Source organism: Apus apus, chromosome 10 (genome assembly GCF_020740795.1).
Source record: "Apus apus isolate bApuApu2 chromosome 10, bApuApu2.pri.cur, whole genome shotgun sequence".
Classification (NCBI taxonomy): domain Eukaryota; kingdom Metazoa; phylum Chordata; class Aves; order Apodiformes; family Apodidae; genus Apus; species Apus apus.
In genome coordinates this window covers 11278082-11529279 of record NC_067291.1, presented here as the reverse complement: position 1 = coordinate 11529279, position 251198 = coordinate 11278082, and the positions used below count along the sequence as shown (strand labels likewise).

Here is a 251198-nt window from a genome sequence, read left to right as displayed (position 1 = left end):
TCCCCCCCAGGGACTGGCTCACATACTGTTCTCAGCTGCTTTTGCTGCCAAGGTTTGCTGTGGCATTTATTAAAAGATGCCTTTGATACCACTCACCTTTTATCATCACCACGGGTTTACTTGAAACGATGTGTCCCTCTTTCCTAGCATTACCATGTTATTGTGGTGCACAGATGTAAACAGAAAGTTTTGGAATTAAACCCCTGCTTTTCAAGCGCAGGAATGTGTAGCCTTAAATCTCCTTTTCTCCAAAGGGAGCACTCTTACATACCAACCTCTTCATTGTAAGGGAGGACTGAAAGAAGCATTTCCCATAATTTCCTTAGGCCTAATGAATGCCTTCATACTGATCCTCTTTGTCCCTCATGGGCCTGTTGTCCTGCCATACACATGCACCTTCTTGGCTGGTGGATGTGCTCACCAACCCTCTTTACATAATTTACCAGAAGTTTTGGCAAACTGGGGAAGTCCCAGTGGACTGGAGGGTAGCAAATGTGACACCCACCTGGGCTGGCAGGGCAGTGCTCTCGCCTCCCCTAGGGCAAGAGACAGCCCTGGACTGACTCCTCTGCAAGGGGGAGAAGAGGAAAGGCCCTGTAAAGACCAGGTTAAACCTTAAATTTTGGGGAGAAACAGACATTTAGTGGGGTTTTCTTCTTGGTTTTAAACAGGAAGGCAGAGAAGGGCACATGCTTGAAGCTTTCAAGCACGGGGTGGCTCACCTGCTGCTCATGCAACGCATCAGCTGCTTCCAACCAGGCATCTTGGAAAACAGCCAAGGAGAAAGGAACACACCTGGTTTGAATGGAGAGAGGCTTTGGAGTTTTTAACACAATCTGATATTCAGTGAATTACCTTTATAGCATGTTCATAGCTCTCAGTATATAGAAATGCCCACTGTTCCCAAGCACTAAATGTGAAGACCAGGCATGTCCCAGCTCCAGGTGCATTCCCTGTGCCTTGTGCAAACAGCAGTCGCTCCATGCCCTGCCAACAGGGGTGAGCTGTTTCCTGGTGCTGAGAAGCCCACAGGGTAGGACAAACTACCTTTGTGCAAGCACATTATGTAAATCAGCATCAGTTTGCAAAGAGAGGCTCCCTGAACGTGCATGAATGAAGTGACACACTTGCACGAGTCCCTCTAAGATCAGAGTGGGTCACTTCAGAGCCTTCACACTCAAGACTTACATGCTTGATTCACTACCATTCTGCAGAGAAAAAAATAAAAGAAAAAAGTCAGTATCCAGCTTGTGAGTCATCCCTGTGTCCTGAGCTGGGGGGGGGGGAGGGGGGTTGGTTATGAGGAAGCTTCATAAATCCCAAAAAGCAGCACTTCAACAGAAATGCTGACAAATCCATAGCTGCACTGGCATTACCAGCTGCAGCCACCGAGCTCTGCACACCAGGTAACACTGCCACAGCTCTGCTCCTGCTGTGCTCAAAGAGCTGGGATTTCAAAGGGAAATTCTTTTAGTCAGAACAAGTAGTCTTTGAATACATTAACTTTAAACCTCCCCACAAATACTGGCAGCTGCTGTCTGGACTGCCCACATCTAGAAAGATCACAAGCCACAGAAATACTGATTTATAGAAATCTATCTCCTCACCTCATTACTGGGCTTTCCAGCAAATCTGTGAATTGTTAACTCTTTAAAGCCAGACAACTGTATTTTTTTCAGTTAAAACAACTCAATGTCTGTAGCTAGACAGTGAGGGCAGACTGTTTCCACCAAGGGATTAATTTAGTAATCCAGGGTGAAATATCTTTAAGAAGGGCATTAAACTTCAAAAAGCTGTCACAGGTGTTTTCACAGGTCAGCATTCATCTAGCCCAGCAGAGCTGGTCATCAGGGAGCCAACCTGCTATGCCAGTTTCTCCCATTCTGTCCATCAGCCCTTGCAGGTTGCTGAAAGCACCTGGCACCAGCAGCCACACTGAGCCTGCTGGAGCATGCCCTGGTGGGGAAGGTGCCTGCTGAAGCCTGAGCTCAAATCCAGATTAAAGCCTCTCTTCTCTCGAGTGCTCCATCAACCTGGGGTAAATAAGCCTTGGGTCCTACCCACCATTCCCTCTGTAGCCCAGTGCCAGAGGCACGGGACAAGGTCCTTAGTCACAGAGAGCCAGGAAGAAAATCTGAGAGTGATTCAGGAAAGTTTTTTTTCCAGTCTTGTTACATTTGGGCATCTCTCAGAAAATGAGCTGTGGCTTCCCCTGTGAGCAAACCAAGCCCCGGGGCAGTACAGCTCTGAGCTAATGTGCATCAGTTGGCCACAGGCTGCAAACCTCTCCCTGCCACAGCATGGCAGCAACATTGGCAGCACCTCAGGGTGTGTTTGCCTAACCTGCTTTTAAAGATTGCCAGTGACAGGAACCCCACCACCTTCCCTGGCAATCTGTTCCTGCACCTCTCTCTGCTCTCACTGTTTGAAAGGTTTTCCTACCATTAACCTGATCCTTCTGGCTGTAATTTAAGCCTGTTATCTCCCTGTGAACATGCAGAATAAATTACTCCTCTTTGCAGCAGCCTCTGAAGTACTTAAAAACTGCTCTCTTGTCTTCTCTTTAGACTATTGCCAGTGCTTATGGTGCTTTCCCTGGCCTTGTTTCTGACACGCAGTGGTGCCCTGGGCACAGCCAGGACCCCACAATTGTGCAAGGGCTGCTCTGCCTCCTGGGAGGCAGAGCCCTATGTCCACCAGGGCTCATCTCTGCTGAGAAGCATCTTTTGAATTTTGGTAGTGAACCAAGCAGCAAGGATATTTGAAATCTTCTACACCAACCAGAAAACTCCTGCAGCACATTTTTCACAGTTAGAGTGGGCTATTAAGGAAGTTTTTCAGCCTGGGATGTAGAGACCTCTGTTGAACGTCCAAGATCAGCCCCTAGCTCAGCTTCAGGCACAGCTGCAAAAGAAGGTTCTGCATAGGAGAAATCACTGTCCAGCATTGCTCTTACTCAGATGGCCTCTCCTGGGTACAATTGCTGCTGTTAAACACACAAAAGCTTTAAGATTTGTTGGAGAAATTGCAACTCATTTATTCTCTGCATACTTTAAACTGCTGCATTTAACTCCCTAGCACTGCAGCTGAGAATTCAACCATAGTGATAAGACAGTGAACGGCTCTGAGCTGCCCAGGAGGGACCAGCCATGGGAAGGCAGCTGAGCCTCTGTGCCAGCTTTAAATAACCACCCTGCTCAAGGGCACAGCGTGCATGGGGGCAGCTCTCAGCCTCTTCTGCCCAGGGCAGCCTTGGGACAGAGCTCACCACTTCTCAAGGACCATATTTTGTCCACAGTGCACTGTGGCACCCTGCCCATCAGCTCCCCTCTGCAGACACAAGTCACAAGCATTGAGTAAGAACCAACCTGTACTGCTTTTGTCTCCATTCGGTTCCATGGCAGTGGACAAAAAGAAAAAAAGGTCATTTTATTCTAACACCTAAACTACAGCAAGTGCTGAAACAGTAAAAAATGAACCCCCAGCTGCTGCTTCTCGCATGAAAACTGTTGAATACATATTTACTGTGCTGATTAAACATACCTGCTACTCTACAGCAGAACAGGGAATTAAAGCACCCTATTTGCAATTTTGTTACCAAATTACAATTCATAAATAATTGAGAAAATAAGGGCATTTACATATACCATTAGAGAGAGAGCATAGCTGCTGTATGGCTGCCACTTACTATCAAAAAGCAGAGTGCCACACTGTAAGTAAAGCTTACTTCACAGCAGCAACCTAACATGACAGCACACTGAATCCACTGCGTCTGTCAGGCTGTATTTTTATTAAGGGTCAGTATAAACTCCAGAAGATACTTTGAATCACTTTTGTCACTATTTACCAAAATAGACAGCCCCTAAATTGAATGTAACTGGATTTTTAAATAGTCAGGTTTCAGGCACAACACAATTATCTGCCATTTATAAGGCTTTCAGGTGATTTAAATTCATGAGAGCAGCTATAAACAGGTATTGATGTTCTCACTGGAGAAATGCAGCTCTGTATTACAGGACTAGATCCCAGAAAATAATGTAGACAATATTTTGGCTCTTTCTTTCATGCCAACAGTTCATTGTAAATGCAGATGTACGAAAAACATTTAGCATCTAAAAATTCTCTATATTTAAGCTTCCAGCTAAAAAGTAATCTTTTCAGCAATTACAACCATAGTGTTATTTCAAACTTGAAACTAATTTTCCCAATTAGCATTATCAAGCTCATTCATAAGTGCACACTTCATAACATAATGATAAGTGGAGTATCCATGTAGTTATTTGAGAGTGAGCTGTATTAGACAAGCAAAATGTTTAAAATTTTTCTGAACAATGGAGGTAGGAATGACAGGTTCCAGATTATGCTAAGCTTTCTGGTCAGCCTCTATCATCACAGATTTGGTTCTCCTTATCTGACAAAATAGATTTCCACTCAGTTTTTCACTCCTTAAGTGTTCTGATGGCATTACCTTGTCTGTAGTAACAACCTAAATACTACATGTTTCAATCCAGCACTTCAGATGCAGTGATAATGACATGGTTGAGCCAGAAATACCTATGAATGCAAGCATAATTTGGAGTATGATTTCTCATGCAAAGTAAGAATATGCAGCTCCTATAAAAATCAATAGGACTCTCATACTTGACAAGACATTTTGGACTGTGAGAGGAACACACACAATCACACTGTTCTGTCATTTTGAAAGGGACAGTCTTCTACAACAATGCAAAATGAGGCACACACTCTGTTCCAGTCAGTAAGTCTGTTACCCTCAATTGGTTAGCTGTCCCATTCTCCATTGTTCTGATCATCGTTTTCTTCTTCTTCAGAATCAGCAGACACTTTCTTAATTCTCTGCATGGCTGCCTTAATGCTTCTCTCTAGCTCATTAGTGGATCCTTTACTGACATCTTTCTCAGTATCTTGATTCACTTTCCTTAGTTTAACTCCTTGCCTTATGGCACAGAGGATGCTGTCTTTTACTGAGGCATATGGATTGGCCTGTTCCACTTTGCGAAGATGAACTTCATTACGTTTTAGAGAAGCCAAAACCTCATCCATGGAACCTACAACAGAGAAATCTACTGTTACCAGAAGAAAGAACAAGACAGTCACCCTTAGAGGTATAAAACCCTGCCCAAGTGTTCAAGGTTCTTCCTTTCATCTTTGCTAAAGACAGGAAAAAGAATGGTCCATTGGCTCAGACTCTTTCAGGCTTCTGCAACACCAAGCTCTGGAACTGCACTTAAAAAGCAGTTAAAGCTTTTATACCTTGAATTGAGACACCAATGCCTCCTCAACATTATACAAGGTCGTGCTCTAAGGAAGAAACGATACACAAAGGAGGATGCTTCTTTTTCATTACAACTTAATGGTCTTTCAAAAAAATCTCTGGTATTCTGCATTAGAAACAATCTACCATTCCTTCTGGCTTGCTCAGATGCCTGCCGAGACTGTCAATTGGATTTTTGCTCAGCCAAGAGAAAAATGAAAGCATGTAAGTAGAAGGGCTTTGAAACTGCAACATTGAAGTCAGTGGGAGCCAGATCAGGCCCCAAGCAGTCAGGCAGACAGCTCTTTTCTGTATGGACTTTAAAAATAATCCCCATTTTACAACAAGATGTAAATCTCAGGTGTAAGTTTCTGAACTTCAGACTATAAAGGACACCATACTGAGAGAGCTTCCACCGATTCTCTTGATACACAATGTAATTTGCATTTTACTCCTTCTGTTGGATTCTTTGTTGCTAGCTACAGACTGCCAGACAGGGAGGCAGCTTCCCTGGACAGCAGTCGACTGCTACAGCCATAGGTTCAGACCATCTGTGCCTCACAGCCAGGAGTAGTTTTGCCATGCGCAGTGCACAGAAGTTTATGTGATTAACATCAAGCACTTGAAATGTAACATTCTGCTAAACCCTGTGGTACCTTCAGAGGCTGAGATGCCAGAAATGGATCAAGCAAAGATTCACTAAGTTGTACTACAAAGCCTTCAAGTAAGAAAGCCTTAAGTCTATTAATCAACTTAGCTGCCTGCTAAAAGACTAGTCAGACTAACAAATTATAAAAGAAGTTCCCCTTGGAAAGTCTATCAACACGTTGCAGACAATATTTTCAACACCAGAATATGAACTTATCCTGGCTTTTCATGTGTAAAAACGTGAGTACTCCATGTGTATCTAAAACCAGCTAGTTCATGAAGCTGTTTCAGTAAGTTCCTGTAGCAGTATTTTATCAATTAGTAATAAAGCAATTAACACACTGCTTTTCTTCATGAAATAGGTGTAAACAATCAGATCTCTCCAATAAACAAAAAAGGATTTCTTATCCAAAAATAATGAAAGGACATCAGTGTTAGGCTGTGAATGACAGTAAATACTAGCTACTAGCAAGGCTGTTCCATTAGCAATCAGACTACTCCGGTGTGCAACTCCTGTTGCTATTCAAAGCTTGTTAAGAGTATCTGTGGTAAGAGGTATCGCACAGGCCTCCCAGACTGAAGTCTGCAGGCTGACCCACTGGATGCACAGTAGTTTGTCACAGAAACTCAACTGTGCCTCAGGTCTTCAGCTGCTTGTACTTCCTCACACCTTGGAAGAACTGAAATGCTGAACATTCCTTGTTTTGGCCCATGGTTTGCCTCTTAACTGAGGGGATACAAAGGCTGCTTAGAAGTACTGTGAATAGTCTGAAAATGAAAAGGAATGCACCACATTTAAGGACATGCCTCATTCTAGCATAAGCTCCCCTGTGAAAAATTACAAAAAAACTGCTGGCTTCCAACTTAGATCAATCTCCCTGACACAGCCAAAGTATCTGCTTGCTTTAGAGATCAAAATAAGCCGGTTAGCAGGACATTACCAGTGCAGCCTCAGGAGGCTGCTGAGCTCTATTCCAATTCAAACTCCTGTTTCAATTGCCAAGTTTGGCCTTCAATTACACCTGCATGATCTGGCTAACAAAGCAGAGGTGTAACAGAGCAGAATTTTTACCCTAGGAATGTTAGTATGCCAAAGCTATCCACCCGCCTTTCAAATCCTGGTTGAATTCTGAATGAATTCTTCTAAGAAACCTTTATTTAGAAACCAAGCAAATTTCAAGTGGACACAGGCTGTGCATACCTTAGCCCAACTGCTAGCTCTCTAGCACATAAATCATAAACACTAAAGTGCAGCCTTAGTACAACCACAAATTTACCCACAGTGGTATTCTGATGGGAGAGATGATTAATCCTCAATCAAATACCACATTTGGATCAAGGGTTGCAAAACTGTGGCAAGTTCAAACATGGTAATAAAAGCTGCTTATCACTGAAAAATGTGAATAAAGCCCCTATCCTTTGAATTTCTTCTGACACCTTCCTACCTATTAGAGCAGTAGGGTTTTCAGTGTCATGAGACATTTTTCAGTGTCATTTTCAGGTCCTGAATTAAGATCTCCACAGAACTATTAGTAATGTGATTAAGCATGCGTTATACTAACTTGTAAGGCTGTACTTAAGACATGCAAGACTCCAGAAGAGATTCAAGATCAAATGTCCTAAAACATTGACCTGCCCAATTTGACAGCACTTCTGACAGCTAAGGACCCTGTACAGTGCATCAAACAGGACACTAGAACAGGTTGCCCAGGAAAATTGTGGAAGCCCCATCCCTAGATGTGTTCAAGGCCAGGCTGGATGGGGCTCTGAGCAACCTGGTCTAGTGGGAGGTGTTCCTGGCCATGCAACTCAAACCATTCTATGATTCTATAATTTAACACCTTGAGCGATGGTCAGTGTTACTCTGTGTGGCTTTTTAGACTAAACTTTCCAAGAGCTTCATTCTCTTAAACAAGACTGCACAATCCAGAACCAGAGGGAGGGAGAATAGAAAAATACAGGAAACTAAGAAAACACCAGTCAGTGTGAGCCTTCTTACCTAGGCAATGATTTATAGACCTCCTGGATGAGTCATCCTGCTTGTGCAGTGCAGGGCTTTCCATGGAGCTAAGGGACAGTGGCTTATTCTCTGTTGCTGATGGTGTCTTTAACTGGAGAGGTAAGGGAAGAGGTGGGGGAGGAGGAGGTGGGGGAGGAGAGGGTAAAAGAGGAGGTGGAGGTGGAGGTGGAGGAGGTGGTGGTGAGGTTGGAGAGACCATCAATCCCTTGCTGTGCATTTGCTGCTCTGTGTCACCATCAGTAAAAAAAATCTGGACAGGGATATCTTCTGGAGTATTCTGATGTGAAGTTTTTGATTCTTCAGCTTCTACCAGTAGGATGCTTTGCGGCTGCTCTGGAGCTGCCCTTGCTTTTGATGGAGATGGAGGGGACAGTACTCCAGCCAACTGAGTGCTGCTTCTTGACAACGTGGGACTGAGAGGCTGGGGACAAGATGTTTTCAGAACAACATGAGCTGGATACTTCTGAAAAACAAATCGTAAGGCAGGAGGTCACAACTCCACTGGACTGCCCAAAATATTAACCCAAAAGAGACAAAAAGCTACAGAGTACAGACCTGTCCCACTCACCCATTCAAGCAGAAAATTCAACCCTGAACAGATTTAAATGAATACCAAAGTATTTCTTTCAAAGCCATTTCCTCACTTGTATTCTTTGCAACAGGTTCTGCACCTGGAAACTATATCCTTAGTGGATTTCATCCTCTCAACTCATTCCACACAATGTTTTAGGCTATCCAAATGGCTGTCTTTGATTCAGACCGTGCTCACATGTGAGCTATGGCTACCTTCTGACATTGTGTTTTGACACCATTTAGGACTACTGTAGGTCACAGTACTTGCCTCTCTGTATGTTTTCAGTCTCTCCAGTGTTTTCTGGCGTTCCTGGCTTATCCAAGCTTTTTTCTTTTTCTCCTCCTCTTTTTGCTTGTCTCTCTTCTGCATTAAAACACAAGTGAGCCTTAGTGTATGAAAACAAGCAGCTGCCAGACTCTCCCAGGTTGCTATTCAGTACTCACTATCTGTATGCTGTGATGCTGCTGGAAGCGTTTTTTGCTTTCTTCTGCCTGTTGCAGTCTCTGCTGGTGGCTTGCTTCACATTGATCCTGGTAGAACAGCAAAATGCAGGCAATCCTTGGTTAGTTCACATTTACTGTGCACCATCAGTGCCATTAACTCCTGCGCACAAGTCACTAAACAGCAACCAAGGCTGAATGCTTGGCTCTGCCAAGAAAGATGGCTAAGCTCAACTAGTGGCAGATGTGAGACCCTAAAGGTTAAGTCTGTGGGATTCCTTCATGGCTAAAGCCAATTAGGTCTTTTGTTCTCTTAATTAGTCACAGGGCTATTCATGCTGCAGAAGAAATATAGTGAGATATGAACCAATTGCTCTTACACTTGAGTTAAAAAATAGGGGGGGGAAGGCAAAAAACCAGAAACAAACTCTAAAGAAATTTCAGCCAGATACCAGCTGGAGGAAAGCAGTGCAAAGCCATGAGGAAGAAGGCAAGAGGTAAGCTAGCAGGGCATTACAAAAATATAAGGCAACTTTCCCCTGTGCCTTATTTGCCATAGCTCAAAGTACAAAAGCCAGGGAGGGAAAGGTACGGGAAGCATCATGAATGCCTCACAGGAGGGCCCTCTCTTGCTGCAGAGAAGGTGGGTGCAGGCTTATTTCTCTGGGAGTCACTATTTGTCACTGCACAGAGGGGGATTATCCACATGGCTGGGCAAGCATTTGTAAATCATCTGGCATTTGGCTTTAGTGTTATGCAAACAATAGACAGCAACTAAGTGAATGAAGTCAGAAGCAAAGGAAGTGTCTGCCAAGGAAGCAGTTGCAAGCAAGAGACACTGATGGCTCACAACACATTTCCAGTGTTATTCCCATTTTGTCCAGGCTAGTGAGAAGTAAAAGGCCAGATGGACTTGAGCTTAAACTGCTCTCTGCCCCAGCAGGACTGTGCAGGTGTAAGGTAAACCCAGCTCACTGGGAAGGTTCATGAGAGTCAACTGTCAACTCACTTGTATCTTCCTCCTGTTCTGGTCTGAATGGGAAACAAAGGAAAAAACTGCCCTTTGCACAGAACTGAGAGGCTGGAGAGAGAAGCGCAGCAGTTCATTTTTCCCTACCCTTCTTTCCTTCATTGCAGGCCAGGTTTCCTCCTGCACTGCAGCTGCTTTGCAAAAGGTTGCCAGGGCAAAGCTCCAGCTGGCCACAGCAGGGCTCTGGTAAGGTTTAACCGACAGGGGAACAACTCCTGGGTCACCTACCTAAGGTTGTGCTCTCTTAAAAAACTAGAGGCATTTGCACCACACAGTGGAGTGTAAAGCTGGCTTAACATCACATCACCCCTCTTTCTGTTTGGAGGCCTTGGCACCGAGTCATGTATCATCTTGTACACTCCACCCAAAGCTTCCCTAGTTGTTTCCTGTCCATCCCTCATGAGTCAAGACATCAGCTAAAGAAAATGCACATCTCCAGGACTGCATTTACTTTTTTGTTCCTGAGGTAGGCTCTCCTCGCACAGACAGTTCCACGCTTTGTCTCCAACTGCTTAGTCTTCTGCCTCAGCATCGTCATTTCTGACAAGTTAGCGTAATGTTGTCCCATTGTCTGTTCAATGACCTTGAGCTCCTCAGGATTTTCACATGTATCATAGTAAACAACTTCATCCTGTTTCTCTAAAAAGGTATTTGGCATTTTTTTAAAAACCCAAAAATTGCCACAGTTATTTAAACATTTAAAGAACTAACGACATTTTAAAAGCCACTGAAGGCAGTGAGTTAGTTATTAGAAAGCATAATGCTCTGGAGCTGAGCTTGGTCCTTCCAAGACTTATGCAAACACTTCAGGTTACTCACAGGGGTACTCTGCAGGATCAAATTGATGATGTTAGCATTTGTTATTATTTAGCTTCCTCTTTCAAATGTCTCTCTGTGCTTTAACTCCCTACCTTCACCAACTGGAGTTTCCCTGGAAAACTGAAGACTCTTCTGATCAATACTGGGTGACTTATTTTACTGTTTATCAGGTTTTAATTATGCAAAAAGCAGGAAGAATGTTTACTTCACACTAATACAGAACTTTTAAGTACACAAAAGCATAGACAAGACTGGTGCCAAATTTGGTCATAAATACGTTACAAAGAGACACTTCAACTGGAATATAGCATCACTCAGGTACCATCTAGTTATCATCACCCCTTCTTGTCATTACAGGATGTATTTTGCAATGTCTACATGTTAAATTATTACAATAGATTTGTGATGAATTTCAGGACCCATTTCAGCAGGTCATGAGGTCCACAGTTTCTATGCATTGATCCTATAACTACAAGAGCTGTTCAGTATTTTCAATACAAGGTATTCCACATGCCAAACCAGTGCATGCACATACCACAGCTGCTGTCAACATGAGCTACCAGTGCAGCTTGTTTTTTAAAAAACTTTTGTTACCAAATTAGTGTCTAGTTAGTCAGAAGACAAAGTATCAAGTGCTACCACAGCATCTGTGTTTTCCAATGATCTTTCTACTGTTGAGACCTGAGCAGCGATAATAATTAAATTTTTTTAGGTGAAAACAGAGCAGGCTATACCTGAGTTTTGGATAGGTGCTTAAATAGTTGTTTATTCTTACCTTTAATCTGTCTCCTTAAAGTGTCCAACTGTACAATAAGCAGCTTCTCTTCATGTTTCAATACTTCAAGCTGTACGTTATATAATTCCAGCTGTGTTTCATAATACTGTATTTCCAGCTCCTCCACTACAGTTAGGTTCTCTTCTTGTTCACTGAGGTTCTCCATCTGTATAGCCCCAAAGAGAAAATAAAAAGCATTCATAACAAAATATGCACACAGGAAGCATGCATGGATGCACAGATACCTGTACAGGGTCTGGCCTAACTGGCAGCTGTTTTGGTGTTTTGGTATGGAAACATTAGAAATGTCTTGGATCAAAATCTCAGAGGAGCCCAAAGCATTACTAACCCCAAGTGTAAGTCCTCCTTAAGTGTACCAGGAAAGCCTTCATAATAATGTGCACAAATAGTACTGCTCCTGAAAACAATGATACATGGTGTGGTACACTGCTCTTGGAAAATAAATACTAGGTACCCCTAGCAGCAGCTAGATAGCATCAAGTCAAACAGATGAAAATTAAGTAAGTATCTTTATTTTGCAGTGTCCTCTGAAGATAATATTTGGTTTTAATTTCCCTAAAACTAACACTTTTAATGGTTAGTATCACAAATGCTAACATGACACTTGAACTTAAAAGCATAAATCTTCACCTTTGATACATGCCCTCATATATGGAGTAATTTAAAAAAAAAATGGAGACATTCATTTTTCCATAACTTAAAATCTAAGCTGTTTCATAAACAAAGACTTTGAAAGTCTACCCCCATGACCACTTCAGTAGGTTTTGATCAGCCCTTCACAAGACAATGATGGAAAAATGAGGCTTTGCAAGGTCTTACGTTTTTCTGAATGCCAGCTCTCTTCTGCTTCAAGCACAACTCTCTTGCCCTCAGATGCTGAAGGGTTTCTTTAGCTAACATACATTTCAGGTTTTCTAGTCGTGGTAAAGCTGATGCCCAGGTGGTTTTACCAAATCTTTCCTGATCTTGTTCCATCTGTTTGTGCATTGCTGCAGATTACAACATTGCAGTAAGAGATGAGAAATGCAGTGTATTGATAGCCCTTGTATATTTCTACTGTAGCTGCAGTACTAAAAATGCTGATGCTATTAATACAATTTCTGAAGCTTCTTAAGAAATTACAAGACTAAAAGGCTGACTTTATGATGTTATATAAGTAAGTAAAATGCTTCATTGTACCACAGAAACATGCCTTAAAAGCTACAAAGCAATCTACTCAGTTAACCTGCTGAATCCTTGAGGCTTGCATATCAAAAGTTAGAAGGGTGCATGGTTTTTGTTCAGAGGTTTTTGCAGCTGTTAAGTCTCAGGGCTTGAAAATGTTTGTGTGCAAACGCAAGTTTGTAAATCAAATTGGTTAGAAGCTATAAACCTTAAGTGAATAAAATGCTTTTCTTAAGTTAGACACTCATCCCAACCTCAGGGTCTAAAGAGACAGACCAGCAAAGGTGATAAAAAGAGCTCTCAGTCCCTTAAGTATTTACAAGACCTTTGTGCAAATAATTCTGATTACCTGCCAGAGCCTTTACAGTTTCCTTGAAGTAGTTCACAGTGATATCCTGAATGGAGCACACAGCATTCTCAGCTCGCTTAGTCCACTCTTCAGCATCTTTCTGCAAAGCTGCTACTCTTCTAGGCCCCAAATTATCATACTGCAAAGATTTCTGCAAGGAGACAAAATTCTCAGTTACCAACTGGTTACCACAGTGGTGCAGCCCACATTATGCTACACTTAAGAGACATTTCAAGCAAGGCAGAGCACGGTGGCAAACATGACCTTCTCCTTACTTGTCACAAAGGGAATCACTACTCATGTCTGTGCCTTGCCCTGTTCCTCATTCTCTGGGCTACCTCAGAACCTTGGTTCCCCAATCATGACTTTGGATCAATTTCTTTAAATATTTTAAGACTATCAACTTAAAAATAACATCCATCACAAGTGGTTTTAGTTGTTACTAAAAGTAATTTGAAATCACTCTTCAACGTGCAATGTTCCCTTCTATTTTTCCCCTTGTGTTGACAGCACATTTCAGTGTCAGGTTCTCCAGTTTGGCAGTTCTTTCACACAGGAACAGGGATATAGAAAAAAACATGGGAGTATTTTCCAGTCCACAAAGCATAGATGGGTACAAGACTAGTACTCAATTGTTTTGGTTTTTTGTTTTGTTTTTTTAAATTACATTTCAAATGAGTTCAAATATATCTCTGAGTTTATTACAGAAACAAACTTTGTTTCATCCATCCCAATTTTCACTTTAATTTTCAGTACAGCATGCTGGGTACTTTATCTTCACAGGTTTACACCTTCAGTATCCAAGAACCTGTTCTACTTTTTTCAAGAACAGCTCATTTTAATTTTAACAGACTATTTAAGGAAAAATCTAAATAGCAAACGGCTGACTCTTCCATGAGCATCATCACTTTCAACACATGCTTCCAGTTTAAGATGCACATTGAATTAACAAAGTGACAACCGACATGTTTCAATCTGTACTTCTAGCAGGTTGTAGCATCAATAGAAAACTGCTTAGTGTGGCAAGGTGTCCTCTGGGTCTGTTCTACCACAACTAAGCTGATGTGGTTCATCAGGTGATCTGGGGGATGCCATTCTCAGTGTCACAAACTAATCCCACTGAAGGTGGCACACACCCCTGTAAATTCAGCCTAACAGAGAGTAAACCATAGAGAGGTGGAGATAGGGAGTGTTTTCCTTTCGATTCCTCAAAACAGAAGAACTGGGACACTGGTGGGAAAAGAGCTGCAGTTTTATTCAACCCACTATCATAGACTCTGGAATCCTCTAAGGGGGGGTTCTTCATAAACTCTGAATTACTGTTATATTTGGTGGCTTGGCAGGGATAAAAAAGGTAGGTAAAGACAGAAGTAGGGAATGGTAAGTGATTTGAGTCTAAACTGCTGCAAGAGCAGCTGATGCCCTGCTGTATAACTTAGCTTTTCTCTGTGAAGGCAGACCTACCAGGATTTCCAGTTTGTACAGTGTTGCGAGCTCCCGCATATCTCTGAAGGGCTGCAGTAAATACTGGTAGAATTGTGTTGCCATGGTGACCAAATCCTGATGAGCTTCATCTTCTTCTTCATAAACCTTCATCAAAGCCACCATTGTGTCAGCATTTTTATGCCGCTGAAGAACCTAGTGGGATAAAAGGTACATCAGACTTGGCTGCTTTGCATTCACGTCTGCTGATGAGTTTTGGTGTGAAGGACCTGGCTTTTGTCACCTGATGGACAGGAAAAGCTTCCCACTACACAGGAGGTGCACACCAGGCTGGAAATATCACTAACACCACACTGTTCAAGGCACTAATTGCTGCATATTGTATTGCGAGGCTGCAAGAACTATGCCTAGAGCTTCCTCCACAGAACTCTTCCCAGTTGTGTGTAGATGAGTCGGTTGCTGTTTTTTATAACACAAGTGGTGAACTGGAGAAGTCTGCACTGGAAGGACGAGGAATTCTTAACCTTCTGCACTGCCTCCACAATTGCTAAATGCCTGCTAATACAAAATAAGTTTCTGGATCCAGAGTTTCTGCCTTCAGGCATAGAAAAATCAGATTGCTATTTAAAAATACAAACAGATTTCTACTCCTGATAGACCCTGCAGGTAAATGCCTTTAACATGTGTATAACAGTTATGTATTACACTTTGTAACTTGCAATTCTTCCATATAAGAGCCACCTTTCTGATATGTTAGTCCTTATTTAAGGTCTTTATTTGCTTCTATCATGAAATATAAAGGTGGACACTTCCCTCAATTACATTTGTTTTCTGGCACCAATCAAAGCTTCAAAGACCACAGTGGTCTCTATGCGTGAGGACAGAGGGAGCAAGCTAAGAGAACACAGTGGAGTTCCAAAGAGAAACACAGCCCCCCTGGAAGGACAATGTTTGCCCTACTGCTCTGTAAGGAGGGCAGGGAATAGGGAGTGTTTGGTGCTTGAACCATGAGAAAAAGCATTAGTGAGGTAAAACTGATTGTGTTGCAATTGAAAAGCACTGAAATTAAACCTTTGCCCTTGCCAGCTGAGTTTAGGCAAGACAGCAGGAACGAAGTTGCCAGCTGTGGAGGCATTTCCTCAGGGAACATCTGTAGAAGGCAGCTCAAGGGCATTTCCCACCCGTTCTCCCTCCAGGCCTGGCACAGGCAGGACAGAGACCAAGAGGATCTGAACTGCAACATTCTTGATAACCCCAGAAGTCCTGCAGCTCATCAGGCTCCCTCAAGAGCTCGTGGTAGCTCAGACACAGTCCTAGGGCCCACCTGCAGCAATTCAACAGTCTGCTTTTCCCCTCTAATGAAGCTAAATAGAAACACCAGTTCACTTTCTGGTTCCCACACTCAAAGCAAGTAGTTACAGTGACTGCTGCTCCTAGAGGATGCTTATAGCAAGTAGAGGGGCAGTATCAATGAAATTTTAAAATAATGAGAAAAAATAGTCATCACACAAATTTGAAGGTTTGGTATTGGGGCAGGGAGGGGGACAAGGTGGCAACACATCCTCTTTTAAAGTAAAATCCTTGTTAATATACAATCTGATATTCTTTTCATACAACTCTAGTTTGCCATTAGCCCAACAGACTCCTATGGTTGTTGTAACAGCTACTGGGTTTTTTCTGTTGCCTTTGAAGATGCACACACAAAAAGAAGTATTTACACAATACTGTTCTCCTCCATCTTGCACCAGTATCTTCTCATTCTTTAAAATTAGTTTCCTGGGCCAGAGGATGAAGTATTTGAGAAGGACATGGATGTAAAAAGGGAAGGATGCTCTGACACTTAAAGCTAGTTTAGTGCCAGAAAAGGCAGGTTTTATTTCTTGAATATTGTATATACTAGTCTAGACTACAACATAATGAATTCATATCCTTTTTAGGCCTGGAAATACAACACCACTCTATAGCGTGTTTAGCCACATCTAAGGTATAGTTGGTGATAGCAGAATAACTGGTACTGAGTTTACTTAACCATCAACCCCCCAACTGCCCCGTGGCTGAACATGCCTGTGCTGCCTGCAACTGTGTTACAAGATGCCATCTTTTAAAGTCATGCTTAGAACTAGGGGGAAAAAATCCAAGACCACATCTAAAGCAAGAAGAAACAGGACTAAAGGGAGAAAGGGCTAACACCATCGCTAGTTTGTACAGTCATTCAGCCACATTTTGACACTTTAAAAAACTTAACACAATTTCTCTGACTGCAATTCACTTATTTGGCTAAGTTTGGTTTTAATAAAAAACTTGACTGGGCCCAGCTACACGTGTCACTGCAAACAGGCAGCCTGAGACCTCCATAAGGAGGTAAAAAATGAGAGCACAATTATGTTCTCCCTTTCAGTTACCATTCCACCCATTGCACAACACTCGGGATATTTTTAGCTATGTGTTTTTGTAGGAGTGCTTTCAGCTTCAGCAAGCACTCCAGTGTCTTATACTGACTGCCCACCTGGAGCTGCCTTATTCCCTGCTTAATAAAGCAGTGTTTACCGTGACTGATGACACTCAGTACTTCAGAAAGCTGACTTAGCCGTTTCCAGAAAACCTAGAAAGTGTTTTCGTAAGCACTAACCTGAACCTAGACAATACGATGAACAAGGTGATAGCAGTGACTTGGTCACCCTTGCTCACCTTACCCAAAAGCGAGTCTGACCTGAGCAACTGCAGCTCCGGCAGCAGAGCCTGCCAGTCTCAGGCCTGCAACTCCCAGGGGAGCAAGAGGCGCTAGGGCAGGGGCTCGCACCGGCACCAGCAGCGAAGGCGGCCCTGCACCCGGGGGAACCTTCTTCTGCTTCCACGGAGAGCAGGGGCCGGTCCCGCCGCACCCCCGGCCCGCCCGGCCCGCCCCGGGCCGCCGTGCCCGCTCACAGGCCCGTTCCGGCCCCTCAGGCCGCACCGGTGCTGCGGGGCGGCCCCTCCGCCCTCCCGCCCGGCCCCGGGGCCCGTACCCGCCGCAGGGCCTCCTTGGCCCGGGCCAGGTGGCCGTGCAGGGCCTTCCTGTGGAGCTCGTGGAGGCTCTCGAAGTACTCGTCGTCGCGCTGGCGGTCAGCGGCGAAGAGGGCGTCCAGCAGCACGCGGCCGCCGCAGAGCTCCAGCGCCCAGCCCAGGTAGCGCTCCAGCTGCCGGCACAGCTCCTGCACCTCGGCCTCGCCCGGCGACGCGCCCGCGGGGAACAGCACGGCCCACAGCCCGGCCGAGGCGGCAGCGCCGGGCAGCGCGGGCGGCAGCGCGGGGAAGGCGGGCTCCAGGCGCGGGCAGACGGCCGCCAGCTGCCGGTGCACGCCGCGCAGCGCCGGCGCCGAGAAGAGCCCGGCCCAGCTCTGCGGGGCCTGCGCCGCCGCCGCCTCCGCTCGGCCGTGGCAGGTGACGGCGAACGCGCCCTCCACGCCGTTCCAGCCCACCAGGAAGCGGAGCGGCGGCGGGGGCCGGGGCTCGGCGAAGGCGGTGTCGCGCACGGCCACCCAGCCCTCCAGGCTGTCAGGCTGCGCCTCCATCATGGCGGCGGCCGCGCGGCCCCGGGGCGGGGGCGGGCGCGCGCCGGCCTTAAAGGAGCCGCGCGCGCGCCGCGCGGGGGGGGGGCGGGGCCCCGGCGCGCGTCACAGGCAGCGCAGGCTCCCATTGGCGGTCGCCTCCTGGGGGCGGGGCCGGGGCGGAGCCTCGGGGGGGGCGGGGTCTCACCCTGCGGAGCTGGGCGGGCCCCGCGCGGGAGGGGTCCGTGGTTGCCGTGAAATAAATAAGCAGCGGGCAGGGGGCACAAGGGCCCCGGGAACACCGGCGTTCCCTGAGGCCTCCACCGTTCTCCTGTGCTCCTGGCCGGAGCCGCGGAGCGCCCTGCCGGGGCTGCCCGTGTGCCCAGGTTTCCGCGGGCGCGGCTCTGTTTCCCAAGCTGTTCCCAGCCGGAACCCCACCCTCCTTCCCGTGCCAGCACCCAGCCCCGGTGCCGGCCCCAGACACCAGCGGTGCTTGTGCTCAGCCCCGAGGGCCTGTTTATTATTCCAGTACCTGAAGGGGCCTGCAGGGAAGCTGGGAAGGGAACTGACAAGGGCATGAAGTGACAGGACCAAGGGGTAAGGGCTTTAGACTGCAAGAGGGGAGGTTTCGGTTAGACTTGAGGAGGAAATTCCGCAGTGCGAGGGTGGGGAGACCCTGGTCGGTGACAGGGCTGCCCAGGGAAGCTGTGGCTGCCCCAGCCCTGGAAGTGTCAAGGCCAGGTTGGATGGGGCTCTGAGCAACCCGGTCCAGTGGGAGGTGTCCCTGCCCGTGCAGGGGAGTTGGAAGTAGATGATCTTTAAGGTCCCTTCCAACCCAAACCATTCTATGATTTTAATACTAGACCACCTAAACATCACCTCACAGACCTCTGCGGGGAGTGAGGTGCACAGAGGTTTTTACATAGCAAAAATCCCTTACTCAGGCCTTGTGTGCAAGGCTGAATTTAATTTACAGCAAACAGAATGTTATATTTGAGTCTTTGAAAGCAAAGCTGAAACTACTAATTTTTCAATAAATTAAAGCCTGCAAAATAGTGTAGTTTAACAGTATAAGAGCAAAAATAAGTTATCGTTTGAAAAATTAATAAAATCTGTCTGACAGCATGAATGTTAATATTTCAGCAAAGGTTCCATCATTTATGTGAAAACGTTTCTGCCCCAATCTCACAGATGATAGAAGCACTGTCACTGGTAATGATTTAATCACTACGTGGGTATTTTCTTGTAATTCCTTACCAAAACAACAAACAAACACAATGCTAGAAATGTGAGGAAATGACACCAAGTTAACAGGAAAACAAGGAAAAGGCAGAGCTGTGTCAAGATCCAATAGATGTTTCCCCTTGCGCTGTCTCCTGAACAAGAGACATATATAATGTGCAGTGTTGTCAAATGTGCTTAAAAACCTCTTTCCAGTGGTGAGCTGACGTACAATGGACAACTGAATGGTTGTGGGTTTGAGTGGCTACATAACCCTTAAGTGCTACAGTAATCACAATGACCAGGGGTAGGTTACAGCCTGGTTTTTATCAGGGGAAGCACCGCTGAGCCCAGACTGAAGGGAGACATTCCCATGAAAACCCTTCCTAGCTGGGCCACTGGCCACTTTCTTCACTATTTCCAGAGGCAAAGCGTACACAGGCAGGGTGGGGACATATGCACAATAAGGGTCTGCAACATGATGATTTTAATTTTTTCTAAATTCTGATGTTTTAATATTTTTTTTCTAGAATCCGCTCTGGATTCCAACTCCGCCCCATAGTAAAGCTTCTGCTAACTAATAGAGAGAAGGACTTTGCCATTCAACTTTTGCAAAGAACAGAATCAGATACTTCCATTTAAATGTGCAGCACTGCTGTAAGTGTGTATCCAGCCATCTGAGGGCATGTTTTGTGTACAGCACCGCAGCCTTGGAAATCACGCCGAGCCTCAAAGGCTGCGCCCTGTTTGTTGATACCAGCTCAGAAAGTGGGAGGGTGCTCTGGCTCTAGCAAGGGGTCTGTGTAATTGTTCCAAGTACTTCAGATCCAGGAATCAACCTCCAGAGCCTTTTCCTGGTGACACTCATGTAGCACGCTGCTGAAGGACAGCTGGGGAACATCTATATTTGTGCCATGGCTCACTGCTGGCATGTCCCTATCTGAGCAGAGAGGCAGTCTAGGGTTACGGCACTAAGTCTTCCAACTGCAGTCATAGGAACCTGGCAGGGAATTGCTTTCGTGTGAATTAATTTTTACTAGGGGAAATAAATGTGAAGTTTGATGCCATCTGAACTATCAGAAGAATTTATGACATCTTAAGATAGAAGGCAAGTTTTTAGGTAGTAACATTGTTATATATTTTCAGTAGTTGATGGTCACGGACTTTAACATTCTTCACTGTAATTCTATCTGTGCCTGTAAACTGAGCAATCATCTGAAAATCTTATTTAGGCAGCAGGGTTCCAGACGAGCTCAATTATGTTCATTTTAATTTATGTAATTTAATTTCATTTTGATAGGAAAAAAATACTTGTTAATTCACTTTTCTAGCTAGTAGTAGCTTCTAAAGCAAGCCTTATTGTTATAATTATGGGGGAAAAAAGTCTTTGCGGGAGCCAGACAACGTTTTCTGGTATGTGCCAAGACCTCTTCTCTGTTTAATGTGTTAGAATTTGCATGACTTATTTTATCATCTTTAGCATAAATAGTCTTTCTGCCTAACTGAAGTGTTTTTGTCTGTATTGAGATCTTGCTAGCTGTAGAATCTGCACCCATGTCTGAAGCGTCAGCAGACAAACTGTGTGTGTTTTCTTGCATAGCCGGTGGGCTGGACTGTTTTCCATCATTGATATAAAACCAGGGAGTGGAAAGTTTCTTAGCATTTTTCACTAGTTTGAGAAGTTTCTTTCTAATAAGTCACTGACTGTGTTGACTTTGTTAGCTAAGTGTTCCTCAGGAATATTAGCAAAATATCAATGAAATAAATCTGAGAGGATATCAAGTACTCAAAACTACAAAGACCATAAACAGTTGTTTAAAAGCAAACTGTATGTGAAAGGTTCTGCAGAAGCTCTGACAACCTTGATGTCTGACTGACCTTTAGCTTTTTTTTTGCCTTTTTTTTTTTTTCTGTGAGAAAGTGTTTTTAAAGCTTTCACATGCTTCACCAAGCTAGGACTAGATGGAACTATGGGTTCATTAATATTCAGCTGAAATTATTCCATGCACTCTTTTGATTGTAGTAGTAAGTTGCTGGGAAAACAGACCCAAGTAGTTTTGTAGCTGTAAATTTTTTAGTGCTGGTGAACAGTGGAGGGACATTGCAGCTCTGACAGAGCACCACGTGGTCTCTATACTAACATGATTTCATGTGCTGTTGTTAATAGAGGCTGGTTGGAAAGAGTGGGCTTGGGGAGTCAGTGTTAAAATTTGCCTTTGCATCTTCAACAATGTCCCATGTGCATCAGCTTTATCATATAGCTTTGTATTTTGCATCCATATGGTCTTTTCACACCTCTCTGCACAGAATGGACAAAATGTGTGAGCTCCAGGTTAGATCAAACTTCTCTCAATTCAGGAGTCATTGCCCTGCCTTGCTTCCTACTTACTGTATGCTCTACAATGGAGATCACCAGGACTACTCCACAGTTTGGAAATCAGACATCAGGGTCACAGATGAGCCGCTCAGAAAACACAGGATGTGCAGCAGAGACAGCTCTGCTGGGCTTTGCACAGGGGCAAATAAAAACAAGCTTATCGTGGCTTCGCTTCAGAAGCTGCTGGAAGTGAAGTGGAAGTTAGGAAGTGAAGCTGCTGGCTTTGGTCTTTCCCATGCCTGCCTCCAGGCCCTGAGCAGTCAGTCCTCAGCCAAATTTATTCCATCTATGTAACTTCAAGAAAGAAAAAGTCATGCTTATACATAATTAGGTAGCTAAGGATCTTTCTTATCTTTTACAGGATTGACACTCACCATTTCAAAAGTCTGACTGAGGACACCAATGTCATCCAGATCTGACAGCACAAGAGGCTATGAAACTAGTGACCAGTTGTCCAATCGTTCAGCTTTCTCACCAGTCCCAGAGTCTAGTGAGACTGAAGCTGAAGGCTTGATATTTTATCATATGGATCTTTATGGATCAAAGGAGAGGTTTGATATCTTTCCTGAAGAGCTGTCTAGTCAAGAAGACAGATCTCTGGGGGATACAAGAAGGGAATCTGCACTGAGTAGCGAAAAGTTTCAGCACTCACAAGAAGCTGGCTATGACTTGGAAAAGGAGGTTGCAGAGCTGGCTAAGATGTATGGACTTGATGAGGACAGAGAAAAAGAGCTTGAGCTTCTTGGAGGACATCTGGAGAGGGTGGAGAGCAGATGGCCATCTGCTCGCACAGGAAAAGCAGCTTCACAAGGCTCCATGTATAATGCATCAAAAAGCAGCTCACCAGTGAAAGATGAAAGTCAAAACACAAAGCAACAGGAACTTCCTGGTGAAGCTTCTCAAGATGAAGACGAGAGCAAAGCTAGAGCAGAGAATGAGGCTGACAGACACATATGGTCCAGAGAGGGGCTTAGCAGCGGTGGCATGTCGGATGAGTGGGGCAGCCAGGCTGTCAGTGAGGAGGAGGAAGCAGCATATGTTTTTTGTTCTACCTGCAAGATGCCAATCAGAGCTTTTGACAAACTGTTTGGAGAGCACAAGGATCATGAGGTGGCTCAGCTCCCCAGTGCTGTGGAGAGCGAAAAGGTAAGAGGAATACAAGGCTACTGCAGTGCCTCTAAGGCAGTGTTCAGACATACTAAAAATCATGCTGGGTGTTTTGGTAGGAGGAGATTCATAAAAACATGTGCAAGCTGGAAGAGCAGATTGCCCAAATGGAAAACTTTGCCAGTCACTTGGAGGAAATTTTCATCACTGTAGAGGTAAGGCATTTTTTCTCAGTCTAACTTGGTGGTACTGGGGTTAAAATAGTCTAGACAGTCATACTGTTCAGGTGCTAATGAGGTGAATAATTATGGTAGCAGAGGAGAGTAATCTTGGGGTTTGCCTGGACTGAGGTACTCAGGAAAATTCATCCCAATTATTTTTTTTAAGTGGGCTAGCAAAACCACATTAAGCATTTGCACAGACACTTGCATTCAGAAATCTAGTGATCCCACTCAGTGTATCTGAGTGTTCACTGGCCAAGAGCTGTTGGGTCAAGGGTCACCCAGCTGGTCCATCCAGAGTGTATCCCTTGTGTGCATTCAGTTTCAGTTGCAGAAGTGCCAGGTACAGGCAAACCCTTGAGGAGCTGCATCGAGCTGCAGCACCTCAAGGGTTGTACTCCTGCTTGGCTGGTGCCAGCTTGGCCCCAGGGGAAGTGGAACAGCTGGCAGCAAGTCAAACTGCAGCAGTGACTCAGGGCACCTCCTGTCTTCTCTCTGCTGCATGTGGAGCAGAAGGACATCAGTGCCTCAACAGTGAGCAGCTGCTGGCAGTAAAGCCCTACCTGCTCCTTAAAACTTCTTTCCTAATGCTTTCTCCAGCAGCCAGTGTGGATACCAGCTCCCCCAGTGCAAATCCATGGATCCCACTGGGTTGCCATGGTTTCTGTCATGGAAGGATGTGCTTAACTGTGTTGGTGGAAACACTTGTGAGATTATGGCTAGGATATATCCCTTGTTGTGCTCTCTGGGCTCTAGGTTGGAGACAGCTGCCTTGCATAATTGTTTTCATTATATTTTTTGATGCTTTTATGTCTGAAACCCAATCCAACAGTCTCTTGTGCCTCAGTGGGGGTGAATGATTAGAATAACCCCCTAAAAATGCAAATGAGTCAAATTACAGTTTCTGTGAACTGGCATTGCCTCCCTAGCAGGGAGAATTTTAGGCAGACCTGAGTGAGATTTTTTCTGGCTGAGCTATGGATCAGGCCTGATGCCAAGGAACAAACCCTAAATGCCTTGCAGGAAAACTTTGGGAGGCAGGAGCAGAATTTTGAGGTGCATTACAACGATGCAGTGCAAGTGCTTGCTCAGAAGTATGAAGAACAATTGGAAGCACTGGGGGAAGAGAAGAGGCAGAAGCTGGAAGCTTTATATGAGCAGCTGGTCAGCTGTGGGGAACAACTTGACACCTGCAAGGAGCTGACAGACACAACCCAGGAGCTTTGCCTGGAAAATGACAAAGCCAATTTTATGAAGGTAAACCTTTATGAAGGTTTAGCTGGGAAGGCCCCTCCTAAATGCTCTTTGTTGCTTGCAAGTAGTTGGCACGTCCCAAGTGGCTTTATGGCTGGAGAGCATTTTGAGGTGATCAGTCCATGGTGCTGTCACTGCTCAAGGTGCTTGGCATGGTGGCATTGACCTAGTGGGGCAACACAATGGGGCCAAAATGCAGAATCAGCAGCATAAGTTTGTAACTTGGATGTTCACTGATTTCTGAGTCTCACTGGTGTTCAAAGAGAAGATACCTCTCTAACAAGCTTATCTCAGGAAACTCTCAAAGCACCTCATGTTCATTGCCTCATTCAGGCTCAGTTCTCTTGCTCTGTTCTGGGCTCACAGCAGACAGGCTGATGCAACCATTTTGGAAGATGTTTCTTTTTCTTGCTCATTTTCTTGGAAAGTTCAGCTGAACAGGAGGCTCCAACTAAATACATCAGGAGCTCCTGCAAAACGGTGGATCAATCGCATGAGGAAGTGTTGAGAAGTTGTTTTTCTCTAGTTATTTTCCTGTAGTTATCTTCTCCAGCTGTAACAACAGCTTCTGTTTGTGAAGGATCTGTTGGCATTTTGGACATCTGAGGAAGGATGCAGTTTAGAGTCTAGATGGGTCATTGCCTGCTATTGCATGTTATCTTACCACAAAATCAGCCAAGATCTGTCCATTTGAATGGACAGTTAGATGTGGCTTTGTTCTCAGAGCTGGGTGAGAGCCAATTAGCTCGCTCAAAGGGCTGCATTTGGGACAATTCATGTCAGACAGGTTGCCAGCATGATGTAGTCTGCCTCTAGTGCAGGAAAAGTGTCTTTCCTGTCCTTAACACTATCTCTTTTTCTCTACAGGCAGCAGTAACCATGGTTGACAGGTAGTATCACAGTTTGGTATTTTGTGTCACATTTCTTCCTGCTAATTGGACCTGTTACTGGAGACATTTGCATGTTCTGGACTCCATTCAGGCAGACAAATGTTATCTACTATATATTGAAATATTTAGTATTTCAGGTTTAAACTGCAGCAGGAAAAGTTACTCTAAGAAGTTTACCACTTGAAACTAGTTTTGAGCCAATTTTAAAAACAAAGAAAAAACACAACAACAACAACAACAAGAACAAAACCCAAAACCAAAAGGAGAGTTGGAGCATGAATAAATCACTCTTTTCAGCTTAGTCATAAGGAACTAATTACACTGACTGAGAAACAGGATTGCTAAAGATCTTGAACAAAATCCTCTGGATACAAATCTGCCTAAAACTGAGCTTCCTAAATAGATTAGTAACAGGCTTATATATGCATTAATATAGAGGTGTAGAAAGTCTGACTGTAGGAGCTCTAAACAGATACTGAAAGATGTTGGAGTAGTTGGAAGAAATCTTAAGGCACACTACTACATCAATTGCAAAAAATACACATTTAAATTGAATGTCATTGTTTATGAAAACACAAGAGAAAATAACCCTTTGTTTCAAATAGAGCCACATGGTCCTGAATTAGTAACAGAGTCATAAATTCTAAATAATGAAAGCCATGGAGGTAACTGCTTCCCACTGGGGAACTCTCACTCACCTGCTGAGGTGTCCTTGGCCCCATCAGCATCCAGCTCTGTTGGGCATCCTGGAGCACCATCGTGTTGCATCTCCAAGTAAAGGCCATGGGGGGGCTGAGCTTTGTACAGTGACAAAAACATTATTTTAAGGAAATAGCTCTTGCTTTATAGTTGGCTGTTCTTTTCCTCTTACAAAGAGGTATCATAGGAAGGTATCTCCAACACTATGCTACTTCCAATTAGAATTATTTTTTTCCCCCTACAATTATAGACTGGAAGAATTCTTAAAGAAAGAAGTGGATTTAAAGCTTTCAACACTGCCAGACTTTGAAGCACGGGTCATAGATTTCTCTGAAGTTGAACAACTAATGAACTCCATTAATGCTATTCCAGGTACTCTTCCTATCTAATAATTATTTCAGACCTGTTTACATTTAATTAAGGATATGTATTAAACAAAAATCCACTACTTCATTTAGAGGAGAACCTGCAAAGGCAGAATTAGCTTCTCCCTAGCTTTACCTCTAGATTTTGTTTCCCTATATACACAGAGACAACTGGAAGCTATTTTTTGATTCATTTTTTAAAAACCTGTTTTCAATATAGAATTGCCAGAACTGTTGGTTTTGGTCTTCCCTGCTTTTGCTGGGTGGTTTCCTAGAAGAATCACAAAGACTACCCCCTTCCGTTGAGGGGTCAGGCATGTTTAGTTGATGATAACTTGTCTTACCTTCTAGTTGCTTAAACAACCTGCACAGTTTCTCTCAATAACCACATTTCAGTGGCTTGTTCCTCTGCTATTTAGCAAATATTTTTCCTATTATTCACAGGAAACAGAGCAAAACCCAAACAAATTTCTAATAATTAAAAAAAAAAAAAAAAAGTTTAAAATCTTTTCTAGTACACCACAAATGGTCAGAAAGAAGAATATGTTTGTTGGGGTTTTTTATGCCATACCTTGTGTTTTCTTAAAGTAAAATAGCATTTGCTACTTGTTTGCTTGTGCTGCTGACCCTACGTTGGGCAGCTTTTCCCTCATCTTTACTCCAGAGGTTCCTCTGCCCCTGGGCTGATCTACAGTGTGCAGAACATCTTATATGTTGCTCCTACAGGGATGTTCTAGCTTGTGGGGAACAGCAACTCTCAGAGGCAGCAGAGGTCAAGTTTATAGGAAAGGTTAGGTTGAGGCTTATGTATTTTGTTATTTTGATTTGAAGCAAGACTAGTTCATAAACCAATGACCTGATTATTATCTGCAGCTGTTGGCAGTGTGAGCTTCTAACTTTTCTCCACGTGGGAGGAATGTGACCCTTTCCCATGCCTAGACCTTGCACAAACTCCTTTGTGAGACCAGAATTGTTTGCCTGTGAGCAACATACCATGCTTATACATTAAAAAACTGACCTGCTTTCCCCTCTGCAGCTCCTTGTGCCCCTGTGATGAATCCCCAAGCTCCCAATGCAGCGACTGGCACCTCGCTGAGAGTTTGCTGGGGCCTCTTCTCAGATGACACTGTCGAGTGTTACCAGCTGTGCTATAAACCAGTGAGCAATGAGCAGCAGGGTGATGAACAAGCAGGTAAGGAGGCCTGGGCCCAAAGGGACACCTCAGCCCCCCAACTGGTGAAACCAGCTGGTTCCAAAGTGCCTCTGACTTGCTTTGGCAAGCAGTGCATTTTCCGTGCACTCCACCACCAGAACCTTCCTATCTGCCACCACTTTTCCTGCATCTAGGTTTGTCACTCTTCCCCTGCCAGGTCTGCCGTGCTGCCGGCTGCAGCGGGACCCATCACGGGAGCAAAGACAGGACCGGGCAGCAGCTGGGATAACAGGGGTGGGAAGGGGAGCGTGGGTGGAGTCAGGTTTCAATAGTAACATTTCCTTACCCGGAGGGCGAGCCCTGCATTTGGCACTCAGGCGCTGCATCCACTGCAGAGCGCGGTATTTTTAGAGAGCAAACAAACCATCGGAGAGCCGGCACGCCCACCCAAACCCCCGCAGTCATCTTACAGTTTGTATCAGCGCTAATAATAAGCTGTAACTCCTCCTTGCCCCCAGACACAAAAAGGACCCCAGAACCATCCTGAAATGTCCCAGCCTTGAGACATAACAGCCTTTGCTAATAGTATTATTGCAGAACCTTTTAGTGGAAACACCGAGTCACTTCTCCAGCAGAAGTGGAAGCCAGTAGAGTGCCAAGTGGCCATTTCAGAAGGAAAAGCAGAGCCTGTCCAAATTTTATAAGATACAGAATGAGAAATGAGTAGTGAAATAGCTTCAGCTCTAGTCCCACTGCTGGGATGAGCAGACCAGTGTCCCTGGAGTGGGAATGTGCAGGGTCTTTTTAGCAAAAATTCAGTGACAGGTGCGTTAACTTTTTTCTGGGTTTTATTTCCTGCCTGATGTGGCTCCTTTACAGAAGCTGATGTGCTACCTGATCTATGCCTCCTTAGAGGAAGGCATGGTGAAACAGCCTGACAGTTAATCAGAGGGTATGGAGGACAAGGAGCTCTCTTGAACTCAGCACACTAAACAATGCACTTCAACTCCATTATTTGAGGCAGCTTTGGGAAGAGTGGATAACTGTGTAAAGGCCCTCTCAATGCTTTGTTGTTTTCATTTCAGAGCATACACTGAAAGTCAAAGAAACATACTGCACAATTACTAATCTGTTGCCAAATACACAGTATGAATTTTGGGTCAGTGCTTTAAATGCCTCTGGTATCAGTCCACCAAGTGAAACAGCAGTTTATGTAACAGGTAACTTTTTTTTTTTTTTTTTTTTTCCATACAACTGTGTGATCTTCATAGTGAAATTGATGGTCATCTCTGAGTTTTATGCCAGTAGTACTTTCTGGACACTCTGTTGACTGCATGGCAGTTTCCTACTTTAATTTGGAGAGCCCATTAGGCCAGTTCTCCCTGTGTTGAGTGGGAGAAACAAAAGCATAGAGACAAAATAACTTACTTAAATACAAGCCTGTGGAAGAGCTGGGAAAAAGGCTCCATTCTCCCAGCTCTGAGTGGTAGATGTCAGCCCTCCTTTTTATTGGTCTGGAGGTACTTAGTGGATTCACCTGCATTCCTGCCCTTTGTAACTGTAGGTCAGTCAAGCATATTTTGTCAAATCCTGACATCAAACTGAGCAAGTCAGACTGAGACCTTCAAGCACTTGTTCTAGATGTCTTTGACATCTTAGAGCAGAGGAGGTGCAGCTTTATGACCAAGATAAAACAAATGACAGAAAGAAACTGGCTGTGTAATCAGTCTATGTTACTTCTCTGATTAATTGTCTTGAGACCTTTATGGTTCAAATTGAGTTTTTCAGTAGTACTGCTAATCACCTTTCCTGCTGTTTATTGTCCATTGGGGAAGCAGGTTTCTTTACTATATATTATGAGTATACAACTTTGTTCTATTTTGTAAGTATTCAAAGCATGTTTGTTGCAAACATCTTCAAGCAACAACTTAGAATTGTTCTTTTGCCTACTTTTTAGCTCCTTCACCACCTACCATAAAGAATAAAAAGACCCAAAGCTGTGAAAATGCAGCACTGGTGTGCTGGGAATCTGGAGACATTAACCCGGTTGATTCCTACACGGTGGAATTGTCCAAGCTGACAGATGAAGAAAATGGGGATATTATTACTGAGTGAGTCACTATTCTGCCAGGTCTGTGAGCATTTCAAGTCACATGGCATCAGACAGCACTGAGAAAGGACCCATGAGCCTTTGAATTCACCTTTATGCACTTTCCTCTTGGTATAATTAATTGTACAAGTCTTAATTCAAAATTACTATACAGGGTATGGAAAAAGGGCAGAAGAAAATGTAAACATCTGGCCAGCCTGTCGCAAACTATCTTTTGCCCCTCTAGTGACAACTGTGCAAGGTAATGTGCTGTTGATGGGTTTCAAGAGAAGCTGGTGATGTCATTTCTTCCTTGTTGTTGAGAAAAATAATCCCAAAGTCCTACCTTTGTTCTCTACCCTATAATTTTCCATGGATTTATTTCCTGTAGGTCTATTGTTGGGATTCCTAACTGCGAAGTCCTCATTCACCTCCAGCCAAGACAAAACTATCGCATCTGTGTTAGAGCCCTAAACCTGGGTGGTTCCAGTGACAGAAGTGAACCTCTCCTGATACACACCACAGGTATGTACAGCTCAGAACAACTCCTGCAGCTTATTGTAGCATCCATTATTATAACAGAACGATCCCTGCTGGTTTCAATGGCCTCTGGATCAGGTCCTAATCTCTTACATATAATTACACACCTGGTAACCTTTTAGGAATGAAAAAAAACACTTTTTGTAACACTAAGTGCATTGCTTTAGCTCTGTAATTTAGAATTATTTCTGTCCAATACACTTGATACTTGAAAGTTACTAATTTCTGAACACTTTAAAAGCCAGTATTACCCAATGCCTCCAGATGTTGCCAGCTTGCCAAGGACTGACACACCAATGAAGAAAGTTGTAGTGAGATTTTTACTTTAGAGATTACCTTGTAATAATGCTACTGCTGTAAAGCATGGCTGAGACAGTCAGCACTTTCCAGAGTCATTTGGATACGCAAAATCTTCCTCTGTATATATTTAGAACATCTCCAGCTTGACTGGGGAAACTCTAAGGGCCTGTTCCCTTTATTCATCAGGAAAAAGGCAGTCCAGCTTTCAGCTGGAAGCTTTGCTTTTGGTAACTGACACAGCATTACCATTTCTGTTCTCAGTGCCTCACTGGACAAGGACTAACCTTCTCCCCCAAAGGAAAGCTTGGAAGCCCTCTCCCCCCCCAACCATCTAATCAAAGCCTATTTTAGTGACTTACAGGTAGACCTATTTTTATCTTCACCACTGCTGTAATGAGGCTGCAGCTTCACTGGGGTGTCCCAAACCTCCCTCATCACTCTCAGATGCATTCACACCTGTCTATTCTGCTCTTACCTTCTGTGAGAGATTGGCAAATTGTGCTTATTCAGCAAGCTGACCACACACCCATTAATCTGCAGGAGGTTTCAGTAAGAAACTTGTCTGCTACATATCAGTGACACCACAGAAAAGAAATGGTCATTCTTAAATCCCTGGAGAGGAAGACTGTCATTCTGTTTGTGTGTATTTCAACTACTGAAATCAAACTCAATATTTGAAATTGCAGATTCTGCTTGCACAGCATGTGTTTGTTTTCAGCAGCACATGCCTGTAATTGCCCTGTCATTGTTTGTGTTGTATTTGCAGTGAAGTAACTTGCAGTTTGATTATTATGATTTCATTTGGGATTAGCACTGAGTGATTTATCTTCTCTGAGCCTACATTATGCAAAGAGCTGATGCAAACTGATCTGTCAGCTGCAAGCACTCACCTCCAACACTGGGAATGACCTTTGATTCTCACTTCCTCGGGTGGATACACAAATACCAACTACAAGCAGCAGCTGTGAGGCTGCTGGCTGCTCATCACAGCACCGTGCTCAGACCTGCTTTGTGAAGCCTCTGAAGGGAGAGAGGCAGGAGCTGGGCTGGCTGAGCTGACTTACCTCTCTGAGAGCTGATCTGATGAGCAGGGGCTGAAGCAGGGGGAATGCTGGATGTGGCACCTCTGTAGAGGTTCCTTCTCTTCACACTGCACCCAGTATTTATGTGGAAGAGTGAGGCCACGGAGACGCCTTTAAGCTCCCCTTCTGTTTTCAGTGATAAAAAATAGATCACTCCAGCTCTAAGGAAGAGGGCTTGAAACCGGATGGTCCGTTGCAGGGAGGACCCCTCATCTTTGAATAGCTACTTCCTGTACAATGCCAGAGGCTGGGTTCAAAACCAGGTTAAGCCCCTTTTCTGGTTTTCACATGGCTGTAACTGAACAGTGTTAAGCTGAAAAACACAAATTTATTCTAAAAACTCCAAATGGACAACATTGTCCTCTCAATTGTCAGCCACAGATTCCTTCCAGAGCATATTTTTGCGGATCCAAACATTTCACCACACCCATTTCAAACCCTAGTACCGTAAGGAGTTGCTAGAGTCAATCTCAGGCATTCTCCTCTCTTGCAGGCACCTACTTCTGCCTTAATGAGGACACAGCCCATCCTTTACTGGCTATTCTGGATGATGGATTTACAATTGCATGCGATGAACTGGAAAACCTGGATTGTGATCTGCCTGTCTATGATAACAGCTTTACAAGGTATACAGAAGAATTTCAGTTGCAACTAGTGCATGTGGTTTGTGGCTGCTTTGCCCACAACACACTCCTACCTTGACTTTAAATTCACTAAAAAGGTTTACTGGTATTGCAGCTTTCCTCACCTTCCAGCCAGGCACTGACCAATTAAAACCTCCAGACTCTATGTCTGTGTATCAGGTATAGTGGTTTTTGCAGAAGTGACTATGGTTGTCTGCAGCTTTAGACAAGAGCAAACATCATTGTCAGTCTTTTTAAAACATGGATGATTCCTGTTTTTAAAAATCACGTTTATTCTAGGGTATGTTAAGTTGGGCTTCTAAGACAACTATTCAGTTTGAAGTGGCTTTCCCCATAGCTCCTCTGTGTATCCAGGCCCCATAATTTCACTGGGGTTACCATTCCTGAGCACCACTACTGAACTCCCTGTGGCTTCCTGCTCTTTTCTGAGAATTTCTAGGGTGACTTATACATATTATCTACAACATCTCTCTTTGCATGATGTGTGCACCGACTTCCATTGAATTCCAAAACTTACTTCCCATTTAATTATCTATAGTACCCAAAAACTTTAGAAATATGTCACAAGAAAGAAATAAAATCAAACCCCATATGCTCTTAATACAGCACTAGTAGGATGTAAGAAGGAAAAAAAAATGGCATAATTATTAGGTTGTCTTTTGATTACCGTGATCCAGCACTTGCACACTTCCATGACTTGATGAGCTGCTCCTCTCTGCTGGCTGTTGCTCCCTGTCTCCTGCCCCTTCCTCTGCAAGCTGCTGAGGTGATAGAATCTGGAGCATAACATGCAGGAGGCTCTCCCCATTCTTCTGTGGCCTTGGTTTCACAGGTGTGGATCTGTATAGCTCTGTCCAATGGAAACCACCAAATACCTAATGTAAAACTTGTTCATTACAACAAATACTACAGAATAGAGAAATAAACCTATTGGTGCTTTGAGCACCTGACCCTCTTATTTGAAAGAGGCTTGAGTAGTTCAAAGCACAGTTGGTTTGTTTGGTGGTTGTTTGTTTGGTTATGAGTTTTTTTGTTGTCTTTTTTTAAGAGATGGCAGGAAGGGTCTGCTGGGGCTTTCAGCAGCCCTCCTTGATTTTGTGACTTTAAATCTCTCTTTCTAGCTGCTCTTTGGAACTTAAGCATCACTTGGAAGTTAATACAAGTTCCTAAAAAAGACTACAGATGCAGCCAGCCACAAAAACCTGCTTATGCATCTTAGGCAACTTGAGCTGAATTTGAACATGTATTTAAGTGCAAAAGCAAATGCTAAGGAAAGGAAAGAGATCTGAATACTTCTCACTTGTTGAAAGATCTAGCTGATACTGTTTGGGCCTATAGATTTTACTTTCAAGACAGAATTAGGCCCTTTACCTAAATGACAGACTTAGCTTGTCAAAATGCATGTTTCCAGGCAGAACCACAGAAACAACATATTACCAGGACAGGCATCTACAGACACAGAATACAAGCCCACAACTTAGTGCCTCCATGGAAATGCAAGGTTACTGGAGGGCTCAGTATAGAAGAGCCAGGAGACAGAAGCTTTTCTTCATTAAAGTCATCATGATAAGCCTAAATGGGATTTCATCCCACTTCCACACGGTGCTTTTATTTTTCACATAAACAGCCAGAGCTGGCACTCTTCTCATTCTGAATTCTGAGGCTGAGTTTTTGATGCCACTGTGAAGTCTCAGAAGCCTCTTTCATGCCAAGATACTGTGAAAAAAAAATAAAAATAAGAAGCCCTCAAGCTGCAATGACCAACACTGGTACTACAAGGAAATTACATCACAAACTCTCCTTTCTGAAGTTTGTGTGGTCTCTGAAGGCTGAAGTGTTTTCTAACCACAGCATCTGTAGCCTTTCCCCCCTGCTATACTGGCATTCACCAGAGCACTCTCTTTTCTAGCAAGTAATAACTTTCCCAGAAAACCCAGGCAGCACAGGATGCTGTTCTCCCTATTCCTGAAAGTGCCCAGGGCACTAACTTATACAAAAGCACCCACAGGTAAAAACAGGGTAGCTGTCACAAAGGAACCTGCAGGTCTTAGGTAAGTAATATCCAGGTACACTACAAACTTAAAACATGATAAATAACATTGCAGAGTTCCTGACAAATCACATTTTCCTGTCTGTCTGCCACAGGTGTATTGGGATCCTGGGCAGTCTGATTCCTTTTCCAGGAAAGCATTACTGGGAGGTGGAAACTGAGGAAGATACAGAGTACAGGATTGGCGTGGCTTTTGAAAACACTCCGCGACATGGTTATCTGGGGGCAAACAACTCCTCCTGGTGCATGAGGCATATCATCACACCATCGAGGTAAGGGCTGTGGAGGCTACAGGTCTCCTACAGGAACACCTACTTGTACACCTGCAGGCAGAGCAGCAGAGTTCCTACTTAGAGGGGGCAGGCAAATTTTGTATCAAAGCCCTTTTTGTATCAAGCACTTTATCAGAGGCCTCTGACATTCCACCACTGGCACGGTGAACTGATGTTGGAAGGATACTGGAACCTTTAACCAAATCCTTCTGTTAATGACATTCACATTGAAACAGGCAGTCCTGAAAACACATCTGAATAAAATCTGCATTACAGAAGTTAGCTGTAAAGGCCTTGTTCTAGGTCACAGAAACCTCAGTGGAAAGACAGAGAATAATAGATAAATGTAACCTAGAAGCTTCACATCTGGCTAAACCCAGCTGTGTCAACTGCTTCTGATCTCCCTCCTACCTGTGGAAGTACCCAGCAGCCAAACCTACATGCAGAAATGCCAACTCCCCTTATGCCTCAGCTGAACCTGCAGGCTATCCCTCAGACACTGTTATATCAGCATCATTGCCTCTGATGCCCCTGTGAGATTTAGGCACCCTGCAAAGCATCCAGGAGGAAGAAAACAAGTCTCATCCTCTGGCTTCTCTGAGTGTTCCTGCTGCCTGTCTGAATGGCTCCTCAATAAGCCTGCACAAGTTGTCAGGGTGCTGCTGGGTCTCCTTGTCCGGGGAGCCTGGACACCAGTTGATGGCACAGTGAGAAAACAGTAAGGATGGCACAGCATGGGCCCAGCAGGCATGCAGGGAGAGGTTCTAGATGCAGTGAGCTGGGGCCCTGGCTCCTCCCCAGGCACCTGCTGCTCCCAGATCCCCATCAGCTGGCCAGCATGGCCAGAGTCCTTAGCAATGCTGGTGTTCACCTCCCACACAGCAAGAAACACTGCTTAATGAGGGAGACCAAACCCACTTAAGTATGGACTTCAGAGAGAATAAGGGATCTGGGCCATTGCTCAGTTTGAGTCACTGTCATACCCATTTCTGCAGTGAAATTTTCTCAGGCGAGTGATGTGGGTGGAGGAGGTGGCTAGTGAAGAAGCTGACCCTTATGACATACCAGGTAACTCACTTCAGCTGAATAAATCTTCCCATTTCTGTTCAGAGAGGCACATATTCCCATAGAAGTCTCATATTTTTGGCTGCGGCATGTCACACTAGGGAGAGCTATTTGAGTAACTGTTAAAGGACCTCAGCACTGCTGGAACAGTGACTGCACAGGGGAGAGGAGGGCTACCCTCATGACAAAGCTGCTTCCGTACAGAGCACCTTCCTGGCCTCCAACAATCCACAGTCCAGGAGTAACAACTAAAAGGCATCACCCTCTAGTAAATATGCATGAAGACTGGAACTTCCCCATCAACACAGCCATGGCTGAGCAGAAAGATCTTGTAGAAAAAGCAGCCAGAAACATAGAGAGTGGTTTGAAAAATGATGTCAAATAGTCTGGAGGATGCCACACTGTGAGTCAGGCAGCCTCTGCCCAAGGGATTTCACTCCCTCACTGCTGCTGTGAAGGTGGGTGTGAGCAGCTCCTTAACTTTGGCAGGAAAGAAAGCTCAGTACCCAGGCCCTCAGGGACCAGGTGGGCAGTGTGACAGGGCCTGGAAGGACAAGACTGAGTCATCTTCCCAACTCCCTCTTTGGCAGCACTGGCAGCTATCTAGGGGCAAGGCTGAGGGGATGACAAATGTTGTTCTGGCCTGACAGAGCACACAGCTCCTTCACAGAGAAGGGACAACTTCAGGTTCAACCCAGTGACAAGCATGCACCCTCCAATTTACAAAACACCCACACTGCCCTCTGAGACAAAACTGCCCATGCCTAAGGGCTCCCTGCCATCTGCTCACAGCCAGCCTGGGGCACAACCAAGAGGCTTGCCAGGGGGGTCGGCTGGGCTGGACGCAGCAGCCCTTGGCCAACAGCCACTGCACAGCAAAGGACATGGACAGGGCAGTAAACACCAGGAACACAGAGGATGGGCCCTGGGAGCAGGAAGCACACCCCAAACACAACCCTGTGCTTCCCTTTGAGAGCAGCCAGGGTGCCCTCAGGATTTTTGTCTGTTTCTTGCCTACAGGCACAAGTACGAATTCCTGCACAGCGGGATGACACCAGACATCAGAATTACTGTTCCCCCTAGAAGGCTTGGAATCCTGCTGGACTACGAGAACTGCAGATTGTCATTTTTCAATGCAGCTATTGCCCAGCACCTTTACACATTCAACTCGTGCTTCCAGCATTACGTCCACCCCTGCTTTGCTTTGGAAACACCTGGTATCCTACGGATACATACTGGAATTGCAATACCTCCATGGACTGCCCTCCCATAACCTGTGTTCTGCAGCTGCCACATCTACATGCAACCTGCACTGAGCAATGCCCTCCTTTAGCATTAACTGCACACTCCCTATAAACAAGCTCTCCCAAGAGAGCAAACCAACCCTGACCCCAAGCCAGCTGTCTATCCTCTTAGGCAGGATCTCAGCAGCAAACCCACAAAATCCATAAGCATCCCAGAATCCTCCAGTTAAAAACGGTAAATAGATGCTACCCTCCTCAGAGGTGACACTGTGACCGAGCAGCAGTGGCAGCTGATCACTGGTTCCCCCAGTACCCATTTGATGCCTAAGGAACTCCCCTGCTCCAGAGCAATCATTAATTCCACTCTCATGTCTGCTGAAGACCTAGAAATTCAAAGAAAAACAAGAATAGCAAAAGGCATAATCACTGCACAACTGCTAGACAGAGCTGAAAACACTCCAGCCATGAAGCTGATCTCACAATCAAGTATTCTTGTTGCTACATGAAGTCTGTGACACGAGATAATCGAATGCGCCTCCCCTGTGTGTGAGCTGTTCATGCCTTCCAAACAGAGTGAGGCTTTTTGTAATACCCACGCACACACCACAGTCTCAAATATTAAAAGACATTTTTACAGCATATCCATTCTTCTCATTCATTCATCCAGGGACAAAAACAAAAAACAAACCAAGGGCCTTTGCAGTGTTTAATTGCCCCTAGAGAGAAATCTAAAGCACCATTTTCAGCTTGTTCTTTTTGGCCATGCTGCATGTATCCTCCACACTAACAAATCTGTTCTCCAGCTCAGCACTGAAGACTCCTCACCCCCAGTGCTGTGCCACTGAAGACCTGGGTGTCCAGTGGGTGCTGGAACTACTCTGGCCCAGCACTCAGCCAGGATGAGTTCAGGCTTCATTTCCAGACACCAGACAACCAGACAGGCACTGCCTGTTAAGCAGGCTTGTCTAGCTCTAACAGCCTCACTCAAGTATGTCAAAACTACCTGAATTCAATCAAAAGTCGTTAACAGAGATGCTTTTCCACAGATTTATTGCACGTTCATTACAAAAATCATTGGTTCACACTTCCATTTTAGGGGACAGTCAAGAACACAGTGGCCTCTATAAGATCTCAACAAATTAACAGAGCCTGGCAGAGATCTGACACAGAACCATCTGCCAAAAGCTCATCTGTACTTCCACAAATAGCTTAAAAAAAGGCTACCCAAAACAAGACTCTGCAGAAACCATGAAACCAGAAGCCGAGTGTGTCATTATGACAGTAATTAGAACCGTATTCTCTTCGGTATCTGTTTGTTTTGCAACCCTCCAAAGAAGATGGATTTAGCAACACTGAGCTATTCAAGAACAGTGTCATCTCTACAATGAGGACTTCAGAGATTTCAGGGGCAGAAAGAGTTGCTACAGTCACTTTGTCACATGTCCTGTAAGCCAGGCCAGAGACTTTCCGTTGCTGTGTCTTGCAGTGAGCACAACAACCTCAGAACAGGTGACTCAGCCAGCAACCCCTGACAGTGCAGAGGGCAGGAGGTGGCCAGGTGGGCCCTGCTGACATTGGAACAGCAGCTAAAGTACAGGTCTTCTGCTGAGGAATGAAGTGGTGAGACAGCACCACCCAAGTTTTTTTAACACCTTTTATGGTTTTTTTTTTTCTTTGCTTAAAAATGGTATGCCTTGATTCATGGTCCAAGTTCCACCCACTGGGAATACCGTTTCACTGCTATTTGCCAAAAATGAAGAGCCACACTCTTCAAGTAGACATCTGAAAGAGTAAAACACAAGTATCAGAGCAGAGGTAGGAGGATGTCTGAACCTCCCAACAAAGCCTTTAATGCAGAGATATGAACCCAACGATGCTGATGAAAGCAGATACTGTTGTGAGCAGCCCCACCACTCCCCACCAACAGCTTCCACCTCCAGTGTTCACACCATACCTGTATCCTGGTGCCAGTTTTAGCTGTTCACTTCAGACGATACACGAACCCAATCAAAAATATTTTTCAACTGGAGAACTTCCCTAGGAGTCCCTGGGACTTCATAGCCCTCTCACAGGACTGCTGCAAGGACAGATTTTCCGAGCTAAATGCGAGATGCTCTTGACACTCTTGGAGTGGGACTCGGCAGGTACCAAACAGCTCCACCATGACACTGCCAGCTTGATGAATCTGTTGGAGAACTGAGTATGGAGCAGCATCTGTGGTCATGACCAGTCATGGTACAGGACAGCTAAAGCAGCAGCAGAAATATCTGAAAAAAAGAACACAAAATAATTGTTTGAAAACAATATGGGAAATGAGCTTGCATGTTTCTGTTTAATAAAAGCTTCACCTGTCAGCAATAACCCAAGCATTTCCTCCTTTAGGAAATGACTCTGTCACTTAAATATTTATACAGCAAAGGAAAAGGCATGAACAACCTGCATTTTTTAAAACCAGCTGTCACTGTGAATTACCTTGATATAAATCCTTCATGAGGAGGCCACCACTTCTACTACAGGGTTTATCAATCCGTCCAGTATGGCACACAAACTGGAAGTTCACATCAACCTTGTCTTTCTCTGTAAGCCCATCAGACAGGGAGAAGTGCAGTACATCTCTAAGACTGTAAGGGTCAAATCCTGTAGAGACCTGCAAGCTGTATCTGGCAGTGAAAGAGGAGCTTCTACTGAAGCTGACAGGTACTAACAGGTCCCACATGGTTCCCCAGAGCAGACACCACCAAGTGGCTTATCTGGAATCCTGGGTATAGAACTCATCTTGGAGAACTACGTTGAGCAGTTGATCTGAGAGCTACTTCTCCGCTCTGAAAGGTGTCTCAGATTAGGCAAAGCCAGTTCTCATTTCTGGCCTGGCTACAGGAACTCTGGCTCACTGCTGAACGAGATTATGTGAAAGGACAACTGAAAAACAGTTTTCCTTGTCTCCAACAGTGAGTTATGTGCTGCAAGATGCATTTTTCCTCTTGGCGTTTTTCTTCCTGTTCTTTTTCACTATATAAATTTACTGGCACACAGCAAAATTCATCTTCTACGAAGGACAGGAGCTCAGGCCTAAAGCTCTGGTACTGGACACCCGAGCCCTACAGGCTGCCCTGATGTACAGCTGTGAGCTCTGCATCCCAGCAGAGGCTGCAGCAGCAGGAACTGCCAAGGGATGGGATACCCCCAACCACGCCTCACCCAGCAGCTAACTGGGGACTTTGCCAGGGCTGCCCAAAGGCCCTTGAGCTTACAAGGAGTTACCCTCAAACCGCTCCAGAATGGGCAAAAAGGATCACTTCTTCAAATTTCCTTCTACCTCTTGATACAATATCGGTACACGTTGTTACCACTGGAGGGCATCACACGAAGCCTTCACAAGGCTACAGTGGTTACCAACCAGGTTCACACCAACCACCTACAGCTAAACAGTTCCAGTTCCCGAACTGATTACCATAATCCATCAGGACATCCATCGTCCCTCCTCCTCACCCAGTCCTGGAGCTGGGAACAAAGGGAACCACGGGCCTACAACCAAAAGCAGACAGGTGAGACTATGTCAAAAGGACAATACAACAACAGGCAATACAACAGCCCTGAAACATTGTTTAGAGTGTTTGATTCAAACTAAACACACCCACCATTTTCTACAGAGACACCTGACTTTTAGCTTGCGTCCTCTGACTGCCATTAAAACCTTGTAGGGAGATGAAGTAGGTCCTGACTTTCTCTCACAGTCAGGCCTTGTTCTTCCACCATTTAATTTAGGAGGATAGTATCAGTGGAGCCAGTACAATGTCACTGGCTCCACTTTCTTAGTCCTCCCAATAAGTCTCTGTAAGAAAGTCCCAGGAACTGACTGTGCTCACCTAAAGGAGACTGCAGAGCCTTACCACCCAGCCTGCCTTCCTGCCCCGGGAGGCAGTTTTCTATTCCTGCCCTCAAGCTCAGCTCCTCATAACTGCCCACTTCTCTTTTCCAACTGCAACCAGCATGGCTCCCGAGCACTGCACGGCGGAGCAGCCAGGGACCAGGCAAAGGCGAGGCTCTGCTTCCCACCCAGCTCACCAGCACCTGGCCTGCCCGGACTCACTGCACAGTCCTGGGGCAGCACCAGACACCAGCGGCTTTTTGTAAAGTTTTCTCTCTGATACATTTTTGCCAGTATGCTCATCTGCCAGTGTATATTGAGACTCGGCTGTCCTGGCCCCAGATGGCTTAAATCTGTTCCAAGCAGGCTTACGTTTCAAGCTGTTTCGTTCTGACACAAGCAGCGCAGCGGCCGCAAGCTGCCCGGCAAACCGGAGTGAGGGGCCGTACTCTGCCCGAAGGCCGCTTATCCCGCACTGGAACTGAATACAAGTGCTTTTCTGCAGCGGCAACGCACCTGAAACACAGCACCAGAAACGCTGCAGCAGCCTGCAGCGGGGTCTCCAACGACCTGATGGAACCCCAGGCAGCGGGCCCGGGCTGCGGCAGAGGGGCCTCCCCGCCCGGCAGCGGCGGCCGGGACTGCCCGGGGAGACGCAGATGGCGGCGGCGGGGCCTGCAGGGCAATACCGCGTCATTCGGGCGGCCAGAGGCACAGCGGGCCGCGCACCGCGGGCCCGGCAGGGCTCCCACCGCACAGGGGACCCGCTCCGGCGGGACGGAGCTGAGGCCCGGCCCGGCTGATCCTCCCCGCCTCGCTCCGAGCGGCCTCACGTGCCCTGCGAGCGGAACGAGGGCGAACACCCCAGGGCCTCGCACGGGGCCGTTCTCGGGCGCCGCCGCGGCCCCGGGGCGAGCCCCGCCTGCCGCCCAGAGCCCGCGGGCCCGCGCCGGGAACGCGGGCTCCTCACCCCTCCCGCCTCACCTCGTGCCGCCGCCATTTCCTGCGCCCGGGGCCGCTTCCTGCCGGGCGGGCTGCTGCCGTGCTTGGATAAACACCGCTTTACAGGCGGGCGCCGGGCGGGCGCTGCCTTCCCCTCGCCGGCCTGGTCATGGCCCGGGACGGGCTGGGACCGCCGCCTCTGGCGCAGGGACACGGCTCGCGTTCTGCCGCGGGTGGGAGCCGTGTCCCGGCGCGGCCCCGCCAGCCGCTGCCCACGCGTGGCGGGGCGGTGGCCGCAACCTCCTGCCGCCCGTCCCGGGGCCGGTGGCGGCTCCGGAGGCGCCCGGGGTTCGGCGGGAGCCGCCGTGGTTGCGGTCGCGCAGGACGGGGGCGGGAGGGCGCGGGAACCGCAAACGGAGCCGCGCGGCCCCCGGGGCCCAGCTCAGCTCAGGCGAGGCAGCGTTTTCCCGAGAAGTAACCGAGCGCTCCCCTACCTGACCGCAGCCGGGCGGCGGGAGGGCTTTTTCCAGCGCTGGCTCTGGCAGCCCCTCTCCCAGACGGCACCATCTTGTGCAACCCCCGCTTGACTCGTCCCTCGCCTTTCCTTCCGCTCACACCTGCCTGGCCCTGCCGATTGAAGCGTGTGATTAACATCCCGCCGCGGGGTCGGGCGAGCGATTTCCTTGCCACAGGGCTGAGTTTGTCAAGCTTTCTTGTAGCAAGAGTCAGTAGCAGCCCTGCTTGCCCGCACTTCTTCGGCAAGGCTTTTCCTGCCTTTGGGAAAGCAGCTGGTGCATTTAGGACGGGCCTAGGCTTTGGTAGGGCTTCGGTACCCTCAGACTGCATCAGTTCATGTCTTCAGGTTGGCCCACTGCCAGTCAGGTTGGCCAGCCCAACCGCAAGCCTTCTGTGTCTGTTTGTCCCTTTCGGGGACAAATAATTAGTGCAGAGTTAGGAGGGCTCAGCTATTCCTGAAGCTGCAGCTCCCTCTCCCTCCTGCCCTCCCAGGTTCCACTGCACTGCTAATTCCTCAGGGCCTCCCGGGTCAGCCCAAGGCAGGAAGAAAAGCCGGGAGCGGATGGCTGCTGAAGCTCAGTGCAGAGCGTCTGCCACAGGCAGGGCAGGCTGCTGGGCTTCATTCATAACGCTTTATTCTCGCACAAGGCAAGCACAGTAGCTCTGGTACAGAGCAGTAGCTGTAAACCACCTCTGCAGTCTCCATGTTCTGGAGGTAAAAAGCTCTGCTTGGCCTCAGGAAAAAAAAAAAAAAAAAAAAGGGCAAATTGCTCATCAGACTCCTCTTTCAAGCAAAGTAAACACTTTGCCTGCTGCCCTTGAAATGGCTTATCAAAGAGCAATATCTCATCAAAGCCTCTTTCAAACCTGGGCTAACTCCTGTTAGTGCCATTATTAACTGGAGGCAATTTGGGAAGGGGAGGCAGGGGGCTTTGATTCCTCCAACATGAAAGCTTTCAAGAAGAGAAAGAAGTCATAGTATCGATCTGTGATGCCATGGCATACAGATAGAAGTCTAGCTGACATTTTTTCCCTGCAGAGTCTCACCATGGCTTCAATTGCCTGACTTTGGGGTAGCTCAAGCCTGATTTATGAATGGCAGTTTTCCCCTTGGGTCCTGCAGAGCACAACCTTTCCCCCTCCCCAAAACTCCACAAAGGCAGGGAGAAGAAGGTCATGTTGCTTCCCATACATGGAAGGACATGGTCTACAGAGATGATTTATTAAGCCCAAAATTTCTGAGCATGCCCTAAGAGATTACTTGTATTGACATATAGGAAAGGAGACTTAAGAAGCAGCCTAACTTTCTCACAGCCCGTCAGATATAAAATAAAACCTTTTTTTCCTGCTGGAGAATTTCAGTTTCAGCATCCTCATTGTTAGAACCTGTGCTCTTGCTTTGCATTCCTCTGTCCGTATGTTAAGGTAAATAAGCCGAAAGGTGAAAGGATAGACAGACAAAAATACATATACACATACAAAGATCTGTTTAAACTAGAATTTGACATCACTTGTTTTCTTTTGCTGCACATGGAAAAGCAACCATCACCTGTAGGCTGTGAGATGCCCACTAGGTCCTCAGTGGCTTTTATGCATATTGCTGGTATGTCTTGTCTGACACTGGTCCAGCTCTGTTGGAAGCTGTGCAGAACAGGCCTGTATGTGGCAGCTCTCTGTGCTCACAGCTTTGGGATCAAACTGAAGAAAATCTAAGCCCAGGGAGCAGTTTATCAGACGAGGTGGGAATAAGACTGAACTTGGCTCAGCCACGGTACTGTGGCGTTTCAGGCACTACTATAATAATGTGACTGTGTATGTGCAAGCAGTGGGTGGGCAGACTTCCTTCAGAAAGCTTAAAATTATCTAAGAGGTGGATCTGTGGGTAAAAAAATAACACCTAAGGGGCAGATTGTGAACTGAACTACGCCACTGAAAGTGAATTGTAATTTCACTTGAAATCAGTGCATTTACTTTTAAAGTCCTGAGGTGGGGCTACTGGTGGGCAGATGTTTCTCTGGGGAATGCTAAGTGGGGAAAAAAATTACCAGAAATCCATTTTTTCAGACCACCTTCTAGAAACACTGCTGACTCTTGCTGCAATAAAAGCAACAAACACCACTTTGCTAAGACATACTGAGCCAGACTTAAATATGTCACTGATATTTACTTAACAAGTATTGCTAGGTATGTACTCTGATGTTGTTCAGAGAACACTTGTTTATTTAAAACAGGTTATTTTAAAACAAGGTTTTTGTTTCCTTTTTTTGTGCCTGGCATGACAGAGCAGCTAAAACTTTCTGCTTTCTGACCTTGGCTTGTCAGAGATCTGCCCTAACAGGAACAGCACATTTGCACTGGGTCTGCCAGCACGGATTTTCAGGGGCTGAGAGAGGCTGCTCACTTTTAGGGCTTGGTGGCACGATGATGAGAATTTCATTCTGCTCATGATGTCCTGAAAACTGTCTATTCCTGCAACTGGAGTTTTTCTCCTTAACCATCCCCAAAAGCTGTGTTATGCGTGCCATTCCCAGCCCAGTCTCAGCGGGGTGGCTGGGCTGCTTGCCTGCTCCTCAGCCCTTGCATTCATGCTGTATCACTGCAGCCTGTCTTACCGTAAACAGTGTCTGAAATAGCTGGCACCGCCCACCTCTGGGACAGGCGCTGGGACTCCGTGTGCACACGCTGATGGCACTCCTGGGAATTCTTACTGAGGTCAGGACAAAGTGGTGAGGGAGGACGGATTTCTGGCTTCTGAGGAGCTCTGATCAGCATCTCTGTAAAGGGGCAGGGACAAACTGTTAGGAAAGCACCTGCTTTCTGCATCTCTCTTCCCACTCTGTTTGAAAGTCAGCATGGTTCAACCCAGAGCCCTCAGCAGCAGCAGCCTGGCAGCCCCCAGGGCTAGGCCAGGACTTCCCACAGGGTGACACCAACAAGCCACTGTGTTTTCCTGCAGCTTCCTTTACCACCCGTGAAAGGGCTCTGTGGTCTGTGAAGCACTTCAGGATCTGTAAAGGAAAAACTGCATTTTCTGTGAAGAAAAATATTACAAGCAATATAACAACTCCTTTTTTTTTTTTTTTTGGGCAAAAAGGGACAAGTCTTGCTGGAGGTGCAATGCAATATTCCTCACTCATTCCAGGCAGCAAATTCCATGGAAATCTCATTAAACATATTCCATTTCATCTTTAGGCTGAACACAAAGCTTCTCAAGGAGCTAGGGAGCTGCAGGAGCACCAGGATGACATCATTCCACTCGGATATAAAATGTGCTGCACACAGAACTTGGCACTCAGCATGCTCAGGTTGAGCTGAGAGCTAATGTAATGAATTCTAGGGAAGGATTTACATCAAACACCACTTTGGAGTATTAAAGACAGACAGGGCCAAATTCTCACTTGAGTAATTACACACTGGCTAAATTTCTCCTTTCATTTCAAAACCAGGCAATCACCTTTTTCACTTCCTCTCTGAAACTGTGATTGTTGCTGTGCTATTTCACTACCTCAAGAGAAATGAATGTGACTAGAGGATGAAGTAGTGTTAATTACTGTGGGCTGAACTAAGATTAGTTTTAGCTCTAGCAATGACTCTTGCCACTCGAGGGGGGGAGCAAGCAAACCAAGAAAAGGGCGAGTCACATTTCAACAAGTGCCCACAGCTGCTTGTATTTGCTAACATAACGTCAAAGGCAGAAGTGCCTGTGAACACTCCTAGGCTTCAGTTTGCATGTGGGAGTACAATATAAAAGACCTTGCATACATAGTCACATGCATGCAGTAGCAATGCAGTGCTCATAAGCTGTTCTAGTTACCTATGGTTTTGTATTCTTCTGTCTGTGGATACCAGTGTAAGGCTTTCAGCCATTACAGGGTATCTTTCCAGGCTCACTTCAGGTTGAATCAGAAAATGTTCTTGAGGTAGAAGTTGTTATAAGCAGCAAGAGTCAGTTTGAAAGGCATGATGTTACAGCTGTGTGTCTGAGGGAGATACACAGTCAGTGGAAGCTAAGGGAAGGACTCCTAGCAAATAGGATCACAAGAAAAAGAGACAACAAAGAAGGTAAGAGGGGAAAAGTGGAACCTTAGAAGACCAGAGATTGTTTCCTGGCCTGAGAAAGACTTACTGTTAAACCACAGGCAGGGCTTTGAATGTCCAGGACTTATATGCTTTGAAGCCTCAAACCCATTCTGATAGTGGCTCTGGGTCCTCTGGTCTTTTTTGAGTTCCCTTGCTTGTTAAAGAGGATGCTAACACAAAGCTTTGCAGGGTTGCAAAGCTCATTTCACTGAGGTTTGCATGGGAAGTGTGGGAGGAGATTCTTAAAGATGCTAAAAAAGGAAAAAATAGGAAGACATGAGACACAGCCCTAGTAACATTCAGAGCAGGCACTGGGAGAAAGCATTCAGTGGAGTTACAAGACATAAGTCCTTTGCCCACAGAGCCATAGCTTCAGCAGAACAAAAAACAGCTTAAGCACCTGGACATCCCCTGTGTTCTGAACCAGCAGTACAGGCTGCAGAGGGACATGGCAGTAATTTAAAAGCTCATTTTCTGCATTCAAACATCATGTCAGGATGAAATGCCATCTATCCGGCTATCGTTTAATGAGCACCCCTGGGACCACTGTACCTTGGAGGCATGACATCACATGTCACCAGAGAGATTATTTGTTTTGAAGTTCGGGAAGAGCTCTGAGATTTCATTTCAAAGTGCCCCTCACACAGTCGTGACTCAAACCCTTCTGGTCTCATAGCAGGGCACAACTGACAACAGTTTCTCTGTGGTGTTGCTGAGCATCCTGTAAGAGATTAGTAGATATTTAATTTTATTATCCTTTCTTCTCTTTTATATAGGAATGGCTTTGTCATTGCTTCAGTTCCTTCCTGCTCATGACACATTTTCTCAATGATGTCTCCACTGAGACCAGCAGAGACAGCTGCAGCAAAAAGCCCTGCAACAAAACCAAAGCATTCATCCAATTTCAGATGATCTTTAATTTATATATAGCCATTAGGAAAATCATATGAAAGCTATCTTCAGACCTGTGACAAGGTAGCTGTGCACAACACCTGTTTGCTTTCTCCTTTTGTAAGAATAAGCAATCATTACCCAGAACTGTTTCTGTATCCCTTGAAGGGATCAAGATACTCATCTAAGGTAATTTGCTGAGGAGCCAACATTTTTTTAACAGATCATAAAAGTTTATACTCACCTGGAAGCAACTAAAGTGATACCCAGGTTTAGCAGCAGTATTATCTGATTGAAAATATGCAGCATAGAAAATAGAGCAAATAATTCTGAATGGGCATTTTAATACTGAATTGCTGAACCTTACTCAGTTTTAAAACTCAAAGCTTTTAAGATTAAAACCCTGGAGGTGCATAAAGGACCTCTCCTTCATAATGTCTACATTGCAATTTATTCCTGTATTAACATTAAAGCAAGAACAAATGAAAAGTGTAGGCACTGTAGAAGACTACCAGCCTGTTTGAAATGGGAAATAATTTCAATCATACTCTTTCAGTTTATTCCTTCTATGGTGAAGGACCATCAGTAAAGCCATGCTTGCTGTCCGTGCAAAGCTCCATCACTGAGTGACAGTTCAAAAAGCATGGGAAGAGACACTAAACTGGAATAGGTTCAGAGCACAGGGCATGTGACATTGCTATGCAATCTTAGAGAAGAAAGAAAAGGGATCTGGAATGGCTGAAGAATTTGCAATAGGATCCAAAGACATTTGAATAGGGGAGTGATGAGTATCACATTAGAGCTATTACTGCTTCACAGCAAGGCCCTGCCTGCTGCAGGCAGCAGCCTGGAATCAGCCCCTCTGATCCTGCACAGCCTCCTGCTGCACTGAAGGCTGAAGGGCTGCAGCTTGTAGAGAGGAGCTCGGTGGGAAAGATCTCAGGTGAGTATCGGGAATGGCAGCTCCAGGATTTAATTATAATCTGTCCCTGGCAACAGCGACATTGAGATGGACAATGAAATGAACAGAGCTGCATTCCGTGGCTCCAAATCAGTGTTTTATGTTAACTGAAATTATTGTACACCAATATGGACATAAATCTGGCTGATACAGAGGGTTGATTAGCAAGCACAGCTCTACACTTCAAGTAATGGCATTAAAGATGCAGGGATAATAATTTCAGGGCATTAATCATATTGATCACATCTTCTCAGTGATGATGCACCAGGCATTTTTAGAGCAGATTAACTAGTTTTACCATTCATTAATACAACCCAGAATATTAACTATAGTTACTATTACTAAAATAGTTTTATCCCCTTCCTGCAGACGTTCTTTGGACCCATATGCTGGTACTTTTCCTCTCCTACCCTTTTTGCAGCAGGTAAACGGAGGAGATACTGATGGTGTGATGCAGCTTCCCTCTGATGGAGCCAGAGCAGGTTTTCCTTGAACTAGGCACAGGAGCCTGCATGCAATAGAAGAGATTAATGCCAGGTGGCAAATTAACAGCTGATTACAATCAGTGCATGGATGCAGAAACACAGCCTAACGTTGCCAGGAAAACATGCCTGGCAGCCCATTCTCCCTCTCCTTGTACATTCCTTTTGAAAATAGGATACTTGACTTCTTCAGCTTTCAATGGAAAATATATCTGCTCCTTCAGCTTCAACTGTAGAACGCCTGGAAGATCAACAAGGACCCCATGCCCTCTGTCCTGCCATTGTCACTGAGACAGTGGTATGGTCTGGGCACTCCTGGGCAGGATCTGAGCCCCATGGGGTTAGGCAATGTACACTCATTGATCAACTAAAGGGAACTGGGACAGGAACTCCCTGCCCTGACAGCATATAACCCACATACTATGTAGGAAGAGAAAGCACACAAGCAAGATAAGGACAGCACTGGCAAAAGGCATGACACAAACGCAGAACAGTAGTGAGCTACAAGTGGTGGTGGCCCAGGAGTCTCATCAGCTTGGAGATGAAGGAGGAACACAGAAACAGGTAACAACAGGTCACCTGTTCCTTTCTTACCTGTTTTAAGGCTCCTACTGCTGCAGTCCCTGAACTTCTCTATTTGTGCTTCTTCAGGAATTGTTCAAAAAGTCTCTAAAGCCAATTTCCTCTGCACTGACAACAGTCAGCAATTCTTTCAGTGCTTTTGGAGTCCGTTTCTGCCTGCCAGGAAGGCTGATGGGATACTCTGCTAGTCCTTCAGTCAAATAAGTGACTTGTAGCTGTGAAGAGACTTGACCAAGGACACACAGGATTTGATGGGCTTGCCAAGGTCACAAACATAGGGGCTTGCCAGCCATATACCACCTTTCATCACCCATTTGCCAGTCCAACCCCCTCAACTCTTCCCTTCCCCAGACACCAAGCATCTTAGTTATTTTTAAATGAATTTCATGTATCCGTTAGTTTGCAAACTACAAAGTAAATACACATTTCAAATGAAATGGCTAGGACTTTAACACTTCTTAAAATATACATTTTATTATTTTCTGGTGTTTGCTATGAAGGTTTCATTCAAATTGTGAAGGTACACAGCCTTTACAAACTTCTTGAGTAGAAGGTTTTTGTTGGTGGTTTTATGTTCTGTTTCTTTCATGGCAGAGGAAAATACATAGGCTATAAAATGTTGAAATTCATCAGATGTTTAGTGTTACCTCTTCATATATGCTGCAGAATGCTTTGTAGAAATACTATATAAAATAAGGCAGACTTTGACAGGGAATTCAGTAATAAAATTTCATGGGAGAAAACAAAACGTTCCAACCTATTATTGTTTTTGTAGCCAAGGAAAGATGAGGTGGTCATCACTGGTTTGTGGGAGAACTACTGCAGTTCTGGTGCTCAGACAGGATACATTTCTTGTTTATTCTACTATTCTCAAGTGAGACCTTTTCAATAAAACTTATTTTAATTAACATAAATCAGACAATATTTAAACATACACATCTATCCTTACAGTGCAATAAAAATGTATTATTGTATAGTATTTTGTATTTGCATTATGAAAATAAAAGGTCTGTACATTAATTAAATGTATATTAATGAGTATGAATCATGTAAATTTGTAATGCATCTAAAGTTGGCTTTGGCTTTTAAGTATTTATAAATTCATAGAAAATATTGAACATCTAACAAAATAAATAAAACATATCATTTTAATCATAGATGCTAACGATCAACCTCAAAAATTCTTGTGTTATTTTTTACATTTGCTACTAAATTTCTTAAAGAGAACTCACTTTCAGTAGTGCTCAGAAGCGAATGATTGCACCTTCTGTGATGTGAAAAAATAGAGTACATCTATTTTTCATAGATCAAAAATTCCTTCATAGAGAGTTGCATTTTAAATGTCTGATTGTTCTATGTAACTGTCTTAAGTGCTTATAAAAAGCATGTTGCTTTCTCATAAAAGCTGTGAGTCTCTATTAATAGATATTTCTTTTTCACTTGCAGGATTGAGAATTAAAATCTTCTAGTGAATGTCCTTTTTATGAGGATTCTTCAAGGTCTTCCAGCTTCACGTACTGGTATGAAGATATCACAAAAATATGTTCACTAATAAACCCTCTTCAGTACAAGTACTGCAGCAATCCAGTGTAATTCCACTTGACAGGCTTATTTAATTGGAGTCCACATATGGTGGTCTGTGGAAGTCAACTGCTGACCTCATGTTCTCTTGAATTTGAAAGTTCCCCAAGCGCATGGGCTACCCTTACTGTAATACTGAAGAGACCAAAACAAATCTGAAATCACATGAATAAAAGTGAGCTTGAATAAATATGCATCTGGTTAGTAAATTACACACCATGCTCTAATTGCTATTCTGGTGGTGGTCGAAGGCTCCGCAGCTTTCTTTCATCTAGTCCTTTCCAGTATTTAAAGTTGTTATCCAGATGCTGCATCAAATTTGGCAGGTCTGCAAATGCTAGGGAAGAAAGGGCAGAGTGAATTTAGTTTGCAGAATTGAAACAGTCACATGATTCTGTCTGCTTAAATATCACTTGAAATGTCTGGACAACTGTGCTAAGTAGGAAAGCTTAAATCTGTCATACTGATACTTGAAATGTTTTTGGCTGTTACAGCTCTCATCACTCAGGTATCACTCAGGCCACTGAGAACTCTTCTGTAAATCTATTTAACACTGGTATTGCAAGTCCCAGCAAAGGGACCCAGTTTTCCAGGAGGGGCATAGCTATTATGCCTATAATTATTCGACTCCATCGAATCTCAGTCACATGCCATGCTCTGGCATTTGGGAGAGTCACATTTCTGACCACTTTTACCACGGAGGCAGCACTTGGAGGGAAACAGCTGCTCCCTCAAGCAGTTTCCAGACTGCAGAAATTTCTCTTGAAGAATAACTGATACTAACATGGACAAAATGACTGTGCCCCAAGTGCTATCAAGGAGAGTATGTTCTGTTCCCCATTTACAGAGAAGCAAGTTTAAAATGAAGAATGCTAAACATTGCTTGAATCTAGTATATGAAGGAGTAGCCACAAGAGCGGCTGGCAGCAGTATCAAAATACTTCCAAACAATAATGAAGCTTAGCTTACTTGAACTGCAGAAATCTTCCCTTTTCTCCCATTTTCTTTAGAAGCCATAAGAAAGCAATTTTATATCACCATAGTTTCAAACGTTCAAAAAAAGCCTTATTGTCAGGAAACAGAGTGGAGTTTTGCTTACCATCCCAGGCATCAAACATATCAGTGATGAAGTAATCGATGAATGATATTTGGGATTTGGGGATGCTGCAAGTATTTCTGTCAAAAACTGGCATCACAACAGGTAAACCTTGTCTCTTTTCTTCATCAGTCTGCAAGAAACACTCTTGTGATTATTCATCTAAGACACGTTCTGCTAATGAGTTTCTTTTAGCAGCAGATTTTTTGGCACTGACTAGAGCATACAACTGCTGAATAAACACAGGAACCTTAATAAACCTGAAGCAGCAGCAGATTCATCTTAAGCACCTCATCTAGGTTTCAGCCAAACAGCAGACAACTAGTGCCTTCCAGTGTTTCTCACAAAGTGATACATTTACCTTCCGCATCTACGCACAAAGCTGACCCTGAGTAACTTCACACATTACTGGCAGTTATGACTGCCTCAGACCTGAGGGATGCCTTTCTCAGTCTCTGATCGAAGTGACATCCTGTACAACTCAAGAGATGGCAAAGTATATTTTTTTATCCTCTTCCCCCCCCTTGAGATACCAAGTCCCAATTACAATATTTAGTTTATCATATGTTAAAAATAACTCTACCCTCTCTTTTTCCTCATCTTCGTGAAATCTTTCTTCAGCACAGTCTGCTAAGGTCTTAGAGCATTTCTTGGAGTGTGTGCTGTTCCTGTGCTAACACCAGGACCTGAAGATCTTATTCTTCAGGCACAGTGAGCACATGTGCACAGAAGGCACCCTTCCTGTGCCTCTTGTGATGGGAAGGCATTTGCAGACAAAATGCAAAAAAGCCCAGCTCCAAACTGAACAACTTGAAAGCTTAAATTTTTCACGAACTGTACTGCAGAAATTGTCAGTGTTTGTCTGAAGACATCTTGTCTTGTATCAGCATGAGTTATATCTCATAATTTAAAATAAAATAGTTATTTTTCATGTTACGTAATGCAGCTTTAGGAGTTCTGGGACACTGGCAGTGCACCCACCCTTCTCTTCCCTTTTAAAGAGATGCTCACCTGCAATTTCAGCAGCCCATTTTAGACACCTTACCTGTGCAAAGTACTCCTCAGAGATGCGTCCAGCCCACTCTATGCACTGCTCTATGGGTCTGCATGGATTGGAAATGTCAGCACACTTTATCAACATGCGCTTGATAAGGATACGATTTTCAGGAGATGTGAGAACAGTTTTGATTGAATCTCCATCACCATTATTCTGTAACATTTAAGAATGAAAAGCAATCCATTAGCAAGAGCTCTGTGTGTTTACTCACAAGCTTTGTGCCTTGCGAATACTTTCAGTAGATCCTCCAGGGATCAGTCCTACTGCTGGCTACCATATTTGATGTCCAACCAAATTTATAGGGGGATTATGAATGTCAGCCACAGCTCTGAACTAGCACTGAATTCCAGTTTCTGGATTCAGTCACTGTCTTTGTGACAGATCTCTCAGACATCTTTGGGCAAGTAATCTAATCCCTCTATGCCTTATATGCCTCCTTAAAAGTGTGGAGAGGATCCATTCATCACTACACACAAAGTGATGAGAACTGTGTAAGCAGAAAAATGTAATTCTCTGCTGAAATCCAAGGATTAATGGACTTGCACATTGAGAGTGGAATAGCTGGTTTAAAAAGGAGGACTGACCCAAGATGCACGGCCACCCTCTGCAGGCAAACCTCATCAGCATAAGCATCAATCTTTCAGACAGCACTGCTGCTATTAGCAGAGTCAGATCACACACTGCCTTCCAGGCAGGCTCCTCATTCTCTTCCACTGGAGCCATGTTAGTCAGTCAGTCTCTGACCTGACTGGGAATTTTGCTTTCTGAGAGTTTATCAGTATTAAAGCCATATATTAGAAACATGCTTCCAAACAGCCTCATCTTTCCTCTGCAAGTCTAGGAAAGTTTTCAGCCCACACACAGCTTATATTTGGTTCCCAGGCTGCATATCTAAGCACGTCAATGATACTCTATATTTGGAACCAGTATCCAGTTAATATGAGAAAAGACTCCAATGATCCAGATTAAAAGCTATTTTCTGTGGAGCTCTGATGAAGTAAGTTTCCAAAGGACAGAGTTTCAGGATTAAAATATATTTTAAAAACTACCTATAAGTACAACATTATTACTTGACCCTCTGGGTATGGGTAGGTACAGAAATTTACACTGTCTACTCAGAATAGAAACTCTTTGAAGCAAGGAATATACTATATATACTGTATCTCTGACACCTAACAAGGTCTTGGTCTATACTCAGAACAGTGAAGATGCAACAGTAATAATAATAATTATAATCATCATCATCATGTGCCACCAGTTCCTGCAGTATAAAAAGGGAGATACAAAGCAGCAGAAACATTCCAATGTTTTATTAGGACATATTTTCCAGAAGAAAGTTCTTCCTGAAGGAAGAAATTGACAATAATAAAAAAATTCTTATTTGGTAGCATACTGGCTCAGAAACATAAGCTCCACAGTTCCTACTGAAATAAGACTCCCAAAGCAATTACTTCCTCTCATTTTTAGAGAGGTGGAAGGGAAAACACAGAGGAAAGAAGAGAGAGGTGCAAATGTCTCCAAATGCATGGTAAAATTACGTAACAGAAGGCCAAAGTAAAGTGATGGAAGCTCCAGAAACCTGAGCAGTGTGTAAAAATTAAGCATGGAAAATTATTAGAGATCATTCAGTTAAGGACAGTAGAGAATATCCTAGTAGGTAAACCACCAGGAATCAAGAAAGGATGTTTGCTTCCGTGATCTGTTCAAACCAAGGGCATAGTTCTACTTGCTGGATGCGGATGTCTTGGGAATAAAATGTGCTAACTGTGCTCAGTCCCAGCATCCTGCTCAGAGTGCAGAGGTGTCTCTGCATGTCAGATGTTGTCTTCCTGTCATAGGCCTAGGTGACATCATGAAGGGAAATGGGAGGATAAAGGATGCTGGAGCTGGAAAGGATTTTTTTCAGTTTATGAAACAAAAGAAAAAAGGAAGCAAACAGAGCAGCTTCTCAGCATGGCTCTTTGAACAAATATGTATAAAAATAATAAATAAAAAAAAAACAACAGTGGAACTGTCCCATTTGGAACACAGGGTTGGCAGCTCAGCCTGCAAACACTACACTGAGTCACCACCATGGCTGGAAACCAGGCCAGGAAACACAGGCTGCCGCTGCAACCAGATATACAACCAGACTTGAAAGAGGATCTGGCAGTGTTGTTCTGCTAGTAACAAGCACAGCAAATGACTGGGTTTACCCACTCACACACTATAGGCTTTTTAATAGGAACTTGCTGAAGGGAGAAACTCACAACCAAAAGAAGGAAAATATTTTGCTTCTTGTTTTCAATACAAATTATATAGCCTTTGTCTTTCTTCCCATCCTTGGGCATAATTTGCCATGAATCACAAACGCCCTGTGGGGCAGATTATTTTCCTGCAACCTTCAGGGCTCCAGGGCACAATTAAACTTTTCTTTGTTTTTTATATTTCACTGTATTTGTTTTTACTGTTTTGACTGTGGGTCAGGTCAAAGCCCTATTCTTCAGCAGCAATAGCTATTCAGCTCTCCACAATAAGCAAGAAGAGGAGTTTGGCTCTCTGGATGGATGCTCAAAAAACTGCTGCACCCCAGTTCTTGGGGCTGCAAGAAAGGGCACTAAGCCTGGCCAGTACACAGCCCTCGGCAGGACCAGGTGCCCAAGAGAGTGACACACCCCACCAGCTCAGCAGGGTGGTGCAGCACATGCAGCAGCAGCAGCAGCTCCTGGGTTCCCCTCCATATCACTTCCCCTCCTATGCTGAGTCGCTGCGCCCACCCAGAGGGGCTGCCCAGCTGCATCCCTGCAGGTTTTCAAGAGCTATAAGCTGTTTCTCAGGAGTTCTGAGAGAGTAAGTCCTTTAGCAAACCTACATGCCTGACTACACTGAGGGTGAGCAGGGATGCAGCATGGTAACACTGGGATGAAAAGGAGCTGCCAAGAAGCTCCTTCATCTGCAGACTATTGTGCACAGACAGCGAAGGGCTCTGGCCTTTCCTGGCTAGCTCACTTGCTTGTAATCTACCAAGAATTGCTCCTCCTTCTTGTCTTAATTTGTTACAATCAAGGAACTGAGCAGAGAAATGCTTAGCCTCACAATTTACCATCCAGTTTACTGGCCTTACGTTTTTATTAAACTATGTCCACCAGGCATTCAAATAAATGTATTAGTGTGTGTTATTTCTTGTAAGTGTTCTAAGCAAAACTATTTCTGTGGAAGATTCCCCAATCATAAATTAGTACTTCTATATGTTTTTTAAAAGAGGCTACAATGAAACAGCTTGATCATCTACAACTATGGTTGCAGACTAGGCTGCAGGCTGACACTTCCAATTAAAAGATTTTGTTTAATACCATTCCTAACTGCCAATTTAAATTGTTTGGTTTAAGTTTCCCCACCAGGTGTCTGCCTCAGGCAAAGATTTTTTTCCTCCCTAAAAACTGCAGTTAAAAATGTTGTCGTGGCTTCTAAATATGAGTTTTGGGGAAATAAGCTTTTCATGCTGAAGTTAAATTATTGCTGTTTTTCTCTTTTTTAATACCCTCACATCTTTATGAGTGAGGACCTGGAATTTAGTTGGAGGGATGGTTTTGGGGTAAACCAGTCACCACCCCTGTGAAAATCTGCTGGATGAGTTACAAATTTTAGAGAAAGAAGCTGTGGTTTGTACAGACTCAATAGGGATTGCTGGAGCCTGGGACTGATCAGGACTCTCCCTGCAACTATCGTTCTTAGCTGTGCTGGACCAGGCACTATCCAGCAGGTTTGTAGCTAAGAGTCTCTCCTGCCCTTGCAGGAAACAAAACCTGCAGAAGAACAGCAGCAAGGAAAAGGAGGTTGTTGCCTGATTTGAATGCAAAAAAGGTGAAGAAAAGGAACAGAGTAGCACAGAAGTCTTGAGAACTGTGAAGGAGAGTGGAGACTGGCAAGCAAACAAAACTAGAAGAGGGGAGGAAGGCTGAAAAAGAAGAGACTTGTTGAGGGAGGAAGCTAGTGCTGGAAAATGGAGGAGGAAGAGAGACAGAGCTAGTGAGAAGCCAAGGAGTACAAACAGTGGGTGAGAACTGAAAGCAGCACATGACAGTGGGCAGTGAAAGGGCTTTGAAGTTAGAGCACAGTCTGTGAAAAACAGAATCTGATTATACAACTGAAGGCTGACTTCATCGTAACACATGCATATAAATGGAGACAGGCTGAAAAGAAGGTGGTGGTGGTTCTGTCACTTGGTAAGCTTTGACAATAAATGTAGAATTTAAGCCTCTTTTTACCACCATCCTTCCTTTATTTTTAATAGGAGACCAACTGTGCTAAACCTTTGTTATGGCTCAGCTATTGAATGATCTGAGGACAAATGTGTACATAAACTAATTCTGGTCGTCTCCAAGTTCTGGTAGCAGGGAATAGGCAATTGTAACAAAGTGGAGATATGTCCTGGGCAGTGATCTTCATTATTACACAAGGTCCAATACAGCACCCACAAAAATAAACAGTATTAGTCTGTCTGTGACTTTAAGCCATATTCTGCACCATGAAGTTGTCTGGGAAAAATATTTCATAGCCACAGATTTAACAGCCTTTCCCTTAGTTTAGTCAGTCAAACCAGTATCCTACTGGTTCTTTGGCTTCACATTTACACAGTTCTCGTTAGCATTGCTGGGTGCCAAGAACAAAGTTAACTCTAGCATATAAACCTGTAGACAATACTCTGGTCTCCAATTAAGGTCCAATCTGCCTCTGATGGGTGAAAGAACGAGATCTGCTCCTCTCCCACCTTCAGATAATAACAAGACTTTACCCCCATTTCACACAACAGTCATAAATGTGGCTTTCTAAAAAACATGGTAAGAAAATGCAGAAAACTATTACAGCTCCTGCAAGATGTTGCCACCAATGCAAACTTTGTTATAACTATTTCTGAAAATCTTCTTTTCACAAAAACCATTCCAACAAAATTATACACTGCTCTTACTGGCAGCAAAACTGCTGATTGAAGCTGTTATTGAGACTAGTGTGGTTTTTCAGAATGAGTTCTTAACAGGCAATTTCATTGTGTCCATGGGGTTCCAGATGGCTATTGATTATGTCTATATGATACACAATGCCACCATCATCTATTTTAAAGATTAAAGAAGAAAGTAGACAGAAACCCCATGAATGCTGCCAGGCAGCGCTGAAGGCTGAGGGCCCTCATTTCCCGAGAACATACCATATGGCAGTCAATATACCTGCCCTTGTGCTGCTCCACCAGCAGTTCCCCTTGTCAGTGAGGGAGTAATTCAGCTGCTATTCTGAGGCAAATCTTGGCCTCTTTGCAAAAATGGCCAACAATGCCAGGACTTGCTGCTAGCACTCTCTCCATGCAAGTGACCGGGTTCATCAAAATGGCATTTTTAACAGGAAAATGTACAACCCAGGCTTCTGATCCCAAGTACAACTTCCTAGCATGACAATATTAATAGCATCCAAGTGAGTTCCACTCATCCTCAAAATATGTGACGACCATGCTAAGCAGAAGGACATTCAAACCCAGAGATGAAAGACATGTTTCTAGTCTCTCTCCACATTTCTGAGCTTTCTGAGAATACCATGTGGGGATTTCCTGCTGCCAAAGTTTCCCAGTCTCTGCCTAGTCATTTTAAGTGTTGCTTACCCCATTTTCTTCTAGTGCTGCCAAGGGTTTATTAATGCTGTTGACAAACTTGTTGACATGCTCAAAGTGCTTTGTCATTTCTGTTGCTAAGACCATGTCAATAATGGCTTGGCGAAGGGTTCGATACTCATTCCTGTTCAAAGAAGGAAACAATTAAGAATGCTGGCTAGTTCACAAAGAGCTGCTTGCTAAAACAGGACTAACAAAAATGATAGAGACCATTTCCATTGAAGAGAGGTGTTGGGGGGACAAAGAACATTAATTAAGGCTTGGGCAGCTACATCTCTACTGGATGAAGTACCCTTTGGCATGCTGGAGGAATGACTGGATCTCTAGGAGAAACAACGAAAGAGCAGGTGAGAAGCAGAGGTACCAGCTACTCAAGAGGGCTGCCAGGACATGCCACACTGGCGTGTTCCCAAGGCTTTTAGCACAGACACTTGGTAGTGGCTCATAGTCCAGCCAAGTTTTCAGCAATACTTTTCTGCTGTACCTTGAAAGAGCTAAGGCCATGGTCACATCCTCACCCTAAATGCCTTTTCTAGGGCTGGAAGAAGAACAGGTTCTTCAGTATCCTTCCTGTTGCAACAAGTAATTTCATTTTTGACTGATGCTCTGTGGCTACTTCTATCCATGTTCTGCCCAACAAACATCTACCCATTCAGCCATAGCTTGTCCTCTACATCCAATGGTACAAAATTATTCTTCTAGACTTGCTAACATTAGGAGCTACCCTAAGTTCCTTAGATAGGGTCTGCCTTTTTATCCACAGGAGGAATTGGAACCATGGGATTACTCCTACATCTAGGCAGGACAGGTAGAAGAAGTCTACTGTTTTAGAAGCAAACTTCCACAAGGGCTACAGACAGTTATCCACAAGGCACTGCCCTCCTCTAGGATGCCTGTTTACATTTTCTTATGTTACACAGAAGAAAGCTGACAGATGTTACTGGGCAGACAAGGACCTTGGGTTTGAAGCTTACCTCTCCATGTTTTTAAATATATTGCATTTGTCATCCCGGGTGGTGAGCTGGAAAGCCAAGGCAGCATGATGGCTCTCCAGCACTGCTGTGTCATTGTAGAGAATTGCTAGCTCACTGCCAGCATTGCACAGGAATGAATTTGTTCTTCCTGGGTGATCCACGTCATGGACTGTGGCAGCAATGAGTGCAGCAACCTCATCAATCGGATCCAAAGTTTGCTGAAAACAGAAGGATGCTTAGTTTTCCTGGCAGACTCATTAGGAACCCTACTCTGTTCATAAGATTAAGCCAAGTCGCTGAGAAATAAAAGCCAGAAATCTGCAGATCAGTAAGGGTCAGATGTTCTACACAAGAGCAATGGAAAATTCACTGTAAGCTTCACTGAACACTGCAGGAGTTTTTTTGCCCTTTTGTGCCTTTTGAATTTTGCCTTAGCCACACCTCTTACAAGCCACATCAAATTAAACAAATGCAAAGTAATAAATTAGTTTGTGTTTTCTAATAACACAGAAACCACCTTCACTTGGAGTTAGGTATTTGCCTTGGCAAAAAAACACTAATACTGCTAAAATATATTCTATTTCCACCAGATCCCTTAATTTCTTTTGGAAACCTTGTGTGTCCTAGTCACATTCGACTTACATGCTGGCTAGGTTAACAACCTGTAAGGAATGTTTCCCATGCATCTAGTCCTATAATAACAGTGTCCTGGGGCTACAGCTAATAAGAATTCTGTGAAGCATACTTGATGGTTTACATCCATGGAAAAACTGCATGACAATGATCTATACTTTCTGTATCAGATTCTGATTCTCTTTGCATGCTGCTCTCCATGACTTATGTCTACTTATAACTAAAGTAATAATCAGTGTATCTCCTCTATAATGAAAGACAAAGCTATTTATTTGAATTTTAAGGTTTTAATATTGTATTCATAGCATGAAGGACAAAAAGAACCAAGCATCTCAGAAATATATTGTATACATATGCTGGGCTTTTTGTGAAGGATCACAGATACAAAACAATTATATTCAAAATTTTAATGAAATGAAAGATACACAAGAGTAGCAATGTTCCCAGTTTAATCTGGGAGCACAGCAGATAATTTCTATTTCAATTAGTTTGAATTTAAGGTCCACATTCTCTACTGACTTTGACTGTACCATTCAGAATGGTTAGACTTGGTAGTTGAAAAGACAATCCCTACTCTACACCTCCTGAAATAAATGCAGTGACTTGTCGGTGATGGAGCTACAATATTATTCACTGAGGACTTTTAAGAGGGTCTTGTGGACAAGAAAAGGCAAAGAATTATTTCTACTCTAGCTTCATAGGTAGCATTGGCTGAAATACTATCTGCTATGTGGTAGCTTCTTCTTTATTTCAGCTGCTGTTCATAGGATTCTGTTTTTGTGGTATGAAGTTAGGAGAGAAAGATTTTTAGAACAGGTTCTCTTCAGAGGGCCATACTGACCAGTGAGTGCTCAGTCTGGCTGAGAAGGACCTGTGCAGGTGGAAAGTGGCCAGAAACTGGAGAATACTTAACCTGCAGGACACAGTATTGTATCTCATGCTTATTTCCTGAGTCTGACATAACAAACTTCACAGGGATTTGCAACACCTCTACCCCCGACTTCAGGTCAGGGGTTCTAATTTGGTCATCTTAAATCCTGTGGCACAGAAGTGGAAATTATTCTAAGAACTGGAAATTATTCTAAGAACACTGCTTCAATTTGGGAGCCAGAACATTTTCCCAGGCAAGATCCAAGATCCATTTACTGAAAAAAATCCTCTCAGTGTGAATTTGAATGGCAGAATCTGGCCTTCTGTATTTAGGTTAGGTTGAACTCTGGACAACACAAAAGCTGTTGGGTTGTAACTTTGAAAAGATAAAGAGAGAATTTTGAACTTTAATTCTGCTCCTTCTTCTTCTGCTGCAATATTTTTTCTCTTCCTATGCCTACAGAGGAATGGAAATAACATTCTGGGAAAGGAGAAGGTAGTTATGCTTCCCTGGCATTGAAATGAGTCCAGATCTTGTCTGTTTTTCATAGATATTCTCAGGAAGACCAACTACACCTCTAGCAAATCAGGGGCTGAAAATATCCAGTGAAGTTCTATTCCCACTTGGCATATAATACTTGTAAGTCAGCCTTTGGAGAGCACACTAATGAGCTGCAGCTCCTGGTTAAGGGACTTACTACAGTTTTAATGAGCTGTGAGAAGCTTGTTTACAGTCACAAATGTCTAAGCCAGGTGCCCACCACTAGCACTATCCTTAGGCAGGGCAATGCAGGGTAGGAGTTCCTATCCAAAAATTCAACTCTGAAATATGTACAGCCACTCCACTGCACACACATGCAAGCACTGTTATAATTCCCCTTCTCCAGTCTGCCCTCTAGGCATGTGAGAACAAAGGTTGCTCTCATTTATTCTGGTTGTCAGTGGCACTAATATGCTAGTGGGTGTTATGATACAGGGAACTTCAACAAGTAATCTTTTTCAATGCTCTCCTCCAATGCAGTCTTTTTAAGCCTCAGGGTATCTTGTCCAGTGGGTGATACAGCTTTGGAAGCAGTAAACCTATTTTATGGCCTATATTGTCCTGGGAGTCTTCTGCAAAATTACCTAAGAGTTGCTGATTTATTACGTTGAATCTGTATTTGGCAGGTACCATCACAAAAATACTTCTGTCATTAGCTCACCTATCTGAGAAAGTTTAATGATGCACAAAAGTTTTGTTTTAAGAGGAGGTCTTGTTCTCCCATCAAGAATTGCTTCTTTCCTGCAATATTAGTATCCATCCTTCCACATACACTATAAGAGAGATGCCAGAAGTCATGTAAAGCAGCCCAGTTCTTTGACCTCAGAGTTACTAAGCTGGTTGGCACTAGGCAGACATTAGGCTCTTGGCATCTTTTTGTCCAAGAGATCTTTCTTTGATCGCACCTGTACTTCCCACTTGTGGTGTTTCTTACAAATGTGGACTCACCTTTACTCTTTCTTTACACAAGAAATAAGCAGTGGCATGTAGTACATCTGCTGAATGAGTAGAATTATGGTAGGAGTTGGAGGAATGGTAGTTAGCTTCAATGACTTGTAACCATGACCTCAGAGTCAATTCTGAACAGTTTAGGAATTCACAGATTCCAAAGCGAGCAAATATTTTGAGACCCAGATAAACCAAAGGCCTGGGGAGAAAAAGAAACACAAAGTTTTAAAACAAATTAGCTTGAAAGAATATTACCTAGCATAAATAGTATGAATCTATTTTTCTAATTTTTAACCAATGACATGTCAGATTAGGTATAAGTACTTGTTACAGTATTACAATCCTGTAGAAGTGTTCTGCCTACCCAGCACGTGCACACTCTCAGAATCATGCCAGTTCCTGGCACTTCAGGAATATTAAAAGGCTCTATACTGCTCTACTACATGTATCAGTATTCTGGGGTTCAGTCTGTGTTGGGTAAAGACTGAAGCCAAAAGGAGATAAAAAAACAAGTATTAAACTCAGTGCATGAGAGGAGGAAGGTATTCCTGCTGCTGCCAGAGATTCCTAAATTAGCTTATTCACAGTTAGATTAAGTATATCTATACTATACAATGCTGCAATGACTATTCTTTTTGCACTGCAGGTCTGCTCCATTTCTTTTACCCACCCTTGCAGGCTTGCACTGCTCATTGACATTGCATGCAACAGAGGATGAGAGATGGAGGTATTCTGGAAGGAAAGGACCAGGCCAGAATATGCCATTTTTAGAAGACTATAAGGGCCAGATGAACCTTCAGGCTAACGGCTAACCCAGGCAGAAACCTGTTTCCAAAAGAACAGCCAACATCTCTGTATTCCAGAAATCCTGCTGACTCCCAGGTCAAACTGCACCATTTAAACCCAGACGACTGGCAGTTGAATGAAGATGAGAACAGCAATACAGAATATTTCTAATCTGAAAGCTGTGTAAGTGCAATATGTTTAACAGAGCAATGAAAACAAGATCCAGTCTAAGACCAGTAACCTTTTGTCAAATCCTGTTAATACCACTGTTTTCTTGTTCAATATATTTTTTGCTTAAGAGGAACAGGTACAGGGGTAAAAAATTTCAAATGTGGATTCTTAAAAATCGATCTTAAACCCTTATTTTGGCATCCCATTTTGCTGCTTGATTCCAGATGCATCAAGCACCCTGATTTCTAGCTGCACCTGACAGGTGATGTGAGGTCATTTGGAGTTGCTGAGATTTTTATACTTGGATGTACATCTTTTGGCAAAAACACTCACCAATACTGTGTCATACACTCAAATCATAATATCCTAAAGTTAAATCCCCCTCAACCCCCCCCCCCCCCCAGCACTGTCAAACATCTCTCCAGGTTTCAGTGTCAGGGAACTGTAATACACTAGAGCTCAGATTTAATGAATTATCTTTTCTACTGTACATCTGCTTGGACTTGTAGACAATACTAATAACATATTCATAGTTGTGATTCACTGAAGATCACTTTAATTATCTTAGTAAATGAATTGCCTTTATTTAAGCACAGGAGGAAGCAATCATAATTCTGATACCTTTAAAATGAGGACAGGCAACAAATAACATTGTTTGTCCCTTCGTGGTCTCTCCACATCAGTAAGAACAGAGAAACCTATCTACTGATTACAAGCATGTTGGCTGGGATATTAATTCTTAAATTACTGTAATGTGCATATTAAATGTTGTTAATCACACAGATGGACTACATCAAGGTTTGACAGTTTTGGGGGGGTTTTGTGTGTGTGTGTGTGGGGGGGGTTTATTACTGTATCTATAGCACTGCATTAGTAATAGAAATGTAGCAAAGCAAAATACCCTTAAGTAACTGGATGCAAATTTCTTCACTTACAATAAAATAATTTTGAAGAAGAAAAACCTGATTTTCTCTACTTTTTTTTAGCTCATAAAACCATAGTCTAAAAATGAAGTGCATATATGTTAACTAAATGTTTGATATCTTTCTTAGACACTGTTTTTTAATGCTTTTCAAAGCTCTTACGGATCTGGGATTTTGATGATGGCTTATGATATTTGATTCGTTGCAGGATCTAGCCTCCAAATGAGTGCCCTATAGAAGCTTTAGGGTAAGACAAAGCATGATACATGAAACTAGACCTAAAGGAGAGCCTTTGATAGGCATTAGCAAATAAAAACAAGGACAAGATCAATTTACAGTCTTAGTGGGAGTGTTTGCTACTAACAAAGTACAGTCTGTCAGAACTGCTGATCTTTTGAAAACTTCTGTGATAGAAATTGGTATGCCCTACTTTTTATCAGTAAATAATCTTCACTTAATCCTGTCAAAAAACATAGCCTGCCAAGATTTTAAAACAGACTTTTCTCTAATCCCAGAGAAAAGCAATGGGAATTCTGCTGAAAAGATGTATTAAACTGTTGAGGAATAAAAATTAGCCAATTACATGGAGAGAAAATCAAACATGATCTGTATCAAATGATCAAATTAAGACCAGCATGTTGACTCTGTGTGTAGTTGGTCACAATTTGAATTTGAATCCCCATGAGACAACAATTTGATTTGTAGAACTTTCCTATTACTGAGAACAGAACAGGAAGGCTTTTTAAATTATGTTTTTTTGTTATTATACCATATCAAAGATATAAAATCTTCATTGGGAATCTGGAGGAAATACTGTCTGATGAAACAGAAGACATCTAGTGGGTTCATACACAACTAGAAATCACAATGAGAAAATTTCAAACATCAGACTTTGAAAATAAACGTAATTCCATTGTAAAATCACAGGCAGATAAATTAAAAAGCTGCTTACAGGATGACATTTAAGTCAGTTTGCAACAACTTCAATTTATGAGCTCTTGAGTTTACTGACCTTTTATGGGTGGCAGCCTCAAGTTCAAAGATATCGAAATCCCAGTGTTCTTCATTTTCCATTGCCTGTGTTATCCGTGGGGGTATGTCATTGAGGGAGATTGGAGAGATCAAACTGCCAGAAACCTGATGAGTTTCTGTTGAGGAATATATTTGCACTATTAATAACCCTGAGATACACGTTCATGAAATGTACATGTTTTGATTTCTGTAGTAATGCCTGACAACTCTCATTTCTCTAAAGCTCAGTAATGCTGCAGAGCAGTAATTAGAAATAAAAATAAAACTAAACCAAACAAGGCTTATACAAAGAACACCTGATCACATTTCCTCAGTTTCTTATATTTCTTAACATGGTTTATATTTTTAATATCTCAGTAACCACAAAATTAAAACTTACGTTTTGCTGACAAGATGTATTCATTCCCTGACAATCTTCGTAAACCATCCTGTTCAATGAAAGCTGAGAGTTAAATGCAAGGTATAGTACAAAAGGTCTATAAGATAATGACACCAAATAGTAGCTTAATGACTTTGGAGAAGCCTGACTGCAACCTGTCATAATCATCAAAGCTGCCTCTCCCTTATTTGTGTGTACTCTTAAGATTTGCCTGTTTTACATAGAGCTCATAATCGAAGAGGAACTGCAAGACATGCTCCTGCTCTCCCCCCAGTATTGATAGATCAGGTCATCTCAGCAGCATAAGAATCTCGTGATTTGTTGCTGGGATTGCAGAGCAACAAATTACTCTGAGGCTTCCCTTCCATCAAAAAAGAACATGTGCTTGTTTATTCTCCACTCAGTGCCTCCTATCCTGAATTCTGGTGTGATGCCTAGATGTGCAAACTAAGATGAAGGATTAACACTAACAGAATGATATATTTAATACTTACTTTTCAGGTCATAATCCCAAATGCTGTAGCCCAAATCCTGCTTACTTTTTTTGATGTACACAGCTGTTAGTTACTCCACATTAATGTTTAGCCCATGATATAAACCACTTATTAAAAAAACACCTTTCTGAATGCACCTTGCTAACAATGTTATGCACCCAAAGCAGAAGTAAATGTGGATGCTACATCTGTACATGCATTGTCTGCACTTAAAAGAATTGCTAGATCTCATTTTCATTTTTGCATTTGTAAGTAAATAAGTCTGGAGTTTTGTGGAACAGAATACTACTCATATAACTGGCTCAGTGACTCTTCAATAGCACTGCTATGATACACATATTTAGGACATCAGATGTTGTGTATCATTTAGAATCAAAGGTTAGTTGAAATAGCAGGTGTAATTGTATCTGGCAAATCCATTTTTGAACTCCAAATGCCCTTCCCATCACGAATTCTGCTTGAGAGTTCAAATCAAATAACCTACTACTTGTTCTCCTACTCAGACATAACTTCTGAACACAAAATGGAGTAATATGATTCTGGTTTGGTTTGTTTTTTTTCAGCTGACCCTTCACTGGAAAACTGTTTCTTCCAGATGATTTTGAAACTTGTACCATAGAGCCTCATGCTCTGAAATGGATTTTCTCAGCTTTTCTACTGCTCCAAGAAATAGCCTCTCTTATTTTTTTGTATGCATTTTGTGTTTAGCAATATTGTTACCTACATGTTCTGGGATCATGGACTGAACAGTCAGAATACAAATGTACATAAGAATCAACAATCCACAAAAAGGAGAAAACAGTTGAGTTTATGGACTGTATGTATTGAAGGAGGGGAAATTATTCACTTTGAGACACTACTGTTCATATGTATCAATATTCTTCCTATATTTTAGAGTTAAGGTTAACAATATATTTTGTCTACTGAGTTAGTAAACTCAACACTGTATGAACCATTCAACTCTTCTACTGGAATTCTTAAAGTCTCTCATATGTTTCTCCTGATTAGATACTTGCTGTGGTATTTTAAACGGCAAAAATATATGTAAACTGTTTGAACATTCTGATGGATACTGCAGAGGTGTCTTGATAGTTACAGCACAAAATGATAAAATCCCAGAGACATCTCTGAAAAGCCCACATCTTATGAGCCTTTTTGCATCCAGCGCATTATCAGTTTTTTTCCTGAGGTAGCCTTTTGTGTGCAACCTACAGACTAGTGGGAACACATATCCTTAAAGCACAGAAACAATCTACATTTCTCTAGTTATTATCAGGAGGGTCAGACTTCAAGCTCTGAAAGTCTGAGTTCAGTTGCTTTGCTACGTGCCCTTTGTTCAACTTTGGGTACAAAGCTTCTTTTTCCAGTGCCTCTGGTCCCCATTTTTTTTGTAAAATAACAACATACTGCATGCCTTCTTCAGTCTTTTATTTGCCTTATTTATTTAAAATATGACTTCTGTGGAGCTGATTGCGTTTTAATACATGAACTTTAATGTTTCTAGCACAAAGCACTCATCTTTCTGTGAGTCTCTAGGGCTACAAATATACAAGAAATATACAAGAAATCCTTTTGAAAACTATACACTAAAAAGCCCACATAACATGCCATTCTAATCCTAATGAAGAAATTCAAGTGTCCAGCTATCTTTCTTCCTTCCTCTTTCATCTACATATTTCTATAATGAATTACATTGAAAAACGCATTGGTTTTCCTTTCCATTTCTAGAAAAACTAATGCTTCAAAGGGACTGGTTAATTTTCTTCCCATTTTCACAGAGACATTATTAATTTAAGGGGGAAAAAATCCACAAAAAGTGTGCATTTTTTCCCGAAAATTTAGCATTGTAGATTCAAAGTATATGTCAGATGATAAAGATCAAGTGAGAAAATGAAGCACTGGAACATTAATGAAGAGCTCTCTGTGGCAGTATGTACTTACTGTCATTAACCCTCCAACGAGGTCACTTGTATGTGGATCCTCATCTTTTGTCCCCAGTTGTGGAGAGTACAATTCAGTTGTTCTTAAAATCTCCAAAACCCGGTCTAAAGCTTCTGCAACTGGCATGGGACTGCTTTCTTGGGCAGCATTTATGATGTTTATTACCTGTGTTAGCATTAGACATGTTTTGATTTTAGAAGTTATTTAAGAAAGAACAGAGACACTCATCAATTACTGTACATCAAAACTCATAGCAAATAAACAAGACCTACAACTTCAATCCACATGTAGAAGAATCAAAACCAAAAGAATATCAATAAAACACTGATGTTTGCTACCAACTCTGGAAACAAGATTGTGGCCTTAAAGACAGCAGACTTATTAATCAGTTCCCCATTCAAGGCATAGTCTCAAAATGTCTCTGAATGGATTTAATATAACCTTCTCCCATTTGCCTCTCTCAGTTTATTAAAGAGCTGATTTTTGCCAAATCTTTGAATGGTTTCAGAAGGCAGTTTACAAGGCATAAGAAGGAGGAACTGTAGTCCCTCCTCCTCATAGGCAGAAGTCCTTCAAAAGGGTGATGCAACAGCCAACCACATGCAGGGCACTCTACTAAGCAGACTTGGGGGATCTTTGTTCAGAAGATCTGGCTTTTTTGGAGCTCCACCAGTGGGCAGGTGGAAGTTGCACCAGAGGCCAGCACTCCTTTGCTCCTCAGTCTGGATGCTGTACTGGAGCTGTGCCCCAACATTCCAGTAGAGCACAAGGGACAACAGCTAGTGACAGTCCACATTACCTTGGTGATGGGTGCTTCAATAGTCATGGAATGTATCCTGGCCATAGATGAGTGTCGCCGTTGTGAGCTGCCTGTGTGGAAAACAAAGCAGAAGTTGGATCCTAATTTCAGTGACAAGGCACAACAGGTGGATTCAGGCAAGAAATCTTGATTAATTTTCTGAACTGCACACCCTGCTGTGCCCTGCAGAGACAAGCTATTGCAGAATGCACACACATGCTTCTTATGCTGGGGGCACACAGGTGCAAAGTGACGCTTCCTAAACCACTAACATCCATGATCAGAGATAAGTAGCTCTAACAGGCAAAATCATGGCTTCTTTTTTTTTTTATTTTGACAAATTTAAAATTCAGTTAAAAGACTATACAGATATATGTGTGTATAAACTGGCAGACACAGGTAGTTAACTATTGCACTTAGTTTATTACAGGATAGATCCACTTTTGCTGCCTGATGCAAGGTGAGAAGTCCTAATGAGTCAGACTGCAAGCTGAGGTAAATCAGCAAAGCTCCTTTGAAGTGATGATAGCTATGCCAAATTAAAACAGCAGAGGTTCTAGTCTATTATTAATTGGAAATTGAAAAATGAATGTTTTAATTCAGTTAGCAATTTTGGTCCTGTAGAGAAAAGGCCAAGATGGAATTTTTCTGGATAACTACATCCTGCTACCTATAAAATGCAGACACATCTCTGTTACTCTTAGTGGCAAGCAGATCCTAAGATGAAGCAATGCCATTTTTACTATACCGGAATATGATTGTATTCTCACTGTCACAGACAGCGACATCCATCTTTTTATCAAGAGAAGAGGTAAGAAATGTAACAATTTGTTACATTTAGAGTTTGCCATTTGTACTTGAAAGTATACTATGTTTAATCTCATGAGGTCTTCCATGCAGGATGGTAGACAATAATCTTCCATTCTCCATTGGCTCAAAAAAAGACTCAAAGTAGTTCAAGAGAAGAAAATGGGGATGTTTTAGAAATGTAAAGTTGTTAATTAATTGATTATTTGATATTTTATTCATGTGCGTGTGTATGTGTGTATATACATACATACTGAACTGTATTTGTATGTGTATGAATGTATGCACACACAAAAAACAAGAATGTATACAGAAATCAGAAAAATCTACTTGTTTAACATACCATCACTCCCTCGTGATGTTGTGGATCTGACATCTAGTGATCCTTTCCGTCTGTCTTTGTGTCTGCAAGTCTGAATATCTGTGGAGAAAATTACATTGTACAATGATATGGAGTTGTGCCCAAGATGTATGTTAAAGGAACTGAAACTCAGAACAAGCCTGACAGCAGTTTCAGCAGATGAGAGCCAATGAAAGTCCCTTTTTAAACTGTCACCCAATTATACTGTCATGAACCCAGTCATGCTCTCTGGAAGAACATGCCTAGGTATTTTTGCAGAAGGGATCTAACAATGTGGAGAAGTGACACAATTGTAGTTGTGAATAGAACTTGTGCAACACATCTTAGTTCACTCAAGTAACAACTGCCACAAAGAACTGATGGACCAGAGCAGACTACAATGCTAGCAAACTAGGGAAAGTATCCTAGTTTCCTTATGGATCCCAACAGATACAGCCTGTGGAACCAAGGCTACAATTAACAAGTACCTGCAGCACAGATGACAAGGATGTCTTAATTGAAGTGTTGATACCCCACAAAACAGTTAAAAGCAATGCAAACATACATGCCACTAGCTATAGATCAGCCACAGCAACCTGACAACTAGACAGCATCCTTCTTATTTCTGATTTTGTCACAGGGATCCACTACCTGTAACTGAAAATTGACACTGAATCCAGCAATACCACCATACCAACTTGGGGCCCCATTGATGCATTTTAGAGGTGGGTTGCTTCATATCACTTCTAAAACAAATGAAGCAGGTAGAGAGGGCTTGTATTTATTTCCCTGCCTTTTGAGCTGGATTCCCAGCTTATCGCTAGCTAAATAGTACTGTTCAGACTGCCCTGTGCAACTGTGGTTTTCAGTCAGATCACTAACAATGGGCTTATTTATTCCTCAGGTGTGTTCTCCACCATTTAGGACAGAAAAGTACTGTCATACCTGTCTGAGATTCAGCCTGAACACGTTCACATGTCTTCTCTGCCTGCAAATCAGTATGAGAAATCCAGTTGGTCAGAACTTTCCCATTATTTTGTAATATTTAGGGTTCAAACTAAAGCAAGCATAGCACTATTTTCACTTACCTTATTGTTGTCATTGCACAGTCTACTAATTGACACATAGTGTCTAATCTTTCTGCAGGCAAAAAACAGTGTGTTAATTCCCATCCAAACCTCAGCACTAATTCCGCGCTGACACACAAAATGGGTAAGAGCAACAAATTAATAAAGGACAAATTCTGTTCTGGCAGGGAGGCTCAGCTGCGACTGTATAAAACACCACAGTTCTGCATGTGATGTGGAATACAAAATGGAGGCATCCTTTGCAAAGATTGTCTTCTCTTTCTCTCCATCCCCCCGTCCTTCCCCAGCTTCTTCTGGCCTACTGTAGGATGTTTCAGGTAGGAGATAAATGCAAAATATGCAACAGTGCAGTCCAACAATCAAAACCTTCTATAGGATTTAGGGACAGAGCAATCAAACTGAAAACCACATCCTTGATTACCAGGAAACTTTCTAAGACAACTTCAAATGTGCTCAGATTGTTCCAGAAGTAGCATGGTATGCAATACATACATATTGGTCTTAAAAGTTTGGCATCTTAAGCTGAAAATATGTTTTCACTCTACTTATGGAGAGTAGAGAAGATTAATTACTTCCAGGGATGAAATCAACCCAAAGCACTTTTTTTTTTTTAGTAAGCAGCTGCATGAAGCAGCTGCATTTGGCCTTTCCTTCATAAAGACACACCTTTCTAAATTATTGTCTCAGCCAAGTCTGGAAGATAATGTGTTTTTAATTAATGTTCATATTGCCTTAGAAGGCTTTGAAACTACTATTGCATGCAATCTGATCCCCTTTCTTTCCCAACATAGTACAGAAGGATTCATTATAACTGTACCAATAAATAACATACACCTGTGTGCTCCAAATGCTCCATTTGGGGACCGAGTGGAAGTTGCACAAAAATCAAGACATGTTTGTATTTTGACTAGGATCAAAGCACTCAGTACCCTCATCACAGAAAGACACTCAGCAACAACTATAAGGAGGTGAGCACAGAGACACAGTACAGGTGCTCAGTGGAATGGGACATAGGTCCTGGTGGTCCCAACACAACACAGAAAGATTGGAGGGTGCACTTGCACTTCAGGGAGTATGAGAAGAGTCACACATGAGCACACCTGCATCTTTGGCTCCTTTTTTTTGCAGAGAATTGGGAGAATTTCACTTTCTCTGCACACAGCATGTGAGGCTGAATTTGCCCCAAGGAATGAAACGCAGAGGTTCGAGGTTCCCTTCCTTGCATAAGCTTCCTTTGTACTCAGTAAGAGGACAACCCAATTTCTGCTGAAAGCAACTGAACTCTAAACTGAGCCTTGATTCAGACCTAAAGCATGGCTTTAGCTTTCACACTTACCCTCCCTGTCCAACGACAGGTAGTATCTTCACATTTTGTTGTATGCTGTCTCCATTTTTCTTTTTCGCATAGTACATGCCTTGCCATTCCTGAAAAAGGAATTCACGTGGAAGGAAGTTCAGTTAAGACCAGAAGAGAAGCTGTAGCTCTATACCTTTTTTTCACTGAAAGCTCTCATACAAAACAAAACCAGTCAGAACTGGCTGAACTGTGCTTACCCTCAGATTTCTCCCCTGTAACTAACCTGTAGGTCACTGTGTTGCTGCCAATGCACGAAGAACTTCCAGAGGGGCGGCCTGCGAGTGCCCTGATGGCAAGTGCCGAACCTCAGGTGCTGCGGGAATCACAACTATTTACTTTCCTCCCAATCCTACCCCAATGGTGTTGGAGGTCACTGGGTCACCTGGCAAAGACCCCTGCATGAGCAAGAGCTGAGACCAGCCCCTGCCTGGATAAAAAGTCCCCCAGAGCCCTCAGGAGCAGCTGCAGGCTCTAACGGTGCAGGGCAGCCCCTGCCTTGCCCCAGGACCACGCACCGCAAGGCTCGGGCTGCTCTGCTGACCTGACTCCTCCCAGGACAGGAAGGTCTGTGAGGAACCATCATGCTGACCTGTCTGCCCTCACGTCTGGACTGCACCATCTCTCTTGCAGAGTTGGGAAGTCGTATCACTGGTTAACATTAAATATATCTGGCACTAAATTCACTTTGATATCTGAGTACATTTATTTTCCACACTGTCAGTTCAGGCTCACAAAGTGGCAGAGATTTATCCTGGCTTTTTTTAAAGCAAGAGAGAGCGTAGTAGAATTGCTACTGGATTCTGCTGACTTCCCTCTAAAAGCACTCTGATTTCAGGATCACATTTAAGTAGACAATTTTTGAAGTATCAAATTGCCACAGCCAGTATAATTGTTTTTTGATAAAATTAATAACAGGCTTCAGATCAGATGTTACAAACATATGTGAAAATACCTTCATGAGGCACATGATACATATTTATTTTTGTTAGACTGACAGATCTTGCAGTGAAGCAGGCCAGAGCAGGTACAGAGAGAACACTTTTGCATTTATGTTGATGGAGCCAGCAAATAAAGACTGCAGCCCGCAGAGAGCTGCATGGTGACAGTCTGCAGAAAAAAATATGAAAAGCTTTTCCAAGGATCTGTCAGAGAAAAGAACTGTGCATAACAAATTGGGAAGCAAGCATAATGTCTTCTCCTGTGAGCTGCATGAGGAATACAAATAAAGATGAAGCAAACATCACAAAATTCAATGCTCTCATAATTAAAAGTATGCATATCAATAGTTTCCTGACAACCAGGATGAGGTGGGGATGAGTAATCGATCTCTAACCCAGGTAATAAACCTGGAATATGCAGAAAGGGGTGAAGTCATAAGCTACAGATTGGATAATTCTCTCTTTGAAAGTGCATCCTTTTCAAGACAGGTTATTCACTAATGTGTTGTCCTTAGTCAACAGATCGATTTTTCAGCTTGTGAATTTCTAAAACCCATGAAACCGTGGCAGGATATGTGAGAGGGAAAAGGTCAGCAGAATTCTGAGAGAGAGGAGGTCCAAGCCAAACTCCTGCTGGTAAGCAAATTTCTCTCAGGGACGTTACTTACACATATTTTAAGAACACCATATGCTCTCCCACAGAGCCTCTGTCAGCAATCCAACAGAGAAGAGCTACTTCACAAGAAGTGCTGCCAGTCAGGCTCATTGTTATGTCTGCATTACAGCCACACAAGTACAGTGATCTGTGGCTCCTGCACGGCCTGGTGTGCTGGGACCAAATGCAGGTAAAAACCACACACAGTGCAACAAATGGTCTCACCCTTTATAGATTGGATCTACTCTGAGGTTTCCAACTTCATCAAGGTGGCCATGGCATGCAGCTATGCACTGAGCACTCATACACACATAGTAAATAGTCCCCCAGTTCAGCCCCCTTTGAGTCTCGGGCTTCTTGCACTAGACAGCAAAGCTGAGCAAGCTACTAGTAGAAAACAGAGCAAACCAAAATAAACAAGATGTCATGAAAATAGTCTCACAGAAAGTAAGGCTGAGTTCTAGGAAGGAATTGCTATAGACCTTCATCATAGAGCTTGATTGCTCTCCCAGCCCCTCTGTAAAGGCAGTAATTCCCAAGGAGCAAGACGGATTGCATGTCCTGTCTGATTTATCACGAGCACTCCATCTTGCTTCAGAAAATGTGAAACTAAGATAAAGAGCTCTGTGTCAAACTGCAGAGATCAGAGGCAGCAAAAATTCTAGTCAGAATTGCACATTTCATCTTAATGGATGTAATTTGTAGCATGAAACAGAAGAGTGAAGAAGTACAACTTGTTTTTCAACTTCTCAAGTATGGATGGGTGAAAGTGCCTTTTAGTAACACTGTCTTCTTGCAAATTACAGCCAGCTGTAGTAACAAAAAATGAACTTTCAGAGATATTGTTTTTTGCTAAAAGAAACAACATCCTGACCCAAGAATCCCTATGTACCATGCAATTAGCAATTCTTGTGTATAATGCCTATGAACTTTTGTTTGGATATACTGAACTTGCTCACAGTGCTATGTTTGTCATCGCAAGAGGGGAAATGCTGCAAGAGTTCATCTTCCTGAACTCCATTTAAAGACTAGAGGTAGATTTTATAGAGCTTACATTTTTCTAAAGATCAGAAAATTGTGCTCTCTCTTATGTTTGTTCAAAACAGAAAATGTTGTTCAAAACATTGGCAGGAGGATACCACAGTAGTAAACAATTAGCTTTTTTTGGTATGCTGTAACTTACAGAAGCCAATATATAGCTCATTGTAATGGGAAGCAATCTCTTAAATTTAGGATTTAAAGAAATCACAAGCCTGAAAACAACATACAGACCACGTCAGAATGATCCAGACACATGTTAGGCACCTCTGAAAATGCTGTAATATCTTGACACAAATTATTTCAAACTAAAGCATATCAATCTAACTAAAGGGCTGTAGTATTTCAAGGGTTGTTCCGTGCAGTTAACCTCTACTCATAAATACTTACTTTAAGAATTTAACTGAGCAATTAATTTTGTATTAATATGTAAATTTAAGGCTACGTCATTTGCATATATAAAATGTTCCAAGGGCAAATACAAAAAGCATGTATACAGAACTTATCCACCTAAACCAGCTTAAGCTGTTCCAGATAGACAGGTTTAAATAAGTAATCATTCATGAGCCCTCATAGTTGCAAGGCCTACAGCCAGGAGTAAAATGAGTGCAAGAAATGGATTAGGGTTAGGTTCCTATCATTAACAGAGAAAAATGTCTTCCAAGACATTTTTATCAGCACACTAAAATATTAAAAAATTCATCACTTCTATCTTGAGAATTGATGTGGCTTTAAAGACTGACACATCTAATGTATTTGAATTAAAATGTAATAAGTACTCCCTCATAACATCAGTTTTGTATTACACACATTTACTGAAATAATTTTGGTCAGGCAACAGAGGTATGAAGCACCACCATCCAAGCTATTGTCTGTTGCTGGGATTCCTTCCGAAAGGCTGATATATGTAGAAAGAAAGGAGTGACACATTCTTGTTGCAATGCACATGCAATCTGCACCCAGCCAGAGTGAAGCTGTTGATGAATACTTCTGTTAGTGTCCTGATTTACACAGTATGAAAGACCACAACTTTGCACTGGTGCTTTTGCATCACTGCCTAGATACACAGACTGCCATGATTCATTTTAGTACCTCTCTGGCTCCATGACCCAACCAGCTATTCTGACTCAGGTCTAAGCATGGGCCATGACGCATCTACAACTCCCAAATCTCTTTGTGTCACTTCCATTATCTCCTTCCTACAAAGTACTATGACATGTTCAATGACATCAGAAGCATTTACAGCTCATCATGAAAATGCAAATGAAAGCTCCTGGATGGATACTCACACTGCAGCCACAACAGTCCCAAAGGAACATCATGGAGCTACCAGGCAAACAGTAATGTCTCTCTGTAATGACCTCCCTGGAAGCCAGCTGCACTTCCTCACACACTTTCTTGGTGCAAAAACATTTCTAATGGAAATCCATTAGGCAGCTCCCATGTCATTAGAGAATAAAAGATAGTGGCAGCTGGCAGCTGACACTGCCTATCATTCCCAAGTCATACTGCAAATGTATCTTTCGAGAGTTTTACATTCTGAACTCGCAAATCAGCTTCCACATGTCATGAGGAAATACTTCAATATGTTTCTTTTCTCATTTATATCACACTGTGTAACACGTGCATCCATCCCACTTCTCTTTGGTATTCACACACCTTTTGCTACATACAGCATATACTATAGGGAAACACAGTAAGTTACTTATTTTCATAAAACCTCTTCCAAGCAAGAAAAGAAAAAGAAGCCCTTAAGAAATCAGCATTTCTTACTTCCTCTTCTTGCTTAAGTAAGAAAGTTGCAAAGGCTATGTGTCTGTGAAGCTGCACATTACAGCATGTGCCATCCATGGACAATAATAATTTTTACAGGCAGCAAATGATAAATGATACATTGCCATTACTTACCTTTCCTATCTTTATGCAGGAATTAATAGTATCTAGGAAATCAGCTTTTTTTTCATTTATAGGCACTTCTGTTAATTCCTTTCCTATTAGTTCACCTATTTGGTAGCCCATCACAGTTTCAAAAGCAGGATTGACATACTGTGAAATAAAAGCAAACAAAAAACATTCAACAGAATACTTAAAGCACAACAGAATCTTTTTTTTTTCTCTTTGCTAAACCAAAGGATCTCTTTTCCCAGCCTGAAATAAACCTCTCTATGTACTGCTCCTGAGAGATACCTACATTTTTTTCGTTGTGAAGCAAAACAGGAATGTCCATGCTAGAACAGTTGTGTAAAGTGTGTGCATGTGAGCAAAGACAGGGACATTTTGGAAACCACTGATTATTACGTATCCACTGCATTTAGATAGACAATATAAGCCCCTGAAAAATGAACTCTGTCAGTTCTCAAACCTACAAACCTCAAACATACCCCAGTGTTTCTAAAAATCACAAATTAGATGGTGTGATACCATAGGAATATTATCCTGATATATTGATAAATTCACCATTTTAGTGTGTGTAAGGGCCAGCCATCACTACTCCCCTGTCCAGACAAAGCACAGCCACGTAGGCCTGAAGAAGCAGAATCTAATAGAGCAACTTTCATGCTGAATTGCATGGTGCCTTTTATTGCAATTCTGTGGCCCTGGCCGAGCAAAACTGAAGACTGGTACCCATAGCCCACACCACCAGGACCCTCTCCCTAGCTGAGTTACAGACACAGATCACATAATAACAGCCTCTGGATGCCTCACAACTTTTAATGTTTCAATGTGGGAGAAATGAAAAATGTGCCACTGGATGCCCTCTGCTGCTAAAGCTTCGCCCACTACATGAGAAAGCCCTGCCTGCTGGAGCTCCAGGACTTGCACAAGTTGGTTCTCATACTCTGGGGCTGTCTGCAGAGGCAGAAAATTTGGTCTGAAAAAATATATTTAAAGCAAGTCCAGGATATGCTTTGTTATTTCTGTGAAGGGGATGAGGAAGGCACATCCTTCAATGTAACTACCATTCTCAAGATTTGGGTCAAGAGAGTACAACTTACATGCAAGCTGTAACTTCCAGAGGCTCAAGCTCTTTATGGATAAATCACACCTCACAGCCTTCCTAGCTGGAATTAACTCCCTTATAAAGTTTTTGTTTTTCAGGACTGCAAACCTAAGTACCAATTTTTTTTCCTTTTTTAAAATAAATTTTTAAGGAAGGATTACATTCAAAACCAGTTGGCCCAAGAATCCCAATGCATCTAGCAGTATCAGATTTATGCAACAAAAAAGAGAAAGTGTACTACCTTCATTGAAATAGAACATCAATTGGATTTGCTTCTCAGGAGCATCAAATTACCATACAATATTTTTTTAAAAGAATGCATACAAGCCAGTGGCTGCATCCACTCATGATATAAAGAATTATTACAAAAAACCTAAAAACAACAGAGGAAATCCTTATTCATTCAGAAACAGCAGTCTCTTAAAATGTACTTGATTGATGCATGGTATTTTAAATGGAGAAAGTTCTTCTCTACAGCTAAACTCATTCCAACCTTGTTAGAACCATTAAGTTTGGTTATATTCTTGCACTATAAGAAAAAGTAAATGTAATAGTGAATGAAGTAAAATAATAGTCAGTCCACACAGCAGTTTTCTGTACTTATAAAAAAACCCAGAACAAACCTGTATTACATGGTCTTCACTTGTGATTTCAATGGCTTCTTGACTTTTCTCTAATGCTGTAAATAATGAATTACATGCCCTGGAGACATTAAAAAAAAAAAAAAGGCATCTGATTAAATTTAATCCATGTAATTCTTGTTGTCTATGACAATACAGTAGTGCAACTCCACAGTGAATGAAGTTGTATTGTAATGAACTCTCTTCATCTAACTGACATTCTATATTTAACTATAGTACAGTAAAATAAATACTCTTTTAAGGATGTGGCTAAGTTAGGGGGTTTTTTGTTGATGTTTTTGGTGAAATTACCTTAGTTTGAATTGTGCCCGCACCTCTCCGAATTCCAGCTGAATCAACTCATTGTAACAGGCCATTATGTTAGAATTTTCTACATATCTCTGCAAACAAAAGGTTAGAAATATTTAATTAATGCACATTTCTGTACTCAAGGGTATGAAGCTTGATCTTCTTTTGCCTGATATAGAACCAAAAAGGAGTAGATATGCCAAATGGAACTATTATTTTTGACTTTCGGGACAAAATGCAGGTTACTGCATTTTGAAAAGGTGACAGATCCTCATGGCAAAGAGGTTCAACCAATCTGTTGGTCACCATGTGATCAATATACAAAATAATCTACTTTTAATGGTTACACATTTTCACGCTACTTATTTAAAATAACAGTGAAAAAATTATGCTATATCTCAAGTCATCATAATTTGAGATTAGTATGAGTTTCCAATTGCTAAAACCCCAAACAGTATACATAGAAGGAAGCAAAACTTCCTCACAAACACACCTGCCATTGGATACAATTACTCATTTTGGGGCTTGTGTAGCAATGACCTAAGTATCTTTGATTTATTTTTTTTAAATTATTTTTCATGCTAAACTGCCACAGGCATTGACAGCTTGAGAGGGAGGACTGATTATCAAAGGTAAGCCACCACATCAAATTTTCTTTGTCATTAGTCCCACCTCCGAGGCTCTGAGCCAAAATTAATTCAGAACCTGTGTTGGATTACTTATGTGTCCACTGGAATGACCCTGTCCATGTAAGTACAGTTATTTTCAGGCTCTAGCATTTCCTGTATTGGCATCTTACTACAAATAAACAAATAGGTGTGAATGGATTGTAATGGTATAGCAAGAAATCTGGTGAGCACACAGCCAAATCCTCTGAACCACACTGTAAATCATGCACATTTTCATTCCATTGTTGGCTTAACACAATGAGGAATCCATTTAAATGAGTCACTAATAAGCACCTTGCCTTCTTAATTGAAATAGTTGCCAAGGAACAGATTCAAGGTAGTATTTTTCAGGTGCCTCCAAACAGTAGATAAATAGCACTTGACACTGTCTGAAGCCTGTTTACAGATGTGAACTGGCATTTGATAGAAGAGCTTTCCCACAGCATATTCCGTTGTTCATTGCAAGCTGCTCTCTGGCTTTGCTACAGTCACTAGTCAATGTTGTTAATGTCAACTTCTCAAGCAGAGCATCATGTACTTACTCTGAAATAACTGTATAAAGTAGGAAAGTCTCAGCACAACTTCTTGTATTCCTGAGAATGTTCCCCTGCTTAGTCAGCATTATTCTAATTCTACTGGCAGTTCAGAACTGGGATATATCTAAGAATGAGCAGCATGAACAAGATTTACCGGTTGGATTACTGACATGGTCACTGACAGCCAAACTTCTCTGGATAGTTTCTTGCATGACCATTTTGAAATGTCAGAGCAACCTAGTGGAGAATAAAACATACATACCCTTGTGAAGCCAGCAGAGATCAGGGGCAATATTGATGACTCTTCACGGTCAGCATGCCTTTTAAAGAAGGATTATAAAGTCCGAGATTATTTCTGTAATCAACTGAGACCCAACTTCACAAGCCATTGACATATCTATCCCCTAGATGTCACACCAAAGGCTAATATGGCCAGATCCGTACAGGATCTATCAACAAAACATGTGGGTTTTAAGTTTTCATCCTTGGCATGGATAAGCCAAAATGTTATTTTCCTTTTTGCATGTAATGAGCTGCTTATAGAACAAAATACTAATGCTTGAAAAACAAATTGCAGGGAAAAACCCCTTCTGAGCAACTTCCTAACTGTGAATCAAGCCCAGCTTCCAAGCTCTCCTCACCACTGAAAGGAACTGCTAGGCCCACAGAACCAGAGGTGTCTTTCTGATGTCCACACAGCAGCTCTTGAGTTACTGTTTGCTCTTTCAACTCTGTTCTCCTCTTTTTTGTGTGTGTTAGTCTGATGAGAGACAATTCTGACTTTAGAAGTGATGGTTATCACAGTCAGAAGACTTTCTGATGTAAAAACATTGAAGATTATATCCACAACGTAATACCTTTAAATGTTTAATTAGGGTCTTTTGTTTGCTAAAGATATTAGTGGAAAATATGATTTTAATGGGAAATTTCAATACCTCAGAATTGGTTATCATAATAAATGGTTTCTGAGAAATGGACATTCCTAAAATTGTACTTTGAGGAAACTAACTTCCATTTATTTAATTTCAGATTAAATATATTGCATTGTTGTTGCTTTTCCATTGTTTTACGATATATAAACAGTGTTTTCAGAGGGAGGAGGGAAAAAGCATTGCTGTACTGCAATGTCATCATACAATCTATTTTACTTTTAAAACTTCTATGGTCAGATGCTACTTTGCACTGATCAAATTGTACTATATCTTGCTTTGTAACTCAACAGGTTTCACGTTTGTACTGAGATTAATCAGACTGAAAAACAGATCAACAAAGATTCAAAATGTTAATTTTTATTAATACCAAAATAAAGATCTATAAGACAGTACCACAGTTCTGTACATGTTGTGGCACAGGTTGTTTGAAACATACGCCTAAAGCCTGCAGTGTTCAGGAAAGGAGAAAAAAACAAAACCCAAAGTAAGAACTCTCTAGTAAAACTATAAATCAAAAATTCTGTCCCAGTCAAGTGGTCAAGGATGGTGAAAATTACATGGTGTAATACATGATCCTTAGCACAGTAATAAGTTCTAATTCAAGTTTTTAATATTATTTACTTTTATAATGATAATATTTACCTTTTTTTATCATATGTGAAAGTGAAGATATTTACCTTCGTACTACACCAATAATGACTGTATTTTCTGAGGGTTTCGTTGTTCTGATAGACCTTAAAAAAAAACCAAAGGCAAGTAATTTAACCATTTTTTAAAGTTCACATTTCAGAAAACATGACAGAATCCTTACACAGTTCTTTTCTTGAAAAGTCTATTTTAAACGGTTTAACAAAAACAAAACAACAAATCCTGAGCCCGCTGGACCACTAAGAAAGGACAATAAATTTAGCAATGTCTGACACTCCATGAAAAACAAAGAGAATGATGAATCTAAACCTCAAATACTCGCAGTGGGGGAAGAGCAAAAACTCTCTTCTCTGAAACTGTACATAATGGACTTGTTTGAAGGACTTGGCCTCATTCCTTTAAGGAGCATTCTCCTTTATTCTCGGACAGAATAGTAAAAATGTAACCGGGGGAACTACTCTGATATCTAGTCTTTGCCTGACAAAGATCTTATCTAGTTACTTTAGTTTAGCAAGGAGAACCTTCGTCCCAGTGCCCTGAACCCACCACACTCACCCAGGGTACATACTCTGATCCCACCACCCCCACCCCACAGACTGTTACTTAGTCTAGACATATTCCCAACGGGTATTTCACTGGAAAGTCACTGAAGCAAGGCACCACTGCCTGTCAACGCTCAGAAAGGCAAATCCTTTCCCCCTTTTTTCCATACTTTAAAACAGTTTGTGAAAGTATTTTTTTAATCAGTTTGCAACTTTGCTCTTTGTAACAGATTTTCAAATGTTGTAGGTATGGAAACGTGCACACAAAACATTGCCTATTTGTATCTGGAGTTACTCAACAGCAAGTGACATTTCAAAAAATTCAGAATACTAATTAAGTGAATCTATTCCTTAAATTGCTTGGTGACACGTGCGATCTTTGCAGTTAATTTAATGTGCAAAAAAAGGAATTAGGTATTTGAAAAAAACCCAGAACTAAACAGTTCACTATGTCAAGAAATTTGTACACTGTGGCTCCAAGCCAGGCTGAGCTTCAGATATCCCAGCACACAACCAAAAATGCTGCAGCTATCAGATGTAAGCACTGAGGCAACATTATTTGGTGCTGTGAGTTGACATCTGTCCAAAAAAATTCAATGGTCAAGAGATTTTATAAAAGGGTCATTTAAAACAAAAAAAAACATTGATGATATGTTAACTATATCTTTAAGCATTAACTGCACTGAAATGGTGCTTACCTGCATAATGCTTCTGCATCAAAGTATCTGGAATGTCTATGGTCAATAATGATAATGTCATGGTGTTTATCAAGAAAACATTCTAGTGCAGACTCAGGTGTCCTGGCAATATTACATCGAAATCCAGCTTTCTCACACGCCCAACAGAACCCATTACTCTGGTTATCTTCTTTGGCAAAAACTAAAAGTACCTGGGTTAGAGACAGATCATGAGTCATTACAAACATATCTTAAATATACAGTAAATTCTGCGACTTTTTCTTGTTCTTAACATGCTTTTTAAAGCCACTTCCAAGTCTGAATCCATTGTTTTTAACATACTCAAAGTATGATTATGTTTTTAACACACTCAAATTCCTTCTAAAATGTATTGCAAATTCTAGGATTGGATATGGTACAGAAGATAAACAAAGTCTGCTAAGGAAGGCTCTCACAGATGTGATTGTGCTTTGCATTAGGATAATATATTGCAGAAGTAAACTTATGCCTGAAAGAATACACAGAATAGCAGACTATAGATCTATCTTAGTGTTTATTTTGTGGATGACTCAGTATACGCAGCCTTTTGGGGAAGATGGATAATTAAATCAGCATTTGGTCTATTGTCCCAAAATACCAACCTGCCACTAATTGAATCAAACCACACTTAGATATATGCTTTGGTCAGGCAATAACCTAGAGCATGTGCAACTTGCAACCCATCCCGCTGCCATTTATCTTCTGGGTGATTTTGGGAATTCCAGTGCTGGTTACACTTTCAACTAGGTTGGTGGAATGTCTACCAGTGAATCTTAACATTTCCATTCAGTGCATATTTTTGTAAGAATGAAGGACTTTGTACTCATTTAATTCAGATTTTTGCAAAAACATGTCACAATTTTGGCTATATTTAGTGAAGTTAATTTATAACACTCTTCAGAGTGGAAAAAGAGTTTTCAGCAATAGCACAGAAAGTCAGCAGATCTGAGCTGTATGGATAACTCTGGCACAAATATGATGTTGACTAACTTCTCCTTCCCTCATACCTGCCAGCTATATTACCCAGATAAATTGACAGAATTCTAGAGTGGCCCATGGCTGGACAAAATCAATTATTAATAACAAAAAAGGAGGCAGAAGTGTTTGAGGAATATTTTTTATTTATATTTGGGGAACAGCTGAATGAGTCTGTCCTAAGATCTGATGTTTGATAATACTGCCTGTTCTGACAATAGCTTGGAAAGATATTGAACAGCAGTTCTTGAATACAGACATTTGCAAATTATCAGGTCTAGATTGCTTTCACTCTGGGCTTTCTGGACTTTTGTAATTACTGGCTGAGGAACATCTTGGATTATTAATGGCTCAGAATGCCTTGGGATACAAAAGAATTTGTAGAGCAAGTCCAAAGCAGTCATGTATCTGCTAACCTCATACCCATCCCAGAAAAAATAAAGGGACAGCTGACACACAATCTCTATTAATAAAGAGATAAAGGGAGAACATTTAATGACAGTCAACAATGAATAACAAAAAGACATACTTTGCCATGGTCACTTCATATCTTTCATGATGATGTGGGAAATTTAGTTGATATTAATAAGAATGCTGATATAATAGTAGAGTCACATTTGGAGAAAAGAGTTGGGCAAGATTTTTAGGGTATCACGTAGAATGTTGTGATAAAAATCTGTTAGGTGTACGTCATCACTTGGAAAAAATCCTCTGTTAAGGTCTCTATACCCAAAAAAATTCCAGTCATAAAGTTTAAGCTAACTTCAGTGATGTTTTAGGAATTAGGACTTCAGTTTGAACTGTTGTGTTACCTGAAGTTGATCTTGGTGAAGTCTCATAGGGCCAAACTGCACATCTGTTACTGGTGCCTAGAAGAAATAAGAAGAGATCTTATTAATACATATACATCTGGGGAAGAAGAAAAAACAGCTGCTAGAAAAGATATTTCTTATTTATCACTGTCTCATGGACATTGTACTAGCATTATGAAGCTGCTGCTTCTTCATGAGGGTCTTATTATGCTTTTGTAAATGTATAAGCTAAGCTGCACTAGCACCATTAGAAATCAACAAGCTATTCTCCAAGTCATTTTGTTATTGTCACTTTAAATATAAAGCAATGGATTAATCATGAAAGTTTGGTAGACAGATTGTTATTTTTCTGTATATTCTGTATCATTTCAGATGTTCTGCAAGTCCAAAAAAGCATTAAATCTCTAGGAGAAAAGCAAAAATACATAACTTTGCTCTTAGAAATTCACATGTAACAGATGCAAAAGAGTGCTACAAAAACACATTAATTTAATTTCTCCAAGGGCTTTTTGCTGCATTCCCTCCTTCCTGTCTAGCCCTCCAGGGAAGGTTTCAGGACTCAGATATTTCTATTTGACGATACATCTATTCAGCATGCAAATTTGCTCTGAAAAACCCTGCAAAAATGTTATCCAATGTCCTGCTTTCTGTACGCCAGTGATTCCCATATGAGATTCTGTTCAAGCAACACAGGCAAACAGTTCAGCTTATGATGCATGAACTGAGCTGGGATCCTTCCTCATGTGTCACTTCAAGCAATGGAGGTGAATGACCAGAAGTGCTGTTTATCACAACTGGCTCTCTTTGATATGATTAATCATTAATCAAGCTTGAACACAAACGACATTTCAATTGGTATGAGACACACGCTGTAAAGTAGTTAAACACATAAATACAGAGGGAGACTCTAACAGGATTACACAGGTTAGGTTCTTTGGGAATTCCCATGAGGCAAGTTATCTGAATTTTCATGTGCTTAGATATTGTTCACCTCTTGTCTCAGAAATGAAAACTAAAAAGCAGGAAAAACAATGCTCCCAATTCAAAAGGGGAAATAAAGCGCAACCAACAGTCCTTGGAGTTACACAGACTCTTCAAAGGTAACTGGAGTAAAAAAGCTGAAAGGAAATTATTTTTGGCAATGCAGCAAATGGAATACATCTCTGGATTAATGTGTATAAAGATCTGTTGCACAAAGGTGGCATTTTCACCTTGTTTTTCAAAGTAAAACCACACTTAAAGATTAAATGTCTTACTTAGCAGTCAAGAAGTTTTTTCCAATAAGTAATTTTAAAGAATCATCAGAATATCTCACAGAAAAATCATTCAGAATTGCACATTCTATTCTTTCTGTGACCTTACTGCTCCATTGCTCAGCCCACAGAGTTTCTCATGTGTGTTTTTATTTATTTATCAACTTGGAAATCACCACTGCAATACCAAATAAGCAAGAAATATGAACCAAGGGAAAATGGCAACATAATGCCTGTAAAAACAAGCCAGGAACTAGTGTTTGAGAGGGCCTCTAAAAGCTGATGTTAAAATGACATTGGGGGGGTTTCAGATTTAATCTCAGTCATTCTGGTAGATTGGCTTAGTTTAAATACTCTCCAGTCAATTTTTTCTATTTTCATGACCAAAAATCTCTTTAGTTGGAAAAAACAAGCTGCTTTATTCTCCTTTGTGGCCCATCATCCAATCACTCAAAATCTACACTAAAGAACAGCAAATACTTTTGGTGATAATGCACATGGCATGAGGTAATCCAGCTCTTTGCACCAGTGTTACTGGTTTTGCAGCACCAACAGCAGTAGCGACTTGTCAGTAAGATCAGCAGAAATGCCTGAAGTACTCAGAGGTAGCATATCTATTGAATAAGAGATGCCTTTTTCTACACTTTTCTGACCATAACCACACTTCAAATTAAATTTTGAAACATTTATTTTGTACGCTTTAGCTGCAAGTGTAAAGCAGAGTTTTTCAGTTTCACCAAGAGATGGGCCTGAGCTGTGAGGTTCAGACCCAAACCTGAACTTCACTGGTGTTTGGGGGTATGTAAAACCCAGCTATCAGGCCAGTGTGCCCTTGAACTATCAGTCCCAGCACAAGGGGAATTTTAACAGGAGACAAACCTAAAATTGCCAACTACTGCTTTTCAGATACTTCTTTCTTTTAAAAAGGTTGTGAAAGAATAGTCATCAAAATATTTTAAAGAACTGAGACAGAGAAACACTTTTCTGTCAGAAACCTGTGGCCATTTCTACACTGAAAATACCAGTCAATGCACCACTTAAGCTTGTCACAAGCACTGTCCAAATGAGATAAACTGTCTTGATCCATGTTAACTTGCTGTCCTGAGTAGAAGCAAAACCCCGGTCTGCATCTCAGCTGGAAAACTTCAGCGAGCTCCAGTTAATTCTTAATCCTGTTGAAATCTGTTTAAATAACTTGATTAATCATTTCAACTTTTTATGTGCTGCTGGTAACTCTGGGAAGTAACATGCTGATTAAGTACTGTGTCAAAAATCAAGGCTTCAGCAAGGATTAGCAGAAACTTTCAACTCTCTGTGAACTAAATGAGCTTTAAAAATACCTCTAATCCTGCAAGCTTACAACAAAACGAAACATAGCCAAAGCTCACATGTATAGTAACTGCAAACACATAATTATTCACTCACACCTTTTCCTACCTCTTCCTTGAAGATTCCTTCCCACTTGAAAAACAAAACCCCAAGTTACCGTTTCAGATTGACAAACACGACTAATGCATGTCAGAGCCTTCCAGGCACAAACATGTAGGAAAGTGTACAAGAAGACAAAGAAGTAAAACCTAGTTGTTGGTTCCTCGATAGATAATGATAGAGGTGAGTTCCTTGCTAAAGAGCTGCTGACCCAAAAGCTTCCTGAGTTAGTTAGTTCAGCATATGTGACTGTGGCAAGACCTGAGTCTGGGACATTTTCAGCACCCTGACTATGAATGCAAATCTTTTGAAAATCCTTCCTTGGCTAAACAACTGTAGAGGCCAGCCTATAACTTGAAGCCAGGGACCAAATCAAACAGATGGTAGGAAGGGGTCCTGCTGCAGATTTCTGACAGCATAGTTTGCTTTCATTGCAGCCCCATACTTAAATCATCCCAAGAGTGCAGGCTGGCGCCAGGGCTCCTGGTCTCAAAGACATCTAAATGCTAGAATAGTTTGCAACAGGAACTAATTCTCAGGCTTTTGAAAATGCAAACCTTTTTGGCTCATCTATGCTACTGTAACTTCCACAATAGCTGCGGCTGAGTTCCCCTAGGTCTGGGGAGTGAGAGATGCCTGTAATAGCAGGCTGTAGGTCAGCAACTACTAGTTAGCTTTAATTGCAGACAGCAGCTCAGTTACTGCAGCAGCAAGTGTTTACACCCTCTGCTTAGAGACACAGCAGATAATCAACTCCAGGCTACTTTAAATGCTTACACACAGCAACTGCAGCCATTTTACATTCTCTGATCTGCTGAACTACTGCTGGGAGCACTTATTTTCCCCAAAATTTGCCTTTCTTATTTGAACACACTATTTTCTGTCCTGTCTAGCCAGGCCTGGCCCTGACACAAAGTCAGATCTGTCCCAGGGCAATGGCATTAGCAACACACAGGATAGCTGACTGCTGTGTGAGCCATTTAACACTCCCCAGAAATTATCTGCATGTTGTAGCAGTTAAGTTGCAAATATCAAAATTGCTGATAGAAATATTTCCTGTTTCCAGTGTCCAGAGCAAAGTGTATGTTTGGTAAATAAAAACTGAAATAAGCTTTAAAAAGACAGACCCAAACAACTGTGACTGATCTGACTAAAGTACAGCAAACTCAATGTTGACCTGACCTAACCTGGTAAAGTACTTCTCACTATGAGTCATTCTTTGCATTTTACCAGAACAGAATCTACGGGGATGATCTTTTCATGGTTGCTGGGTTGTTGGCTTTCTGTTCCTACAGTTAGAAAAACTTGAGATGAACTTTGCTCAATGAATAAATGTAGAAAGGAATAAAGGCTGGAAAGAAAGCCAGCTTGACCCACATGCTCCCTATGGTGATAAACTGCCTGGTTGGCATGTTGGACACATCAAAGCAGCCCACAGGTCTCCTATTTGCTAGAGGTCTCATATCTTGGCTTTCTCCAAAATGCCTCTCTTACCATTACCAATTGGAGAGGAGAAGAAACCTCCTAAAAGGGCAGAGTCAGCCCCCAAAAAATCCTTTGGCTATTAACTCCCATGCGATATTCCTGCTATTGAAGGGCAAACACACCCCTTCTGGAGGCTAATTTTCTTAAGTTACTCCTTTTATGAAGCTTTTGTGGGATGTTTCAAAGCAGAGCCTTGCAAAGCAGAGGGTAACCCTCTTCAGAGCTGGGACCTCAGGCTGCTGCAGCACTACCTGCTCACAGGAAGGGCTGGCTGAGGAGCTGCTGGCATCCTGGGTAGCAGGAGTGCTCACCTAAAATCCTCCTCCACAATCCACAACTGCTCCATCACTTCCTTTCTGCCACAGATGGGGCTTTGCAGAGGACAGGAATGACTCTTTGGGCACATAACGGCCACGCACAGCCCTGACCTCCTGCTAGAATCCCTCCCTAAAGGGCAGCTAGAAGCATCTCTGCTCCTGCTGCTCCTCTTGCCATCTCCAGGTGAGAGCCTGTGGGAGGAGATGTGACAGTATATTTTTCCTGCAACTGACTTGAACAAAGAAGTGACAAACTTTCACTGAATGGATTGCAAATGGAAGCTGCTGCTGTACAGCTAACATCCAGGTTAAGAAAGCAGATAATGACAGGAGAATTTATGTTTAACACTAAGTACCTGTCTTCAAATGAAGACTTCAACCTCAAGGCCCTCACTCATTATATGACACAGATAACTACAATTATTAGACATAAGACTTTATCACTGGTCCTAACAGACTACAAGCAGCAAACTAATCATTTTACTCAGATCAATATTTTAACACATCACAAAAACGTTTCATCTAATTTTAAAATATATTCTTAAGTTTTCCAACTACACTAGGTACATAAATCAGCATGAGTTGACTCATTACAGTAAGATTTTACAGTCTTGATCAATAAGATATGCTAGAAACATTAGGACTGCTAACAAAAAATGAATTTTTATAATTCTAAGAAAAAACAAAGGGATTAATTTTACAGAGGAAAAAATACCCAATTTCTTAACTGGCTGTGTTAAGCATAGATTTATCACCCCAGAAAATGAAAACTCAAATTAACTCAGAGATTTATACCATACCTTAAACTTTAACTGATTCAGGATCTATTAATGGTAGAAATTTGAATTCAACAGGATAATATGCTTTCTCAGAAACCTCAGCCAAATCCTCTTGGATGCTGAAAGCCAGGAAATAATCCACTTGGCATTAACTAGCATTAAAAAGTCCAGGATCTGGTCCACCCAGGTGATTCCAGATTGGTGCTTCTATCTGAAGCTTTGTGACTCAGTGTGGCTAACACCTCTATGCAAGAAAGTCTCCATGTTCGGGATCTGCTACAGATTTTCACTATTCACACATTTTTCTCTGCTTGTAATAACCATTATCAATTTATGAAATATACAAGTACTAATCCAATCCATGGCTATTTACCTATTTCTTTCTCAGTGAAAATCTACTTAGGTAGAGAATTTAAGACAGCTTCCTGTTTTCTATACACTTTCTATAAACCATTTAATATCACTGTTCACATCTTCCTTGCAGACCTTGACACCACTATTTTGTTACAAACTTAACATTGGTGCAAATTACAAACAACACTGGCTGAGCAGATCTTTCTGACACACAAAACTGTTAGAGCATAAAATTAATTTTATAATCCATGAGCTGAATTCTGACCTGGTTAGCAACAGTGAAAATTCAGAGTAACTCCACCAAATACAAAGGGAGTATGTTGGATTTACTTCAGTGCAAAATGAAGTGGGAGCCTGGCCCCACGCAGTTACTCCTTTTGTTGTTTGGAGGCCACAACAGTTTGAATAAAGAGTAAGTGGGAACAAAGCATTCAAGGTTTCTGCCTTTGCTCAACTGATTCAAGGACCAAGGTAAACTCAGCTGTCAAAGACCCTAAGACATATGTAGTCAGTTTATTCTTTGCTGAAATTCAAAGGCAAGAGTTATGAAAGGTAACTAAAATTCACCAAAACTGCTGTTCACCCTAGATAAAACCTGTTAATTCCAGCCCTTATTATTTTTTCCTGTATCTGTTTCATAAAAGATGCACAGAAATGTCACAGACTCTTTAACTTACATAACGCAGCATTCTAACTCGGTGCAATTTGCTTTGACAAGATCTAGCATTGACATTAATCTAAATTAGTTCCCACTGATGTATCTCTGCCAAGAAAACCATACAACTTCAGATATGTATTTCAAGGTCTGAAGATCACCTGAGGTTCTGTTCCAGTGTCTTTTCCCTCTTCTCTCTTTTTTGTTTTAAATCGATTCCTAGAAGAATTTATCTGTGATGCCGTCATTACAAGAGGCAGCGTAAGTGATGGGGTAACATACCTTCTGGTTTTTTAATATGTTTCTTAAGTTTTAGTACTAGTTGTGAACCAGCTTGACCTAAATCAGCCCTTGAGAGCTGAAGTCTGGCCTCTGAGTCACATCATTAGCAACACAGAATCTGGAAAGCTTGCAGTTTTTGCAAGAAGAAAAGCTTTACTGAGCATAATGAGATGCCAGAGCTCTCCAGTCAGGCTGCTGGCCCTGTCAGCCATGAGAACCACTCTCTTTTTCCCCAGTTCTCAACACTTTTACTGCTCCAAAAATCCAGCCCCTTGTACACTGCTCATTCTGGAGTTAAGTTTTGGGTTAACCCTGGTGCTGATGTAGCAATCCGAAAGGTACCAATGCCCAGTGGGGACTGGGACTGCTTCCCTGGTGTGCCCAGACACCGGGTCTATCCTGGTGCCACCAGGCTGCGCCCAGGCCCGAGGAGCACGCGGCTGGTTTTTGGCTACACGTTCAGCTTGCCACACGTGCCAACCATCATTATGTATGTTTGCATTCTGGGCCTCATTCCCCACTGCATTTCCTCAGTGTTATTCCACTGCAATAAGTAAAGCTAAATTAGAACAAAACTGGAGTAATACTGTTGTGAAACCAGGCTCATTGCCTTCTAGCACACTTTAGACATGACTGAGAACTCCCATTTTGTACTCTTAATAAATCCTCCTCTAATTCATTACAGACAACTTTGCTTATCATGCTGCAAGCTCGGAACTAGCAAATATGAATCATTCTGTTTTGTTGGGAATAATTAATGCTGCTGTCCAAAAATGACTCCTACTATTATTTGCAATGCAGTAAGGCCTGGGTGGCCTCTGGCCCAGACGAGTGTCCCGCTGTGGTAACACTGTACAATGACAGGACAAAAAGGCAGTCAGCAGTCCCTGCTTCTGTTAAAGGTCAGAACTTTTACCCAGAAGGTGCTAACAATTTGGGTTCAGGTCCCCTAGCTTCCTGGCCAATTGGCAGCAGCAGTATTACACTGGTAATACTGGGACCACTTGGCAATAGCTGTTTATCAAATCTCAGACAACATACTTCCACAGGAGTCCTCACTCTCAATGAACAGCACACCAAAAAGGGATGGAACAAACCACAGACAAGTCAGAAAAAGAAAGCCATCTACTCATTAATCCACACTGACTTTCTCTGTCCAAAGAGAACAAAGTTGAATGGAAACCAGTTCTCACATCAAAAGCTATTCAAATCTAGCAAGTTGTATTTGCTGCATCTACCCAATTCAGAGATCCCTCACAGACTTGCATGCTATGCACAACTACACAGGGCTTGAAATGTCATCTATTTGTCTGCTAAGAAGAGGAAAAAATGTGAATTATATGCTCCACAACAACCCTGGAGATGAGAATACCCTTAACACTGATATATGCCCTATGGTCATAATTTTGCCAAACACTTTTATGACCAACCAGGACTGAATTTTAAAATGCTCCATGCCTTTTACATCTCAAGGCTTGAGATGGCTCACTGGGATCTTCATTAAAGTTCCCAGTTTCTGACTGAAAGTTTTTCAAGAACCTCTCTACTCAGGCCACATAGACACAGATCTTTTTCTAGAGGCTGTGAGCTCTCCACACATCGGATCCCAGGACTGTTCACTGAACTATAGCCAAATATTTCTGTGTGGTGAGGGCATGCTGTAAAGCATGTGTAGTTATATCCTTTGCTAAGAGAAACACAGCAGCTTAAATGATATGGCTTGTACTTTAGAAGAATTTTTTAAACCCTATAATAATGGTTTTCTATACATAGGTTGCAGAAATTGATGCTTTTATCAATGAAAAAAAAAGAAGTAGCATGAATATTTTCAGCTGTTCAAAGTCCAATGTCATTAAAATTCTTAAAAAGCATTTATCTTTCTGGAGAGTCCAGCTTAAGGGTAACAGGAATAGAAAAGGTAATCTTTAAGACACTAGCACTTAATTCCAAATTTTATTTTGTCAAAAACAAATTCAAGGGTCACCTCGAATAAGCTGCACTTCAGAGGAAATCCAAAGTCAGGCATCCTCGATATTCTAGGGCTACTTGCAAATAAGGGTTGTGATTGTCTTTGTGAGACATTACCTTGAGGGCAGCTGAACAGCACGTATGTGTGGATATTAAACCTCCCTGAGTTTCAGCAGCTTTTCCCTTGTACTTCAACAACTCTGAGACTGCTCTGTTTTCCCCTTTGCAAGCAGGACCAGTCACACCCTATCTCACAAAATGCTTTAAAAGTAGCCACATAAAACTGGCATGCCTAGCAATTCCCAGAAGGCTGAGAGACCCGTTTCCTCTCCCTTTTTCCCCTCACCTGACACAAGTCTGGCTACCTCACTGGCTAGGGGAGCTATAACTGAGCTCTGGGGACCACCTAACTCCTATACCCTGGCGTTGATATAAAAGTTTCAGTGTGCTGTCCTCTCTCATCTGTTGGCAGAAATAAGCTCTACCCAGATGTAAAGGCTAGCCAAGAAAACAGAAAAGAAACTGGTCTTTAAGTCTTGCAGGTCATCAGTCAAGACACATTTGAAACCAGGCCATTAAATACGTTGGGGTTTGCATCACTCCAAATAAATAAATCCAGCCTCAGCTTTACCAACATCTTTGTCTAACTGAAAAGGAACATCTCATTCGCCTGCTGCTGCCTCAGGTGTACTCATTTCACAGGCAAGCTGTAGCTGACTTTCCATTCCCTGACTTGAGCAGACACTTTAGTACAAGCACTACATTCTTCTGGCCCAGAGGGAAATTCTTGCTGCCCGCACTTTAACAGTTGAGCTGCACGGCACTCTGGGAGACTTAAATATGGCACAGTAGTTCTATTGTTCAGTATTATTAAAACTGCTTTCTCTCTTGTGATTCTGCAAGATCCTGGAGTGTAGCAATAAGCACTAAACTGCTTCCTATCTATTAGCTAGTTCTTTTCTTTCTAGTGGATACCTCTTGCTAGTTTTATTTTAGAGATGATTACAGATGCATCAGGATACAATAGTTCTCCATCACTATCAGTTGTATTTTTTTTTATGCACATGAATTTCAATAGCAGTTTTCCTTAAACTATCTGAATTTGAACTGAACTGAATGTTGACTAAGAGGAAATTCCTGTCTATCATTAATATTTCCAATTACTTCCTTTATATCAAACAAAATTTTCATGCCTTGATCTACCAACACTGCAAATGCCACAGACTAAGTAAAGCAAGTGAATACAGCACAAAACCAGCATAAACCAATCAGTGGAACTGCTAGGCCTCCTAGAAGGTCTTTGTTTTGTCCTGAGCCTTCCAGTTGTTAAGGAACAAACTTGCTTTTTCTATTGCCATTAATAACCCATTGTTTGCACTGACATAGTTCAGGGTTTTTTTAATCTGCTGTCATCCAATATCATAAAAGCAGACATTCCCCGAACAGTGTCAAGTGGCCTGCAGCAAACTGCTGTTGGATCACAGCTGAGCAGGCAGCAAGCTGAGATAACCCCTCCTGAGCAACTGAGAAGTGCACATGAGCTCCTGTGATTGCTACTTCATCTTACACATCTCCAGCCATGCAAATCATGGGGATCCTGGATGTGTCAGCTGATTTTAGTCCTCCAAGACTAAATGGTGACAGGATGGAGCTGCCGCCTTCTCCTTCATCTTCCCCATTCTCAAAGCCACCTGCCATACATACCAACTTTTCACAACTTCCTCAGGAGTCTGTGAACCTGCTGGATACTGCTGGCATGTGGTTTTCTGTACGGTCCAAGAAGTGTGCTCTGCCCATCTTCAGTGAGCACAAAATCACGTGTGCTCTCTCCAGTACCCTGCCTGGGAAGTGCTGTCAAAAACAGCCAAGATGCAGTCTCTGAAATGTAATTCCATGGGCAAAATAAATGCCAAGTCAGTGGGACAGAGGCCAGTACAGGGAATGAGAAACATTCAAGGCTGATAATAAACCCTTCGGTATTTTTGTTTGCTGCATATGGATTTCCCAGGCTGAGAGCAATTGTCTGCTGATACTTGAGAAAACCAAAAGAGAGGTTCTTGGCACAGAACCTCTAAATAGAGAACTTTGTCTCCAATAAATGCAGGAAGACTTAAGTCTGTGGACATATTCAAGATTTTTTAAAAAAAATACAAGGAAATTCACAGTAGTACCTCCTTTTTCATTCTAAGATTTAGCATTAAGTTTGCTTGTTCACACCAATGACCAATCCAACAGGTTAACTCCAGGTTCCATCATAAGGAGGAAAACAAATAAATGGATTTAAGAGGGCTGGGGATCCCTTCTTTCTTTTGACCACTAGGAACTTCACTGGCTGAGGGAATGAGTAACTGATTTCCTCTGATACAGATGCCTCTTCATTTCTGAAGACCTACAGGGTAGTTTGAAACCTGACACTGGTTTTCAGTGTGCATCTGGGTTCAGTAACACACAGTGCTTCTGCCAGCCCACAGGGCTCATTAAATATTACACACTCAGTAGATGGGATCACTATTTTTTTTCTTAAGTACAGTAGAAGCTTTCTACAGTTTTGCCAATCCTCCTAAACTCTGCATGTCTTAGCAAAGTGGGATTTTCATTATAATCAGCATTGCAATTAAGTAAAATTTGATGCAGCAAAGCAACTTTTATTCTAGTTTTCTTGTAAACAGGATTTGACTCTGTCTGGATTTGTGGTAGGCCCACTCCACCTTATTTAACCTTATTGACAAGAAATGTGTTTTAAAAAATTAACTATACTATTATCTTTGATATAAAGCTATTTTTGCATATTTTCCCTACAAGCAGCATTTCCTTTACAAAAGAACTGCTGCATATGCCAAGGAAGATACTGCTGGTATGAAATGATTTATTACAGAGCATGATTTTCTCTCTAGAAATGCACAAGTGACAAATATTCTATCACCTTCTAGTAAAGTTTCACAGGACTAAAGCTGGGGCAACTAAGCTTTCAGCAGAGCAGTCTCACATGAGGCACCTTCTTTTTAAAAAACAACCCATCAGCAAGGAAGCTCATAAATCTCTCTGCCACTGTAGTCATTAACTGGGTAACAAATTCAGCTGGATATGAAATACCCATTTAAGATTAAATCCTACCCACAATGAAGTTCATTGACAGCAGTACCATCTAGATATACTCTCTCTAGATACCTTTGTATTTCTCAAATAAAGTACAAGGACCACAATCATGCAGATAATAATCTATAGTTGTTGAATAGCCTCATAAAAACTCTATCTCTTTTTAACTTTGAGATTTTCAGGAACAAGAGACATCACCTGGAGGTACTTGCATCAGCTACTTTTACCAGACATCCAGTGGCAGTTGCACTTTACAGAGAGTCTTGCTGCAGTTACAACATTCGAAAGAAAGATCTACAACGTGCAGGAGTAAGAACACAGGGTAAAAGAGAAGATGCAAAAACACTGAACAAAACCTGTAAACACACACATGTAATGTAAACACACACATTCTCTTGCAAACTGCATAGACAGGTAACTTCTGTACAGAATTGTGAACGCTCATGAGCAAACAGCTAGCAGCAGTTAGAAGGTGCACTTGGTCAAGCAGATCTGGACTTCATGTGTCATTTCACAGCCATTTTAAAAACATGTTTGCCTTCCCTGTAATGTGGGTAGGATGTCTCTGCTCCCCTGGCAAGCTCTGCAAAATGTGAGTGAAGCAGAGTCAAGATTAGTGCAGGTTCTCAAATACAAGGATCACCAGGTATCTACCACCTTCTGCATAATTTTATTGACAGCTAAATCTATCCAGCTTGTCTAAAAAGTTCTGATGTAGTAGCTGAGGCTTGCACAATTGCCCTATGATAGGAATCTGTGCTGGAGCTGTGCACACGAGGAGCCTGGGCTATTCTGTCACATGCCACAAAGCTCCATGCAGCATCATTTCGTCAAGCAGTGACATCCTCATTTCACTCAGATGAAAGTGATGAATTAGAAGAAGGAGCTCGATCAAAGAAAGATGCTCCACTTAGTCATCATGTAACAAAATGCTGTCAACCTATGCAAAAAAACCTGATTAGTTGCAAGGAAAACTGGCATCCATCCAAAATAATCTCCCTTTGGATACAAATTCTGGCATCTGACAAGACGTCAGCTTCTTTAATCTATTTTGCAACTATCCAAAATACGTTTCCACCCGAAACATTTTTTCTTTCTTACTCTGCTGTTTTTTTCTAAGAAAGGATGCAACGGGCCTAGGCCTTGTGCTGCAAGCGTGAAAGCTTCATGCCAAAGAACAAACAAGAGAAAACAGACATTAAAGTCCTGTCTGGCGACATCATTAATAAGTTCACAGTCACCATTTCCTTCTTCCTCCCCAGCACCAAGTGTTTCTTCCCAGACAGTGATCCAGACTGCTGATAGCTCTGGCAGGGAGATTCTACCAGAAATTTTAGCAGGAAACGTTAATTTGCAGCCTTGGTGTCCTCCCTCGGGGAGGACAGACACTGTATCTGCACAACCAAACTGGGGGGACTCACAGCTCATCAGACCTGCAACATGTGAAAGAGAAACTCCTCTGTATCTCTAGCCAAGCTGAGTCAAAAAACAACTCCATTTATTTTCTTTCACCTTTTCCCCCAAGGCAATGAAAAACTAGAAGAATGTCCAAAGCAAACACAAAAAAATCTATTAATGAAATATCCAATTTAGTGTAGTTCCATGGCATAACTGAGCTCAGTCTGATTTCTAGGACATGAAGCCTAACTGGAAAGTTGTAGGGCTAGAATAAAATTAATCGATTGCTTTGTGCAAAAATTTAACTGCATTTGTATAAACCAGTTTAATGGTAAAGAGAGCCTGTATGAAACAGCAAATACAACACATACATTACAAATAAATTAGATATCAGGGATAAACAGTTTTCTAGTATAAAGTCTAATGTCTCATGTAAAAGACAGAGAGGAAAAGAAAAACTCACTTTATGGACAGTTCCAAACAAGATCCTGTAAAACTACAAGTCACTTGAAGAACTAAAATATAAAAATAAACCTATAAGCTAATTGAAGAATTATGTAGATCAGGTTCCTGAAAAGTTATTACTCAGATAGATAGATCACTTGATTTTTTTTTTCTTCCTTTATGAACTTTGAACATAAGGCTGTAATTGCTTACTATAGATGCAGGAGGGAACAGTGTTCTTGATTAGGAAAGCTTTTATCAATCATGGGAATTTTCATTGGACTTGTTTTATGTGTTTGCATGTTCTTCGAGCCAGGACAAGTGTTCTTACAACATTCATATTTGTGTGGTTAGCAGACTTTTCTGCATCTCTTTTGTGCTTATCCTCCAAAGACAAAACAAATGCCTTGCAGCTAAATGTTGAACTTCTCAATTTTAGTACTACCTTGCAACAGGAATATATTTTGACTAGCTGTGTGAGCCACTAATATGTACAGTCTAGGCAGCTGCCACAGAACATCAAAGTTCTACTGTTTTTCTTCACTACTTAATTTGAACCAATGTCGTACTCTGGATGACTTCGGAATATACTGTGAGGTGCATGATTTAATACAGTTATATTTTGTAATCTAATTTTGTTAAGAACATTTAAATGCATTCCAGCAAAACAAACCTTCTGTGAATCAGCAGGAAAATACTAGAGGTGGCATCAAACCACTACTCTATTAGACATAAATTACTCCCAGTATGTTCCCCACAAAACAGAGTAACAAAATTTGCAGGCCACAATATGAGATTGTACCCAGAAATACTTTCCAGATGAAGCAAGATTTGCAGTGGTTTTGTGACACAATCAACAATTTCCTGCTATTGGAAGAGAGATTATCCAGTGATTCTCCCTCCCTGTGCACCTCCTTTTCTGAGTCCAGTGAGCAATGAAAGCTAATAGGACACTAGCAGAAAGGTAAGGTCCATCAGTGCTCCCTGTGTCCTTCCTTCCCTGTGCAGCTCACCCTGAATGCTGAATAGCTGATCACCTGTGAATCATTTTGTCAGACAAATCTAACAAACATATTGCCTACCAAGCATGTGTGATATTTCAGCTTCATGCCCTTTTTTTATTCCTAAACTATACAACTCTGCCATTGCTACCCATGCACTCTTGGAAAGTGAAGCATGGCTTTTTTGAACGACAAACTAATATTACTTAAAGCATTTAAGAATTAAGAAGAGAAATGTGCCTATGTTGGAATAATATTTTGCTGATACTGTAAACCTGAAACCATGGGTCTCTCGACTCATACCCCACTTACTACATTTCTACTTCCGAACAAGTTTTAAGACAGAATTTCAGTGTTTATTACAACCTAATAGTTTAACAGATTATTTTGCTTTGCAATTCTGCTTTGTATTTTTAGCCTATTCTACTTTTTAAAAATCTGCAAGGCATATAGACCAGGACTACCATTTGACTGGGCTGCTGTTTTTTTCTAGAGTAGGAAGCATCTGTTGGCTCTGCCAGTCAAGAAAAAACACTTTTTCCCTCAAGTTCAACTTCGAGAATTCAGTTACAGCACTTACAAGCAGCACTATGCAAATTCATGTTTCCCATGTAAGAAGCTGTTTACAGAGACTGCAGCAAGAAACAGCTTGTGTTAAATACAGACCTTTTTTTTACAGTACATTATAGCATATTTTATTCCTGAAATGTTCAATTATTTCCAGTATTTCTGTCACTCAAGATTTTATTTCTTTCTTCTTTTTAATCTCCTGATTACTATTCTGTCACTGCAGTGCCTGCCAGTTGTTTTCTTGACACAACTCTCCCAGTCTCATCTGCTTGGAAAAACTGTGTCCCCTTGACTGCAAGCCATGGGCAATGGTGAGAGCATTCATTTCATTCTCTGTTCTGTCATTTAAGGTAAGACAGAACACCTGAAGCCTCAAGCTGATTATATCAGCACTCCAGGAGTTAGAGGCAAACATCTGGAATTTATTTGTTAGAAGTAAAATGAATGACATATTTTCAGGAGTTTTAGCTTGCACCTGTACTTATAAACCCCCACTAGTGCAAGTTATGAATAAATTTAATCAGGACCAGGAGGCAGAACCCTGATTTTGAATCCTTTGGCTCAACCCCTGTTGGGGGCCCCAGAAAGAAGGTTGGTACTCAGCTGCCCCAGAGGCATAATTTGTTCAGAGCTCTCCTCTTCCACTGGAGGATAAGAAATAGACTATATTAGGCTTCCTGGGGCCCACCAGTGCACATGTCCAGCCAGCTCTGTAGAGCAGCAGGTTGGGTGGCAGAGCATGTTCTTGTGGTCCCCTCTCACCAATGCCAGGTTACTCTATCCAGCTTTACAATCAACTGGAAGTTTGATCCAGCTTTGCCACAGCGTAAAGGTGGCCCAAAGGTAATTTTTGTTGTCTGTAACACCATGAGTGGTTCAAACTTCAGCCGAAGCTGTGAAGGGGAATGGAAAGAGGAGAGGAGGGTTTTAAGAGGACAGTACTGCAGAGTACTGATGGGGGCAGAGGTAAAAAAGAATCAACCACCACCACTGTTATCTGATGGGAGGGCACAAAGGTACAGGATGAACCTCTGAAAATATGTAGAGGAGGGAACAGGGAATACACAGAGAGGAAGAAGGGCAGGAGAGAAACAAAGAGAGAGAAGCCCCTGCCAATTGTTTGGATGAAGTGTTACCTTTGCCTAGGCACTGAACACATTGTCTGCAGCTGTCTCCTTTCCTGCTTCTTTCCTGAGCCTCCCTCAGCACAGACAGTGCTTGTTCCAAATCGGAAAGTGACTGATGTGGGTCCTGTGCTATGGGCAGGTCTACACTAGGGACTGGATCAACTTCTTTATTTTCACTTGTGCAAAGTGCAAGGTCTTCACTGCAAGGATTTAACAGACTTAAGTGCAAGATGACCACATCTTATCCAACTTGGCCTGTCAGCATGTCCCAGAAAACATTTACATTTAGGGACTGGTATGATCTTAATGAGAAATTCTTTTTGCAAATGAAATAAAACACTTGGAAATGCAAAGCAAATCCACACAGGTATGCATGGCTGGATACTGCATCCAGTTAATTTCTCTATGTGCTGACTGTGGGCCCCATTAAGGATGCAGGATGCTGGAAGAACAGGAACTCTCTATGGGGTAGAAGCACATTATATTCCTCTCTGACCATAAAGCATGATACTCTGAGGGAAACAGCATTTTTTTCTTTGCACAGACCCAAATATGAGGAAGTCAGAAAAGACAGAGAACTCAGCATTGCAATGAGGTGACACAGCCCACGTGCTCCATGCTCACACTATTTCCAATTATGAAAAAAATCACCGAGACAGTGCAGCAAACCTTAATTTAGTAGAGAAAAGCACTAGGCAAAAGATTCTAGCTGTACCATAATAAAGACCTTAAAAAAATATAGCCAAATTCAACCCTCCCCAGTGGTGTGCCTCTTCCTATACACCACTCTAGCACACCCTGTTGATGTGTCCATCATCAGATGTGCCCTGACTTTTTTCACGGCTGTGAAGGGCAACTCCAGATGTTATCAGTTGTAGGTTATTTTTTTCTTTTTCTGTTTGGTTTGGGGGTTTTTTTTGTGTTTTGGGGTTGGTTGGGGGGGTGTTTTGTTTGGTTGTTTGCTTTAAATATAGGATTTCAGAAGATTCCTTACAAGAACTGCTTTCACAAAGAACTGCTCTTTTCTAAATACACAAGCTTGTTGGAGAAAGGAAAAATAGGATTTGGAGACAAAGCGATGCTAAGCTGGAGGAATCATTCAAAGCATGACAGACCTACAAAAGAGATAGGGAAGCCCAAGACCAAAGTACCATAGGGCACACAGTGGCCCCTATTTTCAAAAAGGTTGATTATTTTTTCCAGTAGATGCTTCCTCTTGCTATGGCAGACAGGAGGCCAACACGATGATGTCAGCATTACGGACTTAAGCTGCCCTGAGCTTTGTCTGGAAGAAGTGTTGAACTAAGGTCTGCTCTCTCATCACTGGTTCTTGTCCAAGTGGAAGTTAATAACCCTGTGGCACTTTCCAAAACTCAAGCAAACAAAAAATATTAGGGGATCAGACCCCTGGCAGAGTTTTGTAGTCCTGATCTCAGTAACCAGGTGCTGCTGTGCTGGCTAGTAGAGGAACTACTGATGAATGCATTGTTGACAGTTCCCCTGCCTACAGAATCACAGTACCAGCAGCTTCACACTCAACAGCTTGCAGAATGTTTTGCAGTACCTGGATGGAGGTGTTTTCACATAAACATCATACAGCATCACATTACAAATTATTTGATGTTGCTTCAGGAAGCTACTAACACAACTCTGCAAAACACATTCATGGGGGAAAAAATCCAAAAGCCATTAAAAAAACCCTAAAACCTGAAATAAATGTGGGGTTTTATCACTGCTTCATATTTAAACTGTCAGTTTTACCCTCTTGGTAAGGAGGCAGCTCTAGTTCACAACTGAACACCTACTTTATTTATTTAGCTATGCTGCATTTAACCTTACATCCTGTCTGCTGGGTGCATCCGGCTCCACAGATCTCCATGCAGCAAAGCTTTAACATAAGGTGGGGGAGCTACTTTCCACATGCCAAAAAACAGGAAATTTGATGACATTGTTCAGTGAGCAGACGTCAGCAGAGAGTGATACAAAAGAGTAAACAACTTCCTAGCAGCAGCAGACAAATGGGCCGGAACTACTGGAATCCTGTGATGTCTGGCATGTTTTGCATGAAAATTACTGTCTCGGTGAAATTGGGAGAGATCTTCAGCTAATGCAAATTGGAGCTGCTCCCTGGAAATCTAGGAACTACACCAATTTGGTCTGTTTAAGATCTGACCAAGTATTTTACCTTCGTGATCCTGAAAATATAAGTTCTGAGAATTCATACTATTGCTATTCTAAATATTTTGTGAATGTTCTCATTATTTTAAAACACACAAAAATTCATTTGAATAAAAGGGATAAACTTTAGTGAATGTATGGAAGGCAGCATCAGAAATGCAGGTGCCATTTCATTATGATCATACTACCATCAGTCTTACACTTACATATAACGTATACGTACATATATAATAATACTATATAATACTATATATAATTATATATTATATACATTATATATTATATGCACTATATGTAACATATAATGTATTTTATATGAAAGCTATAATTTAATATATTTATGTAATATGGTAATATAATACTCTTGTTAAATACTCTGCCAGTGGAACCAAACATTAGGTATGACATCTCCTTTTTGGATTTCAGTGTTTGCTTTGTGGAATCTGCTCTCATATTTTCCAGCTATGGGCAAATATCAAATATGATCCGAAAAAATAACCTCTCAGCTAGGCATACAATGGCTCAAAGCCAGGTTATAGCATGCAGAAAGGAAACATAAGGGAAGGTATTTTTGATCTAATTGAATGTCATTCTGCCCATTTCTGTCCAATTGAAAGACCTCTCAACTGCAGGAAGTAACACTTGACCATTGACCACAAATACGGAGCTTCACTATTGTATCCCAATCAAATGTACCAAGAAAAATGTATTCTCTAGAAAAACTCTCCTCTTTACTCATCTACTTGTAAAGAGACCACTGAGGCATATCATTTTGCAGGTCCTTTTTATCGCCTTTTGAGCTATTGCTTTCAAAAGGATGTAGAGAACTAATTCCTATCCTAAACAAGTTAGTTCTTAAGAGAAGCTCTTGACAAACTGACAAGACTAGGACCTCACTGGGGCTTTATTATCTGGGAAAATCTAGGGACCTTACGGAAAATACACAGGGTTATTCCCCAAAGAGATGCAAAACAGTAGATACAATCCGAGGACTCCCCTGACCCAGGCATCCCTCCTTGCCAAAATCTAAGCAGAACAAACTCCTACAGTGAAAGTTAGAAGCTAAATTTAGAGCCATCCACGAGACTGTCCTACTCTCAGTAACAGAGGGAGCAAACAACAGGTAAGAGTCAGATACTTCCCAGCTCTCTTCACCAAATCCTCTTTTCCTTGGAGACAGAAAATGCAGTATGTAATCCTGGGGAGGAAGACACACCAATAACTATGTCAACACTGCAGTCAAGTGACCAGGCAAACATAATGGGCCAAATCTATCTGCAATATAACTCTAGTGGATTTTAGCAGACTTTGTTCTTCCTAAATACTGGCAAGCAGCCATAGGCTAACAAATGGCTAGAAAAAAAGTAATAAAAAAACCCACACAGTCAAAGAGCAACAAATGCCTATACAAAACAATAGGTCTATTAAAAAAAAAACCCAAACCAAAACAAAAAAAACCCAAAACAACCAAAACACAACATAAAACTTATTCTCATTCCTCACTTTACCTACATCACAATTTTCCTTGTTTCAATTAATTCGTCATTTCAGCACAGTATGAGTTTGGACCAGTTCTGTCATTCTTCCCTGACTGCTCAGTGTGAATGGAAGAAGTAAAGGCTTAGAAATCAAACTCCTGTCTGAAGCTAACCATTCTCCATCCTCTTTATCTTTGGTTACATGACAAAATTAAAAATATATACCTCACTAGCAAAAACTTTCAAGAATAATCAAATAAATCTGGAGGAACTCTAAAGTATTTATCAGAGAAATAAATCACTTGGGTGTGCCAGCAATGTAAAGAAGTCAATCTTAACAGAAGACAGGTTTTCTGCAAAACCCCCATGGCTTCAGGATGAAAATATTATTTTACCATAAATCCCTTTCCAAATCTTCATTCCACTAAGGCTTATGGCTAATACATGGACAGGGAGCTAATACATGCTCTGACCTGCAGCAATGGCAACAATGGTGTTGTGACATGACCTGAGTGGAGATACATTACTTTCCAAGTCTGTCATCTCCACACTGTACTTATTTAGGGCCTTCCATTGTTAAGCTCTGATTTATATCAATGGAGGTGAATGTGGTGACCAAAGGCAGACAGCACGTAGTTTTAAATATAAATGAAACTATGGAATCCTATTGTGTGCAAGCACAGAAGTGGGGACAGCATAGGAAGGGTGGGTGGCTGTGCCGAGCAATCTGCTGACAGAGGTTACTATCTCTTCTTGATAGCGACTGGCAAAAAGGATAGTAACTTATACAGGATTTCCCTCCCCCTTGTCAATGGTCTGAGGCCCCAGACTAGTAGGTATGACACAGTGCAAAACGTTTTCCAGTTATCTCTACAAAGCCATATCACTGAGATTTATTCTGCAAGCCAAGCCAACGCTTCCTGCTTTTTCCCCTGCAACTAAAAAGAGAACTCTTTTTAACTTTCTGTGTCCGGCATATATGTTGTTATCACCTATGTTCAATTACACTTTTATGTATCATTTTGTTTCATGGAAATGTATTTTGAAATTTTACTTCTGCAGTGCAACGTAAAAGCACCTTCTAATCAGATTAAATGAGTAACAAAAACCTAAGCCTGGGTTTATGGGGGAGTTAGCCTGGAGGCCACAAACTCGTTCCCAGATTTCCTATATTTTATACTATTTTGGGTCACTTTACATTAAATTAGCACATAGACTAAACTGAAATGTTTTCTGATACAAAAAGAGTGCTTGTCAGGAAAAATGAGAGCGGCAAGGGTTAGATGCACCTACCATTCACCCATCCACAAAGGGGAATGTGTTTCTTACAGGATCACTGCACAGTGGTAAGCTTTGTTTTGTAGAGATTTTGACATATGGCTGAAGTTAGACCTTAAATTAGAATATTCCTCTTTGAATTGAGAAATTATCTTTCTCTGCAAATGAATAGTGTATTCAGTGTGAATAAAGCTTCTGCTATTGCACAGTTCATCTTCTCTACTGATGTCATTTCCTCTTAGTTGTGTCTGTAATATTAATAATCACCATATAGTGAAAGAGGCCATATACTAGGATTGTATACTTTAATTTCTTCAACACTGCAGAAGAGTTTGAACAACAACAACAAAAAAATCTATGTTTCTGGCTAGATGGACATACTGAATGACTTGCAAGGAGATGACCTTATGACATTTAAAGGTGGGGATAGAGAAACCTGTCTACTTCAGGGAAAAAGGCCCCAGATTGCAGAAGAAATGCAGAAGTTGAACATAGAAAGGAAAATCACTAATGAGCAGTGAGAACCCAACCTTCCTTAAAGGTTCCAAAAAGATTCCTGAACAAATCAATAATGCTGATATAATCAAAGGATCACACAAAATCATGAAGTTTTGATTTGCAGGTTCAGGACATTTCTGATGCAATTTTTGATAATTTTTGCTCTAAAATGCCTTCCAAACAGCAGCTTCTCTTTTCCTGAACACAGTGGAAGCAGCTTCCTGAACACAATTCTTCCAGTAGTCTATTCCTAGCTGCACAGACATCTCAAGGATCCCCACTTACCTACCCAGCTGAAGACCAAAGAAAGAAAATAGCAGGTGCAGAAAAAATGGATTATTTTAAGGAGACTGGCACCTTTTAATGTAACTATCTGGTATGAACTTCACAGAAAACCACAGACTAGAAAGCTGCAGTAGCATTTTTTTTTGTGTTCTTGGTGGGACTGTGGCCATCTCCAGGTGTTATGAAGAAGTTCAACTCTTTGTACATAAACAGTAGCAAAAGAGGAAAATTAAACTCTGCCACATATGTCGAGAGAAATAAAAGCCCAGGTCTGTCCTGCCTCACCCTAGTCACGTAACCGAGATGCCAGCATTAGAAAGCTGGAAATCCTAGTCACTTCTCTAACTGTCCTGGATTGAGCCAGGATAAAGCCAATTTTTTTTTTACTGATTTTTTTCTTCAGTGAATTATTTTTTAAGCAGCACACTTGCTGAAAGTAGCAGCAATTCTTCCAGCTAGTGGACTGAAAACACTCTAATGTTCATAGATACTGCTGAGAGAGCAAGGACACTTTGCTCTGCTTGTTGGATTTGCTACTTCGGACAGTAATGGCATAGAAGAGTTGTACCTGCAACCCTCCCGTAGGGAAAAGCGGGCTAGACAGATGGCATAATTGGCCAGAGGTATTCCATACATATATTTATGTGGCTCTCGGTATAAGTTATGGGATCATGGAAGTCAAGCCCTTCTTCCCTTCTTTTCCATTCCTAGGTGGTGTCCAGGGAGGACTCTGTCCACCGATCCCCAGGCCCGTGTGTTCCTGACCCTCACAACTCTGCCCTCAGCTCCTCTCTGCTCTGCCACTCTCTGGCAGCTCCGGGACATTTCAGGACTGGTTGCAGCTCAGGAGATGCTGTGGGAGCTGCTAGGGGCAGGGGGAGGTCCTAAGGGGTTTTGCACATTCCTGCACATAATTGTACATATTTTCTTATCATTAGTATTTAATGAAAGCTGTCTAGTTTAGTTTTCAATCCAGAAGCCTCTCTCCTTACCTGGGTGGGAGGGGATCAAGAGCATTGTTGTCATTGGTTTAATTGCTGGTCCTGAGTCAAACTGTGACAGTAATGCATGGACAAAGGTAGGAAGCTGTGTTTCAGACACAGAGGAGCTTAGGAGACAGAAGAGCCCAGAAGACTGTCTGACTTAGAACAGAACAGAGCTGCTGGCAGTGGGATTTGGGAAGACCTACCCCTTCTAGAATGACTCAACACTCACCCCTTGAGCTTTAACAGGATACTCACACTAGCATACCAAGGGGATGAATAAGTGTATAAGAAAAAATAAGTTGATATTTTGAAAGGAGAATTAAGACATTCTTTAACATCTTTGATTTACAAAAGCCCTTCATGTCACCATATGTAATTTTTAATAAAGCATTTTTTTCCTTGGAAAAAAAAAATACTTCCTAGTAAAAAGCAATTGTTTGTACACAGACAACTTTAAAATTGCTACATAAAAAAAGTAAATTTAAAGAGACAGGTTCAAGGGGACATGAGAAGAGACATTAAGAGCTGAAAAATTAGCTCTTGAGAAATGGTGTCAGAACACAGTAGCTGGGAGCTTTCAAGACAGGCTTTTCAAGACAAAGTATGAGCAAGATCTAGTTAAAGATAGCAGTGATTCCTCAGAATATTACAGAAGCAATGTCTCACCAATATGTTGTGGCTTTGTTTTTTTCCTTCAGGGTGAATATAGGTCAATAACATCAAAACTCTCTTTTATGTATTGAAAACTAGTCTTATAAGTATTTCAGAGCATGGAAATACTGTTCTGGAAGAAATCCAAATACTGATTTGACAAGGTCTATAAACCAAACAATTTTGGATAGCATTTTTTCCTCATAGTACTTTGGCTTTATGTTCTCTCCAGAATGATTACCTTTTTTTCTTCACTTGTAACTACCAGTGTTACCAAGTCTAGAATCTCTTTAAGGGATCTCAAAACAGTTGTTCTTTCTCTCAAAACCAGAATTCAGGTTCCTGGGGTTAAATAACTGCATGAGATCCTGAGTCTTCCTGACAAAAACTTAATTCTGGCCTCTTACAGTTGCAGAAAAAGACTCAAATCCTAACTGTTCAAACACTAGAATGTCAGCAGAGAGAACCAAAATGTCATTATTTAAAAAATAAGTAGATAAATAGACAGATTCTCAAGCTTACTGCATTTTTTTGGTCTGGAATAGTGATTTTTAATCCCCTGGGGCTGGCAATACTGCATCAGTGCAGCAGAGACTGCCGCAGGACTTTGATCTCAGCAAGAAAGGCATTAAGTGCACAGCAAAACAGGGTGAAAGAGCAAGAATCAGCCTGATAAAGACTGGTGCCCAAACCCAGACCCTTGTTCGATATTCAGACAGGTGACTTCAGTGCCCAGCTCCCAAATACAGAACTGCCAGCTGTCAAAGGAAACATGCTTTAGGAAAAGCAGCATTTGGATTATCACGTTTAATAGTCCCAGATGGACAGAAGTAATGAGGGCTGTATCACAAATAAGGGTCAAAGGTGGAAAGAGCTGGTTCCACTGCATGCCCCAGTAGAGCTGCAAACATGGGAACAGGTAAGCCAGAACAAAATGTAGTCAGAGATGAGAGATCATCATGCACAGGGCAAAGAAGTCAGTCAATAATTTACACTACAAGAAAAGCTTATAATTTCACTGGGCAGAACATCAAAACACAGAGCTAGGAGGCATCTGTAGAGGTCATCTAGACCACCCTCTATCCCAAGTCAGGACTCATATAGTTATGTCACCCTTAGCTCACATTTGCCTAAGCTCTACGATGCTCTCAGCAACCTACTGAATTGCTTCACTGTCCTCTCAGTTTGAAGGTTTTTCCAACTTACCAGGTTTCAATATTCTCTATAATTAAGGCTGAATATAATATTTCTTGTGCCATTCACCATGGAAAAAAAAAAATTATTATTCCCTCCAACTCTGTAGCAGCCTTTTCCAGATTTGAAGGCTGCAGAAGCCATTGACTTGTCATTTTCCTTTAAGTCAAAGCATTTCAAAACAAACAAACAAACTTGTAAACACTGTTAGGGTAGCTATATAAACTGCAACTTGTGAGCAATAGCTCAAAACAGTGTGCACAAGTTATGGGAGGGATCGCAGAGGGATGCAGGCGCACACAGATAAGCAGCTGGACACAGAACGTGTATCTGATGATCCTTACCAGTTGAATCTCAATTTCTGGGAAATGCCTAGAGAGAGTACAGGCACTGACATGGAAACTATTCTGTTGAAAACCAAGGCCCTGCATCTCCACCAAGAAAGGACAGTGCTCAGGGCAACACACAAACATTAAAATCAAGAGAATTTTAAGTTAAGCTTGAGCTTAATGCTAGCTGAATCATGTCTTGGTGCTGTAGACAAGAAAGTTTATAATACACATTCATTTTCAGACAACCTAGACATTACAGGAATTACATCTTGCTTTTAGGATTGCACTTGGACTGATTCTGTCAGTCCTCAAAAAGAGAAATTCACTGTTTATTAGAACAGCTGGGTTTAACTATGTACTCTAGTAAAGATACTATAAATCCTAGCAGGAGGTAACTGGATAATTACATTTCTCATAGATATTTCAGAATGAAATGCAAATGTCAGTTGTGCTTACTGATATATCCAGAGCACATAAACTCAGAAGTTTTCAAAGGTGTAAAAAAGGAAAGAGAAAAGCTTGCTGGAAAACAATGGATTGGCCACACTTACCTTACTTAATTTCAATGAGGCTCTGACAAACCAGAAAGCATAAAGGAAATAGTTGTATAATGCCTAATGACTGCTTAGAATGGAAAAATGTTTCTTCTTTTATCTTGGCTTGTTTGTAAGGGGATGGGTCAGAGTACAACACTGCTTAAATAGGAAATGATGCTTATGATCAACCGAAGTTTTTAAAAGCTGTGTGCACATATTGTACAGTATCAGGTTAGCTTTGAACCATGTTGAAAGCAGAATAATTTCTATTTGCTCGGAAGTTGTGGGTTTAATTTTATAGCACAAAAGCAATAAATGGACCTTCTTGCAGCTAAGCCAAGGAAGAGTAAGTATTCTCATGAAACTAGGAAACAAACGCAGCTACATCTATTTGATACTGATAAATCCATATCCCATCTGTTTTCTGACTCTCCATACATTAACCAACTATTGACAATTACCAGGAAATTGTCATTATCAGCTACTTCCAAAGCTTCCATTTTACATACACCTCAGCTTCTGGAAGGTGCGAGCAGCGGAGCAGATCATGGAGGCAATGAACAAGGTCTGAGTTTCACCAAGTAGAATATAAGCAGAGAATGCCCAGCTCACTTTACAGTGACTTCAGCACCTCAGCCCAAATGAAACAAGTCAAGGCACTGCAGGTTTCTGTTCCAAGCTTTGCCTTTGGCCTCGGCCCCACACAGGAGATGTGAGACAAGCAGTGTGTCTCAGGGCAGCTTCCTTGAGCGCTGCAGGGGAAGGTTCCAACAGATGCAACAGAAACAGAGGGAAATGTGGTCCTGGCCTAAACAGGCACAGCTCTTGCAGTCCCAGCAGGAAAACGTGTTCTATGCAACATTAATAGGCTTTGAGTTTTTAAAAACAGTACATTCGTTTTGCCCTTGCGATATTATACCTTATATTGCATATGCCAGGCATAAAATTCAGGCAAACATTTATCAAGATTTTGGTATGGAATTGTAATGAAAAACACCTCCAGTACTTTCAGTCTTGAATCTTGCATTTCTTGTTCATGGTAAAAGCACCTTTAGTGCACCAAGAGTTTATTGCTGCAACCATCACCCAGACCTTATTAAGGGACACTAGAATATTACATTAATGAATATGAGTACTAGCAGCAGTAAAAATGCCCCAGATGAGGATCTGACTCTTCTGACTATTATTTAGGAAGTTGTGCTTTTCACAGCTGCAACTGATTGCAGTACATTTCATTGCCAACAGTTTTTTAGACATATTACAGAGAGCTAAAAGCTCAAGACTCCCTAACAGATTATATTAAAATCACAGTCCTTAAAAACAAGAAAGGCAATAATGGCAACACATAGGCTTAGCACCAATCTCATCTGTTTACACTGCTCATCTATCAAGTCACTGGTCATTATTCCACTGCTTTTGCCATTACTAATCCCAAGAATCCAAATTCATTTTAACATGGATGTCTAGGTTTTGATACTTTAGCTCCTGCTGTGCAGCCCTTACTCCTTGAAAAATCTGGACAAAATAAATATGTTGGCAATCCAATTTAAACCAAATCTGGGAAGATTAATTCTGAGTGCAACTGTAGTAAAAATCCCTCACACATACCACAACACTTCCTCCAGCATTTCTAACAGACATGAACGAGCAGTCAGCAAATAACCTATTTGAAGGCCAGATCTTCAGGGAAACGTAATCAGCTTTCACTGCAGCAGACTCCCATGAGCTGTATGGATTTACACCAGTGAGAGGCCATGATTTAAACAGAACTCCCCTTCATGTGTGAGTCAACTGGTTTGCTTTTTTCTTTTTAAACTCTACACATGACTTGGCAATTACATTTTCTGAAGTGCTCCCCAGGCCAGCAGGCTGCAATTCCAGTGGGTTAGGACTGTGCATACACCTACAGCAAAGCCTGTGTTGCAAAGCACACCATCAGTGGGGTCCCTGGGGACTTGTGAGACATGGGAGTCCCCCAGGAACATCTGAAACCACCTCCCGCCTCAACTGATTGCAAAGGAGGCAAAGGGTGATACTGCCCCTCCTGCTGGGAGGAACACAGCAGCTCAGGAGGAGTGTGGGGAGGAGCTGATGAGAACTTGAATCTCTCAGGGAGATACAACAATGTGAGGAGTTACAGCCAACCAACATTTTACAGATGGCAATTAATTCCTACAGAAACAGAGCTGTGGGCCAGAACAGCTCACACTCCAGAACAAAATAATAGCAACCAAGTCTGAGTCTTCATTCCAACATTTTCTGGACTTCATTTTGGGCTCCAGGGCTAGTACCAAAGGTCTAAGGCCCCAGGGTTAATGCATCTTTTCCCAGTTCAGCATATTCTCCACCTGGATATTTTTCCTGTGACAGATTAGATCCATCCCTTTCTTTTGTTGCTTGTCTTCAGACAACAAAGAAATCTCACAAAGGGTCAAAATGTATTATCTCTGTTGCCAACTAACAATTCCTTATCGCCATTACTCATTTATACTGTTTTTGTTTTCCTACTGCCATAGTAACAACACAGACAGTTAAAAAGAGCTTGTATGAAATAAATCAATGGAGTCTGCAGACCTGAAAGCTGCTCAGTTAAACAAAGGTTCATATCAAGGGCCGAAGGTGACAGACAAAACCTGCAACACATTAATATTGGACAGTCTTTTATCACTCGCACACCAGTAATTGGCAAACATAGTATCTAAAGAAAACTGGCTAGTATAAAATCTAATAGGGAATATAATAAAAGGAGTTGAACAAGATAGTAATGATTATTCATCGTTGTTGTAACATGTTAATTAAGTGGTGATATTATATGCAAATGTTCAAAACTTTACATGACAGACAACACATCTTCAAAAAAATACTTCTAATAATGATGATCTGAAAGAAGCTTTAGGGAGAGCGTGGAAGCAGGTTATTGTATAAAAGAACACCTAGGCAAGTTTTGTTCAGTTTGGTTTAGAGTTTTTCACCTGCTCTCCCTGGTTTTACCTCTTCACAAAACAGCAAGCTTTGATACAGTTCTCAAAATATATTCGTTCTTGGTCTTTGTACTTTAATTAATACATCAGAATGCTGATACACTAACAAAGATGCCCAGAAAAAGAACTTAAAAGATCCACAAATGTTTTAATCTAAACACAGGTGTTTTGTGACATTTGAGATGCCCTGGTATCTCCCACATGGCCTTCCCTGCTGGTCCAGAAGGTTGTTTGTAGGTCGTGTGTTCTGAACACTAAGCAGCAGCCCAGGAGGATTAGCAAGGCAGCGCAGTGGGCTCTCACTAGGCATCTATGTTTATGCAATGCAGTAAGTCCCCAAGGACCTTTGCACTGTCATCTAACCAAGAGGTTTAAGGATCACAGTCTTAGATGAGGAGACCTAAATCAAGTCTCACTTTGCTGGATTTGGCTCCTTTTAACAGTCTTTACTGCCGTTAGAGCAGTAGGAGAGCCTCAAGTGCATTTTCAGCTCTGCTCTCCCATCAGCTCCATTATTCATGTTTATTTGTACCTGTGGTATATCCAAGAGCCCTTTTCCTAGACTGGGCTGCTGTTGTGCTGTATCAACAATGATGGGCAACATCTTACAGATCAAGTATATGATATGGAGCAAATGATGAAGGTGGATGGATGGGGTTTAACACAAGTAAACAGCACTGCCACAGTGGAAGGCAGTGCTTTCAACAGGGCAGAGACATTCCCATAGTTAATTGGGTCCAGCATGGCTGCCTCTGACACTGCAGTTGTCAGCAACACTGGCAAGCTTTTCAGAACAGCAAATAAGCCCAAAGCACATCCAGTGACAGAGGGACCTAGATGTCTAATGGGAAATGTGTCCTTCACTCTGCCCTTTTCCTGCTCTTCACTGTGTAAGCCTGGGTACAAAAAAATTGCAAAATGAAGGCTGGAAGGACACAGGAGTGCTCTCTGTGAAAGTGCCGAAGCAGGAAAAGAGCAAGCAGAGAAAAGACCTACTGAAGCTAGAGGAAAACCTTGGCACAAGAAGAAGTAGGTATCAACTCACCATAAGTTAAGGCTTGAAATAAAGAGGATTAAAAACCCTCAGAAGAGGAAGGATATGAAACAACCTTCTAATAGGAACAGGGAAAGGCTGAAAAGTAATTCACTTTGAGACAGTACAGGATGCATTTATGAAAGACATTTAATGCTGTGGCTGCCCATAATAGCAGAGAACTGACCTTCATGACCCAGGTCATCCCTCCTACTCCAGTAACTGTGTATGTCCAAAGAACACAGAAAAGGCCAAACCCTTGTTTGCTTAAAGCCCCTCTGCCTATATGGTTGTTTTGTGCTTAATCCATTGTCACAGCAGCCAGTAGCATAGCAAACAAGTGGTATGGAAAAAAAATGTTAGTCCAAGAAAATGCATTATACAAAAACAGAATAAGTCAGGATATCAAAAAGCCAAATGTGTTACATTTGAAACTCAACTTTTTACATCTAACACCCCTAACTCCACAGCAGAAAAATGCAAAAGGGATGGGGCAATTGCATCTTCTGGATTTACATTTGGCATTAAACAGGTCATAAAAGTTATTGACTTTGGCTCTCTATGCCTTTAATACATTAAAAATAATTACAACCATGCCCCAACTGAAAAGTAGGGTCAGAATTCAGCATGTGAATTTAGGGTTTTAAAGAAAAGTAACTGCTCAGCATAACACAGAGGAAAGGGCAGCCTGCACAGTCATGCGATTGCCAGTGCATCGTACGACACAGGCTCGTGTAGTCCTCCGGCCAGGGCTAAACACCTTCATTACTACCATTACCTCTGCAGTTAGTTAAACCTGGAAACTACTAGAGAGTTGTTTAAATACTAAAGAAAAAAAGAAGGAAGAAGATGTGACTGCTTTTAAGCCAGCTGGGAGGAAAAGCAGTCCCAGAGACACCACACACAGTGTAAAGAAAAGCTGAATTCCCTTCAAGAAGTGGATTTACAGCATCATTTAAATGCTCCACATATTTCTGCTCCATATAAACTTCCCAAATGTACTGAAGCGGTAATGGGACTGAGTCCAGCACCAAGATGAAACTTCATAAATGACCTCCAGTCTTGGGTGCCTCCTGTTCTGAGAACCTCAGGTGACACTCCTACAGCTGATATTCAAAAAGGCTGCAAATTCACTGTGTATTTTCTTACCTGGCCAGGCAGCATGATTCTCAGTTTTGCTGCTCCTCACACGTGGCACTATACACGCAGTGAGTCTGCTGCATCTGCCCTGGCCAAGTGAAGCAAAACTCAGAGACCTTGAGTTCTCTTTCTACATGCTGATGTAGAAAAGGCTGCCTTGCTTTACATCTGCTCAACTCAGCTAGCTCTCCTTAACACTGCAATGCCTAAAGACAAAGTTTATCATAATGAAAGATTTGACAGAAACCAGAGAATTTAGCATCAGCCTTCAGCATGAGAAGCTTCATTGTTTCTTCTGTTTAAAAGTTCAGTAAAGTCCAGTTGAAAGTCAGCCTCTGAATTCATGCGAAGGCACCCAAATGACAATTCAAAGCTGAAACAGACACACAGTCTGTGGTGCAATCAGCATGCTCAGTGAGAATGGGACAATTTGCACCTTTAAAGTATTTACAGGTTAAAAAAGAAATTAAAATTAATGTTTAAGTCCCTCTTCAAAATCAGCTCACCTACTCTGGAGTTAATGCCACATGGAAGTCTTATCTCACTCCCTCCTGACATTTTGTTCTAACTGCCTAACAGCAGGTTTAGAAGCTCCTCCATCAGCACCCAGTTTAGAAAATTGTAGTAATTACTTTCAACTGAGATTGTACATAGTAATCTGCTTGTTACCTCGTTGTTACAGTGTCCCACTGTGAACATATCAGCTGCACGAGGTACTGCAGTTCTTCCCATTTCAGGCATCTGCAATTTTGTCAGCTTTTGAAAGAGAAGTGGGGCTGGGTTTTGGCAGTGAAGCAGGAGAGAAACTGACTTTAAAGGACTCCCAGGGTGGAAACAATTGCAAGTCTTTTGTCAGTGAAAGTCTAGTCAGGGATGTGGCCATTGAAAGTCTTCAAAAGATGTAGTAGAAAACCTCTCTGATCTCTTTTACAGTTCTGGTTTTATTTTCCGATAGCTGTTTGGATGGTTCAGTATCTGGACCATAAAGCAGATAAGAGACAATCTATTTGGCCAGAATGCCTACTCATCAATGCTATTCCTTTTTTATAAGCACATTTATATGATCATATTTACCTTATCAAATAGTGTTACCAGATCAAAGGCCTCCATTTGCTCATAGCACAAAACCACCTACACTCATTTTACCATGGAACAAAGATGTCAATATTACTAACTGGCAGAAACATTCTTTGACACTTGTCAAGCAAGGTTAAAGCCCGGGGCAGTGGCATTGCTTAGACCATGGCCAATTAAAATAAGACATTTTCTATTCTTTATCTTTAGTTTCTGGCTGCAGGAGCTTCAAGGCTGAAGCCTCTGGGAGGCCCAGAAGGAGCATCTATCCCCACAGGGCATGGCATCTACTACAGTGTCTCTGTGGGCCACTTTCAGCCCCTCATTTCAGCAGCCCTGGACTGCACTCCACTAGAACCCTCTCCTTCTGGACAGATTGAAGTCCCAGTGATGGGCTCACTCAGTCTTCAACTACACAGATGGGAACTCCCTCTCTTAGCCTTAAATCCATCACAACATCCCCCAGTTACTTGCACTGACTCACTCTTTTGTTCCTGCTAACTCCTGTAACCGGGTCACAACTTCCCCTCTGGCAGAAAAGCAAAGCGACTTTCCGGCACAGGTACAGGCAGCGCTGCTCCTTCTGTCCTTCTGTCTGCCTCGTTTCGAGCAGCCCCAGTGACTTCACTCGGCATAAGTCTGCCCAACTCCCTTCAGCCTCTCCTGCCTTACTTTACAAGGGACTCTCCCCAGGCTAAAGCTGTGTGCTATTCAAATGGCAAGTCCCTTCAGGAGAAAAAACAGGTTTTCCAGCTTAAGGCTGAAAAAAAAAAGTTAAGAGAAAAAGATAAAAATTCCTCTCTTGCAATACATGGAACAAACCACACTCCATAGAGTGCAAGGAAAGCTTTGCAGGGTTCACATCTCTTCTTTTTTAGCCATGAACATGCAACCAATTAATGGACAAAATATAGCTTGGACACCATGATGCATTTTTATAAAGATCATTATGTTGTTGTTTCACAAAGCTTTTAATAGACTATTAGATTCTTTTTCATTAGTAGGAAATAAGGGGGGGGGTGGTACTGAATTTTTTTTGGAAGAACATTTTTCTTAATGCACTGATATGTTTAATTGGCACACAGCACTCAGTGCCAATGCATGCACACAGCAACGTACACCTTTCCCTCTAGCAACTGCAGTAAACCCAGCACATATGGTCATAAATTTTAAGAAAAAAGGGCTCAAGCAGGACAGGAAGGAGACAGTCATAAGATGTAGCGCTCAGCTCTGAGACTAGGCAGTAAGATCCATAGGCTAGTGAGGTCTGCCAAGGATGGGAAAGCAGTAATGGATAACAAATCAGTGCAGGAAGGAAAAAAAAAAAAAAAAAAAAAAGGCAAAAAAACCAGCTTTGGACTGGTTGCTTTCTAACCCAGTCATAACCCAAGCAAAGTCCACACTGCTGGGACAGGGGAGCAATGGGAGGAGCCTGACAGTACTGCAAGGCAAATCTGGAGCTCAAGCATCCACAGACCTTGGAACTACTTACAAAATCCTTTAGTGCTGTGAACCTTTTTACCACACTGAGAAACATGGTCTTTGAACCCATTCGCACCTTGTCTACCTTCACTGCAATCAGTGCCAGGACTGACTTGCCATCTGAGATGCGTGTCACTGGCGTGAAACCATCCGTCTACTAGCACGGATGTTTCCCCTCCCTCTGCCTCTGCTTTTTCAGCTAAGCTTTCAATTGTTCACTGGGAAACAATACATAAACCCAAACTTTCCCTCGAAGGAGACTACTTTTTCTAAGGAGGCCCAAGAGTATAAAACAAAAGGAATCAGTGCTGTGAAGGATCAGAACTTTCAGAAATCAGGCAGAAGCAGACAGACCTGGAGGGCTCCTGTCCCTGCTCCCACAGACCCTGACCTCCATAGGGCAGGTCCACTGTGGGAGAGAAAAGCCACGCACTGTGCCCTCGGGTAGGACAGTTCACAGAAAGATGGTGAGGAGATGCTTCAGGAGAGCTTGGTCAGCAGGGTTAGGAAAGCAGAAGAAGCAAGTACACCTCCTGCTCACTGCTGGCCATACTTTTGTGCCCTCTTTTCCTCACTATCTGCCTTATCTCTCCTTGCTGCCTCGGGTTTCAATGTGTTTCTCTTTTCATTTTTTCCTCCCTCACTCTCACCATCTTACTTCCCACTGCACTTCCAGTCCTGTTTATCTATTTCCCCTTCTCAAACCTCCACTTGTCCTCCTGCTTCCATTGAGCAGAGATGGATGGAGGCCCCAGCCAGACCAGTAACGTAGAGGGGGCAGCGAGCCTGTCCTGTGGCCACACACAGCCTGGTGCCACCCAAGTCCCCACCTCACAGTGCAGCCAGCAATGCAGCAGGGAACCTCCATTTCACTATTTTAACATTTTGCATTTCACAGCTCCATCACAATGGTCAGGGATCACCCTTGGTCACCCACCTCTCTTTCCTAGGGATTTTTTGGTACACAGGCAGGGCTTGACTGAGCTCAGGCAGGAGGATCTACCACGGTCAAGCTGGGATTTCCCTCCCTTTTTGGTGGATCCAGCTCCCCTTCCTGACCCACGGCCAGTGACAGTGGTGGACATGTCAGAGACCGGTCACCCCCTCCAGTGTGGCTGTCCTGCAGCTCACACTCCTGTCCCACAGCACAGGCAGCCCCTGGGCCAGTTCAGCCACTTGCACACACCAGTGTCAAACTGGCAGCACTGACATCAGTAGCCACAGTGGACAGTGATTCCTTTAACATACAAAAGACTATTGTATTTGTGCCTTCTTTAAGCTCAAAACTGAAATGTCCCTCCATGAATGCTTTACAGCTCGTTATTAAGACCAACATTGTGGAAAAGACTAATGTTCACTTATTTGTAGACAATACTAAAATCCTGAAAGATTTTACTCTGAAGAAGTATATTTTCCAGTTTGCTCCACATGTACAAGGCATCTGTCCCACTGGACATCACAGAAAAGCCACCAGGATGATAGGAATCTTTACTTTCGCACAAAATGGCATGTAGCATATAAACAACAAGCAGACTAGGACAGGAGCTGCCCTGCTGGGGTATGTGTGCTACCCGCAACTCCCACACATGGCTGTGTGCTAGCTTGATTTTGATCTAGTTACCTTTGCCTCATTTCAGTGGTTTTGTTTAGAAAATTCTATAAAGCAATAAATAACTAAATATCTAAGGGACTTGAAGGAAACTGCACACAGAATGCCTCATTTACACCACACATTCAGATTCCTGCTGTGTACTATATATGATTTGTTGTCAAAACATAGAGATTCTCTAAACTTCTGCTCTGATATTTAATTTGTCCGACAGCGCCTGTTTTGCTGACCTCTGGGGCTCCCTGCAAGGCCTGTTTTCCCAGACTCTCAGAGGGGTGGACTGAGCTGGCTTGAATGAGGAGTGTCACATTTACTGTGGGTTGAGAAAAGATGAGGGCTTTGCTTATTGCTGACATGTGTCAACTTTAAACCTGTAATAAGGGCATTTTTAGAAACAGAAACGTCTGCATGCTTCTGTCTGAAGCTGACCGTGTTGTGTTGCCTGGATGGAAGAGGTGCAAGAGGATTGTGAGGTCACATAAAACTGGATTATGACAGTGAATCAACGGGTCATTAGGAATGAGCTAATTAGGAAGAATCTGCATGTACACACACATCTTGCTAATCAATCATTATGGGAGAGAAAGGACTGAGAAAATACATGGCAGCTAACCAGGATTTTAACAAGGTACTAAAGAGACAGAAAGACCCTTCCCTCAAGGACAACCAGGCATAAGAGTGGCAAGACAGGGTTGATAGGAGCAGCCCTGATCCACTTCACTGCAGATGTCCTTAACATGAACAGCACTATTGGGCTCATCTGAAGTTCAGGAGAGATGACAGACCTCAGTCTCCAAGACCCCAAGAACAGCCAATAATGGTTGAGGGCATGAGCCCTCAAATCTGTGTGATTTTAGATGCAGTTCCCATGAGAGGACACTTCATGTTCATAAGGGATAACTCGTAGGGAGAGCTAGGGATCTGTCACAAGCTCCACAGAGCCACTGGCACAGTGAATTCCTGAGTTGACCACATCAACGCATTAAAGACAAAGAGCAAAAGGGTTAAATCTCTGCACAAATATCCCAGCCAGGGAGCTCCTCCCCTATTTCCCTGCAAGTCTTCTGACATCCATGGTGTTTACACACTGGCTTTGGCTTTTTCCACAAGGCTACCAAGTTCTTCCCTCAGGCAGACAATGTCTTTGAAGTGGTGTGCAATAAACTGTGTAAAATTGTCCTTCTTTTTAATTTTTAATGAGGGAGGACAACAGCTCTTTAAAGCACAGTAGTAGACCTTAAAAAAAAATATATTATTCCATGCTAAAAAAGGAGGCCTCTTGGAGTGCAGAGCAGCTCTAATAGTGTTCCTACACCCAACAAAACCTGAAGCACAGGTGAAAAAACAAGAGTTAAGATGCAATTTAATTAAATGATAGTAAAATTTAGCACTGGTGAATGCATTAAAACTTTTAAATTGACATCTAAGACTTGAGTAGCTGAAGTTACCTCCCTAAGCTAGAGCTGAAGCATACAGTTGCAGGGCTCTTATTGCAATAACAAGAATTGTCCCAGGAGAAGATGCTGGCTCCGGGCTTTGTACCATTCACAATCCACTTGTGCAGTATCCTTAGGGCTCACAGCATCAGCTGAGACCCAGGAGTACACTCACTCCAGGGGCCATCTGTTATCCTTCACACAACAACCACTATTAACTCATTGTCACTGACAAATAATTTACTTAATAATACATTGAGTTGGCTGTTCTTCCTGCAGAAGAAAGCTGTTCCATAAACATAAAGATGTATTTCCAAACCTTAGTATTCAACACTTGCTTCCCTGACTATTCCAGATTCTTCATTTTTAAAATCTCTTGTTGAGACAGACTTTTATGAAGGAACAGTTTCTTCAATACTTTGCTTGTGGTCTTGAATAGCTCTGATTAATAAAGAGATCAAATTAGAGTTTCCCAAACTACTTTTTGAAGTGGAGGAGGAAAATAAAACTTTCTTATGCTATGAGGTAGAGCCACCTTCATTTTCACTCCTCACTCTTCTTCCCATAAGGTTATTTACTCATGGTATGTCTCTCACAGACTGGGACCCTTGATTCTGTAAGCACTTGTGCACTGAGCAGCACACTTTATCTCAGTAGGGCTCATTCAGAGATACAGGCCTGCACAAATCAGGGCCAGAGCTGTATTTCTGAGCACTGCTGGAGTACAAAGACTGCAAAAACAAAAAGACATAGCATCAACAAAACCTCAAGGCAGAGCAGCTCCTGGCTGTTGACTGAACTATGTATCTCTAAAGGACTATAAATGATGCAATAATGACATTTTCAGTTCTTTACAGCAGCACTTGTAACTGGAAGGATACAGTGGCAAAACCACATTTAATGTAAGCCATGTTCCTCAGCACCCCTTTAAAAAACAAAACAAAGCCAAATAAACAATTTGAGACAAAATAATAATCTGAGCTGACTTTGCAGTATTTGACTTGCTTTCAAAACCATTTTGTGTTTTTAGAAAATACTGTGGGTTCTGTAGTCTCTGTGGTATTTCCAGCGGACACAGCTCTTCCTGTGGTATTAGACCTGGCACTGCCACAAGAACTTTGCCCCTGATTGTCTCAATGAAAACACCACAAAAAGGAACACTTTCCACAACTGGCTGAAAACATCTAAAATATACATATGTACAGGGACACATTTCTCTGTATAATCAGGAAGGGGAAAAAGAAGAGAAAAATCTGGAAAACAGATCACAAAATGCAATTATTTTACCAAAAGAAGGAAAAAAGACATCAAGGATTTGGGGAAAGATTGTTTGTTTGTTTGTTTGTTTGAGAGATTCCAGTCAGGCTCAAAAGCTTTGCTCATTTTTAGCTGGTGGATTTGAGCCAGAGCCTTTCCTTGGCTCTGACTCAACTCAACTCTATAGCATTGATTCACTGAAATCCCTGCCTCAGCTGGGGGAAGGGAGACATGTCCATGCTGCTCCTGCAAAGGGCAGGCAGGAATTGGCAGTGCCAGCTCACCCACCTCCATCCCTCTCTCTCCAGCAGTGACCTGGGCTCCCTTATTCCTGGAACCCACTCAACTATCCTTCTTTCCAGATGGAGCTACTGGATCATCTAGCCTCGCCAGGTGTTTTTGGATGCATGAAAGTGGAGTTGAAGGGAATGGACCTTATTTTAAATAAATTATTACATGGGTTTCAAACAGGTTCCAATAACACCACACTCCTCTGGGTGCTGGGGAGGATGCCCTGCAGACACCAGACAGATACCTTTCATATGCTGGCAGGGATCAGGGTACTCCCACACATGTCCAGACTGCAGGATGGCTTTTTCTATGAAGTTCAAAACAGTGCTTGGCGGCATGGCGTCCCCAACACAGCCCTGGCAAAATGCCCCAACTCTTCCCAAGAGGGGCCAGCTCCATGGATGAATGGGTCTTTGCCACACATGTTCATGTATTTGGCCCTGGTCCCCTCTGCTGAGGCTCCCAGCACACAACCAGCAAGGCCACGGTGGACAACCTGCCTTCTAGGAACTGCTCTGAGACCATTGGCATATTACTCATTACTATAACGAGGCAGGAGATGACAGTGACTTTGCAGCACTGCTGGATCTAAACTGATTATCTTAAGTCTGCAGCTTTCATTCAACTGTTGGGTTATCCAAGTCACACAGTTTCCTCTGCGCACTGAAAAAAATACTTTATAGAAAAGGAAAATTGTAAAGGGAGGCAGGTCAGGCTTAGACAGACACATACCCTCTAGGGCATGTGGCAGGGAGGCGAGGAGAGATACATGGCTAATTGCAAATTGCTGCCATTGCCATATTAATCATGCAACAGAAATGCTGTCAAGTAACAAGCTTTATGGGAACAGACTCTGATTTATCTAACAATGCCAGAAAGTGGCATTGTCACTAACGGCTGTAAATTAAGCATTGTCTAGGTTGACAGAAATGCACCCAGAGCTGTCAGCTGTACATAGCAGAGGAAAAGGGGTGTATTTAGAACTTGCCAGTTTTGCAAGTATGGCTGACTGCTGCTTGGGATATCATGGAGGAAAGAGAGCAGGAGGCAAAAAGATACAGCTTGATGGTCAAAGCACACACATGGCAGTCTCAGACCAACTGCTTGCAGGAGCGCTGGAGAGCTCTTCCTCCAGCTCAGAGTAATCAAAAGCTAACACTACTTGGCCAAGTATTTTCCTCATTTTGATGCAAACAGAGTGCAGAGTCTTTAACCACACAGAAATTTTTCTCTGCTATGATACTCTATATTAAGGAAACCTCTTTTCTTCCCTTATGCTCCAGTGCTGCCTAAAAAGAGTGAAGATACAAGGAGTGGGCATTAGGCATGCAGTGTTTCTTTCAACAGAAATAAGTGAGAGATTTTTCTTCAGATTTGTTTCTGACTGCATAAATGGTTGAGCTAGCTCCGTTTTGCTGTGCTCTGTTGTAATTAGTATCATGACTCCAAAATGCCAATTTAAAGCTTCTATGTCAAAAAGTCTTTAAGAAGATGGGAGTCATATATTCTGCTTTCTGGAATTCATCCTAATTCAAAATGAATCTATTCTTAACACAGAGCCATGTGGTAACAGAATTTGTAAAGAAATGCAGACACTTTCACCCCAAGCAAGGGATTTCATCAGAGTAAGCATTATGACTGAACCTACAGTAAATTTGTTTTCATGTTGCTGTAGGGTTCCTAGTGTGGGACCTTTCCCAGACCCCCAGCCAGACTCCCTTCCCCAATTTTAAGCCTGCAATCCCACCCCTGCAGATGAAAAACTTCCAGAAGTGTCTGTGTAAAACACCAGCCAGTAAAAATAGATTCCAACAAGCAAAAAACGCAACATTGAGATGAGAGAGTTGCAAAATGGTGAGAGACCATCACTCCAGAGGGGTAGCTAAGCAACAACTGCTTTGTTTTGTTTTGAAATCTGTATGAGGAATAAAAATACCACCAAGCATAGAGTCAGCCCAGAAAAAATATTCTCTCCTCTGAAGAAGACCTGGGACAGTGTCAACTAGCCTAGTTGCATGCAAAAAGTGTCACCTTTGTTTAAACCTACCATCTCAAAGCTCCTTCTAACAACCTTGCAAATGACCATTCAGTGTCTCACATAATGGTGGGACAGCTTTATGGAGGTTTTCATTGGTTTTATTTGAAAATAGGGTAAGACACTTAAAATACAACAAAGAAATGAAAAGTTCTGTAAAACTGTTTAAGACAGTACTGAAAACTTTTGCTATTTCAAAGGAAGACTCTTTCCCAACAGTTAGCAAGTCCAAGACAAGGCACTGGGCACCATCAGAGCAACACTCCTTGCTCCTTGAGCCTTCGCTTCTTCAAATGCCAATTAGAATAACAAGGAACATGGGGAAGGTCTGCAGCTCTGAGAAAAACCACTAAATCCTCACCAGGCTAAGTAGAATTAATTTCTACTACTAAAACAGCAACAACTCAAAAGGAAGATGAATCCCAAGGGATGACAATTCTTTATAGTTAGGAAGAAGAAATGACCATCAGTGTGCAAAGGCTGATGATGCTCTCCTGGCCCTATCGGATTCCTCTGTCATGCACAGGGCACGCCAGAGGAGCCAGGATCCACAGCAGTGAGCAAGTTACTGCCTGGAATGGCCACATCACCAGCCAGGAGCCACAGCCCATCTACTGCTACAAAGCAGCAAGTTCTCTTACAGAAGAGAAAAACACTCAGCAGAAGCTAACACACAGAAGTAGTGATGTTGAATTAGATGACCAACACAGTTGATTATGAGGTAGCTTCATAATCAAATCATTACTAAGCTGAAATTTTCTTACTGAACCAATACAGGGACAATCTTCATAGTTGTTATAGAAAATCCTGAACAACCAGCTTCTGAACAGAGCTCCCAGGGTGGGTTACACGCCTCTCTTAACACTTAAGACCCTGGTAGGTTTGTACAGTGTCCAGCTTGGTTAAAGTAGGGTAGAAACTTCACCTGTTTCTAAGGCCCAGGTCTGTTTCTTCCTGAGGTCAGACAAAGATCCCTCTGATTTTGAAGGAATTTGGACTGGAGCCTAAATAATATGTATCACACATATTTCTAAGTGCTTCAGCCTGTCTTTAAGGAAGCAGAATCTATGTTGGAGCACCTTAAGAGGTCTTGCCATAAGAGGTCTTGCCATAATTGCTGTTTTTCAGTGAAGACAAACTTTCTGCCCCCATGGCACAGCAGACAGTCAAGTCACTGCCGTTGCTAATGCTGGTTAGACTGAAAGTAGTGGAAGAAGACACAGTTAAAATGAAATTAGTTTCATTGTGATGAGTCCAAACAAGCAGCCATTGGGGCTATGCCCTTCTCATTCCAACAGATGGAGACAGAGACCTCTGGGTTTAAGAATCATGCCTCAATCTCAAAACCTACAAATTTAGATATTACTCTAGTTTATCCATGTACATTCCCAAAAGATTTAGACTCCCATGTAACTTTCTATCAGAGGTACAACCACAACAAGGGAAACATATCAGTTTATGGGATTATGGACAGAAATAAAATGGAGGAGCAAACAAACAAACAACCTAATAATCTCTTTTCTTCTCCTATACGAGGTTACATCCAGTCATAGTCCAAAAAGCAGTGTTAGGATGAGAAGCAATATGCTTAAACTCTATGTAACCAACTTAAGCAACGATCCTCTCTAGAGTCCTCAGAAACAGTCTGATAGTTGGAGGAAAAAACACAGCTCAAATGTTTTCACTGTTTATAATATTTTAAAGGTTTGGATGTTTTTTGTGTTTCATAACTGCTGACTAAGCAACTGAAGCCAGTGAGGGTTCAGAACTGCTTTGTACTTCAGAAGAGTATGGTCACATCCCCAGAATGTGCTGGAGTCCCAAAAATAACCTTGGGAAGTTGTGTCTTCGCATTTCAGCAAAGCATGGAAGTTGCAGTAGGTCTTCTTGACATTGACTTCTTGCAGACTACAAGAAAACTGTCTTTCTCAGCAATGCAGAATTCAGAAGAAACTGTTTGTCTGGGCCATGTAAGGTTATTGAACTCAAGATACCTTTCAAAATATATTTACCTGATATATTTGCTTAATATAGCCACCTCTCCTTCTTCTGGGAATACAAAGATAATGTACTATCATTTGTATGATGATACCCCTCTATTCTATCTCCATTCTAAAGCCATCTGCCTAAGCATTTTCTGAAGGAGTTGCAATTCACTGCTATTGCAACATGCACTTTTTTTTTTTCCCCAATATGCTCTTCATTATTCCAGCTCATGACATTCACCATTGCAGTTGGCACTCTTTCCTCCCTTGAAGATTAAAAGTGTTTCACCTTCAGGAAATGTCCCAGCTTCTCTGGCCAACAGGATAAGAAACCTGAGGTGGTTTCTGTACTTCGTTTTACTGAAACAACTGACAACACTGCCAGGTTTCCAGGCTGACTTTTAGAATCTCAAATCTAGTACTTGACACACTACATAATTCTGACCTAGACAACAACCTGTACCATAAAACACCAAGCAATAGAAACCTTTCTCCTTTGATACATGCATTACTTTACTGTCTCAACATTTGCTGGATTTCATCTGAAAATTAAAACAAAACAATCCAAAAAACTTGTTATGACTATTTAAACCCTGCTTAAAAACTGTTTACCTTGAAGATAAAAGCAAAACTTACAAACAACTCGCAAAGCTAGACAATAAATTCAGTGTCTACCGATGTCCTGTCTCTCTTCTCTCTTCAGTAGCTCCAAGCTCTGCACTTCCCTTACTGCTAAAACTCTTAATTACTGGTTCACCATCCTGACTATTCCAGCTTTTCTTTGTCCAGCTTCCTTACATCCAGACTCTTCTCCTCCACTTCACCCTAAGGTGAGCTGCTAAAATCTCCTCTGAATTTCCTGTTATTACTGCAAACTCAAAAAGCTTCTTCCTCACTACAGTACTCCGTATGTTTCTCACACCATCTACAGCTTTGTCGTCTCCAGCTCCTCCCATACCATTGTTCTCACTATTATTTTCTCAGCTTTCTATCTTTCTCTCATACCCAGAACAGCTTCTCACTTCTCTCCAGCCAGCTTTGCCTCCGAGCCTCATCAGCAGGTCAGACCTCTTTTTTTTTTTTTTTTTTCCTTTTTGCTCTTTACTCATTAACCACCAACACTCTAATTCTCCCCTGAAGTATTTTGCCTCTCTCTACATTAACCTCTAACCTCTTCAACAAAAGAATCCTATCTTGCTGTTTGCTTCCTGAGCATAATCTGTTCACAGGGAAAAAAAGGTTGGAACAAACAACAACCCAAATGCTGTAGGAGTTTCTTGAAGATAAATTAATTTAATCTGATGGGGAGTTCAAGTTTTACATTAGAACATACAAGCAGCTCAAAGGAAAAAACAGAAGCCACTCTGTAAAGGCGATCACTAATGTAGTTACACAGGTACAAGAACAAATTGTGTGTGCAGAAGATTTGATTTAATTGTAAGCAAATAAAAGATGTACATCTCGTGTATTTATTAGTCAGCATGACTGTGCTGGGTTTTTTTGCTCAGATGGAAATGGAACAGCTCTACAGGGGCCCACAAGACAGCACCACTTAAATGAGTGCTGCCACCCTTGAAGCTGACCATGTTACATTAGAAAGAAACAACACACTTGAATAGCTTCAGTGTAAAAGTAGTTCCTTATTTTCAATTTCAAACACTAAAGTCTTGCTTCATTTGGCAAATGTTATCCAATTTGATGCTTCTTTTTATGGACTGACCACAGAAAGCCAAAACAATGGAAAATGACCTGAGCAAGATTCATCACTGTCATGAAGAAAGATACTTAGCCTGGAAACTCACTTTATTGTCCTCCTCTGACAATTGTCTGGTTGTTAACCAGACTCTGATTTCCTTTGCAAGTCTTATTTACCTCTGAAGGCATAGATGAAAACTGAAGCTATAGAGATTAATAAAAGACAAGCTCTGCACTTCACTAGGGATAGTTGCAGATGGTCTAAATCTGCACTTGTCCCACCACAGCTGATGACAGTTGACTAGGGCAGAGGCTTTGCCTCCAAAGATGGAGGCTTTTTTCTACAGTTTATTTCATTCCAGAAGTATTGATTTGGGCAAAACACCCAAAGCACAGTTGTCCTGTTTTAAAACTAATGTAACCTGCTGAAGGGACAGGTCCAACAGGAAAAGATTCAAAGCTGAGATTAAAACCGTATGACCAATCACCTGCCAAACAGAACCAGCAAAGATTATTACAAAGCAGCCTTGTAAAATGTGCAAGATAATAAGCATGACACAGCATGCTGAAGAACTATCTGCAAAACATAAATAGGATGTAATGTGCTAACTTTGAAAACCCCTCTGGAAGAATGAATTGCAATTGGCTCTGTGCAATCATTCATACATAGAGACTGCAGCAATATTTAGCTTTCATAAACTCTTAGAAAATAGCAGGAAAACAACTCAGTCACTATTTGAGTAAGACTATGAAGTGTAGAATCAGTTAGTATTATAAAGATGTCACACACACAGTAAAGACTCTGAAAATACACTCACAGACAACTTTCTAAAACGATAAAAACAATGAAAATAGATAAAAACTAACACTTTTTATTTTACTCAAGTGAAGAAGTAGATTATCAACTCCTACAGGTCAGGAAAACAAATCTCCAAATTCACTTCTTTTTCCTACACATAAAGTAGCACAGTTTCTGCACAGAAGGGAACAGATGACATATGTTTGGAGGCCAGACTCTTAATGTTGAGGCTGGAAAGATGAAGGAGGATCCCCCATCCCTGCACTAGTCATTCCACAGACTATCAGCCTCTGGCTCCCTAATAAACTCCAGAATGGCAGCAAAATATAGACACAACCTGTCACTCTGCACTCCTGTCTCCCCTGCAGACCAGGATGTGGACACCTTCTAACCCCACAGACTCCAAGGGCAAGAGGGGCAGCCCGGGCTCAAGTCAGCACCAGTCAGCTTGGTCCTGAGCCACCTTCTGCTGCCAAACCTCTTGCTGCCATACAGCCCTGTCACCTAGAAAGCGGGGCTGCAGAATGTGCCCTCATCTCTTTGTGTAACACACACACACCATACCAATGACAAAGCAAACATGAAGTGAAGCACATTTGATTTTTGCAGTAAGAAATGTGAGCTTAAAAAATTAAGAGTAGTTGGGGAGCTGAGGAAGCCAGGGTTCAAGTTCTTGGTCTACCACAGAGTTTTCATGTGACCCCGGTCGAGTTGTTTATTCCCCGCACGCCTGAGCAACAGCTCCGTGGGTGGCACAGAGGAGAAATACGTTAAAGACTGAGAGGTATTTGGATGCAGGAATACCCATGAGCTCTAGGACTGGCATATTTATACATACTCGGAGATAATAACTCAGAAAGCAGTAACTCTCAAAATAATAAATGCATTACTCTTGACAGCAAATGTTACACTAAGCATAAGCAGAGGAAAGTATTCGGGGAGGCAAGAACTGTGATGATTTCCATCAGCTAATAACATGGTCCTAGAACTCAAGAGAAGGTATTTTCTTATAAATGTAACTTTGTTTTTTTTGTGAGGGATTACAGCTGCCCATAAAACCTGTGAGCAGAAACACACTTGTGTGTTGTGTCCTGTCTGACCTGCAACAACTGGAAGCAGCTGCAGAATTGCAGTGTAAATCACGGCTACTCCTGCAGCTGCAGCCAGCTTTGTGCAGACTGTCCAGTGCTGCTGTAAAACTACAGAGCACGAATTGAACTCACTTCTTAATGGAAATACGAGCTGGCTTGTATAACCTCTGCCCAGCAGTTAACAAGAAATCATCATTAATCAGGCCAAATACAGCTCTCATCTGAGAGCTCACTTCAGCTGAAAAAGCAAGACAGATATATTTTACAAATACATACCAAAGGTTTTAACTTTCCACAGCTTTTCTTTTAAATGACCAAAATATTTGCTTGACACTTACTTTTTAAATGTGAGAGAGATTGAGTTTAAATACTGTAACTTGCCATAGCACAAACAGACCATAAATAACTTGTTTAAAAAGTAAATTCTAATTGAAAAGAACATTCATTCCTTGAAGTGCATTTCCTTTCACTCCTTCCATTAGACTGATAGGGCAGCTCGAAAAGAAAAATCACAGTAGAGAAAAATACTGTGTAACTAATTTTTGCAACTTGCAAGAGTTAAAGATTTTTCTGTTAAAACATATATCATAGTGCTAAAGGAAAGGATATTTTACTTGGTATCTTCATCTTTACTCTTAAGCCAAAGGAACATAATGTTAATTCTGCACAAATTTAGCACAAACCACAGCTCTTTGTGCGTGTTCTTGAACTCTTTCAAGAAGCCCTAGAGATATCACACATTATCCCATGATTCAAAGCTTTAACCTTGAGGGAAAACACACAAAACAGCTTCAGATTTTTTCCAACTCAATACAGCATTGTAAATACTAGAACAGCTATTTGATAAACACAATAGAAGGGCCTTTAAAGTGAACACATCTTGCTTCCTATGTTTATAGTAAATGTCTCAGTAAATACTGTTTTTAAATGCAAAACAGTATTAACTACTCCAATATTTTTACTGTTTCTACTTCTCTGTGTTGTCTGATTTCATCTGCTTTAAGAGCAATCCAGGAATGTCTCCATTTTGAGGAACACAGTATCACTCTTGTTTACTAAAAAGGTGGTTGACAATTTTTAAAACTAAAACTTGGGTTTGATGATCTTTACCCAATATAAAGTATATTTTAAACAAAATGTATTTGTCTCAAGTACCGAAACAATTCTAAGGGTAATAAACTGGAAAACCTCCCATAGTGTGAAGCAAGTGGGGTGGACATAAATGCACTCCCTCTGTGCTCCTGCAATTTGCACCAGAGGGTAGGGATTTATATTAGTAGCAAACATTCTCTAGCATAACCTCTTACCAATATTTAGTTTGCATTTAGCAAAATGTATCATTTAGTAACAAAGTTTACAGTGTAAAAGTATACCAAAATACCTGCAAATAGAATATTCCTAGTCATGGTGCCTCACTTTTTATAAATAAGAGTCTTGAAAAAATTAAAGTGGTCAAATACCTCCCCTCTTATACTGCTTTCCTTATTATACTGCTATCCAACTCGGTCTTATTGGTTTGAAAAATGTATCTGATTCTTCAGAAATCTTAAGGAACTTACGGTCCGCAATTTTCATTTAATCATCATTCCCTCAGGCCAGAAACAGCAAATTAACAAATTCCCTTTTCCTGCCTTATTACCTTTCAAAAGAATTACAGAAGTTGTGGTAAAGACACAACCATTATGTACCTAAAAAAATAAAAAATAAAGCAGTGGTGGTCTGACATCATCATTGCCATCATTTTTCTTTGGAACTGTGAATTCTATGGGACTACTGACACAGAAAGACACCTTTGTGGATTATTTTTAGACAGCTATTATTCCTGTAAATGTTGAAAATCAATCTAAAGTTTTAAGCTTCTATTTGGCAAGATATAAGGAAGCCAAAAGGGGGTAGCATGACAATAACTTTTAAGAAACTCTTACTTCTGCATCATTTTTTCACAACACAAAATAAACATCTACACCCCACATGAAGAGGAGCTGATGATACCAAAGAATAGAGAAGGCTTTTTTACCAGCCCAAAGACTGTCACAAGCAGCATGAAATCACAGTCTTTTGAGGCGCTGGTGCCACAGACCACACACTCCAGCCATGTTTAGCCTTGTCCAGGCTGGGACAAGAATAAATGTATTTGTTTTCTTGCAAGTCTTCACCAGATAAGAGATTCTGCTATATGAGACACAGACCCTCACCAGTAGCAAGAGAGGACAGTTGGCTACAAATTTTCTTCTCCTGCAACATCAGTCTCCCATACCACTTACATTCCAGTAAAACAAGGAAACTGCCAACCCATGTGTCAGCAGACTGGCAAGTTCTGGGGAGGAACAGGTAACTCAGGAGCAAAGATCTGGTACAGTAACTTTGGCTCAACAGGACTAAGGAAGAAGCCTGCATAAAATACATTACATTTCAGAGCAAGCCAGACATGGCAGAACCACTACCATATTCATTTCCTCCTAGAAGTATTAATAATTTACCATCTTTTTAAAAAGCAACACTGGAGCTGCATCATTGCATCTGGAGCAAATCCTAGGTATTCATACAGTTGTTTGTTTTCCTTTGTCTCTTAGTTCAGTCCTGTGTATCAGCCCCACTGGCCTTCTGTAAATCCCCAAAGATAGCTAGACGGAATGAGTCCCAAGATTTTATTAAGCTACAAAAGAAAATAAATTATGCTGAAGCTTATGTGAATATTTAGAAATTTTTCCAAACACAAGGATAAATGTGCAGCTCTTGTGATGAGATACAGGAAAAAACAATTCCATTAAAGGGCCATTTATGCCCAGAAAGAACATTCAGAAAGTGATGGGAAAAAAAATACAGGGGATAACTTAATGTCAGGGCCTTAAATACTCCCTTGCCTGTGCACCAGACACAGGACAGAGCTTTCCTGGGAAGCACTGTCACCTTTTGCACAAACTGAAGCACTTCTGTCTCTCTTAGCTCCAAGCTATCTCCCTCTGGGTTGCACAGCTACCACAATCTCGTCACAAATGGTAAGCAGATGCAGTGCTACTTCTAAGCCTGCAGACAAGAAACCTCACTACCTCTGCTGTGCTGAGCTGAGCGTGCGGAGGGCTCTGTGCTGTCAGCCTTCACTGGGCACTTGTGCAGGCTGCCAGAACCAACCCCACCACGGTCCCACTGCTGCCTGGAAAGACTCTTTGCAGCAGAAGCAGCACCTTCTCACAGCCAAGCACATGGGTGCACGGGGGGGCAAGAGGCAGGACAGCACAGCACCACAGGGAAGCTGGGGAGCATGCAACAGGACCTGGACAACACTCCTTTCTGTCCTGTTGCAGTCCAGGAAATTGGAAGAAAATGAGAGAAGGCAGCAGAGCTTAAAGCATTTTAGAGTCTAGGAGTGTTTTTAAAAAAGGTGCTGCTAGCAGAACACAGTCATTGCCGTAGTGGTTATCTAAACTTTTTCACATAAAGTAACCACCAAAAAAAGTCAGTCAAGGCTCCTCTTGCACCTCACCAAGCTCCTTCTGTTCACCCTGGCAGGCACCAGTACACCCCTTGTGATTAAATGCCATGAGATCAGGTATGTAGCTTTATAGTCTTAATGTTCCACTGCTTTACAAGAAATCCTGATCTTACTGAAGAAAATGGCAAAGATCCCATTAAGCTTTACTGGGGACAGAATCATGCTCTTACAGCCTGGTGTAGGAAGGGTCACAGCCCTGCAAAGAACAAGAGGAAACACATGCACCTTAGTGCTCCCCTCACTGCTAAATCCTGTGGAGAAGAGCTGGTGTTTGCAAGGCTGGGAACATTGGATTAAGTTTCTCTAGTGCAGACAATGATTAAAAGTCTCAGCTGTGGAGGAAAGATTCCTCCAAACAAATTCTTTCCTGTTGTGAGATATTTATTTTTTTCTTAGCAGACATCAGAACTATCTCATTTGCAAATACATGTACAAGTCTCCAGAGGGAAACTTGAACTTACCCTTAAATTACTCAAAGTTTATTATTATTTTCTCATGGAAAAAGTCACGGATGTCTTGTAATCCCTCATGTTCCCATCTTTTAAAGTTGAATGCATCTTGACTCAGATAAAACCTTGGGAGCCCACTAAAATAGGAGGTAAAAGACAATTCTGAAACAATTTACAAGATGTTCTTTCCTTCCAGACTTTAATGTTATGACTCACAATGGGTGCTGAAAGTCCCCTGAGAGTAGTAAGAAATCTATATGTTCACTTGATGAAGTTTATAGTGCAAGAATGGTCTGTTTCTGTGGGTTTTTTACAGCGATGCAAAGTATTTTGTGTCAAGAGAGCTAAGCTGCCTGGTATCATGGTATGGCCGCCCAGTCTGGGATACTGACCCTCACAGCACCTTTGTATTTTGGAATCAAAATACCTCTACGTTTTTAGAGGATAGAAAGGGAAGGGGTAGAGGTATGAAGGCTAGTAGCGTGCCAAAAAAAATTAAGCAGAATTTTAGTCTGTTCTGTGAAGTGTCTTGTGTGTTTTCTTAGGGCCTTATCCAAAGCCTGTTGGAACCAATGGGAATCCCTCCACACTAAGGCTTTAGCCATTACACTATGGAATACATTTTTATCAGTAACTGCAGTTACCTTCTTGTAACATCTGTGAGCAAAATGGCCATGAGATGCTCTGATATATAAAATATACCCACAATAACTCTGCTATAGGACTCTTCCACATTTGTTTTCCTGACCTCTACATGGTTTTGTCCAATGCCTTGGTTAAGAAAGCAAAGAAAATTCTTGTTTTCTGTCTCTTAAAATTGAGAGAAATTAAGAAACAATGAGCGACCAGGTAACGGTTAATCACTAAATTTGATCATGCTAACCATATTCTGCACCTGGCTGGCAAATTATTTTGTTCACCTTACTGTAAAACAGGTCATTAGTCCCATCAGCTGCACTAGTTTCCTAGAGCTATTGCATTGCTCTGGAACGTAAGGGCCAAGTTGTGCATCACCCTGCAGAAAAGGTGTCACCTGCCTACACACTTGTGAGATGGCTGGCAGCAGGTACCACAAAGCAGCTCAAAGACCAGAGACCCTTACAGAAAACAGGCAAAGACACCCAAGAATATAGACTGGTGTTGTACTTCTGCATTCAAAAGTTGTCGTCCTCTTGGGACAATTCACCAACCAAGGTACAAGCCGTAACCTCACACTGAGAAAGATTACTTCATTCTGTGCATTAATTTTAAGAAAAGCATTATTTAATTATTTTGGAAATGCATGGCTGACTCACATAAACTGTGTTTTTAGGATCTCAGCTGTTACACCCTGTAGAAAAGCTGAATATTGGGCTATCACTGACCAAGTTCCAGTGCAGCTATAGCAATACAAAGGCAAACATTACTGAATTTGTTTTGGGTTTGCTGTGGTTAAAGGAGAAGCCTATTTAGAGGCTCAGAATTAGCATCAGAGATTATGGGTACTATGTAGGTAAGATCTTATCTTAGTGATATTACAACTTGTGGAAAATATGTAAATATATCAAGTTACACGTGCATACAAAAGCATTTCTCAATTACACTAGATATCTAGACAGTTGATCCCTCATACAACAAATACAAGTGATACAAGCTCTTAAAACTGCATGAAACAAGACTGCTTTTTTTGCCAAATTAGCTGGTAAACTAACTCAACAAGCTTTATCTTGCTCTTAATCAGCCCACCTGTCTTTGCCCCTTTAATGTCAGGCTTAAAAGAGGAAATGAGTACTTAACTGATAGTGCTTCTTCAAAGGAAATATTTGCTTCAGTTACTTTGCATTTTTAATGAGATTGTTTAGTCACAGTTTGGCATCAGTTCATAGCATGCACCATGTCAAAGCTTTCTGGTTTTCAAAGCACAAAAACACATGAAATAGTTTTAGCCAGCAAAAGTGAAATTGCTCCTTGGTAGCACAAAACCATGGAGATGTTTACCTCCCTTCCTTGTTCAGAGAAGAAACAGAATTAACAGGAGACAGTTATACTTTTAATTGCAATCCCTGTGCCATCTTCTGGGGCCTGTTCACAGAAGATTCTCCACAATTCAGATTCAACTAAGGGAGGAAGCACCCAACCAGCTGCAGTTTGCTCAAGTTTAAAATGAGAGTAGGAGCTGCTCAAGTGGCCTCAGCACACCAATCATCTCTAATTTATTATTATGTCATGCTAGTGAAAACTTAATAATACTGTACCTCTGTGACTGGGTGGCCTTTTTTGTTGAAGGGGAGGATTAAAAGATTATATAATATTTTTTATTGGCTCTTATTTTCTTATAGGCCCCAGATCCAACATTTTACTCCGTATGGCTCTGACTCAGCACTCAGCTTGTGCATTTTTGTCAAGCAGGGCATCTATCATGCACAAAGGCTAAAGCCCTGAGACCACTTAAAACAAAAGTACAGCTCCCAGCATCTCAAACCCTCTTACAGCGCACAAGGAAAGCAAGTGATCTGCAGCTGAAATGTGAAGTTTTTGAACTCAAACTCTTTTTTTAAACAAACAAACTCCAAATCAACAAAAAACTACTCATGAATATTTTAAATCAATACCCAGGTTCAAAATATATTTCTTCTAAGTTTTACCCTTCAGTAAACACCAGAATGGTTTCATAAGGCAAAAACCACTGGAAGCCTAGTGGCATAACAAATGCACACCTCTGCCTTTACACCCTGAGGTTCAAGGGAGAAAACTATACCAGCAGCTGAAAGGGAACCCTCCCTAAACAACACATATTTTCACCTTTTTTGTTCTTCCCTCACCTCCACTCTAATCTCTTTTAATCCCAGAGTAGTGATAATGTTGAGGAAAGCACTGAAATTGTAATTTATAACTGCATTTAAAAAAAAATATTGAACGCCATCTCTGTAGCTCATCCTGCCTTCCACTGCTGCAGCACAAAGGCTGATACTTTCTTGTTTATATGAACTACCCACCCTTGAGTTTCTCAGGGAGCTGAGAGGCTTGTCTTGCTTGCCCCTTCTCAGCAGCAGGAAACATTCAAATGCTGGATGGCACCTTTAGGTTTTACTGCTCATCCAAAACATAAGAGTGGGGAAAAGGAGAAAAAGCAGAAAGAAAAAAGCAACATCCAGATAATGCCATTTCTCTTGGCTTCAATCAATATAGGCTGCTTTGGTGCTGCTGTCTGGAACATCAGAAAACAGGCGAAAAATAAAAAATTACCAACTGCAGAACACATGAGGAAAGCAAGTTACTGCAGTGGGATGCTGGGCATCTCTTTGAAAGCAGCTGGAGGTGCAGATACACATCACCCACCGGAAAGTATCCAGCCATGTGCAGAATAGGGTACTTGACAAGAAGAGATTTCTCAGACTCAAAATAGATTTGACCTTAGGATTCTCTTCTGAACGTCCAGAACAAATGAAGTCATCATATATAAATTCTTCTGCCTTGTGAATGCCTCTTGAACTCTATACTGGTGCAAAGCTCACCAAGTATGTAGAGCAAACGCTTTGCCTCCCTCATCCTAAAATGCAGCTTAGAAATCAGATTCAAAGACTCCCATCAAAAGCATGAAGCACCATCAAACCTTGACGGCTCCTCACCACAGTCACCCTTGCAAGCCCCTGGCAGTGTCTCAGGAGGGGCTCCGAGCCCTGCCAGCTGGGGTCCCAGGCAGGGACCAGCTGCCCTGGCTGGGCAGGAGCACCAAGGCCCCACTCGGCAGCAGGCGAGCACCCGCGTCTGCCAGGTGCGCTGCCGGCACCGGGGCACCGAGCAGCTCTGCTGACCTGGGGAGCAAGCACTGCAACCACAGACCTCTTTGGGAAGAGGGAAGAGCTGAAACACAATTAGGCACTGCCAAGGGCTTGTACTGGTGCCGTAAGAGAGCACTGTCAGGATGCACCATGGAACACCTGCACTACCAAGAATTTAGCAGAGTTCTTCCAGTACAGACAAGTGTTGGCCCAAGACTTTCTGTATCAGAGCCTGCTCCCAGGTGGTGCCTTCAGTCATGCTTCAACAACATCTAATTCCACAAATTATCAAAGCAAAAGTATTATTTTAAAATTTCTCAATGTGTTTTAATTCTCAGGCCATGATCTGGATGTCCTTTTCCCAAACACTGAAATAAAACTAGTGTCTAATGAAAAAAAATATTAAAAAAATCTTTAAACCCCACTGAAACCTCCTCTCATATTGCCAAGGGATTATTTTTTTATGTTTTATCCAGCATCACATTTTGGAAAATATGGGAGTAGATTTTGCTTCTCAAGGAAAATAAACTTACCTAACTTTTGTATATAGTTGCTGTGGCAAACACACAGCTCGAAGAACCACCCCCAGCCTCAATTCCTCTGCAATACTTAACAATGTTCTCCCTCCAGTGCCTGAATGGGATCATTCATCTGAATGCGCTGTGGATCAAGCAATATTTAAGAGGGAGCTGCTAAAGGACAAAACGTGTGTACAGGTAGAAAAGCAAACAGGACTCCTTTAAACACAAAGCTGGAAAAAGAAACTGGAGGCTCTACTCTGCCACACGAGTTTACAGCAGCTACTGCATTCCTGGGGTGCTGCTAAGAAGTTTCATTTTGTTCACAGCTACAAGTGCTGGTAAGAAATGTATCTTGACTTTCTCTTTCCTCTTAAAGAAGACAATATTCCCAGCAATTGATGTGTTAGAAAGGGTGAAAGAACAAATAATAAATAAGCCACTTGCATACAAATAAGTAAATTCCCTAAAAAGAAAATTCCCTAAAAAGAACACTTACGTCTAAAATTTTTACATGGTGACCAAACTGTTAAAATATTACAGAACTGCTAACAAAAATAAGAGGTTTCTCAGCAAAAAACAGCCACAATTTCAGGGGACTAGAGTATAACAATTATGGTAAACATATACTTTTTAAAAATCTATGGACAATCCAGGAAATTTAGACCAATATGCCCTGCAGTTATGCCCAGCAAAGAGGCTGAAAAGGTAAAAAGAAAATAGCATCAGGTCTGGAAAAAGATTACATAAAAAATAAAAAAATGTTCTGCAAAGGACCTGTGTCCCTACTCCATTCAATTTTTTTGAACCGGTCAATAAATAAGTGTAATAAAACAAACAAACACACAAAAAACCCAAACAAACCAAACCAAGCAACAACAACCAAACAAACCCTGAATACTGTAGTTTAAACTTCCAAACTTACAAGATCCCAGAGAAAAAAGATGCCCTAGAAAGTGACCATGGCTAAGTGAAGGTACAACCACAGATGAAAAGGGAAAGAATGAAAAAAGAAGAGAAAATGCACAATTTCATTATCTAAACAAGAATGTGTTGAATCTCATTTCATGCTGGTATTTGTTTCCAATAGTCCATTTACCAGAGGCACCATCAACACTAGTGGAAGGAGCAGTTTGCTTACACCAGCTCATAGAGCAGCTCCTCTCCAATCCTCTGCCCACAGATCCCCAGGCCCAGGGGAAGATGGATGCAGTGCCATGCAGGTCAGACCCAGTATGGCCATTCCCATGGAGGTTGAGACAATTTCAGTAACCTCTCAAAGCTGCATTAGCACTAAACTCCTAACTCTCCTTTAATTTGTGTAATGGCATGCAATGGAAGAACAGGAAAAACAGTAGTCAGAGATTCTCATTAAATAAGATATAACTTGACCAGCCATGTGCTGTCTTAATCAGTGGAAACAGGATTTCAAATCCCCTATGTGTTGTATAACCTTTTTTGTTTTATTTTTAAGGCTGAACCAAATAAAGTCTTATTTTTCATCTTACAAGTTAGGCTAAAAAAGCAAATAGCTTTGGGGCTTATTTTAGCATGTGTTTTTGTAATTGCATGATATTGAAAGTAATAATAACATGTGAACAATACTGAAGATCCCCAGGAAAAATTAAAAGCAAACACAATGAGGTACATAAAACATTTTGCACTAATTTGTAAATCTAGGCTTAGATTTCTAATCAATTTAGTGGTAATCGCAGCATTGTTAACTTCCAAAGCCAGCTCCTACAAACAGTTTCTTGCTTGCATGTAGCCTCTGGAGGATCTCAGCCTTACATGCTGTAAGGAACTGAAGCAAAACTCCTCCAGGCATACAGGAGTACTTCATTTTTAAGGCTGATGCCAAAGAAATTCCAGCATATATGTCCACAAAAGAGGAGTTAAGATCTCCCAGGGCAGCCAACCAATACAAGTGCCACTTACTTATTATTCATTACTTGTACTGCAGTAGAGCCCAAGGACTCCAGTCATGTGCCAGAGCTCATTCTGTTAGATGCTGTACAAACACATAAGAAAGAGTCTCTAGCTGGAGGAGCTCACAATCTGATTGTTAGTTAGTAAAATCAGTCAGCCAGAGACACCGCCATATAATCTTCCTTGACCATAAACTCACCTTTTATCTCACTCTAACAGCACTACCCATGTAACAACTACAAGAAGGGACTTCTGGATTGCAATTTGGAAAAACAAAACCAAGACAAAGTTAAAGCCTCACCACGTCACCTAGAAACACAAATGTGTACCTGTAAGCACAAAAGAAGTAACATCTCAAAAAACACTTTCATAGACTAGTCCTTGCAAACTCCTGTTCTCTGGCTGTCCTTGGGTGATCCCCTTTATTAACAATGCAAAAAAATTAGCATCAATCAGCATGATGAAGAGTAGGAGACAGCAGGCTTTTACTCAGGCTTCTAATTCTTGCTGACATTCTTAAAGAATGATTTATCAGATGGCTAGAATTCTTCTTAAGATGCTGCTCACATCAAATAATTCAGCTATCATGCTTTTGCAAGGCTGTATTTCTAGTAACACAGACTCATGAGCACACTAAATTAACTTAAATCCACACACCTGTTTGACCTACCCTCCATCTAAGCACATTTATTTGTAGTTTTATTTAAAAGTTTTCTCATTAGGTAACTCATCTCTTCAGCTTAAAAAAGTGTTTTCATCCCTCAAACAGAACCCTTTTTATCTCTACATTGAAGAGTTTATTCCACTATTTTTCCAAACAAGCAGATTTAGAATTAAAAGAAAAAAAAAGAGGCAGCCACATTTCCTAAAGTTTTGATCTGTTTTGAAATTAATCTCCATAGCTGCCAGTCCATGAAGAGGAAAAAAAAGGTTACCCACGGCAAATATTTAAAAAAACCTTGTGTGCTTTGCAGTATTCAAAAGAGACAGAGCTTGAGGTCTCCCCTCAAAGCTGAGACAGAAATGTTCAGATTTTTTCTTTCAGCAACTGCCAAATCCCTGGTTTGTTATTTTTCATGTGGGATGTATTGCACATACTATATAGTCCAGTTTTCTCCCTGCTCTTTATCCACTTTTCTCAATATTTCTGTTCATTTTCTGGTCTCTTTTTTCCAGCCTCACTTTCCCATTTTCATTTTCCTTTTCCACAGATTCCTTCCCATCCTGCAGAATACTTTGCCTTTGAATTTCTTTATTTTTTACAACAACAGACTTCCTTCTTCACTCTCCCTGCCCACATTGTCAAGCTCTTGTCTCCATTTATACCCACATTTTTGCCTGGTCAACCTGGCACAGGAACCCTGGGAGATCTAAGCATCTTCCAAAGGGAAGAGATGTATTGGTGGCTGATCTGCTCACCACTCTCCAGACATGAGCTGACTATGCTTGAAGTGCTAGCTTCCCATTTGCACAGCAGGCCAGTTTCCCCTTCCAGCAGACAACCTCCTGCAAAGCTGAAATCTGCATCTTTTAGGGTTGTATAGACTGAAAAACCTCAAATATTTTCTGTGGGATAGAGCCCTAACTAAGGGCTCTGTTCACCTGAAATGTGATGCCATAGGCTTCCAGAACCCAGCATGTAGGCAGACTGCACTTGATAAATGTCTGTTTATCGTAAGGGCAGAAGTCAGCTCTGCTTTTCCAACCTCTTTCTCCCTAACTTTTAGGAAGATAAAGGTCACGTTTTAAAAAGTCAGGCCTTTGAAATTTATTTTTTTAAAGTACTAGCAACTAAACTGTCTGTGTGAAAATATCCCATCCAGTTCTGTAAAATTAGTCTGCAGTAAATCAACATATTCTTCCTTAAAGAGCTGGTAAATTAGTGACAACGGCTTAAGAACTATTTAGTCACACTGACAGAGGAAAAAAAACCAACAACAACCCTCTGCTACTGAGAAAGGAAGCCCCAAAACACAGAACTGCAGATTCCAACATGGGAATGCATTCAGATCATATTCCAACCAAAATTCTTATACTAATTAGAGACTGATTTTTACAAGGCTTCAAACCCTCTGTGTGTCAGGGCTAGGTTACAGAACTATTAGTTCTACCACTCCTACTTTTTAGACAAAGATTAATTTTCTGCTCAGATCAGTAGGAAGAATCGGTTGCACTCTATCCACTACTACACCCTTCAAAGACACAGTCATACTCTCTTTTGAAGAGACACAGAAGCCCTCACAAACACCGTTTTTCATCTCAGCAGAGACAGCACTTTGGAATGGTACAGACACAAAGCCATCCTCAGCCTCAGGGGATGGAGCAGAACTTGTACTTTCCCCACTCTGTGCTAACAGGAGGATCTGGCTTATTTTCACCTTCTATGCTGCACCTTTTATTAACATGAAATGTGTTCCTTCTTAGCATTTAAAATATGCTCACAGACAGCTTTTATTCTCTACTTATTCCAAATTCTTGAAGGGTAAAAATGCTACCGTTAGGCAAGAGGCAAATTTTTTGTTTCTTAAGAGCATCTTTGCACAGTTGAAATGCCATCCTAATCTGCTATTGCTCTTTGTTCTACTGTATCTCTCCTGACTTTCCAGACAAGGAATATACAGCCAATAAACTCTATCCCACTGACTATGCCTTGGGCTCTGGCAAAGAGCAGCTAAGAAGAAAGACGTTTTACATATTTATGATTAAAAGATAACCGATAACCAGGATCCAGATGTTGGTCTCTGCTGGCCAGCACACAGTGCAATTATTATTCCATTTATAGAAGAAGTTGTCCTGCCTTTTCCAGCCAACCAAAAGGTCTCCCATAAAATGCTCAAATACTCTGAAGAGAGGCATTCAAAACAAGGAATGAAAAGGGAATTAATCGTATTTGCTCCACAATTATTGCATTATATAAATTTAACATGGCTCAACCCTACAGCATCATCCATTCCCACAAAATCCTAGGCTTACTCTGTTAGGGTGAGCTTGGATCTCCCTCTGTGGCTCAGCACCGGCTCCGGACAGCACTGCAGCCCCCAGTGAAGAGCAAAACGGGCTAGAAGAGAGCTGAGATCAGCTTCTTTACACCCATAGCCCAGGGCTGCTCCACAGGGGTCAGTGTTTAAACCAAATGAAGTCAGATAGTGTTAATAAAGCTCTTCTCTCTCTGAGCTTGATCTCAGAAAACCTTCTGAATTTGTTTAAAGAACCAAATAGAATTCTAATTCCCCATGCTCCAGGCAAAGAGCAATCCAGCCAAAGCACAGGGTTTCTTTTGGGGGTTTTTGGTTGGTGAGACTTTGGGTTAGGGGAAAGGGATGGAATAAAAATAAGTAGGGCTGAAAGGCAGGAGGTTTTAAAAATACTGAATATATAAAAAATGACAGATATTATGCAGAGGAATAGCCCACAGCTAAAACAAACATACTAAGATAAATTTAATTGTTTAACATCTGACTACAATAATTTAATGACTTATCCTAATAAATTGCCAGCTTAATAAATCCAGTTGCCATTCACAGTAAGCAAATGTTTTGGCAAATAAAGCATCCACAATTCCATAAAGAAAAAAACAGGCTAGAAATACTTGGAAAAGATATGACAATCACTGCAGATGAAAGTCTGTGAACTGTATAACTTTACACTGAGCGCCCAGATTCTGTGTGCCAATACATGATTAATTTTTTTTTTAGCTGTGGACAGGAAAATGTATAAACTGTTAATCCATTCTATACAGCCACTTCCTGTATTTCTAAACAATGGAAAAACAGAACTTACTGAAGTTTAAAAATAACTGTCTACCAACATTTCAATTTACTTTTAAAATACGCTTCTTGCAGACTTAGAATCACCGTGTATGTAGTGGTCATTTGTTTACTAATTGTCATAAAAATAGCAAAGATTAAGTTTTGTGTTTCCTATTAAAATAGTATTTTTATCATTATATTGTGCATGTCATCCTGAAGGTTTAGTGGAGCTTGATACAAATGTGATTTCTTCCAATTATTTTGCATTTTCTCCCTTTTCCCTGAACAGCTTCTTATTTCCTGCAATGTACAATATGCAGCAATTTCTGTCTATTAAATAACCTGATTTTAATTTTCTCCTCCTACTGTAGGCACTGCTTGTTCCCATATAACATCAACATAATTTCTATGACAGAAAAATATTTACAGTCAGATAATTAAAACCAACCAACCAACAAAACTAATAACAAGGGCTACCCATCAAGAAGTTGCTCTTCCTCAAGGTATTTTTTTCTTCCGCAAGGCCTCATATCAGATTTGATTCTTAAGGACAGCACAGATCCACCAAACTGATCCAAGTTTCTGGTCCCAGTCTATTCCTAATTTTAAGAGGAAACATTTCCAGGGCTTTGCCATGGCCCAAAACCATATTTTTAATGGTACCACACTTAGAAACAATGGCACTATTTTGGCTGAAGATTTCACACACAACCAAACACAAACACACATTGCCCCTAAGGCAGACTCCTGAGTGACAAATTAAAGTCAATGCTTGAAGTCTGATGAAATACCAATAAAACAAAAAACAGAGCGTATTGTGTCAGGAAACACTTACAGCAAGTGACTCTACAAACCCCACCACAAAATAAATTCCTACAAAATTATGTCTGCTTTGGCTTCAGTCAACTTAATGCAATTTCAGTTGAACCTTACTGGTTTCAACTTTGTAAGCTCTATCAGGCTTTCACAGCTTTCAAACCAGGGTGACTTGCATGAGCTGCACGGGAGCAATCCTGGGGAAAACCACAGTCTGCCAACCCATCATCACTCCCATTTCTCCATGTGCTGCATATGGCATGAGCAAAATCCTCCTAGTTCAGAGGACACCCTAAGCCAAGCAGTATGTACTATATAGAAACATTATTTGAAAAACAGTGAGGATGTCGCCCTCCATGGTTTTAATTTTAAAAGAATAAAAATAATAAAAAGCATAAAAGAACAAAAATCATTGCTCACATCACAGTTCTCTAACAGCAAAAGCTTCTAGTATTGCAATAATATCTCACAAGTTACAATTAAAGAAATAAAGGTCACTCATTAACTCATTTCCTAAAGGCAGTATTTTCTGAATATCTCCCTCTGCCCCTTTTTACTAACACCACATTATATAACTACTACATTACTGGTTTCATTTAAGACTTAGAAAGCAAAGTTCTGGACAGCAATGCAGGCACTATTAGCTCATTTAATGTCAAACTCTTCCAAGAACAGTAATCTCATTTCAGCTGTTTTGCAAATTCACTTCTTTGTTATTGTCTGCATATGAAGAATTACAATTCTTAATTTATTTTTTTTTTACTTTCACAATATTCATATGGGTAAGATTATTTAACAACCCTTATTTTAAAAATCGGGAATTTTTTTTTAAGTCAGAAAACTCATCCAACTATCCAAGCGACTGAGATTATTATTTTAATAGTGTATTACTGAATAGTTCTAGGGTCTCTACAATAAACAGAATGGTTAAAAACATCAGAAGGAAAAACTGAATAATTTAAAAATAGATGCCATAAGTAGCACTGCTATTAAAAATTATAGTTCAGTTGTCTACACAGGACTTCTAAGGTAGCTGAAGAATATCACAATCTACTATAAATTTCATCCTTTGTATATTAAGATGTTACATTCCCATTCTCAAAAATGCTCTGTTAATATTAAAAAAAGGGAAATAAACAGTCTGGGATTTTGTTACAAAGCACCAGCAAATCTTACATTACACACACAACTGGGTAGCTGCAATGTTTATGGAAAGTCAGTCATTTAAACCTCCACTGAAAGTTCTTACATCTTTGTTGCTGACAGTTCAGAAGACAAGCAAGAAAAGGCTTGTGCCAAAATCCACTGTTTTAAGAAAGCAAGACATTCAACTGGTCCAATTTTTGCTAAAATACTGCATGAGTTTGTGTAGAAATATTTATGATCGTAAAACACACAAAAGAAGGTGGGGCTGATTACAGAAACACCCAGAAAATTAATTCAGAAATGGTCTTCTCAGCCAGGTAGCATTCGCTTCTGTTTCTGATTTCAGAGTCCTTAGAGAAACATTCCTCTTTCCAAAGGAAAAACAACACTGGTTTTAAGGATATACCTCAAACATGGATAACTGAAAAAACTCAGTTGTCCCAGGATTCCACTAAATTGCAAGGAGTTCAGTAAGTTGTATTCTCCCAAGGACTTCATATTTTTTTATCTTTACATGCAATCATTGCAGCAGACTAAAATTACCTTTAAGCCTCTATTGCTTATCTGCAGAGATAGCTCCCGTTCCTCAGAAGTAGCTTCTTTTTCAGTTAAAACCATAAGAAGTATTTTTTTACAATTCCAGCCTGACTTTACCAGCTGCCGGTGGCCTCGGTGGCCCAGAGCACCTTCAAGCCACGGCAGACTCAGCCCGTGTCCTCTGATGGGCTCACTCCTGAAACCTGTGCCAAGGTACCCATGGAGTTTGCTGGCAGGAGGCAGGCTCTGAGCACCACCCAGCAGGCACAAGGCCATTACCAGACTCCCACGCTCCGATCCGGAGCTGTTTGTATCGGGTGGGACGCGGGCAGCCGGGCGGGCGCAGAGCTCGCCCCTCGCGCTGCCCCCAGCCCAGTGCCTTCACCCCACAGCCTCTGCCTCCCTTCCTCCTCCCTCCCCTCACCCACTCCTGCTGCTGGCTTTCTGAAGGCTATCTGAACTTGAGGGTTGTCTGGAGGCTTTTTTTTTTGTTTTCCCAAATAATCAGTATTTTTCAACTGCAAATTATCTGCAGTGCAGCTTATATGTATGAAGACTGACACGCTGTTGCTTAAAAATCCTCGTTTAAAGAAGATGCATTAGCAAAAAAGTGTATATTCATATAAGGAAATTTAGATCATTCATGTTTTAAGACATAAAACTAATGTGTTATCAAAAAAAGAGAGACATATTTCACAGCCTCGTATAATCTTTTTTCCTATGAGTTAACTTTTTTCTTAAACCAGCTTCTTATTAAACACCACACTGACATTTTGCATTTCTTTTCTGTGTAGGTAAGAACTTGACCAAAATGGATACAGTTACAAATTGCTTTATTCTTCTTAGTGACTTTTCTTTAAAGTGGTATTTTCTCATGGCATGCTCTTTAAAAAAAGCAAGCTTATTATCTAGAAAATATGCCATATTTGCAAACTCTTTTGCTCCACTTGCTTTATGGAAAGGAAAAGAGCCCTTTTTTCCACAAATGGCTGTGGTTTTCATGTCACTGAAGGGCACATAGCTTGGCTGTACACCCAACCTGCTGAGTCATCAGAAACTGGACTTGGCTGCAGAATGCTATTTTCCTTAGATACACATGTGATTGACACAGACCAACAATCTTGGGTAGAGGGCTCATGCTAATCAGCCACACACACAAACAAGAGCACTCAACCCACACAAGTTTATCCAGTTTGCAAGGGCCACAAAACAGCTTTTCATGTCACAGAATGTTGATTTTTAGGACTACTAACTATTCATTCTTTCTCTTTTCCCAAATTGCTCAAGAGCCATGTTTATGTTCCTGACTAGAAACACCAAGGAAGCTTTCATTTAAGAAAACCATCTTCTTTTAATACCTATCCTCTACCACCATTTGAGCAAGGAGGGTTTGCTCTCCAGGGCAACTAAGACACCAGCTACCTTCTTCCACACTGCTGCAGATGGCCCTAATTCTGGCAGAAAAGCAGAACGTCTGTTGTATCTTAGCAGCAGTGTGCACATGCCTAAAGTCACCAAAGATTGTACAGCAAAATTTCGAAAACTGATCTGCCGTTCATTTCCTTAACTTCTCTGTATTTGGATAACAGTGAAAGCATCGATGCATCAGTTGAAAGGTTAACACTGCATCAAAAGGAAGAGCCAAGGTATTCATTCAGAGCATTTGTACCCTGATATGGATTATCAGAAGTTGCACTTCTGTCTTACTCAGAAAATGTTATCACCTAAACACCACTGGGTACTCATGTTTTAACTTACTAAGCGAAGAAAAAGAAGAGATACATATCACCATAGACATTAAAAAGTGAGAGAATTGCCCAATACAGAAAGTTGTGGGAGCCTGCAGACCTTCTCCAGAAGTATTTTATAATGATTTACGATGTGGGTAGGAAGTACCCACCCTTGCAGCTACTGAACAATCTTTCAAGTAGCATTCATTTTCCAAGGGAAGGATATCAGTAAATTGACTGTCACGAAAGGACAGTTTGCACAGAAGCACAAAGCAGTCTGAGCCAGAAAGTTTCACTGAACTCTCAGCTTTAGTTAAACTCTGCCAGAAATATATGGGAATAAACAAACAGATTAGGAAAAGAAGGCAGAAGAAAGTAATAATCTTCACTGTGAGGAATGGGGCAAATGTAAACTGAAAGGGCCTCTGTGTGTAACAAAGAGAGACTATAAAAGGAAGACTGTTTAGCGCTAAATCTGTTTTATGTAGGCCTCTTAAGAAAAAAAATCACACTAGTCGTCCAAAAATTTTACACCTGGCACGTGAACACATTTGGGGTCTAAGGAAGAAAAAGAAACAAACCCCTAAGCCTCCCCCAGAGCTGGGAAAGCAGGGCTTTTTGAGTTGGTAACTTTGCACGGAAACTGAGCAATGGTAGAAAGATCACAGCAAATGCTGTTCCTCTGCCAGACTCCCAGCGATGGCCACGCCGAGCCTCAGGAACTCAACCTTTGCCATGGGATAAGAGATCGCTGTGGCAGCACAGTTGCCTCCTTTCACAGCTTGAGCCCAGGAACCACAAGGGCCCCGCAGAGGGGGAAACCTCAACTGGCAGTGTCTAATTTGGTTTTGTTTATGTTCCTGTGTTCTCTATTGATCTGCGTAAGGCTTAGAATCAACAGCAAAGACCAGAAACCTCCCCAGGACAAACTACAGAGGTAAAATAATCTCAGAGCGATGCTTCCCGCTCCAAATCAGAGAAGACAGACAGATCCAGCGGCCAACTCTTGGGAAGCAGCCCCAAAGTCCACCCAGTACAAGACTCCTCACACAGATCAGTGTCCAGCAGCCCCAAAGTCCACCTAGTACAAGACTCCTCACACAGATCAGTGTCCATTTCAGGTTATCTCAGTGCTGCAAGCTGGGCTTTCTCTTGAACACAGTAGTCACTACAATAAAGCAGAGTGAGCAGTGTCCATGGAGCAGGAAATAAGACCCGTAACAAGGTGAAACAGGTTCTCAGTAGAATAACCATAATGGGGAGGAGAAAGAGCACAAGAAAAACAATGTTGGAAATAATCCTTTGGGAATAGTTTAACCCTCAAGTGACTATTACCAGAATCTCTAATTAATGGATACACTGACTCCAAAACAAGAGGCTGGGAAGACAGATAATTCTGGTGACAGACTGCAAAGTAAACTAATTAAAACTAGGTAGATATATTTTTGCATTTTTCTTAAAACCAAAGATTTCTCTTTTTCAAAATATAGTTGTCACCTCTGTGAAGGATTAATCATAACTCAAATTGTGTGACATCACTGAATTATGGTAATAATAGTAGAGGACATACAAGAGGAATGGAGCCCATCAGCATTTAAATAGAGCTTTAAAAATTCTATGAGAAAAAATTTCCAGTTGATAATACAAAGTTTAACTTCAGAGATTCAAATATCAGTACTAACACCAAGAACTGAGAAGAAGTATGTCCTGTAACATGGAATATGTATGCAATACATAATAAGTTCCTTAAACCTCATCAGTACTTCCTAAGTAAGATTTCTTCTCCTTTACCTAGGCAAATGAATGCACAAAGGCCAAAGTTGGTAAAACAAGCACTTGGTTGTTTCAGTAGTGTTTGGTCCAAGCTAAGTCACCAAATAAAAAAATAGCACTTTCCTATGCATCTGTTGTCTTGGTGACATTTCTTTGAGACCTAATCTGCTGCCTTTGTGGACAAAAACAAGCTTTTACCACTGTTAGCTCTGCAAAACTAATATAACCATGGCTGAGCAAGCTGGAATTTTTATTACTGGCAATGAAGTAAGATTCAGACAGAAAACAGCTTGATTGTCAAACCCAAATGTGAGAGCTTGAAATATTGGCTGTTAGAAAAATCACCTTTTGACTTGTAAACTAAGCAGTTTTATCTGAAAGTGATTGAGAGAGAACAAGTGCAGAACCTCCTGCTGCTGTTTTTACAGAGTCGCTTCTGAAAAAATTCTGCTGTAGGACAACAACCCTCTGCCCTCCTGCTTTTCTGACAGCCCGCGTATGCCACTCACATGTGCAACTGGAGGCAGAAGCTAAAAAGTGCTGCAAAGCTTCCAGTGTCACTAAGGAATGTCAAAATCATATGGGAAAGATCAAAGAGATAAGAGGTATGGAATAAAAGGTATGCAGCTTCCTGGAGGCGTAAAGCTCTGCCCTGCTACGCTCCCATCTTTGTAACACCAAAAAGCAAAAAATCCCTTATTGACTTGCTGGCCTCCCTGTAGGATTCCTGCACATTGGTCTCCCCACCCTTGAGATTTAGTCTGTTCCCAGCAGGAACTGTACAGGCAGTCCCTCTGGCACTGCTAGGGACCTGCTGTCCCCCTTTGTCCAGACTCCCATGCTCTTCCATGGCCATGGAGTTGTTGGCCAGGCTGCACTGAAGAAAAGTGGCAACTCTGGGCTTCTTCCCCCATCTCATTAAATACTTGATCTCTTCAGCTTTTTGTAAGAGGATCTACATAGCAGGATGCACAGCAGTGAGAACCAAAGCTAGCTCTGACTTAATTTGCTCAGGGACTGGAAACACTATACCTGTAACACCACAGTACTCTATACACATCAGTCCTGATGATTACACAGCTCCACTGCAGCTACTCTCGCTGGCCTGGTCATTCAAAACCAACGCATGTTCATCTACATCTGCCCTTTAGATACACTGACAGATTTCTTTAGTGGTTCAGAGGAGTATGGATCAAGCTGGAAAAAGCAGATCCTCTGTGCTTAGATGTGAGACACTATTATCTCCTGTCTCCCCACAAACAAATGAATACTGCTGCTTGGTCCTCACTAAGACTTCTTTCTACATGCCAGAAAACAGTTATTTAATCTCTGTGCAGCGTCAGATTGAGTCAAGAACACAAACTACATGACAATCTCTTACATATTCAACTTAATCCAAATTTAATAATTTAAAATGTAAATAAATAACTTTTTCCCAGGGCATTAGGCCATTCTAAGGTCAGTACTCCATTCCAGAAGGAGCTGCCAGCCACCATATCCATCCTTCAGGGACTGCTTTCTCAGAACATATTTTGACATTGCCCATTCCAGCAAAAAGTTGTTATGAGAAGTTCAAGTTCCAACTTAAGACTGCACTGTTTAAGACCACACTTTTGGGTATCTTACTATCAAGACCTATTTGAGGTGATTCCAGCACCTCACATAGGGTCCAAAATCTTATCAAAGAAAGCTCAAGTACTTTAATTACTTTCTAACTACTGTTTATTTTCTAAATACTAGATCTACCACCTCAAGTTCTATGGCTGCCCTGGGAAGCAGCCATGCCAGGGCTCCTGTACCACATACACTGGTCAGCAGAGCATCATGGAGAAGGGCAGAGGCAGAGAGGAAAGAAGCACAGTGGATTGCTCCAGCCAGCATCAGGCAGAAGCACTGTTGTCAGCTGGTCCCCTGGTTTTGTTTCTGAAGTAGTATTAGCCAGTGTTTTTCATCTAGTCCTGGTTTAGTATATTCACAAGAGACACCCAGTTCAGCAATCAAATGCTTTGGTTTAAAATGAACATTTTACTCTGAGAGACCTGCTCAATTTCCCTCAGGCTTAATGTAACAGCTTAAGAAAATAATTTTCTATGAAAAGATAAATTAATCTGCCTGGGTAGCTTTCAGCTACCCACAGAACCTTGTGTCCTTCCAGGGGAGGGCTCCACCTCTGTCCTCCCCATCTGCAGCAGCAGGGCTGACGTCAGTCAGGACAACCACCAGCAGAAAACACTGCTTGCCAAAGGCTGTGGTTGCAAAATCAGAGGCAGAACGCAGCTCGGCACAGCGAGCTCAGGTTGTCTTGATGCTTTTATTTATCTCCTTTTTTTTTTTCTTTTTATTTTTTTTTTAAACTATAAGACATTAGGAATTAAAATTCATTCAACATACATTTATTTATAAAAGCATAGCCACACAAATATATGGAAATGTGCAATATAGTCTTTTGATATGACTGATTTTTTTCCTCCAGTTGATAACTTCAGTCTGATAGATTTAGTTAATTTTCTTTTTTAACTGTAAGTAACTGGGACACTGGATCCCAGTGCCATCATTAATTATGCCAGCAGACAAAGAAGGAATCTATTACTGAACTAAATTACTTCTAATGGCACAATGAAACTCTTGGATTCTCCTTATCCATAAATAAGAACCATTCTGTCTTTTTAAAAAGTGCGTGTCATTACAGAGAGTGAACTGAGTTCATTTCCTAACATCATCACTGTTTGTATTTGATTTTTAAATCTGTACAGTGTAAGCACTGAAGTGTACAATAGCTCTATAAACATACAAGAAAATGGGATGGGTCCCTGTCCCAGTGAGTTCACATTCTAAGATAGGATTTCTTGCTAGCTCTAATTCTTCCCACTTTTTCAGACTGATTATTAAAAACAATTATAAAACCCTGCACAAACTGTGCATGCCTGCTAACACAAATAAGGTGGAACTTAGTCTCACTGCCTTCCTTGTTTTAATTCCTCCATCTGTTTTCCTCCATGCAACATGAGCCTCTCCTCTCTGCCCATCTCAGCAACACACTCAAAAGAACATGTTACACAGCTAAGCCATATATACTGAACTCAAAAGAGTACAGCCAGTCATTCCTGAATGTTAGCAATGACACCTGAAACCCTCAAGCTATTGGAATGAGAAATAATTTTCAGATATTTTACATAGATTTCCACTTTTTTTTTTTCCCCAAATATCACCTTGATTAAGCCTTTGATTAACACGCTGCATCAGAAAAACTGTGTACCATTTGTATCCAGAAAAAAAATAAAACAACACACGCACACAATAGGGGAAAAAAAAAAGCTCCTATAATTTAGACAAAGCTAAATGAAAATTTCAAAACTAACAACCACGTGTAGTCCTTGCTCTGCAGTTGCTTATCTGACACAGAGCAGACAAGATACCCAATGGCCTTGACTGACCATTATACATCCCTCAAAGTGAACATTTTTCTATCTGACCATCTTATCTTCCTGCCTGAGCAATGAAACCTGCGAGTCACTAAGAATCATTCTAAATCCCAAAAGTCTTTGTCAAGGCACAATATGATCAATCTCAAGGATTTTCAAAAGAGGAATCTGGTGGTTGAAAAGTTATTGCTGAAAATACTGAGAGCCTTTCCCAGACAACTCTCCTGGTTTATCTGTGCTGTATTTGCTGCTGCTGTCAAAGTTTCTTTTGGGTAATTTCTAATTCGATGACACTTGCCTGCACTTGGAAAGGAGCTGAAAAGTTTAGAAATACCTACTTATTAGCCCTAAAAAGCTACTATTTTACTAACAGCAGTTAGAATCAAGCAATTGCTTTCTCTGAAAAGAAAAGTATTTTCAAAAAGCAAGAAGTGCTGACACAAATATGTACTTCGAGTATGAAACAACATCATGTGAGTGACATGAAAACAGGCTGGGGACTCCTGATCCCAGGGCACATGAGGACTGAGTATACCACAGAAACTGAGCTTGCTTAGTTTCTGGTTGGAGGGTGTTTACCCTGCAAAAGCCAGCAAATATGAGATCTATAGAATAACACCGTCATGAGCTTCAAAAATTTAATAACCTAATGTTTATAGAGTCAAGGCATTTTTGAAAGATGCTATAAAAAAACCAAATAATTAAATAACTCTAAATAAAATGTGCACAATAATTAAATTTTAGTTTTATTTTCCATGGATTGAACTGGAGGATCATAAAGTATAAAAGAAGTGACTGCTGAGATTAAATAAAGAGCTGAGATTCAATAAAGAGCTTCCCCACAATATGCAACCTATCTCCAGCCTAGATAAAAATACTGTAGCAATACACACTATCATATTTTTGTGCTAAGCCTAACTTTACAGGCTTGTTTATGACAACATTATACAATTATATAAATTAATTCCTTTCATTATATATTTTCTGTCATTTCTGTACTTGGCTGTTTGGCATATTAATACTGACCATTACCATTCCAGTCACTGACACATAGTTGGCTTCAAATAGGCTAGAAAGTTTTGTTCAGCACCGAGTTCTCCCAGTCAGCAGGGTTCACTCACCTGTGCTCTACCATACATGCTGAAGTTCTAACATGGCACAAGAGGCCCTCAGTAGGGCAAAGCCCATTCAGACCACCATCCAGTTTTTGGTAGTGATGTATCAGACAGCAAAAGAATAACCAAAACCAGCCAATAACATAACAGCTCTAAGAAAACCAGCCTGTTAACTCTATGGGCTTAAAGCATCAGTGTGGCTCCAGAGCATGAGTACAAAAACAGAAGAAAGATCACAGAATGACAGAAGCATTAAGGTTGGAAAAGACCTCCAAGATCATTGAGTCCAACAGTAATCCAACTACCACAACCACTAAACTATACCCTGAAGCACCACATCTAAACATTTCTTGAACACCTCCAGGGATGGAGACTCCACCACCTCCCTGGGCAGCCCATTCCAGTGCCTCACCACTCTTTCAGTAAGCAATATATCCAACCTAACCCTTGGTGGCACAACTTAAACCTATTTCCTCTCAACCTATCACTAGTTACTTGGGTGAAGAGACCAACACTGGCCTCTCTACAACCTCCATTCAGGTAGTTGTAGAGCACAGTAAGATCTCCCCTGAGCCTTCTCCAGACTAAACAACCCCAGTTCCCTCAGCTGCTCCTCGTATGACATGCCCTCCAAACCCCTCACCAGCTTTGCTGCTCTTCTCTGGACACAGTCCAAGGCTTCAATGCCTTTCTTATACTGTGGTACCCAGAACTGACCACAGAACTCAAGTTGTGGCCTCACCAGGGTCGAGTACAGGGGCACGATCACTTCCCTACTCCTGATGGACACACTGTTTTTGATATAGGCCAGGATGTCTTTGGCCTTCTTGGCCACCTGGGCACACTGCTGGCTCATGTTCAGCTGGCCATCCACCAGTACTCCCAGATCTTTTTCCACCAGGCTGCTTTCCAGCCACTATTCCCCAAGCCTGCAGTGTTGCTTGGGGTTATTGTGACCAAAGTGCAGGACCCAGCACTTGGTCTTGTTAAACTTCATCCCGTTGATCTCAGCCCATCAACTTAACCTGTCCAGAACTCTCAGCAGTGCCTTCCTACCCTTGAGCAGGTCAACACTCCTGCTCAATTCAGTGTTGTCTGCAAACTTGCTGAGGAGTGATGTTTCAGTGTTCAGCACATTGTTCTGGTTTACTTGCATAATGCCATTTCAATTCAGTTTTGCCCCAGTCTCAATACAATCAAGGCCTGCCTCAGCCTAGTCACACTACTCTCAAGAAACCAAAGAGGATGGGTTGGTGGCCCAAAACCAGACTGCAAGCAGGGAGTTACTGGATGCAGCTCTGTAAGCAAGGTGACACTCATGGACCACTTTTCAGTCACCTCTGTAATGGTCACCAACTCTGCCAGTGCAAAAGAGAACGGGAAGCTCTGAAGGTTATCAAAACGTGTAAAATAGCAGTTAATTACATTAGAGACACAATTAACATGACACTTCAAAAAAAAAAAAAAAATAGAAATTACGGCTGTTGTTGTTAGTGTATCTGGAGGAAAAGTATCAATTACTTCCACTCAGTCCTTGAAGAAAATAAAGCTGTCACAAAACTAGCTTGAGCTTCAATACTTTGGGAAGTCATTTCAAGATTCCTAGTAAGACGAAAAATCAAATTCAACTTTAGATCAAAGTTCAGTTTGATCACAGCTATTTGTGCAGATACTCTTTTTACAGCAAGTATCTGAACTGACGTGGTTACAAAAATAGATGGAAAATGTCTAATGTTTGATATGAAACTGTGTCAGCACCAGCTGAATCATACATGACTAGGAGACCATGATTAATGTCATTTATGACAATCTGTTCATAATTAAACAACTAAAATTAATATCCACAAACTATAATTAATTCACACATCAACTAATTATTGATGTTTTGTGCTATGAAATGCAAAACTATCTTTTCCCCCACAACATTAACCAACACAAGAACATACCTGCAATTTAAAATGTCAGTGAAGAAAACATTTTAGGCAGAGAATAGTACTGCAATTTTGAAAGGTGATGCTAAAAAACACTTTACTAGTGTGGTAGATTAGAAATAAGGTTACTGCATTTTATCTGAAGTTAGAGAAAAAAATATTTTTTTAATCTATTTGAGTTTGTTTACTCATCTATTAAAATACTCCTCTAATATCAGATTGATTTATAATAATGGCATTTTAGGGCTACTGACCTTGGTGCAAATGATTAAGAGTACACTGTGTGTACTAAAGAAAGATTTTCAGAGAGAGAGATCTGTTTACTAGCTATGCTTCTTTGTAAACAAAAAGATTTTATCATTTCTAGTATAGTGTTGTATGCTAGTGGGTGAGAAGAAGCTAGACCTTTCTCAAAGACCTTCACCCAACAAAAGCATTTCATCAAAAAAAAAGTACTGAGAAGAGCTGATGTGAGTTTCATCAGCAAGAGGACATACACTATTTATGACAAAAAATAAGTATAGATACATGCATATATGAGTATTAGAAACATGAAAATAGCAGACAAAGGTAGAACAGAATGGCAAAAGAAAAGGAACCGCTGTAAGGAACCTCCACTATATATAACTGAACAAGTTAAAGAAAAACTACAGACCACCATGGATGCCAAAGTAGCAAGGTCAAGCAGAAACAGGCAGTAAAACGTTGGCTCTGGGGCAGAAGCAGCTGTGGCATGACAGCATTTGGATCACGAGTTGCCTTTTTGCATTACCATCAAATTGTCACCAAATCACACCTGGTAATTCAGTATCTTGTTTACAATAATAATTTCTTCCATATTCAGACATAAATCTAGAATAGTTTCATGAGATAATTATTAACATTAAATCTGTTCTAAACAATGCAATTAATCGAGAGTTCAACTTCTCCTTAGTAATTTCAGTTGCAGAATGCAGAGCCACATACTTGCAGCCTGTTCTGAAGAGCAGTGTCCTAGAGCGAAAGGCACACAAACAGCAACAGAGGACAAAGGCCATTAACAATCACTTATTTGTCCTAATTCAAGGACTGTTCCCCCCTCTGTTTGTTCTACTGCCTGGTCTAGCCTACAAAGCCTTGCTGAGAAAAAATGCCTTTTCTTACCAAAGGTTTGCAAATACCCACATTATAATTTCATACCTCAGCCAAACTATTTCCTGTTAAATCTATCTGTCCAAAAGAGGAAAAATTTCAGAACAGCACCAGTGTTGTGGCAGCATTCAGTGTGCTAGCAGAGTTCCTTAGAGCGCTCACTGCCACAAATTCTTACTACAAAGGCATTACCAGCTGCCAGAAACTATCACAGTCCAAAGGCTCAACAAGGAGGAAAAGGGCTCCATGTGTTGACTCTACCAGGTTCTCACTTTGCTGCCATTTCACTTCCACAGTCCTTAAATCATGGCATAGGTATAAAACAAGTGTCCTGGGAAGCTTAATCACTACAAATGGAGCTAACATTAGGCAAAACTGGTTTTGCTGGTATACTTCTTACCAGTTCCTCAAACGAAACAAGCTGTTCTAACAAAAGCATGTTTTCCCACCACCCCCTATCCGCTATCACTATGTCCATAACAGATTTTCCCAGTATAAAACATTATTACAAATCCAAATGTCTCACTGATATTTCTAAGCTAGGTAACATTCCTTGTACAGTTTTGGCCTTGGCTGTATTAAGACTGCCTAAATGAGAAATGTGTTCTAAGTATAATTCCACCAGTCAAGAAATACAGGAAAACTCTATATTGTGGAAGACTTTATACCAATGTATTTGCACTCTCAAATGGCATAAATTGTGCTGTCACCAGCACAGCAGTATCAGTATTGCTGCAATTAGAGCAGGGCTTTACCCTAGCTACGTCAGTAAGAAATCACCAATGTAAAAAACAGACTATTGCAAAACTAACACATGAGGTGAGAGGAGGATGCCTCATCACCTAAGACCCTAGACAGTTGTTGCTGTAACATATGATGGGTTCTTTCAGGGTCATGGGCAGCAGAGTTTCACAAAGTTCTTTTAAAACAGTATTCACTCTTTCTTCAAGGCCAAGTTGAAGAAACTCAGCTAGGTAAACTGCAGTCAGGGAGCTCAGTCTCCACTTCTTTCAGCAAGTGCTCTCAGAGAGACTAAATTTTCCACACCCATCAGGGTAGAAAGGGGATAAAGCACAAAAATAAACCACATCAATTGACTTCTAAAGAAACAGATAACAATGAATTCTTCTCTATTTTAAGTGAGCTGAGTAACACAGAATTGCATATGTATGGTTGCTTTAAAAAAAGGAAAAAACTTACTGCAAATCTTCAGTGGGTACTATCCAAGAGCTGCATTCCATGCAACTTGGCCACAGCCACTTGCCCTCACCCCAACACCACTATCAGCTTGGCAGCAGATGTTAAACAGCATTGGCTTTAACATGCAAAGTGGTATCTGCACTGGGCAGCACTATGTAGGACTATACTACAGATCAAAGTATTTTCAGTATCTGTTAAAGGAGGCCTTAATTGGTTTTAAAAGAAGCAGGACTGCAGTAATAAATCTGATCTCTTGAAGCATGAGTTGGAAGTTGTACCCTCCTGTCAGCAGGTTCACTGTATGATGTATTGTGGAGTTTTGGCTGCAAAGAAGCTGTAGCCTGCAGTTAATGAGCTGTTCAAAGCAGCTGTGAAATTGTCAACTTAATTAAGCCAAGTTTAGTTAACATTCATACTTCAAAATTTTGGGTGAAGAAGCAGGCTCTGGAAGTGCCCAGCTATGCACTATAGGAAAAGTGCTGTGTACCTTTCTGAACCATGAAATTAAGAGCTCATGTGATAAAATATAATGGTATTTTATAAACTGTTTTAAGAAAGCTCCCTAGCTGTCCCAGCATGTCAAGGAGCTTCATAATTTTTTCTCTTTTTAGAGAGTTAAGAAGCATAAGCACTTAAGAAGAGTCAGTGATGGTTCCTCAAGATAACCTGACATCTAGAAAGACACGTATGACTACGAGAGTGGAAGGAAAGCTTCCTGAGGAAACCTTCTTGTGAAGGTCCAAGCTCTCAACACACTGTACCGGGTTCTGCAGTGGGTGCATTGACATGCCAGCCATGATTGGAGAGGTCTGTCCTACTCAGATGAAAGCACAATTTCAGAAAACATCAGGAAGACCAAGCTGCTCTGTACTCCCCAGTTGTTTTTCCAGCCTTGTTGTTCATGGCTTTGAATAAAGCACTTCAACACATACCACTGTACCTTAACCAGGTTAGCACATGTTAAAAACCCTTCCAAGCTAGATGAAAAAATAAGATGTAAGAATATACCAAGTCAGGTTTGTATTATATTTCAATTAACTACAAGCTAATTGGCAAAGATTCAGTCCATACATATTCCTGTGGACAGTCTGTTCATGTATATTCTAGGACAAAAATATCTGCAGTAACCAATTAGTTATAGCAATCAACTATTCTGGGTTTAAGAGCTTGTGTTTAAGCCATTACCACTGTCCTCAGTTCATTCCTCAGTACAGAGGTCAAGGTTTCCCAAAACTAACTCAGACTCCTAAGGATATGAAGACTCAAGAACAGCACAGGTGCAGTGCTGTTAGCCAAAACCCCTTCACCCTGGCGATCCTCTACATTAAAAGTTTTGTTGATTTACCTTAAAAACCATTACACTATTTCAGAAAAGGCTGTGGAGATCTCTCCTTTAGGAGAATCTCCTAGAAATTTTACATGCTGGCATGGGACCTCCCACTGTTGGGAAAGACGATGAAAAAAAAAAAAAAAAAAGCCAAGCCCTTCACCCACCTCTCTGGAAAATTGAGAGGGGGGAAAAAAGCAACAATGAGGTACTTTATAGGTCCTTGTAGCTCTTACAAAGTAGCATAAAGCTCATAGTAGTCTAACATTTGAAGATTCCCAGGTAACACCTCACATGTATATTTACTGTCACTGTATTGTTACAGGGGTAAGAGGAAACTAGATCCTAAAGTAGTCAGAGTGATTGACCTCAGCCAGGGAAGTGCTGCTCTGCTTTCAGACATGCTCAATAGAACACAATCCCTTGCTACCTGTATCCCAAAAGGGAGTAGCACTGACACAGCAAATCCTAACAAGTGGATGCAACTGGGTACTTTTCTGATCAGTCAGCTGGAAAAAAAAATGTAAGGAGCCATTGACCGAAAGTATTAGGTTTCCTGAGAGGGGATGACTGACCTCTTTGCAGGTCACCCATGGAGAAAGGTCAAGAGACCACATGGCCTCACTGCTAAACACACACTTTAGGAACCAACTGACTAAGGGAGGCAGTGTCCTTGCTCCAACTGATGAAGGAAAAAGGAGGCTTCTTAACATGTTAGGACTCATCACTCTTCCATAACTAAGTAAAGATCCCTGTGGGGACAATAGAGACTTCTGCAACCTACAAGCAAAACCATTCCCCAAAGGCAAATACTGGACCCCACCACTTAAACACTTCACTGGCTTCTGGTCTTGACCTCATAACTAAATTTAGGAAGAAATGACAGGAGGCAGCGTACGAGGGAGGCACCTGCTAACCTATATAACTCTAGTCCATAGAATGAGGGGTTCTACTTCTTAACACCCACAGCTTGTACTTCCTAGCACAGCTCAAAATGTGCTAGAAGAAAAATAGGAGAAGATTTCTATTCCCTGAACTTTCACCAAATGTATTTCATTTCTGCAGTCCTTAAAATTATCTAGTTTGCTTAGACTTTGTATACCAACAAACCAGGAGTACCCCACAAAGCAAAATTTAACCCATGAACAGTGTCCCACAATCTTAGAAGAGCGTAGCAGAAGACATTTTCCAAAGAGCGCAAGAAGGCCTTGCGACAGCTCTTAGCAATCAGAATAGCCAAGAAAAGTTAGGAGAAAACTTCAGGGCTATGTAACCTCCATTAAAAATAAACAAACAAACAAACACCAAAAAAAAACAAACCACCAAACCAACCAAAAAAAAAGTTAAGTTTAATTGGCAATATAAGACATGGTCATTTCAGCTCACTTTTTTGACAGTTCAGCTATGAATCTCACTGTAAGCAATTAATAAAAGAGTTAAGCTTTTTAGAAAACCTGAACTTCAGCTGTGCTCCTCTGAAAATTTGGTGCCTGGCAATTTTGCCTTGGTCACACTGTGACTGAGGGCAAAGTCTGGAGATCAGACAAGCTGTTCAACTTCCCTTAGCTTCTGCCAACCACTGGCCAGACTTGCTCCCTCTGCCCCATTCCCACTCTAGCTTCAAGGCTTTGCTCTGATTAAAAAAAAAAAAATAAAAAAAAAAAAATCACAACTTCTAAAATTGTAATGTATAAACACTGACAGCATCTACTTCATACAACTGCCAGAGGCAGCACACTGTGAAAAGGCTATGCAAGATCCTTTTTGGAGAAAACTTGGTTCCCACAAGCTACTGTTCTAACACATTCATTTAAAAGACCCGTAACTTGCAATAATATTTCAGAAAAAATAAACCACTCTTAAAAAGTAAGCAGCTGCCCCAAAGGAAAAGATTACATACTTAGGTAAAGAGAAAGCGTTAGATTATCCACTGAGGGAAAACATGTCACTGTTAGGAGCTGTGACTGACAGCACTACTACTGAACTTGACGTGACTGCTCTTGTGACAGGTTTCAGCTCCATGGCAGGAAACAGTGAAGAACAAGACCCACCATTTCCAGAAACAAAGACATCCAATAGCATAACTAATTGACAGTACAAGCAGAACAGCCCTTTGATCTGAAATTCTGCAGAAAGCAGATGATTTCCATGGCAAAAGACAAAAATAAATCCCAAGTAAATAAAAAGTTAAAGTAGAATCAATGGAATAATGAAGCACTGTCTGAGTTTCGAGGACTTACTCTTCCCCTCAGTGCAGTTGTTAACAAAACAAAAGCTGTTTGGGTTTGCAAAACTCTCTTTGCCTGGCTTTGAAATATTTTGTTCCTCTAAAATATCAATGTTACCCTCAGCTTCTTTTCATCTACAGGATACTCTGCCTTATGTATGAAAAAAAGCACTAGCTTATCTGGTCATGAATGCAAATGCAAACCTGTATTTGGTTACAATTTATCCCCCTTGTTTTCTTTTAGACAGTTCCATCAGTTGTTCTTGGTCCCTGCCACAGCATTTGCAGAAACTAATACATAAACGATCCACATTGATCATGTTTCAGTGCTCAGTATGTGGTACCACTAGATTGGGAATTCATTCTCCATTTAAAAATTCCACTCAAGAGTATAATTTTTTTAATTGCATTTGTCAACTTAGCAACCAAGTTTTAAGGAGATAAAACAAAAATATCATTATCATATTACATGACAAAATTGTGAAAAATAAGAAGTAAACCATTATGTCCAGACTAAAGCCAGAAGAGGAACATGAAAAACTCTTCTCATTTTTGTACCTTTAAATAGATTCCTTGCATCTTTCTCCAAAGCACACTCTGCTGACTGCTATTAGAGATAAAGCACTGCATTACATGGACACAGTCTGATCCAAGAGCAGCTCTTATGTTCCTGGGTGCATGATGGCCCTGACCCTGCACAACACATAATGAAGATCAAATGTGCAAGTAAAAACACACAGTGAGTTGGCCCAAGAGCCACACACTGATCAGGGACAGCCTGGTTCCTCTGATTCCAATTCAGTGTTTCTGGCCTTGGCCACACCACAGCAGCATAACTTACACAATGATCATCTGCAACCACAAAGCACCAGGCAACATGACATATCCTAACACACTTCAGATGCAAATGAAGAACTAAACAGGTACAAGTATGTTGAGAAAAGTCCTTTTGAATGCCTAGAAATCCCAAGTTTTAACTTTGAGAGTCACCTTTCTCAAAAACAGCAACAGACTTGCAGATTTCATTTATAACCTGAAACCACAGCAATTTACAATCTTCTTGCAGCTACTGCTTTACAGTAATCTATTTAAATCTATTTGCTATTCCATTACTCCCATCACTAGACAGTTAATAATATCAGTTACTGGTATCTTTTCACATTAGTTATAGATTAAGCAGTCATAAAAGTTGGGACCCAACCATAAGGGCTGGTACCCTAGTTGCACTTAAGAGCAGCCAGGTAAGTTTTGATTACAGACCAGGAATCAAATTCTGTCTGCTCTGAAAATGGTAAGAACTTTGCCAGTAGTTTCAGTACAGCCAGGAACTTGCCCCCTGGAGCTATACTGATGGTTTTCTGGAATGACAGAAAATATCTTTGCTCTTAATGCAAACATTTTCGCCACTGTTTTTATTTTCAAATCACGTTATCAACCAGTGAGCTATTTTTCTACCATACTAAGTGGTAAACACACACTCCAAGTTCTGCCTCAGGTACAACCCTCAAGTCCACAGATTTTAATGGGGTTGAAGGACTGTCATTTTAGTCAGAATTTAGCCAATCAATAAACGTCTTTGGTATTTGAAAATAATTATTTGCTTTGGTTTGGAAAATAAAATTCTTTCCAGCCATCCCACTGCCATCCACACTTCACTGTGTGGCAGAGCTCTGGATTCCAGTACTTGTAGACTTAAATCCTGATATTCATCCTATGCTGAGATATTTATCACTGAGTTACAGCTCATGGAAAGTACAATTTTACCAGTCAGCTGAACTGCAACAGTGTGCAGAGCAAGTAATTTCTGCTTCAAGTCACCAAAGTTGTAGGTGTGGTTGTCCTCAACCATTTGTGGAATTTCTCACCAAACTTTTAAGGAGAAAAAAAAAAAAAAAAAAACCTTAAAAATTGAAAGAAACAGCAAAAGACCAGACAGTACTCAAAAAAAAATACACATCTGCAAATTCAGGCATCTCAGCTGAGCGCTGATCTTGACCTATCTACCTATCACACAGATATGCTTTTGCATTTAAAAACTTGGCATTAAAACCACCATTGTAAAACAGAGTTCTACACTTCAGTTTCAGAAGAGACACAATACTGATAATTCAGTATGAATAAGGAACATAATCTATCTGACAACACAAAAGCAGAGATAGTCCTAAATACAGGAAGATTGTATTATTCAATGTGGATCAAGGTTCTTTTGCTGTACATTAATTAAAATATTAGCATAGCTTTTTCAAACAAAATCCTTATAAAAAAGGTTCACTTTGCTGATCACTTGCTGAGGTTATTTGTCTGATTAAATTTTATTAGAGGTAACAGAACCTCAAATTGAAAGACAGAAAGCAATGGTAAATGTGTAACTTTGAAAATACATTGTCTTCTTGTGGCAAGTAAGATGGGGCCTCAAAGTTTCCACCGCATCCCAGTAGGGAGCTAAAGGTCACTGCTAACTCAAAGTTAAAAACAATGGGAAGCAGACAATGTCATTCTTTCATATTTGCCCAGTGATCCTGTGGGGTTTTTTTAAATGGATTTACTTAGGAAACTGGGAACTTTAAGGAGAATGAAAAGATTTCAAGGTTACCATCTTTCCCTTAGCAATATCAGAAATCTGGTCATGTCACTATGTAAAACATTTGATTTATAAAGAAAAATGCCTCTTACTAAAGTAGGGTTTTACTTAGGTTTGTAAACTTACTAAAGGTTTGATCTTTTCAGGCATATAAAATGTTTTAAGTTTCCTGTGCAACTTTCAAAATAATGCTTTTGCAAAACAACTGAATTCCCGTTTCCAATAAAGAACAAGACACAAGTTAAATGTAAAAAAAAATACTATTTAAACTAATTAAATTCTACCCTGATCAATTAAAAATATATATTTCCTATCTCCTGTTTAGTTCACTCAGGAATGAAAGACTTATCTGTCCCACAAGGAGATTGTCTTTACACCAACAAAAACATGTCATTCTAATTTCTAGGGACTTAGTGCTCAAAAGTCAACTATCATGTAATAAAGTAGTAAAACCTTCTGCAAGCAAAGATGGGAATCCTAATTTGAGTCCCCCATGCAGGAATCGGAGTCTTTTTCATTAGAAACAGTATTTTATTCCCAAAATTGCTTTTAAATCTTCAATAAACCTTTTTTTATTCCAAGTTATTTTGTTTTGCAAGGACAGTAACTCTCAACATCCACATGCAGACCACCTTTAAACATTTAAAATGCTATCAAAACCCACCTCAGATTATCTTGTCAACCACATTCAATACAGGTCCATGTCATGAAGTATGGTCTAGCCCTCATCCTTTCCTCTAAAACAAAGCCATGCATGTGGGAGCTGGTTTACAGAATGCTAAGCTTTTTACTTTATGCAGAGTTACAGACTTATATATTTTACAAGGAAAAGGAGAAAAGGGTCTGGGAGTTTGATTTCAGGCCAACAGTTCAACCCCTAGTAAAGGGATGATCTGGAAGAATGCACAAATTAGAGACCCTGCTATTTCATTTCACAGTGCATGTACCAACACCATTGATCGTGTTTTGGCCTTACCAGGAAAGTTAAGAAAGAACCTAAAAGGGCCTGGATGCCAAAATCTTTTTTGAAAAGCAGAGGGCTTTAACAACATCACTTCTTTGACACCTCTGAAATCTTAAAAATCTGACTCTGGGCAATAAAACAATTTTGTATGTCATAGACATTAAAGCTATTTGCATCTTGTAATCCTGTGTCAATTTAAATTATGGTTAAATGAAGGTACCTCATTATTTCATCCAATGGATGGTTAGCAATGCATAGAATGTCACAAGGCCAAGCAAATTCCTAGTGAACTTCACTGGATGACTGGGTTTGACATGTAAAACACTTCAACTCACATGGAAAACAGTACTTCAGACATGAAATCAGGCTCTACGTGCAATCTCAGAAACACTGCTAACAATGTTTTAATGGCTGGTAAAGTAGTTTACAATGTGGACATATTATATCCATACACACCACCAAAATAGAACACAATGCTAAATTGTACTATGTGTGCAGGTGCTTCTGTGGTCCCCTGACAAAATGGCAACTTACGTAAAAGCTTGTACTGAAACAATTTCACCTTGGGGCCACTCTGCTCATTACCATACTTGTTTTAGGTTTCTTCCACTTTTTCCTGAGTGCTAACAAGAGCTTTAGCTGTCCATTCCTCTAAATACTTTTTTCCTCTTTGAGGACATATTTGAAAGTCAGCTGGCATTCCTGGTGTTCAAAAAGTGGATTATTTTCAGTGCATTGTTATTATTGCTTAAGAAATCCAATTCTGGAGTCCTTTCTCAAGGTGACAGCCAAGAGAGGTAAACAAAAGTTCATACAACAACTAAAGTAAAACAGCAATTTATCACTGTTGGTAGAGGCAACTGTTGGATATCACACAATTTAACGGATGATGGATGTTAAATATCACTCTCTTTCAAATATGTCTCATTTTCTTGACATGGACACTTACTTGAACATGAAGGACAGATATGAAAGAATGCATTAAAGCAAACAGTTTCCAAACAGTATTTTTTTCTAAGCCTCAACTTAACTATGAGCAACTTTCTTAATGAGACATTATTCATCTTCATTCTTCATCTCCTACATAAAATGTAAGCACCTTCTAATAAAAAATTCATTGGACATGAAGTATGTGTCACTGGTTTCCACTATTTCATATCTTAATTTATATTTAGATTTAGCATTTAGGATGTAAAATCTAAATTGCTGGCACCTGAAATAGCAAGGCAATGCTAAAACCTTGCTCTGGAATTTCACACCACATGTAATATTGGAAATGGCAGAAAGGGAGGGAGAACTAGCAAGGATATCACCTCCCGTGCTTCTGCCTAGCTTATAAGTACATTCTACAACTAGAAAATTTCTCACTGTGGGTATACTTACACTTTAATCTGAGCCATACAATTAAGAATACAAAGAGTACCACACAGTAAGATAAATACCTAGAACTGTAGAAATAAAGGCTTGTTTTTAATACTTCTTCTATAGTCACATTCAGGTGGCAGAAAGAGAGGCTTAGAAATTAACTACCTAAAAAGGCCAGGGAAGAGACACAAAGCAAGCTCAGACCAGGGGCAATGCAAAGGGCCAACAGAAGTTAGTGTCTGGCGTCCTGCAGATGAATTTACAGCTGGAAGGAGTTTTGGTGAAGTTTTTACCAACAGTAAGTACTCAAAAAATTCAGGGTCTAACTTTGCTCATCTCAGTCACAGAAGGGAATGCCCTCAGATACAGTGACACATTTTGCATTAACTGGTTCACATGACCAGGAGAGGTACCAATGAAATGCTTTAAAAATGGAAAACACAGCTTGTGCTATCTTAGTCATGTAGTAATCAATATGCTGTGAGTGATTTACAGTTTGGCATTTTTTTCCAGTTTACATTACAAACAACAGGAAATTAAAAGGTAAAGATAAAAAATAGACTTAAACATGAACGCAGTGTTAGGGCTACTATAACAGTTCACTTCATACCATTAAAAAATTAGATTTCAATCCCCTGGAGAAAAAGGTTCCTGCCTTGCAACAACTTAAAGAGCATCAGCCTGAAAGTCTAGAGCTGTCAAGATTGAGAGAAGTTTGTGTATCTCAGCGTGGGAAGGATCCTCTCAGTGGGAGCAAGGATCTCTGTAGAGGAGGACTGACGTCAGTGGTAGTGGGAGGGAAATGGAGGTTTGTCGGGAAACTGATTGAGGACAGTTTCAGTGGGAACAGGGAGGAATCAAGAAAGGGTGGATAGCCTCAGTGGAAGCATGGACAGTACATGTGGGAGTTTCAAAGGGAGGGAGAGCTTGATAGTTCCAAGGGGAAGGGATTACCAGACAGACAGGAAAAGAGCAGACAGCTTAACGGACTAAATAATGTGCTGTTAAATGTTGAAGTGAGATCCACTTTAGTACTGCAGGTACAAGTTTAGCATACAGCCTTCTCTATGCAGAATTATGCAACCACTGGTTTGCTGTGATGAAATTCTTGGGCAGTTTCACAGAGTTTGAATTAAAAAGAACTTACTGGCTGTAGGGCCAAGGATTTAAACTGGCTGTCCAACTATTGGCTGACAAATCAAAAGGCTATTTCACATTTAGCTCTGCTGGTTTAGGATTACCTTTAATTTAAAATAAAGGAAGCTTGGTTTTACTCTCTGACCCCCTTGCAACCAAATGCATATATTTCTGTGTTAAATATACATGACAGGGAGAGTTATACAGGAGAAGAGGAAGGAAATCTCACATACGTAAAAGTATGACAGGGCAAAATATACATGCAATGTATGTGATACAGTGTGTATTAGTGCACTACAGAAGAGTGACACACACGTGATGTTCACACAACCTATGCTTATGAATACCCAAGACAATTTTAAATAAATGCCCATGAAGTCCTTATACCATTCCAACATTTACTCCACTTACACTATAGATTAAACAGAGGTATTATTCTAAAGGTGTTTAAGCAGGTTCCTATAAAGTCAAGTACATTTACCACAAACTGGACAACACAAATATCTGTAAAATAAAAACATCACTAATACATATAAAAAAGGCTATCACAATTTTCAGTCCACTTTCTGGAGATTTTTAGAGCTGAAAACAAAACAAAACATGAGAACTCTACTTTGCAACAGTAATGGGTATAATTTGATATTCTTCATGTAGCACTGGATAATCAAACCTCAGTCACTGTTACTGCATCAAAGTCTTGCTTCTCTTTCACTGAGAAAAGTACAAAGTTTAAGCTGCAGAGTTGATACATAGAAAATTAAGGGAATAGTTTTCATGGCTGGTTCATTTTTTAGACACGGCACTTATTTCAAGTTGCTCAAAAATTTTCCAATGAAAGCCACATATGAAATTACTAATTAAGGAGGGAGATACAGATACCATGACCATATAGAACGTATTAAAAGGGCTGCTCCATTTCTCATATACTACCACCATACTCACATACAGCAGAAATAGGTATAATAGCATGTCTCTCTGCACACACACTTTCAGGAGTGCTCTGTAAATTTGCTATGGATAAACTTAGGTTTTGCCATATTAGGAAAGAACAGGTAACTCTTTTAGCTGCAGTTTGTAAATTGATGCAAATTGCAAAATGTAGTATGTTCACACCACACACCCAGAAAATGATCCTGTGCTATTAGACCAGAAGAAAGATACAATAAGTCATAAATGCAAAGCCAGAATAAGTCTGGGGACTAATTAGCAATAAATATAAAGCCATTTTACAGTTAGCATGCATTATATCTTTTTATGACACTTTCTGACTTGAAAAATGTGCACTCTAGCTAACAAACTGATTCAATAAACGTTATTGCACTACCGATTATATGGACTTTAATAAACTTAATGCCAGTGCCAGACAAAGTGAAAATATAACATTTACACACAAGCCAAGTTTTGTACTTAGCTCTCACACAGGACTTTCTTGGCTTTAATGTGTGCCTATACAACAAAAGAATGTGAATAAATTTCAATTAAAGTGCCCTGAAATCAAGTGAAAATATCATTCATGCAAGTTATTGGCTATTCACACAAATTCTGACAACACCCCCACTGGCCAAAGCACAAAAAGTTTGTAACATCTTCTCTTTGTGTGAGGGTATCCAGGGGCTATAGAGGGTGCACTAGGCACTCTGAAGAATAGCAATAGTTCCTAGTAGCACCCTAATTCATACCATTCTTCCTCAAATAAAAAAATCCTTTCAACTCCAAAACAGCACAACCTCCTGCTCAATGGTCATTTTGACTTCAGAGATTTCAGGCTCCTGTCCCTTATCTTCACTGTCCTCACACTTGGTTTCTTTCCAAACAACTTCACTGTGCTGTGGAAACTGCTCTCCAGTGACAGCCTGTCCCTCTCTCCAGCACAGTCTCCAAGACACCACAGTTATCTAGCACACTAAGAACCGTAAATCTGACCATACTATATACACAAGTTATAAAAGCAGAGTATGAAATACCATGCTGCTTTATAGCTCTAAGGAGTATTATGGGATTCTGCACATGAAAATCATGCAGATGAGATGTGTCCAACAGATTTTGTATTCAGCTGATCCCAAACAGAATTCCATTCTCATTTCTCAAAACCCATCGTTTCACAGCAATGTGCTTAGAGTGATGACAAGGGCAGAAAATATGACTTGAGTGATAAAAATCAGAATTACTGCCAATGAGATTACAGTATGCATATGAACAACACCAGCCATATAGCATCTGGCTGAATTATCCAAACCCAGTAACAAGGATTTTACCAAGTTCTTGAAATCAAACAACAAAATTTAACAAAACTTTTCCATGCGTGCTTCTGGAAAGAGGTTTTTGGAGCTGTTGTTTTTTCCCCATAAGCAAGCACATGGAAGACAAATTCACAGAATAAAAGGTTTTAAGAATATTTCTGATTTATATTTTGTAATGTGCAAATATAATCACAATCAAAAATTCAGCTAGCAAAACAATTCTGATGGCAACTTCAGTTTCCTTAGTATGCTTACCCTGTTAAGTATGCCATAAGCAAGTCTATCGTGTGTGAACAGGGCCGTAAAGTTCAGTTTCCTGTACAACATTATTAACACAAAAATTTAGCTTAGTATAACACCAGTCAGCTTCATGTTCTGCCTTAGGTACTTGTAAGTAGTGAGTTGGAGGAGAAATTAACAAATGTCTTCTCATTTTCTGGACTTCTTTTAAACTTCTATGAGCTGGGGGATTACTGGGGGAAAACAATTGAAGAAAATCACCCACAGTACTGAATAAAATAATTCCAGGTCAATACTCTAGAAGCTGTCTTAATGAGCACGTAAAAATCCTAATAAAACTTCAAATAATTAGATTTTCTGTGAGTCTGCAAAACGACTGACATTTAGCTAGTTCTTGCCTGCATCTCAAGCCTGTATCTTACGTTTACAGCATGTCTATCTCCGTTTTTATCACAGTAACCCAAAGCAGATCAGACATGTTATGTAATACCCCCGTGGCTGCTGCAATTTGATTATTTTTATAAATGCAATTACTTATTTTTACAAAATAAGAGAGTTCCTGAAAAAAAAGACAAAGGTATGGAACAATCAAAACCTGTGGCATTAGCAACTAAAGCACAATCTGTAAACAAACAGGCCATCAGCAGAAAGCAAACAGACAAGGAACTCCACACCACTCTCTCACTTTAAAAAAAATTTAAAATCACAAATTATAGTATTTTTCAGTACGTGTCTGTCAACTTCATACAGCATTGTGTACTATCTCTACACAGAATTATGCACGCTAACACACGTGCAAAAAAAAAACTCCCCAAAATACCCTATTTGCAGCAACAGACAAGGTCAACAAGTTGTTAATGTAAATCAGTACCCAGAGCAAAAACCACTGTCGCTCTCCTTTCACCCTTCTGAATGGAAGAGGTATGCAAATTGATCAGCCCAGCTAGCAGATCGCTTCACACTGCGATCTGCCTCTGCTTCCAAACAAGACAAGCACAAACAGCCACACTGGACGACCCAGCACAAACACGTAGGAGCCAGGAGTCAGTGCAGCGCAGCTCCCACGCACGGCGGAGCCCCACCAGGGACCGACCGGCCCTCCGCAAGACCCCTGGGCCTAACAACTGACACGGCTCTCCTTCCGGCATAAGAAACACTCGTTTTGTGGAATGAAGAAAGAGGCTTGGGTACACCTATAAAGTCATTTCATGAGGCTCATTAGTTTATAAACCAAAGCAGCTGAAGCCAGGAAAAGCTCCCCCACAACATATCGCTTCAGCAGGGAGACTCCTTGGGTTAAACCTCTACAGCCAACTCCTGTTCTGAGAGAAACAGTGCTTATGTTTTGCACCCTCTTTACCTTAACACTGGATCTGCTGGTCTGGGTCTCTGCCTCCATGCTCTGGCTGTTCTCCCTCTTGTCTTTCTTAGAGGAATTAGTCCTCACCTTATAAGTGTTGGAGGATTTAATGAATAATCCTGGGACGGGGTTGCCTTGCTGCTGTTGAGACATGGTTGTGTTGGTCTGGTGAGGGGAATTGCACTCCTCAGACTCTTTGCTACTGTGATAGACCACTCTGCTGTCAGAGATGTGGATGCTTGGAGCACAGCCCATGCTTTGTGGCCACCTGGGGAATACTTCTAAATTGTATATATATACGTGTGTATATATATATATATATCTTTCCTTCCCGTTGGTAGTTTCCCCCTGCTTAATTTGTTAACAGGTTGAATCTCTTTCCTGCGTTTCCGCTACACTCTGAAGCATTGCCATCAGTCCCTTCTACACCACCAGAAACGTGTCTGTTCTCCTCGTCCTCCAGGAGATGGGTCCTTTTATCTCAATCTCAGCAGTGGGCTGGGGAGCTGGAGGGGAGGGAAGGGGGGAAAATCAAGAACCGGTCGACTTCATATTTTCACAGATTATTATTAATTTTTCTAAGCCATCTGAGAATCTTGGTAGGGTTTTCCTTCCTTCTGGGGAGAAGCAATAAAAATAAAAATAATAAAAAAGGAAAAAAAAAAAAAGGAGGGGGAGGGAGGAGGGAAGCAAAAATAATAGGAAGCCCCCAAGCCCCAGACACGCACACACACCCCAGCGTCTTCTCGGCCGGTCGCTCAGAGCGGCCGGGGGCACTGCACCATCGCCTCCCTCCTAGTCTGGAGCACGGCGCATTTTCCACCGGGGTTTGCACAGCGTTACCGATTAACCCGGGTACGGGCCGGGGGGGCCGCTCCCCACCTCCTCTTCCGCGCTCCCGCCAAGCAGCGCCTACTCCTCGCGGTCCCGTTCGGCGCCGCGCCGGGGGTGTGCCTAGGGTGTGCTTTGGGGCCGAAATAAATAATTTAAAAATCTATATAATCGAAGGTTGCTCCGAGGAGCCGGCTGCGCCCCTCACGCCGCCCTGGGCATGTCCCGCGCCGCCTCGGTCGCGGGCGGCCGCCGCGGGGCTGACATGCAGGTTCCCGTCGTCGGAAGGAAGAGCCCCCCGTCAGGCGGCAGCGGGGCTCCCGGCAGCGGCCCCCCGCAACCGCATCCCGCCCGGCGGGGCGCAGGCTCCCGGCTCAGCGCCGCGGGACCCGAGCGGGCCGGGCCGCGGGGAGCCTCCCTCAGCGCCGGGGGCGGCCCTCGGAAAACGGGGGCACAGCCCGGAGGGCTTCCCAGAGCCGCGGGAGGAACCGGCATCAAAGGGCCTCCATGTTGGGGGGGATTTTTTTTTTTTTTTTGGCCAAAGAAATGATGCAAAAAGGCGAGGGGGAAAAAAAAAAATTTAAAAATAAAAAAAAAAAAAGGGGGGTGAGGAAAAATTTAAAAGAGCGAGAAGTAGCAGTAAAATGGTCCTAGCGTCCCATCCCGGCGGAAAGGATTGCAGCGGCGAGAGCTCTAATTCCCAGGGCCGTGGTGTCCGCGTCCCTTGCAGCAGGGGAAATGCCTCTCTCCTCGCAGCCGCCTTCCCTCGCTCTGCGCCCGCCTTGTTATTACTGATGTTCCTCGGCGGCCGCGGCCCCCCCGCCCGCCCTTCCCCCGCCAGCGCTGCCCGGCGCTTGACAGCGGCGGAGCCAATAAAAGCACCCGCCGGCGCTGACCTCCGGCCCGCGCTGCCGTCAATGCAAATCAGACAACGAGCGCCAATGGCGCGACGCGCCGCGGCTCCGCCCGGGAGAGCCAACTTCAAACCGCCAAGCCGCGTGCGCCCGGCGGCCGCCTCACCTGCCGGGGGGCGGGCACCCGGGCGGGCACCCGGCCCCCTTACCCCCCCATAGCTGCCTCCCTCAGCTGCTCCCCTCAGGCCCCCATGGCTGCTCCCCTCAGCGCCCCCACGGCTGCTCCCCTTAGCCCCCCATAGCTGCTCCCCTCAGCGCCCCCACGGCTGCTCCCCTCAGCGCCCCCACGGCTGCTTCCCTTAGCCCCCCCATAGCTGCTTCCCTTAGCCCCCCATAGCTGCTTCCCTCAGCACCCCACGGCTGTTCCCCTCAGCCCCCCGCAGCCGGGCAGGGCAGAGGAAAAGCCCTTCAGCCGTGGCACATGGAGCCAGAGCACCCCTGTGCTGGCACCGCAACAGCCATTTCGAGCCCACTTCGCTTATTTCTCTTGATTTAAAAACAAAACAAAAAAGCACCACAGCAAACCAACAGCAGTATGTACCAGCAGAATTTGTAACCCAGCGTCATTTGTCAGAACTAGAAGCTCAGCTCAGTACAAAGACTGTACAGACACTGGGGGCTGTTCTTCAGGAACTGGAAAACAGCCTGAGCCCAGACCCTGGTGTTGCTCCCCATCATCTTTCTTTTCCACTCTGGCCATGCCAATTGCCCTGAAAATATTTTTGAAAGCAAAGACTCTGAAAAGAGAAGATGGTGCTATACAGGTAGACCCAGACCCTAGGGCTGGGAAAGTGAACTGCAGACAGATGTTTTTGGGAATATTTATATTTAAAAAAAGACACTTTCTGTTTCCATATCATATGGAAGTAACTATACTTCTACATTATATAGATGTGTTGTGAGACTAGATGTCTGTACGTACTTTAAGAGAGAAAACGGAGTAAAGTCCTTTAAAATGTCACACGCAGTGCAGTAGAAGTTACTGCTATGGACAATGTGTGTTTCAGAAGGACCAGCTGAAGCCTAGCTCAGGTTCAACAACAGACACACAGCACCTTACTTGGCCACACACCACACACAACCTGATTCAAGCTCCACACGTGTCTTTCACTTTCCTCGCAATGTCATTTGTAGCTCTGCCAACCTTTACTCTCCATGATTCGCAGAGGTGCTTCTCCAAGCACTGCCTGTTTGCAATAGCCACAGAACACCTTAAGCAACTGTAGGTCAGGAAAAGCCAAATCAAACTTTATATTTACAAGCATGGAGAAAACCAAATATGAGATACATTACTTTTGTCAATAAGCTCCAGTGTCTGAGGAAGGAAAATTACGTATCACAGGAGGGAAACTAAATTACTCCAAATTTGTATCATGAAGGCTTTTGTGCTTCCCTGTCAGCATGAGCACTCCTGTCATTCAGAACTGTCACCCGTTGAACCATACCTTGACTACATGAAAAAATGTCATCAGGTCACAATTAAGAGCAAAATACACAGATAAGTTATGACTATGACAGCAAGAATGGAAAAAAAGGCTCTTAATTCATATACATAACAGCATCATTTGAGGCAGATGAGAGCCCCTTACAAGCCTAGGAGATGCAAAGCCAAAAGTCAGTGCTTTTGAGAAATGTGTTTTTTTCAGGATAACCACAGTACTTGCACTGTCAAAATGCTTTTATTTACTTCTCATAATTGCTAGCGTTAAAGGCTGGAAAATCAAGTCTTTCCTTCTCTGACCTCTCTGCTACTGTGCAGTTTCAAATATAAGCAATAGTCACATAAACTTCATCCACACCATTAATTTAGCTGATCTATACTGCCTGTTAGAACCAGAAAAAGACTCCAGCTTCCTGTGCTCTCTCATCACTTTGGATGCCTGCTTAAGATAAGTACTTAACAATAAATGAAGTGAAAGGCTTACCATACCTGCTTTAAACAGTGGTCTTTGTTTGGAGAGGGATCCTGTTCTCATTCCTCTATGCTAAACATTATTTACTAGACCCCATTCATAAGAACACACTTCAGTGCAGCTAGAAAGAGGCTGTGTAAGGAAAGAACGCTGCAATTTCTACTTGTGCCCTTAACCACAAGTGTGGGCTCTCCTCTTCTTCAGCCCTAATGGATCTGTCAGCAAAACTACTACTGCACTTTATTTCTGCTGGGACTGGAGGAGTCAGAGAGAGCAAAACTTCATTTTCAGAGCTCCACATTCAGTTTGCAGTGCTGACACCTAGAGTTAAGCTTTCTACTTTATAAAATAAATGGGTTTGATTTGCAGCTACACAAAGATGGAATGTACATTTAATGTTGTCATTTCATAAAAATATCAATACTAAAACCATCTCTGATTTCCATTTTGGAGGCAAACACATTCCTATTCAACCCATACTTTAGTTTATCCAAATGACAGACAAACAAATACTGGAGGGAGATGAAAAATGCTTTGTTCAATAGCATGACAAACCAATAAAGTGTACATGCAGATATGACATGCATGAACTCCTTGCCCTTTTCCAGAAGTTCTTCCATACTGACCCTAAGCAGATTATTTCTGATTATTTCTATCTACAGGCTAACTTCAAGCAAAAAAATCATAAGCCTCCATTTGAAATTTTTTCAGATGAGAACTCACACTGCCTTGAATGGGAGGATAAGGTGAGCACAAAAAGCCTGAATCATCTCCTAGTCGTCAAATAAAAGCCATTGAGAAATCACTAGAGTTGCTGCTTCACTAATGAAAATCCAACTAAAGACACAATTTTCTATTTAAACAAGATTCTGGCACTGGCTTTATCTTGTTTCTCTTCAATTTGAACACATTGGTTCTGTTTTTTATGGCCAATAGAAAAATGAAGTTGGAAGTATAGATTTACTCACATCCTAGAGAGAAGGGGTGAAAACATCAAAATCATTGCCCATAGTAGTTATTTGTCACTACACTACATGAACCCTGTGGATAAAGGGGCTTGTTCAAGATTATTTGCTGAAGTGCAGCTCAGGAAATGGTGGGCCCTATTATTCAAGTAAATGAAATAGTGCAAAAGAGCAGAGGAAGAATAGGAGCGTAGACACTGGCTGATGAGGGCTGTGGGGGAAGGGCAAGGTCAGTACAGAGTCAGTAAGTATGAGGTCAGAGAACTCTAGGAGACAGCTGGGGAATGAGAAAGGTTATTTATGGAGAATAAGGTTGAATTTCATTCAAGACTGCAGAATAAGAAAGAAGGCTAGGAAAGAGCTTGGAACTATTGCTATCAGCTTGGTCTGTAGACAAGTGGGTGCTGTGGAAGAACAATTTAGAGAACAAATACAAAAGCTCAGAATTTTAAAAAGGTTGACACTTGCAGCATTCAGCCACTTCCCAGTCTGTCTCATAGACAAATGATATTGGATCCTCCATTTTTTGATAAGAGACCAAACAGCTCACTGTCTCCCAGATTTCCCCCACTGTTCCCCATGCTTGCTCTCTCCCTCCAAACTCCCATAAACCAAAGGACTTCCCCTTGATGTAGCAGTCTGCATCCATTTCCCACAGCACTTGACCATTTCCCATTGTGCATGAGCGCTGGGACAACTCACTCCTGTCCAGGTACCCAAGAATGCATATGAAGGCCTAGAGAGAGAGTTTGGTGCCAAAATCCAGTTCTGATAGTATTTCACTGCCCAAGGCACTGACAGGCAGAATTATGCAGAAGAAACTATGGACTAACATCCACCCTAACAACAAATACCAGTGTGTTTTTAAGTCACGTTTGTCCAGCAATGGCAGAGCAAAGGTGCCTGCAGTCCTATGAGCACAAGGCAGTAATCTTGATAGAAGCTTACTCTATGTGGTTTTAATTGCTTCTGCACCCAAGTCAGCTGTATGTTCCAACTGTGTCTTCTGGACTTCTGAAAAGTTAGGCAATCCTGCTGGTCTCTAGGCCAGCGAAGAAGGCAGTGGGAAGGAGGACGAGAAACTGTGGAAAATGTGCCAGGACATAACCAGCTGGATGGACTCTACATTGCTAACTACTGACACAAGCAAGCAGTGACAAAGCTCTTCTCTCCAGCCTCAAGATATTCTAGAAAAGAAAACAGTGGCTATATTCTGCATTAGCCACAGGTTAGTACCAGCATTACTCCCCGCAAGCAGGTTGGGGCTGGGGTACATCTGCTTGTTTGTGTATAAGAACAGGTAGGTATCCTGGGATGGGGCATCTCCAAGTGACACAAGGCAAGTGTAAAAGTTATCTCAAGAGGACTGCCCCCATCTCCTAGAATGTACAAAAGTACAAGGAGTTTGTTTTCTGCATCACTTTCCTGATGTCCTGAAAAACCCCACAGCAATCAACAGGAGCACTGCACTGAAGGCCTGGCAGGCTGTCTAGTTTGCTGCTGTTGCATAACTGTGATTGCAGAACACAGGCAATTGTCTGTACCACTTGGAAATCAGGGCCCTCAGGACAGTCTAAGTCAGCAAATTTTTCAACTCTAGCACCAAAGACATTTGAGCATAAAGCTCAGATACTTCATGTATGTACAAGCTTCATCGTTGTAACTGGTGTCAAAATGGGTTTTGCAGCTGTAGTTTACACATCACACTCACTGCTGCTCAGTGATCAGCAGGATAGACACACTATTTCTGGGAGAAAAAAAGCTGGGAGCTTAGTGGGAAAGAGGAGTGCTCTGTGAGCGGCTGCTGCCAAAGCTGCCTCCACCAGCTCCCATCTCCTGGCCTTGCCTCCAGTCAGCCAAAAAAGGGGAAAGGAGGAACAAAGCCCTGTGCTTCAGAAGTAGGATTATCTATCTGGATATATAGTGCCATGCAGCCAGCTGTGACCATAGAGAATTAGCTGTTCCCCTCTCTTCCTAAGTACTTTTAAGCTAACTCACATGCATTTAGTATGCAAAACTTGCAGATGGTGATTTACTAAACCAAGGATGAGAACTGGTCCTTGCGATAGAAAAATTATCCCACTCAGTTGGGGTGGTATACCAAATGCTTACACCCTACAGGCCTTGCTGCCTGTTGTCCCTCAGCTTCCCAAGGGTATTGTATCCCTCCTCTTAGCTAGGTCAGCCTCTGGCCCAGCCCAAGAGTGACAGCCTTGGTATGCTTCAGACTCATAAGTTGGTTCCTGATGTGATAACACCCTATATCACATTGTAGCCTGCCTTGATGCAGTAAGAGAAAGCAAAAGAAAATCAGTAAAATAAACAAGCAGCTTGGCTCCTCCATTTCAGTTTTCTTCGGTCATCAAAGCTAGAAGGATAAAAGATCAGCTGAGGCTAATGAGGCAAGAGTTATTCAAGAAAGGCTATCAAAATCACAGACTCTCAGACTCTCTACCCATCTCCCCTCTCCCAGGTCCCCAGTGCCTCCTGCCCAGAGCCACTTTCTTACTTGCTCCTGGTTCACCAGCAGTGCTAGTGGCCAGCAGCCTTCCCTCCCCAGCCAGCATCCTTAACCCTTCCCAGAGACAGACAAAGAGTGGCAAAGAAAACAAGATACAGAGCTAGAAACTCAGCCCTGCAGTATGGCAGCAGCAAGAGCTGAAAAACTTTCTAAAATTACTCTTTAAGACAAGCTGTACACCTGCAAAACAGACGACTTTCATCGTTGCTGAATTTATTATTTAAGAAACAGATCCATCTTCCATAGCCTTACTGAGCAGTAATTTATTATATATTCACAATGGCAAAAAATCCCATGTACTGGCTGTGAGATTTATGTTCCTAGATCACTCAAACATCTGAAAAATTCCTCCTGCAAACATGCCCGAATATAAGACAGGGAACTGGACCTCATCTGAATACTTAACAACTGTCAGCTGTATTCTCCAGTACATATCTTTTCTTTGGGCCAAACGAATACCTTTAAATACACTCAGTCATACTTGAGTATCTACAGTCCCTCCCTGATGTTAGGTCTTCCTGTGGAGCAAAGCAGTATCCTTACATATGCAAGAAGTTGAACCCTTAATTAACCAAGAGAAGTGTACCCTACCATCAAATGGATAACCCAGAGACGGTTGTGCAATTTATTATTCTCTTCAAATGTACCCCTTTTTCCAGGAATGCTTCACATCCAGTTCTTACATTGCAATCAGGCTCTGTGAGTAATGTTTCATTCATGATTCACACTATTTTTCCAATGGTATTCTTGTTTCTGTAAGCTCCCATCAGGGAAGCTGCATTCCCTGCCACTTGCCTGTATGCAGCTCTGCGTGCAGACAGCTGTAAGGAGGAATGTCCAAGAATCCGACCTCTGCAGTGCCATGGCACAGCCCTCATGGATCATGAGTCTTGTAAACCCCATTTTACAGCTGTCTGCACATGCAGCTGAGCAGCAGGAAGAGCAACACCACAAGAATTGCAAAAGGAGATGACAACTTGGGGGAGAGATAAGAAGAAACCATACTGAGGGCAGGTGGAGAAACCAGGCCATGTAAGTTTACTGGGGACAGCTATTAAAAAAAACAGCAAGAAACAACAAAACAAGACAAACAACACACAACAAACAAAAACCAAACCAAACCAAACAAAAGAGACTCTCTCAGGATATGTCAGGAAGATAAATCTTCTGAGTTTTTGAGAAGGGAAAGGCAGTGCTTGCAGGCTTACTTACCACAGCCTTAGGAAACATAAATCTTGCCCACATGGGCACTGTCCTTCCCAACAGGCTCACCAGGGCTGGCTGTAGCACAGCTATCACGGAAGGATCTGTCATATTAAGCAGAACAGCACTTGGCAGTTTCTGTGAATTATGGTTACAGCCAGCACAGCTGGGGGCTGCAGGAGTTGACAGGCTCTGCAACATGGTCACAATAGCAAGCACTAACAAAAGAAAAAATCACCAAACTGGTTTTGAAACAGAGCTGGAAAATAGTTTTATAATATGTCCTTTAAACTCATGAGAGGCTTCCAAACACATGGGGTGGGGGATGATCTGATTAACTAAGGGAGGCTGATCTCATGGTTTATATCGGCCTTGGCAAGACCTCCTGGGTCTACACTTACTGCATGCCTAACTGAGTGGGTTCTTCATACCCTATCCAGAAGCTTTTTAACTTCCTATCACTTGAAATAAGCTGTAATGCCATTTCTTTGTCTCCCTGATATACCCTCCAGGGCACCAGGGCACAGTTCTCTATTGTGAGCGAGTCTTTGCAGAAAGACCTCACACTTGGGTGGCCACAGGTAACCAGGAGCAATGCTTCTCCTTTCCCTATGTCTCACATGCCCCAAGTACTAAAGGCAACTTTCCCCACAGCCCTGATCTGGTTTACACTTCTGGTTTAGGGGAGTTTCAGAGGAAACCAGTGCAGACATTAGCCTAACAAAGAATTAAAATGACTAAGTAAGAACAATCACTCTTAAATTCACTACCACAACAAGTATACAAACCTGGGCAAAACAACTGAAGATTTGTTTTGCTTGCACTCCTGCAAGCTCACTAGGCAAGTGTCAGAGTAATTTGAGAAGGTCAGGATGATCCCATGCACATGACGTCCTCTCAGACCCCCATGCAGACCACCTTCCTCTTGCTCAGCTGGTATAAACACCTAAAAATCACATCTTCCTTTCAACAGTTTTAGGCACCAAAAGAAATAACCACTTTTTGGAGAAAAAATAAATAAATAAATAAAAAAACCTGAGTCCTGAGGACTTCAAAATCTGATCTGAAGTGACTACCCTTTTGAAAGGAAACTAACTATTCATTTCACAAATTCACATGGGAAAAGCTATGTGGCCTTTCCAAAGGCAAAGTTAAAGTGAGAAGAAATAAGAACGGATATCTGCTACATGAGATGCTTACTAAAACACTTGAAGTAGCCTCACCACAAAAGCTTTCTCTAAATGAAACGATGCTTGTTTTCAGCAAGAGCAGCAAATCCCAGCAAAACCAGTTTTCCACTGGGGAGAAATACAGGTATTCAAGAAATATACTACAAGAGATAACAGTCTAAGTTCAGCTCACCCACAGCAGGTTGAGCAAGCATACAGACTCCTGCTACACAGAGGCAGGCAGTGATTGCAGCTGTCTGGTACTCAGCTGTTGCTGATTATCTAGAGGCTCATTTATGGTTAGTATTGGGTGTTATTCCTCACTAACTGCACTCAGAGTTGCCATCTTACTTGCTCACTATCCACTTCATGCCCTTACCAGCCCATACATCATGCAGAGACAGGCAAACCTTGCTGGGGCCTTTGCCCTGGCTCACTCACCCTCATTGAGGGGGGAATTCTAGGAAGCTGTTGGGGAGGACATCAGGAAACACTTGCCTCCTCTTGCAGGTTTCCCTGCAAAAGAGCAGCAGACTACCCTGACCTCACAGCTGCCCCTGACTAAGCAAGGAACCATTCAGCTCCCTACCAAACTCCCCATAAGGATGGAGAGAGGAGAGATGTAACAGGTCTCTTACAGCCACAACTAATTTAGTGTCTAGGCAAAAGCCCAGTCCCAATTTTCCCACTACCTTGGATCAGGAAGCAGTGAGAGGATACAGGGCGAGGCTCCATTCCCAAAAGTATTTCACTTTTGATTTGTAAACTGCTTGCTCATTTACAAAAAAAAAAAAGGCAAAAAAATAAAAGCTGGAGGCATCTCACAGTGGAAACTATGCATCCAGCTGTGAGGAATTTCACTGATTATGTAATGGATTATCAAAAAGAAAAACAAATTAAAGAAGAAAAAAGCACTATAGCAGATTACATCCCTCACAGGATTTCTGTTCAAGTTTGTATTAATATTATAAGCTAAATAACAGGACAAAGTATACAAGGGCTGTTTGGAAGTGCTGTGCTTGAAGACTGCAGGTACACATTTTAAGTATAACACATCAACTTCTTTCATGCAGATGCTGTTTTTACAAAACAAACCAGAGAAATGAAAACTTTTCCCTACTGGCAGTGCAAGTTGTTGCACATCTAAGAACAGAAAAAAGACACTAACCTATAGTGTCATATCCAGCATTGTACAAATTTCCTGCAACTTTAGACACTCAGATAGAAATGACTGACACACAGGTAAGAGGGATCAGATCCTTTGTTTGCATGTGCTTTGTAAAACACACTCTTGTTTATTCATTTACAGGCTAGATGTGTTGGCTGTCCCTTAAAGTGCAGAAGAGAAAAATGAAATCTCACCAAAAGGTGAGACAAAGGGACACAAAGGGCCCTGGGAAATGGCCAGGGCTGTCACAGCATCCTGGGCAGGGTGGGCAGCTACACCTGGAGAAGCTCACAGCTCCTTGTGACAGCAGCATAGTGGCATCACCTCACTGCAGCCCTTAATGGTTTGTTGATGCAAGCCTCAGTTACAGGCTTTTAGTGCTGGTCAAACAGAGGAGACATTTTTCACCACAAGATTTTTTTCCAAGAAAACACAGACTTTTTCACACCTACTGATTTTTTATCTCCAACGCAGTGAGGCTAGTACCCGGAGTCCCTTTTAAAGCTCTCCTTTGTGGTCACAACATGGCAATTGGGCAAACTGAGATAATTTTTAATCAGATTTGCTTTACTTCATTTGGCTATTTATCGCAGTTTTGCATTTTCATTAGTACAGAGAACTCCATTAGATCAGCCACCTCCACTTTTGCTCACTGCCTTTAGTTTCAGTTTCTTGTACAGTAGCACAATGCTGCAATACTCATCTTAACACAGCATTAGCCACATTTTTAAAACCTTCCTGCTAGTCCTAAAAGTTTTGGCCATTAGAGGGAAAGCTGGATGTGCTAAACATCCCAGAATTGTTTAGGACAATCTGCTAGGTATACAGTCTTGGAAATTACACTTCAATGTGATTGCAGGTAATAATGTAGTTCAGCTATTTCTAAGCAACAAGACTTTAGATGTGCTCTCTAGGTGTGTGGACATCACTACAATCTCCAGTCCACAGCAGAAGCATTCTTTGATTTCCTCTTCCTCTCTGTCAAACACTATTCATTTCAGCTTTATACTAGGCTTTCTGGGAATGCCACCAATTCATAGTCACTGCCGATTACGCCAAGACCCAGCTGGACTGCGGGACTGTACGTCTCCAGTACCAACCAGCGTAGTTTGCACACTGTCACAGCAACTCGGAGGGGAAGCCTGAACACACCAAGCCATCCCACAGCATGCCAAGTAACTCCTCTCCTCATGTCTCAGAAGTTTTGTGCTATTTATCAGAAATATTTTGTAAGCACTTTCCCGCATGTACCTAAATATTGGCCTATATGAGGAATATATAAACACTCAAAGACAAGGGCTGCCAGTTTTCTCCCTTTTTAGGATTCCTAACTTTATTTAAAAAAAAAATAAGAAAAAAAGAAAAAAAAGAAAAAAAAACTTTTTAATACCATTTTGCCCCATGAAAACACTTTTTATTATCTTAATATAGTGACCTACTGATAACATCAACACATTAAGAATTACAGTTGTGCTTTCCCATCTGAGGCATTTATCTGATGCTGCTATTTGAGCTGCCTTCATTAGGGGAGATGGATCCCACATACATCCCAGCATAGCATTTTGTGTTAGAACCTTGTACTCACACAGGGGTGCTCTGGAAGTGCCTGGGGTCGCCAGAGGCTCTGGGGACAAAGAATAGCAACCTTGCTATCCTTTCCAATCTGAATTTGCTGTGGCTGCTCCCAAGCAATGAACTTAACAAACAAAGAACTGAAGCAGTGAGGAAGACTGTGAGAATTACAGGAGGATGAGAAAGTAAATTAAACAGAGTCTTAGCAAGATAGAGACTGAAGCAGGAATAAAAATTCCTCGTAGTGCTGCAGATTTCAGACAAAACCTAAATACCCAGACCAGCTTCCTGTCAGAGTATAAACTGCACGTACTTTGGCCATTTTCTCATTAGTTTAAAGCCAGCATCATATTTGTTACAATGACAACACATTTACTAATGAAAGCACTGAAAGACATTTTTGGAAGAGAAACAGAATTTTATCAGACTAAATTCACACTGCACAAACAATGGTCTTTGAATACAGTTGAGTCCCCTGCATTACTGAAATAAATCTGAAGTAGCTCCTGTACTACAACCTTCTTTAAAAAAACTGGCAGGAATTACCCAGCTCATCCTCCGCTTGAAGAGAATGTGAACTTCTGATAAGTTTACTTTTGTTCTTCTGCCAAGTGCTAGGCCCAGAACTTGGGAGGATTAATAACAGGAATGGGCTGGAGACACGTGATTTAGTTAGCCTTGTTTGCAGTTCAGCTCCTTAGCAAGGTACAGCCTGACCTTAGGTGACTGTGGCTAAGAGGAACAATTATGGAGCTCACCAGTGGAAAAAAAAGTAAAACAAAAACAGACAGACAGAGCCATATAACTAAAAGAATTTAAAGTGTTCAGCTAAATTATGCACATTAGAATACACTACATCCAAGCTTCATTAACCACTTTAGTGAAAAAAAAAAACTTCAGAGGAGTTTACAGAAATCCTGGATTTTTCCTAGAACAGTTGCTGTACTGCCTTTTTTTTTTTTTAACTGAAACACATAATAAATATTAGTTCATTTATTATTCTAATTCCTTACAGATGGGAAAATATAAATTGAGTGACTTCCCCTAAGTCACCTAGGAAGTGTTTGTCATTGCCTGGAAGCAAGGCTGTAATCTGACACCCGTCACCACAGTATCCACCTTTTGAAACTTCAGTGGTTTCTGGAAATCGTATACTTAAGATAGTTACTATAGCCAAGTAAAATTCCATATTTTTTAAGTACTTCTACCATAACCTACGATTCTGCAGTAAAGCTCTGCCTCTCCTAGAGTTGGCACATCTTGGTCAGCACCAATTAAAAACTGCTTGATGTCAGTCACAGGCTTGAACTGTCTAATGATCATCTAAAAGGTTTTGAACATAGCAACTTTCTGATACTTATTTAAGGGCACATTTCTCTGAAGGTCAGTCTATCATGAAAATGCTAGTAACAGTCAAGCAAGATGGCATTTAGTTGCTCCTAGAAAGGAATGTCTCCCAGCTTTGTTACAAAAGGGAACCACTGCAGAAAAAGGAGCTGGTGCACTGGGGATATGTGTACAGTGGGTTTACTCAGTATCTGACTTGCATATGAGGAATAATAGAGTTTGGGGGAAGCTCAGAAACCCACAGAGAACCTCCCTGCAGCAGTACAAGGGAACAGGTTTCATCTCTATTTTCTTAGCTCTGCTGGTTTAAAAGACTTCCCAGTTCTTGTTTGAGCGTGGAACTGTTGGCATTTTCTGCGCAACAGTTGAACTTTTGAGAACATCACTTCTTCCTAGCTGAGAAGCAGGCACAGAGGTGTGCTGCTGTGCTCTCCCAGCCTGCTATGGCTCTCTTCAGCCAAATCGCTTGGAGTGCTTGGGTGCTGGTACCCAGACAAGGAGCTCTAGGATTAGAAGCAACTCCACTGAAGCCATTGGAGATGATTTTGGTCCTCTGTGTGATGTATTTCAAATGTTGTTTGTGGGCACAGAAAAAATACCAGAGGCATGTCTTTGGGATATTGTCATCAAAATGCAGGCATCTTAGGACACTCACAAATGCCCGCTGCAAGCCACAGAATATAGGCCTGCTGCTTCCCGATCTGCTTTGGAGAAAATTGCTAGGGTGGAGGGAATTTATTTTGTTCTTTACTTCAAGGGCCTCCTGTGGGCCAGATGGAGGGGCCGGATGCAGCTGGAGCACTCCCTCCCCTTCCTGGTGCAGAGTGGAACCAGGAGGGCTGAGCTCAGTTCTCGTCTCTGACATCCTGGGATGGCTCACTGCACTGCCCTGGACACAGCATTCAGGGGCACAATCCCCAACCCTTCCACATCTCAGCCAGCCAGTCAGGGAACTGGTGGGTAGAGCCCACAGCCATCAGCTCCCTCTAATTCTTCCCACTTAAAGCAGCTATTTAGTCCTCTTCATGAGTATCGAGTTGTACGAGTTTGAAATCAGACTTAGCTAGCCAGGGTGCATGGACCCTGACAAAGGGCTTTTAAGCCTCCTCTGTGCGAACACCTGGTATTTTACAGCAACGTGTTAGAGCATGACAATACCTCCTTGCACTGGTACAACAAGTTACTGACTGTAATTCTCAACAAAGACAATAGAATCATGTAACCACAACATCTAACACATTTATAAGAAGATTCAGCGTTACCTACAAAGACAAAACAATGTTGTTTATTAGCTCAGGCTGGGAACCCACTGGGATTTCACTGGCACGTGGCTCCCTCCTCACACAACTGGCTGTGATGGAGGTCAGCTCATCCTCTCGGAATATCAGTGCTGCCTCAGTCAGACAACTGAGTACTGTGACCTGATCCAGCCCATAAAGCCCTGATGCCAAAAAGGAGATATAAAGCAAAGTGCTTCCATATAAGGGGAGAAAGGAGTCAGGAGAGTTAGAAGAAAAAGGAAGATCACAAGGAAAATTTTGTCATGTAATTCAGCTCTTATCAACACAGCCTGCACAGTGCCACCTTTGGCCCATTATCCCATAGTATTAAGAACAAAGCTAGATCCAGAAAGACAATTAAAAGGAAACCATACTATCTGGACAGAACATCACTTCTGCAGAGCACTTATGATTAACCTTTTGAAACCACAATGATTTATCATCAAAGTAAAATGTACAGTGAAAACCCAAAGAGCATTCACAGGAACCAGGAGCAGCCTCTGGCAGATATACTGGCTACAGGAAAGCATTTGAGCTACGTACAGTAGCTGATCAGTGTCTGGACATATTACTGGTTTTGAAACAAAAAGGCAAATCCTATGAGATAATGCTTGAATGCCCCTTGGAGTATGCCTTGAAAAAGCTCCGTGAACCATGCAAAGGTTCACCACAATTCACCACAAAAGGAATCACCATAATTAGTCCAGTTTTAGAGAGTCCATTAGCAAATTAGAAGAAGCAAGGCTATGGAAGAGAACAGGCTACAAGCTTAGGATCTTTTTACAGAAAAAGTGAGCTTTTTTTTTAAGTAAATAGTGTGATGCTTTTTTGAGCAGTGGCTCACTGCAGAGCACTGTCTCATCAGCTCGTCTCTGAGCATAACAGCTAGTTGTCACTTGCATGAAAATGAAAATAAAAGTTAATAAACTAATTAATTCACTGTGTTTAAAGATTCCTCTTTGCTATCTCCCCTGCCCATTACTTTTAAGTAAACTATGTAGAAAGGGGTCTGATTCTCCTGTGTCTCTTTGAGTATATGCACAGTGCTCCCTCTTCACATGGTTATCATTGATGTAAAGCCACTGTGTGCAGGCTACTAACACCACCCAAATCCACTTTAGGCACCTCTTGTTTAAATATGCACCTTGCTATAGCATGCAAGACATTCGGTTTGCAAAAACATGATAGGATGGCTAGAGTAACCACTAACCAGACATGCTGGAATGCCTGAAAGGGTCCAAGATTAGTCATTTGGCAAAAATCCTGAGGAAATGTAGCTTTACATATCCCACTCTGGACAGAAAGACTTTAGTGCTTGGAGCCTTCTGGCAGGCCTGAACCCAAATCCTGCCCTTGCAGAGTGCAGCATAGTTTAGATCAGCCATGACTACAAGAGCTAGAGCTGGGATGCAGTTGCCATGAAAACCTACATCGTTCACTTTGTCAAATCTGTCTCCAGCATACTCTTTCTTCACCAAAAAAAGAAACTCAAATCAAACCTTTTCCTATGCTTGATTTTTTTATATATATTTTTTTTTTCATGGATAACTTCAGCGTCTGTATTGGTCAACTGAAAGGAAAATGCATGTGTCACATACACATCAATCAGAAAACTGGTGGGTGTTTGTATATTATACAAGAGATCAAAGGTTGGAGAAATTTCATTCTAATTTGAAGGAAACAAAACAAGGTTACTGAAGAGCAGTATGTGTGCTTGTCAGCTATGCAAATTAAGGCAAATGCAAGATTTAGGTACTACAGAGCTGGCAGGACTGAGGAACAGCAACACTTCTTTGGTCACTGGAGCTTGATGCAGGACTTGTGTGGGCACATCTTACAAGGAGAGCTGGCCCCTGCACCTCACTGCACTTTTAACAAGGCATCCAGTCACCTACTCACAAAGTAATGTAACCTATTTCTTATGGCAGATCCACACCAGGCAGGAGAGCACAGCGCAGAGCGGTGCCATCGGTGTGAGCAGGCCAGCACATCCGAACCGGCAGTGGAGCACTGCACAGAGACAGCTCAGGAGTTGCTCCCAGGCAGCACAGCTGGAGCAGCATGGCCTGGCTCCTGGGCTTGGCATGCCTGACTCTCCAAAGGACCAGTTTGCTTCAGCTTAGTACTTAGCTGAGACAGAATTAGGCTCTGGCATGCTTACCATGAGACCATGGACCTGAGCATCACGCTGTTGTGTGAGGCTGCCACGGCGTCAGTGTTTCTGCTCAGAGCTGCAGGAAATAAACCAGTTAAAACATGCAGAAACTGTCTCCATGTTTTTCACTTATTAAGCTGCAGACCTGGTGCCAAGTACTCCCGCGCTCAGGACTACACAGATGGTATTGCTCCTTCAATGTATGACATTCATGTAGCATTCCAACGGGGAAAGAAACCAGCACAACTGAATGGATGAATGGAAAAACGAATTGCTTCAAGTTGATTTAAAGAAGATATTTAGTCATGCATGGGAAAGAAAAAAAGAGAATAGGTGACCAAAATAGAATGAAGCAATTGGAAACAGCTGACGTTTAATGAAAAGACAGATATTTTCTAGGGTGAGAAATTTAAAAGCCTTGAGTATTTTGAAAGGGCAAATTATGTATGGCTTTAAAAATTCCTTTAAATGGTGCCACGTTATCCAGAATCAACTCCAGAAAGGTTTCCAAATCAATTTATTCTAGAACTAAGCCAAAACCTTCAGCCAACTCTGGAAAAATCTTATTTAGAGTCAGGCTAACATTTTGTGAGCTCATGTCAGTGTTGGAAAATTGCTTCAGCTGAAAGCATGAGGGCATAGTTTTGCAAAGGAACTCTAAGTTTTAGCTTGTTATTATGATTTGCAATAAGAAAAGGCAGAATAAGAAACTAAAATCCTTGACAGAATAATAATTAAAAAATAACAAAACAAAAAACAACCTAGAAGGGCTGAGTTGCATGTTCTGATAGAGCCATTATTGTCTTTCCATTTCACCAAGAACAAGCAAGTTTCATGCTGTGCTGGAAGCAAGAGTAGGGGGTTCCTTCACATAGACTTTACATTAGTGCACTTGGCATAGACAAGCAGAAGATGGTTTTCTCAGTCCTGCCTGCAGCATCTCATCTCCTGACTGCAAATATGACAAAAGCCATTTTATTGCTCCAGCCGGTATCCAAATCACACCAATTACCATTAAAAATCTCTGTCAAAATGACAGCTCAGACAGTGCAATCACCCCTAAATAGTAGGAATTCAGGTGCCAAACCACACAGGGTACATGGGTAACACTGTTGTGGGCACCAATAAATTACTTTCCCAATGCAACAATTTTTTTTAGGTTTTATGTAAACTTTGGGGTACATCCAAGCCTGAGACATCCTAGTCATTCATGTTTCTGGGTCACCAGCTGCTCTTTATGTGATATCAGTCCCTGTATTTTTTTTAATTCCTTTATCTTTTTTTTTTTTTTTTTTTTTTTTTAAACACCTAGTCAAAAATGTTAGTGGATAAATAACAGATACTATTTTGTCACTTTAGAAAATCATTGGCAGACATGAATCAGCATTTTGAGATGTATGAACACAGGTAGGAAGCCAACTAGACAGTATGTAACTACTTCTTAGAACAGCTACTCGTTTTTTGCTTCCATGAGCTTCCACATTTTTTTCAGTCACAAGTAAGCAGTGAGCTGTAATAAGCAAATATAAAGCCATATAGAAGAAAAGAGGAGCTATGTGAAATCTGTGACATCCGGGAAACACTTGTATATGGAGTCTAAAGATAGTATACATTGCCAGCTTGGCAGAAAGGACATAGATGTCCCAAAGAGAAGCCTCAGAAAATAGAAAAACAGTAAGTATTAAGTTAACGCACAAAATACCTTTTGTGGGGGACAAGATCTGTTTGGAAATTCAAGCCAAATTTGGGAAACTATTGTGAACACAGACAAAAATGCAAAACAGAAATGTATAGCATATTCAAACATGCTTTGAGCAGAGGGGTTGGACTAGACGATCTCCAGAGGTCCCTTCCAACCTCAACTATTTTGTGATTCTGTTAAACGTTTTGCTTTGGTATTTTCTAAATGAAATGGTTTGGATTTGATTTTTTTCTTTTCCAAAATGAAAGGGGACAAAAATAAACAGCTTATAAAGCAACACCAGGCATTCTGTTTGGGACTGAATAAAAACATTTTGCAAAATTTAAGAATTTTCCTCCTAAACACATCCATTTTTTCCAAAGAAACCTCTGTTTTTAGTTTCATTAGATCTATATTTATTTTCCATATTTATGGGGAGGGGCCAGAGAGCAAACCAAACAACTCACCATTCATCCAGCTCTGCTCCCAACCCCTATTTTCTTATTCACAGGTGAAAAACTGCAAAGATGAGAAAAACCTTTCAGATATACCTGTTTCTTCAGGGCTGAAGGTGCAGAGCAGGTATCTCTGCAGCCAACAGTGACAATCACTAACACCAAACTTGTGCGTTTCCATGGCCATGATGCCCCAGAGACCTCCTCTTTCATCCACATGCTCCTCCCTTCCAAAGCCAACTCATCACCACCTCTCTGAGGTTAGGGAACGAGGGACAGTTGAGATATACTCATTTCCCAATAGATTTTGTTCCAAGGGGGAAAAAAAAAAAAATAATAAAAAAAGTGTTTCTGCTCTTTCCCTGTCTCTGTTTATCCATCCTGTGTGGTTACTGGTGGAAGAGAAACTATTTGGTTAGAGAGCAGAGAGAAGTAGCACAGGAAGTACCATTGCACAACCAACAAGCCACCAGGATAAGCTAGTGTCCGCGGGACTGCATGGGCAAAGCAGAGCAATATTTTCCTATAAACACCAAAACCACTTGCAGTGAAGCCTTGTGTTTGGGCTGGTGCAGGAGTACATGACACCGGCAAATCACCTACACCAGAGACTGACTCAAGTCCGTTTGGGGTCAATGACAGCTTTGGCCAACGGCGTGCTCATGGCCAGCACTGCAAAAGGTGCTGCAGAGGTCAGTGGGACTTACAGGAGGCTGGAGGAACATCCCAGGTAGAGGGAAGTGGGGTATGAGCCTCTCCCTGCTGTGTGCCTATCTCAGGAAAAGCTAGTGTGCAGAGGGGGCAACAGAGCCATCTTCTGTACCAAAAACAAACTGTTTCTGACACTGCAGCATGTTACTTAGCCACTAGAGAGAAGCTGTTTTGCTGTGCATTCTGCCAAAGGTCCTTGTTGTAGTCTTGTAGGAATTAACCCATTTGGCTCTGAGGCTATGATCACTAGTTTCTTTCAGGCCCATCTAGGCTACAAAGAAAAGCAAGCCAAGGCCTGGCTGTGTGCCCTGGGGGACCTATCTGGAGAACTGCTTTCATTTGACTATGTGGTCAATTCAAATTCTCTGTTTGCTCCATTTACTTTAAGGAATAAATGGTTCAGCCTGTAATCAGTACCTGCTACAAGCTATGGAAGTTGATTTGCAGCCTGATTCTCAAGACAGGGCTTGTACATGCATCAGGGGAAAATGTCAGACCCCCATCACACTTAGATACCTGCTGCTGGAAAATACCACTGCTGTGCATTTCCGCAATACCACTGTTTTACCTCTTTTATCAAAAAATCCCAGACCTCTGCTGCAAACACAAAGGAGCTTTACCATACCTAGGAAGGAGGTCAGGATTGGCACAAATAGAGGAACAGGAAAGGAGTAAGAAAAATGCCAGCCTTAGGGAGGGGAGGTAGTGGAGCTCAGGTCACCATATTAGCACTTGTTTTTTCACACAGCAACACTTATGTACAAAGAAAACCAAATTTCCATTATAATCTCACATTTTTGACTAGGCTCCTGTGTATTAATTCCTATTGATTGACACGTGGAACAGCACACTTTGATCATCTTGTTAATCAGGTATTCTTGCAGCAGTACATGACGCAGATTAAATAAGCCAGGTTAAGTCCTTGTGTACACAAGGAAGCTATTAATAAGAAAAGGCAATGATGAAACTACTTTTTGTAAGAAGTAACCAGAGACTGAGTGCCCTATATGCTTTGGAAAATTTCTCTTCATTTATGTCATTTTCCGTGACTTTCTGCTTTGTGTGACTTGGTGTTGTCCCCCCATCTGTGACTGGTTTGGCTAGAAAGTCAAGATTTTTCAAGCTGGACTAGTGAAACACCCTGAGGCTCTTAGCTTGCAGGGAACTTAGTACCTTAATTTCAAAGGGGTGTCTCTTTATATAGTGTGTTTTGGTAATTCAAAATACTGACCACTCTTGAGGCTACGGTGTAGATGCACAGACAGGACTGCTGAGTTACCTTGGCCCTGTAGCATGCTTCAGAGAAAAATGTCCTTTCTCCCCAAGGAGAATACCCCAGCACTGCCATGCAGGACAAGGCTGCCTAGCCCCAGATAGGCACCTCACTGCATGGCTGACACCACTGCCCAACCTCTCAACAGAATTACATTTGCAAAAGCATTTAATTTGAAGAAATATTGATCAGTCCCAGCAGAGACAAGCACTAGAATACTGAGAAATCAGAGCAGCATCACAAGTCTGTGTCTCCCTCTCCCCCATTTACAATTGTGGCTCAGCCTCTTAGGGACCATAACTAAGTCTTTATGAAGCCCTTGGATAGGTTTTACTGCAAAACAAAGCTAAGAATGAACATGCACGATTACACCAGGACAATAGCCTAAACTTAACAATTGCTTCCTGTAATTGTCTGAGGCAGTCTGTAGAACCAACAATCATCTCATGATAAATCCTTGTTAGCCATTTACCATCATTAATCTATACTGTCAGAATGAATTAGGTGCAGAGGAGCATGTTAATTACACTGCAGATGACACTCTAGCTTTAATTAGCATGACTTCAAAATAAACATTGTCAGTTAATCAACCTCAATCACCATAAATGGTTGTTGGAGGAAAGCGTCATTCAGCTGACAGAAGTGACATCCAGCTTGCAGGGTCTGCAGCTACAAGGCTGGCATTATATCATTACTTTTCCAAATTGCTCTCTATTTCTATCCACATTAGTCAAGTCTATGGGACACTTTTTCCACTGCCTATGACATGCCTTAAATTAGGGGTGACCAATTCTGTCAATATGTAGCAACCTAGCTTTATTTATAGAACACTTCAAATTAAACAGCAAAAGCTCCCACTGTCCTTTTATGCTTTTTCATTTTGCATTTAACAGCTACTTATTCATTTTACTTACCAACTAGGGCTATGTTTTTATGGCTTGTGGTTCCCATTTCAATATTATTTTATGCCATTTTCTGGAGGGCTAGGATTATGGAATAAACATAAATACCTGGTCAGTTTGTAAGGCACTGGGAGAGCAGCTAGCAATGTTAGAAAGGCCCCAAAATCTCATCAGAAAAATGTAGCCCTTTTGTTACTGTAAGGCCTGAGATAAAAACTCTCAGACCCCATCAGATTCCTCTGGAGATTCTCCATGTGAATCCCAGCAGGCAGGGTGACTGCTCACTGTGGCTGTTACCAGCATTAGGCTCCTTCAGAAGAAGACAGATAAAGTTGTTCTACATTATCTCCTGCAGACAGGACAAGAGGAGGTGGGCTCACACAGGATGGTAGGAAGAAACACTCAGACACTAAAACTATCAAAGCTTTGGAGCAGGCTGCCCAGCGAGGCTGTGAGGTCTCCAGTAGCAGAGGCTTTAAGAAGCCAGTGTATCCACTGCAGAGCCCAGGGCTCACAGAGCCTTTGGGGTGCCAGGTATCACTCCAGTGTATTTCCTGCTGCTTGATACACCTTGTGAAAAAACTCTCAATTTTCCCCAAAACCAGTATGCAAAAATGCAAAACCCTGAGAAGATACAAGTAGCCTGTGAAATGTCCTGCTTTGCTCTCTCATGGGAAGCAAACCAAGGAAATAAGGAGTTACAGAAATAAACCAATAAAGTTAAATTAAGGTGGGGAATTTAATCACTCAGGAGACGGGAAATTAAAGGCTATGGTACCCATGGCAACTACTATTTGTCCACAGTGTATGGAACATTAACCCTAACTCCATATGCGGAAACAAAAGAAATTATGGGACAGATCATGTATGAATGCATATTTCATGCAGAGGGTACTCTGTGAGGGCTACTGTGGAAGCAATAATTAAATTTCCTGACTGCAAAGCAGGTAGGTTCATGCACAAGCAGCTCTTCTGAGATACAAGCTAATGTCACCAGACAGACCTCCCAGCTCATCCCCATGGTTTAGGCAGAGAAGATCCAAGGTCTTGGTTTGGTCATAGTATCACGTCCTACCTCATAAGCTTTTGGCTGCTGTTCAGATTTTGTTTTGAAAACTGCCATCTGTTGATTTAAGGAATGTTGTGATGTTTCTTTCAGTTGTTTGGCTCAACAAGAATTCTGCATTTATTGTATGTTTTCCTTTTAAGCAACTAAAGCAACATTCATTGTTCAACAAGGCAGAAGTCCAGTTCCTGCTGGGTGATCAGTTTATTTCAATGTGAGAACCAGATTATTGCCGAGTTAGACAGCAAACAAGTTATCAGAAAACCTGAGAGAGTTTTGCACTTGTCTAGAGCTGAATTTTAACCCCAGGCGGGGTGCTGAGGAGTCAGATAACTTACAGAAAGAGCCAAAACCTAAGCCAGCCACATAAACAGCAACCCTGTGGATGGAATTGTTGTCCTTAAAGTTTCCATTTTACCATGATCTTGGACAATTGCTGACTTGTATATCTACTTTTTCCTAAAATGTGGCAGACAAGAATAGACACCCATATTAGAAGACTAATTGCAATTTCAAGAAGAATTGTTTTAATCAGAATAAATACTATCTTTTGTCACCACCATGGGATATGGAAGCAGGCAGTCTGCTTGGTTATGACCTCCTCCCCAGCCTGGCTGTGGTGTCTCCTCTCCAGGCCAGAGGCAGGTGGAAGAGAGGCAGACACCGCTCATGCCACAGCCCAAAAGGGAAGGAGGTGTCTTTTTGCTGAGGCTTTGCTGCTCCCCAGCACAGCCCTGCTGTACACCCTTCCTGGATGAAAACACTTGTCTTTAGGCAGAAATGAGCCCGAGCAGGGAAAAACTCATGTCAGAGGCAGCATTCCAGGTACCAGTGCTTGCAGGCAGCCAAACTCAGGGCCCAGCACCCCCACAACAAATTTTTCAGCAGGCACTGGGCCAGAGAGCCAGACTCTAACCCAGCCCATCACTCTTTATAAAGCAATTTAACACACCCACCACACCAACCAGTGCAGCTCAAGTCTGACCTCTGTCACCACTCCACAGGCCAAGAAGACAAGGCCAAAATCTAGCCATGCACATGAGGGGGAGGGGGGGCTGATGGACTCAACAGAGCAGAAGCACACTGCTGGGCAGGCTCAGATGCTACGGGGTGGTGGGTGCCTTCCCAGGTTCCCCATTCATGCTTAGTGCCTCAGCACACAGTAGGTTTGGGCAGCTCTCTCCGACTGCAACTGAGGGGCTGTTTGCTCAGATGGAGCTCCCTGCAGAGGTATGGAGGGGAGCAGTAGGGAACACAATAAAACTCTCCTCCCGAGAAGCAGTGTCCTCATGCAGTACTGTGCCAGAGGGCTTCCATCCAGTAGTTTTGGACATATTTTACTGAGTCAAGGCCACATTTATCTAGCAACGATTCAAAGCGAGGAGATCTCCCACTGTGGAGAAGATTGGTGTTTTTCACCTGCACTTCAAAATAAGAGCACTCACATGAACTCCCTCTCTCAGAAAATCATCTCACAGCTGTCCCAGATCACAGCTGATAGGAAAATCCAAGCTGAAGGCACAGCTGAAAGGCAGCCCAAGAACACTCCATGCAGCCTGGTTCACACCTGTAACCTGGAGATGTGGTGAGCAGAAAGCAGTGGTGCCTCTTCAAGGCTGACTTAGAGGTCAGGGTTGCGCCATGCCCTGTGGGCCACCCATCACTCAGATATGCTCTAGTTCATATCCACCCTGCTCCTCCTTGACAAAGTCTCCGAAAACCTCAAAGTCAGCTCTGAAACAGGCTGATGTCTGTCACCAGCAACAGTCAGTTCACAGGCTAGAAACTGCCCACAGGACCATAAAAGCCAGAAATAAATCATTTTACATGCAGGAAAAAAGCATAAGTTAGGCTCATTGCAAATACCCACTGAGGACAACACAAGAGGGGTGCCAGGCTCACACCAGCAGATTAAGAGCCATGTCATAACACCAGCATCCTTCACATGACATCCTGCTCCAGGGAAGGGGAGGGCTCCCAACAGCAGTATTGCCCTTTGCTCCTAGAGACACAGGCACTCTCCTCCAGCCCAGTTTGCCATTGCTAGTGCAAACCCCAGATCAGGCTCATGGTGGCTGGGCTGAAATTCCCAACCTTGTTTCCAGAGAGCCGTTAGCAACCTTGGAGTTTTCTCTCTCTAAACGTTTAAGAATGAGCTATTTCTCATCACGGGGAACTCAGGATTTGATACTGCACAGCAAAGCCAAATCTTAAAAAATTGCTCTGCATATGTTTTCACAGAAGTCATGGCAGGTTCAGGAATTAATCTGGCCAGGCACCACCGCAATATCTATATGTTAATCTGAATTAAGGTATGTTTGAACACTGCTGAAAAATCCCACCTTTCAGATTATTTCCATTTCTGAGTCTCTGGCCTGCTGTTTATGGAAAGAAGTGCAGTGATGAGGTAAATGTGTTTATGAATGCATTACTGTTACCTTTCTACTCTAACAGCTTACACTAATGACTTTACCACCCATATTTATTGCTAATCAAGATCAGCATTATGGGAGGAGGAGGAATCACTTCTGCCACAAAGTTTGTGCAAAGTCAAGACACTGCTTTTTCCTCATCATATGAAAGCCATAGCCCAGGTAGACTTATTTGCAGCCTGTTTAAGGCTGGACATATCTCTTTTCTGAGTGTGCTCTAGTTTCTTAGAAGCGGTCACACTTCACCTGGCACCTTTTCTGTGGCACAGCAAGCACGGCCTGAGCTGCAGCAAAGCAGCAAAGTGGAAGCATTCAGCAAGCTCCGCGGAACTCGAGCTTGAAGACTTTCCTCAAAAGCAGTACAAGCTACTTTGCCAGTTAATCCTTCCAGCCTGCAGCTACAGAGCAAAGTAGCTGTGGACCTATGTCAAAGGTACTTTGTTAACACATTTCCCCTGGAGTGCTAATTAACATTTACATCAAGTACTATGAGAGTGAAAAATCTTCAACACAAACACACTGCAGGGAAATACATGGAGGAAATTCTTTCTCCCCCTAAATCCAGTGTACTGTTTGCCCTTCAGGAGCTGGTGAAAATCCAGTTTGTTTTGTAATCTGCTCTCTAAAATCAGATATTTCTGCAAGTTAATAGCTAACCAGCTTCTTTTCATTTAAAAACCTACAAGTGCATTTAAAATTCTATGAAAGCAAGTCCCTGCTGGCACTGGTGCGAGCCAGCCCGCGTGCACGTATCCATGCTGAGTCACATCACAGGCACTCCCCAGCCTCATTACTGAAAACGACAGTATTTTATAATTTTGTAATAAACATAAATAAAAGACATCAACACACTTTTGCTTGCATCTTGAAACAAGATTGAATCCTCTTAAACTAAACGCTAAGATAGGAAACACAAATATTTGTAGCTGGATCTTCCATTGGCACATTTTGGGATGCCGACAAAGAGGTTCTAATGAGTAACATTTGTACCCACAATAAGATGCAGACAAAGTGATTTGCAAACACAAATTTGCACTTGAAAAAATGTGAAGGCAGTCACTGAATGGCTGGTTAATTAACTATTCTCAATATTATTTCTTAATACTTATTGAGAAAAATGTGCTACCATATTGAAGAAAAATTTTAAAAGATTGCAATCAATATAACTAAAAGATGGTTGAAAAAATCCTCAAGGTTTTCCCAAAGGGTAAAAGTTTTTTCTAGTTTTTAAAGGAAAAGCTAGAAAATCCAAGGTTTACAGAAGAAAAATCATATTCTATGAGCCATTAAACAGTAGTATGAAAACTCCACCTATTCTGTGAACCTTTAGGCCACGAGGGAGTGCATATGATTACTCAATATATTCTCTCCTGCCACAACTGTGCATCCTGCCCAGGCTCCCATGAACTCATGTCTAAAAAAGTGGCGATATTCTTGAAACAGGACACTTGCAGATGTAGAAAAATGTGATGAGCAAGGGGTACAGCCACACACTACTTCCAGAAATAATTTTCTAACTCTTCCCCTCCACAAAAATCAGGATCTCAGATGAATAATAATATATACTATGAAAACACAGACATGTTGATTGCAAACTGGTCTGGAGTTCTTTGAGCATATTTTGTTATTGTTGCCCACTTGCCAAATATTTGGGGTGAATAAATTTCAGTGTTTACAAACTGCTCTCATTGTTTTGTCCCTTTTTTTTCCTCCGAGTGCTGCTTGATTCTGCCTTTTAACTGGATATCCAACTTTGTAAACAAGAAAATGAGAATAGTAAATGGCAAACGCAAGAGTGATGCCTATTTTTGTTGGAGACACTTAAGTGAAGGACTATAAGCACTAATGAGAACAACTGTCAGGCAGCAGTGTGGGAGATGCTCCAAGCGATCAATGCCCAGCAGATGTTCCAACAGGACAAGGTGATTGTTTTTCTTTCACTTGACCAGCTCTTGAAACCAAATATGTTTTCATTAGATATATGTATTTCTGTATTCACTAATAGTATTTTTGAACAAGTAGCTCACACTCAGATATTTTGCAGATTGCCAGTTTCCTAAGTGCTCTGTCTTAATTTTCAGTAACTCCTATCAACAAATGGCAATTTGGAGCTAAAATCTGAACTGGCACATTACTGACATGATCTCCCAGACACTCTCCAAAGCACGAACGTCTGGACTGAATTCTGGCCTCTACAGAGGCAACAGCAAAACTTCCACCAGTCACCTCCAAAATTTGTAAAGACAAAAAACCTCCAGTAATTTGGGGGAAACCAAAATGGACACAGAATGCCCAGCTCCCAGAATACTAATCATTTAATCTCATGTAACAGGATGAGATTAATATAAACACACTAACCTGTCCAAATTGGAAATCTTTCAAATTTCAAGCACAGGAAACAACAAGGGTTTTTTTTCAGACAGGATGTCAGAGTTACCCCTGTGGTTATATGTGAGCTGAGGACAATGTTGTTACATGAGATCAAATTACAAACACAAGCAAACAGAAAACAATCTCCTAACGTCACTGTTTGAGCTTTGACAAGAAGCACAGCTGACCCATTAGGAAGGTTAAATGTTCTCGAGTGAGCTCTGGAAGAATATGAGGAGTTTGCTGCTGGACATCGAGTTCTATGTAGTTAAATTGTCAATTTGTTTGCCCAAGTTAATGCTTATCTTAGCCTATGCTTGCTGCAGTTTTACTGAACACATTTGACCTGCAAATCTTTAAGCAGTGGCTTTGCTAAAATTGTAAGAAGTTTCTGGATTTTCCAAGCACCTAAGAAAACTATTTTGGGACTTTCCACAGCACAGAAACCTGTAGTTACTTGGATATTTGAAACTTTCAGTGAGGTGGATGACAGTCACTTAACCGCACACATTACCATTTCATTTCTATTTCTAATGTTTAGCACAACCTTGCTCTAAGGAATTTCTGAAGTTGTTTACGAAGGCTGATGCAGAGGTTGTGTGCAGTCTGGTCCAAGGGCAATGGTTTACTGAAGTCACTTGTAAACAGCAGAAGGAGATAATCTTTTCTGTACTTGGGGAAAAAAATACAAAACAAAAATAAACCAAAAAGTCCTCACCTTGCACCAAGGACCATTAGAGACAGGGCTGGTTTCCAAAATATCTGCTCCTTCATTTTCTTCCATATCTGAGTTGTTGAAAAACTTTGGTTTCCAATGAAAAACATTAAATCACCCTCTGGGCAAAACCAAACGAAACCATGCAGGTTCTAGTATCCCAGCTTGCGAAAGCCCTGCAGTAAACCACACACCAGTTTTACGGCCACTGGTCTAATCTGAGATTGCAGATCCTAGTTCCTTGCAGAATTTCACAGAGCTTGGCCTTTCTTTTAAGCCTTGATAGCTCCTCTAGTCAGGCATTTATCTCCCTCAGACCTTCCTTGCAGATCCAGGTTTTCACATAACAAACGGCAAACATTTTCAGCTTCCCTGGCACTATAGGAGAAGTGACACTGAACCTCTGATCATCTCAGGAGAAGCCTAACAACAGAGTGCAATACCTGGCCACACCTCTGCTGCCAGAGCTGGCCTAGACCATAAACTCAGAAGCAAGGTCACCCAGCAACCAATCATTCCACGTCACTACAGTAATAAAGCCAACTTACATTTGACTTGCTGCTTGGGTAGACAAATATTTTTATTAGATGAAAGAAATCCAGAGAAGATGGCAGGGGGCTGACTGTTCTGAGCCAAGATACATTTATTTTGATTGATGCAAAACTCTCAGCATATGTTTGTGGGCAACAAACAAAACCACAAAGCCACCTGCAAGTCCCATTGGGGTCAAACCCCTAAGCACATCTACTGAAGGATAAGCAGACTTGCATGCCCCAGCAGGCTGGGTGTGTAATCCCCACAGGGTCCCCTGCAACAGAAACTGTGACCTCCCGTCCAGGTGCCAGGAAGACTTCCATCTGCCACATGTCCAGCTTAAGAGAGTCCCACTCTCAAGTCTACAGTAAATAGGGATTAATTTACAACATAGCCCTCAGTCCCCTGCCAGAGTCTGTAGAAATCAGTCCATATCATAAAGCTGCCTAGAGGAGCTTTCTTAAGCAAATGGATTGTTTTTCTCAGGGTGTGGAGCACCAACGTCCCTACAGGAGCACACTCAATTTAGAAAGTGACATTTGTCTCCAAACACACCACACATATTATAGAGAAAGGCTACAACAAATACAAATAAAAGACTCATCCTCTTTGTTCTGTTTACATTGCGTATCAGACAGTCCACTGCAGATAGCTGGTGCCCTCAAATGTCGAAACTGACTGTGATCTCTGGCATCTGTTTAAAGACACACATGACTTAATTTTAAGTGCAGCCACTTGGCCCTCTGGGGAAAGGTATCTCCTTAATAATTCCCAGACAAAGGAATCCAGGATCACTGGCTACTCTGGAAAAGTAAGGCCACTTTTTCCTCTCTGTATTATGGGACTCCTTGCTGATATTCTTTATAAATATTTATATGTCAGCATACAACATATTTTTTTTTTGTGCCAACTGCGCAGTTAATTCTCGCAAAATAAAAAATAATCAAGTGTTCATACTGCCAGCATCATTAAAAATTAATGGTACAGAGATCTGATTTTTAGACCTCTTTCTGTTACTGAAAGACAAAGTGCATAAGACATTTGCTCAAGATCACATGCTTGATTATATGCTCATCTTTTCCTTAATCAGATTTGGTTTTGTGACATATTTCTCAGCACTTTCAATTAAGATTGGTCTTTAAAGAGATTGAGATTACATTTTACAAAATTCTCCATAACTAAAAGTGTCTGTCTAGGCTATGACATGCATTGTTAGATGCCCTCAAACACATGAGTAGTGTATGTCTAACTGTGAGCCAGGTGTATGCATTGTTGATTACATACTTACTTCAAAGAAGGGAAATCAAATGTGACAAACAAAATAGGCAAGAAGTATAAGGGCTTCTAAGAAGTATAGATGCTTCTAAAGAAAAGAGAACAAAACAGAAGAGTGTGACTTTGGAAATGAGCAACCTAGTCTGTCTTTTCCACTGATTCTGTGATTTTGAGAGATAAATCAAAAGCTCTGTGCCTCAGTTTCCAGAGCCGTGCGGTGAGTCTTAATAGTCAGCACTAGTGTCTCACCAGAACAGCTGGCTGTGCACTGAGGATACTCAATGTCTTCATCAAATTTGCATCTCTGTCTACTGACACGCAGACTTGTTCTCTTACCATTTACTCACATAAGGCCAAGGAAAAGTAAAGCTGACTTATCTGCAACAGGGTCTTCATGCAAGTGTAGCACCATCCCAGCCTTCTCCTGCTGGCCAACACAAGCCTACAGTCCTCGAAGTCCCAAGCACATGCTCATGCTACTGTCGCAGCACAGTCAAGCAAGTTTTTCATAGTCTGAAGTAATTCAAGACTCGCACAAATTCACTATCCAAACCAGCGGATGACCAGCCAAGGTACTCCCATCCCAGCTGTAAGATTGTGTTGCATGCGGACTGCTGCTACAAATATTCACCAGGTTTAAATCTCACTTTGTGATTTCATATGCTGTGGGCCATCTTCTGCGAGCCAAAGCGCTTTCACAGCTCAGAACTTGACAGTCTCTCAAGAGCTGATCCTAGCTCACTGCTGCAGCAGGGAGCCTGCCCAGCTGAGAGCCTGCTCATCCTCAGGCAGGGTGCAAGACAGGGAAGGGAGTTGGAGGAGAATTATACCAATATTTGCCCAATTATTCACAAGGGCTGTTTCTTACAGCACCTTTAAGGACTCTGTTTCCCACCTTCTTTTTACTCTCTTGGGCAAAAATCTCTGATCACTAATTGGCTACTGAATTTTAAGAGAGGCAGCAAGGGGCCTGCCTGAAATATCAAATTGCTTTGCATTTTGTTTTTTCTCTGGTTTCTATTTACAGGTCACCCATTTAGTGACACATTAGCTATGTTCTAGAGTAGGGGAAACTAACCTTCTGAAATTTGTTTGCATTAAATAGCAAGCTAAAGTGCTGTATCTCATTATCCACGTAGGTGTCCATGCTATGTCTTCTGCTTTGATCACATTCTGTGGCAGGAATTTTCACAGTTTTTCTGGTTTTGAATTGGCCATTTCCTAATTTAAAACAGAGCAATCAAAGGAAACACTTTCCCCATACACAGCATAAGATAAACATTCCTATGGCTGCTGTGGAGAAGCAGTCACAAGGCTTTCAGCTTCAGCCTTTAGTGTAAACCAGACATCTGTTCCGAGTTGTGTCAGATCACAGGAAGGATAGCCCACAGCTTGGTTTGCTTCAGATTAATTTAGGAAATCAGGACTCTCCCCATGGATTAGTCACCAACTTCTTGGGCAACGACAGGCCAGACACATTTGTCTCTGCAGGTCAGCAGCTTTCCCCTGTAAAACAAGGGTGACTGCTCTTCTCCACGTCAGAAGGTGACCAGTGGCTGGAGGATCTGGCCACAATACCAAACCAGAAACTAAACTTTTCAGCCCATTTGTACATCTGCAGTCCTGATGTGAAAGTTCACCAGGAAAGGAAAGAAGAGGAAAAAGAATAGGGAAAGTGCAGAAGGGTATAAAGATGGCTTTGAAGTACAGCCCAGGAGTGGAGATCAGGAAGTGGGAGCTGTAATTGCAGCTGGGTATCAGTTTCCTTTTTATTTCAGGAGAGCCCACAGCATGGTGCAGTTTTTCTCACTGCCTCACAAAACAGGCAGGAACAACACTTACCTCTGCAGGAGAACAGAGGGAGCTGTTAAATGGAAAGGGCCATAGAGACAAAACAACTAATTTATAATGCAGAGGCAAGTAGAAAGCATTATGAATGTCTGAAAGTATTGTTATTTCTTCTGGACCAGCAGGGAAAGCTAAAAACTATTTTTCATTTTGTTTCCTAAGGAAATTGCATGGTATTACTTGTGGGCTCTGCTTCAGTTCTTTGCAATAGGGCTAGCTTCAAGCAAACTCAACAGAGGTGATGTCAGGGTTCACAAACATAGGTGATCTGGCAGACAGAAGTCCTGCAAATGCCCTGGAGAGTAAAAGGCCCCCAGATGAGCCTGCACCATAAAAATGATCCATGTGAGAAGCACACCAGAGGAAAGCCAACAGTGCTATAGAGATGGTACATTTGACTTTGGGCTGGGGGCATTATTCCAAGCTGCTTCAAATCCAGTGATGCTGGGCTGTCTGTGACACTCTGACACTGTTTGTACCTCATCGAGCTGGGTGTTCAGCCAAACACATGTTGAGTACACACATAAAACTCAGATCTTAGGCCTTACAGGCCTTTAACCACAGACTTGATAAGGCTGCCCATGATGGAAAAAGCCCTGGCCTGTCTGTAACAAGCTGCTGCCACAAGCAAACCTGTCAGAACAGGTTAATTGACATCCCAATGTAACTTTAATGCCATTAGTGAACATTAAACAAAGGTTTAATTCTTTTTTCCTTCCTGAGATACGCTGCAAAGCAGGGATCAGGGCTGCTTGTGAGAAAACATGGACTCTTGGGATAGTGAAATAAACCTGTTTGTTCAAATTAAAAAAAGGTTTGTGAGCTGAACTCAGGGGCCAAGTTATCACAGAAATGACTGCATCTTGAAGAGGACTGCAAAGGGTTCAGGTTTTGGTATTTGCTAGGCATACCTTGAGTGCTTGGCCATTATAAATCTTGTCTTGTTTAGGAAAGAAATCTCTTTTTGCATCATACTGTGCTTATCTTCTAGCAAAAGCGGGGGCAGGATCTGAATAAGCTGGTGTTTGCAGACAGCAGTGGTGCAGTACAGCCCGTCTCTTAGCTTCACAATGAAGAAAATGAGCTACAATTGTGAAATCATTGCCTAACAATTGATAAGGACAACCACTGCAATCCTCTTCCCTTCCTCTTCTTGGTCAGTGTCCCATTTACCACACATTACTGGATATATAGAAAAGAGAATGGTAATGTGGTTGAAGTACAAGCCACACACATAGAAGACACAGATTATTTATCTCCACATCTTGTCTGATTTCCTTTTTCAACATAGCCGAGTAACTCGGTCTTTGCAATTAATTTGTTTCTCCTTTCATGACTATATTTACCATCCTTCTGACAGTCCTTGTATTCTCCCAAGGAACAGGGCTTTTTAAATAGGGGCACGGGGTAGGAGCTGGAGAGACCTATCCCTTCAAAAAAGAAAGCCACAGCAGGTGCATTGAACAAGGTGCCTCAGGGGACTCTCCTAGCAGGCCTTTGCTTTGCAGAAGAAAGGTTTCAAATCAAAGACAGCCACTCCAATTTCACTCTTCTTTTCAGGAATTTTCTATGGCATCACAAACACCTTATGATGTCATGTCAGCCATCCCAAAAAAAGTCCAGCCTACCACAAGCCCAAAGAAATTTGCTTCAGACTTTCTTGCCAAGAAAGGAAGGGCAAATATATATAATTCTTCAGGCTTCAAAATTCATGACTCTTGGGAACAACAAGCACATACATCCAGTAGTCGCTGTTGCCCCTAACATAATGAAACATGCAATGACCATTTTTTTCCCATGTGAGGAAAAGCCTGTGGTAAACCTTTATATATTAAGTATTTATCTAAAATACTGACATCACAAAGGGTTAAATTATGGTACTTTTAACAACATAAAAGTACTATTACTTCCTGTTCTACATGGGTGTCACACACTCAATGGCAATCGTATTGCTCACTAGTCAACTGGAGGAACAACTAATATTTCAGGTCCAATATTTTCATGAGCTGTGTAATAGAGCCTGGGTCACTGAACTGTAGCTCCCTTGAACACAGTTCAGTATTGCAGCTACCTAGGGCCACCATCTACCCAACATCCCTATAAACATCAAGCAGGTCACCTAGCAGCTATTTCACTGCCTTGCTGACTCAAAAATGATATAGAGAAAAGAGTAAAGAGGATAGACTGTGCTTGAATTTAAATTTGCTACTCAAAAGCACATTACTGATGTACTACTGAGAGGGTATTTCAATTTGCACAATAAATACTGTGAAGTTCACAAGCAATTGCTTCTTCTGTAGAAACTGAAATTGTACTTTGTCTTAATCACTTGGAATTTCTTATGGGTCATATTTTAATTAACAGAAGGAAGTATTCTGAACGGTAATCTGAGGGAACAGGAACTGCTGAAATAAACACCACCCACAGAAATCTCACCTATATCGGAGCTCAATGAAATACCAACATTTGGTCTTTATTTCCCACAGAGGTGGAAGCATAACTAAACCTCAATGAGGAATCTAAAAGAATGGGGAATAACCAAATTAATATATAGCTTTTGGGCCATAGTTTGAATGGTTATGTCAATACCTTTTTTATGATGCTCAGCCCATGTGATGAAGGTTTCAAAAGGCAGAGATCCATCCTCATTTGGCCCTAATACAATTTCTGACACCATATGCAAGCCTAAACCATACAGCTACCCTTAAGGAAATGTCTGCACTCCAGAGCAACTACTTTTACATATATATAAATATGTGCTTTTTGATGCTGAGAAATAGTACTTTATGTATGATCCAACAAATGATGCCTACAGGAGAAAAACATTTTGAGTTGTTTTCACTTATTTTCATCAAAAGGTCAACAAGAACAAAGATGAATAAACAAAAATTGTTCTAAAATATTCTAGGGTAGAGCAGAGGAAAGCTACTAGCACCACTGCAGCACCCTCTAGGGCTGCTGTCATTAGGATTTTCCAGATAAATTTAATGTCAGGATGCAATTTCACTTGTCCTAGAGTGTACAGTCCCCAGAGGTCTCCATGCTGGCCAAAATCTGGCAACCAGGGCCCTGGCTGCTGAGAGCCCTGAGCTCATCACATCCTGTGTGCTGAAGGGTGCCAGGCCCTGGCACAGGTGGAAGTTACCATGGACCAATGAGTTGGCATTAGTCCCCATTAGTCTGTGCAAACTGCTGAATAGGTGTTCACACTCATTGCAGTACTGTGTCTTTGGGAAACAGTTTCCGTGAGGCGTTCCCTTTCCTACACCTCCATTACTTCTTGGGGATAAGGTTTACTCGATAAATGCTTGCCTGGCCTCTGAGAATCTCACACAGGCAGTGCTAAAGCTTATCTCTAGGTGAGCTCTTCTTAAGGTACGTCCCTCAATGAAGATTTTATACAAAGCTCACAGGAAGGGCAGAATATCAACACCACCTTGTGGACAAAATGAGACGTACATGACTAAGGAGAAAAATCCATACATACTAACAAATGTTTGAATAAAGAGATGCAATTACTATCCTTGTACTGTGTTAATAGCACCTACAGCACAGTATTTCCCAAATGATGGGAGTAAATAGCAGTGCAAAGGCAGAGATTAATTTTTGATTGTTCAGTGGAAAAGAAATTAGACTATTCCATGGAACTCAAATAAGATGGAGATACATCTCCAAAAGTAACTACTGTCAGTAACAACAAAACAAGTGCTTAAGTTCAGGTCCAAAAATTCATCTGCCACAGAAGTGACCATAAAAGAAAAACCTGGAGGCAAGACTTAGTATGTAAAAACAGGGCAGGTGACATACATACTTCAGAAGGGGAAGGTTAGGTGTGACTTTAAAAAAAAACACTTACTGTTCTCCTGAAGTCATGGAGTGGCTGCAGGGCAGCCAAGCCACAATGACCATCCTTTCTCCATCTTCAGTCCCTGCAGCTTTTGGGAAAGTCTAGGAGGAACTAATATTGCCTCAAGTGCTATACACAGACACACCCATCCAAACCCATTAACAACTCAGCCTCCATCCCCTCACACTGGTACATGTATCTGCTACAACCCTTTGTATCTGGGAAGCACAGATAGGAGATCCTACTAAATCAGACAGAATAAGTACCGAGAAATGGTGAAATGGCTGCAGCTGAGACCAGCCACACTCAGAGCCAGCTGGAACTTATGGATGGAGCTGTGGCAGGGATAAGATGAAAAAGATAACTGTTTCTGCCATGCTAAGATGTGGAACCATGCAAGCCCCATAAGATGCTTCTGTCTTTAAATATAGACCTATTATTTTATTATTTGTCTCTAAGAATTCTGAGTGCCTCACATGCAGTTCTCAGAATCTGCCTTTCTCCAAGTGCCTCAAATGTAGCAAGGCCACAGTCACACTCGGTTTGTCTCTTTAGCATCTGACCACACCAAGATGAGACGAAGATCCAAAACTCCCCAAAGGCAAACACTGGAACATAAATACACACACACACACATATATATATTCTTACTTCACACTAGCTCTGCTCTAAGGCATTAGGACAGGTATATTACACATCAGGAAACCACACTGATTAGACACCAACACAGAAACAGAAAATCGTACTTCTACACCTTTTTCTATATGGGGGCCCACTGAAGCACAGTTAAGTCTATCATGTCACTAAACTATCATCCACATAGATAATGGATAGATCAATGTACCTGAGCAAGTTATCTTAGTTTCCGCCAGTTCCTCCTCCTGCTTATCTCTGCCAGCTGGAGTCACCTTCATGTTATCCTGCCAGGGTCTCAGCCACATAGCTTCCCCCCATTCTTGTCCTTCAAGAAATCGAGGGAGTGTGGAGATGTTGCAAACTGTTACAGAGCATGCATTGGATTTGCTACTCTGTTTTTTTGTGGAGTTGCCCAATTCCTCACACTACGAAGCTTATGAAAATAACATATCAGTAAGAAACTGTTTGGAAGGTTCTGTTTCTCGTTCATATCTCTGACTTCATTAACTTAAAAATTTTGACAGTTTCCTATAAATCAATGAATGAACCCCTAATCTGGGACATGATACATTACAATAAAGATATTTCCTGCCTGCTTAATTAAGCTCTGAGAATGCTCTAGCAGCAGGAAAGCAGAAGCATACCCTTTTGGGAAGTGAGAAATGCCAGAGGCTGAGAAGCATCCTGACAGTTTCAGCATAGCTAAACACACTGGGTTCCCTCCCTAGCAGAAAAAAAGACTCGGCCAGTCTGGGAGGCTAGAACAGGAAATTCAGCTCTAGCAACATCTTTGTTGTTGTCTATGGATCCAACAAAATAATTTCCACCAGCACAGCATAAAACCAGATAAAAAAAATCTATTTCCCAGTGGGCATAATTTTTGATCTAAAAACTAAGGCTAGTTTTACATGGAGGCATGTAGATAATCAGCCTACTCTTCTTAAGCATTTAACATAGCAGTTGCAGAACTGTCCACCAAGCTTTGCAGTTACTAATCATACAGATGCCAAAAAACAGAGTCAAAAGAGTATATTTTAAGCTAGACAGCAGAAACATTCAGAAGATACCAAAACCAAGAAACAACCATTCTCTCCTATAACAGACACAGCCCAAAGCAACACCAGAGAAAACCATTCCTTCCCTTCTGCCCACTAAGTAGGGCAAAAAGCCACCACTTTTCCCAACTTTGTATCATATCAGGACTTAGCTTTCCTAACCACAAACTGCAGATACACAGCAGGGACTAACCCTGTTCTAATACTTTACCTTCTTTCCACATCCTCTCTGGTTTAGTGCTCATACTTTAAGAATTGTATTTTATCTAAAAAAAACAGACATGAAGAATCTTTATTACAGGCTTCTATGCAAATACACATGGCTTCTTTTAACCACTGAGTTTACTACAGCTGAGTTTCAGCAGCAAAAGGGAAGGAAAATCCCAGCTACTCAGGGCCACTACCCTGGGAGCAGTTAGCTAATTCCCTGCAGCTGAGCTGAGCTTGCCCTGAAAAACTCACTGTAGATCAGGCAGCTGATTTATCACCTATCCTTAGGGCTCTAACTGATGCTTTAGGCGTCCCAGTCAGGTTTGTGTTTCTGCTGCTTCTTTCCATGGTGCTATTTTGAAAGCTGAAGCTGACCTTCTGCAAGCAACAGCAAGTATATAAGGCCTTCTCAGCCAGAGAAAAACAAAATATGGAGGATTCAAGTCCAGCCCGCATTTGATTTGTTTTGACCGAGTCTGGAACAGAGACAGTCAAACACCATCATACCTGCTTTCTCCAGCCAATAGTATTCTGTTGCCCACATGTAATTTTGCCTCAAAAAAATTGCTTGTAATTAGATATCAAAGCAGAAACCAAGTCATTCTGTTTCTCACCATAGATCCCTATTTCCAGGAGCTTGTCTAACCAAAACCAACTGTGACACAGGCTGACCTCCCTCTCTGCAAAAGTAAAAATAACTCAGAAGATTATATGTATCAGTATAATGTGGTGGCATCCACCATAACTTTATTATATATCATGTTCTCTTCATCATTCCTCTTAAGGTTTGGCTGTCTCTGTATCACTTCCTCTTAAATGGGTTGCATTTTCCCCAGCATTTTTCAAGTTATTCTGCTATAAAGAAAGCCGAATAGAACTTCAAAATTTACCTTGAAACTTTTTTAATCATTGCATTGTCCACTTCATAAATTCTCTCCTATACTGGCAGAATCATATCTCCAACTAACACTGACAGGACAGAAGAAATTATGAGACATGGTAATTTTACATTTTGTAATACAGACATGCATATCCACCCCAGGGACATTTGTATACATACCTGTGAATAAACTGTCACACTCCCTTCACTGGTGGGAAAATATTGCAGTTCCAGGAGAGATACAAACTTTGTCCTCCCTGTTCTTGTGCTGCAGGAGATTTAGGATCCCACAGGGCTCCCAAATAGCATTCAGCACTGTTGTAGGCTGGAGCAGTTTCCAAGCATTTATTGTTTATCCATTGCTGCACCTCATGAAGTACCTAAGTATGATTCCCTTTTAACTTATGTGGAAATTGATTGGCTAACTGACCAATTTTAGGCCAGTGAAGGAGTCAGGTCTGAGAAGGTCTCAAAAATATTCACACCACCAGATCCGCTCTCCCAAAATGATGGTAGTAACACTTCCTCATGTCAGTCCATTTCTGCTGCTGTGTCTGTCGAATCTGTATTCTGCCAGTACTACTGAAATAGAAAAGAAAGCTTCTGGTCATATGGAATGACTTGTCTGCCTGCCTTGTTGAAGGAAAGATAATTTAAGAGATTAGTCTATTCCCAAACCAGTTGAAACCTCCATGGATTAGGCAAAACCCCTTGTATTCTGGCAGAAAATCAACTTCAGAAGCATACTGGTGGTTTCCAGGCTGAAAGACTTGGTACCACATGCACAGTTTGAGATAATAAAAGAGTTTGATAAGGGAAAAGCAAAAAAGCTGGCAAAAGGCTGAAATGTTTACAAAGTCAGTTTTGGCACCTAAATTTGGTGCTGAAAAATAACCTTTTCTAAGTGGAATTTCTTTTATGAATGGAAAATAAAAATTCTGATCCTTTGAGATTATATTGGGATTTTTTTAAACCCAATTCAGTTTGCCCAAAAGGGTGCAGAGGAGCAATTCCAGCTATCTGTGTATTAACTTCACCTAAGCATAACAACAGAATTCCTGGTTACAAAATAAAAGTTATATTAATTCTTGAAGCTGCTCTTCAAATAAGTATTACAAATAAGAAGGCTAAAGCTAAACTATGACACTAGATACTTTGAAATCTATTTTTTGTCATGGTCTAAATAGGAAAGCATAGCAAAAACTGTTAAACTGGAAGCCTAAACTTCCTAGTCAGTACTTTTGTTTGGTTGAGTTGGCTATTTCAGCTTCCTAAAATGAACTGAAGGAAAAAAATCCGACATGCCTTCTGTCAAGACAGCTTTTATGCCAGCATTAGAGCTCATGTATTTGTTATCAAAGTAGTAATTACTAAACTTTCTCTAAAATCCCAGGAAAACACCTAAGTGTCGAGTAGATTCAAAGACTACATAGTTCTATGGAAATGCATCACATGCCTAAAAAAAACCAGCCCACAAGCAACAGAGCCTGAGAATCAGAGGTGAGAATTCATACTAAACAGAAAAGGCTAAAAAAAAGAAGTCTAGCATTTTCCCCCTCAAACTAAAAACGAAAAAAACAAAACACAAAGGGTAGATTATGGTACTTGTTTGATTTTTTGCCATTTCCTTTTTTCATTCCTCCCAGATGGCTATTAACACAAGGTTCTTTATAATTTTTAAGTCATGTTCACCCTTGGATACCCTTGCCTTAATTCAACACTATAAATCAGAATAGCGTATGAATGGTGATAACTAAAAAACTCCAGAGTTAAAGCATTTGTTGGGAGCTAAACTTGAGCTATCAGTCTAATGCTGAAGCTAAATGTGTCTTGAGTGTTTCCATGTCATGTCAAAATCTCCAGTTCATGCTATTTTTGAAAGAACTACACCTTAATTATCAGAATAAACAGGCAGATGTCCCCAGCATCCATTCCTCTCCCATTGAAGAACAAGAAACTACTGATCACATCATAGCAGACAGCAGTGTGTTTTCCAGAGAAAGGGAATATTAAGGTCATGGTACATGCAGCACTTTCATCACTGGGGGTCAATCATGTTCATTGAAGAGGAAAAAAAGAAATTGTGATGGTCTTATAGCACAATTGCTTCAGAAGAGTACACTGAGGTGAAGTCAAAGCATTTATAGTGCTCATATAAAGCACCACTACCCTGTCAAGAAGGGGTCGTGTTTATCATGATGTTAAAACAGAATTACAGAATTATTGAGGCTGGAAAAGACGTCTGAGATCATCCAGTCCAGCCTATGACCTAACACCACCACATCAGCTAAACCATGGTACTAAGTGCCCCACCCAGTCTTTCCTTAACCCTCTCAAGGATGGTGACTCCACCACTTCCCTGGGCAGTCCATTCCAGTGTCTGATCACCCTTTCCATGAGGAAAGTATCCTTAATTCTGGATATCAGGGTGCATGTGTCCTGCTACTAATGCACACATAGCCAGAGTTTTAATGGTTTCAGCCATACCTTGTGGTATCTTACAGCAAGCACAAGCACACAGACATCATTTCAGCATAGCATGCAGAACAATGAGAAAGATGACCTGCTCTGCATGCTCCTCTGTGCAGCTGTCCTGTACCACTGTCAACACTAGAAAGCAAAGTTTGGTTACAGGAAGACTCACATGAATTTCCATTGTCTAAAGAGCCTTGACTTCAAAGGGAAAAGAGGGATCATCTCTTACTGTCAAGCAGTCAGCTGTCAAGCAATGGCAGCTGTCTCATTAGCTCTTCCAGTCTGGCATATCTTGAAGTAATCTATATTGTTGACACGTCTATATTATTGACATTCTATATTGTTTAGTCCTACCCAGCAGTAAAATACTGCTATTTGGCTTATATGTGAGCCTGTTATAAGTGACACCTTTCCTCTCAAAGTGCACTGCATCCTCCACACTCTGGTAAGAAACATCTATTAATATTACTTTCCCCCACCAGTCCTACCTCTGTGCAAAACAGAAGCAGAAACACAGGAGATTAGCAAGAGTTGTCATTCATATTTGTTGCAGAAAAAACAGGGTCTTCTTCATTATACAAGTGCCTAAGATGTTACATATTTTACAGGAAGAAAAAAAAAATCCATGTATATTTTGACTTTCCATCTGTCTTCTACAAACATGTACCCATGCTTACTCATTTTCAGGAAGGCAACAAATTGAGAATGCAAAAAACTTTATTAGCATAAAAAGTACATACTTGGTAATCAATACTCAAACTCCTTCACAGCATCTGTCATGTTTGATGCATCTTTCTGTATCTGCTACAGTTGGAGGAAAAAGAGTTTGGAAGATGTCAGAGGTTTAGGGTTAGAGGGGGGCTCTTGGGTTTTTGTGTTTTGTGCTCTCTTTTTTTTAAGTTATGTAAACAATTCAGAGTAAAACCTGTACAAGCAGAATATTAGCTATCATTTGTACACTTAAAAGTTAAATAAAAACCAATTTCAGCAATACAAAAAGCAATATATAAAAAGTATCCAGATGCATGACTTATCAGAAAAAATGCAGAAGGCCACAGCAAGTAAGTGAATATGTTTTAAAAGTTAGATCATACTGGATATTCTCTGTAAATAGCTGTATGGCTCAACATGAAAAATGTTAAAAAATTACTTGGTTCCATAAGAGATCTGTACAGTTCCATCGATTTTAACTTCATTAAAAATGAATATATCAGAACAACAGACTGATTAAAAGGAACAAGAAAAGTATGCTCCAGTTTAACATTTCAAGCTGCCTCTTTGATAGAGTAACTAGACAGAGGTAGATGTTGAAGATTAGTGGCCAAGCTATTTTAGTAAGACCATTTAGCTGTCTTGTCAAGTTTTTACATTCAAAGCCAATGTGAAAAGGCTTTATATATGAAGGATGTATTTCAAAAAGCCGGCCAGAAAACCTGTATTGCTAGTGGAAGTAGTTTCAGTTATACTGCTGAAAGTGAAGAGTATGTAAGAATAAATCATTTACCAGACCACTGTAAGGATACCACTGATCAACCACTAGAGCTCATGCAGTTGTTTTAACAAAAGTGAAATTAATTTATTAATTTCCTATGCTTATTTTAGAAGCTGAACCATTGTACCTATCTGGCTCATAACTAGTCAAAATAAGATTGCAGGGCACCACGGCGGCGGATATCACATGTCCAGCAATGGAAACCACCTCCCAATGAGTTGGCATGGCGAATGTTCACTTTAATTGTGGAAATGCCTGCAAGAAACATATTGCATACTTTAAAATTAAAATCTCAAATTCCTGTGGTAAGCTTTATTTAGAACAGTAGATAATGCTTCGTCAGATCATATGGCTAGATGGAAGTATGGCAAGTATTTTCTGCTCATTTGCTAAGAATTTATTTTACCAAATTCTAGGCAGAGAACAAGCTAGGAACATCGATGAGTTGTTTATTCCTGCAAAACCCTCAGGAATATACAGTGTCTGGAGCACAGCTGGTCTTTGATGTGTTATGATGTGCCAGTAAAAACCAAAAAAAAAACCAAAAAACCCAAACTCTCCAAGAGAGATTTTTAACTCCAAACTGAACAGTTTTATATTTTAAAATCTCATTCAGAAGCCTGCTAGCATTGACTTTAATTGCTACTCATAACTTTATTTGCTGCAAGCTGTATGGGGCACAAGATGCAAGAAGCCTGTATTCATGTGACTGAAGTATGCAGAAGAGAAATCACTGAATTATTCTTACTTGCTAATCCAATTATTTGAGTACCTTTTCCAGTGCTGGCTGCTTTGACTACTGTGAGAGTAAGTTGAAGAGAGATCTCCATTCATCCTGATGTGCACAGCTGGTATCACAATAATTTTAAGTATATGTTGAAAATTTGTTAGGACATACCCAGATTTTCAAACATCTTCTGAATTGATGTCTCATTGGCATCCACCATCACACGTTTCTCATCCAGCATTAGGACATTCATAGAGAGCCATTTAGAAGACATCCACAGTGGGTGATCTAAACACAGGAGAATGAACCTTCTACTGTACCAATGTTGACCGCATTACTACTCTTAAGAATAATTTTTTAATTCTTAGAGAAGAAAAAGTGAATATACCATCTGGAATCAGTGGCACTGGGGGGCGAACCACGGTCCAGCCTGCTTTCTTGAAGAGCTCAATCTGAAAAAGCAATTTAATTTGATTCTAAACATTTTGATTCTACTTAAAATATCACATTATTTCCTCCAACCTATGACACATTTTCTCAGGCTGCTTCAATATACATAACATCCCCTTCCCAATGTTCACTACTCTTGCCCTCATTCAAGTTCCATCTACAAACTCAGTTTTCATACAAGCATCTTTTGAAAGTCTTCTCAAACTTTGCATACCACTAGAATTTGTTTCTCCTGTTTTTATATATACTAGGTATACTAAAATATGTTTAAGACAAAAGGCAACACATGCAGTTTGGAGCCCGTTAAAGTAAAATATATTAGTAACAGCACAAAAGTATTAATTTAAATTATTTTTTATATTATCCCTTCCCATATGACTGTGAAAGCCTTTTATATGAATTACACTGCCATTTACAGAAACATAAACACCAATAAAACCACATAAAATATTATTTTCACCATGCTGCATCAGAAACTTAGTATGCAGTTTATTTAACAAAGGGAACAAAACAAAGGTATCTTAGGGAATAATTTACGTCTCTAAGAATAACACAATTAAGTTAAAAATAAGAGGATAATTTGGCTAAGGGAAATCGACTTTTCAACTTCATCGTCTGAATACTTGGAAGAGCACTTTATTCAAGTGTTACCACGAGGTGGAGCTCCGATTCTGGAAACTCAATAACCAGCCTGGCCTGCCAACATTTTAAAGAAAAGACCCCTTTCACCGGCACCTCCTCCCCGATTTCCCGGTCATCCAGAACTGCCAAATCAGTCTTTCAGAAAAGCAAGCTGCATCTATCTTTTCTATCTACACAGACAGCAGTTTTCCTTTAAAAAAGTCCCAGCACATGAGTTTAACACAAGGAGACCAAGAGCCTCCTCTTGCAAGTAAGATCATGAAAAACAGGCAAAACAAAAAGGGAAGTACTGATTTTCAGAAATTATTCACATAATGTATATTACAAGAGGCAGTATTCAATGGGCCCATTTGCACTGAAGCCACTTGCTGAGAAGGGAGTAATATTGCCTCTAAGAACTGTGCTGTGCATGTGGTTCCATAATCTGCTGCACATACTATTGGCTCAGCTAATTCCCATGTCATTGTACAGCTTCTAAAATCATGGGAATCCTCAAGCACTGACAGCACAGGCAACATGTCTGTAACAGAGATGAGCTCTTACACTGTGGAAGGTTTTCTGATCTGATCGCACTGTTTAGCAACATAAGGGCTTTTTTTCTCAGAATGAAGCAGCAGGTTTTACATACTGAAACATGTCTCTCCTCTTTCATACTCTTCAAAAAGTATTTTGCAGTAGCAGAAAACTAGGGGAGAGCAATGGTCATTGCACTGCTGAGGATGTTCCAGGGTCAAGATGCAAAACAACAAGATCCTGAACAACAGTCTGAGTGCTATTTAAATTCAGCAATATAATATTATTGAAATAAACTTGTGGTTTAGCAATTATCCAGCAGGGACCTAAACATTCTGAGTAATTTTTAAACACTAAACACTTTCCCATCCTGCTACACCCTTACCTGATGGCAGGGACGGTCTGGGTTAGAGAGCACAAGACCAGGTCCAATGATATTAAAAGTGGCATCAATGTGCATGGGATTAGGATCCTTAAAGGATATTATGTGGACTCTATAGTCTGGTGCAAGATGTCGCCTCATCCATTCAATGCCCATGTAATTTGTAACCTGAAAACAGGACAAAGGAGATTTCACCAGGCTAGAATATAAACTGCATCCAAGCTTAGTTTAAGGTGTTATTTAAATAAATAGTTAGAGCAAAAATAACAGAAGTTTGTGTCCTTAGCTAACCCCTTAGCTGTAAGACGGTCTCATCCCATATATCAGACATTCTATGAATAGCAATTTGATTTTTCAACTTTCTTATTTTAATGCTGTTCAATTTAAAAATACATGAATACAAGTATCAATCATTAAGATAGATATAAAAAATGTTGGAAGTAACATTTGTTTACCTGGCTCCTTTGTACAAAGATATCTCTTCCAGCTCTAATGAAGTCAGCAGCATCAAAGCATGGCTCAAATTCAGTAGTTACAAATTTTCCCTGAGCAGCCAGTTTATGCCTGTCTTCAACAGAGCGGATTGGATAATCCTAGTTACAGAAAAAGGAATAACAACTTTAGGTTGGAGATGGTAAGGGAAAGTTTTTAAGCTATTTGCTACTAAAGAGCATTCTGAAATTAGGAAAATGTTTATATTGATAGCTAGTAGGAGCTGATTTGGTTTACTTCTTACTAAAATAAAAAAGAAAGCATAAATGTGGAAGTTTAAGTCAAAGGTGTTAAGTACACTCAAGAACAGGTGATAAGAGACAATAGTTATACCAAGAAGTTAATTGTTCTTCAGAGCCACTGCTTCTGTAATATTCTGGCTTCTGGATCAAAAGTATTCATTACCAGTGAAGTGTAACTATCAGTCCAAGAAATCACTGCACAGTGACAAAAATACTGATATGCAAGCTACTTTCTAAAAAAGGTGGACTCCCTACTTTTCCCACATCTTCAAATAGAACAGTACTCACACTAGAAAGGAGATCTTCAGGAACCTAAATAGATTCTAGAATGACACAATGCATTTAATAACAAATGAGGTATAAAACACAGCTCAAAACAACTACTGGATAAGTAGATTCTATGCTTTAAAACAGGCTCTAGAAGTTCCCTGGTACTGACAGATTACTTTAAGGTAATTTTGTTTAACAAAGTCTTCTTTGCATCATTGATAGTTGTCACTGTCCCCAGAAAGTTACAATCATTCCACAACGAGTTTTACTGTGCTTATTGTAGATGCTGTTATTAAGATCCTAATGCATTTGAGGGCCTATGGGAAACTACCAAAATTGTCTGAGTCAAAATTATTACAAAAGAAAAAAACAAAACATATTCACTTAAATATTTGGAAGGTAAATATTCGTAATTTAGATCTTCCACGATGGCTTTTATGTAACTTCAAAATACTAATACTCATGTAAAACAAGGATTACGAGGTTTTTTCTGGACAAAACACATATTCTTTCCCACTTTCCTGATACACTCAGGAAATATGGATATTTCAGGAAATCTTAATTCTTGAACATAATCTTTGTGATGTCTTTCTAAAATTCCTTCCTCTTTGGTAATGCTAAGTTACAATCAGTAATCTTGAATTCAACAGATCCAACCTCCAGTTTTTTGTTCCCTAATTAGACAGACTCAGTTGCAGCTGGAAAGGCTACAGAATATTTGCATAACTAAGAAACGCACAAATTGCCTGTATAATTTTGTTGCCCCGTGCAATTTTATGAAACACAGATAACAGGTTAAACTATCAACAAAACGCTGTATAACCATAACTGAAGTTCTGGAGCAAAATAAGAACAATACCTGATCATAGAGTTCATCTGCCATTGTGGGTTTGGGGGCAGTTGTCCACTTAGCACCACGGTTGAAATAATCTTTGATTATGCGTCTATATGCTCTATACTCAAAGAACCGAGCACGCCAAGCCATAGGCGCTTCAATAATTTCATTTCCAACCACTAACAGGATGTCTCTTGGCATGGCAGCATACATACCTGAAAGGAAAAAGGCCATTAACCTATGAGACACATATATTTTTCTCAGCTTTTTCAGCTTGTTCACTTTTCACCCTCATTTTACTATTACTTCTATCCAAATGAATGACAAAAAAGCATCTTTAGCAAATTCAGGAAACCAACGCGTAATTTGAGGCCTTGCATTCTTCAGTTATGTATCAAAGTGACATTTTTTCAAAATACATGCAACTTTTGCTACAAAGCCTCACTCGTAAAAAGTTCGTGGCTAAATGAAAACCATTCACAAACTACAACCTATCCATGGAAATTAATGGAAATTAAGTAGATGAATGCTTAGGATTTACTCTGATGACTTTAAAAGATAATAACGGGGAGCAAGTTTCCAAGTGGACCCCTCTTCTCTGTATGTCATCCTTCTAAAAAGTAATAGCACAGAATTTGATGGAACACAGAACTAATGCAGGAAGCGGTCCCATTAGACTTTCCATTAACATTATCTGTTCCCTAATGAATTTCAATTCCACTAGAACAACTTTAAGAACACATTTGATATGAAAGGAGCCTGGAGACTACACTTCATGCAAAGCTGAGTATGAGCCAATATGCTCTCACTGCAAATAACCAAAATCATATGGTGCTACACAAGGAGGAATGTGTCAGCAGGTAAAGAGACGTTCCAATCAAACATGACAGATGAACACTTCTTGGTAGTGGCAGTGGCAATGTAGAAAGGGAATCTGGCAACAGATGCTGGTCTGGGAAGTTCAACTGAGGTATTAAGAAAACATCTTTCATTAGGAAATCCATGCAGCACTGAAAGAGGTCAGCAAGCCAGGTGGCAGAATCTCTGTCACTGGAGATTTTCCAAGTCATAGCTACACAAAGCCATCACTGACCTCATCTAGATCTGAGAATAATCCTGCTCCAAGCTAGAAAGTAGCCTAGATGACATCCAAAATGTCTCAGACAAGACCTAAACAGACAAGGCCTTCAACAATGGAAGAATATTTACCTGTAGACTCAAAATCAGGTGTTTTATACTTCACAGACCAGTCAATTGGATCAGGTCTCTTGACAATTACACCTTCTCTTTTCAAAATATTGCACATCTCTTCAATTTCAGCAATAGCTTTTTTCAAATGGTCTTTGGGGAAGCTCTGGCCTCCAAATTTCTGATAAAATGCCCAATACTTTTCATACGTGTTGGCCTAAAACAAAAGGACAGGTGACAAAGAATAAGCATTGTTTATTTTCTTAGAGTGAAACAGATGCACAAGATACAATTCTTAATGTTCAAGTTTTCTTATTTTTCTTTCACTGATTTCCCATTGTTTTGGATGTGTTATGACCCTAACATGTTGTAGTGTGCCTTATATTTGATTCATTCAATATTCTGAAGAGTTGCTAAGAATTGTTAATGCCCTGCTGATTCTACTAAAATAAATGGAAAGGAGGGGGAGGAGGAAAGGGGAAGGAAAAGAGAAGCAACAAGGCTTCAAATAAATAATGGTTATTCCTGGTTGAGAATCCCTATCATGGTAGTGCTCTGCAGTTTTAATTTTTTGTCTATACTACTTCTATTTATACACAGCATTTGCAAGATTTCACTCATATGTTTTATGATGTGCATATGTCCAGTCATATGTATGTAAGTGCAGGTGTTAGACTAGTTGTGAATGGCTGATGTCTTCAAAAATACTTACAATAAGTAACAAATTTAAGTTTCACATCTATGTGCTAAGCAGGCACAAGATATGAATACAGCCTGGGAGAGGACATGCTTGAAAGCAGCCCTGTGGAAAAGGCCCTGGGGGTACTAGTGGATCAAAAGCTGGACATGAGACACCAATGTGCAGTTGCAGACCAGAAGGCTAACTCCATCCTGGGGTCTATCAAAAGAAGTGTGGCCAGCAGATCGAGAGAGGTGATTCTGCCCCTCTACTCTGCCCTGGTGAGACCTCACCTAGAATACTGCATCCAGCTCTGGTGCCCCCAGCACAAGAAAAATGTGGACCTGTTGGAACGTGTCCAGAGAAGGGCCACAAAAATCATCTGAGGGCTGGAGCACCTCTCTTATGAGGACAGGCTGAGGGAGTTGGGGTTGTTCAGCCTGGAGAAGGCTTCAGGAGGACCTCATAGTGGCCTTCCAGTACCTGAAGGGGCCTACAGGAAAGCTGGGGAGGGTCTTTTTACAGGGGCTTGCAGTGAGAGGACAAGGGGTAATGGTTTTAAGCTGAAAGAAGAGAGATTTAGGTTAGAGATCAGACATAAATTCTTCAGTGTAAGGGTGGTGAGACACTGGAACAGGCTGCCCAGAGATGCTGTGGAGGCTCCATCCCTGAAGGTGTTCAAGGCCAGGTTGGATGGGGCTCTGAGCAGCCTGTTCTAGTGGGAGGTGTTCCTGCCCGTGCAGGGGAGTTGGAACTCAAAGTTCTTTAAGATCCCTCCAACTCCAAAAATTCTGTGATTCATTGAACTAGCAGATAGCTTCAGTACTGATAACAGACTTGTACAAGTGGCATGATGCACATGGAAAAAAGTCCTTGGAGGAACAGCAGGAAAAAGGTAAAGCCATTCTGGAATGTGAACTATGTACACATTTCATTCCCACTTGCAAGTTTAGTTGGACTCTTAGATGGGGTTATCAGGATTTTCTATTTCCCCCTATTTTTGGATGTAGATGGATCATTAACTTGTATTACTTGTTTCTACTAATGGAAATACTTTAATAAATAATGTAATAAATATTTCTAAAAGTCTCTTCTCCTCTTTAGCCACAGCCCTACAGAAATTCTCATTATTTATCAAATAACAGATGAAAACTAAGAATACATTACACTTCAGTTAATATTTAGTGGCTAGTATTGCCAAGCAGTCCTTATTACACTAGACTTGTAGAAACACACCAAACTACAGGCTCTGCTATTTTCTAAGGTTAGTAGACATGTTTTTAAACTAAAACAACCTTGAGCTCATCTCCAAAATGCGTGTATCTGTAGTAACCTTGTTAAAACCTCACTTTGGTACTGTCACAGAGGTGACATCAGGAATTCTAAAGCCATCTCAAGTACAGGTAACGTGCCTTGTTGGCTAGAAGAGGACATACTTCAGGTACAGCAGCAATCTAGGAAATGCAAGAGATGTTAAATTCACCTATCAGGCTTGAATTAAATCAAGTACAACATTTACAGGCCTAAATCCTCTACTCCTGAAACCCTGTGATGGTCCTCTCAAGTTAACTTCCAGGTCTTCAAGGACCCTGTTGGAAATGGCCCTCAGGGACAAGGGAGCAGAAAAGAGCTGGTAAATCTTGAAGGATGCTTCCCACAGAGCACAAGAGGTCTCAATCCCCTGGTATAGGAAATTGGGCAAGGAGGGCAAAAGACCAGCATGGCTCAGTCGAGACCTGCCGGTCAAACTAAAAGTCAAGATGGACATACACAGGCAATGGAAGTAGGGACAGGTATCATGGGAAGAGTATAGGGTAATGGTCAATGGCTCAAAGTTTTCATTGCACTCACTGGGGTCAAGATATCATCTCAAATGTCCCAATGTAAGTTGAATTATTATTCTTCTATCTAGGGATTAGAACTACCAAGATGCAGTAATTCATTCACACTCCTCCAACCACTTTTGTCTAGAATCATAGTTCAGATTCTGAAGAAAAATAAACAGATGTAAAAGGTGCTATGGGAAGAGAAGTCTTCCCCGCACTTACAACCCAGATTTACTCTAAACTACAATTTCCAGGATTTCAAACATATTTTCAGTATCTTTGCTATTTCTTCAACAACAGATCAGAAGAATTCTCTCATTTTAACTGAGGTCTTCTGATCAACTTTGTCAAAATATCCTTTAAAATTTTACTTAGGTCTCTTCAGCAGAAGTAGTGTGCCAGCTCATTTTGCTGTGATAGCCACAGATTAGATGCTGCCTCAGAAATAGTACTGTACTGTGGTACTGGAAGGGAACAATTGAAGATCATCCTCAGCAACACAGGTAACAATACATACCAAGTAACTCTAAAGGCCAGGTAAAGTACACAATAAAAATCTGGAGTAAGTCCATTGCTTGAGTGTTTCTGTTCTAAAATACATTTCAGAGAACAAAGAAATGGGAATTTGTTCAGATTCTGTTGTACGTTGGAAACTGGAAAACATACAATACTTACTGTAGCAGATAAGAGTTGCAGTGAGCTATTTATAAAGTATTTAAACAATGCTTCTGCTGGTCTACAGCTATAGAAATCAGTCTATCTCAGACTGCTAAGTAGAAAACTAGATCTGCTTTTCAATTAGTAACCATACTTAGTTTTGAGCTCATTTAAGCTTTCATCGGTCTCATCATCCCAGAAGCTAGAATGTGTACTTAGCATCAGGGCTGTATTACTCGAGCAGACTGCACATATTAGAGATTCCCTCTACTACTGACTTCTGTTAAAACAGGTTATTCAGTTGAAAGCAGAAAGAAAAAAACCATATTCCCTACCAACATGGCTATGCTGTAGTATTTCACAGGTGCAAACAACTACTTGAAAGAAGAATCCTCAAAAGTAAACACCATACCTAGTGCACTGTAAAGCTCAAGCCAAGTGTTTATATAAAAACTGCATTAATTCCTATTTTAAATAGTTTTATTCTTTACCTTAACTTCCACAGAAAAGGGTGGGACGCAAGCATTTTCAGCTCTTCCCACAATGACCTCTTCCAGTGGGTCCCATTCATTGTATGAGCAAACAGGACAGTCCTTAGGCACGGGGCTAGTAGCCTTGTTGTCATCGGCAGCACAGGTGTTCTGGGAGGCTGTAGCTGCCTGGGTGCTCTGGAAAGATTGCTGCACCCATCCCATAAAGGCTCTTCCAAGCTTAAAATAAAAATAAAAATGAAAATTATATTTCCCTTGCAAAAGGCAAAAAAAGCAATGGTTCAGTCCAGAAATGCCCTATATCTGTAACCCCAAAGCAGAATACCTTGGAGCATTAACAGAAATAGTCTGTTAGAGCCATTCTAATACAGTCGGGTTAGAAGGGTAACAACACAGAGGCACAGTACAGACAGTGGCGTCTGGAGTCACTGAACTTTGTGCTGCTGAACTGGGAGTATGCCTGAGTGAGCCTCATTCAGAGAAGGCTGTAGCCGCCCCTCGCCCGCTCGCCACCACTCGGAGCACCCCCGCACGCCTCCGCCCGCGGAGGGGCCGCAGATGGACCTCCGGACCTCCTCTCGACGGCGCACCCTCAACCCCAGCCCCCCGAGCCCGGCGGCGGATCTGCAAGGCACCAACCCGTGAGCCGATGTAATGCGCGGCTTCGGCTCCTCGGCTTCCCCCGCGCAAGCACCGCACCCGCAGCATCTCTGCTGGCAGGATCACGCCGGACAGCTGCGCTCCGCACCGCTCCGCGCCCGCCCGCCCGGCAGCGCCACTGCGCCCTGCCCCCGGCCCGCTGCCTTTATAGTGACCTGCACGCCCCCGCCACGCCCATTGGCGGGGGGCGCGGAGCGGCGCGGAGCCCAGGCAGGGGGCGGCTGCACATGTGCATCTTTCCTTAGTATTTTTGGTTCTGCCTTTCTCTCCCACGCACTGCCTTGCTCAGTTCTCCCTCAGGCTATGCTTCACTCTGCAGCGCTAGCGCAGTGGGGCAGGGCTGTGAACAGACATGATTCTGAACATGACTGCAGCCTGTAAGATCGCAGGTAGCGCTAGTGAAGGCAGGGGGATCTATAGGAGAAAAAAATTAAACATCACCAGTATTAACGTATATTAAAACATAAGCTACAGTCCTGGAATACAGCAAATCGGCTACAGTTTAAAAATGCCTTAGATATACAAGTAAGCAAGTTCTGTTCTACTGAGTGGTCAAGCATGCTTTTACCCTCTTTCTCATGGCTGCAGACATTTTTCATAACTCACTCGTTTTAGTTTGTTAGGACTCACTGTGACACAATTGCCTCAAACATTATTCTTGTATAAAAAATGATACAAGGATATTCTTTCTAGTTTCAAAAAGGAATTTTCTTGATGCTCCTTAATTCCTAGTCACCAATTTTTGTCATCTTAATTTTTAAAAATCCCCAAGTTTATGCTAGTTCTGTTCAAATGCTTGTTATTTGATTCAGTTTATTTTGCTAAGGTCACTCTACTCACATTGACCTTCTAAAAAATTAATGATTGGCTTGTAGCTAAATCCAAAGGTCTTGCTTCTTTTTCTGTCCTTCTCAACTTATCAGCTAGTTTTGGACCTTTGGATCATTCTTTATCAACTCAGTTTACATAGTTTTTCTAACTGCACAATATTTCTCTTCCTACTTAGTATATATATTTGATGCTTTACAGGGTCCCTAGAGATGTCCTTGCCATCATTACAATTATCTTTCTGCTGAATGCTCTATTTTAAAATTATTTTTCCACTGAACTGTATTTTTTCCTGCTCACATTTTTTCCAATGAAAACATTCTTTTCCATATCTCAAAGGTCTGTTTCTTCTTTTCTTATGGATAGTTCCTTCTGGACCTAAGTCAGTCTTCATTTCAGTACAATCAAAGCAGAAACTCTGTCCTTTTCCTAACTGGCACATTTATGGTCTGACGCTGAAACCTTTACTCATGGTAAACAGCATTTTCCTTCCATCCTTCATTGAGTACCAGTCATTTGACCCCAGATTGCCTTCACGTGGGCCTTGATACTTGCAATGCTATCAATACACCAACCAGCTAAAATGCACTCCAGTGGTATCCCTCTGCTTCTTTCATCACTTGATCATCTCCTGGATCACTTGGAAAAAATCTCATCTCCTTAAAGCAGTCGCTTACATTTCTCTGCTTACAACTTTTTATTCCTTAACACCAAATACAGACTTTATAGAGCTCACATTTATGGTGTATGGAATTGTCACTCCTCACAGTTTCCTCTTTGGCATCAAAATGAGAGTCTTCTAGTTTTTTGTATACTAGGTAGCTTTTTATATCTTTTTCTTCCTCTTCTACAAGAAGGGCTTAATCTACCAATGTATGTTTTAACAGTGACAGAAATCACGGAGCACAACACCAGTAATGATTATTCAAATGTTAAAAAAAGCCAGATTAATTAATTAAAATACAAGAAAGTTACTTAAATATCTGGTGAACTATACAGGTCCTGAGCTCTTTGGATCAAAAAATCTTCTTTATAAAGATCACAGCATTAATGTTATTATACACAATTTCTAGAATTACTGTAACACCTCAAAAGCTCAGCTCACTAGCCAAAAATTTGCCTATCATTTTCAAAATTATGTGCTGATCTAGTAAAGATACTTTCTTTCACTACAAACCTCACCTCAGTATGGAATTTTAACTTGAAACAGGAACAGATGCTTCACACGGCTATTTATGAGATCTGGCCTATAAAGATTAACTAGCAAGTTGTTTGTTGTTGTTGTTTTTAATGGCTCTCTGCATCTTTTGTAATACTCTATCCATCATTTTTGAATGATGTAAGGTGCCTCGCAGACTTAAAAAAAAAATCTCATTTTTATAACTACATAATCCATTTAAAGCAATGTGGTTCCATTTAACAAAGAACAACATTCTGGCTCAACAGCCAGAGAATCCGATATTAAGCAGTAAAATTCTAGTTTAAAACCACAGAATTAGAAAAAGCATCAGGAGACATGCAGCAGAGAAAAGCTACCCTTGGCAACAAGATGAGAGTTAGTGAAGATCAAAGCATAAATTCAGCTATGTTTTAAGCCAGTATCTGGTCTCTGTCTCACTTACTTTTTCTCTAACACAAATCTATTACAGAAACAGAGGTCTCAAAGGATTGTAGTACTGTTTAACTGTGAAATTCTATCTGTCCAGGACTTGAGGGCCTGCCTTTCAGAGCAGACATTTAGATTTGTAATGTGGTATAGCAACATGCCTGAAGCACTTGGGGGACATGATGCTTAAGGTTAAGGAAAAGCCTACCCTTTCTTACCAGTATTTCTGCTATATTATTGATTAAAGCAATTTAGTAGAAGACATCTGTTGTGAGCTGGTATTAACATTTACATATGTTCAACAGTTTTTACATAACCTTACTTTTACTTCACTTACAGAACCTTACTCTGTGCAACAATACAATTGTGAGAGACTTCAGTTCCTTCTAGTGCCTTGTCAAGGGTACTGCTTGCAAAATTCCAACAGTTTACACTCACACTAAGAGAACTTGGCACAGCAAATCTTAGCTGTTATCTATCAGAAACAACATAGAATAATCCAGTATGCCTCTTATAAAACAAGTTTCAAAATTTCTGAAGTTCAGAAGCTTGGACTGTTCCAGTTAGGAGGTGTAAATGCACCTCAAAATATTAAAATTACTTTTGTTGTTGTTGTTTAAGCTCACAATTTGGTTGTCAACTTTGAACTCTAAAAACAGTCAAAATATTTTCTTATGCATAACTTAAACTATTTCTTTAATTTAACATATTTTACTTTAACTTAGGACCTATAATAGCTGAAAAATCAATGTACTATTTTCAGAGTCTTCTGAAGTATATTTTTATTTTAATTAAATAAGATAAAAATCTTGCTTTATCATTCTTTACACTTAAAATAAAACTATTATTAGATTTAATCCCTTATCCAACCAAACAAGCTACAGATGTAAAATGGCAGGAAATTCTCTTATCCCAGCTTCACCAAACCAAATTTAATCTTTAAACTTACTGACAAACTCTACATGGCTTCTTCCGATTTTATCTTTAATAGTTATTGGAGGACAAATCCTGTAGTTCTCCCGAAATTCCAACTCTGGGTACTTTTTGGAAGATACTCTGTTATTCCTTGTCAGGGACATCTTTACTGTTTGACATGCTGAAGTGCCATATTCTCCATCAGACTGAATGCAATCTGCTACAATGGAGTTTTCACTACAGAATGAAATACTTACTCCTATGAGCACAAGAACTAAGTAAAAGTTATTTCCTCTCTTTTTGTGCAATTCTTATGGTAAATGATAAATGGATGGTATTTACCACAATCAGAGATCAGAATTTATAAGGAATCTTCATTCTGTGGATACACGGGTATCTGCAACCTTTCTGCTAGCTGGGGCACTTAAAGGGTCTTTTATTCCTATGCAGCTAGATATTACCACAAAACCTGTAGGAACTTAATGCCATTGAGATCTATGACCCTTTCTCAAATTTGCCTGAAAGTAGCCAACAGGTTCAAGATACGGGAAGGGGAAGGAGAGAACACAGACATATATGCATACACACCACCCAGTCATATAATGTTATGTTCTTAAGACATAAGACTAAAACCTTGTCTTTAAGAAATTAAAATATGAAAAAAATTATCCTGTTAGAAGGCAGATGGATCACGTAGATCTTTTCCATATGAACCGTAGGTAGCAATAGATCAAAATTTTGTAAGATTGTTAGCACACTGGTATGATTCAAATTTTAGTGTATTGTTATTTATGTAAACATTGCTTTTCATATCTTTCTGTTAAAATGTCTTTAAAATTTCATTGCAAAATGCAATTGAATCACATATACAATAAAAATGTATTTAAACATATGTAATTCAAAGAAACATATCAACATTAATATGTATTGCACTAAATTTCAAGCATGTCTGATAATTTAGGAAATAATTTACTCCTTTTTTTTGGGAACCAGGTAGCTGGAATACCAGAAGGATATAGAGAGACAGAGTTATGTATCCCCATTCAAAACAAGACTCCCTAACTCAGCAAAGAACACGGTACAGGTAGTAAAGGTGCATGCATGTGAGGTGCAGGACACTGATCAGCAAGGAGACAGAAGTTATAATTGAAATGCAAAACCAATGGCAGAGTTCTGGTCAGATAACAGAGAAAAAACCCTTCTGGCTTAAAAGTAGTAAAAAAAAAAAAAAGTTCAGAACTTTGAGCAAATGAAATAGTCCTTATTGACTGAATCCATCTCATTTCAGGAAGACAGGACTTTTCACTGTCCTTCTGGCTGCTCATGAATCACATTACATCACAGAAATGACTGATTTAATAATTAATTTATTTTCCTAACACTGCTTGAAGAAATCCATGTTCCAATTAGCTACACTGTTATGTGCACATAAACATGAATACCAATATATGCATAAATATGTTTTAATTTTAGATGCTATGTTTCTTTTATAGAAAGGTGACAGAGCCGAGAAAAGTTCTATGGAGGCAAAGGATTTAGTGATCATAATCCATGACATTTTACACCCTGTCATTTTCAGAGGCACTGTAGTGCTGACTACTGAAAAATGTCGAAGGTTCATGCAGCAAAAGGCACATCCCTTGGTGGGATTGATTTCATTCAGACCAGTGATTCCATGTATACAGTAACGTGATCTGCTAACATTTTCTAGGGTCAGTACTGTGACAATACTTGCTGTCAAGGCTGCCAAGTGAACTTCATGGCTCTAAGGACATTTGAAAACTCTTGAATCTCAAATACATGGTCTTGCGACATAAGCTGTTGTATATTAGCACTTCAAATTTAGAAACTACTTCACATCTTTCTTGAAGAATATTTATAGAAATTATTAATATAACTTCGCTGTGCCCCTAAAACAACAACTTCATCCACTTTTCTTCACACTCGCACTGAAGTTAAAATTGCAGCCACATCATTTTATACATCTGAAAAACAGTTTCAAAAATACTGGTTCCTTTAACCATTGTGTGAGTGGCAACTGTAAGTAACCTACTGGCCTCCTAATGTGAAGGGGTTTTGCATTACTTTTGTCGCAGTACTGAGCATTTGTTCCACCTGTTTTCTGTCTTGGAAGAGACAGGAAGCCTTGGCTCTCCAATAATCTCTTATCCATCCCAAGCTTCCAGAAGAGGACAGCTCAGTGCAACAAAGTTCTTAGATCTCTACTTAATTTTGAAAGAATGCTACAAAAACAGCTTTGCTTTCCTTCTTTCTACACTGAACTACAGAATGCCTTGAAGAGACTCCTTGACAAGAGGAATAAGCCACAGAACCTCAGTCTCTGCATAGTTTCTTAAGCTTTTGAATATTCCGTTTGACAGACAAGCAATTACCTAGTTACTATTTTCTAATATAAGCATGCAGTTTATTCCTGTGTAAGAGGCTGGGGTACCCTTAGGCTAAACTAGATGGCACATCTTGTCTGTTCAATTTGCCACTGCTCAATAAATAAGGCTGTGAGCATAAAGCTTCTTTTCCCTCTCTCCCTTTTTCTACGCAAACACAGTTCTTTAGTAAGTATGTTTCATCACTTCATGCTCTTATTGGTAGCACCTATGAATGTTGCTCATACTGTAATAACTCTTAAAAGTTTGCTGATTATAAGCTTGCCTTGATGGTAGGATATTAAATATTATAAAAGTGCCTCCTCCAGAGGATTTAAAAATTCATTATGTTTTATGTTGAACATGATTCAAACCTAAAATTAGTGGTTCAAAAACAACCCTAGATTTGGACATCTGGAAGTCATTTGCTCTTCCATCACAAATGGAAAAATAATGGTAAAGTAAAAAAAATGTGGAAAGGAGTAATTTTAAATTCTCCTGAGGTCAAGGCTCAGACAAGCTTTCTGCTTAATCTTTCATCTCATCTTGGCCACTTCAGTTCTTGTCAGATAACAGGCCCTCAGGAGAGAGGAGGGAGCAAGTAGCTTGCTTGCAACGCCTGGGGTACCTGTACTAACGTATCTGCACTTCTGCTACCATAGCTCTGGAATGAGTTTGGCTGTGTATCTGTAATGAACTAACAGAATTAAAAATCTATTTATGGGATGGAAACATTTTCTCAGCTCCATGAATGTGAATTGAGCAAGGCTCCCTTTGGAGTTTCTGTATTAGGGGATAAGATAATCCCAGAACTTTGACAGCTCCCTTCCCTGATCTTGAAGATCACATCTGTTCTGATGAATCCCAAACATGTCCACCCAATGAAGATGAGGATAGCTCAGTGCCAAGAATCTAGTTACCATCCAACACCAGGAATCTCTTACATGTCACTGTAGAATATTACAATTTTGTTCCTAGAATTTCATACCAGTTGTTTCTAACCCCTCTGCAATGGAAAGAAGAGGCTGTGGGAAACTATGATTCAGACAGCTTCATCTAGAATTTCTTTAGCCAGTCATAAATGAGCAGAGAAGCAGGTCTAAGCTCACCAAACAAACACAGTATTGTAAGGAGATGTGGTGGGCAATTTTCTAGCAAAACAAGTTCTTGGTTGTGAAGTGCCAATTTAATGAAATAGAAACATTTCATTAAAAGACTTTAAAGCCAATAAATATAGGCAAAACAGAGGAAAGGTCCCCCTTCCACTTTCTACTCCAGTTTTCTAGCGGACTGCTGGGAAGGAAGATACAGTCTGCTGGGAGTGCTACATGAACCCTGCAAGCATTCTGACACTGCAACAAAATGGTTAGATCTCAAATTAGAGCTATTAGAGTCTTCTGAAGACCAGGTCTCTTCCCAAGATACTATATATGCTTCCAACCAACTACCAAGTCATGATATGCAGGATGGAGTAGCTAAGATCCATAGTTATTCATTGCATACATAGTCATAGTGTTGTCCTTTCATGCTACCTTACTAACACACCCTCCCTCTTTTGTGGAGTGTAGCATATCTCCTGTATGTTTGCACTACTGGAGATTTGTATGTGTAGCATGCAAATCTGGACTATCTATGCCGTTATGTCTAACAAGTCATGGCATGTTTACTCACAGCCAGTTTGGACATTTTTTTATCTTTTAAAAGCAGTATTATTAACATAAAGGAATGCAAAAAGAGTTTTGACAGAGTCCAGCAAAGTAAAGGCTCCCTGTAACATCTGCATTTCTTGCTTTTTGGAAGGACCTGGGTAATTCATTAGATGAAACTTTCTTGGAAATTCCAGGGTCACAGGAGTGATTCACTCACTTTGAAGGAGACTCTTCTGGAGGTTGGTGATTGCGAAGTATTTCAGTGAACAGAGGTGTCAAAGCAGCTGCAGATTGGACCAACAAGTCCTAGCTGGCCCTCACCTATCTGACCTATTAGAAATCTTGATGCGTTACAAATTGATAAGCATCATCCTTCAGAAGTGGGGAAAGATCTGGAAAAATACCAATAAAATGCTGATGTTAGCACAGTTTAAGTGGTGCCAGAGTATGTATTTCACTGACCTTCATCTCCTGAACTTCTGCCAGAAGGGGAGGACAAAAATGGAGTAGCTTGAATTCTGCCATGAGTAGGTTCAGTGATTTCTCTCTCCACAAACTACGAACTTGGTTCGTACATTTACAAAAACTATTTTGCCTGGTTAACAGGCACCTTGCACCCCTTCCCAAGTGGGAAGGGTACAGAAGAAGAGTTTGACATGTAGCATATAGGGAAGGGACATCAAACTGCTGCTTATTATTTCCTCATTCCTTCCTTTGCATTAGTCTAATACTGGAACTAATAAGACTCCTTGATGAGCCAGTTCTAGTCAGTGAGTCAGAAAATAACTCACCCAGCAAAATACAGCTGGGTTAGTGAGCTGAATTAATGATTGAAGAACACCAGAGCTGGAGTAAGGGAGGCAGTGAAACTAGGAGGCCATGTAAGGAGGAGAGAGAAACAGAATCACCCTTTCTGGCAGCACCAATGAATTAGATCGGTCAACCTGTCTCATCTGATTGCACACTTACAGAAACCCTGTAGTAATACTGCAAATAAACCCTTAACAGCAACTGTAGTAGCTGTGAATTTGAAACTGGGACAGAAAGGCATTTCAAGCTGGAAATGGAAGGCCAAAGACTTCAGTTTAGGAATCCTGAAAAATACCCAGTTGGGTCTTGCAGTGTCAAGGGTCAGATGAAACAGGTAAGAGTACAAACCCAGATGACCTGTTACACAGGTTCACTGAAGCTGTAAGTCATCCACTCTGAATCCCATCTCTCTGCCATTCATCAGTAACTAGGTAAGTGGCGTTTTGTGTTTGATTATTGTCACTTAAGCTATCTGGAAAGGAGCATGCTCCCTTGTACCATTACAGTGAGATCTCTCATCAAACCATGAAAATGCATACAATAGAATAGAAAAGAGAGGAGGCTGTCTGCACAGAAAATGCTGCAGCCTGGAGCGTCCTATGGCTAGCTAGCATAAGGAGTGTTGGGCTTTCCCGTTCTCCCTGTCCATGTACTCTCCCCTTAACTAACAGTACACTGAGCTTGAATCCCAATTTAATGCAAGCTTCCAGTTACTTGTTACCCTCTGGCGACATCTCGTGGATCAAAGCAAGGTATCCTTCCCTGCTGGCAAGCCTTGCCAAGCCTGGAGTGTCTGAACCTGCAGCGTGGAAGTGTCTTTCCCAAGTCTAAGGAGCTTGATAACATCCTACGAGGTTTAGCTTTTCTTTACTTTTTTCTTCCTTTCCTGCTCTGTGAATAGTGCAAATAAGCGCTGTAGCAACAAGCCCCCTATAAAGAACTGAAAACAGAGGTAAGCAAGAAAAGAGTGAATGAGAATAGAGCACAGAATGCAAGAAAATATTAGTAAATACATTTAATGAGCTATATTTTCTATCATTAAAACAGGTTCTAATGTCTAAAGCTGAGTATAAGCAAGTGTTGAGCAATTAGGATTTCACAGCTGAAGTCCAGGGGAACCTATGCATTGCTTGCCATAGTGGCAGGAGTAAACAAATAATTGGCACCACATCATCCTAGCTCATTGTACCCTGCAAATATTGAGTAGCTCACAGTCCCAGTATGCCTGTGCATCATTCACAGGGGCTGGAACTAAAGACTCCACTCAAATCCAAGCTGTGACAGTAAGAAACGGAAGAGTTAGTAATACTTTGCTAAAAATATTAATTGATTTTGGATGGTTAATTTTGGAGCCTCCATCTCAAAATACTGAGGCATTCGTTATAAAAGTTAAATTTACAGAAGTTTATTACATAAGTTAACTGTGTAAGCTTAAATTTATAGTGTCATAATGAAGGAAAAAAATAACTTCTACATAACAAGAAATACTGCGTCCCCTCTGCAGGCACCTTAAAACTCAGTCCTTGCCTCATGGAAGATATTGATGCAGAGGAAAGAAAGAGTTCCATGAATGTTGTCTTTCATGGAGCTATAGCAGAAATATGTTTTTCTAGTGCCTTCACAGAGCATTAGGAGACTGAAAGCTGAACATGAGAAGGCTATGGAAATGGAGCATACACAGGAAGTCATAAACTCATGAACTGAGCACCCACTGAAACCACAGTGAGCAGCAGCTGTGAGCAACATCTCTTTGCCACACAGCCTGTGACTGTGCAGGCTCTGAAGGTGTGCATGACCAGGGCCTTCTGCAGAGCCTGGTCCCACAGGCAACATCCAGCGCAGGTCAGCACTGCCAACTGCCCGCGGTGGGCCAAGCGCTTGGCCAGTTTCCGGCTCAGACTCAAGCACACATGCCTCTAGTAACACCAAACAAGTGTCAACTTGTGTCATAGGAAGCACGAGTAGCTGTCTCCCCAAAAAAATCTTCATTTAGAGTAGCTAATTGGAAAAAGGGGAAGGCGTTAAATAGGGTTTACTGAACTATAAAACCTAGCAAACAACTTAGTCAATAAAAAGCACTCCTGGCCTCTTGGCTAGTATTTAAATTGATACTTGGCTCAGCAAAAAAAAAAAAGAAACATAATGCAATTTATAGCAAAAGTGCAATTGATAGCAAAAAATACCAACATATACTATGGCAGTCCATAACATTAGTCAAAATAGTCTGCATGGATTAGTAATTACCTCACAAAAATAACTTAAAAACCAGAAAAGCACCAGCTACTTGAAAGCCGTGCCTCCTCATATGTGACACATTTAATGATATATTAACCTCAAACAACCACTAGCAGTTAATTACCTATTAAAACTGCTATACTAATGGGAAATACTTGAACAAACAAAACCTTCATCCCTTGGGATTACTGAAGAAAAACATATTTTCCACTGTGCAGCACAGAATAATTCCTAACAGGGTTTTTCTTTGTATGATTTTAGAGAACAAAACAAAACTTAATGGTAAATCAAAAGTATCAGAAAGAATACTATAGACAAAGGTAGCTGTGGCTTAGTAAATGTTAACACAAAAACCCAGAAACTGAAGTAGTGTTGGTTGCTTCAAATTTGGAGGCTACCCAAATGCCTAGTAAAGCTGACACAATTACTTTTTAAACTGTTGAATTCTAGTTGCCATTGCTAGGTTAAGCATCAGTCAGTATTGCCTCTGAAATGTAACTGTTTCAGCAAGGTAGCTGGCTCATGACCAAAATTCTTCTAGAGCTGAAAACCTTTACAAGGAGCCTGTAATTGGAGGACAGGGGAAAACATCAATCTCAAGGAATAACTTTGAAGAAAAATGTAACAGGAAAAAGCTAGCCTGCCAACCAAGTATTTGTTGTGTGAAAATTTTTAAGTTTTTTTTTTTTTAAATCAGTCCTGAACAATATGGCAGCCAAAGGTCACTGGGGCACATTCATGATCAATTAACCCGAGACTCTTACATCTCCAGGCTACTAATTACATTACCTAGTAAAGCTATAGAACTAATGCCACCGCCTAAGTGAAGAAGTCAGAGATGTAACTGAAGAAGAAAAGGTTACATCAGAAAACACTGCTTCAGAGACCCCATTGCAAGACCACAGCACATTATTGCTTCACACTCTTGTACGCAAGAGGCTGAAATTAGTTAAGGTAGTTCAGCAATGCTTTGGAAAGTCTAGCCATGAACATAGCCAACAGGGTGTGCTAATTTCTCTTACTTCTCCAGGCAGTTACCATGACAGAAAGAAGCTTTCAAAAATATTCTATAGCTTTTAACTCTTAAAAAAATACCTCAGGCACCAGTTTGAAACAGTATCTCTGTTACAGAACTGTAAAAAAATCCTCTAATTCATCAAAATGCTAAAGCCTAATGATAGTAAAAATTTACCCTAGATATAAACCACTTAATTTTCACCTGCACTAGCTCACTAAACTGGCTCCTCACTCAGTCCCATGAGTTCTGACACTGCCTCCTAGGGAGGAGTATGTGGGCAGGAACGGAAACACTGGCTGTAGGCCACTTGGAATCCACTGGGTCCAGTTTCAACTGCAGAAGCTGCCTGGGAGGTCTAACCACAGCTAAACTCACCAGGCAGCTCTGCTCCCTCCCACCCTGCTTGAACATTCAGTACTTGTGTTTCATGAGAGCTAGCCACAGCTCGCCTAGCAGCAAAGTTAATTGTTCTGGCAGTGAAGAAACAAGTTTCCTGGTAGATCAATGACTTGAATCAATTCACCTTGTGGTGAAAAGTATCAGATTTGACCTAAAAGGGGAGCAGGAAACTGAACAAGATGGCAGGAAAGCCTCCCTTTGGTGGCACTTAGTAAAATATAAAATTAAAAATATTTTTTTTTTTTTAAAAAGAAATAAGTTCTTAGCCACAGTAATGGCTGCTTAAACGTCACTGGGAAAAGCACTGGGACTCTAGGTCCAGTCAGAAGGGTGAAATTCCTCAAGTTTGCCTCAAGGTTGTCTGAGTAACTAATACATCTCAGCCTTGGACAAGAGCAAGGCAGAGAGACTGAGACTGTAAATTCCTTTTGTGCATCTAGAATACTAATAAATGTGGACCTTTTTAATTAAAAGAAAATTAACTCGCACCCCAAATCTTCAGTTGGCTCAGCTACTATTCACCTGCTAGACTATTTACCACCTGGTGAAAAATGGCACCAGTGCTGGCCTACGAGCAGGGTAGGAACATGTTTCCCAGAGCAGCTCACCACTTAACTTGCCAGGAGGCCTCATCCTGAATTTCTCCCAGTGTGAACCTTGACTAGGCTTGGCTGCCCTTGTCCCTGGTGACCGCAGCTTCAAAGGCGGACGTTCAGATGGCCCGTATCCCATGCAGGATGCTTTCGGCCTCCAAGAGAGGTCCCAATCACAACGAAAGCTGCCAGCCTCCGGCCCTGAATCTGCGTGTCCGTCCTGCCGGGCCCAGCTTCTGGTACGGCAGGCAGGGAAGGAGCCAGCAGGCACCCGCAAGGCTGCGGATCCACCTTGGCACGCACCGCCCGCTGTGCTGCCGCTCCCTACAGCCGTCATCAGGCGGGGGGGCCCCTAATTACAGCAGGGAGCGACCGCCCTCGAATGAGACAGCTCTCCCGGGGGAAGGAGGGACGGCGCGGGCCCGTGGCTGGGTCAGTCAGCACCCGAGGCGGCCGCGGCCCGACCCGCTGCCGGCCCCGGGGCCGTTGGGCGCGAGGCGCGGCCGTTGGGCGCGAGGCGCGGCCGTTGCCCCTCCCCGCCGGGCGCGAGGCGCGGCCTCCGGCGCCGCCCGTCCCTCCGTGGGCGCGAGGCGCGGCCCGTCCCGCCCCCTGGGCGCGGCGCGGGAGGCGGCGGCGGCGCGCGGGGAGCGCGGCGGGCCGGGCGGGCAGGGGCAGCGCGGGATGGTGCCCGTCGTGCTGTGCACCGCGCTGGCGGGGCTGCTGCTCCTGCCGCTGCTGCTGCGCCGCGCCTGGCCCTACTTCTTTCAGGACCTGCGCTTCGCCCTCACCATGGCGCGGGTGGCGAGGCGGGCGCGCAGAGCCGGTGCCCGCCGCCCCGCCAGCACCCTCCTAGACGCCTTCGAGCGGCAGGCGCGGCGGACGCCGCACAAGCCGCTGCTGCTCTACGAAGACGAGGTGTCCACCTACGAGCAGGTGGAGCGGCGGAGCAGGCAGGCGGCGCGGGCGCTGCGCGACGCCGCGGGGCTGCGGGCGGGCGGCTGCCTGGCCCTCTTCACGGGCAACCGGCCCGCCTACGTCTGGGTCTGGCTGGGCTGCGCCAGGCTGGGCTGCGCCATGGCCTGCCTCAACTCCAACGTCAGGGCCGGCTCCTTGTTGCGCTGTTTCCAGAGCAGCGCGGCCACCGTGCTGCTGGCGGCCCCAGGTGAGAGGAGCCCCGGCCCCGGCGGGCGGGGAGCGGAGCGCGGCCGCGGGGGCCCCTCGGCGCGCAGAGGCGGCGGGCGGGCACTCCCCGCGCTCCCACCTGTCCTGGGCGATGCTGAGGGCCTGGGGCTGAGGGACGCGTCTTCTGGTTGATTCCAACCGGGTGAAAGGACAGGTTTCCAAATAGTTTGCACCCTGCCTTCGTGTTCAGCTCACGTACAAGATGTACGTGGAGCCCTGATACCTTGTTAGCTATCTGGTAAGGGTAATGAAGACCTAGAAATAAAATAGCCCTCGGTCATAAACGAGAATTAGTTCACAGTAACATTCACACAAATGTCCAAATTAAAAATAAAAAAGGTAATGCAGAATTCTCTTGCTGCGGGTGTACAGCAGCTTACACAAGTGGAGGTGGTTGCGCTCCAGCTAACAGCTTTTGTCAGGTTTCAGTTCAAAGAAAAAGGCATGAAACCATGTAGACAAACCATACTCCTTTTCTGTAGAAGAAACTTCAACATATTTTATATGCAGAGCTGCACTCTGTTCCATGTAGAGCAGAGACCTTATTTCGTGCCCAGTCCTTTCTGTATATTTGTATGTATATGCATGCTTATAGTATGACTGACTTACCTGTGGGAAGACACAGATACTCTTTATCTGCCTAGAGTCAACAACTTCTACATGAATGTATACTCTCTCTCAGCTAAGACAGTTTAACTCATCAATCTGTTTTATGGACTGAAGTATTTTATATGCCCCAAAACTTCAGGAGTTCCAATGAAATTTTCTCCTTTTGTGTTAAGTTTCTGCCTCACTGAGAATACATTCTTTGCAATCTCTGAACTGTCAAAATGAATCAGTATTTGAGTTATTAGCATATATGGGAAAAGCTATTGTGTAGGATAGGAAATGTATTTTCCTCCTTCTGTAGCGTCCTGGCTTCAAGTTTTCTAAAAAAGCCTTCAGCTTTAAGGATAAAAACAAAACACCATATTCATAAAAATTTACTACATTTTTGATTGCACTGGTAATTGCTGGACATCAGGAGAGGAAAGAAGTCTTGGTCTTTTCTGTTGGACCTCGATTCTCTTAATCCTTATTAAGTTTTATCCCTTATTATCTTGCAGCTTCATGCAGAACATAAATATTGTCCCATCAGAACTTGCCATCACATGAAATCCTGTCTGTGTGCTTGCACAGATAGGTTTCTGAACAGAAATAGGCTGAATTCGTTAATATAGTTTTTATGTCATTAAAGTTAATTAGACCTGAAATAAAACATGGATTTTTATGGATCCCTATGGAATAGGGAGAGACAGAACATAACCATCTAGGAGTCCAAGCTTCAGTAATAGCATCGCTTACCAAAAGTCACTCTTTGTTCTGCTTTTCAGTGTTTCTTCCATTTGAGTTGGGACTTGAGAAAGATGAGCTTAATTGTTATGCATAAAACATAGTGGTGATTTAAGCAGCACCTAAGTTTGTGTGAGCACTTGCCAGGTGAGGCTTTTCCCCATGCTGGAGAGAGAAGGTAGCAATATGGAGCTGACCGTGACAGGTGTAGGCTCCCTGAGTCCCACGGGGTCTGCAGGCAAGTGGAAGTGTGCTTGGATTGCAATTCTGTTCCTGCTGCAGAAAATCAGATCAAATAAATCACTCCCAGTTCTGTGGGGAGACACTGCTCCTCTTCAGTCCATTTTGCTGGATTCTGAAGTGTCTTGAGCATGACTTTCTCCAACAGCAGCTAAGCACGAAAGCTGCTGAGACAAAGTCAATGCACTGATGGCATAGTTCAAAGAGTAATACAGAATTTTCTTACAATACTTTTTTTTTCTCTCCTCTTTAAGAACTGAAGGAAGCTGTTGAAGAAATACTACCATCCTTGAAGAAAGAAAATGTTAAAGTTTATTACTTAAGCAAGACATCTGCTACAGAAGGAGTTGAGAGTTTTCTTGATAAAGTAGATGCTGCTTCAGATAAGCCTACTCCATTGTCTTGGAGATCAGATATAACCTTTAAAACTCCTGCCATGTACATTTATACTTCTGGTACTACAGGTAACATAAATTCACAAAAAAACCTATGTGGAAGACCACACCTTCCTCCTGACATTGTGACTTTTTAGGGAGGAAAGGATCTGTTACTTCACATTAGTTCCTGCTATCATTCATTCCCCCTCAAGAAACTGAAAATTTGATACTTGTATCTCTGGGGGGTAGGGACTGAAATAAACGTTAATTAAACATAAAAGTTATTTGCCAGTAAGGTCACTAGACATCCACTATGTCTTATTTCTGGAGAAACTGCTGACCTAGGTATGTGTCCTGGCACTCACCTTACTTATACTCATGATATGAATCATGATCATGAGTTCATGGATCATGAACTCTAAACTCTGGCCATTGAATTTTGGAGGTTCAGAGTACCAAAAATAGTCGGGGCAGCACAAAATACAGCTAGTCATGGCCACGGTGCAAAACTGCAAGTGGTATAGGAACTGCAACCTGCCCTACATAAAGGTGCATTTAGCGTTAAGAGCACTTAGCAACAGCAGAAAGTGGAAGAGCAGGATTTGCCTCCTGGCTAGCTCATTCTTTGAGCCTTTTAGGGCAGGACTCCCCTGGACAGGGGAGAGTAAATATCTGAATCCTATTTGGGCTCAAGAAGGAAAATAACTCTGGTATCCTTCATACTTGTTAATGTCTCTAACATCTCTGTTCTTACAGAATAGGCAAGCATAGCATCATTTTGTCTTCTAGCATCTGCTTCAGCAAGTAAACAGTTCAGCTGCATCTGATGAGAAACAAAAAAGAGATTTTGTAGTATGAACCAAATTTCATCTAGAATGATTCAGAGCTGCAAGGAGATACCTAATTCCAGGAGAGATACGAGATTTGAGATTAACCACTGTCTTAGCATTGTCATTCCCTTTGCTCAACATGCTAGATTCTTCAGATCCCATTTCCTCATTCTCTAGGTACTCATTATTTCTGGGTACCATGGTATTAGGAATTGGGGCACTTAATCGGGGTGGGGAGGTAATCACCCAAAACTTATATGTGGGAAGACACATCCTCATTAAGGCTAAACTCCAGTGTGTTGCATAGACAGAAGCTGTATTCCTCCCTCAACTGTGGAACTATCACTTGTATCAGTGAATGAGAGAAAATCTTTTCTTAAGCCCTTGTGAAACCGACCGGTTGTACTGCCTTTATTGTTCAAGTGAAGGTACACACCTTTTTGCTTGACTTTAAACAGGTCTTCCCAAGGCTGCAGTGATTAACCATGAACGCATAATGCTAGCTTGTGGTTTGTTTGATGCTGGCAACGTTACCTCAGAAGATATTGTGTATACTGCTCTACCATTGTATCATAGCTCTGCCCTCCTGGTTGGAGTCCATGGATGTATCATGAAAGGTATCGTGTGCTTCACTAGTGTGGATGAATGTGTCACTGTGCAGAATTAATGCACAGATTCTGTTACCAGAAACTCCTCAGAGACAGTCTCTTCTCTGCCATCTTCATATGTCTTGCACAGATCTTCACCCTGTACACATTTTATTTCATCACCTGGACATGACAGGATACATGCTACATGACAGTTTTTACACAGTTTTAGAGTAAATTAGTACTGAGTTTCATCCCCAATAATAGTCTTTAACTCCTTGATGAATAGAAATAAAGGTTAAGCCACTTACTCAACGTGGATTCTATTTCAGTATGTTTTAGGAAGAGTGCTTCTAAAAGGTGTATAATCGTAATTCTACAAGTTTTCTACAATGTTGTGCTAAGAAATTCTATACAAAGTTATGATATAATAAGAATTGTTCCTTCTTTTATTTGTTTTACTTCTTTCTATGCAGGTGCAACTATTGTTTTGCGTGCCAGATTTTCAGCAAGCCAGTTCTGGGATGATTGCAGGAAATATAATGTAACAGTGATACAGTATATCGGGGAAGTGCTTCGGTATCTATGCACTGTGCCACAGGTATCATAAACTGCTTTTCTTTTTTGGCTAATTAAATTATAGGGAATAATGGTTATATTATGCTGAAAATCTAACCATAAAGGGGAGGAGCAGGAAAAAAAACCCAACAAAAACCTTCCCTAACCAGGTTGTTAATTTCATTGCATAATAACACGAACATTTTCAAGGAGAAAAAAAAAAAGAGCTTTTGACTTGAATTAATCCTGGCAATCCAGTAATGGACATTCTGTTAAAATAGATAGAGAAAACACCTTATATAGAAGCACTCCAGCTGCAAACCAGAAACGAGCAGTTCTCTAGGAACCAGTGGAGCTGTGCCATTTCGTATTTGGGCAATGCGAGTTTTGAGGTTTTTGTACCTAAGATGTCCTAACACAAGATAGTCAGGTGATCCCCAGGTAAAAATCTTAATGTGAGTGCCCCTTCTGAAGACGCCATTCTCACTCTGTATTTATCACTTTACTGTGTAAACAGAAAGATCTAATACCACTATTAAAAGTTATATCAAATGTGATAATATAATTTTTAGCAGGTTCAGTCCTGCACTTACAATGGCAGAAGGGATCTCCTTTCCACCAAAACACCATTTTAAATCCTGCAAACATTTTGCTGAATTCAGGGTAAATTGCATACTTCTGCCAATAGTCACCACAAGGCTTACAAACAAAATAGTTTAACATGGTGCCCAGGTTCCATTCTCGCTTTCTGCATAGAATTATTTGTCCCCGTCTTCATCCAAATCAAGTTAACTGTTATTTAAAGTTAGATATGTAGCCTAATTCACTCTAATTTATATTCCTTTTTCACATCAAAATCATGAGCTTAACCAATTGTGCACATTTTGCTTCAGAATATGCTCAATACTTTTAGACTGAAATTTCCTTCAGAGTTTTCCAGTAGTAGAATCTTTCACTCAACAGAAATGTGAATTCATGACTTTCTTGTTTCTAGAGAAACAATGATCAGGATCACAAAGTCAGACTTGCCATAGGAAATGGAATAAGAGCTGATGTTTGGAGAGAATTTATCCGAAGATTTGGAAATATTAATATTTTGGAGTTTTATGCATCGACTGAAGGAAACATTTCTTTTGTTAATTACACTGGAAAAATTGGTGCAGTGGGAAGAGTAAACTGCCTGCAGAAGGTAAGAATAACAACAAAATCTGGCATTTTGCCCTTCTTGATGAATTTTGGTATATTGCCAAGGGCATATACCAGACCACTTGTATGATGAGTTGGGAAGAACCCAGGGCCCAGTTATGAATTTATTCAGGGAGAGGATTCACCTGAAGTACAGTGTATAGCTGCCCATGCTAGATATCACAGATACCTCTAGCTAGTTCAGGGAAAAGGACATTTAGACTCAGCACATCCAGTTGAAATGTGATTAATTTGGCCCCTGTTAAATAGAAAGCTCACTACATAGTATAATTCTGAAAATATTTTTCAAAGATTGAATATTCATGTGTATATACATTTTACAATTTTTCACTAGAAAATCTCACACTATGAACTTATTAAATATGACGTAGAGAAAGATGAACCAGTCCGAGATGAAAATGGATTCTGCATAAGAGTTTCCAAAGGTAAAAACTCCTTTAAAAAAATTCAGAAAGGTATTTACTTCCTAAATTCCATCTCTTTGCATCACTTCTGCCTGGAAAGATGCTAAGAACTGCCATTGAGTAAGCTAGGTTTTTAGATGCAAGTCAGAAAATATGTAAGAAATCACAGGCTATTGTAATAGAGCTTAACAGAAAGATGAAGTATAGTGGGGAATGCAGCATCTGTATACTTAGATTTTAATAACTTTTCTAGTTATAATAATGGACATGCTGACATTTTTGAGTATAGATGTTGACTTTCAGCAGGAGCAGTTTAATTCTTCTCAGACATTTTACTTAACATGCCACTAAAGAAACATTTGCAAAAGAGAAAGCAGTTATCTTTTTCAGCAGTGGCTGAAACTTTGTTATTGACAACAGAGAAAGCAAACATTAAAGTATTTTTTTAATAACATATCTTATCAGTTTTCATAAGAGGGGTTTATGTATTAGCCCAGGCAAACTTGTGTTTAAACCAGGTACTTGTGGTACTTTATTTTTTTGCATTGTGTTACATGTGTAGTCATTACTGTGACTGAGGACAGAAGTGCTCACCTTCTTTATGTGTAAGGTTACAGGTGAACAGGTTAACTGTTCAATTTTCATTGCTGAGGAATATACTGTTTATGTTAAAAGTGTCTGCCCCATAGGCCTACTCCCTATGCCAACTCTCCCTGCTCAGTCTCTTGAGTTGGGATGAGGAGGGATGTGCACACATACATTCCATATTTATATAAATCTAGCCAATTTTTAAGTTGCTGAACTGCAGAGATGTGGAAAATATCTGCAATGTAAGAAGGAAACCCATGAAAAAATGTACAATCCCAGGCTTGATGGGGACAGACTGTAATTTATTTTGTACAGAGATAAAATTCACTCCAGCATGTAACATCCGTGCAGAGCTCTATATAATTTGGGGTTGAGTTTTAATTTACATAAACATAAGTGTTCCTTCTCCCTTCATAAATTACTCCAGCTCTAGCACATGAAAGACTAAAGAACATGCTAAGCAGCCTTTTGATCTATTTTGCATTCAAAGTAAGCAAGCTGAACCCAAATATTTGGTTCCTAAATCCAACCAAATCATTTGGTTGAGGGGTAAGGCTGCCCCATGGCAACTGAGTAACATGGAAGTAGCCTAAGCTGAGGGTCACCTCCTGAAGACATGCTTTATACTATGTATAGGTCTCCTTTGTAGACACAGCTCCTGTTGAGTCAGGTGTTTTAAACTGAGGTTTATGAAGCTATCTAGAGAAAATGGGCAACTATTTTCCACTTACCAGACAAGACCTTAAGAGATTCTATTCTGTTGCATTAATACAAGCAGGCAATAAATTATATTATCTACTGGCATTTTTGAGGGCTAGTGAATTGAGAGGACAAGGTGGAACTCAATCTGTACCTTCACAACTGATTTTAAAAGATTATTATGACAGAATTCTCAAATGACAAACATTTGCAAACTTCACTGATGTAATGAAAATCAGTTATTTTTGGCAATTTGCACTGTGCTTTTAAACAAATGTTTTTCCTCTTCATAGGTAAACCTGGACTACTGATCTGTAAAATTACCCAGTATGCACCATTTAGTGGCTATGCAGGAGCTAAACAGCAAACAGAGAAGAAGCAATTAAGAGATGTCTTTCAAAAAGGGGATTTATATTTTAATAGTGGTGACCTTTTAGTGATTGACAATGATAACTTCATTTATTTCCATGATCGAACTGGAGACACATTCCGGTTAGTTTCTTTCTTCAAATGCTTGTCACAAGAGAAAATCCTGACTCACTCTTAAGTTTGAATTCATATCCAGTATCTCCTACTGACTGACAAAAAGGAATTTCTCTGAGTTCAGTCAGAAAGAGAGGGTTCCAAGTCACCTCCTCTGCTGTATTGTATCAGTTGTGATAAAAAACACTGGGTAACACTATATGTAATACACACAGAATTCATTGCTTGTATTGACTGCTTATTTTCCAGGTGGAAAGGGGAAAACGTTTCTACAACGGAAGTTGCAGATGTTTTAAGCCTGATTGACTGCATACAAGAAGTTGTTGTTTATGGAGTATCTGTTCCAGGTATGAGTGAAATACTTGACATATTTCAAGAAAGTAATTTTTACATACATTAACAAAATATCTACATACTGAACTGCAGAGTATAGGTAGGTAGTCCTACTTCAGCTTATTTTTTATAAGCTACATTTGATACATTCCATCATTTAAATGCGTGAAATATTAATTAGCTAAAAAAACAGAGCCAAAGCCTTGTATTAATGTAGTGTGACAATACTAACAGGAGAATGGAAGAATATTTGAGATTAAGTATCTTGGAAATAAACTGTGTTGTATCTTTTACAAGAATATAGCTCTGCAATTGGAGTGGAACAAACAAATAGACTTGAATTTCTAGAACAAGAACATCACTTAAGAAATTGATTCCTCCCTTTTCACCTTTCTTCAGCAATCTGAAGTTCTGACATCGTTAATGCCTTTTTTTCTACTCCTCAAAAATCTCAAGTCTCTGAACTTCTATAAACTCTAAGCACTTACAGCAAATTTTTCTTTTCTTTGTTTTTGTTTTGTTTTTTTTTAATTTGAAAAGCACTGCTGCGAAAGGCAGATTTCCCAGATATATTGGAATACTAAAGAGGGAACAGAAAGCTTTGCTTTACTTTCTTGTCTCCTGTATTCTGAAGGTACCTTCCTGTCCATGTATCTCACTTACCCAAGGTCTGTAGGACTCCCATCTTGCTCCTCACTGGTTTTCGGTTGTGATGGACAGTGCAAATGGAACCCATTCTTATAGTGTGATGTAGGGATCTGAAATCAAAACAAAAAGTTAGATTTGATTGAAATCCTGAGTATTTTATTGCACAAGTGGTTTAGACTAGGTGGCATGATGTGTTGCATACCCTTAGTTTAAGAAGAAGGAGGAATTTTGGAGGCCCTTTTAACGAAGTTAACAGGTAGTAACAAATGTAATAGATTAATTATTAATTCATTAACAATATTAATGAACAAGTATCACACTTTTCCAGAAAGGCTTCCAGACGACGGACTAGCATAACATCCATGACAATTTCATATTTTGGAATTGAGAGGCCTGTTAGAGACACGACTCCTACAGCCACTGTTTCCTTTCATAATTTACTCAACATGTGAGAGATAGTGAGTCGTTCAGAACATTAACAGTTTCCTTCACTATAAAGTAGAAGACATAAGAATAGAAATATCCAGTGTTTCTGAGGCTATAATAACAAGGCTGTTTATAAACCAAGACAATCTATGAGAATAGTGAATTTGTTCAAATAAAGAAACTTTTTATCAATCATTAATGTCTCAGCCACACCCATTGATCAAAAATTAAAGCCTCCCTCTTTAAATGACTCATTTCCAGCTGATTTGTGGTAGGGATAAATACACAGCTGCCCTAGGAGACATTTCAAAAGAAAGATAACAAATAGTCTAGAGTTCTTTATGTATTTCTCAGATTACACTTCATGAGATGAGAAAGATAGGTTCTTATTCTCAGTGCTCTTATAAAACCCCATAGAAGAGGTGTTAATACCTAATTATAGAAAAATTTTACAGAAAAAAAACACCCCATTGTTCAAACTGGTTCTCACCTTACTTTTGTGTAAGAACTGGGTCAGTTGTGGTGGTGGTTTATTTCCTGTTTTACATGGCACAGAAATACTTGTACTTCAGTAATGTAGCTGGGGGTGACAGTCTACATAGCCTGAGAACTCATTGATTCAATGCTCTTGATTTTCAGTAAACAAGAAGATATGCCAGGTGTCATCAGTACATGGTGTTAAAGGCGAACAGAAACAAGACTCAAAAGAAACTAAAGAATAATCTTAGATTAGCATATGCTTGGGCCCTACTTTTCTTTAAGCAGTAGATGCTACTTTACATTTTCACATCCTCCTGTACACAATTCTGTTAACGTATTCATATGGTTCTCGTGTAAAACTTATAAGAATATTACTTATTTCTTCTTGCATTACCTGTAAGCCCAGAAAACAAGCACTGAAAGGTTTGTGTTTAAATGGTGTCCCAACCCTCAGCCACAGAAGGGGGAGGGAAGGAGCCCTCAGTATGCAAACCAAGTAAAAAATCTGAAGTACTTGGATTTTTGCAGTGCCTAATTAATCATTCATATGGTAATAAACAATGGTTAACTGTCCTGTTTCTGCATGGATGAGCATGTAAGCACAACAAGTACAAGCAGATTTACCGTGAGTTATTGTAAATTAACCCAGTCAAATGCTGCTGCAGGCAGACTTCTGCCTCAGAGTACTTAGATCTGATTTTCCAAAGACTTTAAAAAGAAGAATGGTTTTCAAAATGTCTGCAATCTGGAATTCTGATGCTAGGCTTTCAAAAGAGTTTGGCATCTAGCATGCTGAAGCCTTAAAATCTAATGATGCCTAAAGAAAAATATGTTAGTATGTTTCCTAAAGTGGCTTAGAAAGAGGGAAAGAAAAAAAACCACATTAGCCTGAAACTCAAAGTTAGATATGAACTACAGTTATTTGCTGTCATTATTCCTTCAGGTTATGAAGGCAGAATAGGAATGGCATGTATTCGACTAAAGGAAAACTGTGAATTTAATGGAGAAAATACTTACAGACATGTTTGCACTCACCTTCCAAAGTATGCAAGACCTCATTTTATAAGGATTAAGGTAAACCAGTGTCCCTAAGTAGCTTTTATGTGTCTGCCTTGATTGTTTTCTGTTTTTTCTATGAGGACTGTGGACTTCCTAGTTACACTAGCAATTCTCATAAAGGCTTCTTTGCCTCTCACTTGCTCTTGTCATTGACCAATATGAAAGTAAAACTTGTGCCCAGATGTTTCAGTTCAGCCTGAAAAAAACAAGTTGCATGAGCAGCTGTAGGATACCTGGCACATTTTCATATACAAAATCAGGAAGATCTCTTAGTGAAAAATACATGTTGGACTTCAGCACAGTAACACAGCTGTATTCTCAGTTTAGTGCAGCTCTGTCTACAGATTGTTCTGTGCAAAATAAAGATCCACACACAGATAAAAGCTTGCAAGAGAACTGTCTTTTGCAAGACAGGCCTTAGTTTTTTAGCTTACCAGTGAATAGATAGCCAAATTCCTAGCTAAAATTTAACTTGAATTGTAAAATGCAAGAAAGACACTCCCATCATGCTTCTCAAGTTATTTAAAATAAACACTGCTCCTTTGAGAAGGGTTGTACATTCACTGAGATGAGTCAAGAGAACTAACACAAATAAATTAGCATGTCTAATTATTTTTTCAGTATTTATCTTTTGAGTTACACAAAAAAGTTGACCAGTCAAGTTTGTGGCTTGTCTTGCCATCGCACGCACAGTAGTACAGTGAGTCTTGCCCAGTCTCCAACTGCCATTTTCTTTGTTCTTGTGAGAAAAATTAAGTTGGTTTTTGATCCAATGTAATTAAATAAATCCTGGATAAAACCCTTGGATCTCTCTGACTACCAGCTGAAAATAAAGTGTTTTCCTGCCTCATTTAAGCAGAATATTAAGGTAAGCCCTTCAGTATTCTGTAGCCCAGCACTTTGAATTTAGGAAATCTAATCTAATTCCCAAAATTACATTGATAAGTAAGAGATGTGACTTTGTTTTGTAGAGTGCCGTTGAACTTACAGCAACTTTTAAGTATCGTAAAGTACAACTAGTGGAGGAGGGGTTTGATCCAGCAGTCGTCAAAGATCGCCTGTATTTCCTGGATGACAAAGAAAACCTGTATGTACAAATGTCCCAGGACATTTATAACTCAGTAAAAAATCATTACTTCAAATTATAAGCCTATAAAAAAAAATATCTGGGTTTATAATACTCAGTTTTTAAAGCATCTGTTATTCTAACCCTGCCAGGAAATCCTATTTATTAATAGTAGCAAATTTCAGTATCTGAAATCAATTGTGAATGTGAGATTGTTTTAATAAAGCAGAAGTTCTCCAACTCTACTTTTATCTTATCCTGAGTTCACCTCTGCTTCATACTTTGAATCTTACCTACCTCCCTTCTGCATGTGGATGTCTTGTTAATGCTATGAATGTTACTGTGTGCACGCAAGTGTGTAAAGTGAGTATGACATAAGACATCTTTATGCAAATACATTTATATTCATATTAAAGGGTGATCCACTGCGTTAGTAAAAATTACACCCCTACCTCAAAACACAAAACTCATTATAAAAGACCATTAATGAAGCTTACAGTTGTCTAAAATTAACTAATAAAAAAATTTGTATTAGATGCTTACATTAACTTTTATCCATTGCAGCAGAGATGCCTTCTAATGTTTTATGCAACAAATAATACATACACAGAACGAGAACAATGTGTAAGAACTAAAGTGTATTTTCCTTTGCATGCAAATAGAGTAATGGCAGGCCAGGTGCTTCATAATAAAGTGTGGCTTAGATTTCCCTAGGATTTAAAAAAAGGCAAATAATATTACAGAATGGAATAAAATAAATCTGTTTTTACAAGAAGGGGCTAGTAGCCAAATTTTACTGTTCCTTCTAACACATGCCTCAATATACCCCACTGTGAATTTAGCTGATGTTGTGTAAAGGTATGGAAACTG

General features: G+C 41.3%; 6 protein-coding genes and 1 non-coding gene across 27 annotated transcripts in view; 3 read left to right on the top strand and 4 right to left on the bottom strand.

Annotated features, from left to right (window-relative positions):
* HOMER2 (homer scaffold protein 2) overlaps positions 1 to 1246 on the top strand; it is a 73759-nt gene extending 72513 nt beyond the window's left edge. Inside the window, exon 10 of the mRNA XM_051628103.1 lies at positions 672 to 1246. Within this exon, the coding sequence (XP_051484063.1) occupies positions 672 to 697 (26 nt within the window). The 3' untranslated portion in view covers positions 698 to 1246. The remainder of the gene's footprint in view (positions 1 to 671) is intronic.
* Positions 1247 to 3388: 2142 nt separating this feature from the next.
* Positions 3389 to 18131, bottom strand: WHAMM (WASP homolog associated with actin, golgi membranes and microtubules). The gene is made up of 10 exons (XM_051628096.1): positions 17561 to 18131; positions 14577 to 14750; positions 13113 to 13263; positions 12419 to 12588; positions 11579 to 11744; positions 10436 to 10623; positions 8958 to 9044; positions 8782 to 8877; positions 7920 to 8403; positions 3389 to 5066 (listed from the first exon to the last, which is right to left on the bottom strand). The coding sequence occupies exons 1-10, from the start codon at positions 18107 to 18109 to the stop codon at positions 4780 to 4782; spliced, it is 2352 nt and encodes a 783-aa protein (XP_051484056.1). The 5' UTR covers positions 18110 to 18131; the 3' UTR covers positions 3389 to 4779.
* A 2181-nt stretch (positions 18132 to 20312) lies between these two features.
* FSD2 (fibronectin type III and SPRY domain containing 2) lies at positions 20313 to 37294 on the top strand. 3 transcript variants are annotated; one of them, XM_051628973.1, is made up of 13 exons: positions 20313 to 20411; positions 22042 to 22826; positions 22907 to 23002; positions 24032 to 24265; positions 25130 to 25152; positions 26102 to 26223; positions 27253 to 27408; positions 28455 to 28589; positions 29327 to 29480; positions 29850 to 29983; positions 31874 to 32006; positions 34170 to 34346; positions 36432 to 37294. In XM_051628973.1, the coding sequence occupies exons 2-13, from the start codon at positions 22083 to 22085 to the stop codon at positions 36682 to 36684; spliced, it is 2361 nt and encodes a 786-aa protein (XP_051484933.1). In that variant the 5' UTR covers positions 20313 to 20411; positions 22042 to 22082; the 3' UTR covers positions 36685 to 37294. The 3 variants fall into 3 exon arrangements, with proteins under 3 accessions (XP_051484933.1, XP_051484934.1, XP_051484932.1); XM_051628974.1 differs by having other exon boundaries at positions 20349 to 20423; XM_051628972.1 differs by lacking the exon at positions 20313 to 20411 and adding an exon at positions 20434 to 20716.
* A 394-nt stretch (positions 37295 to 37688) lies between these two features.
* LOC127388957 (high affinity cAMP-specific and IBMX-insensitive 3',5'-cyclic phosphodiesterase 8A-like) lies at positions 37689 to 201486 on the bottom strand. 19 transcript variants are annotated; one of them, XR_007890511.1, is made up of 29 exons: positions 172445 to 174087; positions 84823 to 84879; positions 83018 to 83208; positions 81807 to 81863; positions 80460 to 80517; positions 78997 to 79085; positions 78688 to 78766; positions 76972 to 77109; positions 72412 to 72500; positions 71076 to 71127; positions 70933 to 70975; positions 69991 to 70068; positions 68841 to 68911; positions 68042 to 68206; positions 65607 to 65655; positions 65208 to 65343; positions 62316 to 62514; positions 59324 to 59541; positions 58341 to 58473; positions 52700 to 52864; positions 51658 to 51787; positions 50776 to 50895; positions 44594 to 49203; positions 41508 to 42092; positions 40896 to 41198; positions 40107 to 40180; positions 39128 to 39548; positions 38610 to 38922; positions 37689 to 38437 (listed from the first exon to the last, which is right to left on the bottom strand). XR_007890511.1 is itself a non-coding variant. In XM_051628970.1 (23 exons), exons 1-22 carry the CDS (start codon positions 172697 to 172699, stop codon positions 50789 to 50791), a joined length of 2559 nt encoding a protein of 852 aa, XP_051484930.1. In that variant the 5' UTR covers positions 172700 to 174087; the 3' UTR covers positions 49433 to 50693; positions 50776 to 50788. The 19 variants fall into 19 exon arrangements, 2 of the variants coding, with proteins under 2 accessions (XP_051484930.1, XP_051484929.1); XR_007890512.1 differs by having other exon boundaries at positions 39128 to 39477; XR_007890513.1 differs by having other exon boundaries at positions 39128 to 39315.
* LOC127388978 (small Cajal body-specific RNA 15) lies at positions 40349 to 40479 on the bottom strand. The gene has a single exon (XR_007890527.1). It is a non-coding gene; the product is annotated as a small Cajal body-specific RNA 15 (non-coding RNA).
* A 13060-nt stretch (positions 201487 to 214546) lies between the features above and the next one.
* GATM (glycine amidinotransferase) lies at positions 214547 to 225502 on the bottom strand. Its single transcript, XM_051628583.1, has 9 exons — positions 225373 to 225502; positions 224734 to 224952; positions 221102 to 221297; positions 219917 to 220107; positions 218509 to 218646; positions 218057 to 218221; positions 216455 to 216518; positions 216238 to 216354; positions 214547 to 215594 (listed from the first exon to the last, which is right to left on the bottom strand). The coding sequence occupies exons 1-9, from the start codon at positions 225439 to 225441 to the stop codon at positions 215482 to 215484; spliced, it is 1272 nt and encodes a 423-aa protein (XP_051484543.1). The 5' UTR covers positions 225442 to 225502; the 3' UTR covers positions 214547 to 215481.
* Positions 225503 to 238511: 13009 nt separating this feature from the next.
* SLC27A2 (solute carrier family 27 member 2) lies at positions 238512 to 250573 on the top strand. The gene is made up of 10 exons (XM_051628625.1): positions 238512 to 238992; positions 240839 to 241048; positions 242250 to 242408; positions 242855 to 242979; positions 243931 to 244125; positions 244477 to 244567; positions 246127 to 246325; positions 246566 to 246663; positions 249147 to 249277; positions 250234 to 250573. Exons 1-10 carry the CDS (start codon positions 238512 to 238514, stop codon positions 250408 to 250410), a joined length of 1866 nt encoding a protein of 621 aa, XP_051484585.1. The 3' UTR covers positions 250411 to 250573.
* The last annotated feature ends 625 nt before the right edge of the window (positions 250574 to 251198 follow it).

Excerpts from the sequence above, each read along its gene's own strand:
- WHAMM (XM_051628096.1), bottom strand. The coding sequence starts at position 18,109 with ATGATGGAGGCGCAGCCTGACAGCCTGGAGGGCTGGGTGGCCGTGCGC. Across the intron at positions 13,264-14,576 it reads TGTACAAACTGGAAATCCTG|AAATCTTTGCAGTATGATAA; the intron begins GTAGGTCTGCCT and ends GTCTCCTTGCAG. Across the intron at positions 12,589-13,112 it reads AACTGTAAAGGCTCTGGCAG|CAATGCACAAACAGATGGAA; the intron begins GTAATCAGAATT and ends TGTAATCTGCAG.
- FSD2 (XM_051628973.1), top strand. The coding sequence starts at position 22,083 with ATGTCATCCAGATCTGACAGCACAAGAGGCTATGAAACTAGTGACCAG. Across the intron at positions 27,409-28,454 it reads GCAGGGTGATGAACAAGCAG|AGCATACACTGAAAGTCAAA; the intron begins GTAAGGAGGCCT and ends TTTTCATTTCAG. Across the intron at positions 29,984-31,873 it reads TCTCCTGATACACACCACAG|GCACCTACTTCTGCCTTAAT; the intron begins GTATGTACAGCT and ends CCTCTCTTGCAG.
- LOC127388957 (XM_051628969.1), bottom strand. The coding sequence starts at position 172,699 with ATGGGCTGTGCTCCAAGCATCCACATCTCTGACAGCAGAGTGGTCTAT. Across the intron at positions 79,086-80,459 it reads TCTCTGCTGGCTTCACAAGG|AGATATGTAGAAAATTCTAA; the intron begins GTATGTATGTTT and ends TTTTGTTTGCAG. Across the intron at positions 78,767-78,996 it reads CGGGCACAATTCAAACTAAG|GGCATGTAATTCATTATTTA; the intron begins GTAATTTCACCA and ends TAATGTCTCCAG.
- GATM (XM_051628583.1), bottom strand. The coding sequence starts at position 225,441 with ATGCTGCGGGTGCGGTGCTTGCGCGGGGGAAGCCGAGGAGCCGAAGCC. Across the intron at positions 221,298-224,733 it reads CCTTTTCTGTGGAAGTTAAG|GCCAACACGTATGAAAAGTA; the intron begins GTAAAGAATAAA and ends CTTTTGTTTTAG. Across the intron at positions 215,595-216,237 it reads GAAGATGTTTGAAAATCTGG|GCATTTCCACAATTAAAGTG; the intron begins GTATGTCCTAAC and ends TGTTTCTTGCAG.
- SLC27A2 (XM_051628625.1), top strand. The coding sequence starts at position 238,512 with ATGGTGCCCGTCGTGCTGTGCACCGCGCTGGCGGGGCTGCTGCTCCTG. Across the intron at positions 244,568-246,126 it reads CTGCATAAGAGTTTCCAAAG|GTAAACCTGGACTACTGATC; the intron begins GTAAAAACTCCT and ends TCCTCTTCATAG. Across the intron at positions 249,278-250,233 it reads CTCATTTTATAAGGATTAAG|AGTGCCGTTGAACTTACAGC; the intron begins GTAAACCAGTGT and ends TTTGTTTTGTAG.